At 42.4% G+C, this 284,948-nt stretch overlaps 15 protein-coding genes and 1 long non-coding RNA gene across 35 annotated transcripts in view; 12 read left to right on the forward strand and 4 right to left on the reverse strand.

Annotated features, from left to right (window-relative positions):
• Positions 1–9,352, forward strand: part of pkn1a (protein kinase N1a) — a 48,859-nt gene extending 39,507 nt beyond the window's left edge. For all 5 annotated transcript variants that reach the window (XM_086211161.1, XM_086211158.1, XM_086211159.1 and 2 more), the window contains 13 exons: positions 220–295; positions 1,089–1,224; positions 1,508–1,592; positions 2,506–2,585; positions 2,922–2,997; positions 3,119–3,210; positions 3,406–3,582; positions 4,071–4,133; positions 4,712–4,788; positions 4,878–5,020; positions 5,407–5,514; positions 5,640–5,720; positions 5,802–9,352. In XM_086211161.1, coding sequence (XP_086067287.1) covers positions 220–295; positions 1,089–1,224; positions 1,508–1,592; positions 2,506–2,585; positions 2,922–2,997; positions 3,119–3,210; positions 3,406–3,582; positions 4,071–4,133; positions 4,712–4,788; positions 4,878–5,020; positions 5,407–5,514; positions 5,640–5,720; positions 5,802–6,005 — 1,398 coding nt within the window. In that variant the 3' untranslated portion in view covers positions 6,006–9,352. The remainder of the gene's footprint in view (positions 1–219; positions 296–1,088; positions 1,225–1,507; positions 1,593–2,505; positions 2,586–2,921; positions 2,998–3,118; positions 3,211–3,405; positions 3,583–4,070; positions 4,134–4,711; positions 4,789–4,877; positions 5,021–5,406; positions 5,515–5,639; positions 5,721–5,801) is intronic.
• A 136-nt stretch (positions 9,353–9,488) lies between these two features.
• On the forward strand, positions 9,489–27,398 carry map2k7 (mitogen-activated protein kinase kinase 7). Of its 2 annotated transcripts, XM_086211162.1 has the most exons (12): positions 9,489–9,656; positions 11,842–11,889; positions 14,380–14,518; positions 15,219–15,285; positions 15,865–15,978; positions 16,923–17,042; positions 17,261–17,368; positions 17,454–17,633; positions 18,139–18,219; positions 18,558–18,700; positions 18,833–18,878; positions 18,972–27,398. In XM_086211162.1, exons 1-12 carry the CDS (start codon positions 9,533–9,535, stop codon positions 19,113–19,115), a joined length of 1,314 nt encoding a protein of 437 aa, XP_086067288.1. In that variant the 5' UTR covers positions 9,489–9,532; the 3' UTR covers positions 19,116–27,398. The 2 variants fall into 2 exon arrangements, with proteins under 2 accessions (XP_086067288.1, XP_086067289.1); XM_086211163.1 differs by lacking the exon at positions 11,842–11,889.
• A 1,317-nt stretch (positions 27,399–28,715) lies between these two features.
• Positions 28,716–31,233, reverse strand: LOC147257320 (uncharacterized). Its single transcript, XR_015117583.1, has 3 exons — positions 30,884–31,233; positions 29,452–29,510; positions 28,716–29,375 (listed from the first exon to the last, which is right to left on the reverse strand). It is a non-coding gene; the product is annotated as an uncharacterized LOC147257320 (long non-coding RNA).
• LOC147257321 (myosin-9-like) lies at positions 30,899–51,555 on the forward strand. 2 transcript variants are annotated; one of them, XM_086211164.1, is made up of 43 exons: positions 30,899–31,065; positions 34,653–34,843; positions 35,007–35,147; positions 35,232–35,388; positions 35,646–35,673; positions 35,949–36,042; positions 36,570–36,587; positions 37,870–37,962; positions 38,049–38,112; positions 38,429–38,527; positions 38,794–38,937; positions 39,080–39,175; positions 39,257–39,333; positions 40,230–40,424; positions 40,521–40,694; positions 40,778–40,951; positions 41,136–41,250; positions 41,471–41,661; positions 41,878–41,999; positions 42,297–42,366; positions 42,452–42,612; positions 42,701–42,809; positions 43,307–43,438; positions 43,576–43,782; positions 43,898–44,035; positions 44,130–44,253; positions 44,724–44,895; positions 44,985–45,197; positions 45,365–45,509; positions 45,599–45,805; positions 45,921–46,025; positions 46,528–46,680; positions 46,770–47,018; positions 47,256–47,468; positions 47,551–47,763; positions 47,859–48,020; positions 48,139–48,267; positions 49,055–49,143; positions 49,391–49,514; positions 49,683–49,891; positions 50,099–50,207; positions 50,428–50,600; positions 50,714–51,555. In XM_086211164.1, the coding sequence occupies exons 2-43, from the start codon at positions 34,658–34,660 to the stop codon at positions 50,820–50,822; spliced, it is 5,883 nt and encodes a 1,960-aa protein (XP_086067290.1). In that variant the 5' UTR covers positions 30,899–31,065; positions 34,653–34,657; the 3' UTR covers positions 50,823–51,555. The 2 variants fall into 2 exon arrangements, with proteins under 2 accessions (XP_086067290.1, XP_086067291.1); XM_086211165.1 differs by lacking the exon at positions 36,570–36,587.
• A 1,449-nt stretch (positions 51,556–53,004) lies between these two features.
• On the forward strand, positions 53,005–57,579 carry LOC147257322 (uncharacterized). Of its 2 annotated transcripts, XR_015117582.1 has the most exons (7): positions 53,005–53,111; positions 54,077–54,811; positions 55,378–55,463; positions 55,715–55,865; positions 56,167–56,274; positions 56,413–56,843; positions 57,061–57,579. XR_015117582.1 is itself a non-coding variant. In XM_086211166.1 (6 exons), the coding sequence occupies exons 2-6, from the start codon at positions 54,104–54,106 to the stop codon at positions 56,434–56,436; spliced, it is 1,077 nt and encodes a 358-aa protein (XP_086067292.1). In that variant the 5' UTR covers positions 53,005–53,111; positions 54,077–54,103; the 3' UTR covers positions 56,437–57,579. The 2 variants fall into 2 exon arrangements, 1 of the variants encoding a protein (XP_086067292.1); XM_086211166.1 differs by having other exon boundaries at positions 56,413–57,579.
• A 4,018-nt stretch (positions 57,580–61,597) lies between these two features.
• LOC147257323 (transcription factor 7-like) lies at positions 61,598–64,597 on the forward strand. Its single transcript, XM_086210169.1, has 5 exons — positions 61,598–61,851; positions 62,396–62,481; positions 62,733–62,883; positions 63,183–63,290; positions 63,431–64,597. Exons 1-5 carry the CDS (start codon positions 61,780–61,782, stop codon positions 63,452–63,454), a joined length of 441 nt encoding a protein of 146 aa, XP_086066295.1. The 5' UTR covers positions 61,598–61,779; the 3' UTR covers positions 63,455–64,597.
• Positions 64,598–68,549: 3,952 nt separating this feature from the next.
• Positions 68,550–71,580, forward strand: LOC147257324 (transcription factor 7-like). Its single transcript, XM_086210170.1, has 5 exons — positions 68,550–68,848; positions 69,373–69,458; positions 69,710–69,860; positions 70,162–70,269; positions 70,414–71,580. The coding sequence occupies exons 1-5, from the start codon at positions 68,777–68,779 to the stop codon at positions 70,435–70,437; spliced, it is 441 nt and encodes a 146-aa protein (XP_086066296.1). The 5' UTR covers positions 68,550–68,776; the 3' UTR covers positions 70,438–71,580.
• A 4,742-nt stretch (positions 71,581–76,322) lies between these two features.
• mast1a (microtubule associated serine/threonine kinase 1a) lies at positions 76,323–156,979 on the forward strand. 5 transcript variants are annotated; one of them, XM_086211170.1, is made up of 28 exons: positions 76,323–77,250; positions 89,984–90,015; positions 119,554–119,642; positions 121,153–121,228; positions 121,637–121,709; positions 124,144–124,304; positions 126,294–126,369; positions 130,496–130,705; positions 130,782–130,883; positions 134,990–135,122; positions 137,429–137,496; positions 137,664–137,740; positions 138,690–138,898; positions 140,236–140,374; positions 141,254–141,386; positions 142,479–142,644; positions 142,897–142,998; positions 143,655–143,777; positions 143,969–144,078; positions 147,179–147,342; positions 149,141–149,385; positions 149,620–149,877; positions 150,172–150,404; positions 150,754–150,876; positions 151,116–151,252; positions 152,029–152,216; positions 152,416–152,544; positions 152,626–156,979. In XM_086211170.1, exons 1-28 carry the CDS (start codon positions 77,212–77,214, stop codon positions 154,128–154,130), a joined length of 5,100 nt encoding a protein of 1,699 aa, XP_086067296.1. In that variant the 5' UTR covers positions 76,323–77,211; the 3' UTR covers positions 154,131–156,979. The 5 variants fall into 5 exon arrangements, with proteins under 5 accessions (XP_086067296.1, XP_086067293.1, XP_086067294.1 ...); XM_086211167.1 differs by having other exon boundaries at positions 152,416–156,979; XM_086211168.1 differs by having other exon boundaries at positions 89,987–90,015; positions 152,416–156,979.
• A 1,275-nt stretch (positions 156,980–158,254) lies between these two features.
• atg4da (autophagy related 4D, cysteine peptidase a) lies at positions 158,255–166,244 on the forward strand. 2 transcript variants are annotated; one of them, XM_086211173.1, is made up of 11 exons: positions 158,255–158,683; positions 160,496–160,763; positions 161,467–161,550; positions 161,740–161,913; positions 162,135–162,486; positions 162,578–162,642; positions 162,777–162,928; positions 163,608–163,686; positions 164,447–164,523; positions 164,680–164,799; positions 164,970–166,244. In XM_086211173.1, the coding sequence occupies exons 2-11, from the start codon at positions 160,547–160,549 to the stop codon at positions 165,147–165,149; spliced, it is 1,500 nt and encodes a 499-aa protein (XP_086067299.1). In that variant the 5' UTR covers positions 158,255–158,683; positions 160,496–160,546; the 3' UTR covers positions 165,150–166,244. The 2 variants fall into 2 exon arrangements, with proteins under 2 accessions (XP_086067299.1, XP_086067298.1); XM_086211172.1 differs by having other exon boundaries at positions 158,255–158,613.
• A 697-nt stretch (positions 166,245–166,941) lies between these two features.
• On the forward strand, positions 166,942–187,342 carry smarca4b (SWI/SNF related BAF chromatin remodeling complex subunit ATPase 4b). 5 transcript variants are annotated; one of them, XM_086211174.1, is made up of 34 exons: positions 166,942–167,055; positions 167,556–167,809; positions 168,172–168,304; positions 169,592–170,137; positions 170,335–170,433; positions 170,780–171,038; positions 171,202–171,328; positions 171,481–171,654; positions 171,745–171,918; positions 172,000–172,173; positions 172,274–172,321; positions 173,579–173,709; positions 174,329–174,386; positions 174,468–174,601; positions 174,739–174,886; positions 175,744–175,907; positions 176,042–176,108; positions 176,203–176,313; positions 177,444–177,686; positions 177,782–177,895; positions 178,119–178,226; positions 178,988–179,074; positions 179,306–179,352; positions 180,249–180,415; positions 180,495–180,658; positions 181,218–181,478; positions 181,558–181,635; positions 181,724–181,942; positions 182,049–182,314; positions 183,539–183,647; positions 183,741–183,842; positions 184,781–184,913; positions 185,120–185,259; positions 185,598–187,342. In XM_086211174.1, exons 2-34 carry the CDS (start codon positions 167,594–167,596, stop codon positions 185,631–185,633), a joined length of 5,037 nt encoding a protein of 1,678 aa, XP_086067300.1. In that variant the 5' UTR covers positions 166,942–167,055; positions 167,556–167,593; the 3' UTR covers positions 185,634–187,342. The 5 variants fall into 5 exon arrangements, with proteins under 5 accessions (XP_086067300.1, XP_086067301.1, XP_086067302.1 ...); XM_086211175.1 differs by having other exon boundaries at positions 174,492–174,601; XM_086211176.1 differs by having other exon boundaries at positions 174,492–174,601; positions 182,052–182,314.
• Positions 187,343–190,692: 3,350 nt separating this feature from the next.
• Positions 190,693–203,872, forward strand: ldlrb (low density lipoprotein receptor b). 2 transcript variants are annotated; one of them, XM_086211180.1, is made up of 18 exons: positions 190,693–190,800; positions 196,808–196,933; positions 197,236–197,358; positions 197,865–198,242; positions 198,397–198,519; positions 198,646–198,768; positions 199,135–199,257; positions 199,910–200,038; positions 200,134–200,305; positions 200,464–200,691; positions 200,774–200,892; positions 200,972–201,111; positions 201,256–201,397; positions 201,477–201,629; positions 201,713–201,868; positions 202,637–202,708; positions 202,802–202,962; positions 203,059–203,872. In XM_086211180.1, coding segments are annotated over exons 2-18 (2,382 nt in total). In that variant the 5' UTR covers positions 190,693–190,800; positions 196,808–196,932; the 3' UTR covers positions 203,098–203,872. The 2 variants fall into 2 exon arrangements, with proteins under 2 accessions (XP_086067306.1, XP_086067305.1); XM_086211179.1 differs by having other exon boundaries at positions 190,705–190,947.
• An 8,927-nt stretch (positions 203,873–212,799) lies between these two features.
• On the forward strand, positions 212,800–219,361 carry ap1m2 (adaptor related protein complex 1 subunit mu 2). Its single transcript, XM_086210171.1, has 12 exons — positions 212,800–213,014; positions 214,791–214,947; positions 215,235–215,302; positions 215,418–215,548; positions 215,641–215,788; positions 217,035–217,161; positions 217,274–217,416; positions 217,824–217,895; positions 218,109–218,267; positions 218,382–218,507; positions 218,795–218,870; positions 219,005–219,361. The coding sequence occupies exons 1-12, from the start codon at positions 212,973–212,975 to the stop codon at positions 219,028–219,030; spliced, it is 1,275 nt and encodes a 424-aa protein (XP_086066297.1). The 5' UTR covers positions 212,800–212,972; the 3' UTR covers positions 219,031–219,361.
• Positions 219,362–219,493: 132 nt separating this feature from the next.
• cdkn2d (cyclin-dependent kinase inhibitor 2D (p19, inhibits CDK4)) lies at positions 219,494–222,802 on the forward strand. 2 transcript variants are annotated; one of them, XM_086210172.1, is made up of 3 exons: positions 219,494–219,763; positions 220,126–220,284; positions 221,865–222,802. In XM_086210172.1, the coding sequence occupies exons 2-3, from the start codon at positions 220,144–220,146 to the stop codon at positions 222,216–222,218; spliced, it is 495 nt and encodes a 164-aa protein (XP_086066298.1). In that variant the 5' UTR covers positions 219,494–219,763; positions 220,126–220,143; the 3' UTR covers positions 222,219–222,802. The 2 variants fall into 2 exon arrangements, with proteins under 2 accessions (XP_086066298.1, XP_086066299.1); XM_086210173.1 differs by having other exon boundaries at positions 220,155–220,284.
• A 1,990-nt stretch (positions 222,803–224,792) lies between these two features.
• On the reverse strand, positions 224,793–233,475 carry LOC147257331 (volume-regulated anion channel subunit LRRC8E). Of its 2 annotated transcripts, XR_015117584.1 has the most exons (4): positions 233,327–233,475; positions 232,566–232,724; positions 227,343–230,022; positions 224,793–225,684 (listed from the first exon to the last, which is right to left on the reverse strand). XR_015117584.1 is itself a non-coding variant. In XM_086211181.1 (3 exons), exons 2-3 carry the CDS (start codon positions 232,704–232,706, stop codon positions 227,734–227,736), a joined length of 2,430 nt encoding a protein of 809 aa, XP_086067307.1. In that variant the 5' UTR covers positions 232,707–232,724; positions 233,327–233,475; the 3' UTR covers positions 224,793–227,733. The 2 variants fall into 2 exon arrangements, 1 of the variants encoding a protein (XP_086067307.1); XM_086211181.1 differs by having other exon boundaries at positions 224,793–230,022.
• Positions 233,476–234,626: 1,151 nt separating this feature from the next.
• On the reverse strand, positions 234,627–241,758 carry keap1b (kelch-like ECH-associated protein 1b). Its single transcript, XM_086211182.1, has 6 exons — positions 241,453–241,758; positions 240,920–241,165; positions 240,120–240,796; positions 239,004–239,209; positions 238,014–238,190; positions 234,627–237,518 (listed from the first exon to the last, which is right to left on the reverse strand). Exons 1-6 carry the CDS (start codon positions 241,756–241,758, stop codon positions 237,271–237,273), a joined length of 1,860 nt encoding a protein of 619 aa, XP_086067308.1. The 3' UTR covers positions 234,627–237,270.
• Positions 241,759–250,574: 8,816 nt separating this feature from the next.
• s1pr5b (sphingosine-1-phosphate receptor 5b) lies at positions 250,575–253,574 on the reverse strand. The gene is made up of 2 exons (XM_086211183.1): positions 253,441–253,574; positions 250,575–252,017 (listed from the first exon to the last, which is right to left on the reverse strand). Exon 2 carries the CDS (start codon positions 251,802–251,804, stop codon positions 250,575–250,577), a length of 1,230 nt encoding a protein of 409 aa, XP_086067309.1. The 5' UTR covers positions 251,805–252,017; positions 253,441–253,574.
• Between the last annotated feature and the right edge of the window lie 31,374 nt (positions 253,575–284,948).

Here is a 284,948-nt window from a genome sequence, read left to right on the forward strand (position 1 = left end):
ACACAGTGAAAACATGTTTCCTTGTATATAAACATCCATTGATTAAACTGCTTAAAAATACACACTAAAGCAGTCAGATTTGCACACCTGCGTGTACACAGAAGTGTCAAATTCACCTGTGCTGGAAGCATTGCTTTAATATATCATGCTCGAAGGGCTCAACCACCTTAGTAAAATCTCATGGGATGAAATCATGAAATAACATGAAGTTTTTTCCAGGTGACCTTCTTCAACCCGGTTATAGAAAGAGTTCCTCGTCTCCAGAGACAGAAGAAGGTCTTCTCCAAGCAACAAGGTGGGCAGGAAACAGAGCCGATAGCAAACATAAGGAGGAAAATTCTGCTTATCTATGAAATGACCTCTCTGGCAGTTTTTGGCCTCCTTTTTTTTCTCCGCTTGAATGCAGTGCATGTAGAGCAGCAGCAGCTGAAATGGGTTTTATCTTTGCCCTGCACAGTTTCAGTTAGCTCACAGCACCCTCTAGTGGCCAATGGCTCTGTGTCCTTGTGACTTTCCTGGCCAACGGAAACATTTAACATGACAAAATTTCAGATTATGTGGGCATCTCCTCCTAATGATCTAGAATGTGTGGGAGTATCATTTAATTAACAGCACTGCAGACACTTACGATTAAAATGTTTTATAATTATGGTTTTACAAAGCATTACTCAAACAGTTTTTAAAACATTTTACTACTCATTTTTAGATTAATTTTTATTATATACATATCCTCTAAGATGACATTTGGAAAGTTAAATGGCCTTAACTAAGGCTCTCAGTCCTGAGTTGATTCCAAAAATTGTCACAGATTTAATTATTAATCTTAACTGCAACCCTTAATTTTACACCTTGTAGATTTCTTTCATGTGGAGGACATTTGGAAGAGTCAAAAAAAACTTCTGAATTAATCTTGATTAGGTAAAAATGTTTTTAAAAGAAGCTGACTGGGTCATCGTAATCATAATTTTAATATCAGTATGATGTATTTACTACATGACATGGTAGCGGTAGATATTAACACCTTAGAGAGGTCGGGAGCGCTTGATGGTGAGACACCTTAGTGATTTTGTGTGTGTGTGTGTTTCCAGGCAAGGCGTTCCTTCGTGCCCGTCAGATGAACGTGGATATCGGCACGTGGGTGAGGCTTCTTCGGAATGCCATTCCCACAGTCAACAACTCAGGAACCTACAGTCCCAATGCACACAGCCTCACACTCAACTCTGGGTGAGACACACAGCAGTACATTCAAACACAGACACACACAGCCCAATCCACTCAACACTGATGGACACACACTCATCTACGTGTGTGACATTTGATAGCTGTCTTTGCTATCAAACAGCAGCATTCCTTAAACCTTTTTCCTCCCGTGTCCTCGCTAAGTATGAATCACCTGATGCTTCCTTGCCCCACATCTAACTACCCTATTGTTCTCTTCTGTTCATCTGTCTGTCTGCATCGCCACGTTGGTCTGTTTTGTGTGTGTTTGTCTGCATGAATTTTTCAGGGAGATCTCAGTGGAGAAGTTAAGTCTGGACAGCGATTCTCCAATAAGAGGCGATTACAAGAGAGACATGGAAATACACACCCCGGTGAGACAGACAGAGACAGAGGGAGACCAGGATATTGGGAGTGTGTGCGTGTGTGTGTGTGTGTGTGGGGGGGGGTTCTGGTTAGGTCGACTAGTAAAGCCACTCCTCCATCCACACCAGGCATGTGCGAGCAGATCTTTTTTAACCTGCTGCAGCTGGGTTTTTAAGCAGGTTTCTCACTGTGCTCTCCTGCTTTTTACATCACCAGCATGATTCACCGTATGTTGTCGTTTAATCTGTCTTATTTTTAAATGACTAGGAAAACAACCCACTCTTTGTTGTTTTGCCTCATTGCTTCTGATTTTAATAGGGTATCATTTTGTCATCGTCTTTATACACTCTTGGTTTCTTTTCTCAGGTCTTTGTAGTTTCTGTCATTTTATCTTCTTGAAGGATCGACGTTGTCGCGCGTAGATGGTCCAGGCGACTCAGTGCAGCCGGTCTAACGACGCACCTGATGTATTTCAGCCGTGAACAACGGAGCGAAGACTTACGCTGAAATTGATACGTTCGATGTGTTGTCACTTAGATTAATTAATCCTGCAATAATCTATACTCCAGGACCTAATGATTAGAGCATGTGTCATGCTTGGAATATATTTTTAAGAGACACGAATAATGAGTTTTTTTTCTCACCCTGATCAATGGATTTTAAAGCCCCTCAAGAAAAAATGTCATTGGTTGATTGGCACAATAAAAATAAATGATTTGAATCTTGTACTCCATCACAGTGTCTCCATAAACCGCGAGGAAAGAACAGCAGCAGGTTTACAGATAAAGACCCGAGACGGCAAACGTGAATCACGCTCACTGGGAGGATGTTTGTTCGTCATGACATCACGTGTCTCTTGTCTTCCGTCTTGCCTCCTCTTATCTCTCCTTGGTGTCTCTTTCCCCACATGTCCCCTGTCAGGATCGACTGCCCGTTATTGAACCCTTTTCCCCCCCAGACCTCACACCCGAGTGCCCTGTCCGAACCCAGTCTATCAGCAGGTACACACATACACACAAACACACACACACACCCTCCATGTGTAATAGTTATATTTTATTACTATTGTTTTCATTATTTTTTGTATATGTTCATGATATTAGAATATGACATTTAAAATAAACTGCCAGGACAAATGTAACTGGCCTGTATTCAGAGCTGCCAAGGTGATATTTTCAATCAGTTTTTTTTTTTTTTTAATTTGTGATGAATGTTAAATAAATCTGTTTAAATGTAACCCTTGTAAACATTCATGTTGAGATTGTGAGTGTGTGTGTGTGTGTGTGTGTGTGTGTGTGTGTGTGTGTGTGTGTGTGTGTGTGTGTGTGTCTTTCTAGTAAGCAGAAAAAAGGCCCTCTGTCCCTCCAGGACTTCAGGCTGATCGCTGTGTTGGGCCGAGGACATTTCGGGAAGGTAGACTTACTGTTTCTAGAATGGAAAGGGTTAAGTTTTTAAGCGTCAGACTTTATTGAAATATTTGAATCCTTCTAAAAGTCAGTAAAAATGTCCCCTTTTATTTCATGTGTGCCTGCAGGTGTTGTTGTCAGAGTACAAGAAGACAGGTGTGATGTACGCCATCAAAGCCCTGAAGAAAGGAGACATTATAGCTCGGGACGAGGTGGAAAGGTGTGTGTCTGCCTCACATGAGTCCCTGTTTCTCCATAAATACTCCACTGGATTTTACCTGACTAGTTGCATTTTTGGCCTATTTTAATATGTCTAATTTTGGTCTTTAATCTTGTTTTTCCTCCTCATCAATCCACTCATCTTACACCCTCCCTCACTACTCCTCCTCTTTTTTTTTGTTCTACCTCCATCTAGTCTGATGTGTGAGAAGCGCATCTTTGAGATTGTGAACATGTCGCACCATCCCTTCCTGGTCAACTTGTTTGCGTGCTTCCAGACAGCGGAGCATGTGTGTTTTGTCATGGAGTACACAGCCGGAGGAGACCTGATGATGCACATTCACACAGACGTCTTCACCGAGCCACGAGCTGTGTACGTAACGCGTCGATAAACACACTTTGAGTTAGCTTGATCTATCAAAAAAATGTAAATTGTCACTGTTATGTACCTTTACAATGAGGGGGGGGGGGGGCATTTTTGTGAGACACAAAAACATCTAATGATAAGTCATTGAAAGGTAAGTTACGTGTATTTGGCTGTTGTTAAGTGCAATTACAACCCTAAATGGTTTATTCATCCTTGAAACTTTAGGGTTTGGTGTCATTCTGGAGCTGACAGTTGTGATGCATCACATTAATACACAGTTTTATCAAACATCTCTGGAAACGCTCTCACAACCAGTAGGAAAATGAAGTACAGCACATACACAGCGAAGCTTCCCACTTTAATATCTACTGTCGTCGCTGTACTTGTGTTTTGTCAGTAAAACCAGATGTTAGCCCTCAGACAGCTAGGCTATCATAAGCTTTATATTCAGTTCGTTTGCAGGTGATTGAAATGTGGCTTTTGCGTGACTTCAGGTTTTATGCGGCCTGTGTGGTTCTCGGACTTCAGTTCCTCCACGACCACAAGATTGTGTACAGGTGAGTGAAAGTCGCGCAAACCTGTTGCCCTCATGCGACAGATTTGTTTTTTCTTTGTTGTAGCTCACCGTATCTCCACATGGAAGAGAAAGAATCTAACCTCTCACCGCCGAAACGATGACATTCCACTTCCACTGTTCACTGTGGTGCCTTTTTAATTTTGAATCTGAAGAAATTATCTCAAAAAGAAAAGCTGTTTCAGAGACGTTCTTGTATCTGTCAGGCTTTCGGCCACTTTCTTCTGATTGGTCAACATTTGGAAGCCTTTTCAGAGGCAGCACCCTGAGCCAGGAGATGTTCTAAAATTACTTCCACGTATGACCACATTGCATCAGCCAGTTGGAGCTGTTTGATGTCACCAACACTCTGACTACATAAAATAGGGGTTTATTTAGGGTAAAATTCCATTTCAACAAAACAGCCTCTGGTCTCTCTTTGAGAACGCTGTAGCTGTTTTTCAGTTAAAAGAAAGATCCAGACTTCTTTGTTTTATACGATACAGAAAAATTCCAGCTGTAATGGGTTTTTGTAACTACTGCTTGAATACTCAGTGACGTCTACCATCTTCTCTCCCTCAGAGACCTCAAGCTGGACAACCTGCTGCTAGACACAGATGGTTATGTGAAGATCGCTGACTTTGGACTGTGTAAAGAAGGTGGATACTGACAGATGGATGCGCTGGTTTTTATCCTGCATGACTATATTTAAAAGTATCCAGATACAAACTATGTCCTCTGTGTTTAGGGATGGGATACGGGGACCGGACCAGCACCTTCTGTGGGACTCCAGAGTTTTTGGCCCCAGAGGTCCTAACAGATACATCCTACACCAGGGCAGTGGACTGGTGGGGGCTGGGGGTCCTCATTTATGAGATGTTAGTGGGAGAGGTGAGGAGAAAAATACATGCAAACGCGCCAGGCGTCATTCATGAAGTGTTCGTTTGCACAAACTTGCTCTTTGATGGGATAGGATTTATTTAAACCTCACTTTAGTCTTACAAGGAGCAAAGCCTTTTGTAACCTAGGTTTGCAAAGACTTCAGGGTTAAAAGAGAATTCATACAGAATAGATGTGTTAAGCACTGACTCACACATAGTGATCATGGGTTTTTTCTACCTGTATAACTAAGTTGAGGGTTAAAAATACTAAGGTTATGTAAGAACATCAATGACATCCACTGTCTCGGGAAAAGCTAAAAACTGGATTTGCATAATCACCTGTGATTAACATGTTGATATACGTGTGTGTGTGTGTGTGTGCTTGTGTTTGTGTAGTCTCCATTCCCAGGGGACGATGAAGAGGAGGTGTTTGACAGCATTGTGAATGATGAAGTCCGCTACCCACGCTTTCTCTCCACCGAGGCGATTGGTATCATGAGACGGGTGAGGAAACACACACGTACATAACACCTCAGATGAGTTCATCACTCACAAACCATACGAGACAAGTGACGCACATCGTTAGTCAATTTTGTGTCTGTGTGTGTTTGTGTGTTTATCATGGGCAGCTGCTGAGGAGGAACCCAGAGAGACGACTGGGCTCTGGAGAGAAGGATGCAGAGGAGGTGAAGAAGCAGCCATTTTTTAGGGTAAGAAGCTTCACTTGATCAAGAAAATAAAGATTCAACCAGCAGCAGATTACAAATTGTCTTTTCTCCATTCCGCTCCAGAACATGGACTGGGAGGCATTACTGCAGAGAAAGGTGCCCCCTCCCTTTGTCCCCTCCATCGGCGGAAAGGAAGACGTCAGTAACTTTGATGAGGAGTTCACTACCGAGCCCCCGACGCTCACACCTCCACGTGAGCCCCGCATACTCTCCCGCAAAGACCAGGACAGCTTCCGAGAATTTGACTATGTGTCTGACCTCTGCTAGTGGGCCTGTCTGATCACGGACCTGGAGGGAGACTGAAGGCTTTGCAGCAGTTTAGTCGGAGCAGACTGATTGTTTGTGGTTAAATACACTGTGAATGAATGTGGAGACACCGAAGGCGCTGGGTCTGTGTTTTGTGTCTGCAAGTTTTTTAGTTAGTTTTTTTCTAAAGACATGAGAGCAAACGCAGGGGCCAGGCTAATGTTTGAAGGACAGATATGTGACAGTAGATCCCCTGTGTGACTCTAGCCTTTAACGCGCATCCTGTGTCGGCGTGGGAGCTCGCTGTCTCTCCATGACTGCTGGGGTTGACTCACTGCCTGTCATACCAATGCCTTATATTTGTTCTTGTATGTGATCCACTGATTTTCTTTTTAGTTTCCATTTTGTGACCCTTTATATTGAGCAACAGGTAGAGTGATGATGCAACAAGCTGCAGAAAAACACCACTGTTTGTTTTTTTTAAAGAGAATTTCCATGTAAATGAAGTTTGTGACGTGCAGAGTGCGTTTCCAGCACTCGGATGACGATGATTCAAACATTCAGTCACGCTGACCGATCAGATGAATCGTGAGTCGACTATGGGGTAAAGAACCACTGTCTTACTTCACTGCAATTGACCTTTTTATTTTAGACTCATACCAATTCTTCTTTCAATTTGTGCTTGGTGGATTTGAATATCTGACAATATCATGACAGCATTTTGCAAATGAGCCAACTGAGTCGCTGCATGACTTTTGTTGAATCGGGGATTACAAATTTGCCATAAAAACATATGTGCTGTTTGTTCACAGATACACACACTGGTAACACTTCACAATAAGGGCACATTAATGACAAAGTATTGAATAAGTTAGTAAGGCTTAGTTAAGCGTTAGTTAGCTAATGTGTCTTGAAGTCATTCGTAATAATCACGGTAACTATAAGAGTTGCAGCAAAAGATTGGTGGAAAAACTGGGGTGAGTCGTGGGTTTGGTCACAAAGAGCATTAATAAAGTAATGTAATGTAGCAATGCTAATTTGCACTCATATTTAACTAATCATTATAACTGAACCCTTATTGTAAAGTGCTACCAGCACAACTGACAAAAAAAATGTTTATTTTGGATTTTTTTTTAAACAAAAAAAAATCTGAACAACAATTTATGTACACGTGAAAGGCTTGTGACATCCATCCAAAAAGACAGTTTTGTGGACATTATCGAAGTAATTTCCCTGCAAAATGACACGTTAATTCTTTAGAACACACCTTGTTGTTTCCACCTCAGTGATAAAATCCTCTTTTATTTTACGTTAAACTGACATCGTACTCGTGGCTCTGACAGGAGAACGTAAAGCCTCGTTTGACTGCTTCGCGTCCCAGCTAACAAGTTCTCTCGGCAATACTTTTCTAAAACAAACCCGAATATCATGAAGACTCTTAATGTTGGAAGATATGAGCCAGTGGTATAAGCCTTGGTTACGGAGGCCGCTCTTCTGTGACATGTTACACTTTCTGAGTACAGGAGAGGTTTGTTGTGACGACGTATGTATGACGGTGTGGATTTTACTTATTATGTGTACGACAATACAAAACCATGTGAGATGAGATGACTTATTTTATAAAGAAAAACCTGGAGTGGATATTGTGTCTGTGGTTACTGGTTGTGACGTGAATGGGAGTGTTTATTTACACTATTGGGAGATATGGAGGAAGTCTATGACTGTGTATCGCCGTGTCAACAAACTAGCAATCAAGAGAGGCAGATATTAAATGGAGCAATGCTTTTATTTGGTTATCCATCTTAATTAGTATCTAAAAGGACAGATAAAGAGATAATACAACCAGTTATTTTATTGAGATAATCTACGTTGGTATAAACTGGTGTTTCTCAACCACTGGCCACCAGTGTGTATGTGTGAGAGTGGTCGCTAGCGGGCCACAGAACGCTGTCAGATTTAAACTCGCTTTATATAAGCGTTTTTTTCAGCCAAGCAGTAAGAAGATATTTAACGATATTATGGACATTATATTTGAATTATGTAAAATTTCTATTAAAAACAGTGCTGGAAATCCGTCTTTAAATGGCATCAATTTGACATACTCAGTTTGCTAAGCTAACTAGGAAAGCCGAAAAACAAAGCATTAATATTTCACTGAAAATTATTAAATCTGTGCATTGAAGGAGTATGCCAAATACAGTTTTGCATCTTGAGACAATACTCCTGTCTTGTGTTGGACGTCATTAATAACATACCAAATAGAGTTATGTACAGTTCATACAGTCATGAAAAATCTGGGGAAATCATGGAATTTTTAAAGTAATTTCCAAGCCTGGAAATTTTTTTGGGGAAATCCCTGAAGAATCAAGAAAATTTGCATTAAAAACACCTGCATATTATATATTAGAATGATTGACTTTAATATGTTTTTTTGTGTTAAAGTCACATAGAATGTCATCATTTTTAGTGAAACATACACCAGTGAGCACTGACATGGATTCCTCTGTTTTCTTCTAATGTGTAAACAGACAGTTTCAGTCATAAAAACGGTCCTCAAAGGCTTGGAAGTCATGGAAATGTAATGTTGGTTAAAAACAAATGTGCATGAACCCTCTTATTAGATTTAAAAGAATGGTCCTAATGTTTTTTTTCCATGGACCCTCAGTCGTAGAAGCAGCCATGACGCTGGTTCTGATTAGGAACGTGTCAATACCGTACTTGGTATCGGTGTTTTCGCAAAGTTGGCTCATCACTACATCAGATAACTGATTCAACCCCAAAACCCACATGAATGCTCATGCAGACATTGAGCAACATGAAGCCATGAAGGGAGATGAGTCAGGGGTAGTGCGAGGAGCTGTCGTGTCAACTGCTGCTTAACTGAGTCAGGTTGCATGATTCCTTTCATGAAGGAAGTATGGAATTTAGTAGAAAAAAAGGTGTGTTTCCATTGCAGGTGGAGCAAAGCGCAGCCATGCTAATGTATTTTTGGTTAGCTGCATGTCTGTCAGAGGAGGGGAAAAAAGACTATCTGGCAGCAATGGGGTATCAGTAATGGTATCTTCCATGGAAAAGCGGTATTGAGCCATTCCCAACACAGTCACAGTCCCCTACACACTACTGGAGCTTTCAGTCAAATAAGGGAGTATTCTGTTTGAATTCAAAATCCGTTTATGATTACTATAACCGCCGAGTAAAAACCAGGTGAAAGCCGTAAACTGATGCCTTTACATTCAAGATTGAACTTCGAGGGATGTCTTGCAAAACAAGAACGAGTAAAGAACTCAACTGCTATTAAGGGTGAATCGTCAAACTCAATTCAATCTGGATATTACGGATATTAGTATGTTGTAAAGCAATAATAAACTACATTAATCATGCAGAAGTGTGTGTGTGTGTGTGTGTGTGTGTGTGTGTGTGTGTGTGTGTGTGTGTGTGTGTGTGTGTGTGTGTGTGTGTGTGTCGCGCACGCGCGCGCTGCTGGCCCTGCCTGCCAGAGTGGGAGTCGCGAGCTCTGCTAGGAACTAGATGGTGCTCAATTTTTCAAGATGTCGTCGCTGGAACAGAGGCTGTCGCGAATCGAGGAGAAATTAAAGCAGGAAAATGAAGAAGCTCGCCGGAGAATCGACCTCAACATTGACATGAGTCCACAGCGATCACGTCCAAGGCCAAGTGAGTGTCCACCGGGGAGGATTGGGGTGTCGGTAACGGCCAGAATAGCAGGGGGAAAGATCGGAGAGGCGGAGGGAGGGAGTGAAGGAGAAGGGGGTGTTATGCTGCTCCTAGCTACTAGATGCTAACAGGCTAGCTACATAAACAAACACCGACTCAGTTTGTTTGGTTGATTTTACCGTCAAATCTCTCATTTAACAAGTGTGACAGCGTCTATAGAAGCTAAAGCGAGATTTTAAAAGGTTACACACTGTCATAAAATATTTGGCTGGTTGTCATGTCCCGAAATCTGTTGTAAACCTGTGCTGTCAAACATGCTAGGCTAACGAGCTAACAATTTGAGTGATAGTCCGTGGCAGGCCCAGCGTCCACCTGAAATTTTAATGTATTCTTCAGTCAATTTATGAAATATCACTAAGTGCCATGTATCAACATCTTGTTTTTTGTTTCATGCAAGTATCAAGCGGTGTGTCAGGTTGTGTCTCTTGCGGTAAAGTCAATTTCCACTGCCATTTTTTTTTGACGCTGGACGAGACAGCCGACAGTAGGTGCCAGCTTAGCTAGCAGATATGTCAGTTAGCTCAAGTTGTTCATCTAATGTTAACACAAGGATGGTGTAATGTGTGGCAGTTAACATGCTCGTTAGCTGCATGTTTAGTGAACGAAGCCCTGCTCAGTTTCAGGTGTATTTAAAGTCGGGGTTGTATGAGGTGGCGAGGCAGTGACGTTGGGGCCTTTGAACCGTTCAGAGGAGAAAAGTCAAGATAATTTTCATGTTAAGCATGGAAGTCTGCAGCTTGCTGGTTTTGACTGGCAAGACGAAAGCTTTAAAATGTGCCATAGTGATCATAAAATGCCTGTCAATTAAATCGGACCATTCTTTTCCCACAGATTACACCGTCATTCATATGAAGTTCATCCCTCTTTTCTGTTCATGTAAAGATGTATATGTTTCCTGATGTTATTTTGGTTGTCTGGAATTAGAGGTTAAGGCTGGTTATGTATTTCTGACTCTCAACAAATTCCATGAAATGATCAAACCATACATGTTTCCATCTTCAGGGCATTGATTCATTTCCAAATTAAAGGGAACATCCTTGGCTTGCGCACAAGGATGTGCAAGGACAGTTTTATTTTATGTACTTCAACTGTACCAACTGGGAACATAGACCCAAAAATTTAAAGCTATTAGTGCACATTAGACTTGAAAAAATTGGGGGAAGTAGCATATTTACTACACAAACAGGTATTTAGTTGTGTAGTCAAAGCCTGATAATTTTTTGTCCTTGTTGTGCAACATCTATTAAAGCCACACTGTTGCTCTGGGTGTCATGTTCCTTCACCATGATGAACATGGGTGCTGTAGTTTGTAGTTGACCACACACACACACACACACACACACACACACACACACACACACACACACACCATCGTTGCTGCTTAAAACACTCACTATAGCACCAAATGTGAATTCAATCAATAGTTGCAGCAATTTGGCTATTGACAGATATTCATCCGTAGCTATTCTGATCATTAATAGAGTCGATTTTCCAAGTCGATGCTTCAGCTGGTGCATTTGGAAGATTTGCAAATCATTCACTGATTCACATCACATTCACTGATATATAGGTCAAAAGAAGACATTAAAAAAAGAAAGAAACTGCAGGCTGCTCATCTCTCACTATTATCTGAAAAACATATGAACAATTGATTAGTCCAAAAAATATTTGGCAAATTGTTTGAGAATGAAAATTGTTGGTTTCAGAAAAATAGTGCCAGTGTAATTGCACTGTTGCGTTTGATTAAAAACTGCAAAACAGCAGCTGTACCTCAATGTGAGTTGTTTTTATTAACCATTGGGGCTGTAGAAATGGATGGGGTCATTGCTGCACCTCACCGACAAGGTTGAGACTGAACTTCTTTTTGTGGAATTTGTCACTCCTCAGAATGAACAGAATAAAATCAGTAATATCCTTTCAATACGCACTACTCCAATTAGATTTTTTTTTTCATGTGTGAAGTGCGGGCAGGTGTGTATTGATCAGAAAATATTTATTGGGCTATTTATTTTGTATGATAGGAGTGAGCGTGTGTGTATGTGTGTGTGTGTGTGTGTGTGTGATTGTTTAAGTAGTACAGTACAGTAATGTGCGTGTGTGTATATATTTTCTTTCCTCTGTCCAGTCATCGTGATCCAGCTCAGTCCTGCTCCAGCCCCTTCCCAGCGTGCAGGTATCATTCAATCCATCGCTCTCTCTGCCACTGCACCCCTCTCACGTCACCTCCCATCCCTCCCCCCCTTCATCTTCTCTTTCTGATTTTACATGGCCTATTAAATCTTTTAGAGTGTTCTTGACTTTGAAACAATCCTTTCCTAGGTTTTACGCCTGACAGCAAAGCCAAATTGGCTCGTAACTTCACTATTTCACTTATTGTAATTACTCTTATTTGTCTTTTTAACTCTCGTGCACATTTTGTGCAATGATTGTAATTTACAAGTCTAAAAATGACACTGTGCATTGTTATCTTCTATTTTATTACAAGTGGCTATAAAAGTTGGTTGATTCTTTAGAACCAATACAGAAGCACACTTGTTTTCGCTAGACCAACACAGTGGTCTCTGAAAGCAGTCACCAATGTTAAAATAAGTGAAGCACACACACTTTTTCTCACAGTCACAAATAGAATTCCTCACTCTGTATCTCACATCAGTGTCTGATAACTGTATGACTGATTAAGAGCCTCAGCTGAATGGGGTCATTTTCAATCCACGTTTGTGAAACCGGTCCTCGACCCGTGTTGATAGAGTGGCCCGGAGGTTATTTCTGCACCTACCCTCTAATCACATCCTCTCTCCATCTTTCCATCCCCTGTCCTCTCTCTGTCTGTGTGTGTCCATGCCAGTGGCAGGGCAGCGTTGGTGTGTGTTGATAGTTTATGCGAATGTGTGTGCGTGCGCGCGTGTGTGTGTGTGTCAGATGATTAACCTTGGTTTTGCTGGAGGCAGAGAATCACGGTGCATGTGGCTTTTCTGCACGGCACAATGTTTTGGGTTGTGTTTTGTTTGACACAGTCTCTAATCCAGCATCCCCACTGGTGCGTCTGCAGGAGTGCTGTGAACACCCTGGCTTGTCTTTCTCTCTCTTTCTCTGTTTTCTATGCGCAGCGACTGAAGACTTGCCTTCCTGTCCGAGTCTGACTTGACTGTCTGACTTCCAGCTTAGTCTGTGCTATGCAGTTTTGGCTGAGTTTCTTCTCTCATTCTCTCACACGTCAGACTGTTTGATATTGTTCGTCTGTTATTCATCTTCTGGCATCCCCCCATATTCTGTTAGGAGGAGGCAGTGCAGCAGTGCCTGCAACTTTGTGTGTTTATGTGTCTCCTCCTCTCTTTGCTTGGTCTGCCCGTCTGTCCTGCCATCCGTCCATCTGGAGCCGGTTGAACTATGGAGATGCTGTTCCAAAGACTGTCTGAGTCTGACTGAGTTTTCCCCTTTTCTCCACACTAACCCCTCCTCCCCTTCACTAACTGCTTTTCCCCTTACAGGCTGATCTATCCTACAGGCAACTCCTGGATACATACACCCATTGGCACTCTCAGAGGAGATGCCAACCTTCAACGACACAAACAATAACCATTATCAAGATAGTAACAACTGCATGGTCCATGAAAAGTTTAGCCAACTAGCTAAGAGCATTTAAAGAGTTAAGTATTGGGGAAATGGTAACAAGAAGGGTTCGGAAGTCAGTGACGTGGGGCCTTGCTGGCAGGGGAGGTCATTAAAGCTGATGACTTTCTGTCCGAGCATTTGGCTACATGACAGGTCTGTGCTAAAGCTGCTTCAGATTGTTTCCTGAACATTTTTAACACCTTACGAATGAGTCAGCACAAGTACAGACATGCAATAAGACAAGGTTTGTAGAGCTTTAAGATTTCCTTGAAGGTTGGATTTAGACCCGGGTTGATTTATGTTGCTAAACGCACGTTGCATCCTCTGTTGGTACCAGTCAGTTGTGGACTAGACTTACAACGGCCAGTTTAGCATCCAGTATTATTTTTTCAAGTATCAATAAGGCTGTGTGGATAATATTTGCTGTAAAGGCAAACTACACTTTATTGTATTTGGTTTTCATTTTCTTTGCTATAATCATAAGTTTTGTTGACTATGTTTGCACTGGAATTAAAATCCAGTTAGCTCGTGTATATATGATTGACCGACATGCTTCTACAGGTCACTTTTAGTGTATAAATCATAGCTAATAAAACACATGTTTTGACCAACTGAAATAAAATTCATAGCTGCTCATTTTCTTTAAGAACAGCTTGCAGACGTCTATGACTGTATCTCCTGGGTGGTTAGCCAACCGTCTGTTCTCTCTCTCTCTCTCCACCTGAGAGTGGTGTTGCTGAAGTTCTGAGATAACCGTTTGTGTTCACATTGGGTCAGGTCATCAGCAAAATCGAATTAAAGCTGCAATTTAGGATGGGGGACAAGACTACATGTAACCTTTTCAAATGTAAATAGCAGCAGTGTGGTCAAAGAAGTGTTGGCTCTCAATAAAGTCAGTTTCTCACAGGTAGTTACAGTAGTTTTTGTGAGTTCTACTCAGGTTGTGATTGACTCTCATTGTGTTTTGTATTGATGTGCATTTAACTTTAAATCACACACAAAAAATACCATTCTCCTGCCGGTCTCTAATTTGTCATGTCCCCTTCCTCAGCGCTTCAGCTGCCTCTGGCTAACGATGGAGGCAGCCGCTCGTCGTCTTCAGAGAGCTCACCTCAGCACCACCCCTGCCGCCCCAGACACATGCTCACCCTTCCCACACCTCCATACGGCTTACAGAAGAGTCTGGAGAAGTACGTGGGACTCTTGATCTGATGTTTATAAGTTTTATTTACAGTCATGTAAGAAAAAAAGAAATGTGCTCATAGTAATAGATATCTGGCCCAAAGATGATGAGAGTAAGAACTGTTCTGTACATTTTATATTCATTTATATATAACACTCTGGCAATAGTAACCTTCGGACCAGAACAGTCTGGTTTAAGAGTGAGTTTAAAACGAAGCCATACATGCATGGGTGCCCACACAGGATGAAAAGTCACAATGTAAATATTGCCGAGACAAAAGACGAGTCACCATGATCGAATACGAACAGACACTGGAGACTGAGCCGCACAAAACAAGTTGTGTTACACAAATAAGATCCATATTCAGAACAAGTGAGTGGAAACTCAAACAGTTTCCATTTATGGGCACAAAAACCCCTTGATTTTCACACTGAAACACACTGGCCAGTTTTTTTTTAGATACAGCTTGATAATGCAGTGTGATACAACAGCCCTGTGACAACCCTCCATTCAGAAGGATTCTAATGTGTTCATCATGTCAGATTAGTTTTTAATGGTCATTCCGGTGGACTGTCGTGCTGTTGAACTGAAATGAATCTCACTAAGATGGGTGCTGTGGTAGTATGCTTCATTAGCTGTGAGTGGATATTATCTGGCATGTTCGTACTCCCTGAGATTGTGTGTAATGGTGTGTTTTCTCCCCACAGTGCAGAGATTGACCAGAAATTGCAGGAGATCATGAAACAGACAGGTTATCTCAAGATCGATGGTCAGGTGAGGTTTTTGTTTTGTTTTGTTTTGTTTTTTTAATACAAAGCACTTTTTTTTTTTAAATACTCAAGGAATTCTTGAGCATTCTTTAAAAAGCAGGTCATCCATCATTTGGCAAAAGAACTTTTTTTCTCTGCCAAGGAGTTTTTTTGGCTTGGCCTTATTTAGTTTGTTTGTCCTCTCCTAGCCCTCAGGTCCTGGATTGTAGTTGGCACAAGCCTGGGTTTGAAGCTGAGAAAACAATGTGACTCATCCCTGCAATCTAGTTTTTCTTGCTCTTGTTAGTTCAGAGGAGTTGCTGTTTCAACCACTCGACGATTACTCACAGCTTCTCAGTCGCTAATGATTTAATTTTAATGAAGGCCAACGGTGACAGCATTATTACAGATTCAATCATTTGTAAAAAAAAAACCCAAAAAGACTCATGATGCAGAAAAGCCAGGATTATCAGCTCTTTGATTTTCATCGTCATGAGTTAATGTAGAAACAATACCCAGCACTGAACAGTTCAATCAGAGCAAATATCTTGACTGCGAACTAAAATCTCGATTCTTTTGTTGGTGCCTCCTCAACTGTCCACAGCGGTATCCGGCGGAGGTGACAGATCTGATCAGTGAGGGGGAGATAGGCAGCGGCACTTGCGGACAGGTCTTCAAGGTGCGGTTCAAGAAAACGGGCCATGTCATTGCTGTCAAGGTGAGATCCCTCTACTGCTCACACAACCCGCCTTTTCTGGGTGCGTCACAGGTTCATACACATACAAATTTACATACATTTTGAGAAAAAAACACATTATTTAATTGGCTGAGTTCTATGGTTGCCAAGCACTTGTCCTGCATTGTAGCACACATGTAGTCTCCTTGGTGGAGGTACACATGTGTGGTCTAGTTTTTTTTGTTTTGTTTTCATGCTTTGTTTTGGTTTAATCCTGCTAATTTGATAGCACGATAGTCGGTGTGATTGGAGAGTTAATGAGAATCAAATGGAAAACACCTCCTGCGGTACTACGCAAACTCAAACACAGACTCAAAACTCAAAAGCGTTGCATGGATGCCAGAACACGCGGGCTGGTGGTGTCTAGTTGGCATATTTTGTCCTGTGCTTCCCTAAAGACAAGAACATTTAAACTGGAGGGTACTTGGAGAGCACTTACCTCCAACAAAGCAATCCCACACAAATCCAACGTAATAGAATGTCTGTCTGTATTCTTTTATTTTTTTATCATAAATTTAAATGTCCCAAAATGTACATGCTGCTCCCCACCACCTTCCAGAGGTCTTGCGTAATCCTACCAAAAGACAAACAGACACACACCACAGAAAACAAGTCCCAAGAATACTCCACACGCACCACGGAGACACAGAGTAAACTCTCAAATATCATGAACGAGAAACAGCATTGTTGTGCTTTCACTGTAACTAGTTTACCAACACAGGGGCAGTAAATAAGCCCACATAACAACCTCTTATTTAAGAGCTGCCTTAATTGCAACCGTCTCAGCTGTTTAACAATTAGACATGCAGCTCACCACAGGAGCCTTTGTTTTTCTATTACCTAATGACTTGTTTCTTAATGTGTGCACTCAGCATGGTGTGTTTCCATCATTCAAAGTGTGTGTGTGTGTGTGTGTGTGTCACCAGCAAATGCGTCGTACAGGTAACAAGGATGAGAACAAGAGGATCCTGATGGACCTGGACGTGGTGCTGAAGAGCCACGACTGCCCTTATATCATCCAGTGCTACGGCGCCATAGTCACCAATGTGGGTGTCCCTAAAATATATTACTTCCTGCATTTATAAGATTAAATATTACAGCAGTAATAATCAGTCATGACAACGCTGAACTCAGTCTTGTCTATTGTCTTTGTTTTATATCTGCATCCAATGTGGCAGCTTTTAATCCATATTTTAGCTCATATTTCAGTCAACACCCCAACAGTAGCTCACCAGACCAACTGTATTTGTGTTGTCATGGCCAGACGGATGTATTTATTGCCATGGAGCTGATGGGAACGTGCGCTGAGAAGCTGAAGAAGAGAATCCAGGGCCCCATCCCAGAGCGAATCCTAGGAAAGATGACAGTGGCAGTAAGTGGAAGACACATGAGAACATGTGATGCTGATCACATGATCAGTTTTATCCTTATCATCATTCTTCACCTGTCTGCTCCAGATAGTGAAGGCGTTGCTGTACCTTAAAGAGAAACACGGTGTCATCCATCGGGACGTGAAACCCTCCAACATCCTACTGGACGCGAAAGGTCAGATCAAACTGTGCGATTTTGGCATCAGTGGACGCCTGGTTGATTCAAAGGCAAAGACCCGCAGCGCTGGCTGTGCTGCCTACATGGCGGTGAGTTAAAACCTACACACACAAGCGCTGTACCAGTACTTGACCAATCATTGATAAAGCCAGTATCTACAGCTAAATGTCACTGGCCCCACAATCTGACAGTAATTATCTACACATCTCAATGTTTCGCATCCTCAATTTTTTCTGATATTACTGCATATGGCTGCTTTTTACAGCTATTAAGATTCACCCGAGCTTCCTTTTTTTTGGGGGAAAAACACGACAATGATATCATAAACTTCATCTTTCCAGCACTAGTACATGTGTGATCCAGTGTCATGATCTGGATGTTATTTTATAAAGGGTTTTAAAGTTGAAATTGTGCACAAAATTAATATTCGGAGATTAGGAACCATGTGTTGGTCTTTTGAAGGAACATTCAACTGTCTTTTCTGGCCAATTTGGAGAGACCAGATTCTGAGCCCTTCTCATCGCGATGCATCTTAGGAAGGAGAACTTTCCGCACCTTTACTGACACATTTGTCTGATGCTTGTATTCTCGTAGCCTGAGAGAATAGACCCTCCAGATCCCACCAAGCCTGACTATGATATCCGAGCAGACGTGTGGAGCCTCGGCATCTCTCTGGTAAGACCGCGGTGCCGTTTTTCTCCATGGCCTGCTAATTTAGTGGTCGGGAGTGTCACAGGAAATGTGCAGTTTTAATTCTTTTTTTGTCCTTCTTTTCCTGTAAAAAGGTTTAATGGCAAATTTATCCTGTGTCAACCCAAATAAACAGGTTAATTAAAGCTACAAAAACATCTGAAGAACTGAAAACTTCAGGCTGATAATAAATACCGGTTTACTACTAACTACTAAAGACGTGACCACATGCAGACAGCTGCAGAGTAACTTTTTATGCAGGTTATCTTTCCACCAGTCTCTTAACACACATGCGGATGTTGATGGATCCTGTTGTCCTCCAGGTGGAGCTGGCCACAGGACAGTTTCCCTACAAAAACTGCAAGACAGACTTTGAGGTTCTGACCAAAGTGCTGCAGGAAGATCCTCCCCTGCTGCCTCTCAGCATGGGTTTCTCCCTCGACTTCCAGTCCTTCGTCAAAGACTGGTGAGCAGCACACACAAATATAGTAATACTGACCTAGAAAAAAACAAATGTGAGGTGAAAATGAGGAAGGAGGATAAATGTGTCCCTTTATAATTTACTTTCTGCATCCTGGTTTTATTTGTCTTTCTACAGCCTCACAAAGGATCACAGAAAAAGGCCAAAATACCACCAGCTGCTGGTAAGACGCCAGTATTAGAGATTTCTTTAAATGTTTAACCCCAATTGCCCAAAGAGTAACTCTCTCTCTTGTTCGCCTGTTTCCCTCATCCAGGAGCATAGTTTCATCAGGCGGTATGAGGTTCTGGAGGTGGATGTGGCCGGTTGGTTCCAGGCGGTGATGGATCGCACCGAGTCGCCTCGCAGCAGCCAGTGTTACAGCCATCAGCATCAGCTTCACTCGCTCTTCAGCAGGTAGCCCAGCGAGCCCAGTCCGGCGTAAGCTTAGCTGTACGCTAGTCTAGCCTAGCTTAAGCCTTGCCGAGCTCAGACTTAGTCTGTTCTAGTCTAGTCCAGCGTTAGCAGCTAAGCTTAGCCTTAGACCCAGCCCGCCTGTCCATCTGTACACCGGAGAAGCCCTATGAGGAGGGAGGAGACGGCGTGTCAATGGATGGACAGATGGAGTGATTGACTGAGGGATGGACTGATGGATGGATGGAGGGATGACACATGATTCTTATTGTCAATGTGATAAATCTGGGCAGGCAGACACAGCGAGGAGGGAACAGAATAAGTTGCACACTGTAGTTGGATACATTCGTTTACACTCAATCATATCATGTCACGTGAGTGTGTGTATCAGCCACACACTTTGGCATAAACACTGTGTGTATCTTGAATGTGTTTCTACATTTCCTTCACTTTTCATTAGTCAGCTATCTACAAGTCCAGTGTCCAAGCAGTTTCTTGTATCCCACATTCTCAGGCTGTTTCGTTGTGTATGTTTGTATGCGTGTGTCTGTGTGCGATGTTAAATGATATATCCTAGTCTTTTGTTCACCTTCACACTACAGCTCTAACACACATATTAGCGTCGTCGTTTGTAATGGTGTTCATGTTCATCGTCTTTGATGTGAAATACTCTTAGGACACCATTTTTTTTATTTTATTTAGCAGCTGCATAATTGGAAAAAAAAAAGAAAAAGCAATGGCTAAAAAAATTAGCTAGAAAATCGGTGATTTACGTATTTGTAAATTCAGAATTGAATCAAAGTCAAAGAGCGTTATGATATAGAAGGAAGGAATCATGAGAGAAAGGAGTAAACAAGGGTCTTCTCAGGTGGTGTGTTGTCTGACTTTCTCTAGAAATGAAGGAGTGGAAAGTAGAAGAAGGGTGGAATTTGAATTTCTTGCACGAGAGGAAAAAGATGTGCGCGGTGAAAGTCTGAACAGAGGGGGTTTTTTTCACTGAGGAGTTGCAGAACAGGAGTTTATATTGTACAAAGACTATAAAATGGGGTAGATGTTATTACCTGTGGAGCGTGTTGTCTACCTCTTCCTCTGGGTCAGCTCTGCTGTGTAGTGTGACGTAGTGCTCCACTGTTACCAGACCAAAGGCTCTAGGTTCTAGTTGTTTGTGGAGGTCAAGAGATTAAGACACAACTCTGCCAAGTCCTGATAGATCATGTTTGTGTGCTGATGGACCATGAAGCAGAGGTCTCAGGCTAGCAGCCCGGGGGCCACATTTAGGGTCGGATTTATAAATGTGTACACACAAAAACCATGTTTTTTTTTTCTTCTGGTATTTAGAAGAATGTATGGTGGGACAAGTGTGTGTGTATAATGGGCATAAACACATATATTAGGTCCTGATGTGGAAATTAAAAGTGAGGCCAAAATTCAGTCAAAATTTTTTTTTCACACAACTTGTATTTTATGGTAACACACACATGAATTCAATTTTTGCTACTTACCTTCTCAAACTGCTTTGTAAATAATTGTGTGTTAAATTGAGTCAAGCTTCCACTGGCATTAAACCAGTGGTGGTAGAGGGCATCTGCTCACCGTGAAGATTGCAGTGGAATTCAGGATAAAAGACGAGCTTGCAGACGCAGGCTTTTATAAATCTGACTTAAAGAATGCGTTTATACATTTTATGCCTTTGTGTGTACACAGTTTTAGCCAAAAAAAAAACACGTTTTATCAAGTCCACAAACTGTCCAAATGTCTAGTTTTAAAATTGAGTGATAATGGTTGGTTTGTAAACTGGTCTGTTATCATGTAATCTGAAACATCCTGAGTGTTAATAGCTTCAGGCAGTAGTTAAAACACTTGGTCTTGGTTGATGAATGGATCTATTTTACAACCAGTGAGACTTGTGGACATAAAATGTGTCAGGCTTGATGAACCAGGCTCAGCCGAGCTGGTCAGGATGTTTTAACTGTTCTTTATGAGCAGAGGTCTCTGACTAGAACCCTACTTCCTCCCCTCCTGCAGGGCCACAACCAAAGCTCGCTAGACCTCCCCCTCCCCGAACCAAATCACTGCTAGACACAGAACTGAGGAGATGAAACGACGGAAACCGTTAAGTGCCAGTAGGAGAGAAAGATACAGGAATGTTGTTGAGATGGTAGAGAAGAAGAGTGGGAATGTCAGGGAATACAGAGGACGGGACTGTGAGGGAAGACGTGGAGTATTAAAGAAAGTGTGATGGGAAGTAGAAGAAGAGCGTTGGAACAGATGACAGGAAGTACTGTAAGTAGCCGGAGAGGAAAAATCAGCCCATGTTTCACAGGACTGCTGAGCTCTGAGGCTAGTTTGTCGTTGTAAAAAGCTTTCAAAGTGTGAAACCAACCTTCCAATTCTGATTTTAGCGAGTGAGCTAGTGTGTCGTGTTTTATTATATTTACTATTCAAACAATGTTATTTATTTACATTGCTACTGCTGCTACTTTTTTTATTGCTTTAGACGCTGCTGTCACTTCTTTTCCCCAAAGGATAAATACTTTATTTTTCTTTTTAAGCCAAATAAGTGAAATAATGCAATGTCTATATGTGTTACCAAATGCAGAAGAGCGGGTGTGAAGAGGGTGAAAGCAAGTGAGAGATGGATGAGAGGAGAAAGAGCAGGAAGGAGGAAGGTTTGCTCGACAGAAACTACTAACTCACAATATATAGACGCACACATACACCTCACCTCAGCGTTAGCTCTGTGTAATGGAAGTAGTTCATTGTTGGTATCATGTCAACACACTACAACTCTGTACAGTGTAGGTAAGATGAGAGGGAGTGTCTGCCTGTCCAGATGGTTGGGGGGTGGGGGGTCACGTCCATCCTTGACTCGGTCTATCCATATCACCTGCAAGCTTGACAACCTTGACAGTTCACACCAAAGGTGTCCACTACCCAACAAATACGAAAGAGTTTGTTCTTGTTCTGACTATTGTTATTGACGTTATCATTGATTACTCTCAGCTATGAAATCTGTCTATAGCTAGTGGGAGGGTATAGGGGGGGCACTGTCGTGTAGCAGTGCCTGTGTGTGTGTGTGTGTGAGTGTGTGTGTGTGTGTGTGTGTGTGTGTGTTAGTTATGCTGTACAGGGGGAGACTGGTGCATAACCACATGTCAAGGGCCAAGCAATAAAAAACAACTGGCTCATCGGTCACTGAGGGCCTGTAAGTTCGGTTCAGTCGGGTTCTCTCTGGTATCACAAAGCTGGTTAGTTAAGTCTAGCTTTAATAATCCAGCGCTGAGTTCCTATCACAAACCATTCAAATGCACCATCATCAGTTGTGACAGGGTGATAAGTCTAGTAGGAAAAAAAAAAGTTAAGTTAAATACAAATGTTTAAAGAACTATTGTACTTCTAGAAACTTGTTGGACTTGCAAGAAACAGATTAAAAGATATGAGCCAAAGCTCCAAATACTCCCTGACAATGTTTGTTAAGGTGCTATAATACACAGACTATGTGTGTTTGTACTCCTCATGAGAAGTACATGACATGAAGAACATCTTTTTGAATACGTATTAAATATTCAGCATGTTCCTCAGATGTTTGACTAACTTAAGAGTGTAGATGTCATCCAGACGGTCAGTAGAACTCAAAGAAATTCTCCTCATTGACTCAATATCTCGGGCGGCACAGTGGTGCAGTGGTCAGCACTGTCGCCTCACAGCAAGAAGGTTCCATGCTTTCTGTGTGAGTCTGCATGTTCTCCCTGTTCCTGTGTGGGTTCTCTCTGGTACTCCAGCTTCCTCCCACAGTCCAAAGACATCAAGAGAGGACGAGGCTGATTGATACTCTAAATTGATCGTAGGTGTGACTGTGAGTGTGAATGGTTGTCTGTCTCTATGTGTTGGTCCTGTGATGGACTGGCGACCTGTCCAGGGTGAACCCCGCCTCATGCCCTTAACAGGATAAGTGGAAAAAAATGGATGGATGGGACTCAATACCTCCCTCTGTTTAACCTTAACTTTATATTTTGTCAAACATACGTTCATGAAAAACTCTCAGAATGAGAACTTGACTTTTCTTGTGATCTGATTGGTCCATAGAAGGAGGCTTTTTTTTTATTGGTTGCTGTGCTGGTTACCATGGTGATCTATCCCAGCTTTGTGATTCCAGAACAGAAGCTGAGTGACATGCTAATGTTGCTGGATCATTCAGATCAGATTAACTCGGCCATTGTCAGGATACCAAGATGGGACTGATTTAAAGCCACGGTTTAGGTCAACGGTACAGGGAACGGCCTCTAGAAGATGTCTGCGTTATCAGGCGTGAGGGCTGATCCTAACTGATGCACGTAGACCAAGATCTGGTGCTGAGCATCCATCAGCTGCACTGACCTGCTAGTGCAGCCTGAGGGCGATGTGTTCACTGGTGCAGTCTCGCAACTCTTCACACCAGGAGACGACGCGCTCTCATCACCACTCTCACCGCTCCTACTCTTCATGCGTCTCGGCTAGCGTGCGTTTTAAACACCAATCCGGAACCAGTCTCCCGCTGTGGAAGATGTGTACTTTATAAACACACACACACTCGCTCAACCTCGCTATTTGCGTGCATTTCCATCCAAGTAATTGATGTGATTGGGTGACGGCGCAGCGCTCTGTGAACCCAGGTGCGCTTCTGCTTAGAAAACACATGAATACTAACGTACCACGCCTGCCGAAGTATTCACCCCTGAAGCATTTTCTCCTATTTCATTGTCTGAGAGTCTAGAATTACAGCGGATTTTTAGTGAGTTATTATTACTTGATTTTAACTTCAGCAGCACACCACAGATGCAGGGTTGAGACTCGCATGACAGACCTGGAAAAGTCATTCAGTTCAGAAATGGCAAAAGAAAAAAAAACTAAAGCTGGAAAAATGTGTAAAAGTCACGGAAATTTTCTCAGGTACCTGAATATTTGACTATACTGCAGATATGATTGTACACTGGCACAATTTAAAAATATCTGTTTATTTTACATGTATAGTCATGAAAATATTCCTAGATGACATGGAAAAGTCCTGGAACTCTGTAGTATAAAATGTGTTTAAGCCCTCCAGTTACTCAGTTTGACGTGGAATTTGACACATTGGAATATTTCAACCACTGCTGGGTGTTGTAGCAGCATGTTTACAGTCATTGTCACTCTGGAAGACTGAAATTCCCAATATTAAAGTCGTCCATCTTTTCTTGGGATCTGAGCAGTTTCCTGACTCCATCATCATGAGCCTCCTAGATCCCTTTTCTTGTTTTCTGTCCGCTTTTCAGTCGTCTAATCTCTCTTGTGGAGCTTCCTCGAGGGATACCGTTATTATCCATGGGTTATTATTTCTTATAACCAAACCCTGACCTGCACTTCTCCCACTTGACCAGACGTCTCAGTGGTCGTCATGGTGCTAACAGCTTAGCGGTGCCGGTGTAGACACACTGAGATGACACACCAGTTGACCTCATGTAACCAATTAGGTAGCAGCGTCTTTATTATTCCATTAAATCCGTTAAAAAGTTGTGTGTAAATTACTGGCTGTGACGCCGCTAAAGAGGAGAAGCACTGAGGAGGTGAATACTTCAGGGCTGTCCACACCACGTTTGCCGTCGTCCCCTTCATCGCAGCAACTCTGACTGCTGCCGTTATTGGCTTTATATGTATATTAGCTTGCCAGGTGCGAGGCCAGCAGTGTAAAACCATGAAGCTAGCTGCTAGCGTGTAGCTGAGCTGTGCCTTGGCACCGAGGGAGGGGTGTGTGTGTGTGTGTGTGTGTGGGGTGTGTGTGTGTGTGTGTCGTAATCCCATCTGTAAGTAAACCAAATATCATTTTCACTATGCAGTCATTGAAACCACGTCAGCTTGCTAGGATGGGGGGGGGGGCCTCCTGTACATACACAGATTTACGGCTCTGCTGGCGTTAGCGACAGTGTGACATGTATCTCCAGCCCCGGTGTGATGAGCATCACCGCCTTCAGCTAGTCCGCAGAGGCGAGAGAGCAGGAGCTGCGTTTGGAACCAGCTGACAAATATTTAAGGATTGTATTGGGGTCAGGGAGGGGCGGGGCTTAGATTTGTAGTTTTTGGGGTGGGGGTACAGATCAGTGCTGTAAAGTATATCAATTGCATGTTATTGTCACAGCTGTAACTGCCATTGTTTTGTTGTTGTTTTTTAATTTTTTTTTTTTTTATTTTCCAAGACAACAGTTGTTTGGGGGCGGGGATGCACAAAACTTATTTATGATTTTTACACATATAGTCTGTATTTTTGTTTGCGAAAATGTTGAATTGTCGTGTACTTTGGAAAAGACACACTTTTTTGTTTTGTTTTGTTTTTTAAATGTTCTCTGTCAACTTTGCAATATACTTTTCACCTCAGACCCATGGTTAGTCATCGAGGAGGAGAAGCTGCGTCTTTATTAGCAGAAAGTGTTTTGTTAGTTTGCCCTCATGTGCGCGTGGTTTTCTTTACAGCTAGCTGTGTGACTGAGCAGTGTGTGTGAGATGAGTATTTGTCTACCAAAAGTCTTTATTGATGGTAATTATTATTATTATTAATTTTTTCTTTTTGTCCATTTTTTATTATATTACTATGATTCATGTTATTATCATTATTATTATTATTATTATTATTATTATTATTATTATTCAGGGCAAAGATGACACCAAATTGAACAAAGACATAAATGAGATCTGGACATTGATGTCCGTTTCTGAAAAGGTTTCTTTTCCTGGCGAGGTGGAGCAGGTCTGTTCGTCTCACGCTGTAGTGTCTGCCCACCTAATTTAAGCCGCCACATAAAGATAACCTCCGAACTGTAAGTCTAATAATATTTTGTATTATTATTATTATTACTATTATTATATTGTTTTCAGTTGATCAGATATCTTGATCAGTTCATCACTTGTTACCCCAGTTTGGGACATGAACTGTGTGCTGTTATATTCTTCTCCCCCACCCCCCAGCCCAAGGCCCCGGACCCCCTTCTTTTATTTTTCATTCTATTTTATGATAATTATTTTTTTATTCTTCCTGGTTTGTTTGATGCTGTAATAGTGCACCGATTGGTCAATACCAGAGCTTTTCTTTTCTTGTTTTCGTTTCCTATGCTGAGACTGTCATGACCGATGTTGCACTTGTGATGGGTTTATTTTTTGTTTTTTTTGTTTCTTGTTGCAGACAGCGATTGTTGTGTCGAGAGGAGAATACTGGGTGTGAAAATGTGCAAACATTTTTTTTTCCTTATTTTCTTGAAGTCACAGCAGTTATTTTATTAATCATAGATCTGTGACAGAGCAAAAAAAAAATATGATTCAACAGTGTATTTTTTTCACTGGTATTTATTTATTCTTTTGTTTTTCTTTGGTTTGTTTTTAATGCTTTTTATTTGCAGAGGGAAAACAGGACTCAAGGTAGAGGCCCAGTCATAAATCTGGCATTTTACTGTTGTGTACAGAAATCTAAATATCGCATAAAACCATCACACTAACGTCAGTCAACAAATGAATAATTAACCCTGCAGCACAGGAAGGTGCATCCATTGTTTTTGTTTACTGTTTACCCTCTGAGAGGCCCAACTAAGCTGAGTAAACGCAGCACGGCGTATTTCAACTCTAGCGCTTCGCTAATAACTTGCAGTTAAAGCTTGTTTGAGACTTGGATGGTTTTATTGCCAGCTACGTAGCAGACTAGATGTGTTTCTTTTTTTTTTCTTTTTTTTTTCTTTTTGAGGTTGAGGTGTTTCTGCTGAAGCAGGCGATGGTATAGAAGGACTGATCGACCCGTCGTCACCCAGCAAGGTGCGACTCTGAGATATCATCCCCGTTCGTCAGGCGCTGTTATCCGTCTCAGTTGCGTGATTCTGATAGTTGGCGGGGGAGAATCAGTCACTGCTGTTGCAGTTCAAATGCTTTTTTTTCCTTTTTTTTTGTACAAGCGACACCATGGACATATTGTCTTTACAGTTGTATGAATTGACAGCTTTACTGAGTGGTTTTATTTTTTTTTGTTGTTGTTGTTGTTTTTGTTTTGTTTTTTGGCTGTATTCTACCACCCTCCCCTCTCTTCACCCCTCCCATGAGTCTCATTTCAAACAGAATAAATGCCATTATATTGTGAATACCTCAGGATTTTTTTGGAGAAAAAAAAACAATAAAACACTTAAAAATCAAATAAATAAATAAAAACTCATAAAAAGCTGATGTGTCATGGTTTTACATTCTTACATTCTCCACCAGGGTGTTTCCTAAAGTTCTATATAGGTGACAGTTGTTGCAGTGGTAAATGTAAAGATGAAACAGAAACCTGAAAGAGTCATGGAATTTGAAAATAACTCTCCAAGGCCTGGAAAAGTCTTTGAAAATGAACAGAAAGAAATTTAGGGAAAAATCATGGAAATGTTTTCCACATTCCCTTCATATTAGAATCTACAGTGGACGGAGGAAAAGGTTCTCATAATTAAAAATAACGCGTTAAAAATCATTTGTCATTCATTTTCCTTCCAAATACACAGCTAAGTTTTGAAATGTATATCTCAGTTTATTTTTATGTGTAAACAGATGTTACACGATGTGGTAATGAAAAATTTTCCTCAGTCATTCAAAAAATGATGGGTAAAAATGTGTTTGAGTGGTGTTATAGTTCAACTAAACATGACACCGTGTACTTGTGTTCGTTTATTCTTTTAAACAACTGGACTGGTGGTCACGTGTGAGGTCTTTGTTGGATATTCTCAGACTTTCAGTACTCTCAAATTTCTTTAGTTTCCACAGGAGTAAAGGTCAGGTAAAACCCTCCTGATGTCAGTAAAAGCATCTGACATACCTGGTTGTTATCTGAGCTTGTAATATCCAATTTGTCCACAAGAGGGCTTGATACATTCCTCAAGGAACCGGAGCCAGACGATGTCAGGGGGTTTTTTTCTGACTTTTACAGACATTTCCAAATTTCCTCCTCCGTGTTTTAAATAATTCCAGTATAACTGTGCAGGAATGCTGGTATTCCAGTGGAGCAGCAGAGGGATTTAGACAAGATATAATACTGCATTTTTGTGTTTGACTGATGTGTATAAGTACACTTTCGCCCCCACTCAGTGAAAAGTGCCTGCATGGCATGACTTAACATGCCTCTGCTCCTCATTGGAAGTTTATGACACAGGTCCAGCTGCGTCATGTTACTTCTATGAGGGTTGAGGTTTTAACACAGACTCTTCTAACGTTGAATGTATCATGGTGGTGGTGTCATTCACTGATCTGAGACAAGATTTGAGGTGGCGAAACAGCATATCTGACTGCACCCTGTGGCTGCAGAAAAGGAACCGAAGGGCTTTTGTAGCTGACGACTGTTTACAGCCCGTCGAGGTGCTTCTAGTTGAGTTGTCACTGCGTTTACATGAAAACTTAAATCAACTCAAGGACAGCGGGCAGACATGCTTTGTGTGTGTGTGTGTGTGAGCCTGTGAGCTGAGTTTAGCTTTTAACTCTTATATAACTTAAGAACAGCCAGAGGAAGAATCATCAAGTTGAATTTATCGGAGGCTACAATTGAAAGATGGGAATATATTTTAGAGCCTGACAACTGCATCAATATTTGTCTCAAGTAATTTATTAGCATGGGTGTTCATTCCTTATAACAAACATCTTTTGCATGAATATGGGCCACATAAAAATAATGTTTATTTGTATGCAACTTATCAATCCAGTGTTACAAAGTACAGTGAGTGACTGTTAGTGACCACTACACGTGATCAGATGACATGTTTTCCAGACAAGAGGTGTTTTGTGTCTTGAGTTCAATCCACTGAAACTGAAGACGGCAGCAGCATGAATGCCCTGGACTGATGTGCTTTAGTAGCAATGACAGCAGATGTTTGACAGTGATGTCACTCTTGATATCTACGCATCAACTCCAAAAATCTTGTATGGGTGGATGTGTAGGTTGACCAGTGCATATGCATCAGAAACAGAATGACAGCGGCCTGAACATGATTCCTTTAAATCCTCCGTTAGAGGCAGTGTCTCATCAACAGTAATGCCGTGTACCACCCAAGACACATGATACTAAAAATGTGTGTCCGCTCTTCTCCATTCATGCTGCAACACGTTGCATTACTATCAGCCCATCTCTGATGTGGCAACAGCAGGTCCAGGTCTGGGGCTGGGTCTGAGGCTGAGGCCTGGTCCAGGTCTGGGGCTGGGTCTGAGGTTGGAGCTGAGGCCTGGTCCAGGGCTGGGGCTGGGTCCAGGTCTGGGCCTGGAGCTGGAGGTAATGACAGGGCTGAGAAGAAACTTTACACCAAAGCAGGAACACAACAATAGACCCCGCCTCCTGTTACCTCTTCTCTGGCAGTCTTAACCTCTTTCTCTCTCTGGCTCTGACCATATATGGAAGGAACTGCAACAAAAAGCTCATTGGTTGACGGAGAAGTTCAAGTAGTCATTTCACCTTGTTTGGTATATATGACACGAACTGAGATCATGTCTTTGCACATTTAATTATGTAAGTCTTTGCTTTGTTTTTACAGAGATACAACAACAACAACACATGAAGAAGACTCGCTGGGCTACGTGTTATCGTACATGCGTGTTCAGGCCACTGGGATCACTAAAATAACGCGTGATTCATGTTTGACCGAACTCTGATAGTTTAAAATCTTTCCTGGTGTTTCCTCTCTAGCCAGCCACTTATGTTGTTCATGTGTCTTATTTCCACCTCGGACACATCAGCAGTACCACACCCCTGTGTCTGGTTGCAGGTACAGACGAGGCTCTACATTCCTACACACACACACACACACACACACACACACACACACACACACACACACACACACACTCTCACTCTCTCACACACACTGGCTCTATATTATTTGACTCTATTTTTAACTTGTAGCATAAAAGCATTGCAGTTTGTTTCCATTACACTTTTTTTTTTTAGAAAGTGCTTCTATAACCGTGATGAGTCCGACAATGATCAATGAATATTGGAATCATGTGAAGTTCCATGTGTTCATGTTCTGTTTCTGTTCTAATTTCTTTTCGATTCATCAATCGGTCCAGAAAATACTTATAAATGCATTTTTCACTTGTGAACAAATGTGACACCTTCCTGTTGCATCTTTTGCCAAATGAAAATTCCACAAAAAAAAAGAAAAATGTTTAATTTGTAAGCTAAATCCTCACATTTGAGAAGCTGGAAACAAAGTTGTTGCTTGTATAAGACTTTTATCATTACTTTATCACAGTCAAAATGTCTGCGATAAATGAAGTATTGACTAATGATCTACATTTTTAAATGTCTCTTGTAGATATTTAATATAAATATTAAACCCGTTTATACAGTCTTTACTTATTTCAATCTTACTTCTATAACCCTCCATCCATTCATTGTCTTCCGCTTATTCCTACATTAAGGGTCGCGGGGGGGCTGCAGCCTGTCCCAGCTGACTTGGTGAGAGGCGGGGTTCACCCTCGACGGGTCGCCAGTCCCATCACAGGGCCATCAGGAGTTCAGTATCTTGCTCAAGAATACTTGGTCATGGTCACCAGGGGAAGTGAGGATTGAACCAGCGTCCCTTCGCTTGCTAGACGGCTACTCTACCTCCTTACTTATATAATTTGATGTAAAAACACAAACACAAGCTACAACAACAGAGGTAAAACTCCTATCACCGGAGTTTTACGCGCAGCTCTTAAATGCAACACACGCCGGGGGAGGGAGGGGGAAGGGGGGGAGGAGGTACAAGAGGGGCGGAGTCTTCAACTTACCTGCGAAAAATAAATGTGGGCGGATCAGAAGTGCTGAACTTCCATCCTCGGAGCAACTGAAGCCAGGGGAGACGGAGGTTGTTGTTGGGAGGACAAGGTGGTCGAGCGGGACGCAACTGCAGCAGACACGGACACAGAGAGACTAGCCGAGTCCACCTCCAGTGCCTGTAGCTGAACACCAGGTGTGTTAGCTGTGAGTGTGTGTGTGTGTGTGTGTGTGTGTGTGTGTGTGTGTGTGTTGTTTGCTGGTGGTGTGTGTGTGTGTGTGTGGGGGGGGGTATTTATGGTCTGGTCTAGATAAAAGAAATGCTTAATTGCGAGTTTGAAATTACAGGGAAAAACCGACAGAAATCAACTTGATGTGCTGCTTATGATGAGAAGTGACGCACACCTGGCCAGGTGTTCCTAATCAAGCGGCCCTTTAATGACGCGCATGCTCAGTCATCACCACATTGATCCAATAAGATGATTTAAGACAATCAGCAGGATCTGAGCTTGTCTGATTAATCCCTGCGATGATGCTTACGAGACAACAACCACCAGTTAAACCAGTCTTAGAGAGGTGAAGCACAGATTTAGGGTCTTTAAAAGAGCCGGTGCGCTCCCGCCGATCCAGGACCAGCGTTTCATTCACGGAGCAGAAAGTAATGATATGTTAAGTGACAATGTAACCGGAAAAACCGGCTCCACCTACGCTATGAAAGTTTATGGCTTCTCTACAGGTTTTAACTTATTTGGAATGTTTTCAGTGATATTTATATAAATTGCTTCCAGTGGTGCACTTTGACTCTTTTTTGTTAAGTTTGAATGAATCGAGCAAAAAACAACACACAAAAAGCACCACTCAGCCTGCTGCTGCGGCTGCTGCTGCTGCTTGTGTAGCCTGAGGATACAAAATTGATCTGTTGTACAAACAAAGAGGATTTGGTTCAGCAGTTTTTATCTGTCATGACTCTTCAACATGATCGTTTTAAACTGTTTCAAGTCAGGAACCATCAAGTAATGTCGTCCTCCTGTACCGCAACTTACACGAACACACACCACCAGCACATCTGCAGTTTTAAAAAGTTAGCAGGAACCACCCTCTGGATTCTTCTGCAGTCACCTATTTAAAGTTAAAATGTTAGGGTTTTTTTTTTTTGTTGCCATTTTCTACTTGTCCAATTTTTCTAAGCAAATCCTGCACGTTAGACATCCACCATCTTCCCGAGGTTCTGTTCGTGACCCCCTGATATTTGCAGCTACCTGGCCCGTGTCTCAGGAGCTCCTGGGGCCTGCTGCAGGCCATCGCTGCGGGGACATGTGCTCTCCCTGTTAGGTAATAGAAGCTGGATAAATCCGGGATTGACTAACGGCCAAGAACAGGAGAGAGCAGGAGACGGGGAACACTCAGAGACGCTGAGAAGCATCTCTTCCCAAAGCTTAAAGTATCCGCAGTGATTAAACTAGATGTTGACTCTCCTCATAGTGACTCAGGTGGGTAGACGTGACCTCCACAGTGACAGTCACTGACATTGCAGAAGTCCAGTTTGTCGTTTGGGTCTGCGGGAGTGTCATGTGCAGAAGCAGATTTATGCAATTTCCTGTGGAAGTTGGCACACGGAGCTTCATGTGAATGTCACAAGTGGTGTTTCATGCTGTCATGGTTCAGTCCTGAACATACACCCACACTCCGTATGTACGTGATGCTCCCGGTTACACTTTTACACACTTGGTGGGATTTTCATATTCAGTACTGCATGATGAATCCCCCCCCCCCCCCACACACACACACACACACGCACGTACACGCAGAACCTCCATGAGTCTGAGCACTTAATGAACTTAGGAGAGACCTTGATGACACCCTGGGCCCTGATCACTAAATCCCTCACTCTGCAAACACACACACTCTCCGCATGTCTTTCTACGCGCGCACACACACACATTCGCTGCTTTTTATCTATCATACATCCTGTTTGAGAGGAAGTGACTGACTGACCCTGTCAATTTGATCCAAACCAACACCTACCTTACTTTATCATTGGTTTGTGACCTGTTTGTCTATGGATGCAACAGGACATCATTGACCCCCGACATGTTTTGTAGTGCCCCTCATTAGTCGTTAGTCATCTGTCAGCAAGTGTGTGTTCTTATTAATCTGAGCAGTTACTAGACATCAGAGTTTTTTGATTCTCATTTTATCTTTAAATTTATTCAAACAACTTTCAGTCTGCTGGGTCAAGAAGATTAACGTCTTTCTAAAGTGTCTCGTAATGTTTTGTTGCATGTTAAAACCATAACATTTGTATTCAAACTACCTTTTTTTTCTCATTTGAAATCCCCTCGCTATGAATCTCCTCACTGCCGGTGTGGCGTAGCATGTCGGGAGTTTTTGTGTGGACCAGATGATGCAGCTCACGGGAATGATCATCCAAAGGCTAAATAAATTGAATCCGCGTAGCTGGAGAAGGCCGACTGGAGGGGATGGATTCAGGGTGTGGTCGGAGAATAATGACATTTCAGTCTCTGCCCAGACTTGCTCCTCCTGACATTCCTGACTGCAAAGCGTCCCTCTCGCACTCGACTTTTATCAGGATTTGACAGAACACACGACTGGAGGCCTTAAATGCTCCGTCCTCAAGCACACGGGTTCAGACGAGCTGCATATTTTATTGTCCTTGGTGGAACCGGACAATGCATGTTCCCATGGTCAGGAAAAAAACCTGGGCAAGGTCACAGAATTTAAAACCATAAAATTCCAGGCCATACATATTTTAAAAAAACAAAACTGAGATTTTAGGGATAATGAGCAAGGAACTGGGAGATAAGTGGGAATTTGTGGAATCCTATCTAATGTGGCGAGGACGGCATAGAGAGCTGACGGTGGACTAAAGCACCGACGGGTGGAAGCAGTCTGGAGTGGCACTGAGGTGAAGTGTTTGATCATTTGTCCAACTTGTGCTGCCTCAGGTCACAGATACAGAAATGAAGTTCAGGATTTACTGTAAATTGAAGCGTTTTAAGGTGCAGTTTTATGGGTCAAATGTTCATGATCCACAAACGTTGTTCAGGCTGTCTGTATCTCCAGAGCGAGGCGTCCGTTTCACTGTCTTCCAGAGTGTTTTGTTCGTGTGGGTGTGAGTTCATGAGCGTGCAAACGCCTCTGTACAAATTTAGATGAGATGGTCAAAAACTGATCTTTAGGAGTGAGATTTGCATGTGTAAATGTACTTGAATACACTCAACTTCTGAGGTGTTAAAGCAACAGGGGAATGTTTACTTTGGATAGCAGCTGGCGTGCAAAATGTGTCCCAGCCTCAGACTCATGACACCTGATTGATGGACCTTTCAGCCTCAAAGTGAGATTACAGCAATGACATCATGACCTCTGTCGCCACCTGATGGATTTTTGATGAGACTTTGTGGTAGAAACTTGGTTGCATTCGAAATAAATTATTAAAAAACTAATGGTCAAATGAGTATATTGCTAATGCTTTTTTAAAAAATTTATATACGTACGATGGTGTCACTTAAGAATCTTTAACAACTGCACGATTGAATTTGGCCCTTGATTTGTGATTTTTGTTTTTTTTCTTTAGAATATCGAAACTTTTTTTTTTAAAAACAAACAAACATGACTTTGTCCTTGTATCTTGATAAATGTCTGCAGGGAAACGTTAATTTTAGTTTGTTACTCTCCAATTCAGCAAGTCGTCATGGTTTGTGTGTATAGATGTGTATTTTTTTTTTCCCCCAATAACAGTTCAAAATGTTCTCTGTCCCAAAGCTACCATGACAGACGCAGACAAGTTCCTGTACGGGGACCGCGGCGGGATGAGCAACCCGCTGGCCCAGGCCGACTGGGCCACCAAGAAGCTGGTGTGGGTCCCCTCAGAGAAGCTGGGCTTTGAGGCCGGCTCTCTGAAGGAGGAGCATGGCGAGGAATGTGTGGTGGAGCTCACCGACTCTGGCAAAAAGGTGAAATGGACAACAACTTTTTTCTCAATTTTCAGGTGTTCATTAAATAATCTGGTATGATGAATCTAGATGCTCATGGACGCGGTGGCAAGTTGTCCTGGTTCACGCCCCAGGCTCGTTCTGAAAGCTCCTCTGACAGATTTCTCATCTCTGGAAACTCCAGGTGAAGGTGAACAAGGACGACATCCAGAAGATGAACCCTCCCAAGTTCAACAAGGTGGAGGACATGGCGGAGCTCACCTGCCTGAACGAGGCCTCGGTGCTCCATAACCTGAAGGAGAGATACTATTCCGGACTCATCTATGTGAGTTTGACACTCACAGCATGGCGGCGTTGCTGTTGTGTGGTTATTGCACTGATTAACTCGGCGTTGATGATGATGTTGTAGACGTACTCGGGTCTCTTCTGCGTGGTGATCAACCCGTACAAGCACCTGCCCATCTACTCTGAGGACATCGTCAACATGTACAAGGGCAAGAAGAGACATGAGATGCCGCCTCACATCTACGCCATCACAGACACGGCTTACAGGAGCATGATGCAGGGTATGGCTAGTTGGGCTGCGTTATCAGTCACTGAGGCTACACCTCGTCAGAAAATAGTAAATGAGGCCAGTAATATTAACAAGAACTGAAGAAGGATAATCTAATGAACTGCTGTGTTATCAAAGTATAAAATCTCCTGTCGGTTATTTCAGCTGTCCTTGTGTGTAAGAGTTGAAATATCTAAAATGATCGTCTGTTCATCCCGTAGCTTCATGTTTTCCTGCCTCTCTTTTCTCTGCTTTCTCATCCTCTTCCAGATCGTGAGGACCAATCCATCCTTTGCACGTAAGTCGTTAGTGTTTTGTAGGTGTTATTTTAGGAAATTGCCATCATGTTTTGTTTTATCAATTTTTTTCCCTACCCAAACCAGCAAATCCTTAATTCCCTTGATGTTTCAGTAGATTATCAGGAAAGAATCCCAGCGAGCTTTTACTCCTTAAATATTGGCAATATTTAAGAACTTGTGCCAGTATTTCTTCAGTCCTGATGTATACGTGTTTTTATACAGCAGTGTCCTTCTGATTACACAATATTTAACATGTGGTGTGTTTCCTCTACAGCGGTGAATCAGGAGCTGGGAAAACAGAAAATACCAAGAAAGTCATTCAGTATCTTGCCCACGTTGCCTCGTCTTTCAAGTCCAAGAAAGATCAAGTTAGTATTCATCTCTCTTGAGTTTCCTGATTTTATTCAGGTTCAAAATCCGCTTCAGTGGTTGACCCTACGCAGAAATGCTCATTTGTTTTCCAGTATTTACACACAAAATAGACACGCAGCTACAATCATCAGTATGCATTATTGACATGGGATGCAGGTAAACAGTGTAATAGTGCAAAATGACTGGAGAGAAATACAGATTCTCCAACAATGAATACGGAACTATCGACTGTACACTGTCTGCCTGAGCCTTTTACGCATTCCTCGCTCAGGCCTTAACGTGTCGGCCTCGCCTCTCTGCCTCACTCCAAGTGGAGCAGAACGCGTCTTTGTGCGTGTGCTAGAATCACTCTAGACACGGATTCTAACACACGGGTGTCTCGGGAGACATTAGCTTAAATGTCTCATAAAATCATTTCCTCCTGAGACCTCAGGATTCCTCTCTTGTTGGGTAATATGTGTTCTGTAGCTGGTTTAAAAAGTGTTCTCTCCCCCCCCTCCCCTCCCCTCCCTCATCTCTCCAGGGTGCAGTTTTGTCACATGTGAGTTACTTTCTCCGACTCAGTAAGCATGATGATGATGATGATGATGATGTGCTGCTCTACTAACAGGAAATGTTTGTCCTTGTCTTTGGGGTTTGAGGAAAATCTATTAAATATAAGGAGTTGGTCATCAACTTTATTTTATCCAGGTTTAAATTTAGTTTGTTCTTGTACTCCACGATGCACAATTTATTTGAATGAGAATTTTTAATTTATCACACACTGCCTCCTTAGTTCTTGCCCGCACTATGCCCAAACACTGGGGGGCCTCCACCTCCCCAAAAGCCCACCCTCTTTGGATCGATCAGACTCCTTAAACTCCCCGTGTGGTGTGGATGAGCCAGGAGCAGATGACCATATAAGGACCTCCCCGACGTGCCGACGTCATCTTGTCAGAGCAGCTTTTTAGCTCACAGGAATTGCATCACTCCATCACTTTTACAGTTTTTATTTGTGACTTTGGCCACATTTGACATTCAGTGTGAACATCCCACAGTGTAAGGATATGATAAAATAATGAAATGCATGATACTGTCTTCTTTAGATTAGTGGTTAACCTCTCTCGAGTAAATATAGATGGATAGATCTAGATTGAGATAGATAGATAGATAGATATAAAATCTCCACCTGTAAAGCTCACACATTTTAAGATGTACTAAGACCAAAGTGTAACACATGGTCCATAAGGCCAATCCTCATCAAACCAGAAGTGGTATCAGTCTTCACATCTCAGTAGTGCTCACAAAATAATCTCTGCTCAAGATCTTAAAGAATGCCATCATGTTTGTGATTTCAATATGTGGCTTGTGTGCAGCAGTGAAGTGCTCAGAACAGCAGGCGTTTTATTAGCTTTAAGAGGTGAAATGGAGGTATCAGATGAACATGTCCCACCCTGTCCAGCAGTGATACTCTGGTCATTGTTGTGTGGCGTGTGGCCTGAGTGTGTCGCTGTGTTTCCTCTGGGGGATGTTGGCTAACCTGTGTGCTTCTCGTGTTGGTGCTTGCATGGACAGGGACGGTCTTACAGGGTGTCTGTGCCTGAGTGGACTTGCTGTGCTGCAGGAATACATGTTGGAATGTTCAAGACTGTGTGTGTGAGGGGGTGATAACATCCCTTGAGGCCATTCTTTTTTGCAGCCTTAATTGCAGAGCTCATGTTTGTTTTGCCAGTGAAACCTCTTCAGCGCTACAAGAACAAGCATGATTTATCAAAGTTGTCTGACGAATGTTCTGCTCAGCCAGACGCGTCTCTTTGTCAGTACTTTCATCTCCTGTGTGTCAGGGGGAACTGGAGAAACAGCTGCTGCAAGCTAACCCCATCCTGGAGGCTTTTGGCAATGCAAAGACAGTCAAGAATGACAACTCCTCAAGATTCGTAAGCTTGGTTGAAATGTAGTCAACATTTAAATAAATAAATCATGTGTTTGTGCTGCATGTCAATATGTTTTCTTTTTTTTGCAGGGGAAGTTTATCAGGATCAACTTTGATGTCAATGGATACATCGTTGGAGCCAACATTGAGACTTGCATCCTTTTTTTTTTATTTATTTATATTTATTTTATTTATATAAATATAATAATAAATAATAAATAATAAATTATATATATATATATATACATATATACACACACACACACACAGTTATTCTCCATAAAGCACCGTATGATGTCACTAGAAATACATCTGTTTAGGATTTATGTAAACCTGATATCCACTGAGTTGTTATAAAGGACTTAAAAGTAGTTTTAGTCACAAGATCAAATGGAGATGCAGGAGACAGAGCAGGATCCCTCATCTCTTTTTCCGTAGTGTAGATGCATCCTTGACGGAGGTGTTTTCAGATCTGCTGGAGAAGTCTCGGGCCATTAGACAAGCTCAAGAGGAGAGAAGCTTCCACGTCTTCTACTACATGCTGTCAGGAGCAGGAGACAAGCTACGATGTGAGCGCTGAAGATCTTTGATTGCAACACTAATGCACTGCAGCAACCTTTTGTGAAATGAGAGTTGCAAGACGTGGTCGTATTAAGAAATCACTGAAGAGCCAACTTGTCGATGCTGTGCGCTGCAAGTCTCTGATGTCAGCTGCCACGACTGACAACGACCCTCCTGCTGTTGTCCACATTCAAGCCTAGTTGCATATGCTTGACAGAAATGTTGCAAAGATTGCATTTTTAAAAAAAATCTCTTTGCTTCCACTCTCATCCAGCTGAGTTGTGTCTGGAAGACTACAGCAAATACCGCTTCCTGTCCAATGGAAACGTGACAATTCCTGGGCAGCAGGACAAGGACATGTTCAATGAGACGATGGAGGCCTTCAAGATCATGAGTATCCCAGAGGAGGAGAGAATCGGTACTTTTTATTCGTGTCCAACATCACAAGCGGCATTTATGTTTTAGGCTTGATTATTTGATACAAGGCATCATTTTTAGGAGTTGCAGCCATGATTGTTGTGTTTTTCTGCGTAATGAGATTCCTCCTCGTGTGTGCTCAGGTCTGTTGAAGGTGGTGTCGGCTGTGCTGCAGCTGGGCAACATGACCTTCAAGAAGGAGCGTCACTCTGACCAGGCCTCCATGCCCGATGACACTGGTACGCTCACGCAGTAACATCACTGTCATCTGTCTTACGCCATCATCCTCTGACATGAACCCCACCATGTTTCACCTCCAGCTGCCCAGAAAGTGTGTCACCTGCTGGGCATCAATGTGACGGAATTCACCCGAGCCATCCTGTCTCCCAGAATCAAGGTCTGCAGAGCAACATGTGCTTTCATCACCCACAACCATGGCCTTTCTGTCTTTCGTCTTGTCTGAGTGCTGAGATACATTTGAGCTTTAATTTTTTTTTTGTTGCTTTTATCTGGATTTGTGTTCTTGTTCCTTAACCTGAACTGGTGGAACACAGTTTAAAGGTGCAGCTTGTTGGCCAGCACCTCATGTTTTACACTCAGTCAGTAGGCAGGAGATTCCCAGAAAGCTGGAGTGTCAAGACTACGAGGGCTTCCACCCAGAGTACTTGGGTTGTTTGTGGTTTTAGTTACAGTTGTAGACTTGCCTACCTTCAGAGCTTTAAGGAACCTCTCTTTACTCCCTTCTTCCAATCACCTCATCAGCTTTCCAGCTCTGCACGAAGACAGTTCAAAGACGCTGATACTCACCCACAGGGCAGTTATATCAGTCTGCATGTCCCCACCTCCAGTCTATCCTCAGATTCCAAATCTTACCCTCCCCGGTCCGGTGCTTGCTTCCATCACTACAAGGGCTCAAAAGTTGCTCATCCAAATTGCAACATATTATTGAAAACCCACCCCAACAATCGTGTGTCCAAAGCGACTTAACAAAAGCATATCTTGTCTCCAATTCAAATCAACTGTCAAAGAAATCAGTAGCTTCTGCTAAAAGACCTTAGAAAACATCATTGTTTGGCTTAAAATAGACTTTCCATAGTGTTACCTGCATATTACAAAGGCTTTCTGTGTAAAGACATTCTGGCAGCAACGTCCTCGTATGCAGCTTTGTGGCAAAATACTGTAGCATTAGTAGATGAGCTGAACCAGCCCTGCTTGGTCCCTTCACACATGTTAAGAAGAAGAAGAATATTGATAATACTTAACAGTCTGAAGAACGCGGTTATCTTCCTTCAGGTTGGCAGGGATTACGTGCAGAAAGCTCAGACCCAGGAGCAGGCGGAGTTTGCTGTCGAAGCTCTGGCCAAAGCATCTTATGAGAGGATGTTCCGCTGGCTGGTCATGAGGATCAACAAGGCCCTGGATAAGACCAAGAGACAGGGAGCCTCCTTCATCGGTATCCTCGACATTGCTGGGTTTGAGATCTTTGAGGTTAGATTGGTTCTGACTAAGCTTTTCTAGTGTAATATGAATTATGGTTGAACATCTTTGTATACTGACAGTCTGGCTGTGACATCTCTCCTGCAGCTGAACTCCTTTGAGCAGTTGTGCATCAACTACACCAACGAGAAGCTGCAGCAGCTCTTCAACCACACCATGTTCATCCTGGAGCAGGAGGAGTACCAGAGGGAGGGCATTGACTGGAGCTTCATTGACTTCGGCCTCGACCTGCAGCCCTGCATCGACCTCATTGAAAAACATGTGAGATGAAACTCTGACTACATATGTTTTAATGATGGAGACATAAAACCATGATCCTCTAACCCCCCTGTTGCCCATCACAGTCTGGTCCTCCTGGCATCTTAGCCTTGCTGGATGAGGAGTGCTGGTTCCCCAAAGCCACCGACAAGAGCTTTGTAGAGAAAGTGGCTCAGGAGCAGGGAACACATCCGAAGTTCCAGAAACCCAAGAAACTCAAGGATGAAGCAGATTTCTGCATCATTCACTATGCTGGAAAGGTATTTGACCAGAATTTCCTACATGATATTCATGGATATTCACACACTGATGTTAACCATCTCATCAGCAGCAGGTCTGTTGAGTAGAGTAACATGTTGATTACTAGATGGCCACTCTGTTTCTGTATTTCCTGACCTCAGCTCAGCAGTTCTGTCTTATAACCGCCGCTCTCCTCTGGTGCAGGTGGACTACAAAGCTGACGCGTGGCTCATGAAGAACATGGATCCTCTGAATGAGTGCGTGGCCACTTTGCTCAACCAGTCATCAGACAAGTTCACTGCTGACCTGTGGAGAGACGGTCAGTAACTGGAGTGTTTTCCCTGTTGGCAATTGAAAGGCACCTTTTGCGTGATTATTTCCCTGCCGACCAAGTGTTTTCAATTTGCCAGAATTAAATTTTTTTTTTTTTTTAAATGCCATCAATATCCTCTTTCAGCAGGCAGAAGTCTGGTGTTTGGGTGGAAGGGCTGTTGTCAGAGTTCAGTTCATGTTTCATGATAAGTAACTTTTGCTCACAGTGGACCGAATCGTTGGCATGGACAAGGTGGCAGGAATGTCGGACTCTATGCACGGTGGGTTCAAATCCCGAAAAGGAATGTTCCGCACGGTGGGACAGCTGTACAAGGAGCAGCTCAGCAACCTGATGGCCACACTCAGAAACACCAACCCCAACTTTGTCCGCTGCATCATCCCCAACCACGAGAAGAAGGTACAGGAGGACATGCTCCCTTCATGATGCTGCAGAGAGACTATTGAGATTTTATTGCTGTACTGGGAGCCAAGAGTTCACATGCAGGATGAAGTGAGCAAGAGAAGGAAGAGAATTTAGATGATACTACTGTCATGAATTAACAAGGTTTTGTTGTCTAGAAGGGTTATGATACATGGGCAAATGTTTAATTGTAGTCTGTGTTGTTTCCTTCAGGCTGGTAAACTGGAGCCTCACCTGGTTCTGGACCAGCTGAGGTGTAACGGAGTCCTCGAGGGGATCCGCATCTGCAGACAGGGTTTCCCCAACCGCATAGTCTTCCAGGAGTTCAGACAGAGGTGAACAGCTATTTACTGAAAACCAGAAGACGCATGAAAGAAACTGAAAAATTTGACGCTTGTAATGAATGAAATCCTGCATTTGAACAAATGAAAATCTACTCAAGATATCTGGAATTGACGAGCATCACACTGAGGAGCACTGGTCTGGAAGCGTTGACTAGAAATTAGACTTAAGATTTAGAGTTTTTGCATTACTGATGAATCCATCAGAGAATGTGCATCAAACAGCAACATAGCAGGACGAGAAACTACATGAGCAATTGAATGCTGTTTGTGTGCAATTCTGTGTCTCAGGTATGAAATCCTCACTCCCAACGCCATCCCTAAAGGCTTCATGGATGGGAAGCAAGCCTGCGATCTCATGGTAAGAACATTACATTGGATGAGGACGACTGCTTCTCATGTTAAGCATCAGGACTTGTTAGAGAGTGACTGTCTTCTGCGTGCAGATCAAAGCTCTAGAGTTGGACCCCAACCTGTACCGCATTGGTCAGAGTAAAGTGTTCTTCAGAGCCGGCGTGCTGGCTCACCTGGAGGAGGAGCGAGATATGAAGATCACCGACGTCATCATTAGCTTCCAGGCCTGGTGCAGAGGATACGTGGCCCGCAAGTATGAAGGACACTTGATACATATGATATCATCTGAGATTCCTCCTTGTGGACTAAATTGTGTTTTTGTTTTTTTCTGTAACGTTTAGAGCCTTCGCCAAGAGGCAGCAGCAGCTGATGGCCATGAAAGTCATCCAGAGGAACTGTGCAGCTTATCTCAAGCTCAGGAACTGGCAGTGGTGGAGGCTCTTCACCAAGGTCAGAGATCAGTTAGTGGCACAGGTTTATTCTTCCTAGCGACTGGATAGCAGTAGTTCAGTCATGTTTGTGGTGTGGATGCAATTTAAAATATTAAAAAATGATAGTCGCGTATGAACCCATAGCATACCCGTTACAAAGTGCTTTGCTTATTGCAAAAAACAATGGACAAGTTGTGGAAAAAAAGAGAGAGAAAATATATAGAGATGTACAGATACAGTATGAGACAAACCTGAGCGGTGAATCCTGCTAATTAGTCTATACTTTTCCAATATAAATTGGATGATACCACACATGCTGTTGACCTTTTTTTATTATTACTTGTGACCAACTGATATCTGAATGACTATGACCATTCTGTAGCACCACTGAATTAGAAAAACGGCTATTATACAAAACACTTCAGTACAAACTACAAAATTTGTCATCGTCGTCCCTGCTTCCAGTGCAATTCTCACAATCCTTTGATATCGATGGTGTTTTTATTTTTATTCTAGGTGAAGCCCCTGCTGCAGGTGACTCGGCAGGAGGAGGAGATGGTGGCCAAAGAGGAGGAGCTGTTGAAGGTGAAGGAGAAACAGCAGCAGGCCGAGGACCAGATCAAACAGTACGAGTCCAAGCAGCAGCAGGTATGAGTTTGGATCTAGACGGTCTGCATATCTGCTCATCCTTGAGTCCAAGAGGATGTTTCTGCCTCTATATTCTTGAAGTGATGGACAACCTTGAGTCATAAAAACATATCTTTATCCCCCCTCCCCCCCACCAGTTGAACGCAGAGAAGCTGGCTCTCCAGGAGCAGCTCCAGGCAGAGACGGAACTTTGTGCAGAAGCTGAGGAGATGAGAGCCCGTCTGGCCACCAGAAAGCAGGAGCTGGAGGAGATCCTTCATGACCTGGAGTCCCGCCTAGAGGAGGAGGAGGAGCGGGTCACTCAGATGCACACAGAGAGGAAAAAGATGCAGCAGAACATCACGGTCAGTAAAATCCCCCGGAGTCTCCTTCAGAGGATGACATATAGAAAACCCTTGAGTTATTTAAAACAAATAAAAAAAACTTCATCGTTGCAAATGTATTCACATTTCCATGTAGGACCTGGAGCAGCAGCTGGACGAGGAGGAAGCAGCCAGACAGAAGCTCCAGATGGAGAAGGTGACCACGGACGCTAAATTGAAGAAGCTGGAGGATGACGTGATGGTGCTGGATGACCAGAATGGCAAACTCAACAAGGTCTCACAACACATAACAGAATCAACACTCACTCACAGCAACGGTTCTGATTCCAGCTGGATGAAACTGTAATGTCTTTCCGTAATGTCTCCAGGAGAAGAAACTGCTGGAAGAGAGAATCTCTGAGTTCACCACCAACTTGGCTGAAGAGGAAGAAAAGTCCAAAAGTTTGCAGAAGCTCAAAAATAAACATGAAGCCATGATAACAGATTTGGAGGGCAAGTACCTATTTATGACATTCCTGTTGAGCTTTCTACCTACATCAAATATATTTTTCAAAATCAACTTGTGGCTGTTGTGAACAGGTTTCTTAACAATTTCGGACAAACAGGCAGATTGAAAAGAAATCAGGAAAAGATTGTACATTTTTTTTGGCACATTTTATCAGCACATTCATGACCACTTCATCTATTTATTGTAATGTCAAAATCCCTGGGTTCTCTCTACCTGTAAAAGGAGTGCTGCTCAGTGTGTTTCTCTTATAAAACCTTCATGCGGGTTCTCCCTCTGTCAGAATCACTACTGTAACTCTCTAGTGGCCATTTGTGGAATTGCAGTTCAGGTTAATACAGCTGCAATGAGGCACTGTTTACACCTGAGGAATATTCTGTTTTGGTATTTTTATCATCTTTGAAGGATATTCAACTCAAATTAATAAATCGCGTATTTGGGGTCCTCTCACTCCCAGATCGTCTAAGAAAGGAGGAGAAAATGCGTCAGGAGTTGGAGAAGAACCGTCGTAAGCTTGAGGGCGACTCAACTGAACTTGGTGACCAGATCGCAGACCTGCAGGCCCAAATCGCTGAACTTCGAGCTCAGCTGGCCAAGAAGGAGGAGGAGCTGCTCGCTGCACTGGCCAGGTTGGTGTTTCATTCAGTAATTTAGTCTCAGATCTCCAGTCAGCCCCCCCCCCCCCCCCCATATTAATGCCCCCCACCCCCCACCCCAGGATTGAGGAGGAGGCCGCAGCCAAGAATACGGCCCAGAAGAAGATCAGGGAGCTGGAGGCTCAGATCTCAGAGCTGCAGGAGGACCTGGAGCTGGAAAGGCAGAGTCGCTCTAAGGCTGAGAAACAACGCAGGGACTTGGGAGAGGAGCTGGAGGCCCTCAAGACTGAGCTGGAGGACACTCTGGACTCCACGGCAGCACAGCAGGAGCTCAGGTAACAGTTGGCTCATGAGGTCTCGCTGCCAGACGAGTAGATATGTACCCCACAATGAGAGATTGACAAATGAATTGAAGGCAACCAACAACTGCAACCAAGAAAAGTGTTCCATGAAAGACTGATTCAGTTTACTCGTCACCTTTTTGCTTCCTCCGTGATTGCAGGAGCAAACGTGAGACTGAGGTTGCCCAGCTAAAGAAGACACTGGATGAAGACGTCAAGCTCCACGAGCAGCAGATGGCTGAGATGAGACACAAACACAACCAGGCTTTTGATGAGCTCAATGAACAGCTAGAGCAGGCCAAAAGGGTAAAATTGTGCTGGATGAGAGTGACACCAGTGCCTAAAGAACATGTGAACAGCAGCAGTAGCATGTCTGATGTGTCTCACACCTGCAGAACAAGGCGTCAGTGGAGAAGAGTAAGCAGGCGCTGGAGAGCGAGTGGAACGAGCTGCAGATCGAGCTGAAGACGCTGACGCAAGGCAAAGCAGACTCGGAACATCGTCGGAAGAAGGCAGAGTCTCAGGTTCAAGAGTTGCAAGTCAAACATGGAGAGAGTGAACGACAGAGGCAGGAAATGGTGGAGAAGTTGAACAAGATGCAGGTATGGACAGATGTGGTTTTCAGCGTTGAGTCTATGCTTCGAGACAAAGGAGTGGAGGGAGCATTCGAGGATTTGTCCGTCTGTAGTGATTCATTGTTTCTCTCTGTGTGTTTAGTCAGAGCTTGATAATGTCAACAGCCTCCTCACTGAGACCGAGGGCAATTGCATCAAATCCGGCAAGGAACTCTCTTCTGTAGAGTCTCAGCTGCAGGACACGCAGGTATGAAAAGAGACACATTAGCTGCTAGCACTAGGTGTACTTGCACACTCCAGTCCATCTCAAGTGGAGCTGAAACCATCAGTTAGGAATTAATAGACAGTTACACTCAGAGATGTGTAAGTTGTGTCTGATCTACCCTTTCTAATTCGGTGCTTTTTCTCCTTTTTACAACAATAGAAATAATCTCAGCTTTGGAATGTTGGGCAGACAAAACGGGAATATCATTCTAAACATGTTGGGAGCATTTGATTGCGCTTTTCTGGCATTTTATCAGCCAAACAATGACCTAATTTAAAAAAAAAAAATGAAGACATCTCTAGATAAACATGGTTATGAAAAATATGCTTTTCAGTCATTCTATGGAAATAATTCAAAGAGTTTCAGCATGACTTGGCCAAAATTTTAACACATACAATAGAAATGAATAAAAATAAATCATGAGCCGAGTTTTTAAAGGCTGGTGAAATATTTTTGTCAAGTTGTTTTCCATCTCTGCCTGCAGGAGCTGCTCCAAGAGGAGACTCGTCAGAAGCTCTCCCTCTCCACCCGGCTGCGACAGATGGAGGACGAGCAGAACAGCCTACGAGAGATGCTGGACGAAGAGGAGGAGAGCAAGAAGAGCGTGGAGAAGCAGGTCTCCTCTCTACAGTCTCAGGTCAGCCCACTGTCTCTGTTATTTCAGACAAGGACTTCCTCTCCCACATGTCATTCTTGACCCTCTTATTCCCTCCATCATGTCTTTAGCTGTCAGACATGAAGAAGAAGTTGGAAAATGAGACCTCGAGCCTGGAGGGGGCAGAGGAGGGCCGCAAGCGAGTCCAGCGGGAGATGGAAAACGTGCAGCAGCATCTGGAGGAGAGGAACGCTGCCTACGACAAACTGGACAAGACGAAAACCCGTTTGCAGCAGGAGCTGGACGACCTCATGGTGGACCAGGACCATCTGAGGCAAATCGTCTCCAGCCTGGAGAGGAAGCAGAAGAAGTTTGACCAGGTAGAAGCCGAGAACTGAACGGCCACTTTACTTAAAAGCATAAATATTCTCATCAAAAGCATTGAGCTGAGCAGATCTGCCATAAATGGACACATAGTACCGATATGTTAGACTTGTAGAGACAAAGCACAGATGAAATATTGCGGCAGTGGCATTTTTAACAAAAGTCATTTTGACTGGACATTTTCTTTAAAAAAAAAACTTAATGAAACCTCTTCCCCATCATTCCTTCCTTAGATGCTGGCTGAAGAGAAAACTATTTCGACTCAGTACGCTGATGAGCGCGACAAGGCCGAGGCTGAGGCCAGGGAGAAGGAGACGCGAGCCCTGACACTGGCCCGCGAGCTGGACACCATGACGGACCTGAAGGACGAGTTAGATCGAGCCAATAAGATGCTCAAAGCTGAGATGGAAGACTTGGTGTCCTCCAAGGATGATGTTGGCAAGAGTGTAAGTGTGAACACCACCATCGTCTCTTTGCAGCTCTCCATGTGGTTTGAAAAGTAAATTAAAATCCTCACGTTCCCCACAGGTTCACGAGCTGGAGAGGTCAAAGCGTGCCATGGATCAGCAGCTGGAGGAGATGAGAGTTCAGCTGGAGGAGCTGGAGGATGAGCTTCAGGCCACCGAGGACGCCAAACTGCGTCTGGAGGTCAACATGCAGGCCATGAAGGCCCAGTTTGACCGAGACCTGCAGGCCAGAGACGAGCAGGGCGAGGAGCGCAGGAAACAGTTGGTCAAACAGGCAAGAGAACCAAATATTACACATTATCTCCTTGATTCGGTGGACAAATGTTGACAGGTGAAATGACATATCGCTTTCGTTTTTCTCTCCTCCAGGTTTGTGCGATGGAGGTGGAGCTGGAAGACGAACGCAGGCAGCGTACTCAGGCACTTTCATCCAAGAAGAAACTGGAGATGGATCTCGGAGAGCTTGAGATGCAGATCGACGCTGCCAACAAGGGCCGGGACGAGGCCCTCAAACAGCTGAAAAAACTGCAGGTAAAATATGTCAACTCACTCCCACCTTCTGACTTTCCTTTCTCCCTTCCTGTGAGGACAAGTGTAGTCAGAGTCATTTATTCAGCTAAATTTGATCACTGTTGTGCTCCAACACTAGGCCCAAATGAAAGAGTACTCCAGAGAGATTGAAGAGCTGCGTCTGGCCAAGGAGGAAGCCATTAATGCCGGCAAGGAGACGGAGAAGAAGCTGAAGACCATGGAGGGAGATGCCCTGCACCTGCAGGAGGTATGAAGATGCATGACAGTCATATGATGTGAGGAATACTACAGTTCTCCAAAGACCAAGATATTTTAGATGGAGCATTTATGAATATTCTACCACAGGATGAAATCTTTATTATGAGCCATTTTTGCATTTCTACAAACCGTAATTTGTAGCCGGACCTTTTTTTTATTATATCCAATCACGTGGAAATAAAATGAAACCGCAGTTTCCTCTCAATGGTCGTCAAACTATAAACTGACTTGATTAAGACAACAGTCTTTTCATCTGGTAAACGTCAAACCTGTCAGGTGCATCACATGTGATTTAGTTCAATATATAAGTATTTGAAATGTATATCTCAAACATCATGATGATTCACACGTCAGTTCTTTTTGTGTTTGTCTCAATTGTAAAAATATCAAAGTGTTTTTACATTTTTATTGCATTCAGACATTTTTTTTCTGCCCTACTTGATTTTACATGTCAAAACAGAACACATTCTGTAGAAAGAGCAACATACGGTTCTGAACACATTAAACACGCACCTCTGATACTGACGTTCCAAAGGAAACACTTGAAAACACGATTGAAACAACAAGAGGAGGAGACACATTTACTGCTGTCAAAAATGGTTTATATCAAAATGGGGCTCCCGTTTTCCCTGTACAGACCATTTCTGGGTACTCGTCTGTGGGTTCCTGCATATAAGAAGTAGTAGCTTTTTAGCTCAAACTGTCTGTCTGATTTTAGCCAGCTACACTTATTGTGTGTGTGTGCGTGCCTCTCTCTCTCTCTCTCTCTTGTCCAGGATCTGGCCACTGCAGAGAGACTCAAGAGACAAATTCAGACCGAGAGAGACGAGCTCCAGGATGAGGTGAACAACAGCAACACCAAGACGTAAGAGCCAAACATTAACTGTTTAAATGCTGTAAAGGTGCAACAATTTGAAACAATTCATATTTATTTCAAATTTCTACTACTTTTTTTTTTTTTTTAAACGGGCCTGTTTGACTCCTGGCCTTGAAATTCATTCAGTATTTGATTTATTCAGTATGCACCTGTTTTGTTTTTTTTTTTTAAAAGGAGGATATACTGTGACATGGTTGTTCATTCAGTAACTGTCCTCTCCTCACTTGTCGGCCAGTTCTCTGCTAACAGATGAGAAGAGGAGGCTGGAGAGTCGCATCAGCCAGCTGGAGGAGGAGCTGGAGGAGGAGCAGCTGAGCATCGAGATGGTCAATGACCGCATGAGGAGAACCGCCCTGCAGGTATGGACTCGCAGCATCACTGCAGCCGCCTGCTCGGGACAGGAGGGCATGATGACGAAGTCATGAGAGAATGGAAGACTACAATTACTGAGATCACGATGCCAGGATGTGTGTGCCACTTTAACACGTCCTCTGTGTGTGTGTGTGTGTGTGTCTTTGTGCTGTTAGGTGGAGCAGTTGACCACAGAGCTGTCGTCAGAGCGCAGCACCTCCCAGCGGCTGGAGGGGGCTCGTTCCCAGATGGATCGGCAGAACAAGGAGTTGAAGCTGAAGCTGCAGGAGCTTGAAGGGACCATTAAGTCCAAGTATAAATCCTCCATCACCACGCTGGAGGCCAAGATCGCTCAGCTGGAGGAGCAACTTGACATCGAGTCAAAGTGAGTCCCAGTGTCCTATGACCCTCAATTTTGCATTTTCAGTTGTTTGAAAAGCGCTTTCTTTTTTGTGTCTTTTTCTTGTGTTTTTTTTTAATTTAAATTTTAAGTTGATAATGTCTGGAGCAACTTTTGTGTTTTTGTGTCTGCAGCAAGTTTTGTGTATTTGTGTCTTGCTACCATTTACTGAGATTTCTGGACTTATTTCAGGGAGCGTCAGCAGGCCTCCAGGCTCGCCAGACGCACAGAGAAGAAGCTGAAGGAGGTGTTGTTACAGGTGGAAGACGAGAGGCGCAACACGGAACAATACAAAGAACAAGTAAGCCTCATCCCCAACCCTCCAGATCTGAGAGGATGAATGAAGCTGAGAGGAGTCTCACTGTGCTCAATCCTGATTTGAATCCTTCCTGAGTCAGCGCTAGAAACCATCGATGTGACGTTCGAGCGCTGTATGCTGCTCCTTCAAACTGTTGGCTCTATGTGATGTCACACTTTATGTTCCCATGACTCCTCACACAAGGCCACCTGTCTCTCTGCAGGCTGACAAGACCAACAGCCGCATGCGTCAGCTGAAGCGCCAGCTAGAGGAGGCGGAGGAGGAGGTGACACGAGCCAACGCCTACCGTAGGAAACTACAGAGGGAGCTCGATGACGCTTCTGAGTCAGCAGACGCTATGAACCGTGAAGTCAGCAGTCTGAAGAGCAAGCTGAGGTAGGTTCCTTCATCAGAAGTGACCCAGTTTAAAGATTTCTATTGCATTATTTCTAGCCACAGAACTACACAGTTTAATTCATGGAGCCAACTGGGTGTATTTGTTTTTAAAGACGTGGGGACCTGCCCTTCAATGTTCGTCGTGTCATGAATCGCAGTGGGCTGGACAGCGATGAAGATGTGGATGCGCCGGTTGAGCCGTCTGAGCCTGCAGCCGAGTGAAGGGACGAGCACCAGGAGTAAAATGTAGTCAAGTATTAGCCACACTGAGACTTGCTCAGACAGGGTTTAGCCTTGTTTTCCCCTCTCCAATCATCGTATAGCCTTATTATTACTTGTATTCGGCCAAATAATTCTATTCATGACTGAGATTTTTCTAAGAAGGCTTTCCAGATACTTTGTTTAGGTCTATTTTTCTACTAATAGGTTTATTCTATCATAGACTGTTGCTCCTGCTGCAAACCAGTGCAGCTTCATTTGTGCTGAACTGCTGTTACAGGTTGTTTTATACTTGTTTTGCACACAAATAGTTTGTCTGGGGCTTTAAATGCAATTATAATTCACATGTGTTAGTTAAACCCTAGCTTTTCCTCTCACTGTGGTTTACATTTTCACCTTATTACCTCAACCAGCATTTAGGAAACACACACGGGACACTGGAAAATGTTCTCCTTTAGGTTGGTTGCTGTATAGTTACTCACAGATTTTACACTTTAATTGGTGATGGGTTCTCCTGCAGTCACTCTACTAGGCTTCACACAGCAGAAGAGGTTTCTATCAGCACGTTGACCTCCGACTGCTGGATCTTTAGGTCTAACATGATGCTCGAACTCCGTATTATCTAAGAAAGTACATATCTTCCAGATGCCAATGTTTTAAGGCTGTTCTATTTTTTTCAAATGCCTTAATGCAATAGATTTAAATATATAAAAATAAAATGCCTTGAATGACATCACTTGTGTGAGTTAATCGTTGTGCTGGAAGTTTGACTCGTCTCAGTAATGAGATTGTGGGTTACAAGAGAAACCAGGTGTCCTCTGAGACTTTGACGTAGCTAATCTACATATGTCTGACTCATTATTATATGATTAAAAATACAAGGTTAAGTATGATAATGAAAGGGATGGGGGTGTACACTGTACATCCCATCAAGGTCTCCTACGGAAACACAAATTATTCATTATTAAATGAACTCTCTCCCAAAGGGTAACTGGTGTGTCCAGCCTGAACAGTATTAAAGCTGGCGGGACGAGTGCCCAACGTGATCCTCTGCTTTTGTTAAATTGCCGGTGGAGCTGGACCCAAACCGGAAGAGGACATTTAAAAAAACAAAACAACAACAGGTAACTAAAAAGAGGGAAAAAATACCAACTCGAAAGCACTCAGAGGGAGCTGGATGGTGAAAGAACGGACAGGGAAACACAACAGGCGAACTGAGACAGAAATGACAATGAAGTTCAATGTAGACTTTGCTAACCGCGCAAGAAATGGGTGTGAGAGCAGCCGAGGTAGAGGGGTTCATTGAAAGGCTCATTACTCAGAAACATTTTCATCATGCAACCTTTAATACATCAATCAAACATCTGAAGGTCTGAAGAGGCGTGAAACACAACGTCTAATCTGACTGAAATATTACAGAAACACAAACATACGCTATCCAGGAATACACACTTTGGACCAAACTACAAACGATTCTGTGTAAAAAGGTATCCACACTTTAGCTCCCTGGTCACGTGTCAGGCTGTCATAGGCTTCAGAGCTCTTGTAGCATGCAGCTATGCTAACACTTCAATTTAGAGTTTTTGTTTTTCATAATCCTTCTAAAACAATAATTCTTTTTAAAAAAACAAATATGCACTCTAATGAATACAAACAGATGCTGTATCAACATAAGACACAACAAAACTAAAAGAATAATGTGTATTTTTCTCTAGTAAGGCCCTTTCATAATTTAAGTCATTTCACCATGTTAATTTCATAGCATCGTAATGTGTAGATGATGGATTTGAAGTTGCATTCAAGGGACATCGGAGATCTGATGATCCGTCCTATATATCACTAACAACGGTGATAACATGGAATATAAACCATGAATCTTCGTGGAAAATCTTACAGGAGGAATCTCTGGCCTCCCGATGGATCACCGACGAAGACCGGATCAATTATCGCGAGTTCAAACGATCTACGTCACTCCAAATTTTAACGATTGTCTGGCTTCCCTTTCTCTGTAAAGGCAGCATTGAAGTGACACGATGACGTCATGCCGGGTGCAACTACTTTTAATTGCTTTGATTCAAATTTGATCACAGCTTCCGCGCAGCGTGTGACGCCATAATGACGTACCCTGACACCTGGTTGAAAATATAAAACCAAACTGATTCCGTCAGTTGGTGCATCGCTTCTTCTTCCTGAACACAAGCGAGCGTCAAACTTTGCTGAAAATCCTCTGAAATCCTGATTTTAGGGAGAATAAATCGCCGAGTTTCCTCCTGAAGCTGTTGGACTCAGTCGGTGAGTATTTTGTTGTTTTTTTATTTTATTTTATTGATTTAAAGTAATAAAACAACGGAAGTAAACTCATGTTGTCAGGTTATTTTGCTTCAGTTTAAAGCAGCATGTTAATGCCAGAGCTGTTGTTGCAGATTAAAGTGTCGGATGTAGTTTAATTGGAACTGGCGCCTTCTAGTGCTCAGAACCTGGTGTTGTGGAGGAGAATCGTCGTCTTGTGACTGGTGTCTGATCAATGTAACTGCTGCTGCCATTGGCTCCTTCATGACACGTGCGGATGCTGGTTGATCACCGCTCTGTTACTGTTGCTCATTTCTGTGTTTTTCAGTACAAGCGCTCTCATCATGCTAGTAAACTCATTACAACTAAAATAAACGAAACTGAGAGAGAATATTTTTGGAATGTTGCCTCTGTACATGAACAGAAGACTTCAGATTCATTTTCTTGAATAAAAGAAGTCAAATTCTTCAAAAACAAACAAACTTCAGAGATGCATTCAAACAGTAACGTAATGAGAATTAATTCCAGTTGATGCATCAGATTTGATCAGCTGATGGTCGTGTTCTGAATGAATCTTCATCTTCCAGCTAACTTGTAACTGTGGCTTTTAAATAGGAGACAATACATGATTTACCTCAGAAATGTCATGAAACACCAGTAGAAAGAGGGTTAAAAGGCAACTGGAAAATTAACAATACATTTAAAATGACTATGAGTGAAGTGAAAGGCAAGGGACGTAGTCTTCAGAGTAAAAGTACTTGATATGGGCTCTTTTCAGAGTTTTATCACATGAATAATACATTCATCATGATTTTTTTTCCTATGTAAGCAGCATTTGAATGTTGTACTTTGCTCTGTTTTATATTCTTAAGTGTCTTCATCCATAACAATGAATGTGTGTTGGCTCAGTAAAAGTTCTACAAGAGTCTCTAAGCAGCTTCCTGTCGCTGTGTTTCAACAACCTTCAGGTCAGAGTCGTCCTGCTGGGCTCCATCATGGAGTCCACCCTCTCCATCATTCAGGAGTTCATCGATGGCCTGGAGTGGGAGGACGTGGCGTCCACTCTCATCGAGATGGTCTCTGACGTGCTGGACAACAACAGTCCAGCGAGTCCAGCTGCTCCAGACAGTCTGGGGGCTCCAGGCGCTCCTGCACCTCCCTCACCTCCTTCACCTCGTGCACCTCCCTCACCTCCTTCACCTCCTGCACCTCCCTCACCTCCTTCACCTCATGTACCTCCCTCACCTCCCGCACCTCCCTCACCTCCTTCCCCTCCTTCAACTCCTCCACCTCCTTCCCCTCCTTCAACTCCTTCACCTCCTCCACCTCCTTCCCCTCCTTCAACTCCTCCACCTCCTTCCCCTCCTTCACCTCCTCCACCTCCTGCACCTCCTTCACCTCCTGCACCTCCCTCACCTACTTCCCCTCCTTCAACTCCTCCACCTCCTTCCCCTCCTTCCCCTCCTTCACCTCCTCCACCTCCTTCCCCTCCTTCAACTCCTCCACCTCCTTCACCTCCTCCACCTCCTGCACCTCCTTCACGTTCTTCACCTCCTAAACCTGACTGGTGGCAACACGTCCCCACCCAGCCACCCACGGGAGTCTATGGTGGCTACGCCCCCCTGGGGCCGATGATGTTCTGCGGCCAGTGGTGGTATCCCTACGCCATGCTGCCGTTTCCAGCAGCAGAAGTCTATAACCAGGTGAGAGGACATCTGAGTACTTCTTGTATCCACAAAAGTATTTAAGCTCTAACAAGTAAAAGTACAAGAGATCCAGGATACTGATGGATAATGTGGTAATGTGTCTTCGCTCATTGTGTCCATTTTTAAACTTGTTCTCTGATGTTTGAATGTTCTCTGATGTTTGAATGTTCTCTGATGTTTAAATGTTCTCTGATGTTTAAACTTAAACAACTTGTTGAGTTCAGTCGAGGTAGAATACGTAGTCATGAACCAGCTGCAGGCAAACAGAGTGAAAGCACAGTTCCTCCCTCTCATTGTAGTGGGAAGAAGGTAAAAGTACTGTCACTGTTGCGTATTCAGTTACAACTCAGCTCATTTACTGTCCACAACTGCTAAAGACCCAAATATGTCGTCTCCAAAGTGACATCACACTCAGTCCAGTGGGGGTGAAGCAATAAACCGGGTGTGTCTGTGACACGAGTCACCGCCACGACTGACAACCTTCATCAGTGGCGACAATAAAGAGTGATGTGTGTGTGTGTGTGTGTGTGTGTGTGTGTGTGTCATGGCCTCTCTCTCCACAGTGCCTGCCTCGTCAGTGGCCTATTAATGGCGGCGTCCCAGGACCAGCAGCACCCGTCAGACCAGAACCCAACGCCACCACGACTAAGTAAGTTCGCGTGTGATGAAGAGCGGTGGTGGGACCGACAGAGGAACCATGAAAGAACTGGTCTCAGAACAGCTGTTTAGAGTTCTTTGACCACACAAATGTGTTCTAACGTCTCTTTTAATGGGCGTTCATGTACAACAAAGTATCAACATGGAGGATGTTACAGAACTCTTCTTCTGCTTTCCTTCTTATTTTCCTTCAGAAGACACACACTTCCTTCACAGTCTGTGCTTTCTTCTGTGTTTCCATAGAAAGAGGAAGGCTGGGAAGCCTGTGGACAGACCCTACGTCAAGAAGCCCCCCAACGCCTTCATGCTGTACCTACAAGAGCAGAGGGAACTTGTGAAGGCAGAGTTGAGCCTGAGGAACTACGCAGACGTCAACACGCTGGTGGGACAGAGGGTACGTGCTCCCTCACTGGGACGCCAGCTGACTTAGTTTGGTTCTAGTGATGCTGCGGTCATACCTGAACCTTTACGGGAGCCGATACACACAGCAATGTGTTCATTCATGGGCCAAACCCAGCCTGACACCCACATATGGACAAATACTTGTACTGCTTAGAGTATCACAGTTGTTGGGTAACCAGTTTTGTCAGGACAGACACCAGTGTCGCAGGATCTTCCTGTGTGTGTGTTTGTGTGTGTGTGTGTGTGTGTGTGTGTGTGTGTGCGCGCGCTAACTTATTGTCATGTGTCCACAGTGGAAGTCTCTTTCTATGGCTGAGAAAGCCAAATACTATGAAAAGGCCAAAAAAGAGAAGGAGCTTCACACCCAGCAGCACCCGGACTGGTCGGCCTCCCACAACTATGTAAGTTCAGCCTGAAAAATAACTTCCAATACAAACACACACACACACACACACACACACTCTGTCATCAATACACTGCTGCCGGGCTTTGATCAGCTGATATCAGACGGAGAGTGTAAGCAGTGTGTTTTTGTGTAGGGCCAAAAGAGGAGGCGGGTGTGAGACGACCCTGTCGAGCGTCACTCAGCGTGGGGGAGGACCTGCTGCCACTGCTGGGGGAGAAGACGATGGCCCCCACCTGCACCTGACTCACTGGCTTAGGAAGCAGTGACCTCAGCACCACAGGCTGATTTCAACAACAGCAGCCTTGGTGGGGCGAGCCTCTTCAGCTAAGTGATATACAGTATCTGACTACATGATATTCATGCATAGAATTTCATTCAAGTTTACTAACCGCTTCTTTTTCTCAGCCAGAAAAAGGTGAGAGCAACTTCTCTTGAGCTTCACAGACTCTTGTTGATCCATGTAACATCCTGACTTCAGTAATTCAAGCTCAGACTAACCTGAGATTCTCTCTCTTTCTTGTATGTCCACCACCGGAGCTGCTGTCAACCACCAGGGACAAACAGGTGAGTGTGTTTTCCACTTGTTTGATGTAAAATAACCTCAATTATGTAATAATAGACAGACAGACAGTTATGCATGATGTGATGTAAACTACAATGGAGTTTCTGACACAGAAGCAAATGTGCTTCGCTTGTTCAGTCACACGTTAGAAGTCAGTGAACAATCCGAGTTGGTCTGACTAGCAACTGTTTGTGTTTCTCTTCCGCTGGACCACCTGAGCTGCTGAGTTCTGCACCACGAAGAAGCGATGCAGACCAAACCAGACGATGACCTCAGGGGTTTGTAGGCCTGTTTTAGTCTGCTGCTCTACATCTAGTCTACATTTGTATCATTCGCAGGAACACACCAACATTCTGGGTGATTCTCTTGTCCATCGTTTCCAGACTAGACGGTCGAGACCCTTCACCCTTAGCTAGTTGTAGTTAGCTTAGCACAGGAAATGCTAATAGGTGGGAAGTGCTGAAGAGAACTTTAGGCCTTAATTTTATTTGTGTACTGACAAACCAACAAGCTGCTTAAACACAGTAAAACTACAATGACTTTCTCCACTCAAGTATTGTAACACACAGGGGTTCTTTTTTCCTTCATTGCAACAACATTTTATTGGATTTTCATGACATTCAAAAAACAAAAACACAACCTTTTGTCCTGAACACACTTGTGAGTAATTACCATCCCATGATTAACAGCTGCATGTCCACATCAAATGCTGTTGCAATGAAGGATGTTTCTTTCCCCGAAGGCCATAAAAAAGCAAAAGACACTGGTAGAGGTACTTCCATACCACTGGAACGGGGTTCAACTCCCTGCGGTGTCCATGCTTATAAATATGGCGTTTTTGACCACATGTAGAAATATTTACCAACAATACTACAGCACACAGTCTCAAACCCACCCAAACAATGTCCAGTACTGTAAGGTTTGATATATGAACTTAGAATGGATTAAATGTTGGAGACACATGTAGTACCTGGCACTTTTCATAGATTAAAAATTGAATTAAATAACAGGACTCCATTAAACTAAGCAAAAAAAAATAATTCTTTGTTCATAATTCATAATTCACCCCGTTTTCGTTGTATCTGACGATACAATGACAATATAGGCATTCTGTCTTTTTCTATTCTATTAATTGAGTCTCCCTATTGAGCTTGCGTTGCTGCCTTGCCGTCACCAGGGGGAGCTGAGGAGCAAAGATAAAGGAACTCGAGGATTTCTGTGTCCTCTGTGTGTCCTGTTTTCAGTGTCAAGGGTGAAAGTATAGGAACTTTTATCAACATTTAAAGGCACTGTGTAGGTTTAGAGGAAAAATGAAACTTCTTTATTTCACATGGCAACATGTATTTAAAATGACCACACGCTGCAACACACGCGGACCCTCATCAGAGTCACTGTGGTTCCATAGCAGTTCCTGCAAAAATCCTGCAGCTCTTGTACCTGATTTGTCTCTGTAAATGCAAAGCTTTTCCTTATTCGGAACACTTGAGGATGTTTGAACTCAAACAGGTGACTGGTACTGAGGCTATAACACGACCTACTGGCAATTATAATAGTTTTAGCAACATGAATTTCTAGACATCATAACTTGAATGGGTCATGTGGTGTTTGTACATGAATGAGCCATGTTAACTCTAGATTAGCGACTGATCGTACAGACACGGTCACCTGAAGTATCGCTGGAGCTTACTGGTACAGGATTGGTTCAGATTTGCATTTAGAGGGATGATTTCATCAACATGTCATCATTTATTTGACATCACTTGTGTGAGTTAATCGTTGTGCTGGAAGTTTGACTCGTCTCAGTAATGAGATTGTGAGTTACAAGAGAAACCAGGTGTCCTCTGAGACTTTGACGTGGCTAATCTACATATGTCTGACTCATTATTATATGATTAAAAATACAAGGTTAAGTATGATAATGAAAGGGATGGGGGTGTACACTGTACATCCCATCAAGGTCTCCTATGGAAACACAAATTATTCATTATTAAATGAACTCTCTCCCAAAGGGTAACTGGTGTGTCCAGCCTGAACAGTATTAAAGCTGGCAGGACGAGTGCCCAACGTGATCCTCTGCTTTTGTTAAGTTGCCGGTGGAGCTGGACCCAAACCGGAAGAGGACATTTAAAAAAACAAAACAACAACAGGTAACTAAAAAGAGGAAAAAAATACCAACTCGAAGGCACTCAGAGGGAGCTGGATGGTGAAAGAACGGACAGGGAAGCACAACAGGCGAACTGAGACAGAAATGACAATGAAGTTCAATGTAGACTTTGCTAACCGCGCAAGAAATGGGTGTGAGAGCAGCCGAGGTAGAGGGGTTCATTGAAAGGCTCATTACTCAGAAACATTTTCATCATGCAACCTTTAATACATCAATCAAACATCTGAAGGTCTGAAGAGGCGTGAAACACAACGTCTAATCTGACTGAAATATTACAGAAACACAAACATACGCTATCCAGGAATACACACTTTGGACCAAACTACAAACGATTCTGTGTAAAAAGGTATCCACACTTTAGCTCCCTGGTCACGTGTCAGGCTGTCATAGGCTTCAGAGCTCTTGTAGCATGCAGCTATGCTAACACTTCAATTTAGAGTTTTTGTTTTTCATAATCCTTCTAAAACAATAATTCTTTTTAAAAAAAAACCAAATATGCACTCTAATGAATACAAACAGACGCTGTATCAACATAAGACACAACAAAACTAAAAGAATAATGTGTATTTTTCTCTAGTCAGGCCCTTTCATAATTTCAAGTCATTTCACCATGTTAATTTCATAGCATCGTAATGTGTAGATGATGGATTTGAAGTTGCATTCAAGGGACATCGGAGATCTGAAGATCCGTTACTACCAACGGCGATAACATGGAATATAAACCATGAATCTTCGTGGGAAATCTTACAGGAGGAATCTCTGACCTCCCGATGGATCACCGACGAAGACCGGATCAATTATCGCGAGTTCAAACGATCTACGTCACTCCAAATTTTAACGATTGTCTGGCTTCCCTTTCTCTGTAAAGGCAGCATTGAAGTGACACGATGACGTCATGCCGGGTGCAACTACTTTTAATTGCTTTGATTCAAATTTGATCACAGCTTCCGCGCAGCGTGTGACGCCATAATGACGTACCCTGACACCTGGTTGAAAATATAAAACCAAACTGATTCCGTCAGTTGGTGCATCGCTTCTTCTTCCTGAACACAAGCGAGCGTCAAACTTTGCTGAAAATCCTCTGAAATCCTGATTTTAGGGAGAATAAATCGCCGAGTTTCCTCCTGAAGCTGTTGGACTCAGTCGGTGAGTATTTTGTTGTTTTTTTATTTTATTTTATTGATTTAAAGTAATAAAACAACGGAAGTAAACTCATGTTGTCAGGTTATTTTGCTTCAGTTTAAAGCAGCATGTTAATGCCAGAGCTGTTGTTGCAGATTAAAGTGTCGGATGTAGTTTAATTGGAACTGGCGCCTTCTAGTGCTCAGAACCTGGTGTTGTGGAGGAGAATCGTCGTCTTGTGACTGGTGTCTGATCAATGTAACTGCTGCTGCCATTGGCTCCTTCATGACACGTGCGGATGCTGGTTGATCACCGCTCTGTTACTGTTGCTCATTTCTGTGTTTTTCAGTACAAGCGCTCTCATCATGCTAGTAAACTCATTACAACTAAAATAAACGAAACTGAGAGAGAATATTTTTGGAATGTTGCCTCTGTACATGAACAGAAGACTTCAGATTCATTTTCTTGAAGAAAAGAAGTCAAATTCTTCAAAAAAAAACAAACTTCAGAGATGCATTCAAACAGTAACGTGATGAGAATTAATTCCAGTTGATGCATCAGATTTGATCAGCTGATGGTCGTGTTCTGAATGAATCTTCATCTTCCAGCTAACTTGTAACTGTGGCTTTTAAATAGGAGACAATACATGATTTACCTCAGAAATGTCATGAAACACCAGTAGAAAGAGGGTTAAAAGGCAACTGGAAAATTAACAATACATTTAAAATGACTATGAGTGAAGTGAAAGGCAAGGGACGTAGTCTTCGGAGTAAAAGTACTTGATATGGGCTCTTTTCAGAGTTTTATCACATGAATAATACATTCATCATGATTTTTTTTCCTATGTAAGCAGCATTTGAATGTTGTACTTTGCTCTGTTTTATATTCTTAAGTGTCTTCATCCATAACAATGAATGTGTGTTGGCTCAGTAAAAGTTCTACAAGAGTCTCTAAGCAGCTTCCTGTCGCTGTGTTTCAACAACCTTCAGGTCAGAGTCGTCCTGCTGGGCTCCATCATGGAGTCCACCCTCTCCATCATTCAGGAGTTCATCGATGGCCTGGAGTGGGAGGACGTGGCGTCCACTCTCATCGAGATGGTCACTGACGTGCTGGACAACAACAGTCCAGCGAGTCCAGCTGCTCCAGACAGTCTGGGGGCTCCAGGCGCTCCTGCACCTCCCTCACCTCCTTCACCTCGTGCACCTCCCTCACCTCCTTCACCTCCTGCACCTCCCTCACCTCCTTCACCTCATGTACCTCCCTCACCTCCCGCACCTCCCTCACCTCCTTCCCCTCCTTCAACTCCTCCACCTCCTTCCCCTCCTTCAACTCCTTCACCTCCTCCACCTCCTTCCCCTCCTTCAACTCCTCCACCTCCTTCCCCTCCTTCACCTCTTCCACCTCCTGCACCTCCTTCACCTCCTGCACCTCCCTCACCTACTTCCCCTCCTTCAACTCCTCCACCTCCTTCCCCTCCTTCACCTCCTCCACCTCCTTCCCCTCCTTCAACTCCTCCACCTCCTTCCCCTCCTTCACCTCCTCCACCTCCTGCACCTCCTTCACGTTCTTCACCTCCTAAACCTGACTGGTGGCAACACGTCCCCACCCAGCCACCCACTGGAGTCTATGGTGGCTACGCCCCCCTGGGGCCGATGATGTTCTGCGGCCAGTGGTGGTATCCCTACGCCATGCTGCCGTTTCCAGCCGCAGAAGTCTATAACCAGGTGAGAGGACATCTGAGTACTTCTAGTATCCACAAAAGTATTTAAGCTCTAACAAGTAAAAGTACAAGAGATCCAGGATACTGATGGATAATGTGGTAATGTGTCTTCGCTCATTGTGTCCATTGTTAAACTTGTTCTCTGATGTTTGAATGTTCTCTGATGTTTGAATGTTCTCTGATGTTTAAACAAACTACTTGTTGAGTTCAGTCGAGGTAGAATACGTAGTCATGAACCAGCTGCAGGCAAACAGAGTGAAAGCACAGTTCCTCCCTCTCATTGTAGTGGGAAGAAGGTAAAAGTACTGTCACTGTTGCGTATTCAGTTACAACTCAGCTCATTTACTGTCCACAACTGCTAAAGACCCAAATATGTCGTCTCCAAAGTGACATCACACTCAGTCCAGTGGGGGTGAAGCAATAAACCGGGTGTGTCTGTGACACGAGTCACCGCCACGACTGACAACCTTCATCAGTGGAGACAATAAAGAGTGATGTGTGTGTGTGTGTGTGTGTGTGTGTGTGTGTCATGGCCTCTCTCTCCACAGTGCCTGCCTCGTCAGTGGCCTATTAATGGCGGCGTCCCAGGACCAGCAGCACCCGTCAGACCAGAACCCAACGCCACCACGACTAAGTAAGTTCGCGTGTGATGAAGAGCGGTGGTGGGACCGACAGAGGAACCATGAAAGAACTGGTCTCAGAACAGCTGTTTAGAGTTCTTTGTCCACACAAATGTGTTCTAACGTCTCTTTTAATGGGCGTTCATGTACAACAAAGTATCAACATGGAGGATGTTACAGAACTCTTCTTCTGCTTTCCTTCTTATTTTCCTTCAGAAGACACACACTTCCTTCACAGTCTGTGCTTTCTTCTGTGTTTCCCTAGAAAGAGGAAGGCTGGGAAGCCTGTGGACAGACCCTACGTCAAAAAGCCCCCCAACGCCTTCATGCTGTACCTACAAGAGCAGAGGGAACTTGTGAAGGCAGAGTTGAGCCTGAGGAACTACGCAGACGTCAACACGCTGGTGGGACAGAGGGTACGTGCTCCCTCACTGGGACGCCAGCTGACTTAGTTTGGTTCTAGTGATGCTGCGGTCATACCTGAACCTTTACGGGAGCCGATACACACAGCAATGTGTTCATTCATGGGCCAAACCCAGCCTGACACCCACATATGGACAAATACTTGTACTGCTTAGAGTATCACAGTTGTTGGGTAACCAGTTTTGTCAGGACAGACACCAGTGTCCCAGGATCTTCCTGTGTGTGTGTTTGTGTGTGTGTGTGTGTGTGTGTGTGTGTGTGCGCGCGCTAACTTATTGTCATGTGTCCACAGTGGAAGTCTCTTTCTATGGCTGAGAAAGCCAAATACTATGAAAAGGCCAAAAAAGAGAAGGAGCTTCACACCCAGCAGCACCCGGACTGGTCGGCCTCCCACAACTATGTAAGTTCAGCCTGAAAAATAACTTCCAATACAAACACACACACACACACACACACACACACTCTGTCATCAATACACTGCTGCCGGGCTTTGATCAGCTGATATCAGACGGAGAGTGTAAGCAGTGTGTTTTTGTGTAGGGCCAAAAGAGGAGGCGGGTGTGAGACGACCCTGTCGAGCGTCACTCAGCGTGGGGGAGGACCTGCTGCCACTGCTGGGGGAGAAGACGATGGCCCCCACCTGCACCTGACTCACTGGCTTAGGAAGCAGTGACCTCAGCACCACAGGCTGATTTCAACAACAGCAGCCTTGGTGGGGCGAGCCTCTTCAGCTAAGTGATATACAGTATCTGACTACATGATATTCATGCATAGAATTTCATTCAAGTTTACTAACCGCTTCTTTTTCTCAGCCAGAAAAAGGTGAGAGCAACTTCTCTTGAGCTTCACAGACTCTTGTTGATCCATGTAACATCCTGACTTCAGTAATTCAAGCTCAGACTAACCTGAGATTCTCTCTCTTTCTTGTATGTCCACCACCGGAGCTGCTGTCAACCACCAGGGACAAACAGGTGAGTGTGTTTTCCACTTGTTTGATGTAAAATAACCTCAATTATGTAATAATAGACAGACAGACAGTTTTGCATGATGTGATGTAAACTACAATGGAGTTTCTGACACAGAAGCAAATGTGCTTCGCTTGTTCAGTCACACGTTAGAAGTCAGTGAACAATCCGAGTTGGTCTGACTAGCAACTGTTTGTGTTTCTCTTCCGCTGGACCACCTGAGCTGCTGAGTTCTGCACCACGAAGAAGCGATGCAGACCAAACCAGACGATGACCTCAGGGGTTTGTAGGCCTGTTTTAGTCTGCTGCTCTACATCTAGTCTACATTTGTATCATTCGCAGGAACACACCAACATTCTGGGTGATTCTCCTGTCCATCGTTTCCAGACTAGACGGTCGAGACCCTTCACCCTTTGCTAGTTGTAGTTAGCTTAGCACAGGAAATGCTAATAGGTGGGAAGTGCTGAAGAGAACTTAAGGCCTTAATTTTATTTGTGTAGTGACAAACCAACAAGCTGCTTAAACACAGTAAAACTACAATGACTTTCTCCACTCAAGTATTGTAACACACAGGGGTTCTTTTTTCCTTCATTGCAACAACATTTTATTGGATTTTCATGACATTCAAAAAACAAAAACACAACCTTTTGTCCTGAACACACTTGTGAGTAATTACCATCCCATGATTAACAGCTGCATGTCCACATCAAATGCTGTTGCAATGAAGGATGTTTCTTTCCCCGAAGGCCATAAAAAAGCAAAAGACACTGGTAGAGGTACTTCCATACCACTGGAACGGGGTTCAACTCCCTGCGGTGTCCATGCTTATAAATATGGCGTTTTTGACCACATGTAGAAATATTTACCAACAATACTACAGCACACAGTCTCAAACCCACCCAAACAATGTCCAGTACTGTAAGGTTTGATATATGAACTTAGAATGGATTAAATGTTGGAGACACATGTAGTACCTGGCACTTTTCATAGATTAAAAATTGAATTAAATAACAGGACTCCATTAAACTAAGCAAAAAAAAAAAAATTCTTTGTTCATAATTCATAATTCACCCCGTTTTCGTTGTATCTGACGATACAATGACAATATAGGCATTCTGTCTTTTTCTATTCTATTAATTGAGTCTCCCTATTGAGCTTGCGTTGCTGCCTTGCCGTCACCAGGGGGAGCTGGGGAGCAAAGATAAAGGAACTCGAGGATTTCTGTGTCCTCTGTGTGTCCTGTTTTCAGTGTCAAGGGTGAAAGTATAGGAACTTTTATCAACATTTAAAGGCACTGTGTAGGTTTAGAGGAAAATTGAAACTTCTTTATTTCACATGGCAACATGTATTTAAAATGACCACACGCTGCAACACACGCGGACCCTCATCAGAGTCACTGTGGTTCCATAGCAGTTCCTGCAAAAATCCTGCAGCTCTTGTACCTGATTTGTCTCTGTAAATGCAAAGCTTTTCCTTATTCGGAACACTTGAGGATGTTTGAACTCAAACAGGTGACTGGTACTGAGGCTATAACACGACCTACTGGCAATTATAATAGTTTTAGCAACATGAATTTCTAGACATCATAACTTGAATGGGTCATGTGGTGTTTGTACATGAATGAGCCATGTTAACTCTAGATTAGCGACTGATCGTACAGACACGGTCACCTGAAGTATCGCTGGAGCTTTCTGGTACAGGATTGGTTCAGATTTGCATTTAGAGGGATGATTTCATCAACATGTCATCATTTATTTGACATCACTTGTGTGAGTTAATCGTTGTGCTGGAAGTTTGACTCGTCTCAGTAATGAGATTGTGAGTTACAAGAGAAACCAGGTGTCCTCTGAGACTTTGACGTGGCTAATCTACATATGTCTGACTCATTATTATATGATTAAAAATACAAGGTTAAGTATGATAATGAAAGGGATGGGGTTGTACACTGTACATCCCATCAAGGTCTCCTATGGAAACACAAATTATTCATAATTAAATGAATTCTCTCCCAAAGGGTAACTGGTGTGTCCAGCCTGAACAGTATTAAAGCTGGCAGGACGAGTGCCCAACGTGATCCTCTGCTTTTGTTAAGTTGCCGGTGGAGCTGGACCCAAACCGGAAGAGGACATTAAAAAAACAAAACAACAACAGGTAACTAAAAAGAGGGAAAAAATACCAACTCGAAAGCACTCAGAGGGAGCTGGATGGTGAAAGAACGGACAGGGAAGCACAACAGGCGAACTGAGACAGAAATGACAATGAAGTTCAATGTAGACTTTGCTAACCGCGCAAGAAATGGGTGTGAGAGCAGCCGAGGAAGAGGGGTTCATTGAAAGGCTCATTACTCAGAAACATTTTCATCATGCAACCTTTAATACATCAATCAAACATCTGAAGGTCTGAAGAGGCGTGAAACACAACGTCTAATCTGACTGAAATATTACAGAAACACAAACATACGCTATCCAGGAATACACACTTTGGACCAAACTACAAACTATTCTGTGTAAAAAGGTATCCACACTTTAGCTCCCTGGTCACGTGTCAGGCTGTCATAGGCTTCAGAGCTCTTGTAGCATGCAGCTATGCTAACACTTCAATTTAGAGTTTTTGTTTTTCATAATCCTTCTAAAACAATAATTCTTTTTAAAAAAACCAAATATGCACTCTAATGAATACAAACAGAAGCTGTATCAACATAAGACACAACAAAACTAAAAGAATAATGTGTATTTTTCTCTAGTAAGGCCCTTTCATAATTTCAAGTCATTTCACCATGTTAATTTCATAGCATCGTAATGTGTAGATGATGGATTTGAAGTTGCATTCAAGGGACATCGGAGATCTGATGATCCGTCCTATATATCACTAACAACGGTGATAACATGGAATATAAACCATGAATCTTCGTGGGAACTCTTACAGGAGGAATCTCTGGCCTCCCGATGGATCACCGACGAAGACCGGATCAATTATCGCGAGTTCAAACGATCTACGTCACTCCAAATTTTAACGATTGTCTGGCTTCCCTTTCTCTGTAAAGGCAGCATTGAAGTGACACGATGACGTCATGCCGGGTGCAACTACTTTTAATTGCTTTGATTCAAATTTGATCACAGCTTCCGCGCAGCGTGTGACGCCATAATGACGTACCCTGACACCTGGTTGAAAATATAAAACCAAACTGATTCCGTCAGTTGGTGCATCGCTTCTTCTTCCTGAACACAAGCGAGCGTCAAACTTTGCTGAAAATCCTCTGAAATCCTGATTTTAGGGAGAATAAATCGCCGAGTTTCCTCCTGAGGCTGTTGGACTCAGTCGGTGAGTGTTTTGTTGTTTTTTTATTTTATTTTATTGATTTAAAGTAATAAAACACCGGAAGTAAACTCATGTTGTCAGGTTATTTTGCTTCAGTTTAAAGCAGCATGTTAATGCCAGAGCTGTTGTTGCAGATTAAAGTGTCGGATGTAGTTTAATTGGAACTGGCGCCTTCTAGTGCTCAGAACCTGGTGTTGTGGAGGAGAATCGTCGTCTTGTGACTGGTGTCTGATCAATGTAACTGCTGCTGCCATTGGCTCCTTCATGACACGTGCGGATGCTGGTTGATCACCGCTCTGTTACTGTTGCTCATTTCTGTGTTTTTCAGTACAAGCGCTCTCATCATGCTAGTAAACTCATTACAACTAAAATAAACGAACTGAGAGAGAATATTTTTGGAATGTTGCCTCTGTACATGAACAGAAGACTTCAGATTCATTTTCTTGAAGAATAGAAGTCAAATTCTTCAAAAAAAAACAAACTTCAGAGATGCATTCAAACAGTAACGTGATGAGAATTAATTCCAGTTGATGCATCAGATTTGATCAGCTGATGGTCGTGTTCTGAATGAATCTTCATCTTCCAGCTAACTTGTAACTGTGGCTTTTAAATAGGAGACAATACATGATTTACCTCAGAAATGTCATGAAACACCAGTAGAAAGAGGGTTAAAAGGCAACTGGAAAATTAACAATACATTTAAAATGACTATGAGTGAAGTGAAAGGCAAGGGACGTAGTCTTCAGAGTAAAAGTACTTGATATGGGCTCTTTTCAGAGTTTTATCACATGAATAATACATTCATCATGATTTTTTTTCCTATGTAAGCAGCATTTGAATGTTGTACTTTGCTCTGTTTTATATTCTTAAGTGTCTTCATCCATAACAATGAATGTGTGTTGGCTCAGTAAAAGTTCTACAAGAGTCTCTAAGCAGCTTCCTGTCGCTGTGTTTCAACAACCTTCAGGTCAGAGTCGTCCTGCTGGGCTCCATCATGGAGTCCACCCTCTCCATCATTCAGGAGTTCATCGATGGCCTGGAGTGGGAGGACGTGGCGTCCACTCTCATCGAGATGGTCTCTGACGTGCTGGACAACAACAGTCCAGCGAGTCCAGCTGCTCCAGACACTATGGGGGCTCCAGGCGCTCCTGCACCTCCCTCACCTCCTGCACCTCGTGCACCTCCTTCACCTCCTTCACCTCATGTACCTCCTTCCCCTCCTTCCCCTCCTTCAACTCCTTCACCTCGTCCACCTCCTTCCCCTCCTTCAACTCCTCCACCTCCTTCCCCTCCTTCACCTCCTCCACCTCCTTCACCTCCTGCACCTCCTTCACCTCCTGCACCTCCCTCACCTACTTCCCCTCCTTCAACTCCTCCACCTCCTTCCCCTCCTTCAACTCCTCCACTTCCTTCCCCTCCTTCAACTCCTTCACCTCCTCCACCTCCTTCCCCTCCTTCAACTCCTCCACCTCCTTCCCCTCCTTCACCTCCTCCACCTCCTGCACCTCCTTCACGTTCTTCACCTCCTCAACCTGACTGGTGGCAACACGTCCCCACCCAGCCACCCACGGGAGTCTATGGTGGCTACGCCCCCCTGGGGCCGATGATGTTCTGCGGCCAGTGGTGGTATCCCTACGCCATGCTGCCGTTTCCAGCAGCAGAAGTCTATAACCAGGTGAGAGGACATCTGAGTACTTCTAGTATTCACAAAAGTATTTAAGCTTTAACAAGTAAAAGTACAAGAGATCCAGGATACTGATGGATAATGTGGTAATGTGTCTTCGCTCATTGTGTCCATTTTTAAACTTGTTCTCTGATGTTTGAATGTTCTCTGATGTTTAAACAAACAACTTGTTGAGTTCAGTCGAGGTAGAATACGTAGTCATGAACCAGCTGGAGGCAAACAGAGTGAAAGCACAGTTCCTCCCTCTCATTGTAGTGGGAAGAAGGTAAAAGTACTGTCACTGTTGCGTATTCAGTTACAACTCAGCTCATTTACTGTCCACAACTGCTAAAGACCCAAATATGTCGTCTCCAAAGTGACATCACACTCAGTCCAGTGGGGGTGAAGCAATAAACCGGGTGTGTCTGTGACACGAGTCACTGCCACGACTGACAACCTTCATCAGTGGAGACAATAAAGAGTGATGTGTGTGTGTGTGTGTGTGTGTGTGTGTGTCATGGCCTCTCTCTCCACAGTGCCTGCCTCGTCAGTGGCCTATTAATGGCGGCGTCCCAGGACCAGCAGCACCCGTCAGACCAGAACCCAACGCCACCACGACTAAGTAAGTTCGCGTGTGATGAAGAGCGGTGGTGGGACCTACAGAGGAACCATGAAAGAACTGGTCTCAGAACAGCTGTTTAGAGTTCTTTGACCACACAAATGTGTTCTAACGTCTCTTTTAATGGGCGTTCATGTACAACAAAGTATCAACATGGAGGATGTTACAGAACTCTTCTTCTGCTTTCCTTCTTATTTTCCTTCAGAAGACACACACTTCCTTCACAGTCTGTGCTTTCTTCTGTGTTTCCATAGAAAGAGGAAGGCTGGGAAGCCTGTGGACAGACCCTACGTCAAGAAGCCCCCCAACGCCTTCATGCTGTACCTACAAGAGCAGAGGGAACTTGTGAAGGCAGAGTTGAGCCTGAGGAACTACGCAGACGTCAACACGCTGGTGGGACAGAGGGTACGTGCTCCCTCACTGGGACGCCAGCTGACTTAGTTTGGTTCTAGTGATGCTGCGGTCATACCTGAACCTTTACGGGAGCCGATACACACAGCAATGTGTTCATTCATGGGCCAAACCCAGCCTGACACCCACATATGGACAAATACTTGTACTGCTTAGAGTATCACAGTTGTTGGGTAACCAGTTTTGTCAGGACAGACACCAGTGTCCCAGGATCTTCCTGTGTGTGTGTGTGTGTGTGTGTGTGTTTGTGTGTGTGTGTGTGTGCGCGCGCTAACTTATTGTCATGTGTCCACAGTGGAAGTCTCTTTCTATGGCTGAGAAAGCCAAATACTATGAAAAGGCCAAAAAAGAGAAGGAGCTTCACACCCAGCAGCACCCGGACTGGTCGGCCTCCCACAACTATGTAAGTTCAGCCTGAAAAATAACTTCCAATACAAACACACACACACACACACACACACACACACACTCTGTCATCAATACACTGCTGCCGGGCTTTGATCAGCTGATATCAGACGGAGAGTGTAAGCAGTGTGTTTTTGTGTAGGGCCAAAAGAGGAGGCGGGTGTGAGACGACCCTGTCGAGCGTCACTCAGCGTGGGGGAGGACCTGCTGCCACTGCTGGGGGAGAAGACGATGGCCCCCACCTGCACCTGACTCACTGGCTTAGGAAGCAGTGACCTCAGCACCACAGGCTGATTTCAACAACAGCAGCCTTGGTGGGGCGAGCCTCTTCAGCTAAGTGATATACAGTATCTGACTACATGATATTCATGCATAGAATTTCATTCAAGTTTACTAACCGCTTCTTTTTCTCAGCCAGAAAAAGGTGAGAGCAACTTCTCTTGAGCTTCACAGACTCTTGTTGATCCATGTAACATCCTGACTTCAGTAATTCAAGCTCAGACTAACCTGAGATTCTCTCTCTTTCTTGTATGTCCACCACCGGAGCTGCTGTCAACCACCAGGGACAAACAGGTGAGTGTGTTTTCCACTTGTTTGATGTAAAATAACCTCAATTATGTAATAATAGACAGACAGACAGTTTTGCATGATGTGATGTAAACTACAATGGAGTTTCTGACACAGAAGCAAATGTGCTTCGCTTGTTCAGTCACACGTTAGAAGTCAGTGAACAATCCGAGTTGGTCTGACTAGCAACTGTTTGTGTTTCTCTTCCGCTGGACCACCTGAGCTGCTGAGTTCTGCACCACGAAGAAGCGATGCAGACCAAACCAGACGATGACCTCAGGGGTTTGTAGGCCTGTTTTAGTCTGCTGCTCTACATCTAGTCTACATTTGTATCATTCGCAGGAACACACCAACATTCTGGGTGATTCTCCTGTCCATCGTTTCCAGACTAGACGGTCGAGACCCTTCACCCTTTGCTAGTTGTAGTTAGCTTAGCACAGGAAATGCTAATAGGTGGGAAGTGCTGAAGAGAACTTAAGGCCTTAATTTTATTTGTGTAGTGACAAACCAACAAGCTGCTTAAACACAGTAAAACTACAATGACTTTCTCCACTCAAGTATTGTAACACACAGGGGTTCTTTTTTCCTTCATTGCAACAACATTTTATTGGATTTTCATGACATTCAAAAAACAAAAACACAACCTTTTGTCCTGAACACACTTGTGAGTAATTACCATCCCATGATTAACAGCTGCATGTCCACATCAAATGCTGTTGCAATGAAGGATGTTTCTTTCCCCGAAGGCCATAAAAAAGCAAAAGACACTGGTAGAGGTACTTCCATACCACTGGAACGGGGTTCAACTCCCTGCGGTGTCCATGCTTATAAATATGGCGTTTTTGACCACATGTAGAAATATTTACCAACAATACTACAGCACACAGTCTCAAACCCACCCAAACAATGTCCAGTACTGTAAGGTTTGATATATGAACTTAGAATGGATTAAATGTTGGAGACACATGTAGTACCTGGCACTTTTCATAGATTAAAAATTGAATTAAATAACAGGACTCCATTAAACTAAGCAAAAAAATAATAATTCTTTGTTCATAATTCATAATTCACCCCGTTTTCGTTGTATCTGACGATACAATGACAATATAGGCATTCTGTCTTTTTCTATTCTATTAATTGAGTCTCCCGATTGAGCTTGCGTTGCTGCCTTGCCGTCACCAGGGGGAGCTGGGGAGCAAAGATAAAGGAACTCGAGGATTTCTGTGTCCTCTGTGTGTCCTGTTTTCAGTGTCAAGGGTGAAAGTATAGGAACTTTTATCAACATTTAAAGGCACTGTGTAGGTTTAGAGGAAAATTGAAACTTCTTTATTTCACATGGGAACATGTATTTAAAATGACCACACGCTGCAACACACACGGACCCTCATCAGAGTCACTGTGGTTCCATAGCAGTTCCTGCAAAAATCCTGCAGCTCTTGTACCTGATTTGTCTCTGTAAATGCAAAGCTTTTCCTTATTCGGAACACTTGAGGATGTTTGAACTCAAACAGGTGACTGGTACTGAGGCTATAACACGACCTGCTGGCAATTATAATAGTTTTAGCAACATAAATTTCTAGACATCATAACTTGAATGGGTCATGTGGTGTTTGTACATGAATGAGCCATGTTAACTCTAGATTAGCGACTGATCGTACAGACACGGTCACCTGAAGTATCGCTGGAGCTTACTGGTACAGGATTGGTTCAGATTTGCATTTAGAGGGATGATTTCATCAACATGTCATCATTTATTGAACATGGTGGAGTGGCTGTTATTGCAAGGATGGGAAAATAATAGAGTTGGTCACAAATCACATGAATAAAGATGCTATCATGCATCTTTATTCATGTGGGCAATGATGCGTATCAATGAGCATGTTCGGGTTTTAATCAATGTGATGTAATGAAGTAATGAATTTATTTAACAGATTGAGCAGAATAATAAAAAAAATCATTATCTTATTCATCCATGTTCTCAAATAATTTCTCTTTTCCTTAGAGATAAACTTCCGGAAAATATTTTTTGTTTTTCTTGTTTTGTTTCGATGGGTGATGTTTTTATTTGACCACTAGGTGGCGTCTCAATGAATAAAGCCAACGGGTGACACGGGTGATGAGCTGATGAGTGAACCGTGTCACCCTACAGCACGAAGCCTGATGGTTGGAACTGTATAAAAAAAGAAGATTTTTTCCAAGCAGTGTGTCTGTTTGGCTCCTGATGAAGGCAGAAGTCGAGACGTTTCTTGAATTTCATCTTAATAAATGCATCAGATTAACAATGCACTTTTTTTTTATTGGACTACGCACTAAATAACTTCACAAAATCATTTTGAGAAGATTTCTTCTCTGTGGTGTTGTGTTAGGACAAATATCCAGAAGTTTTATGTGGACGATTTTCAAATGCACAGTCCCGTTGGATTAGCAGACTAAGGATGCAGCCTCAAGGGTGCTTTGAGGGAATAATATTCTAAAGTTTCCATTAATCTGGGAACAGCATGTATATATAAATATGTATATATTGTGATATCACAAAACCTGCTTAAAAAAACAAAACAAAATAGAAGAGCTTGAAAAATTTAATCGTGAGCTGATTCCAGACCTGCTCCTGCATCTGTATATTCAGTCACCAATTTGATTCAGTGTTTAGTCTGTGGAAGGAATGCTGACTCTTTTTATGAACACACCCCGGACACACACAGTCAGAACAGATTTAGATGCAGGGGGAGACACTTACAGTCCATGAAGAGATGTGAGCTGACGTGGCGCTTGTGAGACAGGCTTACAGGACGGGAAATGGGATCGCGGAAGCGGCAGACATATTCCAAATCCCAGTCCTGCCAAGCTTTTGGCTGCAGAGAGCTGACCTCATGTGACCTCCCTCGAGGGATCCTTTGAAAAAGGGTGACATCATTTTAGAGAGCTTTTACACGCAGCGATAGGAAAGTTGCTTTTGCCAACAGTTCCACATATGAGCTCCCCCCCCTCCTCCTCCTCCTCCTCCTCCTCCCCTACTCCAACCTCACAGCACCTAATGAACAAAAAAGATGTAAAATTAATGCGCCTTCATTCATTATTTAGTACTAATAACAAAAAAGCTATGAGTGGAAGAAGTCAGACGAGCTGCTAACTGGGTCACTCCCTGCTACATAATTTTATACCTGCTCCCACATTTGAACTCATAACACTCTGATCATGATTATCTTCTTTTTTTTTTTTTTTGGTAGATTTAGTTAACGTCATGTTCTCTTAGGATCAGAATGTACCTTTGAATGCAAATGTGAACACATATTTTAAACATGAAGTCACGATTAATAGACAGAAATGTTCCTTCTGGCAGTTCCACCGCGGGGTGATGGTTTGTAGAGAGCAACGCCGTACATTTGTTGTCAGCTCCTCTCCGAGCAAAAACAGGGAAAACGTGTTAAAAAAAAAAAGACTAAAATAATCATAATAATGAAGCTGGTCCAGAAAACAAAATACTTTACTGAGAAAAAAACCAGTGCAGCGAGCTGATGTTACTCTATGAAGCTTTCTTTTCTTGAATATTCTCTTAATTGTTGGGAATATTGTCAAGTTAATGTTGCGGAGTAAACAAGTACACACATTCAGCACTATGTTGTGAACGACTTTTAGAATGAAATTTGAAGTGATATTTTATTTTGTTTTGTTTTGTTTAGCTTCAACCCAAATTGTGCATTTCATATACTGCAGAATAGAGTTCTATCCATGTAGTACATCTGTTTAAAATATTGTTAGGTCGTGTGTGTGTTGTGTATTTTGCGGTGGTGGATATCTGCTTACACCTGGTTATTGCTGAGATCATGGTCTGATCTCGTATGTTAGATTGTCAGGTCGAGGTTTCTCTTTTGTAGTCATATGTCGTATTAAAGTGGAGAACCTACTCTGACTATCAGTGGGATTGTGTTGATATCGTCAAGAATGAGTGACATATCTACATAAACATGAGTTCCTTTCGCCGTGTTCAGACATGCACTTTGCTCTGAAACCTTGTCTCGGTTTAGTAAGTGATTAGAAATGCACCGCGTGTTTTTCCATCACTATTGATCAGGGTCTCCATTCCCTTTATTGTCAATACAACCCCACGTGATGGCAGACGGAGGGAACAGGAAGCCTCTGCTGACATATAAGACCCCAGAAGAAACACAATCAGTTTTTGCACCATGATCTCTCTCTTTAACCTCACCATGGTGGGAATTTGTTTCCGTGCCAACGTTCATTCATTAACATTTGGTTCAGGGAAGCATGTAACTAAAGACTGCAGAACTGTGAAATGTTATGTGGCGGTGAATCCCATGTGTAACAGGTGGGAATGTTGAATAATGTATCATGGCTGATGCCATTTTTCTCTGGAATAGTAATGAAGGCATGACAGCAGGCTGTGTTGACTGATAATCCCGTCAGAGGATTCTGGACAGAACACTTCCCTACTAAGACTTTGAAGTGAGAAACGGTGCTTTATGCTTATTGGCCCAAATATAAATCTGATGAGTCACTGATAAATTCTTGAGTAACGAAAAAAAAAGCATTCTAGTTTGAGTTCAGCAAGGCTTGGCTCCATCCTCTATCCTTGCTGTACAGGCAGACCATCAGGCCGGTTGCACAGATCTCCTTCCAGGCGCCATATTCCTTCTTCCTGCTTCCTCTGCATGGCACTTTATCCTCATAAGTGATCACAACTTTTATGGTTTGTGCGTGTTCGGGTTTGGCATGGTTTGGAGGTGGAACGGCCACCAAGAAAACCGAAGGGGTTGCTGGTTTGATCCTTTGAAGCATCTTTTCGTAAACCCCTAACCGCCTCCATGCCAACAAACCAGTGCAGCTCGGGAAAGGAGACAGGAAGGTTTTCACCGTGATGAAGTGTTGTATTTCCCCATATATCACATTTTGCAGAACAACACTTTAAAGTATCTCAAGCTTGTGCTTCACTCAGACATTTAATCAAAAACTCCAGTCACCAATCCCATCGAAGGAAACTTGATTAATGAACTAATTTCTGTGTGTAGGGCTCATTTCTCTACTGCTCTATTACTGCTCCGGGTATAAGTACTGTCATATCAAGTACTTGGATTACTTCGTTTACCTCCTGGATGCCATTGTGTTGTGCTCTCACAATAAGCTGCAAGGATGGGGGGTGGTGGTGGTGGTGGTGGGGGGGGGGGTTCAAACGGTCCTGGCAGGAACATAAATAGTTTTTTTTTTTTTAATACGCGTTAAAGCTGACGTGGTGAAAGACTAGTGATGTTTGCAGCCATGAGCGTGTCATATATAAAGGTTTAACCTTTTCTTTCTTTTCTCCACAAAATAAAAAAACAACCGCAGTTGGAACCAGGATTGTTATTTGGTCGCGAAGCGTCTGGTCACGGAGGGGTTAAACGTCATTCGGTAGTAGGAAGTGGGTGGTGGGAGCAGAGGATGGAGCGAAGCCCGTGTTGTATCCGCGGATCATTTTAGTGAAAAGCCATGTTTCAGCAGACGGGATCGTAGCTGGGACAGAGAGGACATCGGTCCGATCCGTCCTCCAGGAGACGGAACAGGAAAGCGATTGCTTCGGAACCGATGTGTTTGCGCGTCTTTCAGCAGGGGGAGTCGCTTCATCGCAGCCTACAGATCTTCACCGATCTCGCCTGTTTTTTTTCACGCCGATCCTCTGACAGTGTGGATGTGTCGGGATGCGTGGTTCGATGTGCAGCATGCATGCTGGGAACTGTGTGTACACACACGCACCGGTGCTCTGCCAGCGCTCAGACTGTGTTGCATTCGCATTAACCGCGTGTGGACTATGACATGAAGCGGATTTCAGCTGCCGTGTGTTGACCCGCAGAGGATCCCCGCGATAGAGACGTTGTTGAACGGTTGACAGCGGATAAGATCGCTCTCTGGTGCTCGTGCGACGCGCCAGACTTCCCTGTAGTTTGAGATGTGTTTTTAAATCTTCTGAACTGGGATTCAAACTGCGCTTCTCAGTTGGACGTCAGTTCCCGCTGGTCCCGCCGTGCAGCCTGCCGCTTGTTCAGCACTTCCACCACAGCAGCCGCCTGTGATCGCTGTCAGACGGCCAGCATGGGCTCCGCCACCGCGGCGGCTCCTCTAACACTCCGCTTACTGAAGACATGAGTTGTTTTTTTTTTCTCGGTTGAGACACATCAGAAGCTCCAGCCTCCTCTCCGTAGAAGTGACCCTGCTTTCTTTCATTTGCAAATGATGTTAAAATACCCCAACGGACGCTGTCATTTAGCGGTAAATTAACTCGCTCGAAGCCACGCGAGAGTGCGGCTTCTTATCTTCTCGTCACCTGTAAAACTACCGGAGCCACGAGACCCTCTGACAGGTGTGATCCGGGACACGCGCCATGGATGATTCCGGGATCATCCGAAGACGGAGGCTGCAGGTGAGAACACCCACCTACCGCGGACAGCCTCACGGAGGCTGAAATGTTAGTCCGTGTGTCCTCGTCTCGCCGGAACAAATATGAAAACATTTAAAATGCTTTGTAATTCCCTGTGTGTTTCCGCAGTTACCAGCTGATTCGTGTTTGACCTCGAGATGTAAAAGCTTGTTAATAATGAGTCCATTTATCGTGTTATTTTGAGAAAACAAAAGGCAGATTTCTCAAAATAAAGCCGTTATCGGGAGAAACCATGGATGGTGCTACTTACAGTAGTATTTACCAGAGATTGGGGGGGGGGGGGGGGGTGTCATGTAGATGGGAGGTTGAGGACTGAAGTAACTCATGTAAGACACAGATGTCAGAAATCCATGATTGGTCACTTCATCAGACTGTTTAAGGACAGTTAGGGTTCAGCTTGTGGTGAACCAGCGGACACTGAGTTTGAGGGGTTGATTTAGAAAAAAACCCCAAACAACCCCAAAAAACCCAAATACATTTTGCCAAGAGAACTGAAGTCAACGAATCGACTTTAAATGAGATAAAATAACTCACCATCACAAGAATCAACCTGTGATGACACGCGTTGTTATTTTGAGTGAACACAATAAAAACAAATCCTCTCCAGATAAGAGAACTTAAAAAGATAATTAACAGCAAGGCTTTTCACAACTTCCGTACGACAGCCCCATGGATATCGGAGCTGCCGCTTGAGTTTGTACAAGTAGGATAAAAAGTCACAGTATAAACAGGACGGCTCTTCAATGCCTGAATAAGAGACGAAACCTTTTCAGCTGAGAAGTGAAGAACATGGAAATGACCAACCTACGTTCGTCCTTGTTCACCTCAACAAAACATGATGTCATCCGAAAGTTTTGGAGGGAATTTTACATTGTTCATAGTTCAAAACCTTTTTTTTTTCTTCTTTTTTTTTTAGCAAATTGTGTGTTTGTAATAACGTTTCTATTACATGTTGAACTCGGAGCGCTGAAAGCAAGTGGAGTAGGTAATTCCATTACGTGCGAATGAAGTAGGTTCGTCACTTACACACCGAGGACTTGGAGGCAATCTTCTGCCGCGTGTGTGAGCGAGAAATTAATCAAGCACAGCAAGAGAAGCTCACCACGCAGAGCCATTTTCGTCTTCATTTACAATAAGTGCCTCGCTGCAGATGAGTGCTCAGCATTTATAAAATACATTGGAAGATTTTGGGTATAAATGTGGCTCCGTCCGTAGAACGTAGCCTCCATTCCTATAAGTGCCTCACTCACAGCGCTAAGCCTTGTCGATTAATTAAAAACATCATGGTAAATGTGGAGTTGGTCTGGGTGCCATTTTATTTTGAGTCAGTCAAGACACATCTGGGTACGACAATTACCGCCGCTTCTATTTCTGCTGTTTTTATTGAACTGTATGTTGACGATTTTCCCTAATTGGTATCTCAGTGGCATTTAGACTGAGGCTTTTAATAATTGCCGCCTCGCTCACAGGCTATAGGGCAAGCAGAAATACAGCCATTTACCCAGACAGGAACATGATTAGAGGCTTGAGTTTTTGTGTCATTCTTACAAACACAAGTGCTGTATTTACTCTGTTCATTTGGCACTGTATACACCTTGATTGCTACTTTTTGAGAAGTGTAACATTTGCTCACTCAAAAATAATATGATGTCGCTTGATTTCAGACAATGTGGACTCTCTCTCTCTTTTTTTTTTTTTTTTTCCCCAAAGGGTTTAGAAGACCGTATACTTGCACCAAGTCAGGTTTTGGATCAGTTCATAATAGAATCAAATGATCCTCAACCTCATTTCTACCATCCTACCAAATCTACACACTACTACTACTACTACTACTACTACTACTACCACTACACACTTTTGAATTATTCTGCTCACAGGCACATTATCTCCTCGGTGGAGGTAAAAATATACATTATTCAGGGATAGTTTAATGCGTGGATGTAGGTCTGGCAAGGTTCCATTTCAGTTAGGAGACACCCAGTAGCACCATTGAGCCGTCCTCATGACGGGAAGATCTGCTCTGGAGGAACTTGTCGGAATTATGGGAAGGATATCAACCTCAAAAGGGAAAATAAAGTTTTGAATGTTTTACACAGAAAGACACTGCAAGGCAGACATGCCTGCCCATGAGTGGAAGTACTCAGTATGTCTTTCTCATACACGTACACACACACACAATTAAACTAATTTAAAGCCTTTAAGTCCCAGATATATGAACACATGCACTTAGAAGATCATTAGCCAGTCAAGCTATACTTTTTACTTTGTCTAATGCTGAGCATAATGTTTGCATGTCCATTCATTCACTTTACTATGTCTTTGGACACTATGAAAGTGTGTGTGTGTGTGTGTGTGTGTGTGTGTGTCCGTCTTGCTGTGTGTATGTGCAGCCCATTCATGCCTATGTACATCATCAAACCGACTCCCACCCCCTGCCCCGACTCTCCATTTCCCTTGCAGTGGTCGATATCCATATCTCAGACAGACGAGGTCTAAATGTTGAGGATGCGGTGCAGTTGTCAGGCCCATTAGCAGAACTAATGGTGGCCTAACAGCCCCTGTGTACCCTCAGGGAGGAATACCAACCACCAGCAGAACGACGGGCTGAAAAGGCTGGAGGCCAGGGAGGACATGGGGGGGGGGGGCAACAAAGAGTAGAGGAAGACAGCAGCTGTGCACCCCTTTTAAGACGCTATTACAGTGTCTGGATCCCGTTACTGTGTGGAACTGCATGTACACCAGAGACACTCAGAAGGAGGAAGGATTACGTACTTCGCATAAGTGATCAGACAACGGAGCGCTGCGGGAATGACAGGCTTTTGTTGGTCAACCTGGAAGTTAACGTCACCATGGGTTCCCTCGAACAAAAGTCTGTGGGATTTTTACATTGGATTATATTTTTATTTTGGATTATTGCAGAAAATGTGTTCCGTGGGAAATAAAAGTTAATGAGACTTATTAGCCAGGATCATCTCCACCGATGAACATAACATTTGTGGTTTTAGAAACATAAATGCAGTCGCTAGAAGTAAAAAGTGCGCTATGAACAAACTACACCACGGACACAAATTATTATAATTTAATTGCTTCACCAGCAAATGAAAAGGCAAAGTATGGTAAAAATCTGGTTGTTCATTGGGCCACATTTTAGAATAAGACATCAAATTGGATAATCCATAAACTACCTTTAGCCATTAGCTAAATGTAGCATTAATCCAAATCCTAGGTCTCATTGCCTGTTGTTTTGTTATGCTGAGCAAAAGTAAGTTATCATTATGAGAAATTGTACTTTTGGAACACCAAATTCTACGTAATGTTTACTCAATCTGTATTATTATAGATGCCACACAAGTGTGTTTGGTCCAACGGAAGCAGATATGACTAGCTAGCCTAGCATGGAACACACTGTTGTGCTAGATTTAATCTGTCTGAACATTACACAGAAATATGTTTCAGTGTATATGATGTGACATAATGTTAACCTACTCCTTTCTTATTTAGCATGTCACAATACAAATAGCAATGTTTGCTAGTTGGATGCTAACCTTAACTGTTAGCTGAAGGCAGCTAACTATCTAATATGCAGACTTATATTCATACATGGGCTGCACGGTGGTGCAGTGGTCAGCACTGTGGCCTCACAGCAAGAAGGTTCCGGGTTCAAGTCCCGGCTCGGGCACGGGATCTTTCTTTGTGGAGTTTGCATGTTCTCCCCGTGCCTACGTGGGTTCTCTCTGGTACTCTGGCTTCCTCCCACCATCCAAAGACATGCAATTGGGGACGAGGCTGATTGATACTCTAAATTGACCGTAGGTATGAATGTGAGTGTGAATGGTTGTTCATCTCTGTATGTTGGCCCTGCGATGGACTGGCGACCTGTCCAGGGTGAACCCCGCCTCTCGCCTGATAGACTCCAGCCCCCCCCGCAACCCTTACTAGTAAGGAACAAGCGGAAGATGACGATGGATATTCATACATGTCCCAGTATTCATTTGGATTGAATTGTTTTTTTCAGTTCATGGTCAACTAGGAAGCAATTAAAAAAAAAAATGGAATGTGGTCAACGTGTGAATACGGTCAATTGCAACAAATCAAAACCATATGTAATTATCACATTAGATTTTGCTGAATTAAGAAACCCGATTGTCCACGGTGATCAACATCCAGCCGGTTTTAATTTCCTGTGCTGTAACTGAGTCCTTTTCATTTCAAATATATGAAGGTTATTGTGCCTTCATTAGCAATTTGAGGCGAACAGAGCATATTTTAACTTACACTAGTTGCCCCAATCTCTCACTCGCTCTCGCTCTCGCTAACACACACACACACACATACGCACGCACGCACACACAGCACAATTTGTCCAATATTTTGTTCTGGGCAGTGTGCCCACTTCCAATATGCTAAGCACAGGGGATAAGAGTGTGATCACTGCAGAAGAACCAGCTCACTTTGCCAAGTCCTGTCACTCACTGCCATCTCCGCTGCTTTGTTCTGCCTCATCACCATAGACTGGATAAAAGAAGCGGACACAGCCAGCATGACATCATCCATTTGCAGACTCCTGTTTGAAGCCTTGGGTTTGGCATTTTGGCCATCACCATCTTGTTTCTAAGGGCCTGAAATAAGAATATTTCAACAAGAGGGTAGAGCTCATTTATTTTCTCACACCTTTGCTACATCCAGTTATTTGATGCTAGTCTAAATCTGAAAAAAATGGTGAAATCAGATGAATTCACTTTGTTTTCTCACTCCTCATTTGCTGAGCACTTTTACTGTCTTGAATCTCAAATATCAACACAATGTGATCCTGTGAGAAGGTGAGCACCCCCCCTTCTCACAGCCTCCCTGTCTGGATGCCTTTATGGGACTTGGCCCACAAAGAACAGGGATGGTGCCTGGACACACACACACACACACACACACACACACACACACACACATGGTCATTTAAGAGACTCGATGATCATGTGTATGGTTTTGATGTCTTTGTTGCTGCCATGCTTGGTGACACAGGTGACGTGAGCCGTGCCCTGGCGTCGAGAACGCAGTACGCCACAGCTCTCACCACACTCACAGCTCACCTGTGACAGTTTGCACTCCTGCCCATCATCCCAGCATGTAGTGAGGTACCCATCACTCATCCCACTCTTCATCTGCTCACTGGTAAAGACTCTGGTCCTACATACACTCTCATAATTTCCCCCGTACTCACCGGTATCGACCTACAGGCCCAGTTCGGCTCCAGTGCTCCTCAGCAGAGGCGCACGCTGTTGCAGGGGCGGTCTTTATTGAGTGCGGGGCAAGGGGGGTGTGCTCCATTGTGCTTGGGGGTGTTGGTTTTTGCACCTTGTGTGGTTTATGTACCTACTGTGCAAAGATGTGGTGTAGATATGAGAAATATTTGCTGGGTCTATAGGGGGATTGTGTACGGTTGACTGTGATGTAGTTTGTTGTATTAAGGGCAAGGAGTAAACCATTCTGGTTTTGGAGGTTCCCCTCAGTAGTGGTTTGCTCCAATTAGGCATGTCTCAAAGTTGTATTTAAGTGAGCTTCAAGAGGCCTAAGAGGGAGGCTCCAGCCCCCCCCCCCCCCCCGCCCCCGCGACCCTTAACAGGATTAGCGGAAGAAAATGGATGGATGGATGGATGGATGGATGGATGGATGGATGGCCTAAGACGGGAACCACTAGCCTGGTGTGAGGCTGTGATTCTGCCATGTTTGTCTGCAGGTATTTGCGGTTTTCTTTTTTTTGTGGAAAATAAAAAGCCTTTTTCTGGCACCTGAAGCTATGCTGGCTCTTGTGTTCCGACCTCATTGCCTGAATCTGTCTTGCCCTGATCCCCTAGACTTGGGGAGGCCACTCAAGTCCGTCACAGATCCACACAACATAACATTTTAAGATACTCTTGTCTTAAAGGAATATATTCATATTTAAAGTGTACTTTAATGTACAGTATATATAATTGAGGCATTAAGCATGACAATCAATTAGGAATCTTATCATCTCTGGGTTGATACATTTCCCCACTTGCGCCCCCCCCCCCCCCCCCTTTTCTAGCCATTAGAGAGAATGCAGGTTTCTTCCTCGTCTTTTATAAAATCTAAGCTCATCTGTTATGCAGAGAGGGAAGTGAGCAAAGTGCTCATGAAAGAAGCAGAGCTTGGCCAAGAATATATTTGGGAATAACTTAAAATATTTGAACTGCTTTAGCTGAGCTTGAATTATCATGCCAGACACCTATAAAGCTTGTGGCCTACTTACGCAAAATTCCCCAAAACTTATAAAATGGGAAAAAAAACTGATGTAAAATTGGAGTTAATAAACCAAAGAGAGGTTATGAAATATCAATTTCATTGAGACCTATTGAGTTAGTCCTCTGTATTGACCTCCAATTGAAATAATTTGAGTAAATATCGAAGGCTCCTGGACAATTCATCTGAGGAGTACGCTGTGTGATATTTGCCTTGCAATCTGCTGTCAGTTTTGGCAGCAGAAACACAGCAGAAGTCTGTGAGTCAGCCCAGAGCAGCAGCGTAGTAACATTTTTTCTTTCTTTTGTTTCCAGTTGGCCTTTACCTCTTCCTTGGGTTAATATAAACTGAAAAAAGAAAACCTAGAATAAACATGTGGCAGCCTTTCCTCACCTGTCAAGCGGCGAAACTTAGCTGTTATTTGAATGTGTTTCGGTTGGTCCCGTCTCAGCACAACACAGTGGCCGAGGAGTATTTGAATAATTTGTTGTTGCTGCATGGAGGTTTTACATAATGCATTAATGTCCCGAGGTTGTGTTTGTTTGCATGTGCAGACATCTGTGAGTCTGTTTACAGTACGTCTGCAAAACCACTTTATTAATGCCTGTTTGAGTTGCCAAATATTTCTGTGGGCAGGCAGTATTATATTAGGACACGATACTTTTGATCTCTTCTGTTGAAATATAATATATTTTGTGTGTATATGCCAAGTGGTTATACGGCTGATGTAAAAGTAATTCAGTTAACACCAATATGACACCACATTGTCTTCACTTCGTGTACAGCAACATAGTTGTGGGTTCTCTTGTGTGACCTTGTGGATGCAGGAGGGGAAACTTGCACTACAGTGCACTCGGTGGTCTGTTCCTTTGTGCAAGTTCAGGTATTATCAGGTTTCAATTGCATGTCTTTGGACTGTGGGAGGAAGCTGGAGTACCAGAGAGAACCCACACAGGAACAGGGAGAACATGCAGACTCCACACAGAAAGATCCTGTGCTGGAGCCGGGGCTCGAACCCGGAACCTTCTTGCTGTGGGGTGACGGTTCTGACCGCTGCACCACCGTGCCGCTCTTCCTGATGTATGTATATGGCAAATTCATGTTTTGTAATTTATTGACTCAAACAGTTGTGAATATCCTTGTCTGTGCAAATACACCTTAAATTAGTTCTGGCTATATTTTTTTCTCTTATACCTGGAGTTTCATGTGTAAGGGAAGTGGAAATCACTGAGAACTTTCACAGGTTGTCACTGTCCTTTCAATCCAGGACATGTAACAAAGCAACCACATGTACAGTAGCTGCCTAGCTGCTGGAAATACATGAGCAGGGAGCAGGTGTTAGGTTTTTATCCATTAGCCACCCCTTTCACCTCTTACGCACGCACACACACACACACACACACACACACACACACACACACACACACACACACACACACACACACACACATGCACAGAAGACTCCTGTCGGGCGCTCTCTGAGTCACACTGGCCGAGTTCACTTCCTTTTAATGATGTAACTCATTAGCCATCCCAGAAAGAGCTCACCATGATGGGTGATGTCACCCTCATTGAAAAAATACCCCCAACAACCTCTTTGACTTGGATGTGAAATCTGATACCACTTCCACGTCTGCACAGAAAGAGATGGTGGGGAGGGGGGCCTTATTCATAGTTTTGTCAATGCTGTTATTGGCATTGAGAAATGGAAGACCATCCCCAAGAGAACTACAGACGTTAGCAGCCACTGAATCTGTAGCTGTCTACTGTGGCTTAGTGAAATAGGAAATGTGGCACGGGCACCCTGCTGTGTCAGTGCCTGAGTCCAGACGGTAACGGGCAAATTCAGATCAGCACAAATTGGCTCCTGACGAACAACCTCATATCAGCACAGACATACACCAAGAGAAAACAAACAAAGGCAAAAAAAAAAGGCACCAAAGCTTCCCAAAATAACATATTTGAAACCACAAATGTCATTAACCATCATCCTCTCACATGATAGTGGGAATCCTGCTGGTTTCTCCCAGATCCACCGCTGAAATGCGAGGACTAAGTCTTTTTGCTAAGCTAAGCTAATCGCCTCCTGGCTCAAGCACCATTTTTCACAGACACCAGAGTAAAGTTTCTCAAGTAATTCTCGACAAGAACATAAAGAATATTTTCCCCCCAAAAAGTCAAACTGCTCCTGCAGGATTCCCCTTTTTGACGCCTTTGAGGAACGTTTTAATTAACATGCATTAAAAGAAAAATCAGTTTGCGCATGGAAATGATAGAAACCACAGTTCAATACGTATTGAAATAAATCAACATTAATCAAAAGAGGTATTTCTGCACTTGATCTTAAAAAAATACCTCACCCTTTAAGTGATTTTTGCCTTTGAAGTACTCGAGCCTCAAGCTGAATATGTGTGTCTGGCTCTTTCTGCATTATGTAGTCTCGTACACTTGATACACAGTTTCAAAAAGGGTCTTTGGAAGCGCAAAGGAAACATTCACTTTCTGGGTGATCTATCACTTGAACTTTAATATGCAGGGACTACAGGAGCAAAGTACAAAATTTTCCATCTTTATTTTTATTTTCCAGGCCTAGAAATTGTTAAGTTTACTGACTTTTCTAGGCTTTTTAACCTTCAATTAATTTAAAATGAAAACCACCCCAACGGTCTCTGCACACCTAACAAATAAAACGGCGATGAAAACGCTCAGCGATAAATAAAAACAAATATGAAATTGCAGAGTACATGAAAACACAAACAAACACAGTTTCATGAGTGTATGAACCCTGTTTATTACAGTACTGCACCACTACTGCACTTTAGTTCAACCCCTAAGAGAGGTAAACATATTTCTTCAGCATGCCTTTGGGAAAGTTAAGGTTATCAAAGTCTTACTTTGGAGTCTTTGCAGCTTTACGGCTCCCCATAATCTTATATTAAGTGTTAATATCTTGCAGTCCTGGAAATAAATGGGGTGCGTCTGGTTAGCAAGCTTATTGTGAGACAGTTTGGAGAGGAGAGCTCTAGCTGTCAAGTCATGTTTCATCAGCTCAGCTTTGTTTGGGTTGTGTAATGCTTGTTGTCTTATACAAAGACAAAGAGATGGATAGAGGGAAAGAGAGAGAGAGAGAGAGAGGGCAGTCCACATCTATCAGTAGGAACATGTAAAAGGAAAACTATTTATAGTGGCTTATTTTTTAAAGTTTGTTTTCAACTCGTGACCCTGCTATAGCTAGGAGCTGGGATTCTTTTTCTTTCATAAACCGGCGCTGGTTCAGGACAAGAGAACTGGATGATACCCGATCCTACCTAAACCTTGAGTTAATCAGGTACGGACGGGCAACAAGCACCATGAAGATCCATCCCGGTAGATCTTAATCACATCAGAGTCCTTGCTGCTGTGTCCCAGTGACATAATTATAACAGCAGCCATTTTAAAATGGATGTTTGCTTCACTCAACCAGCTGGGTCTTGAATCTCTGAGGCCTCGGAGCACTTACACCACGGATCAGTTTTCACGCGACTTCCCGCTGAATGAATCGGCAGTGAAATCACAGACGTGGCCTCAGCTGCATTTCATCCAAAGCTGCTACTGGAGACTTTCTGACTACAACATTTTGAAATGTGGCATTGTATTTCCTAAACCCAGTGTTCACGGGATTGCTGGAGAGGTCGCGATTTAAAGAGCTTTAATCTCAGAGGGTTAACAGAGGAGCCAATAGGTGGGAGCCAGAAGCTCATGCTTGGTCTGCACCTCGCTGTGTGAGCAAGGGACAGAAGACTTTTGTCTGTTTCACTTTGGAAGCAACTTTTACAAATATTAAAACATCTGCAGATGCAGTGAACATGAAAATTAGACATTGGAGAAGTGTAATTGGTTGGCCAGAATCCATTTGAAGAGCCGACCAATTATGGCGTGTGGATTAAGGTTGGAAGTTAAACTGAGGTATTGTGTATGTATATATATACTGTATATATATATATATATATATATATATATATATATATATATATATATATATATATATGTATATATATATATATATATATATATATATATACACACAATATCATATATTCAATATCATTGAATCACAACAAAGTATTCTCTTGATACTGAAGAACAGGTCTAGACCTGTTGGGTCTTTTTAAATTAAATAATAACATGCTGGCACCCAACATTTTAAAGGGTAGGAACTCCAGGTTGGTTGGGTTTATACCAATGTTATAGCAGAAAGAAAATCCCCGATTACTGATTTGTGCAACCATACAGTGATTTTATTATTTTTTTGCTGGACTGAAAATGTACCCTGTCTATGTTCAGTGTGGACCGGATTTGTACAGAAATTATTATGCAAAGGTACTCAATTTCTTTAAGAAAAAAAAAACTGTATTAAAAGGTGTTTAACATTATCATATATGACCATTTGAATGAAAGGACCCCCCCCCCCCAAAAAAGGTAAAATAAATCAGGCAGAGCACTCTCTGCTGCAAACAGTGAGTTACATCATATTTAAATCAACACAGGCATCCATGTCTTTACTTTTTTCGCCCTCGGAAAAGATTTTCATTATCAATCTCGCATCAGAAAACACATTCGCTGATTCGATATATCGATGCTACGCCCATGATAGGCTGATAACAGCTGATATATGAGCCTGCAAAATATCGGTCGGGCCCTAGCTCAGCATCATATCCATTTCAGATGACATACCTGTAAATATAACTCCACAGGAGTATTCCCAACTCAAGCTACAGTTGTTACTCAGCACAGTAGCATCGAAGCCTTGTGGTCTTGCAGCCTGACACGGCCAAACCAATGTGCAAGACTAAACGTTCGAAACACCACAGGGCACTTTCATCGCCTACATGTAAGGTCCAAGTTCAGTCACTGCACAACTGCAAATTAGCCTTTAGAATGCTGGCGGTCATGAGTTCAAATCTCTGTTTTGGTTGTGGAAACTTCTTCTCATTTTAACAAGTTTTGTTTAATATTTGTCTGTTGTGCTTTTTTAAAATGTTGATAACTTGGCGATATTGGCACATCATCAGTACAGACAGGGATTGGTCTTTTTTATATACTGTATACTGTAAATATCTTCCCGGTGATCAAAACACAGCAAGTGTCTTCTTCTTTACTCATCATGCAGTGATTATAAATGTTGCATGATAATGAAACAATGAGTTATACTTGTGGTTTATGCGCCTTTCCAAATAGTTTGGATTTTTTTGCCCAAATTTTCATTGCGTTAACATTTTGCAACAAACTGTTAACACGGGCGAGGGATCTTTCTGTGTGGAGTCTGCGTGTTCTCCCTGTTCCTGTGTGGGTTCTCTCTGGTACTCCAGCTTCCTCCCACAGTCCAAAGACATCAAGAGGGGACGAGGCTGATTGATACTCTAAATTGACTGTGTGACTGTGAGTGTGAATGGTTGTCTGTCTCTATGTGTTGGCCCTGCGATGGACTGGTGACCCGTCCAGGGTGAACCCCACCTTTTGCTCAAAAGCTGCTGGGATAGGCTCCAGCCCCCGCACGACGCTTAACAAGATAAGCGTAAGAAAATGGATGGAAGGATGGCAATGGAGACAATATTGTGCATTTCCAGTTGTTTGTGTGCCGGTCATTTGGGTTCATCGAGAGCTCTTTATTGGATGCATCTCATGTCTCTGAGAGACAACACACTAGTAAACACAATAGTAAACAAAACATGTTGTAGTAGCGTAGTGTCCTGATGGCCAGGTGGTCTGGTTCTGTATCACATGTCAGTAACTGCCATGTGCAGGGATCTGGCAGTTCAATATCCATCTGGCTCTACCACGTCTGCAGCTCTGAGGAAGCCGAACTGCATTTTCTACCTTGTATTTTGTTTTTAAGCACTTTATGACATTGTCTGCTCTTATGGCCGCTCAACCAGCTGTAGTGTGTTGCACTCTGGGCTTCATCCCAAATATACTGTAATGTAATACTTCTTCAATCATTTTTCCTTCTGTGATAAATTAACATTCAGTTTTGCCGCTAACACTCAGATTTATCTTCTGTAAAGACTGATCTTGAATCAGTTTGATCTATGCGCATACTGCTTTACTGTGTTACATAAAAACCAGTATTACTCTACAGCTAAGTAGATATGTGCACGATCAATACAAAGAAACACAATAAATAGGGAAACACATTTAAGAGAAAGCAAATCAAAATGAGGAAGTCCTTCATTATGAGATATAAGAAACAGTGGTTATGTTTCATTCTTAAAGTGGAACTGCAGCTGCATGAACGCAACACATTGTTATGCTGCCTGTTTCATAATTTATTAGCACATTCACTGTATAAATCATGCTTGTTTGCCTGTTAACATAATGTTCTAGAGTAAGCGACTGCACAATGTGTAAAACAAATTGAAATCTAATTATCTTCTTTTTATTGCTTCTGTTCCTCTCTCTCTCACTTTGCCTTCCTTCCCAGAAGGATCTGCCTCTGCCTCGAAAAAGTAGCAGGTAAGTGCACGTATGAATGTTTGTTCCTCTGTAATCACCCATATGATGCATATACAACGTATATACCTTTTAACATAAAAACATATTTGCATGAGACGTTCCCCAAAATAATTTGAGGTGCCAAATAATTAGAGGTGAGTATGTGTGTGTGTGTGTGTGTGTGTGTGTGTGTGTGTGTGTGTGTGTGTTTGTTTGTTTGTTTGTGTGTGATCTTACATGAATTTTTAACCGGTTTAGTGCGAAAGTGCTGGAAGAGAAGATACACTTCTTGCAAGTCCAAATCAAGTCTCCTGTTATTTTTCTGCACTTTCTTCATATGTAGCAGTGTTAATAATTCCCCTAATTTTTTAGGTTTGACATTAGCCAGCAGAGAGGGGTGAATAATTGTCATCACGGGAAAACCAGCACTTGAAAATGTCTAATAACACTGAGTAAACACCTATTTTATCAAGTTAATGCCCGACATAGATAGTGGAAAGCTAACGTATAGATGCTAAGCTAACGTTAAACATGTTTGCTAACAAGCCAACTATAGTGATGTGATTTCAGTCGTCTGCAAATGTTTAGTGCTGCTGATGTGTTCAGCCCAGCATCTTTTATGTGGGTGGAAGGAACGAACAGTGAGATGTTTTTATTGACAAAATTTACAACAAATGGCACATGTGGCTTCATTGGTACAGTATCTCTAACGTGCAATGATACACATGACAAGAAGGAAGGACATTTAGCTCATCACATTGTCCCTTAATGTTATTGCTGCAGTTAAAGTCCGAGTTAAGTCTCACGCGGATGTGTATGGGTCATATGCATATGTGGCCCGGGGTCAAGTCCTCATCTCTGTCTGGAAGGTTCAGCTTGAAAAAAAAAAGACATTCCCTAAATAAGTCAAGATTAACTTCACAATAAAAACGTCAACGTGGGTGCTATCTAACAGTTTCCACTCCTTGGGATATTTTAAGAAAATTGGAGAATTTACTTTATATCTGACGGGACATTTCGGTATTGTTAAATATGCCTGATTCCAGTTTCTCCTCTTTACTCGGCCGCTTTTGGAGAACCAGACCGTTTTGTGAGTTGAAAGATAAACAAACTATTTTCAAGACTTGGAAATGTTCCAGCTCTGTCCTGGGGAGACGTGTTATTTTTAATGGAAGCCATGTCTTGTGCAGTATGTCTCAACCTTTGGGGAGCTCTTTCACTCTCAGAGCTTCTCTGTCGGCTCAATCTGTTGCACCAGTGAGCTGTGCAATGAAGGTTCAGCAGCAGCAGGAGTGGCGTGCTGTGCCCTCCATGGTGGTGGGAGGGTGAGGAGGTTGAGAAAAAGAGAACAGAGGAGCCCATGATGTGATGTGAAGCCATCAAACTGCTCAATTCTAGCATTCACTTGGCTAAAAATACCTTATGTAGTATTATCTATTTGATTATGATGAATTGAAGACTTCAGCTTTAATCCTTTGTGTTACAGATTGTCAAGCTGTCTTGCTTTGGTTTATCGGGTAGCTTGAGGGTAGTTGCTACCACAAACTTGAACATATTTTTTGAGTAAATGTAAAATATACAAGCCCATGTTCCAGGTGGGAACTTCCATTGAAAGGACTGCTGTACTTCCTGGGCTACTGCCGCTCCAATAAGAAATATTACAGAACAACTGAACAACTGTTAATGATACTGTACGGCTGTTTCATTTGTCTCCTCTGGGCTAGGGGGTTAATGTCAGGCCTCAGTTATCACAAACTGAAAATCAGTACTAATATAATAATATATAATACTATAACTTCTCAAATTCCATTTATTTTTTCCTAACAACGTTGTACCTCCCACCTTGTGTTGCATCTCATTCTGTCCCTGTCAAATCAATCATTAATCATCACAAGTGCATTACTGAGCAACTTATACAGTGTATAAATTACATCAATGAAGTTGTGCAAATAATAATTAAATGGACTTGTAAACTCGACGTAAGAAGCAACTTAAGAAACTGGAATAATCAAAAATAACAAATCACGTGCAAAGTACATCCGGATTAAGGTCCAGTGAATCAGGGCCAATTGTGTTGGGATGTTCAGCGTTGTACTGCCGCGGACAGAGAAAAACAAATTATCCACCAAATCAACACACACACACACACACACACAAAAATCCTGTATAATCTTCAAGCCTTTACTTTTTGCCATCAGAAATCTCTTTGTTTTGGCTGAGTGTTTTCTACCATTAAACTCGCCAGATTAGTTGTTTGAAGCAGAAGGTGCTACCGCGGAGGAATGAAATGGACGGAATACAAAGAAAGTTCAGTCGTGAACAGAAGGTAATGAGTAAGATAAAACGAGATATAAAATTTAGTTTTAAAGCAACAAAAAAGAAAAAGATGTGAGACGATGAAGGTGGAGACTCCGTAACTAGAAAAAAAGTAAATGTTTGTCGCCATTCTTCAGCATTCGTGTCAGTTTTTTTTTTATTTGAATGAGTCGAAACGAGAATAATCGTTGATCAACATAGCTGGCGAACTATTTCCTGTTCCTTTATCATCATCATCAGTAGCTGTTGGAGGAGGCTGGTTTTAGGAGGAAAACAGTGAAATTAGTGAAGCAGAAAGTAAAATAAAGACTCTCTCATGCTTCATCCCGGCCCACATGGGGCTTTTTAATGAAAGGATTAAAGGAAATTCCCTCAAAATGTCAAAATTAAAGGCAGATATTAACTCTCTGAGGCAGCTTTGTGAATCCTGATTGGCTTCAAACAGGAACAGAGAGAGATACAGCTGGCTTCTCCACGGAGATGGATTAGATTTTCTGACTGAATTAGAAGCCTCTTGAGTCATTTTCTGTGCAATTTAGAGTTGAATAAGATTAAATTTTCCTGGGAGGTTTGACGGAACTGTTAAGATATCATCACTTGTGGAATATGCGATATAAATTTACTTATTTAGCAAGTGTTGGAGGAGGGGCGGCGTGGCTCAGAGGTTGACTGGCCGTCTAGCAACTGAGGGGTCACTGGTTTGATCCTCACTTCCCCCTGGTGACCATGTCCAAGTACCCTTGAGCAAGATACTGAACCCCTAATTGCTCCTGATGGCCCTGTGATGGACTGGCGACCCGTCCTGGGTGAACCCCGCCTCTCGCCCAATGTCAGCTGGGATAGGCTCCCGCCCCCCCCACCCGACCCTTAATGGATGAGTAGTATAGAAAATGGATGGATGGGTTGATGGATGGATGGACAAGTGTTGGGGATAAAAATGTGGGACACGAATTGATTTTGTTGTGAACGGCCAGAGCGAGGGAGTCTCTGTCCGTGGTGCTGAAACTCTACCGGTTCCCACTCTGACTCCCTCACTGCTTTACCGGCTCTGCTTTGCATTGCGTCCATTAAGAAAACTTAAATTATAAATGCAGAATGATTTATTCAGTCCACTGTGGCCCTCATGACAAAAAACAGGCTTAAAACAAACAGTGAAGTGACGTGAGTTTTCAGCGCATGTCTCTGGCTCTTTGTTAAACCTCAATTAATCCTCAGCTCTTGTCGCTTTTACTTAAATAGCCGGTGGATTTTTTTTTCTAATGTACATTCTATGAATTGTTGTACCTCTTAGACTCTGATGCGCCTGAAAAAAATTGGAAAGACTTGGAAAACGTGTCCTCAAATGTACACTTTGGGGGGGGGGGGGCTGCAATTTTCCACAAAGTGCTTCTTACGCTATCCCATCATCATTTGCAGCAAAGAAATCCTTGAATATTCTCTGAAATTGCAAGTCGTCTTCAGAGGTTTTCTCTTTCTACTTTGCTGGGGCAGAATGTGATTCAGTTAACTCGTCTGTGTGTCTGTTTATCATGTAAACTGTTATTGCTGCGCGGAGGGGGGGGGGCAATTCAGGATGTTGTAAATATGACACATGAGTTAAATTTCTCATTTAGAGCAGAGCTCTCATTAAATTTCCTTCTTTATTCGTGTGGCGTTGTCCACTTAGTATTCTGTGTACACCTTCGGGGTAGAGTCTGGCAACAATAGCCCGATGATGCTCACTTATACATTCCTGAGGGGTTTCATGTGTGTGCCTGCATCTGTGTGTAATTATAATTTAGTGCTTTACAGTGTGTGCGTGCACTTGTGTAGCTGCTGTCATTGGCGTGCTTCCTCCGTGGCCTTTGACCTCAGTGGTAGGGTGGCAGAGGTCACATGAAGCGGTCACCTCTCTCCCCCGCCTCCGTGTGCTGCTGTCAGATTGTTCTACACCCGTCCTCCTGTGGGTGGAGCTGCAGTCTTGCACTGTGGGCGTCATGACTGAGCGTTTATATCAGAAAGATCACAAAGTGACCTGAAAGTCATCCAGGTTGACAAATGCTGAAATCTCGAGCCAATAAAATGACTTAAACGCACAACATATGATATCATGCAAGCCATCCTTGTCTGTGACCTCCCCCCGTGTCTCAGTGATATTACCAGCACTCCTCCTCCCACCCGCCGTCGCCATCTCTGCTCTCCCATGTATATTTCATCCATCCAGACTCCTACATTAGAGACGACATCCATTATTGAATTACTCCTCTCAGCACTAGTGTGCAACTGTCACCCCATGTCAGCTTTAACATTTGGTGGATTTGTTTCAAAGGGAAGGAGGATGGCATGTACGCGTGCACGTGCACGTGCACACACACACACACACAGAGTTAACACATCTTGGCTGGCTATTGCAGAGCAGCTCCTGTGATATCTGGGACAAATAAACGATGCCAGAGCTCATCCAATTTGGCATTTTACTCCGTGTGTGTTTCTCTTAAGCCTAACGGCTGAAACACACTGAGGCCTGTGATGTGTAACATCAGTGGGGCAGTGGGTTTTTTTTAAATTGTTTTTTTTATTGGTATTTCTTTTACCTGCAGCACAAACTGAGTTTCTGTCATTATAAACCCCAGCAGGACCGCTAACACTGTCAGCGTAGCAGCTCCAATTGATTACAATGATTATTGATTAGCGATTAACGACCATTGCTTGCTTATTGTTTCCTATTATGAACTAATCCTGCAGGCGTGTATGACGCTGTGGTCCCTCACGCCCCTCCGAGCATGAACGTAACACACAAACACATCGTTTAATTTTTAAAGAAAAGCTCACTCTTATCCCAAACCTGTTATCCGCTTTTAATCGATCACAGATCTGCTGGTGATGATTTCTTTTTTTTAGTCAGAGATGAATGGTGCTCCGCGATTGTTTAGTTTATTTATTTGTCTCATAAAACAGTAATAATATTACTATCAGCAGCAATAGACAGAGAGCCTAGTGCTGGGAGAGGACGGGGGCCCAGGGGCCTTATAAAGAAGTCTTCTCCCATCATTAAGTTAATAATTTACAGAGAACAAAGGGAGCTGTCAAATTTATACAGAGCATAAACACCGCGAAGAAATAATTAAAATATACAGGAAAGAAGTGGATAAGGTACAAACTGACTGAGACATGAGTGGGAATAATATGGAAAGTTAGAACTCTGCCTCCAGGGAACGTCGCCTCAGGACAGGGCCAGGCTTTGTTTCACTGGAGATTTAAATGTTGTCGGAGAGGAAGAAGACTTCAGCGACCGAGACAAGGTTTTTCAGATCTTAGGACCTCTGACAGTGATGCAGTAGTGATGTTAAACACAAGGGTAGATAGAATTCATGTCTGGTAAGCGTGGAGGTCAGAAGGGTCGACGGACGATAATCTCTTTTGGTTGATACTCATTTACTTGAATTTGTGTTTGCGTTTTATCAAGCTATGTCTTTTTAGGTCACAAATCTCGATTAAAGTTATGCTGGTCAATTTTGACATGGATTTTCTACTATTTTGTTTATCCTGTCATGTCATGGAATTTGTGAAAATATGAAAGAATCCTACATTCAGAGAGACAAGACAAAAATAAGAGAACAGAAAGTGAAGAAACAAGTTACAACTCGGGCTTAAACTGGGCCCAGCGTCATCCAGTGCAACGATGGGGTTCACTCTTGTGTTTTTAAGGACTCACTCATGGCGGTTAAGGCGGTCTGGCTCCCGGTTCACTGTCAGAAAGCAGCACTTGCTCTTACCACTGCTGAGATGTGAGGCCCTTAACCCTTCTCATCCCCTGTGGAGCTGCTGGGGGGCTCGCCGCTCAGACGGTTGGTCGACCCTGCAGCAGCACCGTGAGTGGGTTCAGGGTGGTTATGAAAAACAGCAGCTAGACCGAAATGCACAATAAAGGGATCTTACAGGCAGGAAACGATTCAAACTATTAAATATTCCCAAATAAAAAATGGACACTGCTGGGAAATGTAGATTTAGAATAGCGTTAAACAAACTTTGTTGATCCCAGAGGGAAATTTTGACATGACGTAAAACACTCGATAAATGTGAATTTTAAGAATAAAGTAAAGATGAAATACTCATCTGGTAAAAAAGATAAAAATGAAATACAGGATATGGCTCAAGTAAACATATCTACAAACGGACATTTATATACAGTCAGGAAAGAGCAGTGCATGGTGAAGTGATAAACAGTATTTCCAATTATTGTAATATTTACTGAAATATGTAGTTTTTGGAAATCACTTGGGCCTCTTAGATCAGATTTTGATGGATTTTAAAGCAGCACTGATCCACATTTTCATCGTTCTGATCCGATCCTGATCTGCTGATACTGATTCTGATCTGATTTTCCTGAATACTATCGTCATGATTGTTGTTGCTGGCGTTATGTTTAACACTTACATCATGACGTTGTAACGAACCAAACAACACTTATTCAAAATAGGAAAAAAAATATACAAAATGTTTTCAATTGAGATGTATTCCATAGAAATATGTTTGTACTTTATGTATGGATTGATGTTCTAGGTTTCAATAGGGCACGTTTGTGGTTTATTTGTTGTATGGAATCAGGACCTGCCATCATTCTGGCATCCCATCTGTGAATCATGTCAGTATCAACACAATTCCAATATTCCCGATCCCATCTAATCTCCAAGAAAGCTGCTTTCGGTCAACTCTTCATGGGATTTATTAACATACTGTATATACAGTGTATATATGTATGCGTGTGTATACATATATATATATATATATATATATATATATATATATATATATATATATATATATATATATATATATGTATATATATATATATATATATATATATATATATGTATATATATATATACACACACACATATATATATTATGGCATGCCATTCAGGAAATTAATCTTTGAATATATTGAGTGAACCTCTGAATATATTGAATGAAACTCTGAATATATTGAATGAAATTCTGAATATATATATATATATATGAAACTCTGAATATATATATGAAACTCTGAATATATTGAATGAAACTGTAAATATATATATATATGAAACTCTGAATATATATATGAAACTCTGAATATATTGAATGAAACTGTGAATATATATATATGAAACTCTGAATATATATATGAAACTCTGAATATATATACGAAACTCTGAATATATTGAAATAAACTCTGAATATATATATGAAAATCTGAATATATTGAATGAAACTTTGAATATATGGAATGAAACTTTGAATATATATATATAATGAATCCTGAATATATGGAGTGAAACTCTGAATATATTGAATGAAACCTTGAATATATGGAATGAAACTCTGAATATATATATATTCAGAGTTTCATTCAATATATTCAGAGTTTCATTCAATATATTCAGATTTTCATATATATATTCAGAGTTTCATATATATATTCAGAGTTTCATATATATATTCATAGTTTCATTCAATATATTCAGAGTTTCATTCAATATATTCAGAGTTTCATATATATATTCAGAGTTTCATTCAATATATTCAGAGTTTCATTCAATATATTCAGAGTTTCATATATATATTCAGAGTTTCATTCAATATATTCAGAGTTTCATATATATATTCAGAGTTTCATATATATATTCATAGTTTCATATATATATTCATAGTTTCATTCAATATATTCAGAGTTTCATATATATATTCAGAGTTTCATTCAATATATTCAGAGTTTCATTCAACATATTCAGAGTTTCATATATATATTCACAGTTTCATTCAATATATTCAAGGTTTCGGCAAATCTCATTTGCATTTGTCTGTCTGTCCACAGTCCGCTGTGTGAGTAACGTTTCCAAAGCTGACAATGTGTCGCCGATCATCAAATATGTTCAGTACTAAACTTACGTTCAGCCTGCATTGGTCTATGAATGTGGGCGATTCTTACTGTATATGAACAATATATGAAGAGCTACCCTTTCAGTTCACGAAATTCCTGCAGCCGCAGCAGCTTCTCCAGTCCCAGAGAAGTGCTGCGTCAGAGCGCAGTGCCATTACGCACGGCCGATCACTGTTTTACCTTCATTGAACCACCTGAAAACTATATCGAGCGAACCATACAGATCTAAATACGATCACTGTTTTACCTTCATTGAACCACCTGAAAACTATATCGAGCGAACCATACAGATCTAAATATGATCACTGTTTTACCTTCATTGAACCACCTGAAAACTATATAGAGTGAACCATACAGATCTAAATACGATCACTGTTTAACCTTCATTGAACCACCTGAAAACTATATCGAGCGAACCATACAGATCTAAATACGATCACTGTTTTACCTTCATTGAACCACCTGAAAACTATATCGAGCGAACCATACAGATCTAAATACGATCACTGTTTTACCTTCATTGAACCACCTGAAAACTATATCGAGCGAACCATACAGATCTAAATACGATCACTGTTTTACCTTCATTGAACCACCTGAAAACTATATCGAGCGAACCATACAGATCTAAATACGATCACTGTTTAACCTTCATTGATCCACCTGAAAACTATATCAAGCGAACCATACAGATCTAAATAGATCACTGTTTAACCTTCATTGAACCACCTGAAAACTATATCAAGCGAACCATACAGATCTAAATACGATCACTGTTTAACCTTCATTGATCCACCTGAAAACTATATCGAGCGAACCATACAGATCTAAATACGATCACTGTTTAACCTTCATTGAACCACCTGAAAACTACATCGAGCGAACCATACAGATCTAAATACGATCACTGTTTTACCTTCATTGAACCACCTGAAAACTACATCGAGCGAACCATACAGATCTAAATACGATCACTGTTTAACCTTCATTGAACCACCTGAAAACTATATCGAGCGAACCATACAGATCTAAATACGATCACTGTTTAACCTTCATTGAACCACCTGAAAACTACATCGAGCGAACCATACAGATCTAAATACGATCACTGTTTTACCTTCATTGAACCACCTGAAAACTATATCGAGCGAACCATACAGATCTAAATACGATCACTGTTTTACCTTCATTGAACCACCTGAAAACTATATCGAGCGAACCATACAGATCTAAATACGATCACTGTTTTACCTTCATTGAACCACCTGAAAACTATATCGAGCGAACCATACAGATCTAAATACGATCACTGTTTAACCTTCATTGAACCACCTGAAAACTATATCGAGCGAACCATACAGATCTAAATACGATCACTGTTTAACCTTCATTGAACCACCTGAAAACTATATCAAGCGAACCATACAGATCTAAATACGATCACTGTTTAACCTTCATTGAACCACCTGAAAACTATATCGAGGGAACCATACAGATCTAAATACGATCACTGTTTAACCTTCATTGAACCACCTGAAAACTATATCGAGCGAACCATACAGATCTAAATACGATCACTGTTTTACCTTCATTGAACCACCTGAAAACTATATCAAGCGAACCATACAGATCTAAATACGATCACTGTTTTACCTTCATTGAACCACCTGAAAACTATATCAAGCGAACCATACAGATCTAAATACGATCACTGTTTAACCTTCATTGAACCACCTGAAAACTATATCGAGCGAACCATACAGATCTAAATACGATCACTGTTTAACCTTCATTGAACCACCTGAAAACTATATCGAGCGAACCATACAGATCTAAATACGATCACTGTTTAACCTTCATTGAACCACCTGAAAACTATATCGAGCGAACCATACAGATCTAAATACGATCACTGTTTTACCTTCATTGAACCACCTGAAAACTACATCGAGCGAACCATACAGATCTAAATACGATCACTGTTTTACCTTCATTGAACCACCTGAAAACTATATCAAGCGAACCATACAGATCTAAATACAATCACTGTTTAACCTTCATTGAACCACTTGAAAACTATATCAAGCGAACCATACAGATCTAAATACGATCACTGTTTAACCTTCTTTGAACCACCTGAAAACTATATCAAGCGAACCATACAGATCTAAATACGATCACTGTTTAACCTTCATTGAACCACCTGAAAACTATATCAAGCGAACCATACAGATCTAAATACGATCACTGTTTAACCTTCATTGAACCACCTGAAAACTATATCAAGCGAACCATACAGATCTAAATACGATCACTGTTTAACCTTCATTGAACCACCTGAAAACTATATCGAGCGAACCATACAGATCTAAATACGGACCTCTACACACAGCAGAGTGTTCCGTTAATAGTTTTGCTTTTTTATGAAGGAAAAACATGGCCGCCCGTAGGCGCTGCCGTGAAGTCTGACGTCAGTCGAGTTTCATATATATATTCAGAGTTTCACTCCATATATTCAGGATTCATTATATATATTCAAAGTTTCATTCCATATATTCAAAGTTTCATTCAATATATTCAAAGTTTCATTCAATATATTCAAAGTTTCATTCAATATATTCAAAGTTTCATTCCATATATTCAAAGTTTCATTCCATATATTCAGGATTCATTATATATATATATATATTCAAAGTTTCGTATATCCGTTCCGCCACTCCATATATTCAGGATTCATTATATATATATATATATATATATATATATATATATATATATATATATATATATATATATATATATATATATATATATATTCAAAGTTTCGTATATATATTCAGAGTTTCATTCAATATATTCAGAGGTTCACTCAATATATTCAAAGATTAATTTCCTGAACGGCATGCCATAATATATATATGTGTGTGTATATATATATATATATATATATATATATATATATATATATATATATATATATATATATATATATATATATATATGACTATCCTTTATCCTTTAATTAGGGCCTGAGCCTGAAGGTACTTCAGGCGAAGACCCTATTATGTTTGTTGTTTATTTATTCTTATTTTTTAGAACACAGTACTTCCCTCCCCCTCTGTGTCAGTGTAGTAATAATAACACACAGTCTAACACAGAGCTCTAGCTCCGTCCCCTTTTGCCGCTGTCTTCACATTAGTCTCCAGTCCACTGCTCCTGCATCTCTCCTCCTCCTCCTACTCCTCCTCCTCTTCCTCCTCAGCTGGTCTCTCGCTCCCTCTGTCTTGCTTTCTCATCATCTTTCCCCCACATGCCGTTTCTCTTCCTCTCTCATTGCTGCTATATATCTTATATATATGTTTGTATTCAACCCCCCTCCATTCCCTTTATCGCTCCCTCTCTCCTCTCCTTCTGTCACCCTCTGCCCCCTCCCCCCTCCCCACTTGCTCACTCGGTCGCTCTACACTTCCTGGCTTGGCACGATATCCTTGACGGCAGCAGCACTCTTCTCTCCTTCAACAAGGGATGCTGCCTCTTCCTTCTTTCTCTCCATCTTTTCCTATTTCTCTTAAATTCTCTTTTTTCTCTGCCTGTGACATAGTTGACATTTCTAGATCCCCCCTCGCTCTTTCTCGCTCTCTTGCTCTCTCTCTCTCTCTCTTGCATACACTCTTGCTCATACTCATGTGTGCAGAGTCACGGCGAGACAGCGGAGAGTGTGTGTCTGTGAATGTGTTTAACCGGCCAGAGGAAACTGACATGCTGCCGTGGACTGTAATCACTGCTTCTTGACTGCCTGTGTGTGTGTGTGTGTGTGTGTGTGTGTGTGTGTTTGTGTATATGTGTGTGGGGAGGCTCAGCTGCTCTCATGTTCATCTGGCAACACAGTCTCTGTTGCTAGCAACATGTTTCGACGCACTAAAAGGTAAACGGCAACAATCTGTCTCTTCGTGCGCTGCTTTTGTTGGTGTGTGTGCGGATGCATCAGAGGAGGTCGCTGTGTGGACGACGCTGTGTTTTTCTGTGATGTTTCCGTTTGTCCCTGCCAGCTATCATGCTGTCTCACAGTTGTCTGCCTGTCTCCATTTAGCTCCAGCAATATGGTGTGTGTGTGTGTGTGTGTGTGTGTGTGCATTTGATATCTTAACATGCACTTATGTGTGTGTGTTTAAGTTTATGCATGTACCTACCTTAGTAAAGTACTGTCAGGTTGATAATACTTGCCTATAAATATGTTTCTTTTAAACCATGCAGGTGTTTTTATGTATGGATGTGAGTGTGAAGTTGATCACGTTTTGGAGACTCGCCTCCCTTTTGGGAACAGAAAGTCCCCATGATGTAAATTGTTACATTTTAGAGCAAAGCCTTGGTTAAGGTAATGTAAAGTGTGTATATATGTTTATACATATGTGTGTGTGTTTGTTGTACCAGACCACTGACAATCTGTGTGTGTATTGATATATGCCTTTGTAGGTTATCAGTTAATAATCAAGATGATGATTTTGGCTGTAGCAAACATGTAGCGCCTCTCATGGACTCCTGCTCCTTCCCTTGTATAGTTCAGTGTATTAATAGTACCAACTGTGACGGTAAATCATCAGGACAGTTAAAAAAAAAAAAAAAAAAGTCTGTAAAAAAAAAAAATCATTCCTGATAAAAACTTGCCATTATTTTCACTTGGCCAAACCCTGTTTGTATACATCCCGGTAATAGTGGTGCTGCACGTGTGCACAGGGATTGTCAGTTGTGGATAATGGCTTGTGAGCTGGTAATGTCTCTCTTACACAAACACACACAGGAAGGTATGCTTGGCCAGCAGCCTGTGTGCCAGAGATAGCTTTATGAAGTGAAGGCATTATTGTCTGAGTCCGGGGAGTGCTTGTGTAGTGGAGAGCCAACAGTGGGCGGTGCTGTCTACTTAGCTCAAGCCCTCGCTCTCCTCTCCTCTCCTCTCCTCTCCTCTCCTCTCCTCTCCTCTCCTCTCCTCTCCTATCTCCTCTCCTCTCCTCTCCTCTCCTCTCCTCTCCTATCTCCTCTCATCTCCTCTGCTGTCAGGCTCTACATGTTTCCTCAACTTTAGGTGGCTCTTTGCACCTCCCTTCCTCCTCTCCTCTCCTCTCCTCTCCTCTCCTCTCCTCTCCATCCTGATCTCAGGAGGATTAGTCTTCACTTCCACTGTGCAGGGAACGAACAGCAGGATATTGTGTATAGAATCAGGGATAAAGTCGCCCTCTCTCTCTCTCCCTGAGTCCGCCATCATGCTGAGTGTGTTTATGAAGACAAAGTGTGTTTCTGCATGATTAAGGGTTTGTTTGCTCAGAAAGCTGCACACGTGTGTTTGATGTCGTGTGGTAAGAGCTTAGCGCGTGCATGTGTGTGTGTGTGTGTGTGTGTGTGTGTGTTGGAGGCAAAAGCAGGTTTTTTTCTTTTTCTTAAGTGCGTTGCTTGTTATTTGCTTGGTCATGATGAGCAGGCTGACTGTCATCGACACGTGTCACATCAGGCTGAATGTCATTGGGAGATTCTGAAATAGCAAACTCACTTCACACTTTTGATCAGATGAAGTTTACTATTCAGCAGAGAGAGAGAAAGAGAGAGAGAGACGTCTCCAACAAAGTGGCTGTTCTCTAGAGTTGCGAAGTGTTTCTCGTTTCAATCCCGCTACCTTCCATGACCGCGCTGAAGTGTCCTTGAGCAAGATACTGGATGATGTTTGTGATGGGTAGGTGGGCACCTTGCGTGTTAGCCTCACCGTCAGCATGCCATCAAGGCAGAATGGTGCTACATGAAATTAAGTTCGTGTTACTTTTTATTTAAATTCCTTTTGGAGGATTTTTGTGTTGGAACTCCGTTTAACAGTTGGGGAATTCAGCTTCTTGTGCTTTGATTTAAAAAAACAACAACAACAACAACAAAACAAACGATGTATGATGTAGTTTTCGATGCCAGAAGTAAATTTGTCCTTCTCAGATATTTTTCTGGTTCAAAAAACAAACAAACAATCCGACCCATAATTCTAATTGTCTCATCATTTCCTCACATTTTTTTTGTTTTTTTGCTTCATATTGTTTCTTGATATTTCTCATGTTTTCTCTGTCTCTCTGTGTCTGCTTGCACACCTGAATGTTGTGTTTGCATGTTTTCTTGGCTGGCTGGGACAATTAAAACAAGATTATTTTTTGTGCCCGGTCTCGAACAGACTGAGCGGAAGGAGCTCAGTAAAAATAGGTGAGTTAGAATAAGACAGAGAGAGCGAGAGAAGAAAGCACTCAAGCTAGAGGAAGAAGAGCGAGGCGGGATGAAAGGGAGAGCCGGCGGTAGAGTCTCAGCCTAAATTTAAGAGTAGCCCACCGGGGTTAACCGAGCCCACGACGGTACCCTCTCAGTCTCAGTCAGTCAGTCTGCCTCTTTTCCGCTTCCATGTTCTCTCTATTTGAAGGTCAAGTCTGTTGATTCTGGTTTGGCTGTTTAGATCATGTAAGAAAAAACAACCAGAAGGTGCATAGAAAGACTTTAATATGGACGATGAGAGTTGGAGATGTTCATGGTTTTCCTGCCAAGAGCTGGAGTGTGCATGCGATCTGACTCACTCTCATGACATTAACAGATGATCACACTCATTATTACAGACATTATTACAGTCGTACATGATGCAGAGTGAGTCTCTGGGATCGGTCATTTAGGATATTTTAAGCTTCAGTACAGCATAGATTATGATGACGGACCAGTGGCTGCGTAGAAGAAGTGGAAGGAGCCATCGTGGTTCATGGAGTACAGATGAGAGGCTGTGAGTTGGTCATTCTAGCGATCGCCATCTTTTTTCTTTTCAGCCAAAAGGAATGAGAGAGTGGATCTGTTCATCTCTTCTTCTCTAAATGGAAACATTATTTAAATGAAATGAACATCACGCTGCTTAGAAAAAGACTTGAAATTACTGATAACCTCATTTAATTAGGCCTTACATCGGCCTGCTGTGGACATATGACAGTAATTTGGAGGTAAAAGGTTTGGTTGCTATGATACGGAATATTCGTGGAAATAACATCGCCAGCACAAGTTACGTCTTCCTGTTCTGACTCTACAGTGAAATGCAGTAAAGACTGAACACAGAAGGAAAGAAGATGACCTGGCGGTTAGTGTGGAGGGAGGAGCCAATCGTCTGGTTGTTCTTCAGTGCTCGTGCATGTCTGATGTGACAGTGTGTGGCGGTGAGATGTGCCACGCCCCTCCTCAACTCTGATTGGATGACTTGGTTAAAAATGACATCAAGTGAGTGGTGTGTTTTACTCAAAGATGAGCGCATTTTAACTCTCAGCAAACACACGACGCTCTGAGGGGTGCGGAGAAATGACGCACGCTTGCCTCGTCACGTCACTGCCATCTTTTGATTAAAAACATGGCGCTCACATTGAGGAAAATAACATCAACACGCTGGCTGCAGGAAAAAAAAAAGCCTTTGGTGAACACAGGCCTCAGGGGATCAAATGGCTTCATTGTCAGACCTTCAGGCTCGGTCCACTTCTTTTATGCAACAGAAGAAGGCACAGGTATCACCGACTGTCACTTGGGCGCATGAGCCAGTTATGATTAGGTGTCAGGTGCTTAAGTGATATTTTGTCTACATGCTGCAGGAACACGTGTATCTGTATCGCTTCAGTTTGCTCCTGTTTGCCCACTCTTCAGTGTGTAAAGCCAAGATACTACACAAACACTTCACTGCCATGTAAATCATGATGTGACGACGGTGTAAAAGCGCCCGTCTTGCATGGCTGCTCACTTTAATGAAGAGGCCCGGTTCATGATGGTATAGAAAATCTCCGCATTAAATATGGAAACTCCTTTTCCGTCCTCTCCTCCTGTTGTTAATACCATGACAGCACCATCTGTTACTGGCGGGTGTTCAGGCTGACCTTAACCAAAACACACACACACACACACACACACACACACACACACACACACACACACACACACACACACACACACACACACACAAACAAACACACACACAAACAAACACACACACACACAGTGGGCTTTAGCTTTGATTCTACAATGATGTGACAACACAACTTGTGTCTATACTGTACATGAATACTGCAACTGAGTTGGAGGACAGTGGAGCAGGGACCTCTGGGGCTGACAGTGACCACATAAGACCCCCCCCATGTTTACAGCCTGATCATGTCATTAACATGACGTACAATAATGCTATAATTTCCAGGTGAGGGTGTCCTCACCCCCACTCCCTCCTCTCCAGCTCCACCATTTAAATAAAAAAAATGTTACTTCCAGTTGCAAAAATCAATATGATGACATCGCACTTGCTCCTCCCACCATTTATGACCTGGGACCATGATTGACATTCGTTTTTTTTTTCTGTCTGATAATCAATTCCTTAAGAAAAATTTGTACTTCCTGGTTTGTGTGTTTTCCTCCTTTTTTGTTTCTGTTTTCATATGCCACGCCTCTTTCCATCTAACCAGCTCCCCCCACCCCCACCTAGTGTCTGTCCAACTCTTTCTACGATCTCGTTAGTCTTGTTGTATTTTGTGCGTTGTTGTCGTCAGTCTCTGTCAGGTCATGTGTTTCACTCTGCTTCACCTCTGTTGCTACCTGTTCAGCTGCAGGGAAGCTTCCTGTTTTCTTTAGTGATTTACTGGTAATAAATCTTAGTTCTTCAGCTCCTGCCTGCCTCTGCTGCTGATTTATGCATTCAGATCCACCTGCTCCAGCAAACGGTGACAGCTATAACCATTGTTGTTACTGCTGAGTGTGTTTCCTACGTGATCTGTAAACATCAGGCAACACACACTTTTTTTATTGTTGCGTGTCAGCAAAAGTGCATAAAGGACACAAACAAATTCTTACCTGCTGTTCAACATGTGAACGGAGCTTTAGATTCAAGATGCAACCTGTTGTCACTTTAACCTTTTGTCAATATACAAATTTACTACTTCACAACAGTCAGAAGACTCAGGTTATATCTTGGTTTGTGAAATCAACAGTCGATTAGCAGTTGATGTTCAGCTCATAACATAAAGAATAAAGAAAAAATGAGCGGAATAAACTCATTAATTTCCTGTATTTCAAGAAGAGTTTAGTCTGTTATTTTCCTGTCGATCAACCGATTGATCGATCAACTATTCGTGGCGTCGACTTTGAATCAAATTACATGCAGATCACGTTTAACTGTCACCTGTTTAGTTTGCAGGTGGATAATGTCACTGCTTATCTGGCGTTTATTCAAAAACAGTGTCGTAATTTCAAGCGAAGTAGTGTTACGCAGACGTCGTGCGGAGTTAACTTCCTCCTCTGACAGCTAAAGAGGGGGCTCTACTGACTCATGAATCCATATGCATGACTTATAAACAGATTAAATCACTTCCAATGTCCATTAGACCTGGTGTGAAACTCTCCACACATGCAAATCAGTAGGCTGCCCACTGGAGGAAGTGTTTTATTTTTTATGAGGTGATGGCTACGGATCATTTGCCGTGAATAAGGTCATGATGGATACTGAGTGAAATGTCATGATCGTAGTGATTCATAACGCCTCCTGGGTCTTCACGTATACAGCGACAGCAGAGAGCTCACTGACTGACAAACGTGCGCTGGAGAGACTAATGCAGGCTAACAGGAAGACTGCAGATGATAGACTGATAGTGACACTTGCAGAACCATCCAGAAAGGTCTTTGCTCAAAAACTTTCTGAAGCATCACTCCGCCTGAGGACACACTTCCACACCTTTAGAGGAAATCTGACAACACCTCCGACTGCAGAGAAGTGATATTTGAGGATCTTTGGAGGGTCTTGGTCTGGACTGTTGGTTTAACCTTTACGTCAATGATTCTAATGAATCGTGAATTGGCAATGTATGTTTGGGGAGACAAACCTGGGCAAAAATAGGAAAAAGAAAATAAGAATCTATCAAAATACAACAAACAGATAAAATCATTGAAATATCAAACCAGATCACATTCCCTGTGAATGTATCCGTTGTAGTGATTAAAGGTAGTTCAACATTACTTCCATGTGGATGAGATGATTAAATCCCTTGCCTCATTCAAGTAAACATGGCGCTGGTTCGGTATTGTGCTTGCTCAGAGACTTTTACTGAAAGTGTGCTCACTGACTGTATCTGTTGTTGAGGTGCTGGGCAGGCAGATAAACTGATGATGAAAGATGTTAATCACTCAGAGTGGTAGCATGTGAGCAGAGGACCTAAGCTGGACCAGACGGACCAGCTGGAAGGTTGAGATCTGACCTCAGTTGATCAGCTGAGGACTTCCGTGAATGATGGAGCAGGACAGTTGGGGTCGATGAACTGGGGTCTCTAGAGCAGCGAGGCAGGAGGCCTCTCAAGGATGGCCTGAAGGCAGAGCTGATGAAGGAGGAGGATGATCATCGCTGGGTATCCAGAGTGTCTTCTAGGAATGCTGGTTTAACAACAACAAGAGGAACATGGGGACAGTGGAGGTGGTTGATAACTGGAGAATAACCGGACATAAGCTGGGTTTGCATCAGGAGGGAGCTGTGCAGGGAGGTAGCCGGGTCAAAGCTTGTAGACTTGAAGGCTGGAAAACTGCAGCAATCCAAGGGAAGCCACTGGAACGAAAGGCTGAGTTTGAGGTTCTGGAGAAAACAGAAAAAACATTGTCATATTCTCCATCTGAGCATTATCTTATTTGCAAGTTATGGCATAAAGCTCCTTATTACCATCTTTTCTCACGGATGCAGAGTCACCTGGGTCCCTGCCCATCCACGTCTCATCTGAAGCGAATATTTCTCCCCATGCGGAAAGTGGTACTTGTAGACACCTCCATCTATTCATTAACATGAAAACTGTCAGACACACGAGAGGTAAAACTTAAAAGTAAGACTCTGACACCACCTGTTATTAGAGCTCCAGGCTGTGGCAGGCTTCAGTGTCACTTTGTTATTCATCAGTCAGCCACTTTGTCAATTCACTATGAATTATCAGCTTGTCAGGTGAGCTAGTTAGACACAAGTTTGGCCAGAAATTCAGTCTGACATCCAGACAGCGCGTCAGTCATGCAGCCTGTTGATCAATAATTTAGGCAGCTACCTCATTTGCTAGAAATCTTATTATTCAATCATTCAACAAGCTCTTTGCAAGCTCATGAGCTCGCCAGTCACTTAGGCGTCACAATAAAACACTACCTATTTGGAGGAGCTCAGAGTCCTTTTGTAAACTGACAATTGCCTCTGAGTCACAGCATGAATCGCCAAAATAATTTCTATTTCGCTAACAGCCTGAAATAAGTGTGCGCCTTCGACTATGTTTGATCTTTTTTTTGGGCAACCGCCTTCCTTTGCCTTTCTCTTTTCATCTTCATCCTTTGAGACGATTTTTTTCTCCTTTGAACAAGTGTGAAGGTAGGGTTGTTATTTTTTTTTTTTGGACCACTTTATCTTTGCCTCCTTGCTCAGCCTCAATTTCACGGGGAATAATAGCACAACCTCTATTTGTGTCTTTCTGTGCTAAATTGCGTAGCAACAATAGAACTATGCGTCTGCCACAGTTCATTCCTTTGGAAGACGCTCAATGTCGGATGAGAGCGAAGGCCTCGGCTAACTGGAATGGGGCACAGTCATTTAATATGGCGGCTCTTTTAAAATGTTATCAGATCAGTTTGATCAAAGTACCCTGCCAAAACCTCCACCCAGGAGGCGACGTGGATGCACATTGTGAACATAATATCATCAAAATCTGTTCAGGAATTTTCCTTTCAACCACCAAAAATAGGTCGGCTGAATACCCAGAACTTGATACGCCCCTGCTCGAATTACTGCGCATGGCCTCAGTCATTTCAATCAAAATATGCACAATTATTTTTGAAGATATTGACCGTTATGTCAAAAATGGGTCCACACAACGTCAGATCCAGAGTAGGATCATGTAACATCCTGACTAATTTATCCAGTCATCGTTGTGGAACAGTCTTAAGCTCTAAATTTGATCCAGATCGCCTCCTGAGATAAGCTCTTTTTGTTTATTACTTATTTGCCGTAGAATTTCATCACAATATGCCCTTTAGTTTTTGAGATCTTGCCACTAACGGACTCACCTTATCTTACCTTTTGTTATTTTTTTAGCCTGTTGTTTTTAACTGTTTTAACCTATTGTTACCTTGGCAACACCTGGATGGTCTGATTATTGTTTTATTTTCATGTTTTATTTTTTGATATCACCTGTTCCTGCATCTGCTGCTTCTCAGTCACCTTCTCAGTTTCCATTTCAGTGCCTCTTCCTTTGATGATTCTGCTCACATGGCTTAATTTGGACAAATTCCAAAACAGGAGATCCGTCTGGATTTCAGCGGATGTTGTGAATGCCACCGGCAGTAAGACCGGCGGATGTTACATAATAGGATGCACTAAGAGGGATCAGCCCGTTGGCCGGGAGAGTGTTTGGTATTTTACCTTTCCATCCCATTTCCTGCACTTGTAAACATGCACTCACCTTCAAGAGGCTCCGAGGGGGAGACTAGGCGCAGAGAGAGAGAGAGAGAGAGAGATGTCCCCCGACAGGAAGTGAGTCTGCATGGATCGATGGTGCACCAGTCAGAGAGGTCTAGTGTCCTCTATGCCCTGTGAGTCAGCACTAAGAGCAGAAGATGACACTGCTGACTGACACAAGGATGCTCACACTTGCTGCAGGCTCACATCCAAATGCATAATCTGTGATGGACACACACAGACACACACACACACACACACACACACACACACACACACACACACACACATTAACACATGCATGTTGCCTTAATAACATCCCACGCGTTTTTAAATGTCCTCTGACGCTGAGCCACGAGTCGCCCCCCCCCCACACACACACACCCAAACACAAACACACACACACACACACACACACGCGCGTTCTAAAGCAATCTATCGCCTGCACTGCTGTGTTGTTATCAGCAGCCATCCATCACCATGGATGGGCTCAGCTGTCTGGCTATATTATAAACCCTTCAGAGGACTTTTTGTTTGTGGACAGGAGAGTGGAGAAGAAGAACGGAGATGAGAGGAGACAGCCGCCTCAGTAGAAGTCATTTAGCAAATAATTACATGGACCAAAGAGACGTAATGAAGTTAACTGCTGTCTAAACTCTATCAGATCAGAGGGGGTTCTGTCTTCAGCTTGTGATTAAACGTTTAAATCAGAATATTTAAATGAGTTTCTATTTTAAAAGGTAATTATAATTACCATTGATCTGTCTTCAGTAAGGGTCTTTAGTGGAGAATTTTATTCGGGGAAAAAACACATTTCCAGTTGAATCTCTTTAATTCCTGTTAATTCACTAGTCTTATTCACAGTTGTTTTTTTGGTTTTGTTTTGTTTTTTTAACGTATTTTCTGATTAAATCCCCCAAATATGATTGTCAATGATTATTTTTCCATTCAATTTCCAACAAAAACAAATATATATTTAAAGGAACTTCTTGAATGCCTGTGTTTAGTTCTGTCAAAGTTTTCCACCACAGATCAGTTTTTTGGCGATTGGTGCACCACAAGAATGTTTTACTGCAGTTCATTGATCGTTTCTTAAAATTCCCGTTGTGAGGCAACTTGACGGCAAGCTCACAACGTCACAAGATCCCGCATAAAACTTCTCGTCAGGCTTCAAGTTTTGGGTTCTTGTCCGAAACACATCGTTCTTTCAGGAGATTTTCGGCCGTGGTCTATGAGCCCTGAGGAGGTTCGCGTAGATGTACGAGCATCGGCTCCTTAAATAGAGGAGCAAAGAAATGCACTGGGGGGCTTTCCTCCATGGCTGATGGCTCCATGTGCTTCCCATTCAACATTTAGATTTAGATTTAATATTTAGATTTAACATTTTGTTTGAACATTTAGCAGGTTGACCATTCAATGTTTACATTAAGATTTAGCTTTTAGAATTAACATTTAACATTGTATTTATACTACATGTTGATATTTAACCTTGAACATTTAGATTAAGATTTCATGTTTTGATTTATGTATTTAGTTTACGTCTTAAATATTGAAATCATACATTAAGTTTTTACATTTGGCATCCCACAATGTACTTGTAGCTGTGCATGTGTAATGGACCCTGTAAATTGTGGAAATATTGTAAAAGCATAAACTCCTGAGTTTGACTTTCATACAAAGCCAAACGGCTAAACTCCTGGCTTGTTTACATCTTGTCTGACAGTCCGACCTTTAACCCAGCAACCCTTTGTTGTGTTGATGTCGCTGGGTTCCCAGGTCTCACCAACAACTTTGGCAAGCTCGTAATCGTCATACCCAGAGTCCCAAGTTAACATCCAGTGGAATTATTCTTCAAGATCAAACCCTGACAACTGGCAAAATGTACAGACCGAGTAAAGCATGAAATGTGTGCTTCTAATAGCCTGTATACAAATGTTATTGTTTGTGTGGTGCAGTAATGAGTGTGGAAACTTTGAGACAGTTTTGGGGCAGTGTTACACTCTGCGTTTGTCTTTCTCCATGAGTGTGTGCACATTCATGGGCTTGTCTGTGGGAGAGACTAATGGCAGTGTGCCAGCCGGGTGCCTGCGGGGGGATAATTGCTCGTCAAAGCTTCTGCACGAGTCATTACCAGAGATTTAACCTTTGACCTTCCCACAGTGCACTGACTGGAGCGTCCCTGCCAATGGCAGCCCTGGGTTTTATTATTGGGAGCAGAGAGAGAGAGAGAGTGAGACAAGTCGGGGCTGACTGTCACAACATAGTGTGTTGGGGTTGCTCTCGATGTTTCTGTTTCTCACTGTCTTTCAGCTTTGGCATTTTCTGTTCCATGAAGTGGGATCACTTTGCACTGCACAGACGCCATAGTGATGAGGTTAGCGTGGGATCAGGGTTAGACACTGACTAGGCCCCACGAGTGCTAAGACACCCCACTGATGACGTGATTCTTTTGTAGCTTTTACTGAAACATTGTGCAAGAACAGTGAGCGTTACAGTGATGTTAGACTGTGTTAGCACAACAATGCTGCACAAGTACCATATCTGTTAACAGCTAGCTGCCGATATGTCAGTACTGTGAGCGAAATACAAAATAGAAGCAGAGAAGGCAAATGATGGAGGAAAATTGTGCTTGGACCACCAACTTTAGGGGCAAGGGGGGCCGCAATCCAAACCCGAGATAGAACCAGACTGACAGTGAGTGAGAATGTGCATCCTGTGACTCAAATAGTTTAACACCGAACTGAGTTTAGCATATCCTCACCTGCTGTTATGGTGAACATGGTAGCAGACTGCTGCCTATGTGCACATCCAACATAGGCAGCATTTATTTTAAGTTGTTTCAGCACTTTTTTGAAGTTGCTTAATTGCTATAATCTGCTTTGGTTTTAACTTTTTTTTGGCAACTAAATGCTCTCCTTCATTCACGAGGTATTTGTCACTATTCACATTTTGGATCAAGTTTGTAATCTTTCTTGAACCTTTGCCACAGTCTTAAAAACCTCACTGCATCGATGCAAAACACATTAAGTCACTAGGAGAGGATTTCATTGGGAATACTTCATTATTCGGATCATTTCAGAACAATGTACAAAGAATTTAATATAACATAAATGGACAGTGAATAGTTTTGCAACCTTGAATCTTTTTCTCATTATTAAATACATATTTTAAGAATTAAGTAATAATGATATCGTCACCTCTTTCTCCTATATAAAGAACTGCATTATAGATATATTTGTAGTTTTCTCGTCAGCTCTTTTTGCCCTCGTGATGGCAGCTTGCACCACTGACACTAATGAATCGAACTCGATGACCACGTCGAGCCTCGCTGCCGCTCCTCTGTTACACACAGGTTGAGCCTGCATCATGGATTACATAGTGGATTATGATGGATTATAAGATTGGCATTCACATAAAAACGCAAACAACAGACAGTGACTCATAGAGTTGTTGTTCCCCGCAGCGCGAGATCATGTTTCTCTGGTGTTATTGGTTTTATAGAAATCAACTTCATTATTTTATTTGTTTATCAAGAGTGTTGTGTTTCTCACTATGTGTGCTGGTGAAAACATTCAAAGGCAAACGGTCAATGTTTACCACTTTGGGATCTAAACTCTAAATGTGTTGCCATGGTTACGCTCACTGCCTATCACATCCTCCTCTTTCTGCTGTCACTCTTCATCTGTCTTCTTGATCAATTTATTAGAGGAAATTTGCTCTTGATTAACCTAATTGGATATGAAAAGGTTTGAATATTTAAAGGGAAAGATTCTTATATTAGTGGAGCTTCAGTTAAATTCATGACTGTGTAAATCCAAATATTACCGCCTGCCAGGAAACCGAAGAGCTCGGGGATGATGAAACGAGAGATCTTACAGAAAAGAAACGAGACGCTGGCACACAGTTGAAGTTCCCAGTAGTCACAAACCAGGAAGTCAGGGATCAGGAATGGAAGCTATAGGAAAGGTTGTGCAGATAAAGATGATATTGGCCACCAGGAGTCCAGATCGTAGCAGACTAACAAAAAGTTGTTAAAGAACGACAAGCAGCGACACGGGAAATCTGACCAGGGGAAGGTAAAGGTGAAAATCCAAAAATGAAACCAGAGAACTTGATAAACATTCTAACATAAAAGGAACACATAAATGTTTAATATAAAAAAATAATAATACAATATATAAATAGAATATATAAAAAAGCTTATGAAAGCTGTTTTTTTAGCTTCAAATTTAAAAGCCAAAATCCAGCTGTTTCTCTCCTTCAGAGATGTAGAGAAAGTCATCCGTGCAGACAGGGACGACTGACAACTACAGGTAGAAGTCAGTCGTCCCTGTCTCGCCTACATCTTGTCCAAATCGCTGCAGCCAGGCTCCTGACAGGTACCTGGAAGACAGACCATGACTTGACTTGAAAGGGGAACAAACAGGGCTATATTTATTCAACTGGAGGGCACGCAGAGACTGCATTGCTCTGCCAAGGCAACCTCAGCCAAACCCAAAGTAAAAAAAAAAATGCAGTTTTTTAAATTAGATGTGCTCTAGAGTTGAATGGGTTCTTCCCCGATCTATGCTACACCTCTGCATCAAACTTGGTAATAATTGGCATTAAATCTCTTGTGTAGTCCTTCTGACAGACAGAAAGAAAGACCGGTGAACAACATGAGGGAAGGTCCAAGAATTAGAGATGGTCCGAGAATTAGGATGTGAAAGCAACATCAGTACATGAGAGCAGAGTGTGAATACTCAAGAGGGGAAACAGCTGTCGTCATTTTGGACTGAATATGAAAAATTAAAACAGCGCGTGAAAACGTCTACAGACAAGGGTAGACAGGATGACCAAGGAGACAGCGTTGACGGACATATTTGTCTAGAAATTGTTTAAAGTTCAAAATGGTGGAGAGTGCCGTGCTTATACTAGCTTTCACTTCTCATCAGTGAAATTTCTCTGCTACAAAAGCAGTTTTAATATTCTGATCACCACTTGAATTGCATTGCAGCCCTTTCATTCAGATTGATGAGAGGAGCTAGTAGACCCTTTTCACAGTGGTCCATTTATGGTCCTATGCTATTTAGTGTGTTACAGCCATCAAATAAGCAAGCACGCACGCCACGGAGCACTGGCCTGCCTAAGTGGAACAGAGCTGTCATTCATTTGAATTGTTTTCCCTGCAATAACATGTCAAAATGGCTGCTGTGAAAAGGGCCTACTAGCTGCTCTTAGGTGTCACCAAAATGGCCTCCAAGTGAAGAGAATTTGACATGCAGTTGTGTTTGCCTTGAAAGGGGCAACATGTTTTCATTTAATCACAAATGTAGCTTTCAATGTATGACTCTAAGATGGTGATTCACAGTATACAAACGCATCCTGTCCAATTCAACACACAGACACACACAGACACACACACACAGACACACACACACACACACACACACACACACACACACACACACACACACATTTTTATCCAGATGGAGGGAGGACGAGCCCCTTCTGGACGGCAATAACTGTGACAGAGTGATTTAAATACATTTACACACACATACACACATTCTGCTTTCACTAGCTACACGTTCCCACCTCTTATCTTCTCTCTGTGAACCACAGCTTGTTAGTCTAAAGCCTTCATAAGCATGTATAGCTTTTAGCTGCTGCTAATTATGAAGTAAGCATTAGAGGATAATATAGAGAAGTATCATTCTCTCCTTAGTGAAAGTGGAGAGAAATCCTCAAAGGGGAACTTATTCCACTTATTTTTACACATCAAAGTTTGCTTCCAGGTCTTAAAGAATATAGGCTACTGCGTTAAAAAAAACAGCTTAAATTGTATTTTCAGCTTTAGAGAATGATGAGACAAAGCCTGTCAATAGAGAAAATATTTGTGGAGTTTGAAAGATGTGATTCTGAGGTTAGCGGCCTCAGGCAACATTAGCAGTTAGCGTAACGCTCGCGTATCTCCCAACAAACTGCTGGTGGTTCAGGTGCATTGTGAGTGATGGAGATTGAAGGAAGAACGTGCTGACTAAATAAAATCAGTTTGGAAATTAACCAGAATAAACAGTTTCATTGTTGAATAAGTGTAGTTTTAAATGCAGTACACGTTGTGGAGTTGTTTTCTGTATGTTCAATCTGTAGGCTTATTTGTTAACATCACGCCCAGTTTATCCAATCCAGTACGTATTTGTGTTTGTGTATGTTAATGTTTCACAGCTGCACCTGAAGTATTTCTTGTTTTGACATTGATTAATCTGCATGTTATTGACACTTTTCATCATTTAATCTATAAAATGACAATAAAATTAGGAAACCAATCATTGGAGCCTCTGGCAGTCAAGGTTGAAAAGGCATTCAGAGGAGATGTGTCCATCACAGTGATCTGAGTCGTGCTGGATGATTGCTTGGCTGGAGCTGGAGCTCCTGTGGATAATGCAGGAGTGACAGTCTCTATCGCAGCTCGTCAGCACATCCCCTCTCACGTCCCACGTCCCTGGTGCATCCACAGGTTCTAGTTTAGTGCCGTTACAGGAGCTGCCAGAGTCTAAGTTTGTAGGCAATGACAAACCGCTGATGGACTACAACTCCTGATTTCACTCGTTTAGCCAATTCAGGATTTACTCTGTTAGCCATACACCCACAGAACAGGGGGCGTTGGTTGGCGGGTGCCAGGACTTACCCCATGATTGTAGACCTGCACCCCTCACCTCATTGCCACTGAGATCCCCCATTGGTTTATCCTGGAGTTGTAAAACATCACTTAACCTTGAACTGTTAAGGTGACACAATAGGAGTGTTGGTGAGGGAGAAGCTGTGTATAGGTGACAAAGTGACATGTTCATATGACTTCTTCCAATAGTCCCCAAAACAAAAGGACTCTTCATTTGTCACAAATGAGCAACAGAAGGGCGTTTTTGCTTGACAAATCGACCATCGAAACTGTTGCTTTTCCCTTCAATACACAAATCGATTAATTGCTGCAGGAATAACAAGTTCTTCAAAAAGACTTGACATTTGATTTAAGAAATATCTGTACTCTTTGCAGCTTTTGCAGGAATATGTGTAGCAGGACTCTTAATATGACCTTTAGTGGTGATAAATATACGGCTGGTTGTTGGAGTAAAGAGGAGCATTCCTATTCAACCTTTTTTACTGTACAAATGCACTGAGCATGATGCCCTTTTGCTGCATTCGTTTAAGATAGCAATTTTATAAAGCATGTGGCTGCCTGAGGCTTCTGGCTTTAATGGAAGATTAGATTGCTTTGCCCTGGTGACTTTTCCATCTGCTACTGTCCTTTATCAATCAGCCACCTCTTTAAAGCTTAAAAAAGGGGTGGGGTGGGTGGGTAGGTTAGGGGTGTAGAATAAATAGTCTTTACTAAGTAAATTTCACTTGTTCCTCATTTAGAGACATCATTTAGTGGATGGAGAAAGGAGGTTTAGGGGAGAAACCAAGGATACGTTGAGGAAAGATGGCGAAGATGTGAATTGAGACTGATGATAGTAATCAATAAGTCACAGATGGAAGGTAAGATTGCATCTCTGTCACTATTCTGTGTGGCTTACATCATCTGCCACTCCAGCGTGTAGTGAATCACCGCCATTCGGCTGGTAGAGCCGCTGCGGACAAGATGAATCATGAATCAAAAGCTATGAATACGCTGGAGAATGAAGCTTGACTAACGTATGATCAAGTGATTCAGCCTTTGATTGGAAGGTGGATTTTGGAGGACTGCATGAAACAAACAAAGATTACAGGTGACATCATAGCCATATAGTAGAGGAAGTACATAAGAAAATCAGTATGCACTTAAAGCCTCTGCACTTTTTGTCTTGTCCCCCCGCCCACCCTGCTCCTTTCCTCTGTTCTCATCTTGTGAGAGCTGTAGCGAAGGATGGCGTTAAGCCACATCCATCCCTGCATCCAGAGCTAATGCACTTCCCCTAAATATTTCAATATGCTCCTCCTCTGTTCTGCAAGGTTGAGTACAAGCTCTCCCTCGGCTGGCGCCCACAGAGGCGGACTGCCACCGATAAAATCCTGCCACGGGGTTGATGTCTCAGAGTGCTTGAAACAACTGGTATCAAAAAGAAGGGAAGGATGTGGGAGGACTGCGAGATAGGGATATAGATTATGGATGCAGGCTCTGTGTTTTATTTGACACATGTCAAGTTTTTTTATGTGTGCATCTGCTATTTAATGTACTTTACTCAGATAAAGAGCTGTGTGCTGGATGATGCAACATGCAGCAAACTTGTGTTGCTTTTTCAGTTCTGCAGAGTCAGGCAGTGTGGAGAAGCAGACTAGAGCAAACCCAGTCACGTCAATATAACAACCGAAAATACCACTTTCCTCTTTACGACGTGTGAGACCTTAACATCTCTCTGCGCTCTGAGTTGTTCAAAGACACAGACGGTGGCGGTGGCAGCAGCAACAGAAGCGAAGCCTTTATGGTTCAATAATTTCAGTTCTCCTATACCTGCCCTCTCCTCTGCTCTCGTCTCCTCCAGCTGTTTCTCTATCCCTCCATCGCCTCGTCACTCCCTCTATTAATTCCTGGCAGCAGCCGCCATGGGGCAGGACCTAAAGGATATTAAAAATCTTTGTTGATCCGTCGCTCTTCCCTGATGTCAACAAAGTATTGTGTTATTGCCTGAAACATACACACAGAGACGTACTGCTCTCAAAACATACATTTAAAGGCAGCCACGTGCACACACACATACACACAAACACACACATTCACTCAGAGGGAAGTAAACATGTCATTAATCAGTGTGTGTGGCAGCTGTCATCTGCATGGTGTTGACGGAGTCTTAACGAAGACAAACACTGATGTGATGTTTGTTCTCTTATGTTCTAGTTGCAGAACCAGTAACCGTAAAAGCCTCATCCTGACCAGTACGTCCCCCACCCTGCCACGGCCGCACTCACCGCTGCCTGGGCACATCGGTCAGTATACAAGTTCAGAAAGAAAAACAGCGCATGATTACACTCACGTCACTTTGTGTATCTCACGTAGACAACCAATGCTTTCCTTTCCTTTTTTCAATTCGTATCCAAGCTGCAATAGCTACCGATAACAGCTTTCCAATGAGAAGCACAGGTACCACTAACCTCACTCTACTTAAAGGTCCCATGAATGAATATTACGTTTCCCTAATTTTAATCCCGCCTCCCCTCTACAAATTGTTCGCTCATCTCTTTAAATCTTTATCTTAAAATGCATCTCTTTTTAGATCGCAATCCTTGTCTTTTCTCTTCCTGTAAAACTATTCACACATGGGATTTGCTAATTTTGAAAAGGTTTTTTTTTTATATTTCTTGCCTGTGTATCACACGATGCATTACAGTCAGAGAGCTAAAGCCACTTCCCCCATGGTTGAGGATAATTGTTCAAAGTAGGACAGGACCACCAACTGAAGGCTCGATGGTTCGATCCTCACTTCGCCCTGTAACCCTGTCCTAGTATCCTTGAGCAAAATACTGAGCCCCTATTTGCTCCTGATGGCCCTGCGATAGACTGGTGACCCGTCCAGGGTGAACCCCGCCTCTCACCCAATGTCAGCTGGGATAGGCTCCAGCCCCGCCCCCCCCCCCCCCCCGCGACCCTTAGCGGTAACGGTAAGTGGTATAAAAAAATAGATGGATGGCTAATGTAAATGCCAATCATAATCCGCGAGTCCCTCCCCTGCTACATGTGTGCGCCGAGTTACACTCACTCTGCTAAACCGCTGACATTAGTATTTCATTGATTGAGCTCCAATCACAAACACATTTTTGTTTATTATAACATCTTGTGCAATGATACCATGCTAAGCTGGGTGTTTCAGCGTTTCTCTTTGCTGAAAATGTAGCCAAAGTAAATGTGTTTCTCAAGAAAACAAACTACATCTTTCCTCCAAAATATATATTCTCTATTTGATGTTTTAAATGCTGTCAGTCTGAAATCTCCTGTCAGGGCTGAGGTCAGGTGACTACAGCATATGATCGACATTTACATACTCAAACCGCTCAGTGACCCCTGGTGTCCTATGGATGTGGACATTGACACCCTGTGCGCTTGCTTCTTTATTCCATATTTTTTCTTTCATTTGACACCCGTCTGTTGCTCCATATTGTTATGAGTATTCAAAAACTCTACAGGGTTCCTTTAATTATGCAGATGATGTCTGTATGTGAACTGGACGTAGGAAAAGAGATTAGAAATCAATAAAATCATAAATGCAAAAGGTTATTTTAGAGTTCTATTGGTGATTGAATACATGTACATAGATTAAAATGTGAGTGCCACGATGTTGGCTTTTAGGAAAGCAGTATCTCTCTCAAGTGAACATGATTTTTAAAAAAATGAATCTGATTTTATTCACAGTACACCTACATAAAATACTGCAAAATATGGGTTTGTAATCCTCTCCAATAATCCACAATGTCAGTTTTCTGTCTGTATGTACTTTAACAGGAAGCAGCCCTCTGGACAGCCCACGCAACTTCTCACCAAGTGGACCCGCCCACTTTTCCTTCGCTTCATCTCGAAGGTTGGCATCCCTGCTATATTCACAGGATAAGAACAGTGTGAAGTAGTCGTGTGAGATTTTTGATGGGATTATTTTTATACACATATACACACAGACACACACACGCATACACACACGCACGCACCCACACACAAATGAGCTTGATGTTACACAGTCTTTGTCCTTCACTGCTCTTGTCATGTGACTGAGGCGTGACATCAGGCTGAGAGGAAGTGTCAAACTCAGGGATGGAGGGAGGAACTCTGAAAGAAATCAAAGGAGTTAAAGTCTAGTTGAATAGATTAAGAGGAATTAAGGTGGAACTGCTTTGGCTGCACTTTAAAAAAAAAAAGACTATAAAATGTAGGGATGTTCAGTGAGAAAGTGAGAAAAACGTGATTGTAACCTATTTCCTGGTGTTTTTCTCAGGGCTGATGGACGGAGATGGTCCCTGGCGTCTCTGCCCTCCTCTGGTTATGGTACCAACACACCAAGTTCAACGGTAAGAGTTAGTTGAAGGTTGGCACGAGGCACCACTTTTGTCAGGGAAAGACTGACGAGGTCAGAGGTTGATCCCAGGTTAGTGCTGTTGGACGTTTGTGGGCTGACCCTTGTTGTTCTGCCAGGAACACTGCTGGCTAACAGTAGGACCGAAACCAGTTTTTGTGGAGGATATCGGATGTTTTTCCCAGTATCCAATATATTTTGACTTTTCAAACCTTTTCATCAGACTCATGGGTGGTTCTGAAGCCCCCCTTCACATGAATTGGTCTCATGGATCCTCTTCTGAGACGGGTTTTTTTATTTGTTTTATGATATGAATCAATTTAAAACAACCATCTAGAATTTTTTTTATAGGTAGAGATGGAGGATTGAGTTAGCTTCAAGTTAAGTTATTAATTCCATAAATTAAACTAGTCACCACTTTAATTAGAATCAGACTCATTCTTCAGTTCCTATCATCATCATTATTATATTACTATTTATTTATTTATTTTATTTTTGTAACCAGGGAGAGAGAGAACAGTAACAACACTAAACTGTGCAGTCAGCTTTTTCTTCACTCACTAAATTAGCTGCAGAAGTCAAGGAATCAACACATAAAACAGCGCTTCAGTCGCTAAATATACGACATCGGCTTTGGTATCCTTCGCATGAATATGCATTTCGCACAGAGAATTTATGTGCATATAGTTTCATGCTTCAAATTCACTTGCTTTTATATTCATGTTCTGAAGTTGCATGTTCTACTTTTGTTTCACTTCACTTTGAAATGATTACATGCAGCTCTAGCAGCTAAACGCCATGCATACGCAAACACACACACACACACACACACACACTCCAGTGGGTTGCTGACTTGCTGCTGCTGCTGCCGCTGTTGCAAAGTCTCAGCCAATTATTTAACAGTGATTTAGCGCAATAGAACATGCATCCCATGTAAACTGGAACTAAAAATAACTTGCTAAGATATTATCGACCTGATTTATCTACAGATGATGAGTTGTCCTTCCTGGAAAAAAAAGAAAAGAAAAGTGGAGCAGGGATAATTGAAATTAAACCAATCTGCTTCAGAGTGCTCCAATAACTATTTCTATCACCAGCAAAGGAGAGATTGTGGAAATGGATGGGCAATAATGGCAAAAGCAGTAAGACAACTATGTTCATTTGCACTGCTGTTGTGCGTGTCTGATAAATTCGCCTTGTTGTTGTTGTGTGTGTGTGTGTGTGTGTGTGTGTGTGTGTGTGTGTGTGTGTGTGAGGCACTCAGGTGTTGACTCATCTCATAAACGTATTTCCATCTTTGCTGCTCGTCACACATCCCTTTGTCATTGACCACCTTTCAAGTGTCTCCTCTCAGCAGCAGGATGCTACACAAGTTTCAAGATGGTTTCTCAGTCTACCCCCCCCAATACGCCCCTGCACCTCACCTCCATCACCCCCCCCATCCCATCAGGTTCCAGTGCTCTGCCGGTTCTAACATGGTCCATTACTCGCCTGATTAGTTACAGCAGGAACATTGCATACTGAACAGAGCAGATGAAAGGAGGAGAGGAGTGTGTGTGTGTGTGTGTGTGTGTGTGTGTGTGTGTGTGTGTGTTTGTGTGTGTGTGTGTGTGTGTGTGTGTGTGTGTGTGTGTGTGTGTGTGGAGTTTGTCTTGCATGAGCTGAATGTATGTGAGGGGGTGTACATTTCGAGGCGGAGTAAGAAGTAGATAAAAGATGGAGGGAATATATTGAACCTCACAGGTAAACAGATACGAGCCATCTTTCTTCTGTGATAACCATCACATCCAACGGCATTTTCCTCGGACTCCGCTGTCCGTCATTCTCCAGAGAGGTTATTAATTGATTCTGTTGACTGCTTCACAACATGATTTCAATGCTTTCTTCAGCTTCCAAGTGGCTAAAACTTGAAAGGAGTTTCTAATGGATTTTTATAGCAGAAATCGTTGTGTGGCCAAAGCCAACCACAGTGTCCCATTGGGAGATGTGTTCATTATGCCTCCCATTGATCCAGGCTGGTGTTTCCCTCCTGTGCTGAAGAAAAAGTCTTTTCTTTGGGAACAAATAGCGCTGCCATTAACCTCCTGAGGCAGCCAACACTTAAAGCCTTTTTTATTTGCACTGACTCTTTCTTTCCCTGCAGTCTCCCCCCATATAAGTTGTCTCCTTCTGGACGTTTTCTTGTTTCTGCACCTCTCTCTGTTTCTTCTGTTATTCACTAAGTCTCTTGGTGTTTCAGTTCTTTCCACCCACGATCATACCTGGTGCTCTCCTCTCTGGCTTACATGAATTAAGGTGTTCTGGAATCTTCTTTTTTTCCTCTCGGGATTTTAAAAGTACTTTTTATGAAGCAGCTGCAACAGAGGAATTACAAAAAAAATTTAAGAATTATCAGTTTACTGTTAATTCCTCCTGCCCCCTGCCTCCAGTCATCCAGCTCGTCCCAGGAGCGTCTGCATCAGCTGCCTTTCCAGCCAACCATGGATGAGTTGCACTTCCTGTCCAAGCACTTTGGCAGCACAGAGAGCATCACGGACGATGATGGGGGGCGACGCTCGCCACATGTCCGTCCTCGCTCTCGGAGCCTCAGGTGAGAGAACGGCAGGTCATGTTTTAAGGCACTTTTAATAAATGAGATCCGGCCACAATAACCCCCAGACCCCCCTGATTCTGCAATATTATATGCATGTCATCACCAAGAGCAGAAGTAGGAAAAAATTCCAAGTCTGGCATTTTTCTAAAAATAGAACACATTAATTACTGTACCGATTTAAAGCACTGGTAGATTCTGGGTTGGACCATAAAACACGGTATTAATTAATTCTTCCAAAAGTTGTCAATATTATTAGAATGGTTTTTGTTCGTAGTTTACCAGATTAGTTGAATCTGGTCCATTAAATAAATTGGTAATAACTTGGTCCAAATATTCTTGAATAAATGGGAGCTAACGTGTATATTTAACTTTGAGTATCAATAGGGATTGTTATGTTATATACATATAAAGTATAAATGGAATAATAACATCAGCAATTTAGTTTTGTTGTTGATTTAAATGGAGCTAATATTTGTTATTGATTACGGAATACAATACGGAATACACTGAAAAAAGAAAAAAAAACTCCCAGATTCTTTCCTGCGTGGTAAAGTTTCGATCTCCAAGGCCTTCCTCAGATCTTCCTTGGAGATGGAAACGTTGCCGTGTAAGAGAGAATCAAAGTTTTGTTGGAGCTCAGCCGTGTGTTGCTCTGTTTCTCACTGTTTCTGCGGTTCTCATTTATTCAGCTAGTAATTGGAATATTCAAGTCACTCAGAATCTGAAATACTTAACTGATCCCTGGGGTGGGGCAGAGCCAGGCAAGAATATATAATGAGGACAATATAACAATAACAATGAGATGTAAAAGGATATGCTTCATACTTCAAGATGTGAAAATATGTGCCTTGTACTCATGATGGCCAAACGTGTTTACGAGAAGAAAGGAGAAGTAAAATAACAATTGTGCGAAAGTCTATGGTTATAGATTGTCCACGATCTAGGAAATGAATCAGATGACTATCAGACCCACTTCCTCTTGAAGTTTAAGTGCAGATGTTAACCAAAATAGAAAATAAGCACATCAATGAATATAAGTACAACATCAAGTTAATGCACTTTGCAGCTCCCCAGCCCTGTTATTACTTCTCCTCAGTGGTTATATTGTCACTGGAGGCTTTCAGTTTTCTGTATGATCATCTGTTATATGACACAAAACCTACCAGGCTGATTGTCTCCTAGCCTAGTGGAGGGGTGTGACGTGGGCCAAGGAAGAAGCCTTTAAATGCTGGCATCATTTTTACGCTGGTTAGGGTGGAGTTATATGCTCTACAGCTCGCCCTCCGGTGCTTTGTGCCTCTCTAGAGTGCAAAAGCTTCTCTATTTGCAGGAGTCTCTGGTGTACCCTCCCCTCAACCACACAGCCTTCCCTCTGGATGCAACATGCCCTGACTACATGCAACACGTCACTACTTATCAGTATTCTCCTTTCATACTAAGCTCCTCCGCGTTGGCTGGCCTAGATAATATCCTATCTTGTGGCTTCAGTACACAGAATGTCCTTTTTTGTGTACCTTGACGTATCTCATCACCGTTTATATGAGGTCATTCTGTGAAGCCGAACTCAAATGTGTTTGCCCACATGACATCTTTGATAATAAGCTTTCCCTTTGCTGTGAAATGATGGTTGTTCAGGAGTTGTATGGCTTTGCTTCTGTCACACTTTACCTCATGTATGTGTTTGCCACCTTCTGACATCCCTGCCCCGCCTGTGATGGAAGAATATGACATTATAAACGAGAGACAGCGGACACATTAGATGAACAGAGTGTACTGAATTTCTGATCGGTCGATTAGCATAATATGCAGACAGAACGGACATGTAGGGAAGTCGTGAATTATTTCTTCATTCAAGTGAAAAACACAGAATTGCAATTCCTTTTTCTTCCTGGCTGAGCGGCTCCCCCCCACCCCCCACTGCCTTCTTTGATTTTGTCAGCCAGCGATGTATATTACAGTCCTGCACTCTGTGTTTGTCTCCTGCAGCCCGGGGCGCTCTCCATCCTGCTATGACAATGAAATAGTGATGATGAACCATGTGTACAAGGATCGCTTCCCCAAGGTCAGCCTCACACGAACAATAACACCAACCTGTGCCGGAAGTATCAACACACACACACACACACACACACACACACACGCAAACACTTGCATACGCACACAAATAAAATAAGAGCAGCTTTCGAAATCGAGCGTTTTTGTGCAAACAGATGTTTTATGTTGCTCATATGGAGTCTGTCAATCATCCTGTTCACAGTATCCAGAGACTTTTAAGTCAAGAGCAACTGGACCTCTCATCCATAAATCCAGTTCTGACCAGCGAGAAGTCCCAGACATTTATTACCCGCAGTGTTGTTCACACCTTCAGGTCCGATGAGGTCACATGCAGTTTATTAGTCGTCCTGATGTGACAATTCTTCACAAGTGTGACTGGGTGTTGAGTCCAGAATCTACTTGCCCTTTAACCACCCCTTCTGGATTGTTCTGAAAATGTTCAAGTAATATTCTGTATCTTCTGATAATGCTCAGTGTAATTGCTTTACAAAAGGGCCCAAGCTCCACTTCTACATCTTGTAACTGTTTGAAAACTTGTTCTTGCATTTATTTTAAAATCAGATCATGAATTTATATTGGCATATTTTAATTTGTGAATCAGCACCTGCAGCTCACCTTTCTGCAGGTCTCCAGATTTTACTGATATTAACTAATTTCCCCTCTGAAATGTAATTAAGTGGGAGTATAAAGTAGCATGAAATAAAAATGCTCGAGTGCAACTCCATACATGTATTAAGGGACTGTACTTGAGTGCTTGATTAGATTCCTCCACTACCCTTGACCTTGACAGGGACTTATGTCTTATGTTTATACAAAAATCTGTGCTTTTAATCAAAAGATTTTTTATTCCTACTCTAGACGTCCAATATGCTGAACCGCCTGAGCTGCTCTTGAGGAGCAGCTCAGTAATATTTCCCCAGAAAAGGAAGAACAATATGGGAAATAATCGTGAGAACCAAAATACAGCAAATTTAGCTCAGTAGTTTTCTCCAGGAAGTCTCTGTAAAACTGCTTTGTTCATGTTTTTAAAGGTTCTATTTGAACTCAGTTCATGATGTTTTTTTGTTGCCTAAATCCTAATGACAGGAAGCTGAAATGAAAATAAGACAACAGGTAAAAGCCAAAATCCTCATGTGGGACTGAAACCCTATTTTCCTGGGTGTCTTGTGTACAATCTGTTCATTCACCATAGACAACTGGTTTAGTACTAAATCTACTTTTCAGACTAACTAAATGTTTTACTAGTTTGACTTTTTTGTCAAGGCTTCCAACACCACCGATATGCCAGATATGCTCCAGGAGATGCGTCTTAGATATGTGCAATGAATGTGCAGGTTTGAGTCCACTGAGAGCTTCTTTTACACAAGAATATTGTTGACACCGCGGGCAGTGGAGGAGATATTTCAATCCTAGTGCCATATTACACAGGTGCAAGTACAGTTTTTGCTATGTAGGCTAGCAGGGGCTGGACTCTATTGGAAGGAAACTAATTCAGGAAGTATAGCAGAGGAGTTGGTTGAAGATCAGACAGGCTGCTGAATTTTGGATTAGCCAGAAGGAACGTACTACCTGCATGACAATGGCAGCATTCATGAAAATGTCTGATGCCTGGAGCAACACTAGGGCAGTATCCAGGGATACATATTCAGCTGTCACACTGATGTCCTGAAGGTCAAAGCTGTCAGTCAGTCATTCGTAGAACAGCTCAGTCTTGGAAAGTTTTGATTGAAGTCCCGAGCAGTATCCGCCCAAAAAAAAAAGATGCAAACAGAGAGATGGAAGAAAACAGAGAGCAGTGATGCTCTTTTAAAAAAACCCTAAAGTTCTTCTTCAAAGTTCTCCAGTCAGTTCAGCCCTCGCTGCTTCTTCAGATCCAGCGGTCTCTCTCACACACATAGACATACATGCCAGCACGCGCGCACACACACACACACACACACACACACACACACGCACGCACACACACACACACACACTCAGACATACATGCCAGCATGCACACACACACAGACACACACACACACACACACACAAACACACACATACACACACATCTCCCATCTCCCAGAGATATTGCAAACTTTACCTACTAGCTCCTAGATGTGTTCTGAAGGATGTTGAACTATTTGAAGCTGAGCTGGAGGCTGAGCAGGCTAGACAGAGGTATGCTAACATGCCCTTCCACTGCCATGCATTATGCTAAGCTAATTAGAGGTCACCCCTGGTCTGAGGGAACTCAACTGCATACCGGTAACTGATATCTGCCTTCTCTTCTGGTTCTGGGGACATAGGAAAATAAGTCTATTCCCCAAAAAGTAGGTGTGTTCCTTTAAGACTAGTTTTGGAAGTATTTTGAAGTGATGGATACTGTTTACTGCATTATAGGCATACACAGCTTGGATCAGGTTAAGTAAACTGTGGCATTTACATATTATTTTTCATAAAACAAACACACTATCAAATATCATGCTCAGACTCTGCAAAGTAGAAAACAGGAGGCATTTCCCTCCCTTTAAAGGGTAAAAATCCCCTCCACACATGTATAAAAGTACACAAAATACTAATACCAAATAAGTCATGCTGCGTAAGAATCCATCAAAAATTTGCGTCTGACTGCACCTCATTTTAATTTCAACACCCCCATGTGGACACAGATGGCTGCAAATACATTTGCAATTTAAACAACTGAGCAAGAAAATGACAACTGGCAATTATGCCGGCTGCGGGCATCAGGTAGAGTGAAGCTGGAACATTCAACTGGAGGAACGGGAGGAAAAACACATTGGGGCTTTAAGTGTTGTCGATCATACGGTGATCAACCTGGTCCTGGTTTCAGTTGACAGAGGGTGAGGATTCAGTCTCCTGCTGCTGCAGCTCAGGTTGGGATGTGAATTCAGAGGTTCTCAAGTCTTCTGTCGGAATTTCTCTTTTTCAACAATCTGGCATTTTTTGATATTTCAATACATTTTCTTTTAAAATCTTTTGCCATATTCAACATTTCTAGGACCTGTTTTTGTTTTTGCCATGGCAGGGGTCTGACCCTCTTCTCTTAAGTCCTTTTTACTTTGAACAACATTTACCATTCTCCTCTGACCTCCAACATAAAGACAGCTTTAAGCCAGAGGGCTGCCGCTGACCTTTTGTTTATTGCAACATTCTCGGTAAGTTGTTGACACCGCAAGGCATGAAAACCCCTGGACGTCAGCCATGTCTAAGCCGACTTGTCTCACAAGCATAATTAGATCACATATCCTGCTCAAGGCCAATATCAAACTGTTTATTAAACCTGCCGCCATGCTGTCTATACAGAAAACTGGCTGCACGGCTGTGAGAGCCAACTTTGTAGGAGGAGAAGTGTAGCAAATACATTCCATTTCACTGTACAGGCACATGTGCTAAAGCGTGTGTTCTCACCCGAAATCACGCCATCATCCTGTACTCACATGTGGTGCTAATAAGTCTCTCCAAAGGCTCTTTTAAATTTTACGGTATTATGAATGCATGGCCTCATCATCATTATTTTGAGGAGAGTAATTTGCTTGGGTGTACCTGAAATAGATTCTTGTAGGAAACTTAATTGTGATTATGTTACAAATGAGAGATTTTAGCCCAATCAGATTAAACATCCATCCATGCCTTTTCTACCGCCTATCCTGTTAAGGGTCGTGGGGGGCTGGAGCCTATCCCAGCAGCCTTCAGGTGAGAGGCGGGGTTCCCCCTGGACAGGTCACCCGTCCATCACAGGGCCAAAACATAGAGACAGACAACCATTCACACTCACAGTCACACCTACAGTCAATTTAGAGTATCAATCAGCCTCGTCCCCTCTTGATGTCTTTGGACTGTGGGAGGAAGCTGGAGTACCAGAGAGAACCCACACAGGAACAGGGAGAACATGCAGACTCCACACAGAAAGATCCTGTGCCTGAGCCGGGACTCGAACCAGGAACCTTCTTGCTGTGAGGCGACAGGGCTGACCACTGCACCACCGTGCCACCCTACATTAAACATCCCTCAGTCATTTTATTTAAATATTCAAACATATTCCACATCTTACCATATTTAATGTATTCATTGTTTGCCGTTTTATTCTATTCATCTGACACCTCATCTGTGCTTTTTCTTTTTATTAGGCCACAGCTCAGATGGAGGAGCGGCTGGCTGAGTTTATCCAAAACTACACTCCAGAAAATGTTCTACCACTGGCCGATGGCGTCCTCAGCTTCATTCATCACCAGGTAGCTGAGCTGTCCAGAGACTGCCTGACCAAATCTCGCGAGGGACTCATTACTACCGTGTACTTCTGCGAACTTCAGGAGAATCTGGAGAAGCTGCTGAATGACGTGAGTAGTAAATTGAATTCGTGAATCTCCCTCCGATACCACCCAAGCCGACCCTCTCTGTCTCTTCCTCCATCAGGCCTACGAGCGCTCGGAGAGTTCAGAGCTCACCTTCGTCATTGAGCTGGTCAAAAAGCTCTTCATCATCATATCTCGTCCTGCCAGGCTGCTGGAGTGTTTGGTGAGTTTTAATCACTATAATTTTTCTGAAATTCCCTCCATGAGATTTTATTGTTTCAAGGACTTGTCTGTAGTCAGAATGTGTGCTTGTGCTGAGACAGAAACTACTGCTCTCAAACACAGAGCGATGGAGGGTTGACTCCTTCACGCTAAAATGCCATTAAGGAACGAGCAGAACAGGCTGTCTGCAGTGAGCTCAGTCTGAATGATGAAACAGGTTGGCGTCACAGCTGGAAGCTGCGCTGTCACTTTACTGGTGAGAATACCAAGTTATGAGGCTTGTTTAATCTTTTACATTGCCTTGTCTTTACTTGCCCTTATTTCAAGGGTGAAAACAAATCCAGATATCCCAGTTTGGCGGAGGTAAAGAGACGATACAAAGGAAAAGGAACGCGCTTTATGCACGTTACCGTTTAGAACAACGGTGCTACTACACATCTCCACAACAAACACATGTACATGTAACGACGATACAGATGTTACCTCCCGTTTCTAGTACAAGTCCTGGGTTGAGAGCTTGAGAGGAGACAGGAGAAAGATTGAAGGAATCATATGAGCTTTTGAACAGTCTTCAGAAGAGTTGAACTCCTTGGCATAAAACGAGAGACAAGACATCATCAAAGCTTCCACTGATATCCACGGCGAGATTTCAATCTCATAACCTGATTGTTCTGCTGTTAATCCTGTGAACAAACGATAAGATCAGATAAGGTTAAAGATAAAGAGGATAAGATTTAATTAATTCCCCAAGGAGGAATTTAGGTGTTTAAGCAGAATCCAGTAGTTATCAGGTCAGCACGAATAAGAAGAAAAAGATTAATACAATAAAAATAAATGGAATGAAATAGAATAGAGATAAACATAATCCTGCAGTAGTGAGGAAGTGATGGGAGAGAATACGACATCTGTTATTTTCCTTTTACCGGAAATGTCGCTCAGCAGATTGGATCAATACAAGAGGACAATGAAAGCATGAAATGTTATTACAATAATGGAATATATGATGATGATGATGATGATACAGTTTGACATTAATAATAGCCTGATAACATGTGGCCACTTGATGGCCCCCTATGGCCATCACATAGTGAGCCTACCCAATGTTAGAGTTCTACAAGCACCGTGAGTCCTACTTATGCGCGCCTCTTACTTAAACATGGTACATTGTACCCTTCCGGTTCGGTGCTACAGCGGATCAACGCGAGCAAGTTGGTTCAAATGAACGCACCAGCTGGCCCTGCTCCGTGCTGCCGGGAACTGTAGTGCCAAACAGGAAGTGTTCTAGTTTGTTTTTAGCTCATATCGAAGTGTTTGTGGATTACTGAGCATACGGCTGATTAAAGAGGATGTGGATTATACCAGAGGACGTACTTGAGAGTTTGTAAACTGATGTTTTTGGACAGTGCTTGGTGGCAGTGGGGTGATATATATATATATATATATATATATATATATATATATATATATATATATATATATATATATATATATGCTGTATTTGGGAGGTTAGTGGGGTTATGTCTTAAAAGAGGAATTGTCACAAAACAATTAGGCAAATTATGAATAAATCATCACTGTAAACCAAATCAATGAAACGAAGTGTTAAGCAACAGGCAAATTTGCCAACTCAAGCGAACTTTACTTTAAAACTGTACCACTACAAAGCAGTAAAGTGGCCCGTTTCATTAATTACAGTCACTGAAGTCTAATAAATCCAGGGGAAAAACAATGGTTGGCTCCTCTATTGGTATATTTTTCCACACCTTTTTATAGTCTCTGCTGCTTGTTGGCATCACTTCCTGTTACCTGCTTCTCTGCACTTGAAAGGCAGTTTTTGGGAGAGTATCGCTTTCAGATGACAAATTCAAGGGCTTGGTGGGCCGTCAGCTCTGGTTATGTCTTTATACAACACCATGATAAATAAAGGAAGAACACAAACTAATATGATATATAAAAAGTAGTCCAAATAGTCCAGCAGTAACAAACTAGGTAAGTCATGGATACATCTGCCCTACACATACAGTCTCACTCTATACAGTATGTTAAAGAGGACTGAAAAAAACCTTGAATTGATATCTTTCAGTGGTTTAAATAGAAAAGAGTAGATAACCAGACCCAGAAAGCTTCTCATCTGCTAGTTTCACATGTGTAGCATGTTTATGTCTGCTAACATACAAGTGTTTCCAGTCAGAGTAGTTTCAGCTGCAGCATCCTGAACACGAGATGCGCTGTGAAAGGAGGTCATGGTTGTGTTGATGCTGTGTCATTCGGTGTGTCTGACATACTGCCCATCTCACATATCCCTGCAGGATATTTTTCCAACTTACTCTTCCCACCTCTACTACTTGCCTGCCTTCCTAGCAGCTCATCGAATCAGCGGGCAGACAGACATCGTCCTTGGAATGTTGATGTATAACAAGTGTACACATTTGCATAGTCTATAACTCACCCCAGCGTGCTTATTAATACCCAGCCTCTTTGTATGCGCTGGAGCTTTAGCTACACCTGGATATCAGCTCTCTGATTGATGACTTTGCACGTTTGTCATCGGTGCGGTCCCTCCTACAGCCCTCTCTGCTCATCTTCCCGTTGCCAAGACGACAGTCGGAAGAGGTCGACAGGGTCAGACATGTTGAGGGGATGGCCTTTAGCTTAGCAAGAAAAAGCACACAAATGAAATGTTGTCCTTGATTGTAGAGTTCACTTAGGATGAAGTCTTGTGTGGTCTGATTGAGGGAAAATGTCACACGGTCAGTAGCATGTTAGCGTCATGAATATGATCCTGGAGTTATCAGAGAGGCAGGTTCTCTTCTTTCTCTGGACCAGCAGGCAAAAGAGGAGGAAGGAAATGATCCTGGCTGCCCTACAATACGCTTGCCAATCAACATTATTTCACCAGCAGAAATGAAACAGAATCCCACAGGACACCACAAAAAAGCTGTTTTTAATTAGGGAGGATGGAGGACATTTTTATGAAAGCAAGTTTAAGTTAGAGGCATTATTTGTGTTCGTTCGGCAGCCCCAGAGCAGTGGTTGGTATTAAATTGCGTGATCAGGGATCATACTTTGTATGTTTTTGATGTATTCATCAATTTTTTCTCAAGCAAGTCAATATGGAAATACACATCCATAAAAAACAAAACAAACAACCTCTATGTCGTCTTCTCTTATAAGAACCTCTTGCGATGTCTTCTCTGTAGGCTGTCACCAATCACGATGGATCGCTGCGTTTCTACTTTGTTGCTTGTTTTATTGGTACTGTAACTCGGAATTTCAGGCTTTTTATTGATAGATTATCAGGGATGATCTATGATGCTGTGGAAACTGGAGCTAGGGTTCTTTTTTCTCTCTTAACTTACCACACTGCATGAAACTCATTTTGATAGGGTAATACAAAGCCTGTCTGGCTTAAAACGGAGTCGCCTGCGCTGACCTTCACCCCAACCCCCGAACCCTGAACCCATCTGCATATTTAATCATAGGGCAGTGAATTCGAACCATTTCAACTAAGAGGATTTGATTATTATTCTATTTGATACTCAGTCATTAAAGTCATTTTTTAAGTGACATTTTAAATATTCACAGCTGCCAGTTTTGCAAAGTTAAATACCGCCTTTGTTTCTCTACATTGTTTGCGTCTGTGACTTTTCGAGGCCACGCAATCAATCAGTAAATAAATTACCTTGGTAATTATTATTAATCATCTATATGTGTAGATTGCAGTAAATGATTTTTGTCCGTCGAATAATTATATTTGGCCTTGCAGGTGCACATTTCCTTTACATCACGTATGATCACGCAACCTGGATTATCAGTCAATGATTAATAATGTCATCCAGATATTTCATTGGAGAGGGATAAAGGTTTAGTCCAAAACTCCTTTTTGAAATAAGATGATCATTCAGTTAATAAATAAGTCATTTGATATGCAGGATGTTAATAATAATTTTGCTGTGCTGTGTACACTTCTTCCAGATTTGAACCTTAAGCTGTTGTTGTGGTTTCTAAGTCAGTTCCCTGCATCATTTTGACTTTATTCTGCAAAATCCGCCAAAGCTTCTCATTGAGTTTATATTGATGTCTGCACCATTGTCCCTCCGACAACAGGAGTTCAACCCCGAAGAGTTCTACCATCTGTTGGAGGCAGCCGAGGACCACGCCAAGGAGGGACAACTCATGAAGGCTGACATCCCTCGATACATCATCAGCCAGTTGGGGCTCACCAGGGACCCGTTAGAAGGTAAAACAGAGAATAAAAGAAAAAAGAGAAGAAATAGTTTGATTTATAGTAGGTATGCCAATTATGGCCGCAAATATAAACACAGATTATTTGCATTTGTAACAAAGCTTTCTGTCGGACATTAGCAGGTTAAGCCAGGTTTTTTTGAACTGAGGAATAACTAACTTCCAAATTTAAATAAACATCAAAATAAACAACATTTTTGGAAACACGCATATTTGTTTCTCAAGACTTAGATGAGAAGATCAGTCCCTCTCATATTGAGAACGGAGACCAGGAGGCGATTAGCTTAGCTTAACAAAAAGACTGGAAACCACCTGGCTGCTTCATAATACATCTGCCAGCCCGCGTCTCTAAAATTTAATCAACATGCTGAATCTAATTGGCTTAATTTGTAAAAAGAAAAAAAAAAACATGTCCAAATGACAATGTGGGATTTTCCTGTGGTTTAGTAATTTGCTCAATATTGTTGTTCAAGCTTTAATGTAGACGTCTTTGATGAGGTTAGGTTTTCGTAAACTGTTGTATTTTGTTTGTATATCTGACAACAACAGCTCAGCGTAAAGGCAGCTGTTCACTTTTTTGCGGCGATGGAAGCACGACTGTAGAGATGGCGATGTTTAGTCAATGTTCACACACCGTTCAATAGCACAGTTTATCCCATTCAAACTTCCCTCTGACATCATTGTACAGCCTGTTTAACTTGAAGTGATACTTCGCCCAGAAAGTGTTTTTACCTTTCAAGCGCTCAGAAATAAGCGCAATAAGAGGAGATGACAAACAGAGTCTCTCCCTTCTTTGCTCACGTCTTTTTGACTCAGAGTGCAGGAGGAGCCAGCCACGTATATTTGGCTTCCAGCTAATTGAGCCTGATGGCTAGCAAAAGCTACAGCAATAAAACCATTTCAAAAAAAACCCCAAAACCCTCAGTTTATAAATTCTCGAGTGCATCATCCATAACAATCCACATCCTCTTCATCTAGCTGTATCCTCAGTAACCCATAAACACTGAGTTAAAAACAAACAATAACTCCAGGAACAAATGTGGTGCGAGTTGATTTAACTAAATAGCTCAGTTTGTCCTGCTCAGACCTGAGCGTGTGAATGCAGCATACGGCAGGATAAAGAACGCGGTGATTCAAACTGACGATGTGTTTGAGAATCTGAAAACACACTCTTGTTGCTGCTGCTGTTTCATAACTGGACTTGCGGTTAGTTATCAGTCGCCATTAGCTTCAAGCTTGATATATACGTGGCTGCCTCTGTCTGCATTCTGGAGTCACAAAGAGGCGATGCAGGAGGGGAAACAATGTCTTACTTATTTGTGAGTACTTGAAAGATAAAAATCATTTTTTTGGATGAAGTATCAGTTTAAACAAACCATTCATCTATCTTAACTAGGCTGTTTCCTCTTGATTTGGCGGACGCTCGGTGATATGTGATGATACGTATGAGGGTGGAATTGATCCTCTCGTCTAAGTGTTGAGAACCACATTAATAAGCCAACTTCCATGAATGTGAAATTTCTACCTTGAGGATGTCAGTGAGCTATGTGGAACTCTCCGGGCGAGATGGGAATTGATGTGCAGTGTCAGAGCTGCTGTATCATTTGCTGGCTGGATGTGCGGCGGCATCGCTGTCTTAGATTAACGTCATGATTCCAACTCGCCTGCCAAACTCAGATTTACTTCACATCAGCTCATCATCATGAGCATTAGCTGATGGGTTAAATGGCCTTAGATGACATCTTCTTTTCTCAGTTCATGAGATACATTTTTCTCATGACCGTCTCTCTTGCAGTATCTTTTGAACCTACGTTGTCATGTATCGGCACTCTCCTTCACACCCACCTGCTTGCACGGCCACCGCAGAAACTGTTGACAAGATAAAGCTGAAACAGACAGAATATATGATTCTCAGCTCATTGGCTTTTTTTTTTTTTACGAATTAGATTAATCGCGTTTTTTTAAATGCTTTGTAAAGCTCATTGTCATTCTATCATTTTAATAAAATACGACAATATTCCATTTGTTCCAGCAGCTGTTATGTACAGAACAAGAGGCAGAGAACTTGCTGCCAAGGCAGCTCATGGAGGAAAAATGTACAAACTGAGTGGGATGGAGAAAAGACAAATTAATAGGAAGAAGCTATTTTGATTCCTTCTCTTCAGATGTTGTGAAACTTGAATAGCCTTTTTGTCAGAGATGTCTGAGAAGATCAGAGCTGTGTGAGAGGCCTGGTGTTTCTGCATCTTCCTTTTCATTGTGACTCAGGGTTTCCTTGTTAACGAACATGCTTCTCACCAGAAATCGTGAGCCTTGACAGCTACGACAGCGAGGGTCCGCATACCCCAGAGACCGATGACTCAGCAGAGGTGAGGAATAAATATTCTCGTGCAGGCTGATGTTTAATTACATCCATTCAAATGCGTATAAATCCCTCACACAGTCAGCTGAAGAAATACCCAGACAAAAACACCTAATTTAAACCTCTCTAATCTTTCTTTCTTTTCTACTTTTATAACGCTGGGTCTTTCACCAGGGGAAGGGAAGAGCCATCAAGCCGCCGAGTGAGGAAGACTTTCAGAGCATTAAACTAATCAGCAATGGAGCTTATGGGTAAGCAGTTGACTGAAAACCTCAGCAGCAAAAAGACAGAATAAGCACAGTCTTGGCTATTTTACACATAGAACCAGTAGAAAACTGTTGCACCTTCAAGGCTTCACGACAGTTTAACATTTCCTCAGACGATATGAAGGCTATATTAGGATTCGTAAATCCTAATGTAAACTTTAAAAGTGAAACTCTTACGGCCTCTTTTTTTCATGGATCGCAAGGAGTTCATAAAGCATTCAGTCAAAGATACCAAAACAATGTTGAAATTGCTCTAAAACCCAAATACATTAATTATACTATGACAGTAAGTACGATAAGAACCACATCCGTTAGTAAAATAAAAAGCTGTATTTTGGAGGATTTTGTGATCAAAGTTCCAGTCTATGTTCTTTTTAGAGATGAGGCTCACAAAGTATTTTAAATCAAATGTAATTAGAGTTGGTTGATGCAGGAATGAAGTATTATGTATTTACATACAAGACATTTAAAGGTTCTATTTGTAAGCGATGGTCCAAATTATTTATACTCCACAAAACATATAAAATGGGTTAATCTATAGTTATTTACATGGACAATTCACTTGTGCGTCCATACTGTCCACCTTTACAGACATTTATAATACATTCAGTTATACAAAGCTATAACTATTACTGTAGCTAACAGCAGGGCAGGACTACAAATTCGACTTGTTCCCATTTCCAGTAGACTGCTTTACCTCTGTTTTCTCAGGTGACAGGTAGATGACACTCAGTCCTGGGTACTAGTACTACTGAGATAACTGAGAACAATGTGTTGGCCTGACATTTTGTGCCAGATGTTTCAACTCTTAATAACTGTTCATCAGTACTGCATTAAACTCATGTCTAAAAACAGGTGAAATACCCTTCTACCCCGACTCACCATGCTCTCCTCAGTACGTCACGCGTTCTCCTCCGTCTCACCGTCTCTCCAGGGCCGTCTACCTTGTGCGCCACAGGGAGACACGCCAGCGCTTTGCTATGAAAACCATCAACAAGCAAAATCTGATCTTGAGGAACCAGATCCAGCAGGCGTTTGTAGAGAGAGACATCCTCACCTTCGCAGAGAACCCCTTTGTCGTCTCCATGTTCTGCTCCTTCGAGACACGCAGACACTTGTGCATGGTCATGGAATATGTCGAAGGTGAGAAGGTCATGTTTGGTTTCATGAACACACAGCAGGTGGGCTGGTGTTGTTGTTATTGTTCTTTTGCAAAAAAAATGGAGGCGCTTTTATCTATTTCTCCATAAATAAACACATGTAGAGCGCCAGTGCCAGTTTAATACCCATCTATGGTCTATTTCACACTTATCACCACCTCCTCCCCAAAAAAATGATGCTATTGGTAAAAATGTGATGATCTGTGTTTATGTACTCAGATTTCCAGGGTAAGATGAGATTGATTAAATACAGATTTATCTTGTGATACTGCTATCACAATGATTTCACTTACAAAGTCAGATTTTTGTCAAGTGCCGCTTGTTGCTGCAGAACTCTTGCTGAAACAAGTTTGGATGAATATGTGGATGTGATATACAGTAACAGTAATACTAAGTTGCACTTATTTATTTATTAGACCATTTATTTAAATGAATTGCACCTCTAAGCAGATTACAGGGAAAAATATTTAAGACAGGTATTAAGAAGATAAGATTAAGTAATAAGAACGTTAGAATAATTGAAATATGAAAAATAAATACATAACGATAGCAGAATAACAGTAAATGGAAGCCTAATGGGTCAAAAAATGAAGTATTGAGCAGTTAAGGGCTTGCAGCTAAGTGTTAACAGCTAACTGCTAGCATCTTAGTATGAGCAGCTAAGTGTTGGCAGCTAATTGCTAGTGTTGAAGCCAATTGTACATAGCAGCTAAATGGTGAAATTACAAATATGGTGCCCATCATGTGATTCACACTCAAATGTCACTGACACCCCCCCCCCCCCCACACACACACACAAACACACACACACACACACACTGCAAAGTGGTTTAACTATTAAAAGTTGGCACAACAACATTTCCAAGGTATGGAGGTGCAGCAAAGTCAAATCATTTTATTCCCGTTCTAGTTAGTAGAGGAGGGACCAGTAATCCAGGGGAATTGTGTCTGCTGGGCCAGAGGAAGTCTCTAATGTATTGCTCTGTGCACCGCACAATGAGGAGGACTATACCTGGAAGTTAAACTTTCCACCTGAAGTAGATGAATGTGAAAACAGCTTTGTTGAACTCTGAGCACACAACATTCTCCACAGTGAGGTCAGACAGAGTGAAGCACAGAGGTGGGCTGGGTCATCACGTCTAATGATGCTATTGTTTCTCAACCAAGCATCACATTTTGGTCATTTTACAGAATTTATATGTATATTTAAATGCTCTTTCCTGTTCAAATTAAGACATTAATAAGTAATTTTACATATAAATGTATGAATGACTTTATTTTAAATGAATTAAATATCCTATGTTGTTACTGCGTCCACAGGTGGTGATTGTGCCACGTTGTTGAAGAACATCGGCGCTCTGCCTGTGGAGCTGGCACGGATGTACTTTGCTGAGACCGTTCTAGCCCTGGAGTACCTGCACAACTATGGTATCGTTCATAGAGACCTCAAACCTGACAAGTGAGTGTTTGAAGCTGCACTTATTTCAAAAGATGAGTTGGCTTTTTATGCAGGTGTAGGTTTCCAAATGAATGAAGCCTCAGTTTGATGCTGTGATCATTCCTCTTATCTGGGAGCCTATCAATGATCCTCACCCTCGCACTCACTTGGCCAGTGGGAGGTGTTTGTCAGAAACCAGCAGTGACACGTGCGGTGCATGATAGCTGCTTTCCAGCAGCTGAGAAGTGGCTAATTTCTCTTTAGGAAAGCTCCTGCTCACCAGTAAAGAGTATTTACAATATCAACAAACAGGCAAGATGGCCGACCTCAGAAAGTCTTGCCACAATCGCGCGCGCTAATAATTAGCACCTAAATTGACAAGGAACCAACTTATCCTTCCTTTACTACAAATACCGTCATGTTAAGTGACATCAGACATACATCATGTTTCATACGTCACCTCAGAGATTTTCAACTTTCCTGTCGCTCATGAATGCATCATAGGGTAAAATATTGGAGGGCATGCACTCCATGACGCATCATCGCTTCATGTGCGCACATTCGTGGGAAAACAACAAAGCGCGTTGAGGATTTTTTTTTCGACAAATCACACTGTTGCTAATTGTAGCAAATTTACAGCACCCCCCAACCCCAGAAAACACTAAAAAACATGCACATTTTGTCAACGTTTTCCTGAAAGGTAACCGCAACACAAGAAACTTTGACCCCAACAGTCTGACAGCCTATCTAACAATAAAGAAGTTTCAATAATACTGTCAGGAAATCTGGGAAAGATACCGTATTTACAGCCTTTTCTTATGAAACAAGATTTTATTGCCATTTGCTGGAGATTTTGTGTGTTTTAAGTGTGAAACTGTTGAATTCCTATTATCTCTCTAGTCTATTGATCACCTCCATGGGACACATCAAGCTGACGGACTTCGGCTTGTCAAAGATGGGCCTCATGAGCCTCACCACCAACCTGTATGAAGGACACATTGAGAAAGATGCCAGGGAGTTCCTGGACAAACAGGTCTGTCTCCTAGAACTAGACTGTATTCTACAGGTTTGGGACATTTAGACTAATCAGAAACTGTGTTGACCTGGAGGAGGTGCAATGGAAAATGATTGAAAAACAGAATATAAAATGTAAGCACAGCCAACTGACATCATTTTGACCTCTCCAACCTTGTATACCAACCTGCTAAGACATCCAGTAAATCTCAACAGTCTCAGTATAAGGACACTGCAATGTGTTTCCTGTGTTGTTCGAATGAATTGCATAATACACTCCATCTTCAACACAATCTCATTTTTCAATTATAGTTATTATTTGTGCTCTGAATTTATGTAGTCATAATCAGTCAGATCCCCCAGGCCACCTGTGAGGAATCAGGCATCTGTTTGTCTGCCAGTAATCATCTCACATCTGCACATGAGACAAACCAACGCTCTGCTGCTGCTGTGCAAACACACAAACACACACACACGAGTGTATAAATGGACTCAATTTTATATAGCGCTTTTCTACCTTAGCAGCACTCAAAGCGCTTTACAGTGTCATCTCATTCACCCATTCACACACACACTCACGCACTGATGGTGGAGGCAACCATGCAAGGCACCAACCTACTCATCAGGAGCAATTACGGGTTCAGTGTCTTGCACAAATCACTTTGGGGTTTCCTGAACAGCGTATATTTTTACTTATGAGGATGAAACCTTGAAGATGTCCTCATTGTGGAAAGTGGGGTATAAAACCGACAGCTGATATATGCCACTGGTTCTAGTATTACTGTTCAGAGCCACAATGTTTTCACTGCCAGTTTGACCATTCAAATAATATCGTTATTTGAACTCTCAGTTACTGAAACTTCCGCTGTCCTTCTGATACAGTTGTGATGAATGGAACTGAGTTGTTGATGCAAAGGACAATAATGGCTCCAGATCTCCATTGACAGCAAGGTCGCCTGAGTGGCTGGTTGTCACTAGATGTGAATTTTAGATTTTACTTTAAGGAGATTTCAGATGAACCGACCCTTGAATAACTGTGGGAAATTCATCCTCAGCCCTGCTTTCTTTCTTCTCCTCCCCTTCCCTCTTCTCCACCCTCTCCATCCGTCAGGTGTGTGGTACCCCAGAGTACATCGCTCCGGAGGTGATTCTCCGTCAGGGCTATGGGAAGCCGGTGGATTGGTGGGCGATGGGCATCATCCTCTATGAATTCTTGGTGGGCTGTGTGCCCTTCTTTGGAGACACTCCTGAGGAGCTGTTTGGACAGGTCATCACAGGTGAGTACGTAGCCTGCAATTCTTTTCAATGTTCTGGACAATCTTGGCCAGCAGAAAAACAACGCATTCATAATAAAAGCTTTATATTTTCATGGTTGACGTTTACGCATCCAGTCCACGTATCTGAAGCGAGTGTATTCATGTTTAATATGTCCATCAGTGCAGATATTGAGGGGCATTTTACAATAGTTGGGGTCAGCCAGTGAAATGTTTCCTGGTAATTCTGCACACGCTCTGTATTTTCTCCCTCAGATGACATAGTGTGGCCAGATGGTGACGACGCCTTGCCGGCCGATGCTCAGGCCCTCATCTCTGCCCTGCTGCAGACCAATCCTCTTATGAGGTTGGGCACAGGTACTCACTTTTACATTACTACCACCTGGAGACTTTGTTGTTATTTTTTGCAACATTATCAACTTTATTTGCTTGGATAAAGTAAATTGCATATAAAGGTGAATCTCAGTGCTGGTTAGTTCAGTTAAGGACACACAGACTGGAAACAGGAAACCAGTGTTTCAGCTCTCAAAACTGCTGGCAGGAACATTTGGAGCTTATTTATCAACCGTTTGCATCTTGTTTCTGTCCTTTATGTAGGTCTTATGTGGCAGAAGATTTCTTTATCTTTGGACAGAGTCAGGCAATTGTTGACCCCAAAGACAAAAACTGCAAAGATCCAAACTAAATAGATATATACGTACATGACTAATTAATAAAATATTGTGTCATTAAATGCCCTCATGTCCTATTTTAAGCCACTCAGGTGTCCATGTACCTTTTCTGTCAGATCCGTTTATTTTTTATTTATTGTTATTCAAATAAGAGTATAGAGTTGATTTTATGATCGATTTCAAGAAGAAAGCAACACATTTCCCTAAGTATGAACTATTAATTAAATATTCATCCAAAAAAGTATACAATTTCAAGAAACTGTGACGCTCTGACTTCAGCATTTCTTCGTGTTTACTGTCCATCCGCGTATGAAAAGAGGCTGACTGGTTGTGTTATCTCAGGGGGAGCGTTCGAGGTGAAGCAGCACGCCTTCTTCACTGAGCTGGACTGGAACAGTTTGCTGCGACAGAAAGCAGAGTTCATCCCTCACCTGGAGTCTGAGGAGGACACCAGCTACTTTGATAGTAAGTGTGTGTGGATTTATGATTCCACAAAGCTCTGCAGTAACATCACTCTTGGCTGTTTTGTTGGATGTACACTGTATTTTAATTCTGTCACCCCCCCCCCCCCCCCCCCGGTCAGAAAAGCACATTTTATATTGCGCTGACACCTCATATATTTTATGTGCTCTCTTTCTCGCTCCCTCCCTCTCCAGCTCGCTCTGATCGTTACCACCACATCAATACGTACGACGAGGATGACACCAATGATGACGAGCCGGTGGAGATCAGGCAGTTCTCTTCCTGCTCTCCTCGATTCAGCAAGGTCTGATCTCTGTGCACCTTCTCCTCGTCATCCATCTATTCACTTTGATTTCCTTTTTAAAATTCACAACAGTAAACCTGCATTTTGCATATAGACACTTGGGATTATTCACAGTATTAGAGAGAGTATCTCCGACAGATAAAATGAGGTCACACTGTACAGTGAGCAGCAGGGGGGGGGGGGGTCGCTGCTCTCTGGTCTCCTACCTGGTGTGTCTGTAACTGGTACATCTCATCCCTCTTGTCCTCATGTCCTATTTTAAGCCACTCAGGTGTCCATGTACCTTTTCTGTCAGATCCTCACAGGTCCCTTTTTTTGCTCTCCCTGTCTGCACATGTGACTTTAATGACTCCAACCATTTTTCATTCCCGTCTTATATTCCAAGTCTTTTTTAACTCTCCTTTGTCTCTCTTTGTCTCTCTGTCTCTTTCTCCCTCTCTGTCTCTCTTTGTCTCTCTCTGTCTCTCTCTCTCTCTCTCCGCTCTGTTTGTCTGTATGTTATTTCTGTCACACTTTCCGTCCCGTGTGGGATTTTATCACCTCATGGTTTCTTCTCTTCTCTCCTCCTACATCCATTGGCACTCTCTCTCGCTCTCTCTCCCCCCCCCCCTCTCTGCCTTCCCTCTGTTATTCACCTGGTTCAACCTCTCATGTTTAGGTTGTGATGTCATGAAGGAGCTCCTCAGTAAACCAAAGGGCCTCATTGAGGAACCTGTTTCAATTATATCTGAGATCATTTGAAGTTCTACTCAAGGGCTGTTGAGTGGCCTTGTAAAGAGACCTGTGCTGAAAACACACTTATGGAGTTCAAGAGTAGACCCACTCAAACACACAGCTTTTTTGTTCTGGTTACTAATATAGAGGGGCGGCGTGACTCACAGGTATAGTGGTCCAGTAACCGAAGGGTTCCTGCTCACTTCCCCCGGTGACCATGTCAAAGTATCCTTGAGCAAGATACTGAAAACCTGTGATGGACTGGCGACCCGGCCAGGGTGAAACCCGCGTCTTGCCCAGTGTCAGCTGGGATAGGCTCCAGCCCCCCCCCGTGACCCTTAACGGATAAACAGTATAGAAAATGGATGGATGGAGGGATAGAGGGATGGATGGGTTATTGATGTAGAGCTTCTGGGATTTGTTGAATAATTAATGAAAGAAAATAACTTGATGATTGTCATTTGAATTTTTTTTTAAGTTAAATAAATAGTTTCTTATGTTAATTTGATACCTTTCTCTCATTTTATTCATGGTTGTAAAATAAATATCTTTGGAATTTCAATTACTGCTCACTTTGGACTTGGAAAGCATGTGACAAGCATGTTATCGCTCAAACGGTTGATTTAGTTTTCAATAAAATATTCAGCAGATTAAAGGGTTTAACCAGTTTTACATCATTATTATGAGGCTAGTGCCTCCATTTGCCAGATTATTAGGTACACCCGGATAAAGCTGCCTTTTCTAGTTTGTTTTTATTGAATCTGTTTGAGGGAGAGGTTGATTTACTTTGAGATGGTAGTTTGGATTTTTAGGAGTAGAGTCCTAGTTACTGCTGACCGATGACCACGTTGTTTGGCGTTCTTGCTCAGAACAATCCATGCCGTTCCTCGTCATCGCTCTGGAACTTACAAGCTGACTGAGGCTCTCTGAGATCTATTTGTGTGTGTTGCGGAGGAAATTTATGTCACCTGATGTAACCTTGTTACCGCTGTTCTAACTTAGTTAGTCTTGATTGTGGCATTTTGTGCGGACGTGTCATTTAAGAATTGTGTCAGGAGGACTGACGCCTGCAGAATTAATAACAAACATTTTTTTTAAAAAAAGATCCTGTGAGTGAATGTATGTTCCAGTAAATGCATCTAAAATTACATTCAAATACAGATATAGACATGACCTATTTGATGAATCCGGTTTACCTTGTTTTTAAAGGGAAAATAATAACTTGATCAATAAATCATATTCCAATGTAAGAAAAGGAAGCAGAAAAAACAGGAATTTTTCCATCTTTTCTTCATTTTGGGAAGGGGGAGGGGTTCTTTTGGCAGGTTCCTCCATATCCATTCATGTAGGTGAAGATCAGTTTGCACAAAAAAAACAAAAAACCACGGGTGAAATTGGATTATATAAAAATATTAAGAGTGAATGCAAATATGTCTGTCATGCAAGTGAGATAATAAGTCTCCTAAGGGCATTCGTCTCATAATCCGATTTCAAATCATAAAAAGAAAACGCAAACAGATTTCACTAGTTGTAAAAAACCCAGAGCAGAATTTCCTGAATGTCTGATGATGCCACTTTATATTTTGATTGAATACTTCACAAATGAAATGAAGTTAAACATTTTTTCTGGCTGCTTTGCTTCTGTCTCTTCGGCTGGTACTTGTTACCATGGTGCGCTGTTGAATATTCCTTCAGCTTCCGTCAGTGTAGCTCCTCTTGTTGTCCTCCCCCACACATTTTAGCCTTGTGATACTCTGTGCATAATGTGTGCTGTGTGTGTTCAAGCCCCCGTGATGAAACACACAAGCTTTGCTGGTCTTTATTATAGCAAGAGACATTTCTTGTGTTCTTCCGTGAATTAAGTCGTATGCATGATGTCCGCTTATTGTTCACTGCATGAACAGAGAAAAAAGCTGAAGATACAGCTCTGATTTTCATTGGAGGTAATAAGATCGGTCAACGACTCGCTGTGACTGAAAAGGCATCTAAGCGACGTGACAAAGTATATTTGGAGCTTTTTTCTGTGTTGCTATTTTGCTTTGCTAGACAGAGACGTGAAGGATATAGCTTGAATCATGTGCCTTCAGCTGTGTGAATAGTTTTTAGCTGCCAATAGCGAATATATTTTGCCAGGATTTACATTTTTATGCCAAATTTGTGCAAATAAGGTGATTCAGAATGTTCCACTTCATTTTTGGAGCATTAAATCACAGGTGTATTCGTGGTTGTACTGTAGGTGGGTCAGAAGGACTCCCCTGCATATTGAAAACTCCTGAAATCAAAACCTCAATCACATCGTTAACAACAACTTGCCTGTTTTTTTTTACTAAGGCACAATAGCTCCCAACAGACCAAGCAGTTATTGATCCGACTGTGTCTCCCTCAGGTTTACAGCAGCATGGAACATCTTTCTCAGCTGGAGCAGAAAGCTACGACCTCTGTGTCCCGTCGGGAGCACAAGGGCCCACGGGAGGACAAGGTGACCAAGAGGGAGAGCCTGGGCAGCTTCAGTATGAGGGATAAGAGCTGGAGGACCGGATCCCCAGAAATGTGAGTAAATAGAACTTTAATCAGAGGGAAGGGTTAAGATGCTCAGTTTGTTTGTCTCAGCAGGATTACGCAAAAGCTACCAGGCATAATGGAAAGGAGATGTAGCAAAGGAAGAAATTCTGGGGTTGTTGAAGTGTGTTTTTATATAAAACGTTGGTCTGTGCTCTCTAAGTGCAGCAGCTCAGTAATTGCATAAATCTGGATTGAGTGTGTTTTGGTGGTTCCCTGAAGGTTTTTTTTTTTTTTTTCTCTTTCAACAGCCTGGCTGTCACATATCCCAGTGTTTCTGAATAGATGCTCTCTGTCTCAGTGACACTAATCTTGACACTTCTTGTATGAAAAGAACTTAGTGCGAGAGTTCACACTCGCATTGAGTCAACCACAGGCAACAGATGTCACCTCTCCAAAGTTCGGAAATGCTGAAAGCAGAATATCGTGCCTGTGTGTCTCACGGAAAGCCAATATGTCTCTGTGTTTTTTTCATAAAACTAAATGTGGCTGCTTATCTCATTGAAATTCCAGAGCAAAGTTTCCAATTAAGAGTCAAAAAAGCGTAATTACCAGTAGACTTAGTGAATACAGGTGTTTAAGTGCTACTCCTGCATTAAAATTCAAAGTTTTTCCTTAATACCTCGCTTCCACATATGGTCCTCTGGAGTCTGTTACCACTTTGTATAATTCACAGGAAGTCTGTTCATCTCCAGTGGAAACATCCGTGAACTCCAATGTGTTTGTGTAGTCACTCCTTGTTTTTATTTGCAGTCCTTCAAAGTACGTTGAGTATTTTGAATTTTTGCAGTATATGTGAGATGGACTCTGGACAGGGTGCTAAGATACTGACTCAATGTACCATGTGCAGTAAACAACAGGCTTTTGCTATCTCTGCAGCGATCCATCTGTTGTTTTAAGCAGGTATTCCACAGGTGTAAAAAAAAACAACAACAAAACTTTAGGCTCTCAGCTCAAGTTCATCAGGCAGAATCTCCACTACCATTTTTTGGATTGTACTCAGTTTATTGTACAAATTGCAATCATTTGCTGGCACTGTGTCTTTGCTCTTTATATGTTTGACTAGTTGATGTTCATGTTGGGTTGAGAATGGAGGAGACCTCTCATTACGACAGGCATCGGTTTTAAGCCCACTTAATAAAAATGTTCCCTCATCCTGGTATCTGAACTCAAAAGTGCATATTTTTACCCATCTAATTTTCAAGTACTAACAAATCTTAAGCTCACAAATATGTTTTTCCCTTGTAGAATGCAAAAAGAGCATATGTACATTTACCTACAAACATACATATACACGTACTGTATGTATATATGTATACTGTATGTGTATATGCACACACACACACACACACACACACATTTATATATATATAAATGTGTGTGTGTGTGTGTGTGTGTGTGTATACACTTGGCTTTGACCTCACATCATTAACAGACACACACCACAAAAAGATTGCCATTACAGCCCCACATCACATCCATCCCAGACTTTAGGAACATAAGACAGTCGACTACATTATATAAAATGAAATGACTCATTCGTTTTGCATTCAGAGTTTACTGAAAAACTGAATGAAGTGAAGCTGGCTTCTCATATATTTCCTTATATATTGGATTTCCCCTCTGCCATAGCAATTAGGAATTATTGGTATCACCTCTCCAGCCATGAATCCTTTTTGACCACAGCTCATACCACAAAATTGATTAATTTAAGAGCTCCATCACCTCATCAGACCTTATATCTCCATCAACTGAGAAGGCGCTATGTTTCCTTGGTGCTCTCTTGCAGGAAGCGCCTATCTTGCTCAGAGTCCCTCTACATGGAGGGAGACGCAAGCCCTCCTCTGGGAGCACGGCGACGGTTCTCAGCTCTGATGGATACACACCGCTTTGCGACGCCTCTAGAGGGTGAACCAGACTTCCTTTCCCGTCAGAACCCCATCAAGGTCCGAGGAACCTCACTGGATGGGACCAGTGCTCCCTCAACAAGCCCCGCAGAGCAGAGGAACAGTCTGAAAGAGATCAACGGAGCAGGTGTGTGTTGGTCAAACATCTCAGAAGTAGTTGCTAAGAAGGGGCAAAAGGAAACTAGCAACAAAAGTCCATACAGGAAAGGATTAGAAATAGAAAGAGAGCAGAGAGAAACAGAGTGAAGGATGTGAAAAGAGTCTTAGTTTATTTGAATGTGTCTGCAGTCAGTGGACAGCAGGACTTTTAGTGCTTTTTTTAACTGATTTCCATAAAAAAATCTCTCTTGACTCCTCACAGATAAGTCACCCAGACAAGGAGAGACGGCGGGGGTTGTCACGAACATCCCCACATTATCACCAGGTCCTGCAGCAGTCAGTCGTGATGTGATGACTCCTTTATATGACCCTCTCGGGCCACGTGCTACCAATGATCTGGTCCTCCGAAGGGCACGTCACCAACATTTGTCTGGTGATGCAGACAAACGCAACTCCAGACCTGGAAACAAGGTCATCAAGTCAGCCTCCGCCACAGCCCTGTCTGTTATCATCCCATCGGGTAAGCAGCATAAGGAATGGCATGTACAGGTGTTATTGCAGAGAGACTTACTGTTTTGATTGACTGGACATATAGTTGGTGAAAATAGTATCTCTGCATACATTCCTCAAGACCTTTAGAAATAAAGGAAAGTGAATGTTGGTCTTAAAATAATCAGCTGGACTCCAGATGAATGTTAATGATTCCCCATAACTACTTCATGTGTAAATGTTGGGATCCAAGTCTGCCCATTAACTTAATAAATATAATAAAATATAATTGATAAATTCTCTCTTCACACTCTCCTTCTTCCAGTGGAGCAGCATGGTGGTTTCTCTCCTCTGGCTAGCCCCATGTCTCCCCACTCGTTCTCTTCCAACCCCTCGTCCCGCGACTCTTCACCCAGCAGAGACTTCTTCCCGGCAGTCAGCGTGCTGCGCTCGCCCATCACCATCCATCGCTCTGGAAAGAAGTACGGCTTCACCCTCAGGGCCATCAGGGTCTATATTGGAGACAGCGATATCTACAGTGTGCATCATATTGTTTGGGTAAGAAATTTGTGGTCAGTGCTGGTACAGCGGACAACATACTGAATGATTTGCTCAACAGAAAATTGATTAGCGAGTAAGGGATTTTTCAAGCAGCAGTTCTGAACATTTCCCAATTTCTCATTCGTGACTTTAATCTGTAGAAACATGAATAAACTTGCTGATAGTTACGGGGTTATTAAAATACATTTAAGTACAATTCTATTTATCGTTTTGACGAACTGGGACATTCGGACAGACGACCCAAAAACACAACTAATGGGAATACAAATTATATCCACTAATAAACTACATTAATGTACTTAAACTGTGAATATTTATATTCAGTGTTAACCCTGTGTGTTTGTAGCATGTGGAGGAAGGTGGCCCCGCCCAGGAAGCTGGACTGTGCGCCGGTGACCTCATCACTCATGTCAACGGGGAGCCTGTACATGGTCTGGTCCACACTGAGGTGGTAGAGCTCATCCTCAAGGTACGACAGAGAGATTTGATACAAATCTAAACTTATCTTATTTTTCCATGTCTGACAAAGCAGGACCTTCCAATCATAAGATTTTATGCTCTTGAGCAAAGATTTTTTTTATTTGTATTAAAACTTCTAGCTCTCATGTAGTCTTGCTAACCAACTCTATAAATGTAGACAACATAAATCATTTTGACGTTCATGAATTACAAGCATCAGAAATCATTTAATGGCAATGATCTGTGCAGAGCGGCAACAAGGTGACAGTGACAACTACACCTTTTGAGAACACATCTATCAAAGTGGGTCCCGCCCGTAAGGCCAGCTATAAGTGTAAGATGGCCCGACGAAACAAGAGGACCATGGGCAAGGACGGCCAAGACAGGTAGGACGGCCGTGCTACTGCTCCACTCTGTATAAGTAGTGTGTAGTAGCAGCTATAGTATGAAGTTGTTTGAATGAATTAAGTCTGTCTAGATCAATGGCTGGTGTTTTTCCCATTTTTCCCGATCATCCTGTGAGGAATAATCTCTATTTTCACTCAATAAAAGTATAATAAAACATTATTATTTACAGCACTATTATAATTTTGGTCTTTTACCAAAATAACTTTGACTTCATTTTTTTTGTCCTTTGCTGTTTCAAGTCTATATTTTGAAACCAGACACTCAGAAACATCCAAAATTAAATGATCCTTTCTCACGCTATCAAAGCTGTGTGTGTTTGTCTCCAGCAGCACAGCTCATGAATACAATTTCACACCTCAGTTGAGTCCGAAACCAAAATAGATATTGACAATAGTTCACTGGGGTGTAGTTCTGTGTCTAACAGTTGATTCGCATTATGACTGAACAGGAAATTAATGGTTTTAGAGAAATGGTCACCTTATATTTTCAGTATGATTTGAAGCAAAGTTTCTAAAATATCTTAATGTAATGCTTTTAAATAGAACCATAATCCATTCATCTACTTTTTTTCTGTTTTAATGAGGTAAGTTTTCATGAGAGAAGCCTGTTTCTGCTCTGTTTTATCCCATTGTTTCTGAATTTGTGAGATATTTATGTTACTAATTCAGTAAAAACAGGGCTTTTAAAGCTTATGTTATTCACCGATATGTCAACCCTGCTGAAAATCGGTTTTCCTTTTCTGTCTATCCTGCAGTAAGAAGCGCAGCTCATTGTTCCGTAAGATCACCAAGCAGTCCAATCTCCTCCACACCAGCCGCAGCTTGTCCTCTTTGAATCGCTCGCTGTCCTCCAGTGAGAGTCTCCCTGGCTCACCGACTCACAGTCTATCTGCCCGGTCCCCCACTCAAGGCTACCGCTCCACCCCTGAGCCCTCATATTTGGGTAGGACACTGGAGCTAAAGATGCACGCACACACTAGTCCATTTTTATAACAGACAGTTGTAAAATATTCAAATTTATGTTCAAAGCATATGGCTTGGAAAGTCTGGTGTACGGCCACAGTGTCAAGCAAAAAAATAAACCATTCTCTCTGAGGTCTGAGTTGATGTTTTAAGTCTTGCTGCTTTATCCGTCTTTTCAGGTGCTTCATCCCAGAGCAGCTCTCCAGCCTCCAGCACACCAAACTCACCCGCTCCCTCCCAGCACATGCGGCCAAGCTCCCTCCATGGCCTCTCCCCCAAACTTCACCGCCAGTATCGCTCTGCCCGCTGTAAGTCTGCTGGTAATATCCCCTTATCCCCACTGGCCCACACCCCCTCACCCACGCAGTCTTCGCCTCCTCCTTTACCAGGCCACACCGTAGGGAGCTCCAACACCACTCAGTCCTTCCCTGCCAAGCTCCACTCCTCACCGCCAGTTGTTCGTCCCAGGCCGAAGAGTGCCGAGCCCCCACGCTCACCTCTTCTGAAACGAGTGCAGTCAGCAGAGAAGTTGGGCTCACCTTTGACCCAGTCCAGTTCAACAGGAGGACTGGGGGGTCCACTTAGGAAGCACAGTTTGGAGGTGCAGCACTCTGAGTACCGTAAGGATGCCTTCCTCTGTGAGCTTGGGCTCCAGAGCCTTCTGGAGACAGATGGAGAAAACTTACCTCCTAATCCTCCACCCCTGCCATGCTCCTCATCAGCACCGGAGACTCGAGTGCTGAAGCCCGTGAGGAGGTTGGGGAGACAAGAGTCGCCTCTCAGCAGGGAAACACTGCTGGCTGGCCGAGAGAAGGAAGAGAGGGAGCGAGGGAGAGAGAGGGAGAAGGAGAGGGAGAATGAAGGGGGGACAGTCCTGGAGAGATTGAGTCGAGTTGGAACAGTGTCCCAGTCATCCTTATCAAGAAAACCTCACACAGGTCAGCTGCCCTTGAGCTCGCAGGCCAGCCAGAGCTCCAGAGTAAGTGTAGAACCCACGAAGGCTACAACTCCGAGCATTCCTATCAAAACAACAGGAAGTCTAGATGGCCAGAAGGTACCTGAGAGGATTCCCCAGGGCCACGCAGATTTAAGACAACTAGACACCAAGGCCAAAAGTGTGGTACCTAGTAGTAAAACTCCCCAAGAGCAGCAGCCAGGGGGCCGAACTGAGCCAAAGCAGGAAAGAGACACCAAGAGCAGTCCTAGCAGTTCACCCTGTGCTGCCTTCACCAAAGCCTCGTCCACTCCACCAGATAAATGTATCAGCACGACAGTGACCAGCAGTCCACTGAGCATTAGTAAAACCTTTAAACCATCAGGTATGGGGGACAGCTTGAGAAAGGCTGAAGGTGACAGCAGTGAATTGAGAACTCCAGACCTCGGCTCCAAAAGCCCCAAACTCCCGGCTCGGGTTCTCGCCCCTGTTGTCCCCCCACATGGACAGCCACTATCACTGGGCAAAGTAAGGCAGGGACTGGGGCCTGTCAACTGCTACCGTGGAACCCTTGACTGGGAGGACAAATGTCGCCTGGAGGTGGTGGAGGAACATTCCCCTTCTCCTTCTCCCTCCCCTACCGCTGTGACCCCCTCCCTCTGCGGACCTTCACTCTGCAAGTCGCGCCCTGTCTCCCCCGGAGATAAGACAAGCTTCGTCAGCCAACTGACCACTGTGGCCAAGAATGTCCTGGGGCCAATCAAGCTTGTCTCCCAGGAGGGGTCAAAGAGTAAAGACCAGCAGACGAGGGCAGCAGAGGAGAAGCAGTCGGGCATAGCGGGACGGTCTGACACTCCTGCAGGAGGTCGAGTGGTTGCTGCGGCTGCGGTAGTGACGCAAAGCCCTTCAAGTTCACCACTAGACAAGGCTGCAACAGGTAGCAGCCCACCAAAAATGTGACTCTACTGGGTCCCTCAATGGGCAAAATAAGAAAATTGCCTTTTGTGGAAGAACAATACAACAGAAGTCAAGCACTTAAAAACAATGTACATTCCAGTTTCAGAGTATATGAAATGTTATTTATTGATCCCAATCACTGACTGATTCTGACTTAAAACCAGGATTTACAAAAAAATACTGTAAAGGTGCATTAACTGTTGATTTTCTATTTTAAATTATTTAATAAGAAGATTCTTAATGTAATGTGGAACACTATCAGATGTATATGTGTGTGGGTCTATGTGAATGCATGTCATATGGTATGTGCTGTACGTGTATAATAGGTACAAGAAGGTCAAAAAGTGCTTTACTGATCAAAACATGCTGAATACTGTGAATACCAAATTTAGTCACTCTATTTTGTCTTTCAACCTTCTTCTTTTGTTGTGTTTCAAACAAGACAATGAAACGGGGATGAACTGAGACACAGTCCAAACCGTAATGTTTGCATCAAACAACGCAAATGACACACAGCATCAGTGTGACTTCAGTGAGTAAGCAAGCGCTGAGATGATTGTGCTCGTTTATCCTCCATGCAGCAGTTAACTTTCTCTCGTTTGATGGCGCTGTCACTGGATGTCACATCCAGCACTGTTAGGGGTTGATGGGGTTGTGTATGTGTGTGTGTGTGTGTGTGTGTGTGTGTGTGTGTATGCGTTATAGAGAGAAAGAAGCCACCTTGGGTCTATTTCTGGTAGTTCTTGAAGGCTGTGTCCTGCTGCAGAGGAAAGCAGGGTTGACAGAGCTAAAGCTCAGCGCTTATCTCCCCTACACAGGAGGGCTACCACAGCCCTTTCCTCCCTTTGCTCCAGACGGAAGCCTGTGCGCGTGCACACACACACACACACACACACACACACACACACACACACACACACACACACACACACACACACACACACACACACACACACACACACACACACACACTGCCAGAGGAGGCGGCAGTGGCATTGGCTGATTTTCATGCATTTAAAACCATACCCCTGTGGTCCATGAGACAGGAGCATGTTTGCCAGTGAGTGAGATAAGGAGTGTGTATGCATCAAGGAATAATTACGCTTAATGCAGACGGCTCCGCAAGGGTCATGAGAGAAACTGGAAATAGACAGCAGTCAGTAAGTATCCAGTAGCATTTATATGTTTTTGCTGAATAAGAAGAAACTGGTGATGACTTTAGAATGCGGAGGCATAATTAACTGATACAAGCACATATACAATAAACCTGTGTGTTGATATGAGCCAAAACATGGACAGCTGGCAGTCATGGATGTAGCATACAGAAATGCATTTTTGGAAGGGCTCAAAAGCTAATGAAGGCCAGGGTTGTGGATATGGACATGATATATAATGACAAACTCTTATTGTGAAAACAAATATTCTAAGTGGCTGTGTGGTTAGGTAGACCAAGATTCAGATATGTTCACATTTGTTGTGTAACTTACTGATAAAAGTGTTTGTTTAAAATCTACTCTACTGAAACTGTGTTCAGAGAACAGAAGCAGCCACTCATCTTCATGGATGTCAGTCTCAGTAGCTGTCCAGTGTACATAATCTTATGCAAATCATTTAGCTATGCCTGGGAAAGTAGGGGATACTTTCTCTAAGGGATCGGGTTCAAATTCCCCCAGTGCTCTAAGTGTAAAAAGCAAGACTTGATTGAGCCAGTGACAGCAAATATGAAGTTCACATCAAGGCAGAAACCCAAAAACTCCAAACTTTTGACTATGTAAACAATTTCTCAAAGTTTGTCCTCCTGTCACTGATATTTGCAGTCAGTCTTTTTTGGAGCGAAGTGTACAGTTGCGCTGAGAGCTGAGCTGGCAGTATCATGTTAATTGAAAATACATCAAAGCTAGACCTCGGAGGGTACATATTTCAGCATCAGCAGTGTACAACTGTTTTGACATAAGCGGTCAATGAAACAATGTGTCTGACTTGACTTTGACACAATACTTGATTATGATATATTCAATTTCAATAAGTTATGCCATTCAGCTTTGAATGTGTTGGGGTGTATTCCTGATTTCACATCCTCCAGTAAAGAAATCCCTCGCATTACATTTAAGTTACAATGCAGTACATACATTTTACAAGGCATGGCACTCTACTGCCCTCCAGTGGTCGAAAATCTGAACATGTTTTTATCTGGTGTAGTTAGAGGGCCACTGAGGAAGTGCAGAATGAAGGCGATAGGGTTAATAAATATGCATTTATGTTTCTGATACAATATTTGCAGTAATGATCAAAGGAACACTTGAAACATATTCCTTTTTCTGCTGTCGCGTGACTGTTATTCTCTGGAATAGGGATTAACATTTTTGAAAATACTGTGTTATATATCCTGCTGATAGGGATTTCTTTTATATCTTGATGTAATTAACAAGTCACATGCAAGTCAGCTCTAATCACCTTAAAACTAACTGTAATGTAATCTTATATCATGCCCACTTGCAGGCCTTTTCCCACACAGTGGTGTCAATACTAGTGTTACACATTCAAGGTTGTTTTTTTTTTTATTAATTTTTTGTTGTTGTTGTTTACAGAGAGAATAGTAGAAATGCACTTTATTTGAAAATCATTTGGTGGTATTGTTTCTATGTTACTTTGAAGAAAAAGAATATACATGGTATACAAATATGAGCTCTACAAATGCAGAAAAAAATGATTAAAAACATTCCACATTTCTCTGTTCTCTGAAAAATGTATTTATTTGTGGTTCGGGGCATTTTGTTGTGATAGACGTGATTCAAATGCAGACACCTAAAGTGCAGTGAGTGGAATAAAATTCAGAGATTTGTTCCCAAGTTTGTAATCTCTCTTTTAATTAAGATCCTACAGCATCTCTTATATATTTCCATAATAAACACATGTAATTAGGCCTGCATGTTTTATAATCTATTTTGTGCCTTGTATTTATTCAGGGATATGTTGAAAAGTCCTTTTTCACAGCTTAATCTTCCATGTCAAACAGGCTCATAACTGGTAGCATATTAATTGCTACATTGCAAAGCCATTATTTCTATTGCCTTTCCTGCTGTTCCCATTCAAATACAGGATGTGAAAACGGATCGTGAAGAGGATTCATTTGGGATTGTTCCGATTCTAGCAAGGCACTCAGGATTCAGCAAGATGCTTTCAGACAGCACAAAGATGGACACAGTACAATACTGACTGTTTTTGTTTTTTGATGACAAAGAAGCGAGAGTATGGGGATGCTAATGAAGTAAACATGTCAGTCAAATACTCTTGTTTGGGCTGAGAGCCTTTGTGGAGTGAGTAGAAATTCTTGACAGCCTGGCCTCTTCCACTTCCTTTGGTGAAACAATTCTTCGGATCAAGCGCCATTTAAGAACAGTCAGTGTCCCAAGACCAGCTATAGACCTTTGAGAAGAGTTGTTCAAAAGACCCTTCAACTACAGAATTTCAAAGTTTGAATTTTTCATAAAACACGGAAAAGAGACATAAGATTAAACAACTATTTCAACATTTATTCACCAATTTTCTCCAGACTATTATGAATTTCCCCTGTTCCTATTTTCAGTAACGCTCTAAATTTTAGGTAAATAGTATGAAATAACTCTGAAGCTTTTGGTGAAATTGGTGCTTCTATTTCACGTATTTTGTTTTATGTCATTGGGATTTTTAGATAAATGAAACCATTTACTCCTGTCCTTGAGTTTGATTCAACCCCATGACACAACCACGTCCCTCCTCCTATCAAATAATGGTATGATCCTTCATAGGACATTAATCCATCTAAGTCTTGAGAAGGTAACAGCGTAGCAGCTGATAAATTTCCGTCCTAATTTCTCACATTTAACATTGCATCTATAAAGAATTTCAAAACGTTAATTTTCCCCGTCTTGGTCTTACAAGAATGGCAATGACACCGTTTTCTAAGGAACCACACAAATTCTAGGCAACTTTATTTGAAGGCTGAATGATTTGGGATCTAGTTAAAGATTATTTAAAAGACTGAACTGTAGCAATAATGTAGACAAGGTGTCATGTGATTCTTAGCCTTATATAACTGTAGTGAATATTAGCCAATAGCATACTATTAACGTAATGAGATAATGGAACCATCCAATCCCCATCAATCCGGAAGAACAACACCAAGCCTGTTTGCTCAGGGAAATACACTTGGCTGCTATATTTGCTGGATTGTCTTCACCACCGTGAACACGTATACTTGTTATTTGTGAATTTAGGACCACCTATCATACTAATGTTATCTGCGATTGTTAGGAAGTCGTTCAGGTTTGTGGACAATCCGGTTTGACCGCTAGCTAACTAGCTAGGTAGCTAATGCCGTGGACTAGCATAAGGCGCTATCGGTAGCTAGCTGTAGCAGGCTAACAGTGCCCGGTGTTGAGGTGTAAAGGCTGACTTTGCGGGTGTACCGGGAGGAAATCATCAAGATGAACCAAGCTACTTCAAGGTACTGACCACCGCAACCGCCTTCTACAGCAGCTACGAAGTTGTTAGAGAACGAATATATATGTGTCCAGGTATATATTTTGTTTTTTGTTTTTTTACGTGAGCTAGCTATGTTACTACGAATAACCACGCTGGTGTGTCTTTACGAATGTGAGACGGGATTCACAAACCAGCTCTTCACCGTGGGACCAAGATATCTGTGGTTCTGTTCACCAACAGCTAAGCACTAGAACCACTTTAAATGTGTTGTTTTATTAAATCTGTTCGACATAAGCTGCTTTATTTTAATAGCCGTTTCTGAAGGTTGCGACGTGTGTTTGATATTGAGACATTCATAAGACTGAGGTGACAAACTATGTGGGAAGGCCTCCAGTATGAATGAGCCAGTTCAACAGCACCGTAGATGACAGCTGTCAAAATGACACTGGTAATAATTATCATGTATTTGATACGAACTCAGTACAAACTGGTCAGCACAGCAGAATGATTGATGGGGAAATTATTGCGGGGCTGCTGTGTTACACTCAGTGTCAAACCTGTTGTTCTAAGGCTTTGGCTGATAGGTGTGTGCTGAATCTGTTATTAAATTACAATTCATTTTTTGTCCTGCTTGTTTGTGGCATGACGTGAATGTAAGAGGCTTATTCATGTTCTGATGAGTAAATGTTTGTTCTGCAGCAACATATGTTAAGTTACAGGTAGATCTACTGTGACCAATAATGTCTACCTTCCAGAAACAGAGCCAGGCGATGCAAACATCTGGGAGATGATTTTACCGCTCATACAGTGTTTAAAACCTGTCTGTGATTTGTGGGAAAAAATTGCCCTCCACAACAAATCATTCTATAGTGCTGTCATTCTTTTTTGTATGTACTTCTTCACATGCCGACTTTATTTTTCCAAAACTATAACACAGCTAATGTATACAAAAAATGATGTGGCCACTTTTAAGTTACATAGGTAGAGATTCTCATTTCTCCTCATTCAGTTTTCACATTTTCTCCCTTTTGGTCCCCTGCTTCCTCTCTGGTCAAATCCAGACTTCCACCCTCGTCATCTTCTTACCAGCTCGACCCCTCTGTCCTCTGTTTTTAAATGTTGCTGAAACTTCACTTGTTGAACTGTAACACACGGTTGTCAAATGCTAATCACATGAGGTTTTCCCCTCACAGGAATGTCCTCACTATTGTAATCAGTGACTACGCAGTGTTCCTTATGAAACTGCTACTCAGTTTCAGTCTAGGGTTTTTTCTTCTTCTTTTTTTTTTTGTTTGCCTGGTGCAGCTTTGTAATAGAAGACTTTTTACTGAGAATATGCATGTTACACATGAATTTTAAGGAAGTGAGGCCTTTGGTTTACAGCCCTAAACTTAGTGCCTTTTTTCCCCTCCCTTTTTTACAGAGTAATAAAACCATGTGATTTAATAGATTTGTCAAGCCAAGCTCATTGGTTCCAACTGGTCAAGTAACACCACTATTTTTTGTAGAGGGAACAAGGGAGAAGTGCATTTGATGTGGACTATTTCAGCCACAAGTCAATACACATTTACTGCTCTATTATTTAGGTCAGTTAATGGGATTGAAACAGAATAAAGTACAATCCCATGTTACTGTGGTTCACTGTTGTGTTTTAATGGTTTTTGGACAGAGTGAGTATAGATCTAGGATGCAGCAGGTCATAATGGAGTGGCTACACGGGAGATGTCTGATGGTAGACATTAGTTAAGCTTTTGCGTTGTGTCTTTTAATGGGTTTGTTGACAATTTCAGTGACTGTTTTCCACCTGAAGAGCCATCTAAACTTGCTTGAGCAGCTGTCTGAGCTTCAAGTCAATAGTTAAACTTAGTTACCTTTTTAATCCTGCCCTCTTTCTACCCTCACAGTTGTGTGTTGCAATGAGGGGTGCCAGAGTCCAGCTCTGAGAAGTCAGAGCCATGAACTCAGTTTCCCCCAACGCGGCCCAGTATGTTGGTGGAGTGATGCAGAGTGAGGTGTTGGAGAGTCGGAGGCAACAGCCGCTGGAGCAGCAGGGCAGCTTTGGTGTGAGGCGGGCGCAGCCTCCAGATCCCAGTAAAGAAGCCAGTGGAGAGCCGGAGGAAATGGACAAACTGAAAGCCAAGCTGATGTCAGCATGGAACAATGTCAAATATGGTTTGTTATTCTAAGAATGTATGTGTGCATCTGTCAGTGTGTGATTTTATCATTTATCTACACGTGGGCATGTATTTTATAATATGGTGATGTTGCACATGTGTAAAGAACGACACTCACAAGGGTGTTGTAGTTCTTGTTTTTATTTCAATCTGTAATAATAACATTGCACAGAGCGACCCGATCTCATCAGCAGTTCACAGTAGGTGCTCGACTCTCACCTGGCACCTACAGCCGAGCCGAGTGAAGTGTCAGAACCCGATGTCGTAACGATCCTGCGGCGCCCTCATGTCGTACAAACTACAATCCTTATAGACAAGATAAACAGTTCTCCTTTCTAAAATAAATAAAATACATTTAAAAAATAGATGGGGGGCAAACTAACCAGGTTCCCCACAGTGACACGGCACGGAGGTAGAATGGCTGTCTAGTAGGGGAAGCGTGGCAGCCTCTGCTATCAGTGTGTGAGTGGGTACTTTAGTCACCTTTGTAAAGCACTTTAAGTACAACCGTGGTAGGAAGGCGCGATATAAATACAGGCCATTTACCATGCAGACAAGTAAAACTTGTTAAGATGTTGAGAAAATCATACAGAAAACATGTCAGTATGTTCACAGTAAATCACCTAGATCAGACATCAGGCATTTCTTTCTGCTCAGTGAATTCTTTCCTCAGCTTGGTTTGCTTCTCTGTCTTTCTTTAGGTTGGACTGTTAAAACTAAAACCTCCTTCAACAAGACTTCACCAGTCACTGTCCTGGGTCAGTCCTATCTGCTCAACAGTGAAGGTAAGCTCTCGTTTCATCGGAGATCCTATCGTCTGCAGAACAACACATCAAAGATCGGACGAAGGTGTTACTGGAATGCGTGTTAATCTTACTTTCTTTCTCTGGGCTTACAACAGAGTGAAAGAAAGTCGTCCTCTTTTAATTTTTCAGCCTCCATCCTCATTTTCCCTTCTCTGCACTCCCTCTCAGAACAAGTGGAGCAGTTCCATCTGGCCTTTGTATCCAGGATTTGGCTGACCTACAGGAGGGAGTTTCCTCAGCTGGAGGGCTCCACCTGGACCACAGACTGTGGCTGGGGCTGCATGCTGCGCAGTGGACAGATGCTGCTAGCTCAGGGCCTCCTGGTCCATCTGATGCCCCGAGGTATGTTTTTCTGCCACATTTTACTCTTCTTGGACAGAAATATAAACCCAGTAACATACATGCATTAGCGTGATTTTTTTTTAAAAGGTTTTTGTGTTTCAGTTGTAATTAAGAACTGAATTCAAATGATACCTTCTTTGGACTCTTTAAAGCTTATAGTTGAACATTTCCCCTCAGACCTATAACCTTGCTGTGACCTACCTTGTTTTTATACTCTGCAGACTGGACTTGGCCAGATGCTCAGCAGCTAACTGATGTAGAGTTTGAAGCATTCCGAACACGTTCCGTAGCTCGGGCTGGAGGGGTCCCCATCCCATCTTTTGGTTCCTCGCGAGGACCCAACACCTCTGAAAAAACTTTACCAACTGATCACACACCAAGATGCAGCCAGAAAAACAAGCCGGAGTCTTCGAGGGATAGACAGGCAGATCCCATTCACCACAAGCTGATCACATGGTTCGGGGATCAACCGCCAGCACCTTTTGGGGTTCACCAGCTGGTGGGAATCGGCAAAAGTTCAGGAAAGAAAGCTGGAGACTGGTACGGCCCCTCTATAGTAGCACACATCCTACGGTAAGAACCGTCTTTTCTCAACTCAACTCTTAACTGTATAATTTCATAAACAGGTCTAGGCATTGATTTGAGGACTGAATATATCTTACAGGAAAGCGGTAGCCAAAACCTCTGTTGTCGGCAACCTGGCTGTATATGTGGCTCAGGATTGTACAGGTTAGATTAACGGACTATCGTTGTGTTTCTTGCTCTGAGTAATTCTGACATGTGGTCCTTTTTGCAACGATCTCACTTGAAGAAGACTTTCTTGATGTTCTTTTTTTCCTCATCGTATCTCTGTTCATCGCCAGTGTACAAGGAGGATGTGGTGCGTCTGTGTGAGCCATCGCAAAGTCAAACTCCCCCTGATCCAACCTGCCAGGCCTGGAAATCGGTCATCATTCTGGTACCTGTTCGCCTGGGAGGAGAGGTCCTCAACCCATCCTACACAGAATGTGTCAAGGTCTGTATGTGCTGCCTCAAACCCTTTGCCCATTTATTCATCGTTGTTCATTAAAGCAGTAACCTTCCACTGGTAGTACATAACCTACACCAGGGCTGTGAAGGGTGCAGGTTTTTGCTAATCGATGTTTCAGAGGCATTTAGCAACCTGTTGGTCAGCTTGGAAAAATCTTGGCTTGGATTCTGCCTGTTCAGTCATACGGCCCAAGCTCATCTCTACTTCTGGTGGGCTTTAGCAGCGCACGAGCAAAGATGACGAGAGAGTGATGGGGGAAAAATGGGGAGGGGGTGATCAGGATGTTCCCTGTTAAAGTCGGTGGGGGTAGTGTTGGTAAAAACAGGGGCAAGTAAGTACTGCTCATATAATGTTACAGCAGGGAGCTCAAATGAGTGAGTGATGTTAGCTTAGCCACTGACAGCAAACTTCCATCCCATCCAGACAGAATTGTTCAGTATTAGGCTCTCAAAGCCACCTGATGCTTTTATTTTGAAGGAAAGTTCTCTGTGGTGGAACAGCAACTGATCCAGGATCATGTCTAAAGAGGAAGAGAAAAAGAAAATAAGTAAATGTGTGAATACTAGTTTTCCTGTCAACATGAGTCACACCCCTGCAGGGTTTTTAAACATCTCGGTATGGTGACTGAAGTCAGGGTGAACTCAGTCTCATTGTACGTTTTCAGAACATCCTTCAGCTGGAATGTTGCATTGGAATCATCGGAGGCAAACCAAAGCATTCCCTGTACTTCATAGGCTTCCAAGGTGAGAACCAGCATCTTTGTGTTCTTTAAACAACGATTAAAGAACAATGATATATTGTTTTAGACTGTATTGTCCCCGAGATAAGGTTTGTTTCCACAGTGCTGAATTCAGAAGAACAAAGACAAAGTTAAAACACACAGCAGCAACATAAAATAACAGAAGATGGTACAGTCCACATTCAGGCCCCTTCAGCATGGCTGATTTTTACTTTGAAAAGGGGAATGTGCTTTCATTGTGTTGTTAAGACAATTACCTGTTCTTGACATATTGTTTTTATCTCCTCTTGTCAGTCAGTCACCTGTCATGGGTTGGTAACCTAAACATATAGACAAGTTAAACACATGCAAAGAAGCCCAGGGCCATGTTGGAACAGCCAAACTGCAGCTGATGTTGTCTTTCTAAAGAGCCTTTTATCACACAAATCTGTCCACAGTTCGCCAGAATCCCCCAACTCCTTCACAGTGGATTTTCCTTTCATTGAAACTGTCTTTGCAAGCGCTTTGATGTTTCAGCTCAGCAACGCAGAAACTCAAGCTCTGTGTTAAAGATCGACTCGCTCCTCCTTGTGGAGCGTCTCTGTCAGGCAGTTATCTTTGAATCTACGATCTTTATTTATTTATTTGTTTATTTGATCCGAACGTCTACAAGGGAACTTGCGAATATGTGACGGAGCCATTCATCTGTTACCGACTTGGAAAGTTTCTCATGACGCACACCTTTTATTTCTGCCGTTTTACTTCCTGTTCCCGGTGTTTGTCAGATGAGCAGCTGCTGTATCTGGACCCTCACTACTGCCAGCCTGTGGTGGACGTCACACAAGTCAACTTCTCACTGGAGGTTGGTGTCACTGTCTGCACGTGTTTTCTCTGAACATATTAGACTTAAAAAGTGAGTCCCATAACAGGTTTTATTGTACTGGCCATTTGAGGCTTTTGACCTTTTTTTTAAAAAAAATTTATATTTTTGTTCAACGTGTCTCCTGTCATCCTGTAGTCCTTTCACTGTACATCCCCAAAAAAGATGCCCTTCAACCGTATGGATCCCAGCTGTACAATCGGCTTTTACGCCAAGAACAAGAAAGATTTTGAGTCCCTGTGTTCTGCTGTTAGTTTGGTGAGTTTTTACACCTTCATCTCACGACATTGATCATTCAGTAGCATTAAACATCACCTATCTGCTGTTGGATACAAAATAAATGCTGTCTTTACGTGACCGCTTCATCTTCAATCAGTTATTTTCTGATGTGTTTCGAGTTAATTGGCTGGTATGTGTGACCCTTTCAGGCGCTGTCATCGTCCATGGAGAAGTACCCCATCTTCACATTCGTGGAGGGTCAGGGTCAGGATTATGGGCTTGAGGGTCACAGCAGCAATCACAGCGGACCTGCTGCCCACATTCTGCCTCCTGGCAAACTGGGCCGGAGTAACAACCGAAGAAACAGTGATGAGTTTGTCTTCCTGTGAGACCCTGAGAGAGGCGTCATGTCAAGTCTCACCTGTAGGGGGCAGATTAGAACTCTTCCTTCTGCAAATATTGGAGTCCGTGACCCTTTAGGTGTTGCCTGAAAACTCTTTTTTTTTTCTTTTCTTTTTTTTCATAGTATTATGAACTTCAGAGTGGGTCAAGGCCTGTTAGTCTTGATTCATTCATCAGACATCTCAGAGAATCTTTGGCTTGTAGGAGTAAAATGCAGGAGAAATCTCCAGTTATACTCCACCAGTGGTCTGAACTGTGTCCCTGAAGCCAGTTTAGTGTTTTTCATGATATTTAAACAAGGCTGTCTGGTATTGTAATGTTTGACGGGAAAGACTTGTAATATATACCATCTGCTGTACATCTCCTTTATATTTGTATATCTTTATTTATCAGGTTTATGAGTGGGGGAACGAGTGTCGTGTTGGCGTAGTCGATTTGTTTTGACCTGGAGTGAACTGACGTTTCGGAACTATGTTTCATCTCTCAGAGGCCGAAGAGCGTCTTGAACATCCCGACATGTATTGTAGCGTTGCAGTTTGCTGCAGCGTCACACGCACCAACCACATTCAGGATCTCCTTTATCCAACACGAATGAATCACGACCAGAAAATCTGCTGTTACTCCAGATCCCAGGTGGTGGTGGGTGAAGACGAATGGTCCTTTTTATGTGGAGACATTTATAAAGTAAAACTGACAACAGAACTCCAAACAGATTTACTGTGCAGTTATTTAATAATCGTGCTTCATGACCTGACTCAAGTTTTATCCTGGATCTTCAAACCTCTTTCAGAATGATGTGTTTTGTTTGTATTTTTTTTAATGTGAAGGCTACTGCTGCAAGTTGCACAACTACTGTTATTTGGTTCATGTCGCGATTCAACTTCAAACACTAGAGTCACGCGTCAGCTGTTATCTCATGCATTCCTCTCACCCTTTACTTTCGTCCCAAACCTTATGTTCTTGTGACGATTTCCATATCAGAAGAGAATAAAAAGGTTTGGATGAATGCCTTCGCAGCCTGGCCTGATTAAAAGTTGATGTTTTAACATGCAAATTATTATGCAATAAAAATACTCGTGTCCAGAAAAGGTTATTTTTGTCTCATGTAATCAACCACACAGACCACAGACTCAATTCAGACCCGTCAAAACTCCAAAGACCTAAAACAAGAGCACAATAGACCCACTGGTTTAGAAACAATAAACATGAATTACAATTGAAATAGAATTTCACTACAAAGTTGAATGTAATGCATTAACGCGCATATAATTGTGATCTAAATAACACGTAATGGGCACTTTTTTGTCCCTTTTTTAAATTCAAATTTTAGTTGAAGAAAGGGTCTCTTCTGGCTTTGAACCTGATGTTCACGTATTGAATTTACACCTATGTTTCTATTAGTGTGGAAAACAGGCCATGGAAAACATGATTGCAGTCGTAACATTTAAAAAGATGTTACGCCTTTGTATTATGTGTTTAGCCTGGAGGTGTCACTAATGTGGCTACATGGGTTTAATTATTTGATTCATAGGGGCTTCCATATTCAAACGCAGATTAAAGCGCTTTGCATCAATGAAAACAAAATAGGCAGCACGGAGGACAGCATAAGGTCATTGTGATCGAAAGAAAATAAACTTTATACATTTTTGAGGTCTTCATCAAAGTAACATTTGACCCCACCGGCAGAAGTCTGCTGTATTATCGACCAACAATGTATGTATTGTCTCCGATCCACACTCGATGCTAAGTGGGACCAGAGCGCCACGGTCACCGCCCGCGCATGCGCACCGCTGGGTAGCCGTGACTAGACATTCGGTCATAGCAGCGGTGGAGGGGGGCGCTCGAGCCACGTCGGTGAAACAAATCAACGCTTGAAGGCAGATTACAAACAGGGTGAGTAGACTAATTGCGACGTCTTATTTTATCTCCCCCAAATGTAAAGGCTGGAGCGCAGAAATCCGCCCGGAACTGCGTGTCCTGATGCGGCTAGGTCAGTCGCACACACACAGTCCGCCATTCCCCTTTTCATATTTAACAAGACACCCTTTCATGGCCTGGGAGAGGGAATTCTCAATAGCGTGGGTTCATAATTTGACTGTGTTTCCCCGTGTTCACCTCCAGCTCTGCCGCTGTCACTGCAAATGCGCGCTACGGCTGATTTGGCGCAGCGCAGCAAGAGAAAGGAAAGAACACATCTGACAGGCGTTGGACCAAATTCTCTCAAATCCTGCAAAGATTGTGCAGCCAGTCCAGTTAATAGTCTAGCAGAGTTGGAGGCAGATGTGCAGCCTCGGTCTTAAGAGATTGTCTAATCAAAACAGTAATTAAATACTGTAGTGGTTAGACGGTGAATATTGCTAAGGTAATTTGCCTGCTCTCATCATCTCCCTCAGACTCCTGCTGCTCCTCCAGGAGCAGGAGATCCAGGGTCATGTCCACGCCAGATCCCCCCATGGGAGGCACCCCTCGCCCAGGTCCCTCCCCTGGTCCGGGTCCCTCCCCTGGGGCTATGCTGGGCCCCAGCCCTGGTCCCTCCCCGAGCTCTTCTCACAGTATGATGGGTCCCAGCCCTGGCCCACCCTCATCTGGACACTCCCAGCCGGGGCCCTCTGGGTATGGCCAGGACAGCATGCATCCTCTGCACAAAGTAAGAACGCTGGAACACCAACCATCCTGCTGTTGTTTGAGGTTCAGTCAAGGTTTTGTGGATGTCTGATTTGATTAAACCGGGTTTCTGCAAATCTGAACGTCAGAATCAAACCCGGCTCTGGTGAACGAGTGACTTAGTTGACTGGAGCTGTGAGGAGCGTCACAGGGAGCCCGACTACTCCTCACCTGCACGTGTTAAGCTGGGCTTTATTTAACGACGCTTCTATTTGATACTTGTTCTTTATTTTGACTTATGTCAACATGCTCCATATTCTGTTTTTTCCAAACAGAACTATGTGTATTAGCGCACAGCTGTAGCAGGCAAGTCATGGCTTCACCTTTACTCTGATTCCCTCTCAGCCCATGGAGGCCATGCACGAGAAGAGCATGAGCGAGGAGAGCCGCTTCAGCCAGATGAAGGGTCTGGCTATGAGACAGGGCGGGCACAGTGGCATGGGGCCCCCACCCAGTCCCCTTGATCAACACTCACAAGGTAGGCAAGCCTTAGTTTATGCAGTCTCGTGCTCTCGCCGTTGTGTAAGCGGCCTTTCACTGGCGTGGTCATGTGGCCCGGCTGGCTCACTGGGTGGATCTCAGATGTGATCAAATAAACCAGTTTCTAAGTTGTTTCATTTACATTCAAAACACTGAAAATCAACGGGTGTCACAACTTTTTTTTTTCCCAGCTGGACAAACTACAGCAGTGTTAGCGGTTAGGGGGCAACATGTCAGGAAATGTGCAGGCAAATGACGTCGCTGATATGTGAGATTAAAATGAATTATCGTGTCTTTGTGTGTGTGTTTGTTTTCTTGTAATTACAGGCACACACAAGGATGTCGGTTGTCTTTTTTCCCTGGCAGTGCTGGGAATGCTGGCATGATATGATGTCTTTGACCATAATTCAATAATTCACATGCTATTTATAGCAAATCTTCAGATCTGCGACATGTTTCTCTAAAGTGCAGTGTAAGAATGACTGAACTGTACAGTGGTGCTGATGAAAAGAGGATCTGCTCTTGCCGTGGTGCACGCAACCATGAATGTGAAAGTTCCATTCAGCTAACAGAGCTGAGCTGCTCTGCATTTACTGAGGTGGCTACCTAACTTTAGCCGCGGTAGCTGTGTGGATCGTTAGCCAATCTAATGGCATATCAGCAACTTCATGTAACGTTAGCGAATGTTATTCACCTGTGACAGTTTCATCATGTTAAATGACATAATGTGACGTGAATAAAGCACCAATGCTTCACCTTAATACCTGACTTCTGCTCGGGTCGTGTCTGATTCATAGTTAGGCACGGCTCCTTAACACGTTTCCACATCCAGTAAAAGCTGATATAACAATCTTGATCGACGCGTGTCTGTTTATAATCTGCAGCAATGGCTGTTTATGAAATAACGACTCGCGTGATCCTACACTTATGAACGATGTCATCCCTAAATCTGTATTTAATAGTTTTCGCACAGACTTTGTGGCAGAAATACACTGTGTTTTAAATGAGACGTGGAATGAGAGGCGGCTGTGTTATTCTGTTGTGAGGGGACTTCGATGTCTATCTGGACACTGGGTTGAGGCGGTTTTCCAGTTTAAAGTCTGTGATGATGCAGCTGAGCTCTGTTTCTTGTTCCTGCAGCTTCACACAAATCATACGTGATGTCAGCACCATCATGGACTGGAGACTCTGCTCTCTTGACAGATTTTGCAGAAATATGAGTTATACACTGTTTGATGCCCTATTGTATCAAAACTCTCACATTCCCCCCCCCACTGTCTTTTAGGCTACCACTCACCATTAGGTGGTTCTGACCATTCCAGCCCAGTCCCATCAAATGGACCCCCCTCTGGACCTCTCATGCCATCATCTTCTTCATCGTCGTCCTCTGTTGGCCCCAGTTCTGTCTCCACACCATTAGATGGCCCCAGTGGAGACCAGCACTCGCTTGGTCCCAGCAACCGTCCCGGACCTCCGGGTGGATCCGGCCCAGGACCCAGCCCTGGACCTAACCTTGCCTCCGGTGTTCCTAGCCTTGGCTCTGGTCTTGAATCTAGCGGTCCTGCTGGCCCTGCTGGTCCTGGTGGCCCTGGCGGTCCTACTCCCTTCAACCAGAATCAGCTGCACCAACTCAGAGCTCAGATCATGGCTTACAAGATGCTGGCCCGGGGCCAGCCCCTGCCAGACCACCTTCAGTTGGCTGTCCAAGGAAAACGGCCAATGCCTGGGATGCAGCAGCAGCAGCCCATGCCGAGCCTGGCTCCTGGAGCAGGAGGGGGACCGCAAGGACCAGGGCCTGGGCCAATGGGTTCAGGCTATACTCGAACACATGGTGAGGGGTTCATACGGAATGTCTGGTGTTACAGTAAACGGTCTGAGGGCTAATTTTACTGCTGTGTGTAACAATGAACTGTGCTGGGAGCTGCAGGTGTTCACAACACTCAGTCAAGAGTCAGCATCTCAGGTTATAAAAGGACTACGTCATGTGTTCACTGGACCTGAGAGAGTCTGTATTTTACTTGTCTCCAGGAATGATGGGTCCCAACATGCCTCCGCCGGGTCCATCGGGGACCCCAGCTGGGATTCAAGGACAAAACCCCAATGGACCCCCAAAATCCTGGCCTGAAGGTGTGTCCTTGACTAAAAATCACACAGGGTTTTCTTCATTCTTATGAGTTTTTGCCTTTTGAAATTGCCAGAATAAGACCCGTGTATTCTGTCTTCCAATATTTATTTTGTATATTCACATCTACTACTTTTAATTACATAACAATGAAGCGCATGTACACACCTTCTGGTTATGCTGACAGATGCGTAGACGGTTATGTCCAGAGATATTGAAAAGTGCAAAGAGAACTCTCCTGCTCTGTCCTTATACTTGCTGTCATCAGGCAAAAGAGGAAGGACAGCATGTGAGAGTTCTCTATAATGCCTTGTTTTAACTTTCTCTGTTGAATCTTTCACTTTTATCCAGGTCCGATGGTGAATGCAGCAGCCCCCTCCAACGCACCCCAAAAGTTGATCCCCCCTCAACCCACTGGTCGACCCTCTCCCGCGCCCCCCTCAGTTCCCCCTGCTGCCTCACCAGTCATGCCTCCACAGACTCAGTCCCCCGGCCAGCCAGCACAACCTCCTCCCATGATGCCTTACCACACCAAGCAGAACCGCATCACCCCCATCCAGAAGCCCTGCGGTCTGGACCCAGTGGAGATACTGCAGGAAAGGGAGTACAGGTAAAACAGATCATCAGTTTTATACTTGTTGAAGGTTTAAAGTTCCAGTACATAACTTAAGAGGTCAATGAGTGCATCATTAATTTAAACCAGACTTAAAAACTGTATTTAGTGCTTTCAAAAGCACAAAACAATTTATAACAGAAGAACTAACTCATTACAGGTTACAGGCTCGCATCACACATCGTATTGCTGAACTGGAGAACCTGCCGGGCTCTCTGGCTGGCGATTTACGTACCAAAGCCACGATAGAGCTCAAAGCACTGCGACTACTCAACTTCCAGAGACAGGTGTGCACTGAATGATCTGCCGTCACAACACAATGCTTGAAGCTGTGAATGAAAGACCTTAAAAGCTTGTGTACTTTAAGTGGTGGTAGCATCAGGATGCGTCCGTCTTCATATTGTTGTGTTTGTGCGTGCACTTCTGCCACTATCCACAGCTGCGTCAAGAGGTGGTTGTGTGCATGCGTCGTGACACGGCTCTAGAAACTGCCCTCGACGCCAAGGCCTACAAGCGAAGCAAGCGGCAGAGTCTGCGAGAAGCCCGCATCACAGAGAAACTGGAGAAACAGCAGAAGATTGAACAAGAGCGTAAACGCAGGCAGAAGCATCAGGTAGAGGACAAATGCAGCGGCGATGTCATCCATGATGAAATAGAAACTTAAGGGACTGACTCTCTCCTCAATCCATGGTCTTCTTTGTAGGAGTATCTCAACAGTATTCTTGCGCATGCCAAAGATTTCAAGGAGTATCACCGATCCATCACAGGCAAAATTCAGAAACTGACCAAAGCCGTGGCCACCTACCACGCCAACACTGAACGGGAGCAGAAGAAAGAGAATGAACGCATCGAAAAAGAGCGAATGAGGAGGCTCATGGTAACAAGAAACTGTTGCACGGGCATACACACACTTGCTAGTCTACCTTTCAACACACTCAGTGTGTGTCTGTCTTCCTAGGCTGAGGATGAGGAGGGTTACCGTAAACTGATTGACCAAAAGAAGGACAAACGTCTAGCTTACCTTCTGCAGCAAACCGACGAGTATGTGGCCAATCTCACTGAGCTGGTCAGAGCTCACAAGGCTGCACAGGCCCTCAAGGAGAAGAAGAAGAAGAAAAAGAAGAAGAAGAAGGTATTTGTGGGAGAGGGTTCCGACATTTAATACTGTATAAATATTCTGCAGACAGTAGCAGTGGTTTTGCATGCGATTTGAGTTGTGATTTGTCTTGCAGTTGGAGAGCGCAGAGGGACAGACTCCTGCCTTGGGGCCTGATGGAGAGGTCAGTACAAAACACTCACATTCTCTAAAATACGAACCTAATTCTTTGCATTGTTTCTCAGATATCATTTTTGTTGAAGCAAGCATAATGCAAGGCTTGAATAAGCTTAAGTCACTTTCGAGTTGTGAGCCACTGCATCATTGCCTCCACACACACACACACACATACATACACACCTCTCAAAAACAGGAAGTGAGCGCCTGAGCGTGGCCAATCATCCTGTACTTGGGAAATCTGCATGCACTGTTTGAGGCCGTGCTTCTTTTGTAAATGGAATAATCTGATTGTACAGGGTTACCTGGTTTGCTGGTGATTAAAACAAACTAGGCAGACGTAATTAAAGCAAGCTGCCTGCAGTTTAAGTGTAAATGGAGAATTGTTTTTAAAATAAGACCCCCATCTTTTTTTTAAGGAATTTTCAAAATGTTTCAGCACTGGAAAAAAAACAGCCGAGGCCCCATTTGTTTGTTTGTTCTATCAGTTTTGATCTATAATTTGAACAAGCTGCAACAAGAGAGTTATAGTAGGTAGTGTATAGTTTGGTGGACTAAAGTTGCAATAAATGTGCACGTTACATTTGGTCCTGTTGGCTTGCAACCGGTCATTTCATCAAGCACACCGAACGTCAACAAACATGGCACGGTCAGTGTCGAACGGCCACTTGGTTTCAACTGGGATTCAACCAGGCTTGTTTTTAATAATGTTGCTTGTGCAGTGCGGTCTCGTTTCGTCTGTCTCACGGCCAAAACACAGGGTGTAAAGTTGTTGTTTTTTTTTGGTTTAGAAGGGTTCAGAAATACATGTGCACTCCTGTGTATTGACTCACGAGAAATCAATCACTGCCAAATTTTGGTGCCCAAGAGCACATCTGCGCGAGAGAGTGCCTCGCAGAGAAAGAGATAGATCATCATCCTGTGACATCATCCCTTTGACGCGCTCTAACACACAGTCAGGGCAATGGCGCGCTGAAGGCAGTCTGACATGCGGTTACACTTTTCAAAAGTTGACTGCGGTGTCCGTAATGAGAAAAGCAAGGTTTGCCATGGCAACACATGAGGAAACGTGGTTGCACACAAAATATATCACAAATATATCACAAATATATCTAAAAGCTGAAGAATATACCATGTTATACTGTTAATACAAAAGTAAAGCAGCTGTACAAAACAGAGGATTGGAGGCCTGTCTGCTAACTTGGGTGATATTGGTAAAAACATGAATGATGCTCATCACTGACCATTTTTTCTCCCTTTGCAGCCTCTGGACGAGACGAGTCAGATGAGTGACCTGCCTGTAAAGGTCATCCACGTGGACAGCGGGAACATCTTGACTGGTGTGGACGCTCCTAAAGCTGGACAGCTGGACACTTGGCTGGAGATGAACCCTGGGTGAGACAGGCAGCTGGAATATAAGACATGCATGATGTGAAGCTCTGGGAATGACAGTGTTGGTCCATCTGTTGAACCAACCTTTCACTTTAAAGCAAGCCTCAGATTCATTAGATAACAATGCAGCCTCCTCTCTGGAATCAACCACAGGCCGAACTGCTCAGGTATTTCACAGGTAATGAAGGGCCTCAAAAATAGAGAAGCTTCCCACAATTTTCAGTCATCCAATGCCTTAATTTACTGATCGGAAAGTCATTTACTTTGCATGGTTGCCGTTTCATGAGATCACAATCACTCAAGACGACATTTAGTCAGGCTTCAAGATATTTTTTTTTTTGTGTGTGTCCAAGCATGTCCATCAGTCATACTCTGTCAGAGTATTGATGCGATAGGTAGAAGTAGCCTGTGATACTTGTCGATTGACAGATGGTTCTTCCGATCGCCTTAAAAGCTGTTTTTTTGTTTTGTTTTTGAAAGCATCTCCTTTTCTCTATGGGTGAACTAATTAACAAATTATCTGATGGTTAAGAAAACCAGCCTGGCTACAGGTTTTAAGCTTGTCTCTTCTACTTAAATTAATTTTCCTGGTGTGTATGTGGGTGTTAATCTCTCCCTCCAGTTATGAGGTGGCTCCCCGCTCAGACAGTGAAGACAGCGAGGAGGAAGAGGAGGAAGAGGTGGGTGGCTTTGTAAGACATCTTTGATATTTGTTTCATATTTATTTCTCCAATAAAAGACAAAGTTAATGTCACTGACAGGCTGTTACACCTGCTGTGCGGCAGGAGGAAGAGGAGGAGCCTCAACCTTCAGCTGCTCCAGTCGAGGAGAAGAAGAAGATTACTGACCCTGACAGCGAAGACGTGTCGGAGGTGGATGTCCGAGACATCATCGAGTGAGTACACGTCCTCACACTTTTTTGCACAGCATGTAATGAATTCATTTTAATTTGTGTATTATTTGGTGCTGTCATAATTCAGTATGTTTGCAGATTCTTGACTGAATTGATTTCGGTCTGCGTATCCTTTGCAGGAACGCTAAACAGGATGTGGACGACGAGTATAGCGGTGCAGCGTTTGCTCGAGGGCTTCAGTCTTACTACGCGGTGGCTCATGCAGTCACAGAGAAGGTGGAGAAACAGTCCACTTTGCTGATAAATGGACAGTTAAAACAATATCAGGTAAATGACTAAATGCAGTTTTGTTGTTGTTTTTTGTTGAATGTTGCAGCACTGAGCTGAAGTTCATTCACTGGGGTCATATAAACTGGTACACTGATAATCAACGCCATAACGTCAGGGTAAGGTAGACGGGTTTGTATGTCATGATCGTGAAAAGAGTGTTGAAGCTGGCTTCACATCTCGGCACCAGGATTTTTTGGCTGCCGCTAGCTAGGCCTCTAGAGTCTGTCCGCTCTGTGACGTTAGCCTCTCTAGTTTGATTGAGGTGTCAGTTTTATTTTAATGTAGACACATCTCGGTAACGCAAAGACGCAACTTTCCGTCCCAATGCACTGATTAGGCCCTTAGCAGACTGCTGTAATCCATTTTTCTGACTAATGAACAGACATTAACTAGTTTGACAGATGGAATTACAAGTTTGTTGGGGTTAGCGGTTATCCCGGCTTCCATATCCTTTCACCGCATCAACCACTATTTCCATCCTATTCAATTGATATTCGTAGAGAGCAAATCTCAACTGTACTTTTCATATTATTAGACGAGCCAAGACTGCGGTAGATCTAATCATTAGTTGGGCCTGTGTTCATGAAATCTGGATTGGCAAAGCCAGCCCCACAAGTTCATTGCGTCCGGCCAGATCCGTATCTGTCACTCATTCATTGTTTTCTCATGGCCAAAAAGGCAGAAATGTAGAACAGAGTGTCATCTGCATAGCTATGGACATTTATAATAAACTCATTGGTTATGAAACCTAAAGGAAGCAAACACCGTGGTCCAGTATTTAATAATATTTTTTTCTGCTAGTGCACTGTACTATTATTAGCTAACAGAGTATACTCTCCTCCTTCATGTGACAGATTAAAGGTCTGGAGTGGCTGGTTTCCCTCTACAACAACAATCTGAATGGGATCCTGGCTGATGAAATGGGTCTGGGAAAAACCATCCAGACGATTGCCCTCATCACATACCTCATGGAGCACAAACGGCTCAACGGACCCTACCTCATCATTGTACCCCTCTCGTGAGCTAAATCTCTCTATTTACAACTAGAGTTAGCAATACTGAAGTCATTTACCACCTGGGATATTTAAAAAGAATATTAATTTTAAGTATGCAGGTTAGCTTGTTGGATTAAAAGCTGTTTCTCATTGACAGGACTCTTTCTAACTGGGTGTATGAGTTTGACAAGTGGGCACCCACCGTCGTGAAAGTTTCCTACAAGGTGAGTTTTCTTACCCGTCTGTACTCAAACACCGGAATTAAGAATGTGCTGGGTTATTTTTACCTTTTTTTCCTCTTTTGCCTTGTGTTATCAGGGGTCTCCTGCTGCTAGAAGAGCCTTTGTTCCCCAGTTGCGCAGTGGAAAGTTTAACGTTTTACTCACCACCTATGAGTACATCATCAAGGACAAACAAGTGTTGGCGAAGGTGGGATTTAGGGCGTGTTTCCACTGGCTCACTTCGACTCAGGCTGGGTGGGGTTGGTTTGGCCCCGTTTCCACTGGCCTCAACACGGTACTAACTATTACCGTTTTGGTCCCTGCTCCGCTGGGGTTCCAAGTGAGCCGAGCGGGGACTAAAATGTGATGTAAACACATAGGGTGCGCTGATTGGGTAACTTACCCGCTTACATTGTCTACTTCGTATCATCTTGGCCTTGGCAGAATACTGGTCAATCGCTTGGTAAAGTCTTTTACCGAGCAACGGGCATAACGCTGCCTCCATGTCATCCATTGTTGTTGTTGTGTCACACACAAATTACGCCGGGGAACTCTCGGCCGGTGAGTCCACCCACGCTGACGTGGTACCCAGTGCTAGTGGGAACGTACCCGTACCGAGCCTTACCGAGCAGTCCTCCCCTCCAGCCCGAGCCAAAGTGAGCCAGTGGAAATGCACCCTTAGTGTCCAGGCTCACACACAGACATAAAGGACACACAGGCATACCTCCACTCACACACAAGAGCGAACAGTTAATCCCTCGTCATGTTTCAGTTTCTCTGTCTCTCTGCACCTAACTCGAAATAAGAAAGTGTGGCCTTTTTTATGTTTACTTGCTTTTCAGTTGTCTTTGGTTGAGTTTTTTTTTTCCATGCTTTTGTTTCTCGGCTCCCACTCCCTCAGCCCCCATAGCTCTCTAAAAGTGTGTCAACCAGCCAATCTGACTGCCCCCTGTGCTGCGTTTCAGTGCTTTCTCCTAGGTGCTGCAACACACTGACGCCGCCTGTACACTGTGTCTCCCACCGTCCTCTCTGGATATCATGCTGCTATGCACTCACGTAGTCATATAGGCTTCCTGACAGTGCTGCCAGGTGGGTACAGTAGATCAGGGAGAGTTTCCCCATGTGGTGGCTCAAGGCTCTGGCTTGGGACCAAGCTGGACAGGCTCTTGGGGACAGACCGGCAAGAGATCCTTCATATGTCCACGTTCTATTTTTAGTTGGTTTGCATGGGCAGAGCAACGAGGCAAAGCAATAGTAGCCTTATCCAGATGTTGTACTCCCCTCCCCTCCTCTTCTGTCCTCTCTTCTCCTGTCCTGTCCTCCCCTTCACTCCACCAGATCCGTTGGAAGTACATGATCGTGGATGAAGGTCACCGAATGAAGAACCACCACTGTAAGCTGACCCAGGTCTTGAACACACATTACCTGGCCCCACGCCGGGTCCTGCTGACAGGGACGCCACTGCAGAACAAACTACCTGAGCTGTGGGCTCTGCTCAACTTCCTCCTGCCCACCATCTTCAAGAGCTGCAGCACCTTTGAGCAGTGGTTCAACGCCCCCTTTGCTATGACTGGAGAGAAGGTGTGCTGGACCACATCCTACATGGGCCAATTGGTACACCAGAAAGTACTTTTAAGAGATGCTAAAGGGTCAGTTTCTTTCTTTGTCCCTCCCAGGTTGACCTGAATGAAGAGGAGACTATCTTGATTATCCGTCGTCTCCACAAAGTGCTCCGCCCCTTCCTGTTACGTAGATTAAAGAAGGAAGTGGAGGCGCAGCTTCCAGAGAAGGTAGGGCTTACATCTTTCATCACACGCAGCAAATAAACAAGTTTTCATATGTACACACATAGATTAGTCCTTATAACCCCTATGTTTATAAATGTTGCAGTAGTGTTGGATCATTTTTAATACTGGCAAAGATGTGGTGTCGATAACAAGCCTTCAGCTGGGGGACGAATCAGTTTTTGTTCTAGCTTTTCTGCTCATGCTCCCCTTCTCCTGTCCTCCTCAGGTGGAATATGTGATCAAATGTGACATGTCGTCTCTTCAGAGGGTGCTGTACAGGCACATGCAGGCCAAAGGTGTACTGCTGACTGATGGTTCAGAGAAGGACAAGAAGGTGAGGCGACACTGACGCTTGCAGGTTTGGACAGCAAAGATAAATTGCTTTGGAGGAAGCAGGAGATGCAGGCACTCTTATTATTTCTTGAGTAAAATATATAAACCTGCTCTTTGGGAAAATGATTATTTAACTTGATCAAAAAGATGCAGTTCACAAATGGAGACTCACAACTCCAGAGTTCACCGCAAAATATGTTTAGTTTGCTCTGTCAGAAGCGACCAGTTCTCTGTTCTTTTGTGCCCCCACACGAGTGACAGCGGCAGCATCACACCGCATCATACATTGGTGTCGAGAGTCACCAATAATAATAAAAAATTGGTTTTGGCCTTTATTTCATGTGAATGTTGAATGAATGGAAATGTGTTACATTTCACCCCCCCCCCCCAAAAAAACCCAAAATAATACTTTTTATTGAATTTCTTCTGAGTTTGAACTGCATAATCTGGAACTGAAGTGGATGGCAGACGCATACGATCACAAGGTGGCATTTCTCGTAATAATCGTCATCACTCTGAGATTTTAAGTTGGATATCGTACAAAAAGAGAAAATTGGATTTTTACAGAACATGGAAATAGTTTGTTATGCAGGATCTTGTGATCGATGTGTCGTTCAAGTTTCCAATATTACAACTGATGAGTTGCAACAGAATCTGAAACCCAATTGATATCGTTTATTGATGAATAGTGATGAAGAGTTTCTAACTTAATGAGTAAATGTTGAGGTGGACGGGTGAAAATGTCTTACTTTTGTTCATCAGGGCAAAGGAGGAACAAAGACGCTGATGAACACCATCATGCAGCTGAGGAAGATCTGTAACCACCCTTACATGTTCCAGCAGATCGAGGTGATGTCTAGGATGGCTCCTTCATCCTGAGCTGTTCTGTCGATGACTTTTTTTTCCTCATACGTGTAGATTTGTCAGGGTAAAAGGGCCAAATGAAGAATTTAAAATGCTCACGTCTCTTGTTTTTCCTATCTTACTGACCCTATGAGAGTCAGATTAGCCCAGTTGTTATTTCGGAATATATAACAGGAATAAGATTTGACTGATTGTTTATTATGATTATTTTTGCAGGAGTCCTTCTCTGAACATTTAGGTTTCTCTGGTGGAATAGTCCAGGGGTAAGTGCTAACTGATTAAAAAAAAGAAGAAGAAGAAGACGAAAAACAACAAAAGGAACAGATTGAGATTTTAAACTGAGAACATTTTATAGTTGACGACCCTGAGAGCTTCGTTAAGTATCTCACCTTAATAATCATACTAACAACAATGAAACAAACCAACGAAAAAGAAAAAAATAAGCACCATTAAATAAAGCAAAGATATAATAGACAAAATGAAATATGATGAAAGTTGAAAACTAACATGCTCTGGTAATGAAACTAGTTTGGGTTTAAAAAAAATAAAAAAATGAAACGCACACAAACACAAACTGTTGTGGAGAAATTATTAAGATGGACACACTGTTTGTCCCGAGAGGCTCCAAGTTCTGGTGAGATGAGAAACAACACTCACAAAAACTGTTGTTGAGTCTGAGCAGTTCTTTAATCTTAAAAGAGGGAAATTGGTTCAACACACAAGAAGCCTGTGAAGACTCCCAGGGTACAGAGTCACTTGATCTTTTACGCAGTCTTTGTTGCCACGCAGATTAATATTCACCGACTCTTAAGGTTACCTTTTAAGGTTATAGGAACATAAAGTCTGCTGTCATATGCAAAGAAGAAATAGAAGTTGAACTCTTGTCAGCTCACACACCTGCCAGGCATGAAAATTCACAGAAACTAGAACACAGAAAACGTATCGTCTCAAAGCAGAAACAGGAAGTCTAATCCGAGATGTTTTTGAGACGTACAACCATCCCAAACTGAAGCTCACACTTAACACAACATAGAGCCAAAATAAAAACATAGTGCAAAAATACAAACGACACAATGTGATACTAAAATTTTGCATTACAACACACACACACACACACACACACACACACGTAACTCTATCTCCTCAACCCCTCTGTCAGGCCAGACCTTTATCGTGCTTCAGGAAAGTTTGAAGTGTTGGATCGGATCCTTCCGAAGCTTCGAGCTACAAACCATAAAGTGCTGCTCTTCTGTCAGATGACATCACTCATGACCATCATGGAGGACTACTTTGCTTACCGCAACTTCAAGTACCTCCGTCTGGACGGTAAAACTTTCTCACCTTTGAATACATGTATCTGTCATGTACTCTTGATGACCTGCTGTCATTCTCTCCTTCATGTCAGGTACTACCAAGGCTGAAGACAGAGGGATGTTACTGAAGACATTCAACGACCCGGAGTCCGAGTACTTCATCTTCCTCCTGAGCACCAGAGCTGGAGGTCTTGGGCTCAATCTGCAGTCTGCTGACACTGTGGTCATCTTTGACTCTGACTGGAACCCACATCAGGTATGAGGCATTGTTACTAAAATGGGAAAAAAAGACAGTTTGAGAGCCTCATACTTGAATAATGATGTTGCTAGCAGGAACCTCGCTGTGCACAGTAGAATTAAACACCAGTGGACATCATTGCATATTCAAAGGCCTGATTCAGAGTCTGTATAAAACCTGCGGCACGCTAACGCTATCTTCTTGTGTTCGTTGGTAGTTGTAAGCTAATGTTAGCTTTCAGCATTCGCTCTTAGTGCTAAGCTGAGCTCTTTTCACGTTTGTTCTGTGTTCTAACATTATCTGTTGGTGTTCATTTGTTGTTCCATGCTAAAATTTGAGTTGGTGTATGATCTCAGTTCTAAGCTAAGGATAGCTTTTAGCATTTGGGCTTTGTTCTAGTATTCATAAACAGGTCATTAAGTCTCTCAAAAGCCACAACAATTGAAATTTTTGTTGGCCCACTTGTTAGGAGACAGTACCATGAGTAGCCCTGCTGTATGTAGTGAGTAGTGAGTACTGCTAAGGAGGGAAATGTCAAACACAGATGTTAACTCTATCATTCGAAACTCATCTTCAGGACCTTCAGGCCCAGGACCGAGCTCACCGTATCGGCCAGCAGAATGAGGTGCGTGTGTTGCGCCTCTGCACGGTCAACAGTGTGGAGGAGAAAATCCTGGCCGCTGCAAAGTACAAACTCAATGTGGACCAAAAAGTAATCCAGGCCGGCATGTTCGACCAGAAGTCATCTAGTCACGAGCGCAGGGCCTTCCTACAGGCCATCCTGGAGCACGAGGAGCAAGATGAGGTCTGGGGTCAAGACGTGTGTCTACGCATGAATGTGTGTGCGTGCACCAGCAACACACAATTTTGTTTGCTTTCTTATGCTCTGTTTGCCAATGTGTGTCTGCTGTATTCAGGAGGAAGATGAGGTGCCAGATGATGAGACGGTGAACCAGATGATCGCCAGGAGTGAGGAGGAGTTTGACCAGTTCATGGTCAGTGCTAAACTAACGTTCATACCATCTCATTCTCCACATCAACTCAGTTCTCTCACAACTCTTCTCCTCGTCTTCCTTCTCTCAGCGTATGGACTTGGATCGGCGGCGTGAGGAGGCCCGTAACCCCCGGCGTAAACCTCGTCTGATGGAGGAGGACGAGCTGCCCACGTGGATCATGAAGGATGATGCAGAGGTCGAGCGGCTGACCTGCGAGGAGGAAGAGGAGAAAATGTTTGGACGAGGTTCTCGCCAGCGAAAGGAGGTGGACTACAGCGATTCACTGACCGAGAAGCAGTGGCTAAAGGTTATTAGCTGAAAGGAGAAGAGCTGGGGGGGGGGGGGGGGGGATGTTGATGTTACAGGTCTGAACATGAAGTTGAATGTGTTTTTTTTGTCATTTCTCTCTGGAGCAGGCGATAGAGGAGGGCACACTGGAGGAGATGGAAGAGGAGGTGCGCCACAAAAAGACAACCCGTAAAAGGAAGAGGGACAGAGACCTGGACCTACCTGTGGCCTCCTCTTCCTCGGGTGGACGAGGACGAGGAGACAAAGATGATGATGGAAAGAGGCAGAGGAAGAGGGGAAGACCGCCTGCTGAGAAACTGTCCCCCAACCCTCCCGTCCTCACGAAGAAGATGAAGAAGATTGTGGACGCTGTCATCAGATACAAAGACAGGTAGTCCTTGACAGGCTTTGGCTTTTGTGTCATACGTGTTATTATAACACCGTGTAGGTTAGCCAAGAATAAAGGTGTAATAACATTGACACAAACAGGATGGAGAGGAGTTCCCTCAGATAAATAGGATTACCATCCATCCATCCATTTTCTTCCTCTTATCCTGTTAAGAGAGAGCTGGAGTCTATCCCAGCATCTACAGGCGAGAGGTGGGGTTCAACCTGGACAGGTCACCAGTCCATCACAGGACCAACACATAGAGACAGACAACCATTCACACTCACAGTCACACCTACAGTCAATTTAGAGTATCAATCAGCCTCGTCCCCTCTTGATGTCTTTGGACTGTGGGAGGAAGCTGGAGTACCAGAGAGAACCCACACAGGAACAGGGAGAACATGGAGACTCACACAGAAAGATCCCACGCTGGAACTCAAACCCGGAACCTTCTTGCTGTGAGGCAACACTGCTGACCACTGCACCACCGTGCCTCCAAATATGATTACATTAAGTAATTATTAATAAACCAGTGCCTATGGTTAATTCTTTGTGCTGTTAAATTAAGTTACAGGTCAATTTAAGGAGAACAGAAAACCTGTTGCACCTCCTGGAATGATCATGGGAACTGAGAGAAACCCAGAAATCAATCAGTTGAAAAGACAGTTACAAGACTTTCTTCAGGTTGCTAAAAAAAAAAAAATCAATAAAACAATCTTAAATGTAATACAATTTAGAAAAAAAACCCTGAAATAATACAGAAGTAACTACTCATTGAATGAATGAAATAATAATTAAATATAATTGTATTTTTTAATTAAAAAACTTTAATTTCTGATCTCTCTTAATTGTCTATGCACTTGCATCATTATTTGAATCTTAAACCCCATGAAATATCCCACTTTTTAGTTGTACTCTAAGTAAAAAAAAATTCAAATCGCATGAAATAGTCCTCAATATAAAAATTTGTTGTGTTCGTATTGAGAAGAAACTATGGTTGCGGTTAGTTGCAAATGTTCTAACTTTCACTTTGAATTCATGAAGATTTCATTTTATGTATGAATACTTGAGGATCGGCAGGCTAAAATAGGCCAAACATCACAAGTTGTATTCATCCATGATGGATGACATGCCAGACGGAATCTATTATGATTAATTCACATACTGGAAGCTTTTAGATGGTGATTAATGTGTTTGATCTCAATCTGATGATGTCATTTCCTGTAGTGCTAGTGGCCGTCAGCTGAGTGAAGTCTTTATTCAGCTGCCATCACGAAAAGAACTTCCGGAGTACTACGAATTGATCCGTAAGCCTGTGGATTTCAGGAAGATCAAGGTACGATCAGTGAGGCTGATTTGCGAATATATTACGCTCCTTTTAGTTACAAAATGATATAAAAACAGATGTATCACATTTCTCCAACACTAGGAGAGGATTCGAAGTCACCGCTACCGCAGCCTTGGTGATCTGGAGAGAGATGTCATGCTGCTTTTCCAAAACGCTCAGACCTTCAACCTGGAGGGTTCGCTGGTGAGACCACAACTCCAATCACTCGATAACACAGAAAAACACCTGCTGTCCTCGTCTCCAGTCGTCGCGTTTTACTTCAATGAGTGCGTCTCCTCTAACACGACTGAGAAGCAACTTTCATATTGAAGCATTGATTTTGCTCTGCATTAAGACGTCTACAGTGTTGCTGCGTTGTAAAAACCCACAAATGTCTGCAAGAGCTTGGATGATGTCATGCCTCATATGACCATTTCCTGTGTTAAAAAGGAACATGGGAACATTTTGTGAAACATACATAGTCTTCTTGGAATTTGACAAGATGATAGAGACGCAAAGAGAACTGCTGACCGCTAGTTAGCTTAGCGCAATGAATGATAGTGGATGGGCATGTTAGCATACTTCCGTCTTGTCCGCTCAGGTTCCGAAAGCTTTACTTCCTCCATTCTAGTCCAAACATATGAGGTTGACTATCTTGGTTGTCCAGAAATAATCCTCCTCATTTTTTTCTCATAATATCAGCCAAGGTTAGCTGTAACAGTCTCTGTTTTAGTTAGCAGCAAAGACAGGAATGTAGTTCTGACTATAATTTCCTATCTTACATTTACAGTAATCTAGCAATTTTGAACAACAAAATATTTTTTTTTTGTAGAAAACTGTATTTGAGGTCGTGTTAGAGGTATGCTAACCTGCCCATCCACTGCCACCCATTGTGCTAAGCTAACAAGCGGTCAGCAGGTGTCTGTGGGTCCCAGCTCTCTGCTGCCATCATAGTGGAGAGAAAAGTATGGAGCTTCTTGTCTGGCTCTGGAGAGGATGGATAATGTGCGTTGTGTGCTCCTTTAATGACACAGAAAACGAACTGAAAACATGACAAACCTGACAGGAATTTGCTGAATATTGAGTCGTTCGACCATCTTCACATAATGACGTGCAGCTGCTTCCTCACTTACTCTGAGCAGATATATGAAGACTCCATCGTGCTTCAGTCGGTCTTCACCAGTTTGAGACAGAAGATCGAGAAGGAGGAGGAGAGCGAGGGAGAGGAGAGCGAGGAAGAGGAGGATGAGCAGGAGGAAGGATCAGAGTCGGAATGTAAGTGTTTCTGAAAAGAACAACACAAGTAAAACAGCTGCGATTGATTTTCAGTTTTATTTTGCTTGTTCTGTATTACTTTCTCTTTTCATTTTTGATATTTTTCTAGTCCGTCAGTATAGCTTTATTTTTTCTTGTACTGATTTATCTCCTACATCAAATTACACTCTGTGTGTGTGTGTGCGTGTGTGTGTGTGTGTGTTCAGCTCGTTCTGTGAAGGTAAAAATCCGTCTTGGTAAGAAGGAGAGAGGTGGAGATCGAGGAAAGGGACGCAGCAGACGGACAGGACGCACCAGAGCCAAACCTGTGGTCAGTGATGATGACTCTGAGGAAGAACAGGAAGAGGTAACTCACTCCGTTTGTTTAGTTACCTGTGTGTGTGTGTGTGTGTGTGTGTGTGTGTGCATGTGTATCTTCCTAAGGATGTATTTGGATGATGCCTACTTTGGCACAGATATTCAGGGGTGAATGCAGAACTGAGATGAGATCAGAACTGAGAATGACATCACACTTTTTTATATTTCAGTAAAAGAAGTGGGGGAAATGGGGAAAGACACGTTGACGGCTTTCGCAATACCCATTGATAACAATACTACGCAGCGTTGATTGCGTACAGCCTGTTGGAATGATTGAATATCGTATTAATTTATCTCTTCACGTTGATTATTTCCATTTTTTTCCAGGAGCGCTCCCCCAGTGCCACTGATGAAGAGTCCTGAGCTGCGCTGGGACCTGAGAGAACACGAGGCATCAAGAGATTTTCCACGAACACGCAGATAAACATTAAATAAACATTGTGTCCTTCAACTCCATCCAGCCTCCATCAAAGAAGACGGAAGAGAAGACATTCGTATTGCGGCCAGTATAATGTAGATACATCTTTAGTTATGTGGACGTTTCCGTAGACTCAGTAGGAAAAGTGAACTGTAAGCGTCACTTTTTTTTAATATTTCATTTTTATTTCTTTGCACTCTGAAGGACCCAGTGAGGTGTGTCTCTGAGGGCTCAGGAGAAGTTTGTGCTCGGTTTTACTCAGAATGTTGATCAAGCAATACCTGTTTAAAAAAAAAAAGGAGAAAAAAAAGCATCCATCGAATTACATTTATAAGAAACAAACTCTAAAAGTGACCATGGATCAAAACAACATGCATGTGGTGAGTCAGTCAATGTTAGTACTGGTAAGATGAACACTTGACAAACGACAACTGAGGAAATGTGTTGAAATAGTGGAACCAAAAATGGGAAGACAACAGACCTAATAGGATGTTTTCCTCATTTAAGTAAGGATTTCATTAAAATCACCTACTTAGATGAAATTCTTTTGTTAAGCGGGAGTCTTCCTCAGCTTTGCTTTCAAAACATATTGTGTCGCATCAGATTTCAGAGTGGGAGAACAACAGTCTAGAAGCTGAATTAATTGGTTTTATGAAGCCTGACGGGAGCCAGACTGTGAGGTAAACAACGCCGAGTGTAAACAGAACGTGTTTTCAGACGGCTGAAGTTTACCTGGACAGGAACCAACCTGATATTTGGGCTGTGCCTCAGTGCGGCGATGTGTTGCAACAGTCTGACACTACAGATTTGTGTTTACATCACATATTTGCGAGCTAGCTTGTGTTGGATTTTCGGCCTCCTGCGGGTGTTTCTAGACTTCTCAGAAACTCTGAGACGGTGATTTGACTGAGGTGTGATGGAGTTGAGTTCAGGTCACTCCTCAGATTGATGTATAAACAAACTTCTCCACTTGCTGCTGCTTACCTGTCTCACTCCCAATATAAGCACTTCTAACTGTTGATTGTAGACTTGAATATTGAGCTTCATCAATGAGTACTGTAACTTTAAATGCTTCTTCTTCCTCTGTTGTTAATGTGGTGATTTAATGATTTGTTTTTTTTGAAACTGTTTGATGTACTTTCGCACTTTTTCGGTTTTTGATTTCAAGACAAAGGACCAGAGGGACAGTGGCTCTTCTCTGTTTGTGAACGCCTCACGGCTGTACGGTGTTGGATATATTGTAAAGAGAATTTTTAGAGTATGAATTCGATGCACGTGTGTACAGCTCGCAAGATTGGTACTGTACTTTTATTGTTCTGGTAGGTAACTAGGGTCAAGAACATACAACCAAAGCGTCAATGTTTTCTCCACTAATATTGGAATCTGTCTGTGCTGTGTTGTGTTCGTCGTCGCTGGAAATCCAAACGTAACAATAAATTACAGCAAAAGTGAATGTTGTCATTTGTGTAACGTGCTGCTGAAATATTTGTTGAATGGGTAGTTAATGCACGGGAAAGTAATCGGCATGTTTCTTTTTTAGTTTAGGATGCAAATCCCAAATTAAATGTAATTTTAAAATACGCAATTTTGTGGAAATTTCTCAATTTTTTTTCCTTCACTGACGTTTTTAGAAACTTTGGAAGCACCTATTGAACTTCATTGAAATCTGTTATTACAATAAAAAAATGAAAATGCTTGATCCAATCAGCATGTTTCAAAGATTTGACTGCAGCCACTTACATGTTCATGTGCCCATGATATTTTTGGGATATTTTTACTCTGCTCATCAGTTCCATAACAGCCATGTTGTCAGTTAACATCCTCTGTCGACTGACTCGGAGCACTAAATGTGTTTTTTGAATTTCATCATAATAGAAACATTAAGTCCAGCAAGTCTTTGAACGGGGCGTGAATGAAGTTCTGGTAAGCCTGTAATGTCCCAGTTTGACCACAGGGAGGAGGAGTCCTACTAACCACCCAAACAAAGCAAACTATCAGCTTCATGCATCTGTTGAACATTTCTATGTTTCTGTGGCTGAGATCTACCACATATCTACCTTGATCATAAAACCAGCCTGTATCTCTGTGGGTTGTGTCGTAGACAATGTCTACAAGTGAAGTAAAAGACAGTCTTTGTCCAGGTGATAAACAGCTTAGATTAGATTTAGCTCGAGTTGATGTTTATTTTGTCTGAGGGTCGACTGACGCGGAGTGAGACGTGGTTTAGTGTACGTTAGAGGACTGATGTTTGGATGTGTGTGGTTTGGAACTGAACCTTGACAGTGGGGCCTGTGATGGAGGTGGAAGAATCCATAGTTTTGGGGGGTGGGGGGGGTTTGGTTTCCTGACTTCTAGGAACTCCTGGATTTCTGCAGCTGTTAACATCTGTTGCTGGGGGGGGGGGGGGGGGTACCAATGGAGCAGGAGATTCATAGTTCAAACTAAAATTTAAAATCATGTTGAAAAAGGACAGACTGTAATTGAATTGATTCATTTTTTTGTTTCAACAAAAATGTTGGCAGGAGCTTTTTAGACATGTGCTGTTTAGTCACGCGAGCCCTCTGCTATAATCAGTGTGTGCGAGTGTGTGCGTGTGTGTGTGTGTGTGTGTGTGTGTGTGTGTGTGTGCAAACTTGTTGAATCTCCTGAGACACAGGATATGACTTTCACATGCTTCTACAGACTATGTGGAGTACAGAGTCAGTATCAGATACAGTAGCATGTGTGTCCCGTGAGCAGTGTTGGTATGATCTCAAGGCTCCATGACTGAGTACTTCTTGCCTTCATTGCAGAAATCAGCGAGGGTTTATCTCAACATGTGTGTGTGTAGCAGTCACCCTGCTTCCAGACCGAGACCCCGCAACCTTTTATTTCTTTTAAGTGATACAAATAGTGTAAAATAATGAAGTTACATGTCACATTTTTATCATGATTGAACTATTATTCTGATTATCATTGGACAATTAGTCCCATTCACTACATGTGTTGACTCAGCTAATGTCAACTCTTCAGGGTAAAACATTTTTATTGTACATTCAGCAGCCATGTATTTGTACTTTTTCACTGAAGACTTTACAATTGTTAATTGTTAATTGCTGCTTCAGTTTCGGATTCTGGTAGTTTTCTCTTTTTCTATGATCACGTGATTAAATGAAGTATAAACATATTAAATGTACTGAACAAACTACATCACAATGGCCCCATCCCTGTTACTGAAGACCACAAAAAGTAAACACAACAATCATCATATGAAGTATAAAGACCGGAGATTGTTGCATGTCTGCTCGGTGACAGAAGTCAGACAAAAACCCAAAATTCACATTCTTTTCTTCTTTTTTTTTGCTTTTTTTTTGTAATGGTAGTTTCATATAAATGATGTCAGAAAAAGTTCAGAGGTATTTCCGTGTGAGTGAGTGTGTGTGTGTGTGTGTCGGGCGGGGGCTTCCAGCATGCTGCAATCATTTGCTAAGCAGCTGTTAAGCCTGAGTCTAGGTAGCGTTTCTGCTGGATCACCGTCTACGTTTAAGCTCCACTGGGAGAAAGCGGTTGCTCCTCCTTTAATCAGGAGGCCAGAAGACTGTGACAGCGAAGCGGTGCAGAAGTTACATTTCAGCGGTGACACCAAGGTGACTGTTTATATGATTCACCTGACAGCTTTAGGTGTCATTCGATAGGTATTGTGTGTACGCACATGTGTGCGCACACACTGTTTTCTGTCTTTAAGTGTGTCTCTTTGTGGGTGTGTTGAAAGTGTGTGTAGCAGTAGTGTGTTTAGTGGAAATATGTAATCCAGCCGCTATTTCAGCATTCCAGGAATACCTCCCACAGCTCATTCCCCGCCTCTACCAGGAGCCGGGCGAGGCCCCTCCTACACAAAGACTCACTGGAGCCCCCTCATGAAAATGGTTCTGCATTATTCAACTCTGGGACTACAACACTGCTTCACATCGGATGTTGATAATAAATCCATTAAACCCTGAATGAATGAAGGGAATTACATGCAGCTTGTGAGAGAATCACTGAAGCTGTTTATCTTTGGGAAATTACATAAATCGGTTGACAGGGAGGACTAAGAAGGAGCCTTGTCCCCATTTCCAGGGAAAATATCTTTCACAACAACTTTAACTCCCTAACTACTTCTTGTAAATGGCAGTGGGTTTAAAGTCATCTGTCCAGCTGTCTGACATTCATTTGCATCATTAAGTCTGGTGATATTTTGTTTTGCAAATGTTCAGTTTGCTTCTGGCTGACCAACAGTTTTACATTTGAGCAGGAGTCGATGAATACTCGTATGTACATCAGTGTGGGTCTGACTGACTTTCAATCATCCAGACTAAGAATCACTAAATCAGTGGATGAAACATCAGAAAATGCCACCATTCCTCTATGATTTTGCTGTTTTTTTGTCTCTCTGGACCGGATGTGTTTATTCAAACACCTTTATGATGGTAATAATATGGTTTTCCCCCCATTTTGTCCTTGTATCTTTAAAAAGAAAATACCAGATAGATGCCTGTTGGTGCTGAGTTGGCTATTTAAGGACTGCAATGATTATTTGTCTTTGTTTTTATTGTCTTTATAATTTAAATTCAGTGAAAATTATTCTCCCTTGTGCTTTCATGTGCTCAAAACCTTTTCCATCCTTTTCTGATGTCTGTAATTGGTGATCCTAGACAACAGTGTCTGTCATCCTGTGCAGTGACCCAATTATAATATGCTTCTGTCATGACCCCCCTCCCCCCAACACACACACACACACACACACACACACACACACACACACACACACACACACACACACTTTTACTTCAACCGGTCTGAGAGGAACAGATCGATGATGGAGGGGTGAGGCAAGTTACCATACACACTCACACACACTATCAGTGATACAGCAACACTGTAGCTCCTCCCCTCGGCGGGGCTCACGTCCAATTTCAACATCACACCACTGCTGAAGCCCCGCCCTCCTGCCGGCCTCATTGAAAATAGTCAGATGTGACCGGAGTCCCACCATGTTTTCCTGGCACTCTTCATTTACGCGCAACCCGGCGTGACTCTGAGAGGCTTCGCCACTGGAGCCACACGTTTACGCACAGACTTTTGACTGCTCTGGTGAGCTCCTACATTCTCGTTTGCTCAGCTGACGTTGCTTCTGCGGTCAAATAAGGGCAACTAGGGAGGACATGTTTGAGATGTGGAGACAACTCGCTGCTCTGTCCACATGCTTGCTGATGCTGATTCATTCTTCGCCTCAAGCCGGTAGGAAATGAATGTTTTTCTTATCTTGCCACTCTCAGGGATACTCGGGTATTTGTTGCTAATTTCATTAATACTGTACAGATGCACGTCAGTGCTTCAAATTCAGAATATATTTGTTTGTTTTTTTGTGTGTGTGCTATAAATAGAAATTTTTCCAAGAAGTCCCTGCGCCGTACCCGTGGAGCAGGAGGATTGTGCAGAGATGTGCCGCACTGGGTTTAACAATTGAATCATGTAATTCGACAGTTGTGATGAGTACAAAAAATAATGAATGCAAAAAAAAAATAAAAATCATATGATTGAAAACACAGTAGACGAAAGTTTGGGAGTGAATGAATGAAATTTACGCACAGCCTCTTGATTGGTTTGTTTAGATCCTGGATGCGTCTGAGCAGCTAATCGCGTCCATTCAGCCTGCCGACGGTTTCTAGTTTCAGGTGGGCGGGACGAAAGGAGAGAATCCTCCTGATAGCATCCTCCTCCCCGCTGGACGCTGGAGGATGCTGGATAATTAGCATTTCCCTCCCAGCTGCGCAAAATTAGTGTGTGTGGGTGTGTGTGTGTGAAGAGTATCGGAGGGATGGAATTCTTTAAGTAAAAGTATTGATACAGCAATGTAAAGGTACTTAATTGCAATTAGAACTTCCGCATGAAAATACTATTTATTTAAAGAACAAAGTGTTTCAGTAAAAAGACGGCTTTTGGTTTCCCTGACATGCTACAGATTATATATAACATCATCACCTCACGTTCGTACTTGAAGTGAGACGCCAAAAAAGTTGGAAACCAAACGTTTAATCTGTAACAATGTGATGTATCCAATAAACTCCTGATATAATTTGTAAAACTGAGTATAATCAGGTAATTAAATCTGTCTAAATGAATTGAATGAAGTAGAAAGAACAGTATTTCCTCTGAAATGCAGTGGAGTGAATTATTATGTGCCATCACATGGAAATAAGTACCTCAATTGAACGTTTGTCAATAACAGACAGGATTGCAGCTTTAAAAGGTTTTATTCAGCAAAACAAAAATAAAATCAAATATCAACCAGCATGTTTGTGTGTATGAAAAGAACAAAGGACCAGTACAAATCCAAAAAGAGTAAAGGAGAAAGATGGAGAAAACAATATGAAGACTATCCTGACACTGCATCCTATGAACAGTAGATATGGGGAAAATATAATACATCATGTATTTCATGAAGGATTTGTCAGTTTATTACAGTGAAATTTCACGGATGGAAGGAGGGGATCTGGTCAGATGACAATCTATCGATTCAGCTTACAGGGAGGCAATATTGAGCCTTTTTCAAATCACATGTAAAACTCTTGCTTTATTCCTCTGGAGCTACAGGAAAGTCTTGTTTCTACTGCCAAAAGAGTTGGTGGGAAAGTGGGGGTTTTGAGGGTGGGATTGGGGGGTGGGGTCTACACTGCTGGACCAGAAACAGGCTTGACGAGGGTGTGACCCTAATGACCTTTAAAGCCGGCAGTGTGCTGAGAAATTAGCCGGGTTTCAGCCCAATTCTGCCACCCCCCCCCCCCCATCCTAACTCTCCTCTGAGATTTTTCCATTCCAGTTCATGATGATCACTTACTTCCAGTCATTAGATTTGTGTGTGTGTGTGTGTGTGTGTGTGTGTGTGTGTGTGTGTGTGTGTGTGTGTGTGTGTGTGTGTGTGTGTGTGAGTGAGACAGCATTCATGTGGTGGGGACTAAAATTTGAGGCTGCTGTGACTCACGCTGAGGCAAGAGCCTAACGGACATCCAGTGTGGCGTTTCGTCCATCATTTCGCCAGTTGTAGCAACAATTCTAGCGAGGCGTGGTGTGACTTGTACTTGAAACCACAGGATGCTGATAAGCCACTGGAAACCTGCAGCTGTTTTCAGACGTTTTCATAATCAATCTTGAATTTTCATTTCCTGTTAAGGCACATCTGCTGCTGCACCTTGTGATGCAAATTGATCTTGGTTATTAATTAACTGCTGAGTGTATGTCTGAGTCAGTAAACACACATGACATGAAGCCTATGTGTTTGTGTATGTGTGTGTTGCATGCATGCGCCATAAACAGACAGGAAGGCATTGTTAGTTGACAAAGTCCCATAAAAGGTCATAAAGGAAGCTTGTTGTGATGACAACCTGTATGAATTCTACGCCGTTGGTTCGACCAGTTTCTGAGGTCTAACAGGAATGTAATGTCAGACATTTTAGAGTAGGAGGTCGTATTCAGCCCTTTTAAGGTAGTTATGGTTGTCATGTTGGTATAAATAGCAGCTGGAGGATGAGTTTATCTACGGAGACCATTTCATTTATTGCACTTTGTCTGAGGCTCTACAAACGGGTCTGTTTACCTGCAGCCTGAGTATTATTGACTTTGAATGTAAATGTCAGCCACACGTAGCTTGATCCAGCGATTAAATCACGACTTTATGTCAAAACACATTCACATTTAACACAGTTTCTCTGCTGGGTCTGACAGTTGTGCCTTTAGATGCTTGATTAGAAGATAGGAATATTTACATCTCCACTGAAGCTACAGTACATGGACAAAAAAATGGAATTAAAAAATAATTGAAATGGAAATGTGATTTAAAAAAATGGTTTTTGCCTTTCAAGTGCAGGGCGACTGATCGCTAACAGCAACAGAACTGTCCGAAAATGTCTTTGCACAAACCCTCTAACCGTTATAATCTTAGCTTGAAATGAGGGGAGTGAGTGGATTTTTCTGCATTCTAGAGTGAAAAATAAGTAATGTACTGTAGGAGGGCAAAACCCTGTGAGCTCAAAACACGTATTTGTTAGCATCTGAAAGGCAAAATGCACTGTTTAGGTGAAGTTTCACTTTAAGAATAATCTGGGATTTCTCAGTATTTAAGCTAAAACTGCTCAGGACTATAGAGTGAATAATCTTCTTCAGTACATGCTAAACCTGAACTTTTCTCCACATAAATGTGGAACTCTGTAAATCAGTCAGGATCAGTATTCTTGGGAGGCTCGTGACCCGATTGTGGAAGATTAGTTGTGGGAAATAAGAACGTTGGCATGTATAGTTTCCATTTCAGAGATGAGGTCGGGAGTTTGAAGGTCAGGAGGTTCCACTGTCTGACCCACTTTTTACTCTTGGCTCTGGAATGACTAAGAAAACTCTCCAAAGGGGAAATTTAGCAACATTTTTCAGAATTTGTTGTACATTTGTCACTGCAGATAAGCAGCTGGACTCTATACCCGGAACCCCCGTCGGCTTTGAGCCTCCCAAACCATCCTGTGTATGAATGAGTTCTTGGGCTGCAGGAAGCTTCTTAGGATCAGTCTAAACCAGAGTTAACATTATTGACCCTGCAATGAGGTTGTTTTTTTTTTTTTAAGAAACATGTCTTTATTATAAATTGTGCATATAAACCATACAACTCAAATGTAGACAGATTTTACATATGCATTGTGTCTTAATTACATTTACACAACTTTTATACTTTACACCCCCCCCCCCCACCCCACCCCTCAAACCAGCACACGCAGTCTTAGTTCACAAACATAGTGGGATACTGTTAATAAACTAGAAAATACAATAGACATAGATACAGATATCAAAGTCTTTTCACAGCCTTCAACCATCTTTCTTTGGTCTGGGAAGTACCTTCCAAAATATATTGGATATCCTCGGCCCAACATATTGGAAAAATGGAGTCCATACCTCGTAAAAAAGATCGATTTTGCCACGAGACCAATATGTTACATATTCCATCGGTAAAAGATCAAAAATTACCTTATGCCATTCTGAAACTGTGGGTGATTTGTCACTTTACAGGACTTAGAGAGGGCCTCATAGCAACGCCTCACTATAAACTTATTGTTATGTATTTTATCAAGTAGATGTTCAGTGGGTGACAGTTCCAAATTAAATCTGCACTCAGTTTGATTCTGAATAAAACTTCTCACTTGTAGGAACCTAAAAAAGTGTGTTTGGGGTAGTTTATATTTTAGTCTTAGCAATGAGGTTTTCTGAGGAAGCATCCTTCTCTCATTTCACAATAGAGTGACACCATCATGTGTTGTACTCAGTCAGACCGCCCCGTCCTTTTTAACTGCCATCAGTCATCCATTAAGATGATGACAGAATTCTTGTGTTGGGAGTCCCGCCTCCATGTGGGTCACTGTGGTGATACTGTCATGAGGAATGCCACTCTGGGACCAATCAGCAACCGGTGGTGTGATTGTTCAACTCCTCCCATGCTATTGTTTTAAAGGGATAGTCTGACATTTCCCCCCGGCCTGCAGGTCACAGAGCAGCCTGGCGGTGCAGAGGTAATGGAGGATGCGCACGCTTGCTCAGAAGTGTTGGTTCACGTGCACCTGGATGCTGAAGCCCTCTGTGCAGCTCTCCATCTTCACGGAGGTGCGATCATCTCAGGGCGAGACCTCAGACTCCCAAATAAACCAAAGGTCAATTTGAGGTTGCACAACTTCAAAACTTGTAAAGGTCAGACTGAGCAGGGAAGCTGCTGGCGTGTAGGTGCCAAAGAGAGGTGTGGTCTGAGCTATTTTAGTCCTATGTGAACTGTAGTGGGCATTGGCGAACAAAAACCAAAACAGATCGATTGTATGCAAGACTCAAACTTCAACAAAACGTAGAACATTGTGGGCCTCTTTGACTGATGGGAGGAATTTTCTAACAGTATTGAATTTATGCTTTAATATTTGCATTATTTCCTTGTTCCGCTTCTTTACATTAACATGTACTTTGCATGTTTTTTTTGGGTATTTTTCTTGTGTGACTACTAGTTTATCAACCGTTATAATGGATGCAGTCACAACTTTGGAGGCAAAAGTACCTATAAGAGCGAATGAGGAGGAGTAAGAGAAGGGAAAACACAAAATGAAAGGAGAGAGAAGATCCCAAAGTAGGAACATGTTAAAGCGTACAGTTAGAGAGGGAGGAGCTTGGTGCATTATGGGAATTTCCAAGCAGTCTTTGCTGTGTTGGGTGAAGTTACTGTTGAAGCCTTTCTAACAGAAAGTCCCCTCACAGTCAAAAAAACCTTTTGATTGGTTAAATCCAGTAGTTGGGTCGAAGGGTCATAAATAGGACTTTCAGTCCTACCTGAAAGTGAAATGTTATTTTCAGTTTTCTGTTGCCATGCAGTTCACTTAAGGCAACATAACTACTCAAGTGAGACTCTTCAGGACGTTTTGGAACGATAGAACCCCACTAGACTTTGTGGCAGAATCAAATGTGCCCTGTGAGTCAATCAAGGCCTCCAGCAGCATGAGGAGAGGGTGGTTCAAGGACTGCCTGAGACAGCCTTCATCTATCAAAGAGAAAAGTTGTAATCAAAGAGATGGTCTCTTCCTCTCAGACCCAAAGTGAATGATTGTTCCACAGGGGAGATGAAATCATCACGAACAAATCAATTTAAGTTCTCTGTGAGTTTGTGGGTGTATAATATGGGAAAATAGAATGTGAGGCTACTTTATCTAGTCTAGAGCCTCTCATCTCCAAATGCTTCCCATATTGCTTCATATCAGGTTTTCTTGTGAGTCAGGAAACTACACAGCGTTCTTATCTCATGTTACAACCCCCAGCACCCGTTTAAAGGTGTTGCGTTCACATCATCAGTAACTGAATCTTTGTGGCCTTGGATTGTAAATTTTTGGTCCCATGTGTCATTTTCAGTTAAACATCAACTCCACAAGGTTTGGTGTTTTGTTTTGTTTTTTTTTTTTCAACATGTTGTCACAAGCTCACATGACATGCAGGAGCTCCTGAGCTGCGAGGTCGTTAAGACCGATGATGACAAAACTTCTTTTGCTGAATTCGATGAAGGATGAATGAACTTGATATTTTTCATCATTCACAGATGCAGCGTTTACGTGCAGTTCAAGTCAGCTGAAGTGTGGGAACGGGAGGTGTGTTACCCGCAGATGGATCTGTGATGGGACAGACGACTGCGGCGATGGAACCGATGAACTACCTGAGACCTGCAGTACGTTCCTTTATCACTTAGTGATTAAAAATTAAAAAAACATAGGGCTAATGATTCTTTTCACTATAAATGTATCATGAAATGATTCATTTCACTGGAATCAATTCAAGAGAAACATTCTCTTGACCTGATTTTTCTGTTGTGTTTCTCATGGTAATCATTGACAGCAGTGAGTCAGTATGATGTCACCGAAGCTACTGTTTTCTACGAGTAGATGATTGTTAAATTATCAGTTACACTGGATGTTACTCACGGTTGATACATTCAATAACCTTGGTCATACTTCCTGTTTCTGCCCTCAGTGGCCAAAACCTGCCAGCTTTCTGCCTTCAACTGCGGCGCACCCATGAACCAGTGCATTCCTAAGACCTGGCACTGTGACGGCAAAGCTGACTGTGACAACGGGGCCGATGAGAAAAACTGCAGTAAGTTTTATTATTTTGACACTTTTTAAAATGTGCATAAACGTAACGAGTCATAAAAAAGTAAAGTGATAAAAGGAAGTAAGCATCGAAGGGGACGGCTCATGTTGAGGCTGATGGAAGATAAGAAGAAATGGGATAGATGTAAAGGTCACAGCTGTCAAAATAAGCGCAGCACAGATTCACAGCATCGATAAGTACGTGGAATCAAAAAGGAATATAGTTATACTCCTTTTTTATAGAATGAAAAACAAAATGTACAATATACCAATAGAACCTGGAAAGTTATTAAAATTAGGAATTGGGAATGAATTGAGGAGCTCAGAAATTGTAAAGATGGCAGTGTAGTTATGGAACGGAGCAGCATAAGGCAATCCTTATATCAAGTATATACGTATATTAATTATTATACTAATACTATGATTATACTAATATTATATATTAGCTGCCTGATGCTGCTCCACCTTCCAGTCTCATCCTCCCTTCCTCTCCTCCACTTCCTCTTGCAGCGGCCAAGCAGTGCACGGCTGATGAGTTCCGCTGTGCCTCCGGTCAGTGTGTATCCACCAGCTTCGTCTGTGACAACGATGACGACTGCTCCGACGGCTCAGACGAAGTTAACTGCCCAAAACCTTCCTGCAGCCCTCGTGCCTTCCAGTGCAACAACTCTGTGTGTGTACCGGCTTCCTGGCGTTGCGATGGAGACAGAGACTGCGCTGACGGGTCTGACGAGTGGCCGGAGAACTGTGTGGGAAAGCAGCCGCCTGAGAAGGTGGGGGCTTGTAGCACCCATGAGTTCCAGTGTGCCAATGGGGCGTGCATCCACAGAAGCTGGCTCTGTGATGGAGGCATGGACTGCCAGGATCAGTCTGATGAAGTCAACTGCAGTGAGTAACAGTATTTATTCTCCCTCCTCTGCAAAACACTGATAAGTTGTCACTTTAACAGAAAATACCACAATATTGAGGATTTTCTCCTCCATCTTTATGACACACAATATTGTCCTTTTCTTATTGTCTTCCTCCTCTCCTTGTTTTCCAGCTCGCCCTACATGCCGCCCGGACGAGTTCCAGTGTAATGATGGTGCTTGTATCCATGGTAGCCGCCAATGTGACAAAGTGTACGACTGCAGGGACATCAGTGATGAGATTGGCTGCCACAGAGGTAATCTCCTCCCAGAAATTGATTTTTAATCTCTCATATGAGTGTTTTCAGGTCGATAAAATCTATTCGCAGCCCTTAAAAAGCACAGCAGTCCAAAGTTACATTATTATTTTCGCTTCTGTGTAGAAAATGTATGCGAAGGCCCAAATTCATTCAAGTGTCGCAGCGGGGAGTGTATCAGCATGGAGAAGGTGTGTGACAAACAGAGAGACTGCAGGGACTGGTCAGATGAACCGGTTGGGGAGTGCGGTAAGTTCTTTCTCCCACCTGCACTTTTCTGTACTTTTGTCCTCATGAAGATGCTCAAAAACTGTGGAAAGCGGGTGCATCAGAGTTTGGACGTATACTTTGTTTTTACTGTGAGAAAAAGAGCTGTAGAAGAACATCACAGGATGGAAAATTGGATTGAAACAGCCGGTGGAGTTTGCCCGGCCCGTTGGCGTGGATAGTTAGGTTTGACTGAGTCAGTGTGAGCTTCCGTTAAAGGAAAGTGGCTGTCATGAATCCTACTAGAAAGATGTGTGTGTGTGTGTGTGTGTGTGTGTGTGTGTGTGTGTGTGTGTGTGTGTGTGTGTGTGTGTGTGTGTGTGTGTGTGTGTGCACGCATCTCTACAGACATCAACGAATGTTTGACTGGAAATGGCGGCTGCTCCCATCAATGCAGTGATCTGAAAGTTGGCTACAACTGCTCCTGCCCAGCTGGATACAATCTGAAGATGGACAAGAAAACCTGTGAAGGTGAGACGAGGGAATCACGCGTGTCGTCTTGATGAAATCCTTTTTTGAAAGCTATTTTACATTACACTTAGCGATTGCCAGTCCATCCTGTTCCACTGATAGTTGAGACTTGAGGATGAACCGCTCACATTTTGGCGGTTAAAGGTCAAAGTCACTGCCTACACAAAACACGTTTTTGGCCATAAGTGATAAGTGATGAGAATTTGTCAGGCTTTTCTACCTACAATCCCACTGGAATATTCTTCTCATTACGTGTCTGACAGCGCATGCAGCAGTTCAAAACCTGCCCCGGCATTTCTAACGGGATACATTGTGGGTACGACGGATGTTTTCAAAGTGTAAAAACCATAAAATGATAATGTGTTGATGACATTTTACGTCCAGGAAAGTCGAACTCAATGAGACATCATAGTGTTCCGCAAAAAAAAAAAGTTTTCTGGCTATTTTTTAGTAATTCCTTGAGGGAATAAATTAGTGTTCAATTTGACTGAAAAAAGACCCTTCTGTTAAACTCCACTGAAGTTGTTACATCCAGTATCATGCAACTGAACTGGTTGGTTAACCAACCTTTACTGGCAGACATCTTTATTGAAAACACTCATAAAAAGTTGCCAACTGCAGGCTTACCAATTTGACCTTTGAACCCTTGTAGACATCAATGAGTGTGCTGAGCCGGACATTTGCAGTCAGATCTGCATCAACCTGCCTGGCAGCTACAAGTGTGACTGTGAGGCGGGATATCAGATTGACCCAGCCAGCAAGACCTGCAAGGCTGAGTCAGGTAGTGTTTGCTCACTCCTCACACAACACGTCTCATCTCATCATTTTATTGTGCGATCAGTAATCTGATGTTTTGTCTTCTTCTGTCTCCTCCAGGTTCTACACCTACGCTTTACTTCACAAACAGACACGAGGTGAGGAAGATGACGGTGGACCGGAGTGAATATGTGCGCTTGATCCCCCAGCTGAAGAATGCAGTGGCTCTGGATGTTGATATACCTAATAAGATGATCTTCTGGTCAGACCTCTCACTTAAGAAGATCTACAGGTTAGAAACCTTCCATCTTGGAGTTAATCCACTATGAAGCAGGATCCATTCAGATCTGGTTTTAGAGTGGATCAAGAGGTTTCTGCACCTCTTTACAAGGTTTAGCTAGAAATCCGTCCCTGACGTCAGACTCTCTTACCTCATCTGCTCCCTCTCAGCTCTAAACTGGACGTGGCTGCTAACTCGTCTCACCACACTGTAGCAATTGGCAGTGGGATTGAGGCCCCAGAAGGCATTGCGGTTGACTGGATTCATGGCAACATCTACTGGACTGACAGTGTTTTGAGGAGTGTCTCCGTGGCAACAACAGACGGCAGTAAGAGGAAGACCCTGATCAATGACAACCTGGAGAAGCCAAGAGCCATCACAGTGGACCCAGTGAATAAGTAAGTAGACAGGTCAGAGGATGATTCGTAAAACCTAAAGCCATGATTCTAGTTTTCATATAATTTCATGGTTCCATTTCAGCTTCATGTACTGGACGGACTGGGGTCAGATGGCTAAGATAGAGAAGAGCGGCTTGAACGGAGCTGATCGCGTTGCCTTGGTAACAGATAACATTGTGTGGCCTAATGGGATCACCCTTGGTAAGCTTGTGTCATAAATGAAACCAGTTCAGTTCAAACAAGCATACAGCCATAATAACCAGTCAAAACTTCTGGACAGACATGGTGAACCAGCGTCTTTACTGGGTCGACTCCAAGATACACACGCTGTCCAGCATTGACGTGAACGGGGGGAACAGACGCACGCTCATTTTCAGTGAGGAAAAGCTGGCGCACCCTCTCTCTCTGACTGTCTTTGAGGTGAATGAAGAAGTTGCAATGTCAGCTTAGATGAAATAATACCACCTAAATAATATCTAATCATACTGTTGGCTGCACAAATCTGCAGAAAGTTATGATAAAATCAGTGATTATTCAAAGTGTCATTTTTTCCCTCTTAAATAGGAAAAAGTGTTTTGGACGGATATCAGCAACAGTGCTCTATTTAGCGCCAACCGACTAACCGGAGAGGACATCCAGGAGCTGGCAGGGGACCTGAACCAGCCGGAGGATGTTGTACTGTACCACAACCTGAAACAACCGACCGGTACAACAACATCGCATAGATAATTAGAATTAACTATCACAGCAACCAAACGAGTGCTAAGGTTTCCTCTCTCTTGTAGGTACAAACTGGTGCCAAGAAAACAACAGCATAAACGGAGGTTGTGAATTTATGTGCCTCCCTGCTCCTGTCATCAATCAGAAATCCCCTAAATACACCTGCGCGTGTCCCGATCACATGACCATGGCAGCCGACATGAGGAGATGTGCGGCAGGTACGTTTCACCGTCATCTAGCACTACAAATAGAATCTAACATCGATCCAACCCAGTAAGTCTTATATTTACTTTCTCCACAGGCTCAGTTCCCTCCAATAAAACTGGCGTACCAGATAGTCCGCCTGTTGTTATCACTAAATCCACCAACACAACCACAACTACCAGAAAAACTACAACTACCACACCTGCCCAGCCCAAAGAGCCCGGCAAAAACCAGCCTGCCGATGCAGCCCAAGGTACAGGAAGATCAAACAAATGAAGGGCTTCGAATCCACCTGCAACACACCCTTCAGAGTCAGCTGTACTTTGTGCTAATTAGAAAATGCAAGCACGTTTAATGCAAGTGGGTAAAGTGAAACTTCCCAACATTTTAGATTTCATTAGTTTCATCCTCCTTCCTCATTTATAGGTCAGGACTCTGCTACCAGGAAGTTACAATGCAACAAAACAAGTAGAATCCTGGCTAGAGAACGAGCTGGGATGCAGGATTTCTTTAGAACCGGAACAGCGAGACAGTCATTGATTCTAAATTCCAGTGGTTTACTGCAGGTTCACGTGGAAGCTCATTACCATAAAGACGCCCTGTTTTCATTTCAGCCCCCACATCAGCTAAGACACATAAACAGCAGCTGTCCGACTGTTCGCCACCTCTTAGTGAACCAGTACTCTGAGTATAAAATGAGATTTGATACAACTCTCAGTATGAAGCTATCACCTGCAGCTAAGCATACAAATTTGAAATGGGGAAATAAAGGACTGGGTCCAGAGATGCCATCTTCCACCTTTAAATGAATAACAGACTGCAATGCTGCTACACTCCATCTGGTTTGCTCAACCTATTTTAAAATGACGGGTTCTGTGTGTGCATGTGCAGCACAGTGGGGGCTTGTTTAGCTCCATCGGTTTCATTTTCCAAACTCATCAGATCAAAATGGGAAAAGAAAGCAAATAACAAATGATTCCTTTGAATAACAAGGACTTCTACATATTTGATATATTTTCAGTTAACAACAGACAGGGTGCCGTGCCTGCTGAGTCGTCCCACTCTGTTGCTCTCTACGTCGTGTTGCCAATAAGTAAGTTTTACACCCAATAAACCCATTCACACATCACCTTTATGTTTCATAAACCTCATCTCACTAACTCTCCTTCAACCTGCTGCTCTACAGTGGTCATGTCCCTGTCGATATTTGGAGCAGTGTTGCTATGGAGACACTGGCGTCTGAAGAACACCAACACCATCCACTTTGACAATCCCGTATACCAGAAAACTACAGAGGATGAGGTGCATATCTGCAGTAACAGCAACGAAGGCTACTCTTACCCTCAGGTATCTTCACTTCGATGCCAAGATAGCCTATTATTATTATTATTATTATTATTATTGTTATTATATTTTACTCAATCATTGTTACTTCTTTTGCAGAGACAAATGCTGAGTATGGAGGACATGGATGTTGCGTGACCTGGACATGAAGACTTGTTGAATCTGAAGTTTTTTTCCTGACGCAAACGTGAAGCAACACAGGCCATTTTCTTTTTCCTGCTGCTGCTGCTGCTCTACAATCTTTTCCCTGTACAGTGACCTCATTCCGTGGCTTATTTTTCTGACCTCAGCACTGTGCCGTCCAAGTCTCATGGGAGAACTGAAAGGAAAAGAAACACCAATCTTTAAAACTCTTTAATCTTTTAGCTGGATGAAAACAGAGCGTAACCCCAGGAAGCCATTTAGTCAGAACCACAAAGTGGTTTCAAAATGAACGGATGATGCTCTCACTCCCAGAGCTTCCAAGCTATCTGATTGTTGTCCCTTGAACCATTTTATCATTTTGAAAGATAGAGTTTCTCACTGTCTGTTATTCAAGTAAGTAAATTAAACTTGAAAATCCTGAGCCATAATGTCTTAACACTTATGTGTGCCTTCCATCCACGCTAGTTTAGCTTTATCTAGTGGGTGCACGTGAATGCCTTGTTGACCCCAACCGGATGATTGTGACCTTTTAGGTACTGGAGTTGCTCACTTAAGTAGCTAACAGGAATTTTTCTTCACCATCCTTCAGTATATTTTTGCCCAAAAGTCAGTTTAATCACTACTACTTTTATGGCCAGTCCGATAAGGATTCCGAGTCACAGATGGTTTACATTCTAAATGGAAAAGCTGCTGAATTTCCAGAAGTCAACCAAAATGAAGAAAATAATGATGAATGAAGATAGGAAAGAAAAGTAAAGCTTGATTGTATTTTATCATACAGCTGTAAATAATGTCTGTAAATATTTTTTTTGTAAAACTCTCATAAGTTCACTTTGGCGTTTTTAAACAAACTTAAATCAAGAACTATTGTAAATATACCAGAGATTGTTTTATTTATTTTTGGTTATATATGAGAGGTTTATTCATTGTTGTTATCTTGTCGTGAACATCATAGTAGAACTAGATACTGGCAGTAATATGTGTTTGCTCCATCCAGGCCAGTTTCATCGTGACATTATTCTGCTGTTATTTCAACATCTTCCATCAAACCTTCGGACAGCAGTTCAGTTGGTTTATGCAGGGTTGTGCTCGTCATTTGCAAGAATGTGCTGCATGAAACAGGGAAGCACTGATGAATCTCTCTATGTTTGCTTCATCATTGTTTTTGTCCTTTTTAGAGATGAGAATCATAATTTATTTTGCATTTTGTTACTGTTTCTGTTTGGCTTCACTGTGAGATTAAGGCACATACTGTAGTTCCAATTGTACTATTTTGGTTGTGTTGGTCTTTGTAAAAAAAAAATAATAATAAATTTTGTTTGTCTTCATGTCTTTGTAACATGGAGTACTTTTATAAGAGGGGAATGTTGCTTCTTGACTCAGATAAACTGGGACATCTGAGGAAATCTGTCGCATCTAATTCAAGTCTGATGATCAGTTTAATGGGACGTGAACTAATCAAAATCTAATAAATCTCCCCTCTGACAAATCTAATTGTTCTCAAACTAGATGCAATGGAAAGACATGAAACCTTTTATCTTGTGTGTCACGTTCTATTCTGAACACATGCACACTAAACTGATTACCTCTCTGCCTTTGTTGAACAGATTTGTCATCAGTTGATCCAGAATTTAGTGCTGTATCGGAGTCATGTTCTCTCCTGTTTGAATGGTTTCAGCTGGTTGTATCACTGTAACAAAAACAGCTTAAAAATATGCACATCATACAATAGAATATAGAAGTATAGTATAGACTAAAGAAGGGATGGCATGGCTCAGAGGTAGAGCGGCCATCTGGCGACTGAAGGGTCGCTGGTTCAATCCTCACTTCCCCCCGTGACCATGTCCAAGTATCCTTGAGCAAGATACTGAACCTCTAATTGCTCCTGATGGCCCTGCGATGGACTGGCGACCCGTCAAGGGTGAACCCTGCCTCTTGCCCAGTGTCAGCTGGGATAGGCTCCAGCCCCCCCCCCCCCCCCCTTCATGGATAAGGGCCACAGATATAGATGGATGGATGAAATATAAGACTAAAGAGTACCATGTTATTTAAAAAAAATTCTGAATAAAATATCATATACAATTAAGTTATTAAACATAGTGCAGCACAAATATAGTCAAGGGAGAATGATTTCCCCAGTTGTACTTGTTTGAAGTGCAATTATCTGGACATACAACGTATTTCATTTGTTTGGTTCTTAAAATGTATATAAAAATATATCCAAAGTGACAAAATTCACATTTTTACAATGATAATTTGTCCAAATATGGTAGGACAGTAAAAATTACACTGCTCAAAAAAATAAAGGGAACACTTAAACAACACAATGCAACTCTAAGTCAGTCACACGTCTGTGAAATCAAACTGTCGACTTAGGAAGCAACACTGATCGACAGTTTCACCTGCTGTTGTGCAAATGGAATCGACAACAGGTGGAAATAATAGGCAATTAGCAAGACACCCCCAATAAAGGAGTGGTTCTGCAGGTGGTGACCACAGACCACTCCTCAGTTCCTATGCTTTCTAGCTGATGTTTTGGTCACTTTTGAATGCTGGTTGTGCTTTCACTCTGGTGGTAGCATTAGATGGAGTCTACAACCCACACAAGTGGCTCAGGTAGTGCAGCTCATCCAGGATGGCACATCAATGCGAGCTGTGGCAAGAAGGTTTGCTGTGTCTGTCAGCGTAGCGTCCAGAGCATGGAGGCGCTACCAGGAGACAGGCCAGTACATCAGGAGATGTGGAGGAGGCCGTAGGAGGGCAACAACCCAGCAGCAGGACCGCTACCTCTGCCTTTGTGCAAGAAAGGAACAGGAGGAGCACTGCCAGAGCCCTGCAGAATGACCTCCAGCAGGCCACAAATGTGGATGTGTCTGCTCAAATGGTCAGAAACTGACTCCATGAGGGCCCGACGTCCACAGGTGGGGGATGTACTTACAGCCCAACACCGTGTAGGACGTTTGGCATTTGCCAGAGAACACCAAGATTGGCAAATTCGCCACTGGTGCCCTGTGCTCTTCACAGATGAAAGCAGGTTCACATCGAGCACATGTGACATCTGGAGACGCCGTGGAGAACGTTCTGCTGCCTGCAACATCCTCCAGCATGACCGGTTTGACAGTGGGTCAGTAATGGTGTGGGGTGGCATTTCTTCGGGGTCCACACAGCCCTCCACGTGCTCGCCAGAGGTAGCCTGACTGCCATTAGGTACCGAGATGAGATCCTCAGACACATTGAGACCATATGCTAGTGCAGTTGGCCCTGGGTTCCTCCTAATGTAAGACAATGCTAGAACTCATGTGGCTGGAGTGTGTCAGCAGTTCCTGCAAGACAAAGGCATTGATGCTATGGACTGGCCCGCCATTCCAGACCTGAATCCAATTGAGCATGTCTGGGATGTCATGTCTCGCTCCATCCACTAACGCCATGTTGCACCACAGACTGTCCAGGAGTTGGCGAATGCTTTAGTCCAGGTTTGGGAGGAGATCCCTCAGGAGACCATCCGCCACCTCATCAGAGCAGGCCCAGGTGTTGTAGGGAGGTCAAACAGGCACGTGGAGGCCACACACTACTGAGCCTCATTTTGACTTGTTTCAAGGACATTACATCAAAGTTGGATCAGCCTGTGGTGTGTTTTTACGCTGTAATTTTGAGTGTGACTCCAAATCCAAACCTCCATGGGTTGATAAATTTGATTTCCATTGACAATTTTTGTTGTCAACACATTCTACTATGCAAAAGTCTATTTCATTCAGATCCAGGATGTGTTATTTTAGTGTTCCCTTTATTTTGAGCAGTGTATGTTCAAGTACCGTGTACAGATCAAGAGAAACCAATGAACTTTTCTATTCTTGCCAATTCATTTCAGTTGACTAAAACTGACCTGAAGTCATGAACAGTTTCAACCATTTCCAAAATGTCCTCCTTACTTGTCATCATTTTAAGTATGATCTCATGAAACGCAACTGTGTGTCTGACACGGTCGTCAGCAGCACGGGGCCCCGCAGGATACGGTCCTGGCTCCGTTCCTCTTCACCCTCTACACTGCAGACTTCTCCAACACACCCACCTGTCACCTGCAGAAGTTCTCTGATGTCTCTGCTTTCGTTGGACTCATCACAGATGGGGACGAAAGAGAGTACAGAGGACTGATGCAGGACTTCGTGGACCGGTGCCAGTGCCTCCAGATCAACGCGGGAAACACTAAAGAACTGGTGGTGGATTTCCACAGACGTGCACCCTGCCCTTCGACACCTGTGAACATCCAGGGGACAGACGTTGAGATGGTGACATCTTATAAGTACCTTGGTTTTCACCTCAACAATAAACTGGACAGGACAACAAACACAACCGCACTCTACAAGACAGGACAGAGCAGACTCTACCTGCTCAGGAGGCTGAGGTCTTTTGGGGTGCAGGGGGCACTCCTGAAGACCTTTTTATGACACTGTGGTGGCATCAGCCATCTTCTATGGAGTGGTCTGTTGGGGGAGCAGCATCTCAACTGCTGACAGGAAGAGGCTTGACAAACTGGTCAAGAAGGCCTGCTCTGTCCTGGGATGCCCCCTGAACTCAGTGAGGGTGGTAGGAGAGAGGAGGATGATGGCTAAGCTGTCATCCATGTTGGACAGTGACTCCCACCCCATGCAGGACGTCCGAACAGCACTGAGGAGCTCCTTCAGCGACAGGCTCCTTCACCCAAAGTGTGTGAAGCAGCGATATCGAAGGTCCTTCCTTCCTGCAGCTGTAGAACCAGCAGACCACATACCCACCAGAACTTTTTTTTATAGTGGAATAACACTGTACATACACATATATTTAAGACTGTAAATACTCCACTGCTGTACATACTTCTTCCTGTTTTACTATTGTGTATTACTATTACATGTAACTTATTTTTGTACATTTGCACACCCCTTATATTCACATACTATTTGTTAAATTCTCCTTCTTCTTGCTGCTGTAACAAGGTAAATTTCCCCACTGTGGGAGGGAGAAGAAACAGGTTTATCTTATCTTAAACATACATGTTTATTTAACATACCTAGCTCCACTTACATACAATATTTACCTTAGCATGTGAATTCAGCTCATGATTGATGAATGATCATACCACATAAGGATGAAAAGGCAGTACTGTTTGACTAGTCCAAGTTGGCCATGCCTCCTCATAAAACAAAACAACCAGCGGATGTCCTCTCTCTAATGTAATGAACCTCTGCCATTATTCAGGCCTCATAATGGTTCTCCTCTGCAGCTCGGCGGTGCTGGTCTGCTGCAGCCCATTAGAGAGCACAGAGTCCACAGAGGAGGCATCAGTAGCTTTTAATTTAGTAGTAACTCACTTATCAACAAAAGACACACACACAACAGAGAGGCAAGGTGCTTTTGCTTTACAAGGATGAATGATATACTGATTAGAATGTCATTAAGAGATAAGTGGTCAATAATCTTTAATGTACAGGATCAACAACCTGTAGGTTAATGCAACAATATGATTTAAAGAAGTCAATGCAAACAAATCGTAGGTCTTCACTGATGGCTGTCTGTTTAAAAGCAGTGTATCAACAGGCTACACTTGCTAAAACATCTTTGCATGAAGACAGACATTGCTAAATCACAGTGAGGAAAAACTGAACGGCAGACACTTCGGTTCTTTATGGCTGTGCAAACACAAGAGAACAACTTCCTGGAGACTGCGGGTTCTCGGAAACTGGATGAAACAGACAGGAAGAGGTCTGACACGCCCTAGAGTTCAACACAATCACAATACAGGTTTATAAAAGCTGACAGGCAGCTCATGGGGCAATGGTGTCAAATGTTGATAGACTTGTGTTTGACGAGTTGGGGGGGGGGCAAGAAAGGCAAACAAAAAGGCTTTTCTGGTTCCTCAAAATACATCACAACATCATAAATATCAATAAAAATGCAGAAAATTAGGTCCTTAAAAATTATGTTGGCAAGGGCTTAAATGAGGGCATAGATGAGAGGAACACGATTTTCATGTGAGCGGTAATGTTTCAAGTGTTTCACCTCAAAACATCTGCTGCACGTGTGTGTGTGTGTGTGTGTGTGTGTGTGTGTGTGTGTGTGTGTGTGTGTGTGTGTGTGTCTCAGGAACAGGGTGCACCTGAGTAGTGAACCCAGCTCTCACTGAAGCTGTGGTATGTTGTTTGCCAGGAACTGGGATCCACATTCCTGGTTGAACTCTGACAGTCACAAAATAGTGCCTCTATAGTTTCATTCATCCACCTAATGAAGCTTGTGTTGAACAAATTGATCATTTCAGCTGCTGCGATGCTACTGATTACATCTATAGTCAAAGTGCATACATTGAATCTTTACGTAACAAACAGCGGCGCTGTGTTTTCGCAATGCTATTTAAAGCTAATTAGCCTGTGTGGTAAGACCCATGAGACAATAGGCAGATACACCTGAGGCTCAGGTAACAAACGACACCTGTCCCCAGTTATGTCTGTCATCCATCTCCTCACAATTTGCATATGAGCGCAGCCTCACTATTGGCCAGCTGACCACAAAGGGGTGGAGCTGGCTCTCACACCACTGAGACGTAAGCAGACGAGGCGTTTCCACAAAAATTGACAGGTGTGGGGATGAGGATGGAGGATGGCTATTCCCCTGTCAGGTTACCAAACAAGGTACCCAATGTTCTGATGGCAAGGTAACAACAACAGTGTGTTTAACGTTTGCCTGACAACCAGTGGGCCAAACAAGCCGTAGCACAGTGTCCTCGGCTGCAGGAGGTAGAAGGATGCAACTGACACCGGTGCTGAGGCCAAACACTTGACTTGTGTTTATTATCGATACTCTTACGTAAACTGAGGAGCATCCGTGGAAGGTGAAGGAAGTCATGAATATCTCAGTTGGGTGTCCTGTATCAACTCCAAAGCTGGCGCTAAAATCTTTTATGAAAGCATCCATGTACAGGAAGTCTCTCTCATATCTCTTTCACTCTGATCCACCATGCTGAGCTCAACTGGTGTGACCCTCTTTCACTTCAAATGGTGGAGTCATTTAACTCAGTGCTCTCTTTCCCATCACATGCCAGTGTAGTGTTGTTTTATGAGGGATTTGAAACAATACAAGGGGGGGGGGATATCATGGGATTGAATGATGGACGAATATTTTTGGGGATTTGGAAATCATCTCCATTGGATTCTAAAGTTAAAATGTGATCGTCTTAAAAAATTCTCTTAAGAAATTTGAGCACATGTTGCTGAGACCTTGATTAGAAAGAATGTGAAGCTATTGAGAGATTAATCATTGTCTGGATCTGGAAGACAAAATTTGGGTTGTTGGAAAGAGAATTTACAATCAGATCTGGTGCCACTATGTTCATACCCTTGGTGGGGTAAGAGCTCTCTGAGTGTTTTCTATTTCAGCCGATCGATTACATGACAAATAACACAGAAAAAGAATTCCAATTGATGCCTGCTGATGCCCAACAACTACATAGGAGTTACATATTTGCAAATGGATACACGAATAAGTAAATATACTCATATTTTACATGTGGGAAACAGTTGAGCTTTATAGGTCAAATGCCCTCCAGTTCAGATGGTGCAAAGGTAAATAAAAGATGGGTCTGACTGTGAAGTGCTTCCATATGCTGGTGTTGGAGCTCAGCCACCGTATAGGGAAGCTGCTGTCTGTAGTTCTGCTTCTCTCCTGTTGTGACCTATAATCCAGATCACATGATCCAGCCAAGATACTTACACACACATTACACACAGCCTGACAATGCTACTTATCCTGAGGAAAAGGCTTTGGAGTAGCTTTGGATTGATTCAGATTGTGGAATTGACTTTTGAAAGCACGAATATTTGTAGGTTCTAACCCTGACTAGAACGGAACATACGGACTAGAAAAAGTGAGCACGAAGCGTCTCAGGTTTAACCGTCTGCTTCATATCTGCGGTGAACACACATTTAAGATTTTGCAGTCATGTAATGGTCGTGTCTCAGTAGATAAACAGTCTCAAGATAAGAAGGACCAAACCCACACAGGCTAAAGGAGTTGGTTTGAGAAAGAGGGATCATCTATCTGAACCTTCAAAGGCAAACAGTGTGTTATTCTTAGCAACTGCCTTCCTCCAAATGCTGATGAGAAACAGACACAGGAATATGGAGGGAGGCTGGGACGTGGGACATAAAGCCACACATAAGGAGCAGGAGGGGGTGGGGGTAGTGCATAGAGATCATGTAGGGTATTGTTTATGGCCTAGATGGAGCTAAATCATGTGATCAGTCTTCTGCAGACCTGAGGAAGAAGCTGCAGGGAGCTCTCCCTCACACTGACATCACCAAAATCCTTTAAACGTACGACAGGAGATTCTCTCTTGCAAGCCATTAATAGGTGCAATAGTAACCTTTAAGTCACCAAAACTTTAAGCACTGTTTGTTATTTTCTGTCTGTGTGTGTGATACCGGATCTGGAGGAGAAGGCCTACATCAAAAATGCACTTTTAGCAACACAAAATACACATTATTTTTTATTTGTTTTATTTTTTGTGAGCACTGCAAACCAGCAAACTGCTTTTGCCCCCATATGGAAGGCTTTCTGATCTCACAGATCACTTCCAGCTCTGGCATGTACCACAAGAGCCAAATGCAGCCAAAATATGATGAGTTGGGCCTGACTTGGGCCAGATTTGTGTCATACGAGATTGACCTGTGACAGCAACACACGCCCTGAGTCAACGCCGTCATTCAAGGTCAAGTATGGGCCATGTCAGATGATGTGAGATCAGAACAGATGTGGACCAAACAGTCATTCCTATCTGGGGTTTGTCAAGGTAACTGAAGTGGTGGTAGAGGGACATGGCAAACATGGCAGATATGATAGAGTGAGGTCTTTGACAGAACTCATACTTGTGTATAAACGTCATGTTGAAGCCCCACAGGCAGCGACACTAGGCTGTTTTCACTGTTTCATCGGTGAAAGGGGAAATTTTCTCTAAACTCAATGAAATTCTGTAGCTACAACATCCAACAAGCATGATTTGTGGCATGAAAATTACATTTTTAATGCAAATCCTGGGCCGATCTTCAGCATACTCAATTATAATGTAAATTTCTGAAATGGCAACTGCACAAACAGTGAGATCAGACTTCATCGAGATGTAAAAGGTATTTTAAGACTTCTAATGTGGTAATTATACTTTCTTCAAAAGACATGACAGGCGTTCATTGTTATTAGAGTATTCTTGTATGTATGGGGAGGATTTTTAAGCATTTACTTGAAGTACATTTATATAAACCTATAAACATGGTCATTAATTCACATCTGGGGGCACAATTTATGTTAACAATTAAAATCATAATATACACAACAGAAGATTTAAGCCCCTAACACAGATTTCCATAGAGGTACACATAGCCTAAAGCCTATTTTATATTTGAGTCTTTCTGTTATTTCCAGCCCTGTAACTGAATCATTCAAAGGTTCAAAAATATTTACATTTCTGGATTTGTGATAGTAATTATTCAGGTTTATCTGTCTGGGGAAACTAGGCTCAAATCTGGACAAACCACACACCCACTAAGCATCCTGATACAGCTCAGTCCCACTGTTCCCCGCTCTCACGTGTATCTGCAGCGCTCTCTAGCGGACAAACTGAGCGGTACACACTCTCTTCTTCGCTCAGGTGTGCGCGACTCTAGTGAATGATTCACCTGGCGGCGATGACGTCACGACAACTTCAGGAAAAAGAGAGGCGAATGAGTCCATGACCTCATAACGCTGATGAATTTCTGTGTTTTGGATGGAGAAAAGGCGCTGAAACCAGGACAGACTCGAGTGAAAGTTGAAGCGGAGTTCGTGTGGGTCTGCGTCCGGTTCTGGTTACCATGTCGGCCTCAGCTGTGTTCGTGCTGGACCTGAAGGGGAAGGTAACGAACGCTGCAGCTCAAGAAACGGCTATTGTGTAGCAGTGGGACTTTACACCACACTTCAAATGACAGCCTGTCAAACAGCAAAAATATGTTTGTTTGTCTTTTTACTCCGTGCAAATTTCGCTCAACTGTCAAACATTAATAGTCTTTGAGTAGTTAAAAATTAATGAACTCGCGACAGACCATTCATTGGCCTTTCCACCTACTTCCGGGGATGCAGACGCAGGCTGCAACATTCAGGAAACTCGGAGGGAAAAAACAAACAAACACTCATTTTAATATCGCGGTAACCGATTTTTTTTTTTATAAGTAATATTTAAAATTGAAAAACATTTAAATTATAAATGTATGATTCTTTTGTGGCGACCTGAGAAACACAAATTGCATGCTGGGATATTTCTGCAGTGCCACAGAACACAAGGCCATACATACTGCCATTTGATAAAGTGTGTGTATGAATGAATATATATATATATATATATATATATATATATATATATATATATATATATATATAAAGAGAGAGAGAGAGAGAGAGAAGTTAACTTATGATCCAGTTCTTTGAGGTGACCCCTCAAAGATGATGATGATGATGATGAAGGTTAGTTAGGTTAAACACCAGTAATCTTACAGCACAGCTTGATGGATTTTTTTTTAGTCTGTCCTAGTTTGTGAACCCCAAACCAGCAGATAATATTAAAAGGAAGTACTGACTGAATGAAAGCAGTCATCAAACCTTTGTCAGGGAGTCTCACATTTATAGACATGTATTTTATTTTCTTGTTTTTTCACAGGTTACACACAACCCTTCTAAAGAGCACCTCAAACAAACCTAACCATTTTTAAACATCTTTTTCAGAGTATTAGGTGTGAATCAACATGTGAATATCTGTATCTCTTTTATTAAGGCTTTTGTCTGTGGCAAAAGGTTGCAGCTGAAATAAGGAATGCTTTAATTGGAATCACCACGTAAGTGTAGCATGGCTAGTGCTAAAATGATTCATTATTCAATCATGAAAAGGTAATTGCAGGGAGTTGTCATCATATATATGCTAACAACAGGTGTCTTCTTCTAGCTTCCTACATGTTGATGTTTCCTACTGGGTTATGATAATAAACTTTAAGTCTTGTCTTTTAAACACAAAAAAATTGTAGACATCATTTCAATGCATATTCAGAAAATCAAATCATTATTTGCATGTGTTCACAGGTGTATGAAGTGAAAAAATATGAATTACGTAAAGAACAGTGCTCCAAAATATACATTTTTAAAAAATGAGCCATAGCTAATGGCAGCACCTGTCTACAGCAATAGCTGCACTGTCAGGTCTTTTTTCACTAAAAGAAAAAACATGAGTAAATATAAATGTGAGCAACAAACATTGGAAACCTCAACAAACAATCAGGACACCAGCTGAATTTTCACATTCTACAAAACTTGACTATAAACCTAAGATACACAGACACACAGAATGAGAGCAGGATTCACTTCACATCAGTGTTGTAAACAAAATCAGTCGCGCAATCAGCTTGTTTCTATTAAGCCATTATGCTAAACAATTACTTCTGTATTAATAGACCACGTATACAGTGGATGACATCTAAATCCCTGCATGCATCTCTGCCTTCGACCACTAGGGGGTTGAGGGAGCCCCTTGAACCCACATGAAGTGATCAAAAAGCAAGCTGAGACCGCCTTTAATTAACCTTATGTTCACTTTCAATGTACCATGAAGAAAATTCATCCTTGCTAACGCTCTTGTCTCCACTCAGGTGCTGATATGTCGGAACTACAAAGGCGACGTGGACATGGCGGAGATCGACCACTTCATGCCTTTACTCATGCAACACGAAGAGGAAGGACTCATCTGTCCCGTCATGTCACATGGAAACGTTCACTTCATGTGGATCAAACACAGCAACCTGTATTGTATCTTTGTACTGGACGGAGAGACACACAGACACACACACACAGACACACACACACACACACACACACACACACAGATTAATGATGAATCAATGACTGATTAGCGTAGCATCTCTGAGCCCACATTCACACGCCACAGAATAAATCTTTTGGTGTATCTTATATTGATAGCGAGGATCACAGTGGATGTGACCTCTCAATCCAACACACAGAAGTCCTCAATAACCCTCATCCTCTCGGTGACGAGACGTGATTGTGCGCTATTCTCCTTGACCTCACGACTCCAGTGGTTGCCACCACAAACAAAAATTCAAATGCTTCGCTCGTGTACTCATTTCTCTACAAACTCGTCGAGGTGAGTGTTTTAAGTCTAGTTTTTGAACTAAAACCACGTGTTCCCAGTGAACGATGGCCGTCAGAGATCATCAGAAGGGAAGGCACAGATGTCTCTTATGCGTGTCACCACGCAGGTGTTCACCGAGTACTTCAAAGAGCTGGAGGAGGAGAGCATCCAGGATAATTTTGTGGTCGTCTATGAGCTGCTGGATGAGCTGATGGACTTTGGATTCCCTCAGACTACCGACAGCAAGATCCTGCAGGAGTGAGGCTCACCCCGACAGAGACGGCACACTGGTGATTGTCTGAGTGTGGTGGTGCATCGAAGCGCTCATCCCAACTCCTCTTCCTTTGCAGGTACATAACACAGGAGGGCGCCAAGCTGGAGGTTGCAAAGACCAAAGTGCCGACCACCGTCACCAACGCCGTCTCCTGGAGGTCCGAGGGCATCAAATACAAGAAGAACGAAGTCTTCATCGACGTCATTGAGTCCATCAATGTGCTGGTAAGAAGTCTGTTATTATTGCAGGTCCATCTAAAAAGAAAATGTAGAAACTAGAACCCACCGATCACGTCTGTAGTAAAACATATATGAGAGGCTCCATGAGACGGTGTATGAAAATGACGGAATGTACTCATATTTGTTCTTATTTATGGTTAAAGCTCCCATAAAGTTTGATCTGAGCTTTTATTGTTATGCTGATTTAGCTGACCAGGTAGTTTGAGTCAACCATACACAGTATAAAATTGTACAGTGCAACATCGCAGGATAAACACGTTACTTCAGCTGCTTCTCGAAACTTTTTGACAGAGAATCCCACAAGGCAGCAGCATCAAATCAGCGCAGGTGTCTGAACCAGTACGTGCTGTGCAGTCATGAGTCACTACTAAAGTGCTTTTCGGGGCAGTATTGTTCTATTCAAACCTTTTACCTGCATTTGTATGGTAAATAAGGTTATCAAATGAAAAGTATCAAATACTTATGAAAAATACTTCAAATTGGAGGGCTGATACTAAACAAAGGGAAAATGATGAAGAAATGAGGATGAGTGGCGTCATGGCTGCAGTGGACCGGGAGAAGTTCATCCTCTTAACATTTCTAATCTTCACAGGCTCATGCTGTTTTGTTTGCTTTGAACAGGTAGAATTCCTGCTTTATCTGCATATTTGTTTTACGGTTGAACATGGACCTCCACCCCCCCACCCCAATTTTTTGTCGTAATTGAATATAATGTATTTATGTTCAACGTTTTAGAAGTAACTAATACTCCTTTTTGAGAGGCCGTTCGCTTGAGTAATTATCCGCTGATCAGTAAGGAAGGCGGGCTTGTTCATATAGCACTTAAGACGAAGCAGTCCTCAAAAGGGTTTTACAAGAAGCAGAGATATGACGAAACGAATATGACATTAAATTCAGGAATTAACAAAAGTACAGACAGATTTAACCACAAGTAAGAGACACATTTAAAACATAAAAGCTGAAAAATGAAAGAGTATTGTTAATCCCTATACTCTTGATTTTAGTTTAGGCATATTTCAGTAATGCAAGTGTACTTCTATATATTGCACTTGGTATGTAGCGTGTGTGCCACATAGTTTATCATTTGTAGTCACAGAAATGCAAGTGGTAATGTCAGTCAGGGGATTTGTAATTTCTGTGGTAATATCTTTTGGAGTGTTTTCTTTTTCTCTGATTCAACACACAGTAGTGCTTCTAAATCAGAGGACAATGATTGACTCTCCTCACGCAGGTGAACGCCAACGGCAGCGTGATGAGCAGTGACATCGTTGGCAGCATCAAGCTGAAGACGATGCTGTCCGGGATGCCTGAACTGAGGCTGGGCCTCAACGACCGAGTGCTGTTCGCCCTCACCGGACGTACGCCTGCCGCCTCCCTCTAGCGACATCTATCACAGCCCCAGCTATCTCGCTGGATTTTCAGTTTAAAAACAAAAAAAAAGAAGTGTGAGAAGTGTTGTTTTGTGTTCAGGTGATAAAGGGAAGACGGTGGTGATGGAGGACGTGAAATTTCACCAGTGTGTGCGTCTCTCACGCTTCGAGAGCGACCGAACCATCTCCTTCATTCCTCCAGACGGGGAGTCTGAACTCATGTCCTACCGCATCAATACTCATGTCAGTTTGCCTCACCAGCTTGTTTGTCTGACTGTCTGCAGCATCAGGCAAAACTACTTACTGTAGATGGTTTTAGAAAACTTGGTGAAGGAGTGTAGGAGGGTGAATGGAATAAAACTTGGAAAAAAGCATTGATTTATACGGGCAGTTGTAGAGGTCGGCAGTTCTTGTCACTTCTTTCTTGTGATGCCCTATCGAGCAAGTTGTTAGTCATGCTAATGCTAATTTTCTATATTTATACTTCACATGTTGCATTTGATGGGAGTTTTATGGCTGTTAAAGGAGAAAGTGTGTGATCATATATGGTAATATGTTCTACCTCATAACCTTACAACTTGAATAAGATGAAAAACGTGCATTTTAATGTTTGATGGTTGATTTAAAGACTCATTATTCATCTTTTACAGGTGAAACCTCTGATATGGATTGAATCGGTCATTGAGAAATTCTCTCACAGTAGAGTGGAAATCATGGTGAAGGTACTGAATTTTGTGTTGGTTTAATGCCGCTGTCAAAAAAGAAAAGAGCTTGCAGTTCTCTCGCAACAGATTTATGTTGTGGAGACAAATAGAAAATGTTCTGAGTGCAGCGACATGTGACCTCACATCTTGCACAGTCGTCGTCTCTGAGCAAGAGCAGAGTGGACAGTCCTACAAATTCTCCTGAATGTTTTTTTTGTTTTGTTTTTTTAGGCTAAGGGGCAATTTAAAAAACAGTCCGTGGCAAATAACGTGGAGGTGAGGGTCCCTGTCCCCAGTGATGCCGACTCGCCAAAGTTCAAAACCAGTACTGGCCACGCGAAATATGTACCTGAGAAAAACATGGTGGTGTGGACCATCAAGTCTTTCCCTGTAAGGAACACACAACTTGTCACAATTGTTCCCACTCAACGGATTGTTTAAATTTGCCTTCAGTTTCCTCAGCATGTCCGGTTAATCCATTTCTTTACTCATCTATCTTTCTAGGGAGGTAAAGAGTTTTTAATGAGGGCTCATTTCGGTCTGCCCAGTGTGGAGAACGATGAGCTGGAGGGTAAACCTCCCATTACTGTGAAATTTGAAATCCCCTACTTCACAGTCTCAGGAATACAGGTACGAACACACACATGGTCGCGCGCTCATGCTGGTTTTAGCTGTCGCACGAATTGTAAAGTATCCATTTGCAGGCAAATTTGTTCTGGATCTGAAGAATGTTATTGTGTGACGTGTCTTGTCAAAATAAATATGACCTGAGAGATCAGTGCTTTGCAAAGGGTGTTGACAGCACCTGTCAGGTCATGTCCATGTTGTCATTGTGTGGCAAACTGTATTTATGTAAATCACATAGATCAAACATTCAGGTTTCTGGCCTCAACAAACTGTGTTTTTTTGTTCCTTAGGTGCGATATATGAAAATCATAGAGAAAAGTGGTTACCAGGCCTTACCGTGGGTCCGCTACATTACACAGAGTGGAGGTACTTGACTGTTTGTTTGTTTTTTCCATTTGACCAGATTACGACATTTTAATTTTGAACAAGTATTGTTGAGCAACTGTAAGTAAATGTTGAAATGACATTTTAGCATGATCACTTCTCTTCTCTCTTCTTAGATTACCAGCTCCGGACCAATGTGTAAAACACGAGGGGTAACTGCATGTCCCTCACTCCTGGAGGAGCATCAAATGATCACTTTAACTAGACTGAAAGAATGTGTTTAATCTGTTTAATGATGCTGATCTTATTTCCTGAAATGTGTTTGGATTTGGATTTTAATGTTGTGATTCTTAGGCAGTACTTTAAATATTTGATCAAACTATTTCTTTTAAAAATGTATCAGTAATATATGTGGCTGTATCTATTTCTTTTACTCAAGAGTTTGTATGTCCCGCTATTGTTGCATTTTAATGCAGTCACACTCACTGAATTCCGCCTAAAATTAAAAACTCACACCCGCCTTTTTTTCCTCACTTGCCCCTGGAGATCTACTACCAAATGTCAGAAATGTGAATGAACTGCCTTTGAAGTCATCAACGTATACGAATCGCCCGCTTTCTTCGTTGCGTGCTCTGATTGGTCAACTGCTTCTGTTGCCACAGGGATAGTGTAGTAACAGAGTTGTAGCTCCACCCATTTTACCTTATATGGAAAAGCAACACCCTCCAGGCGAGCTGTGATTGGTCAACGTGCGTTTTCTCCAATGTTTGTAAATTGTAGTCTGGGGACACCGCTGTGTAGATCTCAGCGCGCAAATGTATTATTCTAATGTCGATAAACCGCACTTGTTTGGGATTTATTTAAAAATTACTGGTCATTAGAAGCAGCGGGATAAAAATCTTGGCGACGGTGGGACTCTGAAAGAACGCATCAAGGTAGGCTTTGTGTGTAGTTTCCCCCTTCTCCGTGTTAGCTGTTAGCCTGGATGCTAATCGTCTGTGAGATACATTGACATCAGGGCTCTCCCGGAATTAAGTCCATTGTCTGGCGGAACCTGGTGTTTAAACGCAAGCTTTGTAAACGACCTCAATATTACGCCAAGCTAACAGAGCCGGATAATATGGCGTCAATGAAGCTAGCCGGATGCTGTTACTCGTAGTAGCTAGCTGTAGCTTACGTTACTGTTAGTGAATACCAGCATAGCTCCGCTTCTGTACTCTTCAACGCTGATGTTGCGTTCACCAAGACGTCCTGTTTGGGTTATCATCGTAATAGTTTTTCATCTCCTACCGAACAGACATAAAAATAGACTATAATGGTCCTTAGTCAGATGGATGCCGGTAAAGCTTTGACGGGGGCAGCGGCCAAAGGGAACACCAGCGAGGTGCGGAGGATCCTGGAGGAATGCAGGGTGCATCCCGATACTCTCAATGAATTCGGCAGGACTGCGCTTCAGGTGAGTTATATTTAATGCATCATTTATTCGGAGACTTCACAAGCACACATTTATTAGTTTCATTCGATTGGTTTTAATATCGTAACACAGCCGTTTAGCGTTTCCTGTCGATGACTGGCTTGTTATTAATATGTTACAGCACCAGATATTTAAAGCCTCAGCCTACGTTTATGAAGGCAATAAATACCAATTCATGTTCACTGGAAACGTTCGAAAGGAAGATTCAGTTTTTGGTGAAGACGTACCTTTTACTTTGGATAAAGTAGAAATACCTTGATAGAATACTTTTCTGGAAAAAGTCACGTTTTTCGAAATTCTGCTTTTGTAGAAAATAGAGAAGTATTTGATGTTTATTTAAGCATCAAAAGTATAAGTAAACATTCCACTTGATATTTGTGCATTCAAGCGCTTGGGACTATTCTTATCTTTTTCTATTTCGAATTTAAAAAAACAACAAAAATCTTGACATTGTACCCGAAAGCAAAGTAATTGAGCAAAAAGAATATCTATATCTATATCTATATCTATATATAGATATAGATATATCTATATCTATATCTATATCTATATAGATATAGATATAGATATAGATATATAGATATATCTATATATATATATATATCTCCCGTCAATGAAAACGTTTTATTTTTTTAAGAGTAGAAAGAGGCACATAGTCATAATTGTAATCACATGTAAAGCAGAAGCCATGAGTCAAGTGTAAACATTACAAAAGTTCTAATCCTGTTTTTTCTACATGATTCAACGAGACTGTGCCCCCAGTTTATTTTAGCATTATTTTTTGGAGGACTTTTCCCTGTTGTTGAAAGAGCCGTTCAAATGTTAACGGTGGGATTTTTGTGGCGATTTGTATAAAACAAAGACGTTTTCTTAAGTCAGTAGAATACCAGGTGTAGGCAGGACATGTCTTACACTGCCTTAAATAAATATTTCTCCTTCCTGTGATTTGAAAATTGCAGTAATCCACATTGCTATGAAATTTTGATTGCACAGCCCTAGTTTAGGCTTTATTGTCATGGCCTGATGGCGTTTGGTATCCAAACAATAGAGTTAAGAATAAATCATCTGTTCTGCTTTCTAAGACCCCAACTGCTGCATAAGTAATCACTGACTATTAAAATTGTTGTTTAATAACATTGATGAGAAATTAATGTAAATATCATCAAAATCACAATTTGACCAAACGCAGTTGCTACACTTGAGCTTAAACTGTTTAGATGGTGGTAAAATATGACATCACAAATGAAGCAGTGCGGTGTTGAACGCCTCATTCATGAAGTCATATCAACCAGATGTAACGTCAGCAGTCACATATGTATTTTTTCCCCCATATTTTTAAGCCGACAAACTTGTTTTCTTTACGTTTGGATCAATAAACTTCTTGTGTCTAACTCAGATATTTCCCCTTTCATACTTTGACTGTGGGCACTCACAATCTGAAGATGAAAAACTAATGAGGGTTGGGGTGTTCTTTAGAGATTCTTAGCATGGAACTGTGAAAGAACGGTTCTATCTTAGGAACAGAATCATAACCCATCACTGTGCTGTGTTCTCTTCTACAGGTGATGATGATGGGGAACTCCAAAGTCGCTGGTTTGCTGTTGGAGAAAGGTGCAGACCCCAACATCCAGGACAAACACGGGATAGCGCCGGTCCACGATGCAGCCCGTACAGGATTCCTGGACACCCTGCAGGTTCTGGTGGAGTATGGGGCTTCAGTAAACATCCCGGACCACACCGGCGCTTTACCCATCCACATTGCCATTCGAGAAGGCCACCGGGATGTTGTGGAGTTCTTGGCCCCGCGGTCCGACCTGAAGCACGCCAACGTCAGCGGGCAGACAGCGATAGACGTGGCTCGAGCTTCATGCATGCCCGACATGATTGACCTCCTCTTTGCTCACATTCACAGCTAGTACGTGCTGCCTGCTCGGCAACCTCAACCTCATCATTTTTGCTTCAGACCTGGTGACTTGAATTCATTGCTGTGTAAAGGATTATTGTTTTGTTAATAGTGGCTCATTAACATTAATGTGTGACACAGGACATATTGTCTTGGCAGCTTATTTTCAGTGGATGGGTGGCTATATACAGTAGACACCTCTTTTGCACAGTGCAATTTAGGCACCTTACATACAAATATATATCTGTTTTCCCTGTGAACTGGGAGTGCACATTTGTAGATAGTTCCCCCCCCAACCCCCCAGTGTTTTATCGCATTATTTCCAGTGAATCGTAACAGTTGATGAATTGTGTTTTCTCATTTTACAAAAACTTGAAATGGTGCACCCTGATTGCTTTGCATAGTTGTTTTCTTTTAATTAGACGAACGTAGACTTTGAATCTACTCTTATTTATTGTTGGAATAGAAGTGAATATCGCTGTGACTTTGTAAATAGCAACATTTATTGTGATTGGTTGAAATGTTATTTATACAAATACTTTTAAATCAAAAGTGAAATGATTCACTTCGCTATTTGAAGATGAAAGCACAAAATAAAGTGTTGAAGTTGTGAAGTCTGTTTTTATTTCTGGTGGATTGGTTTCAGCAGCTGTGTGTAAGAGAGAGATTTCAGACGCTTTCAACTTTCCCACGTGGTGTTATAATTCCGACTCGTCTGAAAACGGGCTCTTTTTTTTTTCTGCCTTCAATGCTTCAATGATCTAAAGCTCTATAAGGAAGCCAAAACAGCCGGTGCAGTGTTTAGTAAAGTCTTCAAAGACTATTTTTAGTATAGAAAAAAACCAACTTTATTTTTTGTTCAGATTAGTCTTCAGAACTCTACATTTTACAATCACAAAAAATAGCTAAATTTGAAAGATAAAATCAGGGTTTTTGAGAAGTGGAAAACCACAACACTGATATTTTGATATTCAGGTTGTCATGAGTTCATTTGTGCTTTTAATATCTGACATACTTAATCTTTGGATTGGTGGTACTGTCGTGTTTCATTAAATGGAGGAAAACCCCTTCAAATAAGTAAATGTATTTTTAGTCCACGAAGACTGAGGGTTACCCTCCATATAAAATGTTCAAAATGGATCAAAACTATCAGTGGAACAGTTGAAAACGATGCAGTTTGACCGATGTTGATCATTTCTTCAGAGTTGTGCTCAGGAAAGGTGCAGGAATCCCAAAGCAAGCTCATCTTACAGGACAACAACCTGTCAGGCCCTGATGAGCGACCAGCTTCAAGTACTTCCTCATTAAAAGGCGCGTGACACAGGCACTTGTGACCGCAGGCATTTGTTACTCAAATCAGACCGTGTGTGTGTGTGTGTGTGTGTGTGTGTGTGTGTGTGTGTGTGTGTGCATCACCTCAATGGTATCATTCCTCCTGTCACACTGGTAACAGTATCATGCTTTTGTGTACACACTCGGGATAGTGGCTCAGACAAAACCTAGCATTAAAAAAAAAAAAGGAGAATAACTGCCTTCAGGAAACCTCTGTAAAAGTCTGCTAACTGTATTAGCTGCATCCTGAAGACTCCAGCCAAGGTGAATAATCAAGGGCATTAATAATAACCACACACTGGAATGTGCTGCAGCATAAAAGGCCTTTAAAAGATCCCACGGTAGCTGGACAGGAGCTCCAGGTGAATGAGGGCCCTGCTTTGTCGGGCTTGTAGGTAACGGTGGCACTCGCTGCCAAAGGTTGTCCTCCGACCTCGTGTGCCACAATCGGGTTATTGTTTGCAGCGTGCCAGGAGCCAACTTCTCAAGCTGAGAGAGGAGATACAAGTTGAAGGGCCGTGCTGCAGGGAGGCCTGTGATGTCATAGGAAGTACACGTGCGTTGGCTACTGCGCAGTTACAATAGCTTCCTATAAGAACTACCAATCTCCTCTGAAACACGTTAAAATAGATTTACATCTACATCATCATTTGCCTAATTTCATAATTTACTCATCAGATGAATTGCAACTGCCCCCCCGAAACATAACAGTATTACTGTAAAGTAATATTTCACTCACATGACCACTACTCTGATCATAGTACTATTATTTTAAGTACTCTAAGTAAATTTAGCTCACAGTTACATTCAGCGAAAAAGTCATTTTCATTTAATTAATAACAGAAAACTTTACTTAAAAACAAAAAAAAAACCTCAATGAAAATTAACTTCAATGTTTATACATCCTCCTATTGGGTTCATAACCACAAATGAATTGGGTTTATAGCGTTGTAGGTGCTACCAGTCATAATTCAGCAAATACTGTTCTTAAAAAAGAACCTAAAAGCAATAATAAAAAGCATTATCAATAAAGAGATCATCAGAAGAAAGAAATGCTACACACATTTGCTTCTGTACTTTTACTTAAAAACTTTTTAAACTTAAAAAGTGGTGAGAAATTAAAAAAAATCGGAACAGAAGATTTTATTTTTCTTCACTAAATGCCTCTACATGTCAGACTGACACCGTCAAATATCAGCTTAGACTGTTTATGGCCGACTCAGCTGTAGCTCATGAGTAGAGAAAAGATTACCCCCCCCCCCCCACGATATTTCCCACCATGCTTTGTCACGTAAACATGGTAGTCACACACGCCAACGACTAGTTAGAGCTGCCTGATTTGGCCGAGCACTCACGTGGGTGTGCGGGTGTGTAAACACTCCCTGAACAAATACTGTTGTAGTAGCAAGTTGGAGAGGATGCAACCTTAGATGTGAGCAAGTAAGATAAATGCTGAGTCCTTCTCTCAGGCGCACACACACGTTGAGCGACTGAGAACTTCATCTGAGAACACGGCCACCTGCTCCAGTGCCTGTTACAGCTGGGGCTGCAACAAATTTGGGATATAATCAGTAGTTTGTGTAGTTTTTCCTTGCAAAAAACCTCCCATTTGGCTGCTTTTACAGTCTAGTATCATTCATTCTTACCAGATGTTACTTTCTTTTAATCTTATTTAAGAACTTAAGAAGAATTTAACAACAAAACAGTCTCAATGGTAACTTCAAGCATCTCATCATCATTTCATGGTTCTGTTCCAACTCCGTAAAAACTGAATTCAAAGATGGTGGGATACTGTAAAGGATCCAGGTTACTCCTCTCCTTGTTCCAGCTGCGTGAGTTCCTCCTCAATCACAGGAACCGCGTTGGGACGAGCAGCGCTGAAGTCTCAGACTCCTTCAGACTCCACCTCCAGCTGAAGATGTCCCCTCCTCCCTCTCAGAGCAACCAGATGCTGTCGATGATTTCCAGCTTAACCTCAGTCATGCTAGTGGCACATTTGACACTTTGGGTGAGAGGATAAGAAATGATTGGCTGAGCATTGTGACATCATGCATAGTTTCCACGGTTCAGTCTCTCTGTCTTTGTCCTTCTATTTGAAAACTTAAACTCCATTATTCTGCTCAACTCCATCAACGGACAAGGGAAACCTGAACAAAAGAGAAACAGGGTTACGCCTCAATTATTTGATGGCTGTTGAGAGATCATAACGCCTTCATTCCTCCTCTAATTGAAGACCGCTTTACATCAAGGTTCATAACTAGATGAGACAGTTGCAGGAAAAGTAAACTGGCCTTTTCCAGCTCTGGTCAAGCTCACCATTGCTTAAATGTGCAATGGTCTGGTTGCAGCGGTGTAAACTGTCTGAACGCTGCAGATGGCTGCATCGCAAGAAGTTGCAAGTTTCAACTCATCCTGTTCTGAATCTTCAGTCTAACACTTTGATTTTGCTTCAATTTGTCACTCACCTGTAGATGTTAAAATATGAGGGGAAAAAACCCCAAAGCAATGCTTTTGAGAGCATGGAGGTGTGTGAGCGCACAGGCAACGTCAGTGTTTACTTTTGTCATCCTGAAGCATGCCTGTTTACTGCCTGGTGGGATCTTTGCAGCCCTGCAAGCTAGAACACGACTGCAGCGCCGGCTGAGGACAGGCTTGTTATTCAGGCTGTCAGAAAGAATCTCAGAAACCAGCTCATTATAAAAGCTTGTTTGACTGAATGGATTTTCAGGGCACGTCATCCCTTAATCTTCAACTTGCAATGAAAGAATAGCCACACGAGTGACACAGTGACTTCCTGGAAAGGAAAACTTCCTCTTTTAAGTGTGGTGTCCAAAAGACACTTCCGTGTACAACGATGTTGATCTCGAACAGGGCTGTCCAAAGTGAGACCCGGGGGCAAAATTTAGCCCACCATGAGGTCAGAGTGGGCAAATCAGATGTCATAAATGAATAAACAATAAAGAAAATATGGAGTAAATACACAGTAAATGTTTTGTTTTCTGCGTCGTTGGATATAAAGAGTAACAGAAAAAGGAAAAAAAAGAGGCAGTGGTTCACTCACTGATACATGTTTGTTTTTGGCCCTCAGATCAACATTTACTTTGAGTTTGGACCTTCTAAGGTAAAAAGTGTGGGCACCCTTGATGAGTTCGCAGTGTCTTCTGGTTGAAATATGTACCAGTACATTTATATTGCCTGGAATTCAAGTCCAGATTACCTTGTAATTGTTTCATTGTGCTGACAAGGGAGTGATAAGACTGATCTGAATCTCAGGGACACCTCTCATGAACATGTATATTATTACCAGTCACAGTGACACTCATGACTCATTACAAAGGCTGCAGTTTTATTTTCCTTCTTGCGCTACTTTATCTTGTTGATCAGAGAATGTGATGATTTAGCCTCGCCTGATCCTTCGTCATACGTATGAAGTCAGTGTTTTCACCATCTGGCTCAGCATGTAAACAGAGAGATGAACAGCCATTTCTTTCACTACTGAAAAGCTTTTTCTCCCTTGAACTGTTTAATACCTGGACGGGAGCAACATGAGACACTGAGCTGTGGGAAAACACAAACCTGTCCAACAGGTAGAAAAAAATGTGTCCCTTAGGAAACACGCTCAGTAGACATGCCTGTATGAAAACACTGGTCCATGGTGATTTGAAGATCACGGTTTACTCTCTGGTTTTATTTTTGTAAATATTTGAGCCCTGTCTCATCCACAGTGACAAGCTCACTCCTGCCAACCCCAGTAAAACACAACAAAACATACAAATACAATTGTGAAGAGGTATTCACAGGTCACCTGTTAACATGTAAAAATCCATCCATTCATCTATTTTCTGTACTGCTAATCCATTAAGGGTTGCGGGGGGGGGGGGGGTGTCATCAGGAGCATTTAGGGGTTCCGTATTTTGCTCAAGGTTACTTGGACATGGCCACCGGGGGAGGTGAGGATCGAACCAGCGACCCTTCAGTTGCTAGACGGCCACTCTACCTCTGAGCCATGCTGCCCCCTAACATGAAAAAATATTTACATTAAAAAAGGCATCTCTGTGAAAATCATCGATATTATCTTCCAAATGTGCATCCAGATTTTAGAAAAAAGCTGAAGCTGAGTTTTGGTTATCCTTTGGTGCTCGGTTAAGATTTTGGTAATAGTTGTAGAGTCATTCTGTGTCGCTCATCATCATCACTCAGCGACTAGTCAACCTGCTGCGTGTTTCTGATGGTAACAGATCAATCAGGCTGTCCTCCACTATCAGCCCACTGTGAGTCAGCAGGGGACAGTCCCCTATCTCCACAGGAAGGGACTCCAGGCGGTTCCCTTTAAGCTCTAGGCGGACCAGCTGGGCCAGATTGGCCACTCTAGAAGGAAGAAATGACAGGCAGTTGTTCCCCAGAGCCAGCGACTTGAGCCTTTTGCAAGAGAACAACTCTTCGGGCAGCGTCTCCAAAGAGTTGAAAGCAGCGGAGAAGAACTGGAGGCTCTGCAGGATTCCGATCTCGCCTGGGAGGGAGGTGAGCTGGTTGTGGGAGACATCAAGATGTCTGAGCTTGGTGCAATAGAACAATCGCGTGGGAAGAATCCTCAGCTTGTTCCAGCTAATGTCCAGAGTCTCCAGTGTGTGCAGCTTACTGATGTGATCAGGGATGTAAGTGATTTTGTTGTGCCACAGACGTAGCGTGGCTAGACGCTGGCAGTGCTGAAGGCTCAGAATCTCCTCCACAGTGGAAAGTTTGTTTTCTTTAAGGTCCAACTCCATTAAATTGTTCAAGCTAAAGACAGCGCTTGGGATACGCTCCAAATCGCATTCAACGAGCTCCAGCGAGGCAAGGTTGCTTAACTTCTTCAGGGTGCTGCTGCCTTGGAGCTTGCTACCTTCATTATAGATGCCCAAGCGCTGCAGCTGCTGCGCGACATCCCCTACACTGGGTGGGATCTTTGTGAGGTTGGAGCGAAGGGTGAGGACTCTGAGACTTTTGAGCACTCGAAGGGAGTCCAGAGTGGCACTTCGGGACACTTCATTGGTTAATGGACCATTTAAATGCAACTCTTCTAGCCCTTGGAGGGTGTACATCCACAGAGGCACCTCCTCTAAACTTTCAAACCACACACAAAGGACCTTTAAATGTTCCTTCAGGTGATTCATGGCAGCCAGCTGGAGCTTTGCAGGGCAGTATATCAACGATAACTCCTGAAGAGACTCCAGTTTTGCCACACAAGGGGAGATGGTGACATTTTTAATTTGTTCCAGTTTGAGGGATTGTATTTCGCTAATGTCATAGACTGTGTCAGGAAGCCCCGGCAACATTAACAGATGGAGCTCTGTACGGTTACTGGTGTTTTTGGACAGGCGGGCGCGAAGCTTTTTGGCTGTCCATTCATAGTTGATATTGAGCTGATGGAGGCGACTCTCACTGACCTCAGACAGAAAGACGGCAAATCTTTTGGAGTAAAGAGAGTCATATTGGTCCACAAGGTGAAGGAGGAAGGCAAAGTCATTCTTCACGTCCGGAATGTCGTTAATCCCTGTCTCCAGCCTGACCTGCTCAAAGGAGTACTCCTTCAGAGGTCGATGGAAGAGCCAGTAGAGGGTGTAGATGCAGAGAATTCCATACACGGCTACAAAGCTGGCGTAGCAGTAGGCGAGCTTGGAGAAAAGATGGGCTTTGTTGTGGTTACAGCAGTAGATATTAAAACCAGTCAACTCAGGAGGAACTAAACACCGCACCACTATCTCGATGTTGGGAGCTAGAGCTGCTGAGTAGATAATGATGAAAAGGAACTTGAAGACTTTGAGTGATGTTTGTAGCACATACATAACATACAAGATATCTGCCTCCTCTACATGCATTCTGAACTTTTTCACCTTTTCAAACAGAGCCTTGGCCTGCTCTCCCTCCTTCTTATCCAAGAGGGAAGGACCAGGCTGGGACTCCGGTGCTTTTTTGTCTGGATTAGATTTGTTCGACATGGACCTAAGAAGCCCCACATTCTCCTCCAGATCAGGCTGTCGTTCTGTGGCATCTTTTGACAGTGTGTTCCTCCTCAAGCTGAACAATTTCTCCTCTCCTCTTTCCTCAGAAACCTCGCTTAATGCCCTTGTAGTCCACGGTGAATCAAAGCATTTCCCAAGGATAGTGACGAAGAGGTCAATTTTAGAAGATGTCCCAGGGAACTTGAACCAAAAGCTGCTTGCGACCATAAAGATCATAGTGTGGATCACAACCAGGTACGGGAAGTACTTGGCGTACCAGTGCACAAACCTCTCGTAGCAGTAGTGGTTAACAAAGACGTACTGGTGGATATCCAGATTGTTCTTGCGTCCAAACACCTCCTGTATGACGGGACTGGCAGGTTTGAGCAGTGTGTGCTCCCATGTCTCATTATCCCCGTAGGTCCGGATGTGGCTGCAGTCGATTACCTCAGGTGTCGGGCTGGTGAAGGGACTGGGAAGACAAGAAATCTTGTCTTGGGTGAGCTGAGGAGAGTGAAGGAGAGATTGAGTGGGTGGGAAGCATGGAGAAATGCTATGATGATCTATTGTAAGAGCAAATAGGGTTGGGGTCTGAAAAATGTCCCCCTGGAGAGGTGTAAAAGCAATTACTTTTCATAGCAAGGACTCAGGTTTTATCTGTAAAAAAGATGACGTTACTTAGTGGGCCATTAAGTCAGAAAAGAGGGAGAGTAGAGTTTTTCAAAGTCTGAGATGCTGAGATTGTTCCTTACAAAACTTATATCATTTAAAAACGTACATATGGTCTTTATTAGGATATCTGGTCTCATAGTCGGTCACCTATTTAGCAAAGCTAGCCTAATATTGCTGTTTTCTAACTTCACCATATAATATGAAAATGGTCTGTGGGGAGTCAATAGTTTTGATTCATGTAAGCGGGAAAAACTGAAAAATTTCCCCCACAAACTATCTCTTTATCAAACCACATCCTTTTGAGGGCTGGTATTCTTTACATTCACTGAATCTCCCCTGTATCTGTTTCCTTTCAAGGCTCTCTGTCTGCCAGAAAGCCTTTGTGTGTGTGGTTTTGGTGTGAAAGGTTAAAGTTTAACGCAAATCATGTTTTCTTAAACTGAACCAAGGAGTTTTATGGCTTAAACCTGATAAAAAGACAATAGGATATTGTAGCAAAGTAGATAAAAAAAAGAAAAAGAGCTTTACACATGTAGCTAAAAGTCACAAGGTTCTAACTCAAATGAAAGCTGTGAACTTTACCCGGGGATAGAAAACATTCTGGTAGAAAGGCTCGGAGAGAAACCTCACCACTGCCCCGAGAAGACTGGTTTTGTTAATGACTGTAGCTAAATTAGCATTCTTGAGAGAGATGAAACTCGGCACGGCTCGACTGAAAACCAAAATCTACCACATCTGAAATGTATATAACAATTTCAATATACAGCTCTGAAAGGTCAAAATGCTTTTATTTTATTTTACAACAGCACCATAATCAATACTTACAGTCAAGCTCCAAATGATTCATACTTCTGGCAAATTTTGACTTAAAGTTACTTTTATTCAACCAGCAAGTTTTTTTTTTCTTGTTTGGGAATGAAACAGGCATTTTTGCCCATTCATCTTCAGAGATGAGCTTCAACTCTTTCAGGTTGGAGGGTCTCCTTGCCATCACCCTGATCTTTAGCTCCCTCCACAGATTCTCAGTTGGATTCAAGTCAGGACTCTGGCTGGGCCGCTGCAAAACGTTCATGTTTTTGTTGCGCTAAGCATTACTTCACCACTTTTACTGTGCGTTTAGGGTTGTTGTGCTGAAATGTCCACTGGTGCCCAAAGCCAAGTTTCTCTGCAGACCGCTTGATGTCTTTGAGAATCTTGGTCTATTGTTCTTTTTTCATGGTGTTGTGTACTGCGATTGGTTCCATGGTCCATCGGCTGAAAAACACCCCCAAAGCATTGGGTTCCCACCACCACGTTTGACAGTGGGGATGTGTTCTTAGGGTCAGGATACATCATTGTGAACAAACGACTCAATTTTTGTTTCATCTGACCATAAAACACAAGAGCGGAAGTCTTCTTCTTTGCCCAGATGAGCATTTACAAAGGCCAAGCAGGTGTTTGAGTGCTCTATCTGAAGGATGGCGTCCTCCTTGGTCTGCATCGGTGGAACCCGGCAGTGTCCAGCAGGCTGTCTGCCTAGAGACGTTGCCACCAGCAGAGCCCAGATTCACCAGGACGGCCTTGGTGGTGATCCTTGCATTCTTTTTCACCCCTCTCACTAAGAAAAAGCTTGCTGGTTGAACTACAGTAACTGTAACTCAAAATTTGTCAGGGGTATGAATAATCTAGGGCTTGACTGTGTATTTTGATCCTGCAACAGCAGAAAATTCACGATAAATCAACTCTGCGCTCTCTGTCACATCAATCAAATACATAAATAAAGAAATATCCACTCATCTATCCTCAACTGCTTGTCTAAAGTTTGCCAAAGTAACAGTTCCACCTTGGACTTCTCTCTCCCTGGCAAAATTAGCTGAAGGATGCTGAGGCATTGAGGCACGCAAGGTGAAAAACCTGTAGAGTCTGTAGGTCGTGTAGTCTAGAAAGCCATCAGGTGCACTGATCCTCTCTGACGTGTTTCCTCAAGACTGTAAGAAAACCATCCTGTTTGTCTCTAACAAAGCGACGCTGACATTTCTCACTGTGAAATAAGTGGCAGTATTTTATTCCTCATGTATCGCTTCTCACGACCTCACTCTTTTCTTTAACACTGATTTGACACGTCACAGGCGTGTAAATGAGGTGAGAGAAACATTAAGCAGCAAGTTAGTGATGCGAAGGGCAGTAAGTGGGTCAGGAGAGACAAGATCAGTCTGTGTTTCAGGAGGGCGTGTGGGAACACGCTACTCTGTTACTCAGATACAACACAACTATACCACAACAAAGTCTTTTTTTGAGTGAGGTTTGTAACAATCTTGTCAGAAAAATCTGGTTTTACCCACATTTGCCAACACTGAAGGATTTAAGAGCCAATGATCACGGACTGGCTGACTCACCTGCAAGGTGCAACCAAAGACTCCAATCATCAGCATAGCGATGCATATGTACTCCGTGAAAACATCCCACCAAGGTTTTAACATCCGAAACTTGGAGTTCTGCTCGATGCCGAGGTTCCTGAGTTCACCCACTGGGATCATCCTGGCTGCTGGTCCACTCTGATGATGAAAGAGTTAATGTCAGTAAGGAATCCCCGTAGTTCCTATGGACTATTTGTCTTCAACTTTAAATGTATGTACAAGCTGCAGCAGGATCAGCGCTGGAGTCAAAGTGGATCAACAAGTTTGGCAACTATGTCTGGCAAATGAAAACATCTCAGTTTCAGTCGAGGGCAGAGTCGCTTTTATTCTTATTCAAATATTTTTTGGTACTTTATTTATGAAGCAAAAACATCTGTCAGCCTTTTTTTAAAAAACAAACAAACAAACTGATTTATCTATAATGACCCTAATTAATTCGCAATCATCATTGTTTAAAAGTGGGACTTTACAGATTTAAGCAATGAATGCCAGCCAACTCTCAGGTGATTTCAATGGTCGCTCGACGTAAAACTTGTGATTAAAAGAAGCTTGTAAACATCCGATTCTCAGGTGAAGGACTTGTCGAACAGCCAAATGACAGACCCCAGGTGTCACATTTCCATACAGCAGCTCACCGTCCTTCACTCTGACACCAAATTTTCAGTTGGTACCTGAACGTCTCACGTCACTCGGGGCACTAGCAAGTCTGCTGGAGTTCAAATAATTCAAATGTCTCTTACCTGCGTCCGAAGATGATCCACCTGTGTCCGGTGCGACCAGCGAGACTTTTCTCATCTTTAGAAGACCAGCGCACCGGTGTCAAATACCACGAGCCAATACGACATCCGGTCTGGATTTTCAAAATACGAACACCTTCAATGAGGAATTTGGTGTACAAGAAACGCCAATTTTTCAAACCACATAAAAAATAAAAGCGGGTTCGGAGTTATTTGTGGCATAGATACACATTAATACATTTCAAATACCGTAATTTCAATTGTTTTTATGAGACTGTCTATGTTTTCATTCATTCATTGTCTTCCGCTTATTCCTTTCTATTACGGGTCGCGAGGGGGCTGGAGCCCATCCTATCCTATCCTGTCCTAGAAGCGGGGTTCACCCTGGACAGGTCACCAGTCCATCGCACGGCCAACATACAGAGACGAACAACCATTCACACTCACATTCATACCTACGGTCAATTTAGAGTCCAATCAGCCTCGTCCCCAATTGCATGTCTTTGGACTGTGGGAGGAAGCCGGAGTACCCCACGCATGCACGGGGAGAACATGCAAACTCCACACAGAAAGATCCCGTGCCCGAGCCGGGACTCGATCCCAGAACCTTCTTGCTGTGAGGCTATGTGCTGTCTATGTTTTGTTCGAGTTTAATTCATCAGTCATTCTCATGCTAACGTTTTAATTTGTCACCATTTTAAAACTGAAGATTCGCTGATCGTAAGACGGGAAGAAGTGTAGTCACCAATATTCCTATTTCCCTCTACCTTGTTTTGGACCTTTAAATTAATAACACTGTATTACTGTGGCGCAGGAAAGATTAATTGTGGTCAGAAAAGGGGGACTGATAGATAAAAGGGTGAATGAGGATGAAAAAAGGGTGAATAGTGAATAATGTTTCCATGGTAGCTGAAACATTTCCTGTGGTCTGTTTGGCAGGATCACATCCTTAAGCTTAGATGACATAATAATGGTCTATAATATCCACACCTGAAAATGAATGCTGTTGGCAACTATCATAAGTGGTCTTTTAAACCCCCCCCCCCCCCCCCCCACACACACACACACATATTCAAACTGCTAATTAAAACCTAAGATAAGTCCACTGTCATCTCCAGAGGGCTTAAATCAGTAACAGTGTATTCTGGTTTAATATAGAGAAAAATAAAATATTTGAACGGTATAATAACGCGCCAGCCCCCCCCCCCCAAGAGCCGCCAAGACGCTTCATACGAGAACTAACAAAGAAGCAATTAAATGACAGAATGTAAGGAATTACAGGACAACAGCAGTACAATAAACATATTTTTTACTTTACAATGTATTATTGTACAGGGTAGGTTTGCTGGAAAAAAAGAAATGTACAAAGCAGACCTTAAATTTTCTTATTTCCATTTCAACTACAGACAGAATTGCTTTCAAAATGAAAGCAGTTTTTTTTTTAAATTTCAAAAGAAACATCCCAAATTAGCATTAACGAGCATGCCTACTTCATTACGATGCATGCTAGTTATTCACAACACCAGAGTCCAATTCAAATACAAAGCTGATGTCAGTTTAGAGGAACAAGAAAACCAACAGATCTCAACAAATAAATAAAAAAAAGTGAGCTGTTAAATTCTGTACAAGATTTCTTTGAATATCAATGTACAAAACATCACTTAAAAACCTTTGTAGCTTAAATTGCTGTTAGAAATACATTTCTTAATTTTTGTTGTTGTTGTCATTAGTAAACAATATTTGAACACTAATGAACAAACATGGTCACTTCTGTTTCTGAGGTCTGGTAGGTGAAAACCAAAAAGTCGACTGTAGCCGGTGGTTCTCCATTGTGTGAATAATTAGTGTTTTATTTAAAAATAAAATTAAAACACATTCCACAAGATGTTTTTAACGCTACAGTATCACGTTTCTTCTAAACACGGTCAGAACCTGCGTCGTCAGTCTCTTGGCACTCTACAGACACGTTATAGAGGAACAGGTTCTACATGCTTTTTTAAGTTCTCTTGTACCAATGCGAGACTTTGGGCCTCGTGCAAGAACTGCTCAGACGTCTTCTCTTCACTTGCATGTGCAAATGATCTAAGAACATCTGCGGAATTAATCAATCATTGGCATGAACACTAGGGATGCACAATATTATCAGCGCGTTGTCAGAGGTGGCAGATGCCGCTGATTTCTTTATGTATCAGTCTGACGAACAAAACTGCTTAAGTCTCTTATAAAGCAGGAAAAAAATGCAGTAAATGTATAATATATGGGCTATTCCATGTACAATTATTCAGTTCTTTAAACATTTACCAAGAACAAAGTACATCATCAATATTACAGTTTTAACTTCAAAGCAAATGTACATCTCAAGCTCAATAGCTCATTTAGCTCCATAGCATTCTTAGTCTGGGCAGGTTCATGTTTGTGCACTGGCACTATAAACATAGCTTTTAATCCATTTCACAATGTCAGGTGTTTTCCAGTACGTTCAAAATGTGACAATCATCAAAATAGTTTCTATACTGACAATCGACATGGTAAATGTTGGCTCTTGGTCAAATCCCAAACGATTGGCCACATGAACAAACACAGTCCATTGTGCATCACTAATGAACATAATTCCAGGGTAGTATTTCTTCTGTCTTTTTCCCAAATTGGAAAGGCGTTAAACTAAAGCACTGCTTACACTGCAACCATGATGTTGACATGAGTGAAAGGTTAGCAAACACTGATTATTTCAAAGATGTGAGAATGCCACAAAGCAGGTCTGGAATAGATCAAGTGGAATCATTACCAAGGTAAGGTGTTAAAAATGGTCAAGGAAAGATGTTCACAATAACCAAGATGAAAACAGGACAATCCGCCATAAACATGCTCACATGTTTGTAATAATATTTTATTTCACTTCTCATGCCACCACATGCATAAACAACAACACAGAAAGACGTTAATTTCACAAAGTAGCAGCTGCCTAACCTCAAACACAAATGTGACAAAACAGGAGGCAGTTATTTTGTGTGTGTGGATTTCTAAGTAAAAAAAAACAAAAGGCTCTAAAAAAAGCTACTATGTGTTTTACGTATTTAATAAATGGACTAAATTGCTACATTGATTCCGATGAATTAAAGGAACATCAGACTGTTTTGTTGGGAATTAGTGATGATGAGACAGTGGCTGAAGTTGTAATTTCTTCAATATGATGACTCACAGGCTTGTAAGTGCTATGATTTGGCGAATGTACAGAACACGAAATGTACAGTATTTGTGCTGTGAAAGGGCTTGTGTGACACGTGTCAGGGATGCGGGAGAAGGAGATTGGTGTTCTTGTAAGAGGCCCGTTGTCATGTCTTCGCTTCATCCTGTGTCTGTCTGGGGTCACAATTCCTCCCCTGTATGGTGAATTTCCAACCCCAGAACCTGAAGCCGATATACTGATGACAGTAACACACTCACACACGCAACCATTGTGATGGCACTTGAAACTGCCTGTATTAATGCATGCTTCTTTGTCTCTTTTTCTTTAACGTCATGATCATTTTAATCCTCCTTCGGTATAAATAAAGAGCCCCTGATAACTCAGAGCCAGAAAATGGCTCTAGTTTTTAAGAACACAGCCCTTTTCTCTCACAGGTCAGATCTGGGAGATAACTGAGGACTTCGGACCTGAACACGCAGACGGACTGAGGTCTGGTGAATTTGGCCATACACAGCTCACCTTTTAAAAACTGGACCCAAAACTCTGGGGTCATACTTGATTCAGATACACCAATGCAATTACCATATATCAATGCAGAAGTTTTAAAAATCACACACCACTAATACTTGTGTTCCATCAGTGTGGCAGCATGTGGAAGCTCACCTCTGTTTTGACTCACTGGTAAGGGTCCTTTTTCCAATTATAAATATATTTTTTGAGTGCCCATGGATGTACATATAGGAGGGTCTAGCGGTGTGCCTCATGTGCCTTTTCCACCGCTGTGATGCTGATTGTGGTGAGCTCCAAACCCGCTTGGTGCTGACTGATGTGATGCCATACCGCTCTCAGATTTCTGGCACTGAGGCAGGTCTTTCTGGCAGGGCTCCATGGTAACAGCCACACCAACGCCACTTCGCCCAGATGTCATGTGCGTTACCTCCAACCATGTGTCCTTCTCTGGGTCGTAACGCTCCACACTGTCCAGGAAAGTGTTGCCATCGTAGCCTCCTGATAAAGATAATGATGTTTAGTTCTTTGAACATTGTTTCCGTTACGTGTTCGGCACAGGTTATGGCTGGGAAACATCAAATTCAAGTACAATTTAGGGTTCCAATAACTATGAACACAACTCATTAGTCAGTCAAATGTAATGATTTTAGATGATTGTCCTGCATTACATTTTGTGATGTTCAAATTTTGAATATGATCTTGACATTGACCACGATACTGATATTTGCTATAGTTGAGCAGCCTCAACCCTGACTTTCTCTGGATCAAAAAGACTTAAAAAATAAAACAACATAGTCCACCAAAAAAAAAAAAAAAAAAAAAAGGAGAAAACACATCGTCTTGCCTCTCAAGACCTGGTCACACATACATGAAGCAACACTTTTTTTTTACAGCAAGTCAAAGCAACTCCTATAGTTCCTTTCTAATTGGCCCTGATCTAAAATGGACCTAAATCTGAAACAGCCATTATTACTGCAGTTGCACTGCACTCACCCAGCACGTAGATGCGTCCATGTAGTGCAGTCACTCCTAGAGCGCTGCGCCGGTGCCTCATGGAGGCAGCAAAGCTCCATGTGTCTGTTTCCACATCATATCGCTCCACTGTGTTCAGCTGGTTGGTGCCATCATAGCCGCCCATCACAAAGATGTGATTCCCCAGAGCGCACACACCTACAAGGAGGTCAGAGCAGAAACTATCAGGTGAGTTATAACAAAAAACTACACCGGTGGAGGGGATATGGGATGCTCGGTCAGCAAAACACACACTGCCTGTCAGCATAACTCTGACGCAGAGGCACAAGACGAGCGCAAAACTCTGCCAAGGCGACCTCGGTCAAAATCCCGGGTAATTTTCCCTCTCTATTTAACAAATCTGCCACAAAATGTATTAGTTTCTTTCTTGGCCCATGCGACACCCCTCCACCAAGTTCAGGGAGGTTCACCCCTTAGTTGTTTTTTTTTTTTTTGCATCAACCTGCTGACAAGTAAATGGTATTGACAAAGTTATCTCATTAGTGGAGGTAATTAAGGGTACACAAATATAAACACCCTTATTTAAAAGCCCCCCATAACAGAAACAGCATATTGGTTTTCTTAATTGTGACTCAGCAAGAGATAAATATTGATTTATATTGTCTGTACAGAGGGAGATCGATACATTTTTTCCTCTTCCTGGCTGGTTATATTTCAGTTTCTATTTTTTTCTTCTTTTTGGACAGCTCGGTATGACGTACTACAAAGTTTTCCAGCTGAAATCAGACCTGTGATACAAGCAGTTATGTGGCGTGCAACTGCACCAGTTGTCTATAAGAAGTCCCTTCCTGCCTGGTTTTAACTCTCCCTTGGTGCTTGATGCTGATGAAAAGCCATGCATGGAGCTGAAGATGTGGACAGATACTTGCATGTCCAATTATGAAACTTTTCATGCTTTTTGAAAAGACACAAATCAGCCATTAAGGGGGGAGATTTCCATTTTATTCTCACCAGCTCCTGAGCGCACGGTGTTCATTGAGGCCATGGTCTTCCACTCGTCCCTCTCAGGATTGTAGCACTCACAGGAGCTGAGGCGGTTGGCCCCATCAAACCCGCCCACAGCGTACAGCAGCCGGTTGATAACTGCCACACCCACACCTATACGCCGTGTCAACATGGGAGCTACCAGCTGCCACTGGTCCCTTTCTGGATCATACCTATTGAAGGGAACAACAATTTACTTTACAATCAACGTCCTGTTAAACCTACGGTCATCAGCTGGCCTGGTGTCAGCTGCACACACATGCTGGCTTCTCTGATGAATCATGCCAATGCCTTTTCCCCTGCAGGTTGCTGAGTTCAGAGAGAGAAAAACACACTGGAGGTTCCCACAATACAATGAACTCAAGTATACTGCTTGTTCATATCTTTTTTCTGAGTCATGACCGGGGCATTTGGACACGTCACAGTGGTTTGCCGGGTTAATATTTGCCATTTGTCACTGCTCTGTCAGTGTTATGTCATGACTAAAGCAGATGTCTGGGTTACATTTCAAACTGTGAATCAAAAGCATTTATATTATTTGTTGTCTGACAGTTTAAGGATTGTGGCGCCCATCTGGCAGGACTGCCAGACTGAACTTGTGTTGGCAAGACTCTTTGACAGGGTGGGTTCTTTAAATCCTCGGGCTGCCTATTATTCCCGAAAATGTATGTAGCACTGGGAACATGGCCCATTCTTCTTCCTTTCCTCTTCTTCCTTACAAAAGTAGGAAAACAACCACTAAAGTTCAGGATGTGGACGAACTTATCGACAGGCTACAGTAAACAACAGACTGGTAAACAGACTGTAAGCCACAACTCCTTTTGGCTGTTTGTTACTGAATGAGCACACTTAGCGCAGCTACAGAGCCTCTACAGTAACAGTTTATCATCAAATTAATGAGCTTCAAAGCAAACTGAAGCAGACATCTGTTTCGACATAAAATTAAGTTTCTGATAATTAAAATATGTAACACCAATGACAAACCCAAGCTAAATACCGGATACTTTTACCTTTGGGCTTTTCTGGGGATTTGATGATTAAAAATGACGTTGGCTTAAACCAACAGGTGCCCCGCTCACTTACCTCTCTACACTATTATGATGAAAACACCCATGTGATCCACCAACTGCATATATCATACAGTCGATGACACCAACTCCAATTCGGTTTCTGGGAACACTCATTGGTGCACATGGCAACCAGCAATTGTTCATAGGGTTGTAGCAGTCCAGTGCATTTGAGTCCATGTTGCCATCGGGTGCGTTGTTTCTCCCACCGACAGCGTAGAAAAGCCCACTGATCACACAGGCTGCCAGGCCACTCCGGGGAACCTGCAGGTCCGCTAGCCTAAGCCAGGTTCCTGTACAGGGATTATAGGCCTCCAGGTAGCTGAGGGACTGACGGAAATAGCCCCCTGCAGTGTATATGAGCTGTGGCACCTTGGGAGTTCGGCAAGAATTGACTTTGGTGGGTTTGTGAAGGGTGAGGTCCTGGAAGATCTGGGCAAGGTAGTCTTTACACTGTGGATCCCAGTCCAGAGATTGGAGCTGAGCCTGCAGGAAGTTGGGGGTCAGGGAATGGCAGCGGACGGCCTGGAGTAAGGCCTGGACATACGGTCGCCGGTTTTCTCGGTCATAGCGTACCCAGTCAACACATGCCTGAAAGACTTCAGACTCGCAGCGAACATTGAGCTCATCGCGGCTGATGAGGGTCACCAGCTGGCAGTGGGACAAGTTGAAGAACTCCTCCTGGGTTGCCACCTGGGAACAGATGCAGAGATTTGCTCCATAATACAAGTTTAGTACTCTGCATTTAGTATAAAAGAGGTTTTATGTAGTATTTCTGAGAACAGTATTTCCATTTCAAATGCCATGCAGTTTTACCTGGCTGAAGTTCAAATAGATGTATTCACGAGCCTTCTGGTGCAGCTCTGTGCAACCAATCTGCTCTGCAAAGCTGGCAATGCCGATTGCATTACTGGGGTCAAGCTGCTGGACCAGGAAGTCACAGCAGGCCTTAACAACGCTATCTATCTGGTACATGACAGCGCCATTCATCACATGAATCACACACTTCTCCCCGACAGAGATGCTGGCTGTGTAGGCAAACTCTATTAGTCTGTCCATAACCTGAATGGGTGAGACAGACAAAAGATTTAGGAAATGAAAGATAGCAGTTACCATAGAAACTGCAATTGTTTGATATTTTTAAGCAACATTATGCAGCATTTTTAACTTAAACGTGTGACTTTTGAATAAAGAGACTGGTGCCACTTTTCTTCCTCCTTAAGTCTCAAATATATCACTATGTATTGATATGAACATAATACAATCAACCATCAACAATTGTGGTCAACCATACACATGCGTCATGAAATCAAATAAATCTGTTAAGTCAAGATTGACATCGGACTCACCCTGGGGTGAATCCCCTCGATGGGTACCAACTCCATTCCGCACTCTTTTAGGCCATTGGTGAACATGGCCCTGAAGACTGGGGAGGAAGAAGCCAGCACCACCTTGTGAGCCACAAAGTCCACCGCCTCCAAGTCTTTGTAGCGAACACGCAATGTCACATCGCAGAGCTGACGCTCTAGACGCAGCTCGTTCATGATGGCAAACGCAGCTGCCGTGTGGCTTTCTAGTGTGTAGCTGAAGACGCGGTGGCCGTTGCGCGTGGATGGAGTCACCAGCGCTTTGCATTCTGTCAGGCACTCTGTCATTTCCTACCCTTTCCCCTCCTCTGTAGTCTCCTCCTCAAGAACAGTAGGGAGTGTTATTTACCATCATTGCACCATGTGCAGGCTTGGGAAGAAAAAAAAAAAAAAAGAGCTCAAGGTGAGGAACTAGGTGAGCTGCTTTACCTAACGCCCTGCAGTGCCCGGGATACACCTGGTGTTTCTGAGAGTGGAAGAGTTTAACTCAGACTTCAGCAGACAAAAGGATTTTCTTGCTCTGTTCAGTACATGAGTCCGGCAACACCGCCCACTGTGGCACGACTAGAGACTTCTGTATGTGCTGCCAGTCATGGTTGGTTGCACTGTTACACAACGCAGTTCAAACATAATCAAAATACCTTGAGTTAAGAATGTCTTTGGCTTCGTTTGAGACACTTTTGCCTCAACAGAGTGACAAACAGAAATAAGATTTTCTAAAAGAAAAAGAACTGAGCGGGTACAACAAGTTTTAAAGGATTTCCTTTGAATTCAAACTCGTTTATCTTGAGTGATGTCCTCAAACTTGTCCAATTCTGATGCGTCCCTCAGGTTTCATCTTCTTTGAGCTTTTTGACAGCAAATTTGTTTTTGGTTGGTTAATGTCTTTAATAAAGTAACTAATCAGTCATCCAAAAAAATAAAGATTAACTTGCTCCTTGTTGAGTTTTACTTCATAGTGACTGATGAAGAAATGGTACAAAAATATCAGATATACTGCTTCATTTTACAGAGGTAGCAACTCCACCTCTGCTGACTGCTGCAATCAGAAACTGTTGATGAGACAGCCAAAGGCTTGTCAACTCTTTGAGGAAAAAAGAGAGGGTAGAGTTCCAAAAGCGTCACAAGTGTAACTTGGGCCTTTTAGGAGCAAGGGGGCACGGGGCTGTCTGGTGTTAAGTGGTCTTCTCAGAAGATACCTTCCTTGAGGTTGTCCTGCACTGGAATTTGTTTCCACGTCTGTGTTTACTGGGAAGCTGTCGGCTCAGCTGACAACTATGAAGACAGAGGAAGATAGTTAGTTTTTAAGTATGTACAAATATAATACATACTACAGGGGATGAAACATACAATTGATATAACAATATATTATAAGACTTCCTCTAGTGATACAATATTGATACACTGGCACCAAATATTATTTGTATTCAACAGCAGTTGCTAAAAAAACAGATTAATCCCACAGCCATTTTCACAAACAATTTTCATCATTGTTTAATCTCAGTTGTCAAATTCTGCAAAAATGTTTGACACCTTGACTCGCTCAGGTGGTCGAGTGGTTAGAACCCATGTCACATACGGAGCCGACCCCGATTCAAATCCTGACTGGAGGTCCTTCGCTGCATGTCACCCCCCCCCCCTTTCCTGTCTGTTTACTGTAAAATAAAGGCATCTATGCCATAAAATAAAAAAGCAAAGAAAAAAACAAACCAAAACAGTCTGACACCACTCGTCAGTGACCACAGTTCCGCCCTTTTGAGTATTTTTTTCATCATTTACACGGATATCACAAATCTATACAACAGATGAGCTACCTTGGATAGAAATAAGATAACTATCACAACAAAATGTTGAAAAACATTACCCAGTACATCAATCCTCTGTTTAAAACTGTGATCAGTTGCATGCATCTCTGCACATATTTGCTAAATGCTGACAAATGCATTGACCTGGCCCAGCACCAACCCTTCCATATTGACTGACACAGCAGAACTTTATCTACACTGTGCTCTGTCTATCACCATAACTTCAAACTCACGCTCTGTCTCTGTTCTTCCTGCTGCAGATCAGCTGGGTCAAGGCTTCCTCCTTGTCACTGTGACTGTGCTACTTGTACTCATCTCAGCTCATTCAGTCAAAGAGCAAAAAAAATAATCTCTGATTTATAGGTGTCTCTGGTGAAGTATAAAAACAAATTTAACACTTTATTTTCATACCTAAACCTAAAACTGAACAGAATATACACATGTAGGACACAATACAAGTTGCTGTGTACAGAAAAGCACAGGAGTAACGTTGGTTTACAAGGACGATGGAATTACTTAAATTAGACTTGAGTTCTTGAGTTCAGCTGGCCAGCATGACTGAGTGTTTTTACAGTGTCCTGTGACCCATCCAGCTGGGGGCTGGAATAAAGGGAAAATCGAGGCAGCCTTTCTCATTAAAAACATAAAAAAAATAAAATAATTGATTCAGCATCTATGCTATTTTAAAAAAACCAGGATACAAATTTGTTACTTTTAGGAAAACATGGGCTCAGGGCCACGGAGAAGAACTGTATGGTTCTACACTTCATGGCATTACAGAGCATGAATGGATTGCAACAGTGACATGGAAAAGGCAGTGCTTAATTAACCATCTGGAGATCAGGAAGAGTCAGAATTACTCAGCAACCACGCTGCGGTGTTCGCTCAGTGTTATATAACGAAGCACAGTCACTGTGCACACAGGCACTGTAATCATTACCAGAAGCAGTGATAAGAGGATGCAGTGAACAGGTGATATGCCCTCGCTGCTTTTATTTCCAAGTGGGTTATTGTGTCATACTCTTTAAAATGTTTTCAAATGAAGAGGGGAAAAAAACACTAAGAAGGTGTAGCTATATTTCCTTAGCACAAGATGTGACTCCTCAGTGGATTTCATGGAGTTTATCACTATAATATAAAACACACTGTGACTGTAAGTCACCAATGGGCATTTTTCCTTCCAGAATTCTGGGTAAAATAGCTGGAGAACATATTGCTCAACTCAGTTGCTCGTTGAGAAACTCCTCACTGACAAACAGGCTGTTAGTACCTGATGGACTCCGTTGATGTTGCATGATGCAAACTAAGAAATCTCCAGATATCGCATTTTGAGATCAATCAGTTTATAAACATCTTTAGGCGCATGTCCAGTTCTGTAAGATGATTTGCTGTTTGACTTCATTAACAAATACATAATTAGGGATGAGCGATGAAGTCTGCACTTCATGAGAATTGGCAGGCATCTGTCATTTTTCATTATCAGTATTTGTACAAAAACAAGTTAATATACTTATATTTTGTACAACATAAGTTTATATGTAAATCAAATGTGTATAAATATAAATTTAGATTTATATCTACAACAGCAACATTTTTATTTATTTACACAACATTTGGAAAAGTTCATTGATCTTCCTTTCATAAACAAAAGATGACCAAAGACGAAAAGACTTGAGCAAACTGGGAGAATATGTTGGCCACTAGAGCAATAACAACAATTAAACACAGATCCATATTATGCACTATTCCAAATATTATGGAAATTAAGAAAAACTTTTTTCAATTAACAATGTTTCAATGTGATTCAGTATATACAAAATGTGACAATCAGATAAAATTGTTTTGCGTCAGATAATATCAAAATTGGTAAATATCAACGCTCAGCAAAGTCAGATGTAAAATATCAACAAATTGGATACTGGAAAAAAAAACAACAATATTGTACATCACCAAGTGATATTCCAAATAGGCTCAAATTGGCAGTCTGTACCTGTATTAAAATGGGAAAATACTCTGCTATTCTTTGTGCCAATCAAAGAAACATTCTATTTCTTTGGGTTTTCCACTTATTTGACGAAGTGCAGAATACAATACAAAAAAACAGTACATGAAGGATAACAACAGTTGGTGGATGAAACTTGTGAACAAAAAATAATCCTCATAGCTTCTCTCTGTGGTGATCTGAGGATAAATCTATGTAACAAGGACCGCTGGTGGACCATACACCCCAGTTTGGAACCACATTCCAGGCCTGCAATCTTTGACTGCCGTTCAGTACTGATTGCACAATAACTTTAAACCTTCAAAAGTTTTAATGGTGTAAATACAGGTTTTCTCTTATAAAAGACCTTACGCAGCAGCCTCAGAGATTGTATGGCTATAAGAAGCAACACATACATGCGTTAACATGTCTCAATGACATTTTGGCACTCAGCTTCCCTCCGTGACTCATCCTGAACTCTTGGGCTAGCAAACACTGGGACTGGATGTACCAAAACATGACCCAGAAGTGAAGCCAGTCCTTACATAAACCTAGACGCATTAGTATTTCCGCGTAATAGACAAGACACCGAGAGCTTTGCTCAACATGAGTCCAGTCACTATCAATCCTGCGCTTGTTTTGATCAAACCTATCCCTACTAGCATGCACAGAAAACAAGGGCAACACGGGTGAAGCCGCCTCGATTCAAAACACTCTGTTCAATTCGTGACAAAAGACTCGACGTGTCCATGAAAAACAGCCGGAGACACCACAAATAACAAGTGAAACCTCTCGGCAATTGAGCAGAGAGTAAAACAGGCTCCTAATACTAGACAGCAGCTAACGGCTCTGAGCCGCTCCGAGCACAAAAATGCTAACAAAGCGGTGCTAAAACATTTTCCGACAGGGATGTACCCCTACGCTTTGAAATGTACCAACATTAATACCACAATAAACAATAATAGCAACCTTAGATGCGGTGTAGAAGAAACTCACGTAGTCTAGTTCAATTCCTGCATCGCTGTCTGCCAAACTGTGCGCCACATAGGAAAGGGGGGGGGGGGAGGGAGGAGAGAAGCTGTAACTCACCATGACTAAGCATTGTAACCGGCCTCCTCTCACTTTCACAATAAAAGCCCGCCTCTACGGCACTGGCTCCGCGTCCATTGACACATAATGGCTATGAAATACGTCCCAAGGGAGGGGGCTTTTATTGAGAAGGAGCTCTCGCACTGATGGAAAAGCAAAGCCAATTGTTGGGTGAATGCTAGAAACTGCGGCTACAGCATCAATCACATTAGTAACAAACAACAACAAAACTCAAACAAATTCATAACATTTGCTTTGTGCAAAGTAGTTTCGGCTAATTCTCCCTCTAAGAAAGAAGCATACCCCCAAGTTGGATTTTACTTTTAATATATGCAATGCATATTCAGAAATATAGTGAAAAGTACACTTTGAATCATAATGAAATAATCTTTAAAGATATTTAGGGTAAAAGTGTTTGCACATAATATGTAGGCTAATGCTCTAAAACTAGTTACCCCATGAGTAATGTTACACAATTAGTAATAATAATCTAACAATTATTTTGAATGATTGTGATATGATTTGTGATATGAAGAGATATGTTGATTTTTATATCAGTATTTGCATTTTAATTGAATGCAGGGAATTGCGTCGGCAACACAATATTTAATTACAGTATATACATTTAAAGGAGAGGTAGGCTCCCAGATTTCAATATACTTTTTGTTATAATCCCTGAATTTGTAATGATGTCTCAATGGTAATTAATAAACTATGATGTTTAAAAAAAAGGAAGCATCAAAATCCCCTATACATAAGGGATGCAGGGCCAAATTTACCTCCACTTAATCAAAAACTGCTACCAGTTAGATTGGTTGGCTCGTTTAGCTGTCAATCAACAGGCTGAGACCAGGAAGGTGTCAATGCCTTGTTGGAGCAGTGTTGGGTGAGCAGCATCAAGGAGGACGAAGCTGGATCCCAAAAATCCAGAAAAAAACACTTCAAAAAGAAAAAGGTCCTTTGTAGAACTAGCAACAGATAAGAGGGAGAAGAATAAAAGGCTCGCTGCAACGCGAGTGACTCTTGGCGATTCATTTGCTCGCTGGAGGAGTCTAAACGAATCAAAAGGTTTAGCTGCAGACGCGCAAGTAGCAGCCTTTCTTTTGGACTGGTAAGACACACATTTGCTGACTTTGCTAGCTCTCAATAGAGGCTATATGTGCGGTAATTTGTTGTCAGTGTAGGTTGTGAGGAGCGATGCGGGAATGTTCATGATCAGAGTGTGATTAAAAAAAAACGATTGAGACAGATTTATGCCATATTTTTGTATATCGTGTTTCTTTTGTTAAATTAAAAAAAGAAAAAGAAAGAATACGTAAAAAAAAGACAGAAAGAAGCCTGAAACAGGTTGCGCCTTACCCTCCTTTAACACAATGGTATTTTGACACGCTAAGCTATGTTTGTGAAGGCCTCCTACGTCGTACAGCCACTGGTCAGAGATGTAGTTGCTCCAGCCAGGTGCATCAATGTTTTTCACCTCTTTTAAATACTCGAGCTACATAATGTGGTTAATGGGGCCCAATATCTTGTAACAACAATTCTGCTGTCCACCCAAATATTCAGTTACAACCTGCTCATCACTTGAGATTCAGATGAGGAATTTACTTATTTTTTCTTTACAAGCAAAAGAGCAAGCAAGTAATGAGCCTTCTCTGCTCATGTAACAAACTATAACGCAAAAAATGTTGGTATTCATGTGCAAATAGTTAATTTTTGGCACTAAAACTCTCAGATTGCACATACAATTCCATGCTATCAAAACTTGTCTGCGTTACATAGTAGATCAAACTTATTAACAACAATAAACCGAAAACTAAAGAAACCTGAATTTAGCACGAGTAACCCCAGCCTCACACCACTGCCTTATAAAATTCTGCCTTCTCCTTATGGTCACAAGGTGGCATCAAAAGCCAACTGTGAGTATGCAGGGGAAAAGGCCCTCCTGGAGTTAGCTGAGAAAAAAATAATTTCCCTGATGAATATATTATATCGTATCATTATAGAATCAAACTATTCAACCTTTGTTTGTCACAGCCTTGCCCCATAGCCAGGATTCATCATTGATTTAACAAATACTGAACCCCCACGCCCCCAGGCTCAGTGAAAATAATGATGAAGCATCAAGTGCCATGAAAAATTCTTGATACGATGTGACAAGCCTTGAATATGAAGCCTTGTAATGTGCCGTGCCTCTGCTCCAGCCAGCTGTGTGCACTTCCACTCAGATGAATTAGGTGGTTTAGGCCCAGGGCACCAAATGGACACTCCTAGACATGTCTGTCTGCTCCATGTATGGTCGTAGCTGCTGTAAGATGGTTTTGGGGATCTAATGCAAGCTTTTTTTCCATCATAAAAGCCATTACTCTCTCCTATCATGTTACTAAGCTCTTTCAAGAAAGGAACACTGTATGTGTGTGATTGGGACTGACAAGGCTGCAGCTGAAGTCGACATTAGAAGTGAAGTGAAGTAAACAGAAGTAATCAGGACAGATGACTTCTGCCATTCTTGTAAGTTGTATGATTTTTGCAGAAGGAAGGAAGGAAGCCAGTAGGCAGGCAAGATTCCCTCCCTTGTTGACCTCTGTCAGCAGGCACAATGTTGGACACAGCCAAAAGCTGAAATAACATCTGCAAATTTGATCAAAGTCGTCCATGTCGTGGTGCCAGTTGTTGTCTAATCATTTGCTTCCACTAAATTTGCAATAAAGTGAATAAATATGTGTCTAAATAGCGGTTCTGTGCATGCAGCATGTTCTTAGGAGAGGTGTGAAATGTTGATGTATCTCCCAAAATAGAAAGCTGCACTCAAATTCACACTATGCCCAAGATGCAGTTTGAATGTTTAAAACAATGACAGTCATTCAGCATGTGTGTGTGACTGCCAAATGATAAAGCAGGTCAAGTCTTTTTGGCAATTTTGGAATTTGTTGCAGTCAGGATAAGATACAGCTCTACAGGCCCGATATCTTCCTGGGAGTTGCCCTCATTTCTCATCCCCATCAGCATCTGCAAAGTCATGAGCCAAAAAGTGAGACTTATAACACATCTTTAAATATACTATTGCACAAGCTAAGAAATTCCAGAAACTGCAGCTGAAAATAATCGGCATGTCAGACCTCATAAGTTGAATTATTGTAATGCAGTAATATTTTAGCTTTGGGACGAAGTCTAATGAACAGCGGCAGGCCTGAAACATTTTTGGTTAGAAGGCAGATTGAATTTTAATTGCTTTTGCTACATTCATAATAGTCAGACACTAAAACATTTTTTTATGCCGCTCTGTTGTAGCTTGAACCAGAGGCATGATATTTAAGGATCATCCATCCTTCCATTTTGTCAGACGTGGAATTTTGTAACTTGAAATTTGGCACAAAAAGATGACATGAAAAGATTTTGGTGTTCCCAGGTAAAGGTCATTGTCACCTCATGTCTGTCTCATTCTCATGAATGTGATATCTCAGGAATGCCTGGAGGAAATTGCATTACATCTGACACAAATGTCCACTATATCTTCGAAACCGTGTGCTGTGTTGCAGTTTTCCTGCAGATGCCATTCTGACATTTAAAAGAAAAGGAAATAAAACATAACCACAAAACTTTCCGCTTGGTATCTACAAATTGTCAGTCATTTAAAAAAGTTGGTCTTTCATATCCCTTGCACTGCGATGCAGGTTTGCATCTCAAGCTGCAGCCACGCTACGCTTCACAGACAATGAGGACACCCACCACAGTGGTGGCAGTGCATGCATTCTTAAATATACCACAGCAACACTTCGAAACCAGCGAAATGCGAATGTTTAAAGAGGGGTGTGATGGGTGTATTTCTGCTGTATGTGAAGTATTTGACAAGAAACCCCTCAACGGGGAAGGCAGATTAACCAAGGAGGAGTGAGAATGTCACAGTTATGCCCTTTCAGTCGTGAGTCTTTGGCTTAATAAAAGTGTCCTTCCATGCTTTGATGCAAACTACTGAACCACACAGAGTCCAAGACAGCTTCTCTCTTCTCAAGGATAGCTCAGTGCAAATAAGAGAATGTTTGCTTGTTCACATTTGAGTGGTCTTTTTTTCATTCTCATGATGACATTCCTTGATTGTTCACCACTCCATTTATCTTTAATCTGGACACACTTGTCTTTAGATGAGTGTGTTGGATGCCTCCATGATTTATCCATCATCCACACTCTTTCTGCAGAGGGTTACTCCATGTCCTCAATACTGGGAAACTTATTCAGGACTTGAAAACTTTGGGGTAGAGAGCCTTAATAGGAGATGGGGTTGTGACAACATTCCCAGAGGAGATAGTCGTCTCTGGACCCCCCTCTAACTTTTGGGAAGCCACTTCAGTTTTACTGAAACTACACTCCAGGAATGGCATCCCAATCTTCTTCACCTGTCCATCCCTGGTCATGAGACAAGGCCGACAGAGCAGCCTCAGTATGGCTCTCCTCATGTCCTTGCTGGTCAGAGTGTAGATGATGGGGTTGAGGAGGGAGTTGACCATGGCTACTCCCAGGAAATAATCAGCCTTGTAGAGCATGCGGCACATGCGGGTGGGACAGAAAAAATCCAGTAGGAGGAGGACAAAGAGGGGCAGCCAACAGACAATGAAGACACCCACCACAATGGTGACGGTCTTGAGGAGGGCGATGTATTTTTGTGACTTCCTGGCTAAACCCTTTCTCATGCTGCTTGACAAGCCAAGCCTCTGGCGCTGCGTATTGGTGCGGACAATGCGGAACACTCGGACATAAAGGACCACAATGGCGAGCAGCACGGCACTGAACACAGATACACAGCAGAGGATGTAGCTTTTGGCATAAAGCGGCAGGACTGTTGAACACTGGTCCAGTCTGTGGATGCAGTTCCATCCCAGAATTGGAAGGACTCCCAAAAACACTGCAAGGGCCCAGCTTGCACCAATCAGTGCCAACATCCGTCCCCGCTTTGCCCCATGGTATGGCCTCATGGTCACCATGGTTACATGCCGTTCAATTGCAATGGCCAGCAGACTAATGATAGAGGCAGCCAGAGTGATGAAGACCCCTCCCTCCCTGAGGAACCACAGCACCGGCGTCAGTTTCAAAGTATTAGGTCCAGACATGATTATGTTTGCCATGTACGTAATCCCAGCCAGCAGATCAGAGAGAGTCAGGTTTCCCAGGAGGTAATACATGGGCAAGTGGAACTTCTTGTTCCTCCAGATAGCGAGGAGAACCACAGCATTCTCCAGGACAATGAGGAGACACACAACCACAAATGCGATCCCCTCTGGTTTGAGTCCGTCACGATAGCGGTCCTCCTGCAGTTTGCCTGTGTAGTTGTAATGTTTCACAATAACAGAAGTGTCTTGGTACTCCCAGAAGAACTGCGTATAGGCATGAGAGGAGGAGGTTGGGGAAGGGGGAGACACGGGTGTAGTGGGTGGAGTCCCTACATGAGCAGAACTTGAAGCCTCCATGGTTGGTGCTGCTTTTTCCTCGATTCCGCTTGCAGTCAGTGACTATAAAGTCATTTTTGTTGACCTGCTATTGGAAGTAGGAGCTGAGAAGAATGTGTCCAAGTGTGACATCAATACATGGAAGTATTTTCCAGCAGGATTCCTTGAGCTTTTCGGTTTCACCAGAAGATAGTGCTATTGAGCTCTGATCTTCTACTTAGAAGGTTCAGATTGCTAGAAAAAAAAAAGAAATAAAAAGTGAGGAAGCTGAAACTCCAATTCAAAACAGATCCTTTAAAAACTAAACAATTAATACATCGTGAAAAGTAGCAGTTGATGGAAATACTTTAATTAGACTGACCATTCATACATGACTAATACAAGATAATACACAGATATTTTATGTTTTTTTCCTCAAAAATTGAGTGTGACAAAATTCATTTATCACAATTCTACTCGGAAGCAAATAGTTCTTACCCTGACGTATAGAATAAAGCACTGTTTGTACATGGGCTTTGCATCTACTTTCTTCTGAAACTTGAGTGGGTGATATAAAATGCAACCCGAGGCCGTGGTATTAAGATTCCTCTCAAAACACTGCTTTTTGAAGCATAAGACATGTCACTCAAGGCCAGGGGGATCATTCTAATGTCAAACAAATGTTTAGAGTCTCCAGTTGTTGTAATGAGCATGTCAGTCATTCTATAGTTGTTAGATAGGAGCCATCACACAACATGTGCATTTAATTTAGCCCACATGCAGCTGCATTTCCCCCTTTTTATTGTATAGATGAGGTGTGTGTGTGAAAGCACATACACATCCAATTGTGATCCAAGCATAAAACCCCCAATGCAAAAAAAAACCAGGAGCATTAACAAACTATAATCATGTATCCGTTGAAGTTTCTGCTTCATTAAATTTAACTTTTATGTTGAAAACTATCAGAGGTGATTAGAGCTGCATTCCTGAGAGTCTTGAGACTCTGTCGTGTGAGGGAATGCCTTCTCGCTTATTGAGTCATATGTTAACGTTTAACATTTAGTGTGGAGATTTTTATCCCATTCATTGTGTTGCCAAGAATTTAGGAAATGCATCTAACTTATCCATGAAACAAACAGCTAAGTGTCAAGTTTCTCCATACAACAAATTGAATGTTTAGGAGCAATAAAAATGCGAATTGGATTCATTAAATTGAGTACCGGCATCCTGAAGTCAGAGGGTTCACGGTAAAATTTGATTTGGGAAACAAAGTGATTGCGTGCATCAGCATTTATTCTTAAAACAATGACATTTTATTTCAAAATATAGTTTTGTTTATCAAGAGAAAAATTATCCAATGAAGTTCGTTATACCCTGTATTGCTTACAACGCAACACAATCTGCCATTAAGTTTACCTCAAAGTTTTATAGTCCTACCTTATGAATAAATTCACCTACATTTCAAAGCATTCTTTAAGAATACAAATCACAAACAATGACATATCATCATTCAGTCTCTCTCTCTCTCTCTCTCTCTCTCTCTCTCTCTCTCACAAACATACACTCACACACACACACACACACACACACACACACACACACACACACACACACACACACACAATGATCAGGCATATGAAAACCAATGTAGTCAGAAATTAAAATCACAGATAGTTACCTTGACATTGTCGCTGCATTATCTTGACCTTCATCTGCTTTTCAGAGCATAGAATCCAAACAAGAGCACCAAGTGACTCAGTCTAACTGACAAGGCAGAGCCAGTGAAGTGGTTGAGGCATGCAACAGCTCTGGGGGCCGGTCTTAACCCCAGTTCTCTCTCTCTCTCTCTCTCTTTCTCTCTCTCTCGCTCTCTCTCTCTTCCTCTCTCTTCCGCTCTCTTCCTCTCTCTCTCTTCCTCTCTCTCTCTCTCTCAACACAGATACATGCCAAAATGTTTTGATGACTTAGGAGAAACTCATCAGGTTAGGATCTATTGACGTCCATCAGTGTAATCTGTACTTCCAATTAAACATCCTTATGTCTGTGAGACTCATTTCAAAGTTCAAATCATGTCATCAGTCTGCATGCAACACAGATAAGTGATATATTCCTGTGATATAATCAAGCGGCTTCAATTCTCTGTACAATGATAACAGGGGAAAAAGTGCTTACATCACATTTATTCTAAATGTGTCAAATCTAAGCCTGGGCAGGATTTCAAAAGGCTGGTACTTTTATCAGTACCTCAACTTTGATATTGCTTCCTGAATGATTCATTTTGAAAAACTGATTTATGACAGATACTTATGTTTCCGTATGAGTATTTATTTGAAATGTTTCATGACATGAAAATATAAGCCAATTTCCAGAATGTGGTGTTAATTTGTTTGATGCAACTCTTTATGTTTCAGAATGCTAGCATTTCTTCACTTATTTTACAAGATAAAAATTAAGCGTTAGTTGGAGATTTACTCCACAGGTACTGAAGTTTGCTGTTTAATGACAATGAATCTGTCAAAGCTCAAACGTATTGAAGAAAGTTGACATAAAAGTATTGAAGTTCAAGCCCTAAATTCAATTAATCTTCATTTTACACACGACACTTGATAAATGGATTTATCTAATGTCTTCCGCACAGAGACACAACTCATGCTATGCTCATGCAAAATAAGCTGTCAACGTCTGAACGGGCTTTGAGAGAAAAAGTGTGTTTAATTTCCTCCAGAGATAAGTACCGCTTTCCAGTCGTAAAAGTGTCTACTCTTTTCCTGGCTGAACCAGTTTTAAAAAGCAATGGCTCAGTGACAACTCTGTGTGAAATGTACATGTACTGAGCTTCTGTGTTCCTCAGCATTTATTTCTCCCACAATGATCAGTTATACACCCATGCAGCCAGATAAGTGAAATGAATCTGATTTTTGTGTGGTAATCATGGCATCTGGTTCCCATGGGCCCATCAGTCAGACTTCATCATGCCTCAACACGCTCCTGCAGCTCACCTGCAGAATGTTTTTCAGGCCAAAACAAAACCAGGGAGCGGTGAAAGGGAATGATCGATGAGACTTTTATTGGTTTATTCGATATTTCAGAGTTATTGCTTGGTGTGACATCCATACTATATTGTGCAATTACAAGCAAAACAAACCTAGTACAAGTACACACAAGTATTCACCTGTAAAACCAGGAGGTGGCTTTGCACACAACTTTTCCTTCAGTGTTTTGACGGTTGGAAATCCTGCCGTTTTTCCGGTTGCTGCTCTGATACGTTACATTACAGCGGATGACTATTCAAACAGAAGCTCCCTGTTAAGAAACCTGTTTGTTTTGGTTTGGCCTCCTTTGGCTTTTGTGAGTATATTTTCATCACGCCTCCTCTATATTTACCCAGACTCTCTCACACGTTGGTCATCCACAATTATGAGTTTGTGTCTGACAGCGTCGAGTGCCAGTACTTCAGGGTTCCGATAATGAGACACTCATCAGTGAATCGACACATCAAACAGTCACATTAGGTTGAGTCAGCATGTGAAAAATCAAATGTTCTGAGGTCTTTATCACTTTTACAGTAATAAAACCATTAACTCATAGGGAGGCCTGAAATCTCCGCATGTCAAAAGCTGCCGATCCAAGCTTGATGTGGGCAGCCATTCGCCTCAGCCTGCGTGTGTGTGTGTGTGTGTGTGTGTGAGAGAGAGAGAGAGAGAGAGAGAGAGGGAGAGAGAGACAAATACAAAGACAAACAGATAGTAGAGGCAAATAGACAGAGAGGGACAGAGGGTCAGAGACATGGATTCACTGTTACAAACAATAACAACAATCGTAGTAAAATAGTAGAACAATAATATCCACCAGTTACCACAAGAACATACTAAAGCATAATAAAGAAAATGAAATATCAATATGCTGCAGTGGTAATATTGCTTGTAATACAAATACAATACTAACAATACTAAGGTTTAGGTTTATGAAGCTGCTTGCAGATTCTGTCGATGTGTCAGTGTTTGTGTCTATAAATGCTACGTAGTTCCAGCACTGCTTGCTGTCAGCGCTGCTGTGCAAAGGGAAGCCCTGTCAGGAGATCATTACAGAGCAATATCCTGTCTGGGGTCAACACAGAGGCATCACATCAAAGTCTCAGAGAGATACGAGGTCCGACATCGGTGGGAGTCCAACAGGCACATGAGGACCCAGCAGAAAAAGAAAGAAAAGCTGTCTTCTTTCATTTCTCAGTCTGATCAGTCTGTTTCATCTCTCTTCACCACAACTTTACACATTTCTTTCTTTCTTCCACTCCACATCCTCCACTGGAAACATTGCACATGCACACATCTCAATATATGTTTGTAGCCACACACACCGCAGTGATGCAGAGGATTTTCAGCTGAGCCAGCCCGTCTAGGATGTGGATGCAGTTTTAAATTTGATGGATCAGTTAAGTGACCTACAGGACCGGTTTTAGGTGTTACTGGGGTTTAGTTTGGGTCTGACACAGCTGTCAAGGGAGTGATGTTATATTTGTTTCAGTCGGCTTGCAGCTATGATTTTCAGCTCTAATATTTTACGTCTTTGATATTTGTCAGCCTGTGTGGTAAGACTGGGGAGTGTTGCCACTGAGACTCTGGGAAGTCAAGACCACCAACAAATTCAGAGTTCCTGGCATTTATTTCACTTTCTGAAAGTAAATTCCACCCTGCACACGAACCAAAATGTACCTCGCAGCTTCAGCTCCTCAGACACGTAGAAGTGTTCAGAATTTGATTCCCTCAGAGCCAAAGATATGAGTATGACATATTGACATTCAGACACTTAAACGGTCTTTGCCTGCCAAGCTCTCTCCGCTCTTATTCCTCATTACCGAAAACACTTCATGCTGGGGTCTCTCAAAGGCTATCGCCCTGCTCCCTCCCCCTGAAATCTATCAGCACTCAATTCTCTGTCCAAACCACTGATAAGTCCCCATCTGAGCCGCCAGACCGCGTCTGTTACGATAAGAAAACATTCCTGACTGTTTGCAATCCCCCTTTTTTTCGTTTCTTTTGCGCTGTCACATACAGAGCAGAAAATTGGCCCTCGTCGCCGCAACTCTTTTTATCCTCCCTTCTCCACTTTTCCATACAGTATTAGTAAAGCATGCTTTAGTACTTTCCAGTATCTGATCACTGGATGACCTCACAGTTATTCTGCATGACACAAAGCTGCCAACACATTCATCTGCATATTTTTTGTTTGGATTTTCCAGGCGACTTATCATGGTTTCAGGGTCAGCGGCGATTTATTATAATCGTTCTACCTTTGAAGTTCTCTCAAGGAACGAAGGATGGATGAGTGAAGGAATGAGTACAGAGGAAAAGTTGGAGAGGGTGGTATGTGAAAGGGGTGCAGGCGATCTGGGCTTCTTCAGACAACAGCTGAGTGGTTGCAGGGAGATACAGCGAGAAGAAATGAGTCATCACAGTTAAGCTCCTATCTTGTAGGAAATTACCCGCTATTCATCCAATTACACTGATAACATCAGATAACACCACAGAGAGAAAGAGGGACTGGTAAATCCTAGAGTGGCGGGTCTGAATGCAGGGGTGCAGCAGTACACATGCTCCTACTGAAATCTCTGGTCTGGGTGTTTTGGTCTGGCAAGACTGTGCAACAAACAAATGCAGAGCATGTGCTGAACTTGAAAACGCTTGAATTTCCCGAAACATTCGCAGAGGCCGAGCTGTTGTACATTCAGTCACCCCACTAAGCATTCGCAGAGATAAATTACAGCTTGAAGATCCTCCATTGTTCCCAAACAATGGGAATGGGAGGGTGGTGGTGGTGGTGGTGGTGGTGGTGGTGGTGTGTGTGTGTGTGTGTGTGTGTGTGTGTGTGGGGGGGGGGGGGGTGTTACCCTCTAGTAATTACAGGGGTTGCTGGTTTGATCTTTACCTTCTCCAGAGAGTGTGTGAAAATGTCATGAAGCAGAGTCAACCCACTTCATCCTGATAAGCTTGCATCCCAGCCTGTGTGTGTGTGTGTGTGTGTGTGTGTTCTTGTACTGACTACATATTGAATAGAATGGTATTTAACCAACAGAGTGAGGACATTTTGGGGAAATGAGGACATTTTAGCTGGCCCTCACTTTTTTAAAGGGCCATTTGAAGGTCAAGATTTGGTTTTAGGGTCGTGGTTGTAATTAAATTATGGTTTGGTTTAGAGTCCGGGTAAGGGTCAGGAATTCAGCTGAGAATTAAACCAACTCCTCTTTCTATGAAACTTGCACAGTGCACAGCACGCCTCGATTCAAGGCAGCATCCAGCCACAGACATAGAAAGATGACTGTCGACTTTCCGATGTCAGAGGTTCTGGGGACCAGTAAACGGTGACTTTGCTATTGCACACAGTATATCGTATTGTATTTCAATACAGTACAAAGATATATACATTTACACACTGCAGGACTCGGCTTTCCTCCTGGCCAAATTTACATCTTGCCAAAAATTGTTACGATGGGTTCTGTATTTGCTGTTATGTTGGCTCACACGTTTAAGATCACATCACCCGAATGTGAACATCGACACATTCAAAGAGACCAAACCTGTCCCACCGTGCCATTTAAGCAGCCTCTCACCAATGAGCCACATCAGGAGACATGGGAGCATACAATTTGTTGACAGCAGGTTTTAAACACATGTCCAAGTAATCGAGCCCTGTTTAGAAGTTCCTTCTTGTCTGTATGTCAGCCAGCAAAAACACAGTACAGTTGAGTTAATACACTAAATGCTGCACCTTCATGGTATTTATTCAATCACACAAATTGTTTGCGATGGTTTTAATTTTCAACTGTAAGTGAATTTGACTTCTTTAATTGAATGTTGCTGCTAGTTGCAGTACAAAATTGTCTGCCTCCTTTTTTTTTTTTAAAAAAGGGGCAGTTTATTTTGTTTCTCCTCCCGCTCCAAGTGAAAACATACAGAAAGATGACTTCAACCGTACAAGATGAATGATTTTTGTGTATTGTTACAGTCATACTGTGCCAACGTATGTGCTTATGTTTTCTCACAGCGTGCAGACGACAGACATCTGAACCCGTCTGCAGATTTCATCCAGAGGTTTCCATTCTCTGATGTAGGAGTAGTTCAGGTTACCAAACACTGTGTTGGTGATGTGTCTGTTTCTCTTGGCTTGGCTGGGTTTCAGTGCTGAAGCTTTGTTGGGTGAGTGTGTGGTTGTAGTCTGGATGTGTTCACTCCAACGCTGGCAGACTACAGCCCTAATGAGATCCAGATTTGTGAACTCTGGTTTGGAGTGGGATACTGACACCCCTCTAGGCAGTAACCGTCACAGTCAGTCCTCAAATCATGTCTTCATTCCTGCCATGCCAGATTGATCACTTGCATCTCGGTCCCGTGGAGCACTTAACACACCTTTTTCCGTGAATATGTTGTTTCATATCAACTCTTGTTTTTAGCTTTTTCTTGTCTTTTGTCAACCAGCTAACCACCTTTTCCGTGCTTAATCCTCCACAATGTGCTTGTAGCTCCGATTTCATTTTATACACTGCAGAAAACAGATGTATGCTGTGGCGGGAAATTATATTATTCGAATGAAAGAGGGAACAGCCTTTTCAAGAAGGAATATTATGCCTCTATGTCTAAATTACACAGAGATGTAACGGGGGAATGACTCTGGGCCGGAAGCAGAGGTAGCAACAGCCCAGAATCAACATCTGTGGAAAATTGGAATGATGGAACAGCTCACTCAGAAGTACAGTACTTATAGGCAAGAATGTTGTATAGATTCACAAGCTGGAGGGACTTTGGTTGGTTCTGTCCAAATAAGCAAAGCGAAATAGTCGTTTTATCTCGGAGGATTGTTTCTGAATACATGTGTAGAAGGTGATAAAAAAAGATGCTTGTAACTGTAGATTTAGTTGATTTTCTGTGGGTTGCACATCCAAGTTTGATCTACTGCTATTGTAATAAGGCTTATCTGCTAATTTGCTAATGCCCTAATTAGCACTTAGAAGTCTTTTTTTCATGAGCCGGTGCATTGAATCTCTCTCTGTTTAAAAACTGTATAAATTACACATCATGTGATGAGGGAAATGTAACTGATATCATTTTTTAGCACATAAATTGCTGTATTGTCACATTACATTAAAAAGAATATTGAACAATGTAGCCAAAAATTGATAGAGTTTGAAACTATAATGTTCTATTTATTGATTGCATCTGTTTTTAGAAATACTGATCAATTTATCTGACTTGAGGGCAATCTGAAAGCGATACAGGGGGATAAAGAATTGTCAGTTACACGTCTGGATCAGTTAAAATATCAAACTCATTGCTCTCATCTATCATCTTACCAAATTTCATCAAAATCCATCTGCAACTTTTTCATGAATCCTGCTAACAGACAAATCCCTACCAGAGATAACATAACCTCCTTGGTGGACATAATGAGTGCAATGTCCCTAAAGTCCCAAAATGTATCAACAAATGCGAACAACTGCTTACAAAAGCTTGAAAAAGAAGCAACAGTCCTTTTTTTTTAATCAAATGAGTACAGTGGCGGTGGCTACCACATATACTTTAACAAAGGCACCACACAACTTTACAGCACATGAATTCACGGACACTTCAAGAGACATGATGGTAATCAGAGCAGAAAGACGGACAAAGACATTTCAACCACACGGCAGCCAAAAGGAGCCCTGCGGGACGCTCACTCAGGGATTGTGTTGCTTGAACGACTCTTACTGTGTTTCTTTTTGGCCCCTTGAAATTCCATCTTGCTCCCTCTTCTTGAAGGAAAAAAAAAAAAAAAAAAAAGGAGACCAGGAAAGGCACAAACCAATAAGAATGTAAATGAATGCCAGATCTCCCAGTACTGGCCTCACTCTACAACCCAGAATCATTTGTAAAAATGTGCAGCCAAGATGCTGATAAGGTGAGGGTAAAGAGAAGGGTATGAAAACTCACGCTCGCATCACCTTTTTCTTTATGTGTTTCCATTTCTGTTCAGCTCTCTCACTTTCTGCAGTTACCCTCCTCTGACTCTCCCGTCTGCGTGTTTTCAGGTGTTTTATTAAGAGAGGGGTTCAGTCTAAATGGGCAGTGAACCGGCTCTGTCACCTAAATAATACAGTTGGCATAACTGGAAGTCGTTTGCATTTTTGTCAGGTTTCCCTCTTGTTATATCCTGCAGTTTTTGGTAGCTATTCATAAAAGCGCTGCCCTCCGTTGACCCTTTGTCCTCTTCAAAGTCACCCGTTGCTGGCAACAGTGACTGTTCAAAGGATCGTTGCTTTTGGTGGTTGAGTCAGCTCAGTGCAGTGCAAGAGAGCACGTTTGTTTAGGGTTAGCTGGTGTGGAGTCAAACAGGTAGTTTACTATCTTAGAATGTACAATGATTCTCTTTCTGGCCCAGAGTTAGATGAGAGGATTGTCTTTCTCTCAACTCTGTGTGCTACATAGGGAGCTACAACAATAGGAGATGATTAGCTTAGTTTAGTGTAGAATTAAGACTAAAGCAGGGTGCTAGAGCAGCTTGATTCCCTGAGACTCCCCTACTTTTCTTTTAAATTTCTTGGTGTGTGGATTAAAGATGAGATATGACACGCCATGTGTTACTTAGTGAGCTTCAGAGGTGTAGGTACGTGTATTTTTTAAATCTTTGTAAGGATCAGGATTGCTGATTTCCCAAATGCAGATTAAGATCTGGATCTATTTACACAGATATGAATTTTCTTCTAATTTGCCTTTATTTCGTGAACCTCAGCATGACTTTTAAATTAATACATTTAATTGATGCGTTTTTTTCATGCAGAGAACAATTTTTCACAGTGGATTAACAAAAATGTAATTAAACGCACAGTTAGTCTGGTTAGGTTTAAGCAAAAAAACAAAACAAAACAAAACAAATTAAAAAAAAACCCTCTTGGTGAAGATCAGGAAAACATTAATAGGTTTCAACATAGCACTGTTATCAGGACTTCAACCAGAAACTCCAGCTGCAATTTGTGGTGGTCAAAATGCTCCTGGATGTGCACATCCTCTTGTTTTCACAACAGCAAGCACTGCATGATATCGTTGAACCAATGCTTCCAACTGACACACATTTCATGAAATTTGTGTCCATGTGCACAAATGATTACATTCAAATTCTTGACTCTCACAAATCCCAGCTCCATGGCGAAGTTACCTTTCACTGCCGCTATTGTGTGATTTTTCATTCCATCTCAAAAACGTCACCACCGATGGAGCAAAAAAATTGAATTTGATTGTGTTTATTTCTCATGGAGGGGGCCAAAGTCCTGTATAACTATTAGTGTATTACTGCAGTATGAGACTGACCTGGAACGTTTCCGAAGATGTCAAACTATTTCTTTAAGAGAACAAAGAGTTAAAGCAGTTGATGCCTTGGTCATGTTAGCTGAAGGGATTCCTCAAAGGAGAAAATTCAAGTTGATGACAAATGAATTTGCTGCTCTGTCCTAGTTGGCTTCACAATTGCTCTGTTTATCATAACTGTAAATCTTTTAACACACACACACACACACACACACACACACACACAAATGCACACATACATGTTTCATCTACTTATAGGGAATGAAGCTGAAGCATTTAAAGGAAAAGCTATGCGTTCAGGCTCTCTGGGCTGTGTGAATGCTTTTGACATTCTGCCATTGCAAAAGTTTACATCCATTAATCATTTCAGCTGCTTTCCCATGGAAGTTGGTCTGTTTTACTGTGGGATGTTTCATCAGAGCAGTGCTTATATTCTCTGAAATATCTGTCGTATGTTCCACTGCTGCTTTGCTAATGGATGCTTAAGTTAAAGAGATTAAAGTTTAAAGTAAAAGTAAAACAAAATCTTATTCAAAGAACCCATAATACACAATTTTTCAATCTAATGTGCTTTCTGTAGGCTCTCTTATAGCTGATATTTTGTTTTGAATGACACCACAGAACTTCCAGTGAAAGTCAATACTCTGATGTCATTCGAACTCTGCAACCAATTAAGTGTGGTCCGGACAAATTTAAATGCAGAAACTTAAAGTCTCTTTCTCGTTTTCTGAAATTCCACATCTACGTGTCAGTCATCCGTCACTTCACCACCGGCCCCCACCCCCATCACAGTCACCAGCCCCCTTCCCTGCTTCACAAACCACATTTCTAAGCTGCTTGTTCCATTGCAAGCAATTAGATGTTCAGGTCACAAGCTCTCCAGCAGCTGGGTCCTGTTTAAATGTGCTACAGTGTATGTTCAGGACAGATTTCAGTTAATGGGGTATCATGGGTACAGCAGCAGATACAAACCAGCTGGCCTTTCTTTGCTCCGTGGTATAAAGTGAAGAAAATTTTTCTTGAAGTGTTTTCAATGCAAATGTCAAGATTTCCAAGTTACACTTTGAGTGAATGCAGCAGCAGAATAATTACATTAGTTGACACAGTTTCATATTTAGACATGTGCTCATGCACGCACACGCACGCACACACACACACACACACACACACACACACACACACAAACACACACAAACACACACACACACACACACACACACACACACACACACACACACACACATTCACAGCCATTCTGGGGCTAAATTCTTCCAAAGCATTGTTTTTAAGGCAACCCCTCTCTTTGCCCTCATGCTTCAGCACATCAGAAAAACACTCAACTGACAGCCTGAGGGACCAGAAGAAATCCCAGTTTCCAGCCAAAACTTCCCGGTCACACATCTTCTTGTTAAAAATAAGTCAGTTTCTCATGTTTACAACTCTGCCCCAATGACTTCAGATTACAGTGGTATCATTCTCTTGCAATCCACCACGAACAAAGGCATCAAATTATTTTATCCACGCAAATCCAGATTGTCCCGCTGTACGTTTGTGCAAGGGTTTCAAATCAAGGAGCGTGGATTATTGGCATTGATGAAACATCCTGGAGACATGTGGACTACTGGAGTCATTCCCACAAAGTCTTTGCCAGCTGGGTCCGTCATGATCTTTGCTTCTACTTACAAAGATTGTGACTTAAACTGAAGTTTTTCCAAATTAGATAAAAAAAATTTAGAAACTTCACAATATGTCTCCATGTAAGATTTTCATATATACCGAATATGTGAGGGTGTATGACAAAAAAATGCCTAAATTATATATTATAACATAAAGGAACACAATAACTTTTTGGGAAACTTCTTAATTGCTATCCTCCACAGAGACGGACAAGACAGTACTTTTCTCTCCTCTGTGTGGACAGTAGGGAGCTGAGACCCTCAGAGAACGGCGGACTGCTAATTAGCTTAGCACATTGAATTGTAGTGGATGGGAAGTGTTCACACACCTGTGTAAATAACAATCAAATAGCTTCAGGATTATAGTTAACATAGAATTAATCATGTTCTCTTTATGCATCTGATTTGAAAACAATGTCCTCTTATTTTGGAGTTTAGGCTATTTGATAACTTTTCATTGATTTATGCTAAGAGTTACCCACCACTACCATTCGTGGTGCTAAGCTAGCAGTCATCAGGTCCCTGAGGGTCTGAGCTGTCTAGTGCACGCATGAGGGTTAGCTATGTTCTTGGGCGTGTTCCTTTAATCAAGATAACAGTTACAGCACACGCCAGATGTATGATCAAATTAATGGAAATGCTGTTGATGTCATTTTGCTTTCAAGGGAATTTTGATGGAAATGGTGGGAACATTTGAAATCCCATTTATTATTATGTCTGCACACTAATTGGCACTGTGGGACACAGATCAGCAGGTCACTGTGAGTTTCAGTTCCATGTCTTATTTTGGGGTTTTGTCTATAATGCTTTTCAGGAGGGAGAGTATTTTTTCCTTGGGACTCTTGTTTACGGAAGCACAAGTATATGAGCAACTGTGCTGCTCCCAAATGAGTCCCAAAAGGCCACCTAATGGCCAAGCTATAACTGCTTGGGTTTGGTGAAAGGGCAGCTAGTTGTTGCTAACTGCTATAAATTATTTTATTGTTGGCTAACACTGTAGACACTGTGCACTGCTTGCATGGTGTTAGTCAGTATTGTTAGTATTGAGAGGGCTGGCAGAGGCAGAGGTATTTTTACATGTGGTGGACAGGCTGGAAAACGAGCCACTGGCAATGGATTTCACAAGCTTCCTGATGTGCCTCTGACATTCCCACTGGGAAATGTCATGTAGGACCTTTTCCCCCTCTGAAGGTAGGTTGCCAGGAGCGATTTAGAAGGAGGGAAGGAAGAGGGAAGAAAAGACAAATAGGAAGAGAATAAAAGCACTTGGCTAGAGTTAAAAGAGATAACACAAATTTGAGCAGTTGCCTCAGATAAAGCAGCTTTAATGAAAACACGGAGAGGAGCCATGAGTATCTCTCTCAGTGAATAGCCAGAAATACGCCAGTTCCTTAAGACAAATGGCGCTCTACTTTTAAGGTTGTTTAGACTGGAGAGCAAAAGATCCTCCGTAATTCCTCACTCTGTCACATAGAGTCTTTTCTTCTTCTCTAACACAAACTGTTTTTACTTTCGTCATCCTTTCTTCTGCCTTCGCCTCCCAGTATAGGGCTTAGAGGTCTGCTATTGCACATCTGCTTTCATGTTTATACCGGAAAATGTAAAATCCCTTCAAACACTGAGGTGATTGGTTCTCAGCGTCATGTTCTGCTGCGGAGCATCTTTGAGCACTGTGTGTTTGATTTCCTCACAAAGACACAGTGTAGAGAGAAGTCACTTACAGTAAGTTTATGGGTTTAGGGCTTCATAAATCACTGGGCTGAAGTCTTGATTTACGTTGTATGTGTATAATCTTGAGACGCTGGAAAACTTGGGAAACACTCCGAGAAGGTTAGGAGAAGTTGGATGGGGATGCATTTAAATGAGGAAATATGGAGAAATGTTCAGAATGGGAAGTCAGCTGGGGGCCTGTTTCCTCATCAGGAGGGGGTTTGTTTATTGACTGTACACTATTCAGCACTTCCGTTCTCACCCAGGCCTCGCTCCCACATTCTCTCAACTCCCCCTCTTCCTCGCACTCTCACTTCTGTCCATTCTCTTAATTCCTACTGGCTTTACTTTCACCTTTGTTCTAATTAACTTATTCTTTCAACCCATGGTCCTCCCACCTGACTGGGTTGGTTCTTGAAAAGCACAAACTCAAAGAATTTAAGCGACCCTGACCTCTTACCATTGAACCAATGTCACTGGAAATCAATTAGGCTTTACTCCTGAACTCCCTGGTTTAGCGATGCCACACAATGGGGGGTGTTTGTTGCTGCTGAAACTCAAGGCACTGGTTTGGATGGTTGTTAGCACCAACAAACAGACAAGACAAGAAAAAGACAAGATTTTACAGTGAGAGACAGGTGCTCAAGTCCCTCCCCAGTTCTATTTCCTCCACCATGTTTCATAATCTAAATTGAACCAAAATGTTTTCATAACCTCAACCAGGTGTTTTTCTTGTGTTTTTAACAGAACATTGCAGTGAAGCACAAGTGTTTGACACCTGCTTGACTTAAAGGGGAACTATTATACTCATTTTCATGTGTTTTTAATTGATATTTGAACTCTCATAGAGCCGCTAGACACCCCTGATGGCAGAGAAAGCTTTGTCAATCTGCACCTCTTGTTGTCTCTCTTCCTGCTATTTTCTGCATCTTGCCAAAATGTATGAAAGGAGTGTATGCATCCGCCACACCCACTCCTTTGAGATTGGTTACCATTCAGAGGACATCTGAAGAGCTGATGAGTGCTGCTGAGCACCCCCTCCTTATTTCCCCAGGGCAGGAGTTCAGAGTAAATAGAGTATGTTATTTACAACCCCTACTGTCTGGTTACTGACACAAAATAAACCCAGCTAGGACACTGATAAAACATTACTTATGGATCAGGCTTCTGGCTCTTCAACTTAATTAAGTAATGAAGGAACAACTATTTCCTTTAGCTTCAGGCTAACTGCTAATCCAGTTTTGTACTTGCACAGGTTTTGAAAACAGGCCAGTGTGAAGTGCCAGAGTCTAATAACTCTCCTTTAATCAAATGTTTTTTTGTACCTAAACCATGACAAACTTAATATTTGTAAAGTGAAGTCATTTCCAAGAAGCTGTTGTCAGTAAATAACCATAAAATAAAGTTTTCGAAACTACAAACCAACATAAACCGCCGCCAATGCATGTCCACAATGAAAAAATGATCTCTAATTATACCTCTCCACCGTAAAACGACTGGACTTGATTTTCTACCTGTGTTGTTTCTATGGTACCACTTCATTTTAAGAAACATTGTGCCACCAACATGTTATACAGCAGGAGGAGGTTTTCATGGACATTTCTATGAAATGCGGTCACTGCAACCCTTGAATCCTCACAACACCAATCAAAAATTTGACTAAAATACATCTTTTATTCATTCAATTTTTGCTATGAGATTCAGAGATCTAAAAATCAGACTGTGATGTCCAACTCAAACCAACGTTAGAAAGGAATGGAAGATGTCAAACTTCCTGTTTCTCATTCTTCAAACACTACTTTCATCACGTGATGGCCTTTGTGGAGAGAAGTGTGTACTGCTATGTCTGTTTGAACATAAAGCTCTTAATGCATTGTTAAATATAACAATTTTACTATGAGACATTTCCCTATGAAGAAATTCTTTGTTTACCTTTTGCATTTACTCTCCATCCGCACAAGAACCCCTCAGTCTACCAGAATACACATAAACGCAGTTACCAACTGCAGCTTGATTACCACACATGAAAGCAAATACGTCACATTCATTTTGAATAAGAATGGAAAAATAAGATTTGAGAACTGACTTTCCCATAATTAGGATTTCTCCACCCTGTTCAGTGCAGATTTGGTTGGTAATACTTGGATGAGTCCAGTGGAAAGAGAATTTTCCCAAACTCCATTTCCTGAAGCACAGCTGACGATTTTCATGGCTGTTTCTGACTAAATCTTTAGGGGTAACTCTGCTTCCCAGAACAAATTAAGGCAACACTGTCATGCAATGTTACCACGACATTTCAGTCTATCTGACCTCAAAATGCTGCTTCATTATGTTTAACATCAATTTGTTAGTGTATGTGTTTAGTTTGGTGTAGTTTAAGGATTGCCATCAGCTGACTCCAAGACAACCAGCTAATCTTCCTTGAGTCAACATAAAAAAAATATCAAGAAGATTGAGAAAAAAAATACAAATAAATATATAAATAACAATCATAAAAAAAGGAAATTAAATGAGAATAAACCAGAAAACAAAAAAGACATTAACTGAGTAAATTAATGATCATTAATAGAACTGTTCTCTTAAAAATGTCCCAAAATTTTCATTTTTTTTTTTTACAACCAACACAAAGACAACCAAGAGGAAAATCCAAATGATTATAATATCAATCACAATATGTGACAACTGATCTACCAGTGGTTGCTGCTTAAATCAGGACCATTACATCATCAAAACAAAATTGAGTAGCTGATTTGTGAACATTGAGTTTGTTGAAATATCAGAGTCACCTATGGAAGTGTATACGTTCTAAGCTTTTACTCACCATGATCTCTGAGTTTCTTTTATACGTACTGACTAATTCGTTCATAACAAACATGTATTGGACAGATTCCTACATTTTAAGCACAAAAACATGTTTATTTGCTGCTTGTTACTAACTAGAATTGCTCTTTCGAGGCATCCATGTCATGCCAGCAGTACATGGAAGACTGATTAAATGAACAAAGCACAAATTTAATCTCCAACATGTTTGTGTATTTTTCCAATTGAGACAACTTTGTTTTTCTTGGTTCTGGTTCAAGTGCTTCCTAATTGCAGATGTGATTTTCCGAGGACTCCATGCTTAACTGGTTTGTGTAGCTCTGCACTTCACTGTGGGTGACCTCTTATGTTGCTGCCGGAAACTGCAGAGGGTAGAAGGTTTTCTATCCTACTGCTACACTTGAAAACATACGTTTGCATATGTTTAGGTATATGTTTTCTGTGTGTGTGTGTATGTGTGTGTGTGTGGTGTGTGTGTGTGTGTGTTGTGTGTGTGTGTGTGTGTGTGTGTGTGTGTGTGTGTGTGTGTGTGTGTGTGTGTGTGTGGTGGTAGTGCTGCCCCGGAGCCAGAAGGATGGATCGAATCATTGGCTTGAAAAACAAAACATTCTCAGAAACAGTGCCTGTCAACTTTGACCTTTAGCTCTTAATGGTAATTCCTGAGAGTTTGTTTCCATCCTTCACATGTACCTCATTCACTTACCAGTGCCCCACCCACTCACACTCCCAGCATGAGCTTTTTTGTTTTGTTTTGTATTGTTTTTACATGGGACCACTTAGAGTTCCTCTTTGTCCCGCTGCCTTTGCTCTTAACGTAGCCCATTAACATCAAATTACACAATTAAATTAGAATGCGTGAAGAGTTAGCACGTTGCTGCTCTCTTGCCAGATATGTAACGGAGCTAAGAGCAGCTGTTCGAGCCCGCTCTTATAACACATTCACATGTTCCATTTGGAGCCGTGCTGACGAGCCAGCGGTGGAGTGACTGGCTCCAGATGTGCTCTGTGGCAGTAAAAAAAAGGCCTCACAGGATACAACAGAGGAGATGAGGAGATGTGTTTTCTGTCACAAGAGAAGGATGAGAATCATCCCCGGTGAATTTAAAGACCCTAAAAGGAGGTCTATTTTCAGCATGTTGGGCTAAGTTTAATCTTCTCATTGCCAAACCCTGGAGAGTAATGATGTCCTGTGTGTCCAGATGATAACACCTCAGTGATTTTGTTATTACAATTTTGGCTTCAGGAACCTGAGCCCTCCACTCTTGTAATGAGGTAGGTGGAAGGAAATAAACAGCTCATGGTGGTCAAGAAGAGAGCTGATCAAGGGAGACTCCACTATCAATGTGAAACATGCCCACCCCTACCCCTACCTCATTAAGTTTTACAGTTAAATGGATACTTGCCTGCCTGCCTCACAAACATGATCAGTAGGGATTTTTATCCATGTTTGTTTGGGGCAAATGCAAACATTTCCATTGTTTGTGTAGTAAAATTGGACTGATTATAAACTACTGCTCCAGACTCTTCTGTGGGTTAACATCCAACCTAGACAGCTGTGTTCTCAGGGGAGGGTCGCTGTTGAGATGCTCTCTCCTCAGCCAGTTCTCCTCTCTCACTCTCTAAATGCTCCCTAAATATTAAGCGATAGGGGAGTTGATGATTGTTGTCTTTATATCACCCTGTTTGACCCCGTTTGACTTGCTTCTGAAGGATCGTCCCTTCATTGTCGACAGCTCATTCAGAATGCTGGATGTGGCCTGGTGTTTTTTTTCACTGCTGTTACCTTTAGAGCTCTGCATGAGCAGCCAACTGTTACAACGCTGAAGTGCAATGTCGCTTAAACCCTCTAATCGAGACCTGTTTGTTTTTGCTTTCTGCTTTAACAAACACCAGTCGGACCTTTGAAGTCACAGCTTTAAGACTTTTTTTTGTGTTTTTGTGTTAATGTCACATTGTTGTTTAACTCCATCTATTCTCTCTTCCCACGCTCTTACATCCATGCTGGGTGACTCCACCACATGATTTACATCCGCTGACAAAGTTTAGTGTTACTGCAGGTAGTGCTCCCTACTACATATGTAGTGTGGAGGTTAGGATGGACATATATTACATCAGATTTTTGTTCAGGACCTGTGGATTTATGTGTCCCTTTTTAGTGACCGTAATTATGACCGTTCCTTCACCTAAAGAATAAAAATGCTGCATTCAGAGACCCAGTGCTCTGCTGGATGTAAGGCAGACATCTGTTTAGGTGTAGGGGAAAGAAGTGTTCATGAGTTGACCTGGATCGCTGTGCCATCATGTGCCAAGTATCGTCTGCTTTGCTGCCTGAGCTCTCCTGGCTCTGCCTCTCTTCGCGGGTTTATCTAACTTGGACACAGTGACTTTCTCCCCTGTTTTTTTCAAGCAGCAGACTCTCTCCTCACTCTTGACAGCTGTGCAGATTGTGAATGCAGTAAGCTAACTTTCACAGTTAGCTTTGTTGCTATGACTAGCATCAACTATTAGCATTTATGGTTCTAAACTAGCAGGTTTATCCCTCATTTTACTGTTGAGTTAAATTATTTGGATGTAATGCTGCTTGCTAACATTTCACCAGTCGGGTGAAGAAGTGAGGCGGCAGGGTGGTGCAGTGGTCAGCACTGTCACCTCACAGCAAGAAGGTTCCGGGTTCGAGTCCCGGCTCGGGCACAGGATCTTTCTGTGTGAGTCTGAGTGTTCTCCCTGTTCCTGTGTGGGTTCTCTCTGGTACTCCAGCTTCTTCCCACAGTCCAAAGACATCAAGAGGGGACGAGGCTGATTGATACTCTAAATTGACCGTAGGTGTGACTGTGAGTGTGAATGGTTGTCTGTCTCTATGTGTTGGCCCTGTGATGGACTGGTGACCTGTCCAGGGTGAACCTCACCTCTCACCTGTAGCTGCTGGGATCTCCAGCCCCCCCGAAACCCTTAATAGGAACAAGTGGAAGACAATGGATGAATGGGTGCAGAAGTGTTGCGGGAGGTTGGGAGTCCTTTTTGTTAAATTTGTTACCTGCACTTTTGGTGAAAGAACACACAGTCACACATTGGTGTGTCATGCTGTATTGAAGTGCAGTGTGTATCTGGGGTATATTTTCCTCAAATTACTGCAATCAAAACAGGGATAGAGTTTCAAAATTTTTAGAATGTATTTTCCTTTTTCCAGGGAAACATATTTCCATTCATCTCTGTTCAAAATGGACATCAAATGGCAGAGTCATAACATAGTACAAAAATAATGGAAAACCGATAAAAAAAATAAAAGTAAATTCATCCAGAAATGATTGTCAGCTGTAGAAAAGGAGCTGACACATTTAAAAACACTGGTTCAGCTAAATATTTCCTGCGATTCTAAACAGTTTTCCAGGGTATTCTATACCGGCCAGACATTTTTTTTTAAATTTAAGAGTAATGTGTGCTGTCGTACTGTAATTTCTGTGCAAGTGAGAAAACTAGGCTAAATAACCAGCACTTTGCAGTCGCTGGAAAGTGATGTCGATTTCCATTAAACCCTTAAAGTGTTGAATAAGTGCTTCTCATTGGGACATTGACTTATTTTGTATTTGCTGTAAATCCGGAGGTTTCTTCTCTGTCAGGCAATGTGGTTTTTACTAGCCCATCTTCCCATCTGTGCTTAGTTAATGCTGGTTGTGTTCGCTTGTGGTGTATGTGGCTCAGATCTCTGCAGCCAACTGCTCCTTAAGGAGTCAACTCAACTATAAATCCTAAATTTTTAGCAGATCTTGAATCCAGAGAAGTGATTGCCACATCATAGCTAAAGTAGGAGGTAATTGGAAGAATCAGAGTCGGGGGGAGTTTTTTTTTTTTTTTTTTAATTCTGTAGTCATCGGGGTGGCTTATGTGCAAATGTAGAACACATCTGCTTGCTTACTGTGCACCATCTTTTATTTGATAAAGAAGTGAATGCAGGGTGTTTCATGTAAACAACCGGATCACTTACTAGACAAGAGCGATGTTGTTTTGCAGCTTGATTTCCATCCAAACACATCGGCGGCAGAGCACCTTTTATCTGACATTCAATCAGGCTGTTTCCCAATCTAAGCTGGAGCGCAGTAAACCCCAGTCACAGAATATATCTAGAACATACAGTATAGAGACAAAAAACCCTCAGTAGTTTTATAATACAGTAACACAGTGCAGACAGCACTGACGACAGGTTTCATTCCCAACTTAAACTCCCCGAGTGTTTCTTTTCCCTCCCTCCTCATTTTGAAAACAAAAGTGTGTGAAGGGAGTGACACTGGTTGTTAATGACCCTTGGCTGTCACTGACATTAAACAAGCCGACGACACTGTAATGGTGAGACGGGATCCTTAGTTTACATTCGCAGCACTCTAAGTAATCCAAATCTGTTTCTGCCACTTAATGATATGAAGTTAATGTCCAGTGCAACATGCTATTGAACAGATGAGTGACCGCGCACGCCTGAGGTGATGTCACATCCTCAAGAACTGTTCAGAGACACATAAACTGGAGAGAGAAATTCCCTTCATTCTTGTTTTCACCAGCAAAACTACAGGTCTTTACTTGAAATTTCCATCATAAATCATTGTGAGTTATTGCAGTTTTTCACATGTTGACCCACCCTTGACCATCAACCCTTCAGTGTTGAGCTTTTTTGCTTGAAAGGCCAATTAGAGGACATTTGTCTGTGAAGGAAAATGCAGAGAGAGAAACCTTTGACCAGATGGGTATGAGAGCCCCTGCTGAACTCTGTGTGAAAAACAAATTTGCCAAAAACAATATTAGGCTTTAGCAGTGTGAATTAGCCATATCGAGTTAGTCTGTAATTCTTTTTTTTGCACTTCCCATGAAAGTGTTTCCTTGCAGGGAGGATTACTATCTCATAATTGGACATTCTGCAGAGTGCACACATCCACCAAGGCAGATGTCAAAAATCCGAAAAACATTTTTTGCTACATCAAACGGATCTGCCATAACATTCTTCCACAGCCTGTGCTATGCCACAGGTTTTGTCAAAGTTGTCCTGGTATTTTTTTATGCGATTCTGCCAAGTTAAAGATGTGCAATGCCATAGCTTTATTAGCTTCAAGGCTCATTTGTGCCAGCAGTAACATGGAAACTGAATGATTTGTGCTAGCATTTTCCTGGCTGGCCTGTTTGCAGAGCAAGAGAAGCCCCACCTATTTTTCACTAAGGGCTTTGCCACTTTCTGACTTTCAAATGAGTTTTGTTGCTATGCTGTGCAGTTTTGAGGCCACATCAGTATGTTTTTTTTTTGTGAATCTGTAGATAAATAAACAACTGCACAAAAAAGAAACAAGTGACCAGTGAGCTAATCCATGCTGTCAGTATAGCTGTTATTTAGGCTAGCTGTAAAGCTACAAAGTCCCACTGCTCAGTGTAAACACTTTCTGTCCTCCCCCTAGACAACTGGAGCCATTACCAGCCACCGCAGAAACCCAAGGCTCTCTCCTTATTAGAGATTGCTTTCATCCGCAGTCATTTTCAAAAGCCCCTCTACTTCCAACCTCCTCCTCTACATCCCCTTCTGCCTTTCTCTCTGCGATGTCATTCTTTGTGGGTTTGGGGTTGGTGAGAGCAAGGCGTCACAGAAACAGAGGCCTTCTCGTTTATACTCCCTCTTAGTTTTTACTCTATCTCGGCCCCCTTCTCTTCTACCTCTCCCCTCACTTCCTTCACTCCCTTTCTCAGGATTGGGCGTTTATGTTTTTAAAGCAGAGGCCTTGCCAAAGCACATGCCAAGACCAGAATGTAGTCAAAAGACAACGAGGAAGGTTAGTTTGAGAGTAACCACAGCAATCCAAGACGTATGGACTCCAAAGGGCCTGTAGCCCAGTAAGAGTAAGAGCCAACCATTGGAGAGTGCGGTTTTGTGGGTGCGGCCCAGGAAGGGCAATTTACCTCACACGAGCAGAACCCACTGAACTAAACAGAGAAAAATATTCATCCAGACACTTGCCAGAACACAAGAATACACACACATACACACACGCACGCGCAACACACACACACACACACACACACACACACACACACACACACACACACACACACACACACACATACACACATCCTCCTTTTTTCCTTTCATTCCTTTTATTCTTCAAATGAAACTCGTCCGGAAAATTCCTCCTTGTTTCCAAGAGAGTTGAGCATGAGATAGATCAGCAGATAGTTCAGATAAGGAGCAAACTTGCAGTGGAGAATGTGTGTGTGTGTGTGTGTGTGTGTGTGTGTGTGTGTGTGTGTGTGTGTGTGTGTGTGTGTGTGTGTGAGGGTAAGAACATCGTCCATCACAATTATCAACAAAGACTGATTTAGACGTCCCTTCATGATATCTACAGGGGTCCGAATAAGTCTTTGTTGATAACGGTGATGGACGATGTTCTCGCCGTAAGAACTTGTAGATGGTGTCTGTGATGATGCCGCGAAATAATCTTTATCATGTGCGGAGACATGGCGAGAGAAAGAGAAACCATTGTTTGAAAAGAAGCTGTTTATGGTGAGTCGTGATCCTTATGGGACTTTCCACACCGAAAGCCTTTTAAACGTGAAACATAGCAACACGGAACACATGGTGGAAATGGGAGTTGGGAAGGGAACAAGAGTAATCATCGGCTCTGTGGGAGTTAGAAAATCATGAGGGAGTGAAGCCTGTGCAACGGGCATATCCTCCCATTCTGTGGTTTCATATGAATCATTAAGAAGAGTTTACAGAGGAATTTCTCACACATGGACCCTTTCTTGGTGTTCAAGATCACCGAACGAACCTGCAGTTTTTCATCTGGCTGCTGCCCCTGACTGCCTGTTACTGCTGCTGAGGTTCGGCCAACTTGTTGTGTCGAAACAAACGAAAAAGCACGACTGATTTCAAACCAGTGTTGTACAAATCTGTGAAATGACCTTGACCTGTTAACACCACATTACATGTGTTGGCACGAAATCTGTTAAAATTTCATGGAAGCACAATGGAAACAATGCCATAATGTGAATTTGTATTATTTTAACATTTTATAAACTGAATTTCCCTGTCATGAGATCAATAAAGGAATGTCTTATCTTATCATAAAAATGTAAAAGTCTATCTAGTTTTGCAGTTTATTCACTTACAGAAATAATATTTTAAGATGACTTGGTTCAGTTAACATCTGGTAGGTTTATGAATGGAAGGCTTTTGGTAACTTTAAGGAAAAACTGTTTGGTTCCAGTGTTTTTTGACCTTCATCTTTGTCCACTCTTGACTGCTTTGTTCTCCACACAAAGACCTCAAACTGGTTTGGGTCTGGTTTATCTGCAGCACCAGGTTCCTATAAAGATTAGGTTCAGCTGCTAAATGCAGTGCTGTTGATGGGACTTGGGTGGTAGTTGAATGCTTGTCTCCGGCTGCTCAGCTTGGTGTTTGCTGGTACCAACCTCCACCTCGACTTACCGCCTGATGTGGGCTTTCTTATGATTTAACGACAGCAACCACTGCCCTTCAACCTCCCGTTGAACCAGGGAATTTGTTTCTTTCATTGCAAACGATCCCAAAGGATTTACTTGCTGTTTTTCAAATGCCGTTGTTCATCAGTGTGGGGTGAAGAGATGGTGGTGAATTGACACTTTGCTGTGAGATCACCCCCTGATAGTGATAATAAAGTAAAAGAAAGAAAAATGCACCTCTAAAAAAAACAACATGTTTTTCTCCATGCTTACCTTCACTAGTTTGATTGACAATCCCCCCCAAACACCCCTTCTGTGTGTCACTGATATTTAACCTTTGTGTGTGTGTGAGTGTGTGTGTGTGTGTGTGTGGGGGGGGGGGGGTGGTGGTGGTGGTGTCAAAGTGCTAACAGTCAGGAAACATGGAACATGCTGGGCCAAGCGTGTCCCCAGGAGTCGTGACATCTACAGTGTGTCAGTGGTGTGAAACCAAATCAAATTTACATTAAAGGTAAACGTGGCCTTCAGAGAAGCACTTGATGAGTTTAGATAACACCTCGAGGGACGAGAAGGAGCAATATGTAATGAATTCTTTCCGCACAGGGAATTTCCACATGCTGGTGGGTTACAATTAGACTAGTCTAAATTGCACATCCTGTGTGTCAGAGGAATGTGAAGTGTAACCCCCCCCCCTCCCTCGCCCCGGCCCCCCTTCAATCCACCATGGGAAATAAAACCTCCATCAGTGCAGCAGTGCATTATAACATTAATTAAAACCCGGATTACTGAATCGATTTTGGTGAAATGACTGTAAAACCAAAGCGTTGGCAGACAGTCTCTGTGGCTAAACTTCCAGTAAAGAAATAGTCATCCTTCTGTCTTTGCCTTTTTCCCCCCTAATTTATTGAATCTCATCGCCTTGTTCCCAAACGCTGACATATTTTCTATTGCAGTTTCACATTTTTCTTTTCTTTTTTTTTCTTTTCATTGTGTTGGTTGTATATCTGATTTCCCAGCATTTAAGTGTGATCCATAAATAAACCAACTGGACATCTTGACTGTGACAGTATGTTTTGATGTGTATGAGCTGTTTATTTTGGTCTGTATGAGGTAATGTGACCAGGTGCTACATTGTAAATCTGAGAGAAAGGATGATGTAAGTATGGCAGGATAATTACAGTGAGGGACCCTGCTATCTTTGTGAGGACTGAGCTGAGTTTGAACCCATGGCAGTGAAGATATTTTGAGAAAAAAAATGAGGACATAGTGGTTGGTCTTCACCTCCTGAGATGCCTTTAAAGGGCAGGTTTTGAGTCGGGATTTAATTGGAACATTAAGAACTGTGTTTAGGTTTAGTTTAGGGTAAGGGTTGGGCACTTTTGTTGTGATCTTGTTTGATCATCCCTCTGTCTGGCTGCGTCTGGCTACTTGCTTGGATGTGTGCAGCGTGGGCGTTAGTGATCATGTCTTGGAATGCATATGACTAAACCTGCACTGTGCACAGAATCAGTGACATACAAACACACACACACACACACACACACACACACACACACACACACACATACACACACACACATACTAGCCCCTGGCACACAACATTTCACCTGTCTGGTTTTGGTTGTACTCTTTGGAACCCCCCTCAGACAGCTGTGAGACAATAAACAAGTGATTATAAGACCAGGGGTGACTCAAAGCCCCTTAGCTGCATGCTCTCACTGCATATGTAAAGTATAGATTAGATGTTTAACTGCAGGTGCATCTGTGTGCCCTCATAATGTGTGACCACATCGAGAGGAAACCCCAAAGTAATAACTCACACTGCTCAGCGTCAGAAGCTGCTGGGATGCCTGATGCAGACACCATCTCGCAGCTGAACAACCACACCAGGCAGTTCAACCGCTACCCACCAAGCTTTTATCACTATGTCCCTGGCCTGTCGTTGAAGTGTGTGTGTGTGTGTGTGTGTGCGTGTGTGTGTGAGAGAGAGAGATATGTACTAGCCTTCACTTCCACCAGACCATTGTTGCAGAGAATGTTGCAACAAAACTGGCAAATGTGAAAGCTCTGACTCTTTCTTCAAGGGATTTTGAGCGCATTTACTTGGGAGATTAATGTTTTAATCTGTGATGGTGCTTCACAGTCACCACAGTCTTAGCGTGTATCAGATAAACTGGTTTGGAACTGCCTGATTTTCCCACGCACTAAACTATTATGATTGTTTAATGGGCTTTGCGTTTCCATCGACTAATTTGAAACAGATAAAACAAAGTAGGAGATGCTGCCAAAAGATGGCAAACAGTGATCAACAAACATGGCTGGAGAAGACGAGTCGACTATCAGCAAATAATTGAGAGAGGTTTTGCGGAATTACCTTCAGTTGGACAAGCTGTAATTGTTCGTAAGGATCAAGCCTGGAAATTTCAGACCACATCTTTAATGCTGTCTGGAGATGGGGAAAATGTTGGAAGAAAATGTTAGGGAATGTCCGTGAAATTAACGATTGAGTTAAATATTCGCTATGTCAGAGTTCATTTAAGTTCGGGATTTCCAGCTCTTGTTTTTATCAATTTACTCTTTTAAAAATGGCAAAAACCTCCTCAAGCAAGCATAAAAACTTCTTTTATTTACATTGTTTCCATCAGTCTTTTCCTAATGTGATTCTTAGAATTACATCAGTGGAAACCCAACAATTGAGAACTGCACTCTTGAGAGCTTCCAAAACACGAGTGACCTACACTCAACAGTATTGGCTACCTTAACACCTCTTGTGTATCTTGTTGCAGCAGACGTGTTGGCTCGTGTCCACCTCCTTTCTACTGAATGGCGAAGTCCATCAGCAGAACCATGAAGCTCCACCCTCCCTTTACACAGAGCAGAGTGGCTCATAAAGAACAGGCTCAATCAGAGTGGATTAATATTAAACATTTTACATGTCCAAATTACAGATAATTCAACACTGCACTTCTTAGGAACCCCCAAGTTTGACACCAGTTAGAGTTACAGTTGCTGAGATCGACAAGAAACATTCAGAAAGAAAAAACACATATGAACAGAGATTCCCGGCTGAAAAAAATCCCTGGTGATATTCTCAGAATGCTTTTAGAACCCAACGTCTTGCTGGGTAATCTTATTTGCTTAAATGATCAGCTCAGATGAAGTGAAAGGTCTGTGTGTTCTTTGGCGCACTTCTGTGATATCGTATTTTCCTCTGGACATGTATGACCTAGAAGCCCAGAGTAATGAGAGTTTGGTGCTTATTAGAAACTGTATAATTTGGACTGGGTTTTATTTGACCTGCTTGGGCCTCTTCTTCTCTTACAAGCTCTCCATTCCATCACTTCAGAAATCTGTCATAATCCTCTGCCAGCCCACTTTTAACCCCCCCTCCCCTTAAAAAGAATGAAAGCTTTGTTTAACTTTACTTGAATCTTAAATCATTACAGCTCTCTAACAGCTTGGAAAAAGACTAATCTTCTCACATGTCTCTGGCGGCAGTAGAGCATTCGGGACAAACACCAACATCAGAGACTCAGATTAAATCTGACGTCCAGAATAGAAAATCCTTCCCAGCTCAGACAGGTTAGTCAGCGATAATTCATTCAGCAAATGTTGGTGTGCAGAATTTCAAATGATTTTCGTTTTTTTTTCAAGTACTAGCATTCTCCAGAAATGACTTTCACATTTGGACAAATTCAATCCAGAAAGGAGAAATTACCTTAAACCAAGAAATGGCATTCACTTTGTATGATGCGGAGGAGCTGACATCAAATTATCATGTAACGGGATTTCCCCACATTATGCTGTCAGTAACGTTTTAAATTGAGACATCACATAACTTCTTAAGGTGTCGTGTTAAGGTTAACCCTTCACGCAAATTATAAAAGAAATCATGTGTCCTCTCTTAAATCTGGTGTGGAGATAAATTCGCCTTAAGGAACATTCCTCTTTAAAAAAATAAAAGTAATAGTACCTCCTTTACTCTAATCCACAAAATGCTGCCATCACTTTTCATTATTACTGATGTATCTATTTTGGATTGTGTGTTGCGCAGCACTGCATAACATTTGGAGAACCAGTTTAAACTTTAAATCTGGTTATTTTGGGACAGCAGCCATGCTTGCGTTATGATCCGAGACACGTCTCAGACGAGGCAACAATGCATCCTGAGTTTTCTCTTATCATCTCTGCTGTTTAATGATAAAGCCCTGAGCTCCAGGTGATAACAGAGCCCCGGCAGGAGACGAGAGCAATGCACACACAAACATCAAAAAAAAAAGAAAAAAAAGAAAAAGAAAGGAAAAAAAAACACACACAATGCAGGGAAAGCACAACATCTAAAAATAAAAAGGAAGACGTGGTTGTGAATGAGTTAATTCAATTCAAATGCAATCCTCCACACATGTACCGGTAATCATCTTTGAAATTTGAGGGCATTTACAGCTTAGTGCGCATGCATGGATCAACCTAAATATACCGCAATCTTATGCAACAATTAAAAGAAACCATTGAGCCCCCCGTCTTCATACACACTCTCTAAAAATGCTGCTTTAAACCATTTCAGTCAGCGGGCAACCCTAACAATCCTCTGCTTATACTGTTGAGACTGGTTGTTCTGTAGAAATGTTGGTCTGATTCGTTGAAAAAATAACAAAAAATACTGTGCTTGAGTTTTGTTTTGGTCCCAAAGTGAGAGAGTGAAAGATGGGGGTTTATTCAAGAGATGACGCTGGGGTGAGTGAAGCGTAGACGTTGTAGATAAGACTGGAGCGGACCTCCACACATCTCTTCATGAAAGGGGGGGAAGACAATGTTTGATTAAAAAATGGAAAAGCGAGTAACTTTTTTCCGAGCCACATGGCATCGATTCCTCCATTAAACTTCCCTGTCCGACATTTTGAAACCTGAGAAAGAGAATTAGGTTAAATGTCACATGAAGAAACTATTAAAGGCTCAAGACACGTTGGAGTGACAGATGTCACGATTCTCAGCAGGGGGTAAAACTAGGTTGGGTTCATGAAACCTTGACGGTTTGAGTTCAGATACATTAAGATGAGGTTGCATTGTTGTTTGTGTTAAAGCGACCCGGGACACCAGGGGTAAAATAATACCCACTAAGGTTGGGGCATGATCACGGGCTACATGTTAAATATGGATGCTGTCATCCTGCTCAGTGTGACTTCTCAGATCACTTCCTGAAGTCTCCTTGCTGGGTTAGAGATGTGTCACCATGGCAACCAAGCAGGGTGAAAAACTATACTTACAAAAATAAACTGGACTGATTTAAATCAAATTAAAGCACTGTTGATGTTACATCCGAGCTGCTTTGGTCACTTCCCACCATATTATCTGTTATATTATTGTTGGCATCACTACTGCATTGCATTATGGGACAGTTGTGTCCATACGACTGCACTCTAATATTACCCAAGAGATTGTGCAGTTTGTGCACATTTGATTCCATACCAAATTTAACAACATGCTAAAAAAAAACCCTCACATTTTAGCACTAAATAGAATGTTAGTATAGTATTTTTTATGCAACTTAATTGAAATCAATGTTACCCGTCAATTGGAAAAAAAAAACAAGACAAGGTCTAATGTGTTAACTTAATCCTTTAAAAAAAAATAACACTACAGTTTTCCTTTTGTGGTTCCCATCCTAATTATCACAACACATTTGTAATGAGTATTTAAATAAATGTATCTTGGGGATCTCAGAGATGTTGAGATGCTGGCCAGCAAGAATCAAATCATCTTTGTATTGTTTAGCTATGAGTCTCAATGTAAAATCCTTACATCTCTCGCTGCAATTTTGGTGATCAGCTGGATTCCAGAGAGATTAAAATACCAGAGTGAAGGATTTAGTGGCATCTAAGGGCCTCAAGAAACCCAACAGAATCCAGAAACCCAACAGAATCCATTCGTTCCATTTGTAACGCAGGGTGAACAGAACAAGCGGAGGCAGAGGAGCAGGAAGAAGATCTTGCTTTGTCCCGCTGATGCTGCATGTGGCCAACAGCCCCCATGAAATACAGGTGTAAACTCATACTGAATACCTCCTCCCCTGACTGAATAATCACACTGTTCATAGTGAGGAAGATGCAGCTTTTTTTTGTTTTATTGACGTGCTGGGAGAATGCTGTACAGCCTAGAGTTCCTAATCATCCACATTTGGTTTGTCTGTTCTGGACGACAGAGGGAAGAACCTGCTCTCTAAGATGAGCTCACACGCTAACACAAACAGAAAAATTCTTAACAACGAACTGCCATTTCTGTCTTGACACCAACTTATGTGCTCCAGAACTCTCAACTGTCTTTTTAATCTTTTATTTGTAATAATGAATGGAAATTAGATATCAAACGCTGTTCCTTCTTGTGAGGAAAAGCATAGTAATCTAGATGTATGCCTCAGTGTTTATCTGCACAAAACATCTAAATAGACCTGGCATTTACAAGAAGTTGGTGTTATATTTTAAAACGTGTCTGTAAAATAAAAATAAAACGGCTGCAGTGACAAACTGGATCATGTAGAGTGAAACAGAGTCACGTCTGTCGTGGAGTTAACACCTCCACACCCCCAGAGAGAGATTCTGGACTCACTGTTTCACAGAGGCTGCGTCTGGATCACGAAGGGTCAATTACAGTCTGTTACTGCCAAAATTTAATTGAACGCACACACACACAGACACAGACACAGACACAGACACACACACACGCATACATGAACACTTTACATTTGGATGAAAGAAAATACATGTAGATACATGCATAATCTGTGGTTGATTTTCTTAATCATAATAATACTCTGTTGCTCACTCTCACGGTCTGTCTTATTCAGGCTCTCTCTCACACACACGCACACGCGCGCACACACACACACACACACACACACACATATGCACGCACGCATCGTCTTTACTTGCTGTCAGTAAAGAGAGCAGGTCTGGAGCTGCTCTCTGCACTTCAGTTTATTTTTGAAAAAATCCCTCTCACACTGCCCTGCTGCTGTTTTACAGGATTTAGGTCATGAAAAAAAAACAGGAAAAAGCTATGGAATTTTACGATCGCGATTGTAAAGACTGGAGTATTTCTGGAAAAATAAATAAAGCCAAGGAGTTTGGGAAAAGTCATGGGATTCTGCTTCACAAATACAGTATTATTAGGTGTACTGTATATTAGAACAGAGGTTCTCAACCTTATCCATTGCAAAGCCACCTATTTATACTTGTAACAGGCCAGAGGCCATTAAATCTCCAAATTATTGTGGCTAATATATTCCGATTTAATCTCGTTGGAATATATTCATCAAATCCAACCATGCCACTTGCATGTATACTTCAGGTACTTTTCTATTATTCCCCAAATCATGTTACCTGTTAGCTTGCCAGCTCTAATTTATTATTTTAATTAATTTGTCATCCATATATTTTTCACTTTGCACTTCAGCTTGAATGCTTTTTACGACGCGCTAGAGGTTGCTCTGAGAACTAAACTAGTTAGTCTTTCTTTACTTTGAATGATACTTCATCCAAAAATTATTTGTTTTCAATTTATTGATGGATTGAATTCATGAATGAGGTTTTTTTCCTTCACAAGACTTCTTGGTAAATTCAGAAAATGCTCGCCACGCACTTGCTGCTGGACACCAACGAAGACTAAAGATCAACAACACGAACACTATTTAAAAAACATCCTTTTTCAAATTCTCAAATGCATCAATGATTATAATCAACACGTCTTTGTGCAGTTATGTGCTCAGTACTCAACAACAATCGTTCAGGTTCTACAGTGTACACGTGAACATGTTGTAACTTCGCACCCATTCAGTTGCTTTGCCAAGCAAATTATAAATAATTAGCAACAAATTAGCCAGACAGCAGAAGACAGAAAGTTCAGTCGTTAGAACTTTATAATCAACATGAAGTATATTCCTCTTCAGATGCTTATTTGAAATAAAAGTAAACACAAAAGAGTATAAAAATATTATTGGAGTGGATCCGTGACTTCCTTAGTGTGTTTGGATTTGTTTGCATGATTTGTAGCACCTTCATGACCTCTTTGGTCTCTGACCTCTCTGCAGCTTTGCTTTGTTAAAGGTCAACAGTCAGTGGTCAGAGCCGTCTATCACAGACCAGACGCTAGACGCTTGCCACAAACTGAACCACTAAAACCACAGTCAGACCTCAAGAGAAACAAACATCCCGCTGCTGACAACTATGCAGGTTTTATTGTTGTGTGTGGAAAAGGTCATTAATTACACACAACTGAGCCCCAGAGGGACATTTAAATGTGTTACACACAAAGGAGAAAGTGTCCCAGAGCTGACACATAAACATCACAAGAGTCTGACTAAGAAGCTGTTTTGTTCAATGCCCAGTTTACTCACGCTGATGGTAAGTTTCTCTTTTGTCTGGAGCAGGAACAAGCATTCCCACACAGACATAGCAGGAAAGGTCATCAGAGCAGCTTTCTACCTGTTCCTAATTAGCTACTCTCCAAGGTTCGGGTGAGTCAGAGAGCAGGGAGGCCCACATATGCACTCATTGGTGTAAATAGATTATGGAGCTGATGAGATAATAATATTACATGGAACAGTTGCTCACTTCTTTTAAGGGTCAAGCTCAGCAGCTGTTCTGGTTCAAGTATTGTTACTGAAACAACTATACTGCTGTTTGCTCATTAAACTGTCCATCCATTTCTACCTCTTATCCTGTTAAGGGTTGCGGGGGGGCTGGAGCCTATCCTAGCAGCCTTCAGGAGAGAGGCGGGGTTCACCCTGGACAGGTCACCAGTCCATCACAGGGCCAACACATAGAGACAGACAACCATTCACACTCACAGTCACACCTACAGTCAATTTAGAGTATCAATCAGCCTCGTCCCCTCTTGATGTCTTTGGACTGTGGGAGGAAGGAACAGGAACAGGGAGAACATGGAGACTCACACAGAAAGATCCCGTGCTGGAGCCGGGACTCGAACCCAGAACCTTCTTGCTGTGAGGCGACAGTGCTGACCACTGCACAACTGTGCCGCCCATTTATCTGTCCATCAAGGCAAAAAGAATACATAATTGTTGGTTCGTGTCAAAGATGGTAGAAGTACACAAGTGAAGACGTCTTCCCTTACAAGAGGTGAGTCCAGTTGCCTAAACTGATTATTTTTGAGAATAATCAGTGAAAGAATAGAGTCTATTTTCC

Source organism: Aulostomus chinensis, chromosome 8, assembly GCF_037954235.1.
Source record: "Aulostomus chinensis isolate RoL2024-O1b breed Wild chromosome 8, RoL_Achi_v1.0, whole genome shotgun sequence".
NCBI classification, from domain to species: domain Eukaryota; kingdom Metazoa; phylum Chordata; class Actinopteri; order Syngnathiformes; family Aulostomidae; genus Aulostomus; species Aulostomus chinensis.

What these genes read in the sequence shown, in the direction of transcription:
- map2k7 (XM_086211162.1), top strand. Translation starts at nt 9,533, where the DNA reads ATGTCGTCGCTGGAACAGAGGCTGTCGCGAATCGAGGAGAAATTAAAG. An exon ending in ATCTCAAGATCGATGGTCAG is followed by an intron (nt 15,286 to 15,864) that starts GTGAGGTTTTTG and finishes AACTGTCCACAG; the next exon opens with CGGTATCCGGCGGAGGTGAC. An exon ending in GCTGTGCTGCCTACATGGCG is followed by an intron (nt 17,634 to 18,138) that starts GTGAGTTAAAAC and finishes GTATTCTCGTAG; the next exon opens with CCTGAGAGAATAGACCCTCC.
- LOC147257321 (XM_086211164.1), top strand. Translation starts at nt 34,658, where the DNA reads ATGACAGACGCAGACAAGTTCCTGTACGGGGACCGCGGCGGGATGAGC. An exon ending in CTGGGTTTGAGATCTTTGAG is followed by an intron (nt 40,425 to 40,520) that starts GTTAGATTGGTT and finishes TCTCTCCTGCAG; the next exon opens with CTGAACTCCTTTGAGCAGTT. An exon ending in AGATGCAGCAGAACATCACG is followed by an intron (nt 43,783 to 43,897) that starts GTCAGTAAAATC and finishes ATTTCCATGTAG; the next exon opens with GACCTGGAGCAGCAGCTGGA.
- LOC147257322 (XM_086211166.1), top strand. Translation starts at nt 54,104, where the DNA reads ATGGAGTCCACCCTCTCCATCATTCAGGAGTTCATCGATGGCCTGGAG. An exon ending in CAGCAGAAGTCTATAACCAG is followed by an intron (nt 54,812 to 55,377) that starts GTGAGAGGACAT and finishes CTCTCTCCACAG; the next exon opens with TGCCTGCCTCGTCAGTGGCC. An exon ending in CCCAACGCCACCACGACTAA is followed by an intron (nt 55,464 to 55,714) that starts GTAAGTTCGCGT and finishes GTGTTTCCATAG; the next exon opens with AAAGAGGAAGGCTGGGAAGC.
- LOC147257323 (XM_086210169.1), top strand. Translation starts at nt 61,780, where the DNA reads ATGATGTTCTGCGGCCAGTGGTGGTATCCCTACGCCATGCTGCCGTTT. An exon ending in CCGCAGAAGTCTATAACCAG is followed by an intron (nt 61,852 to 62,395) that starts GTGAGAGGACAT and finishes CTCTCTCCACAG; the next exon opens with TGCCTGCCTCGTCAGTGGCC. An exon ending in ACACGCTGGTGGGACAGAGG is followed by an intron (nt 62,884 to 63,182) that starts GTACGTGCTCCC and finishes ATGTGTCCACAG; the next exon opens with TGGAAGTCTCTTTCTATGGC.
- LOC147257324 (XM_086210170.1), top strand. Translation starts at nt 68,777, where the DNA reads ATGATGTTCTGCGGCCAGTGGTGGTATCCCTACGCCATGCTGCCGTTT. An exon ending in CAGCAGAAGTCTATAACCAG is followed by an intron (nt 68,849 to 69,372) that starts GTGAGAGGACAT and finishes CTCTCTCCACAG; the next exon opens with TGCCTGCCTCGTCAGTGGCC. An exon ending in ACACGCTGGTGGGACAGAGG is followed by an intron (nt 69,861 to 70,161) that starts GTACGTGCTCCC and finishes ATGTGTCCACAG; the next exon opens with TGGAAGTCTCTTTCTATGGC.
- mast1a (XM_086211167.1), top strand. Translation starts at nt 77,212, where the DNA reads ATGGATGATTCCGGGATCATCCGAAGACGGAGGCTGCAG. An exon ending in ATCAGCAATGGAGCTTATGG is followed by an intron (nt 137,741 to 138,689) that starts GTAAGCAGTTGA and finishes CCGTCTCTCCAG; the next exon opens with GGCCGTCTACCTTGTGCGCC. An exon ending in GGACACCAGCTACTTTGATA is followed by an intron (nt 143,778 to 143,968) that starts GTAAGTGTGTGT and finishes CTCCCTCTCCAG; the next exon opens with CTCGCTCTGATCGTTACCAC.
- atg4da (XM_086211173.1), top strand. Translation starts at nt 160,547, where the DNA reads ATGAACTCAGTTTCCCCCAACGCGGCCCAGTATGTTGGTGGAGTGATG. An exon ending in GGTCCATCTGATGCCCCGAG is followed by an intron (nt 161,914 to 162,134) that starts GTATGTTTTTCT and finishes TATACTCTGCAG; the next exon opens with ACTGGACTTGGCCAGATGCT. An exon ending in TGTGTTCTGCTGTTAGTTTG is followed by an intron (nt 164,800 to 164,969) that starts GTGAGTTTTTAC and finishes TGACCCTTTCAG; the next exon opens with GCGCTGTCATCGTCCATGGA.
- smarca4b (XM_086211174.1), top strand. Translation starts at nt 167,594, where the DNA reads ATGTCCACGCCAGATCCCCCCATGGGAGGCACCCCTCGCCCAGGTCCC. An exon ending in TTGCTATGACTGGAGAGAAG is followed by an intron (nt 177,687 to 177,781) that starts GTGTGCTGGACC and finishes TGTCCCTCCCAG; the next exon opens with GTTGACCTGAATGAAGAGGA. An exon ending in TCTGGTGGAATAGTCCAGGG is followed by an intron (nt 179,353 to 180,248) that starts GTAAGTGCTAAC and finishes CCCCTCTGTCAG; the next exon opens with GCCAGACCTTTATCGTGCTT.
- ldlrb (XM_086211179.1), top strand. Translation starts at nt 190,872, where the DNA reads ATGTTTGAGATGTGGAGACAACTCGCTGCTCTGTCCACATGCTTGCTG. An exon ending in GCCTGCCGATGCAGCCCAAG is followed by an intron (nt 201,869 to 202,636) that starts GTACAGGAAGAT and finishes ATATATTTTCAG; the next exon opens with TTAACAACAGACAGGGTGCC. An exon ending in CTACGTCGTGTTGCCAATAA is followed by an intron (nt 202,709 to 202,801) that starts GTAAGTTTTACA and finishes GCTGCTCTACAG; the next exon opens with TGGTCATGTCCCTGTCGATA.
- ap1m2 (XM_086210171.1), top strand. Translation starts at nt 212,973, where the DNA reads ATGTCGGCCTCAGCTGTGTTCGTGCTGGACCTGAAGGGGAAG. An exon ending in TGCTGGACCTGAAGGGGAAG is followed by an intron (nt 213,015 to 214,790) that starts GTAACGAACGCT and finishes GTCTCCACTCAG; the next exon opens with GTGCTGATATGTCGGAACTA. An exon ending in TCACAGTCTCAGGAATACAG is followed by an intron (nt 218,508 to 218,794) that starts GTACGAACACAC and finishes TTTGTTCCTTAG; the next exon opens with GTGCGATATATGAAAATCAT.
- cdkn2d (XM_086210172.1), top strand. Translation starts at nt 220,144, where the DNA reads ATGGTCCTTAGTCAGATGGATGCCGGTAAAGCTTTGACGGGGGCAGCG. An exon ending in TCGGCAGGACTGCGCTTCAG is followed by an intron (nt 220,285 to 221,864) that starts GTGAGTTATATT and finishes TCTCTTCTACAG; the next exon opens with GTGATGATGATGGGGAACTC.
- LOC147257331 (XM_086211181.1), bottom strand. Translation starts at nt 232,706, where the DNA reads ATGATCCCAGTGGGTGAACTCAGGAACCTCGGCATCGAGCAGAACTCC. An exon ending in TCTTTGGTTGCACCTTGCAG is followed by an intron (nt 230,023 to 232,565) that starts GTGAGTCAGCCA and finishes CACTCTCCTCAG; the next exon opens with CTCACCCAAGACAAGATTTC.
- keap1b (XM_086211182.1), bottom strand. Translation starts at nt 241,758, where the DNA reads ATGACAGAGTGCCTGACAGAATGCAAAGCGCTGGTGACTCCATCCACG. An exon ending in CATCATAATAGTGTAGAGAG is followed by an intron (nt 239,210 to 240,119) that starts GTAAGTGAGCGG and finishes TCCCTTCAATAG; the next exon opens with GTATGATCCAGAAAGGGACC. An exon ending in TGGACGCATCTACGTGCTGG is followed by an intron (nt 237,519 to 238,013) that starts GTGAGTGCAGTG and finishes TATCTTTATCAG; the next exon opens with GAGGCTACGATGGCAACACT.
- s1pr5b (XM_086211183.1), bottom strand. Translation starts at nt 251,804, where the DNA reads ATGGAGGCTTCAAGTTCTGCTCATGTAGGGACTCCACCCACTACACCC.